This window comes from Taurulus bubalis, assembly GCF_910589615.1.
Source record: "Taurulus bubalis genome assembly, chromosome: 15".
NCBI classification, from domain to species: domain Eukaryota; kingdom Metazoa; phylum Chordata; class Actinopteri; order Perciformes; family Cottidae; genus Taurulus; species Taurulus bubalis.
The window spans coordinates 19,999,456-20,287,813 of record NC_136603.1 but is presented as its reverse complement, the minus strand read 5'-3'; the positions used below and the strand labels follow the sequence as shown (position 1 = coordinate 20,287,813).

Genomic DNA, 288,358 nt, shown 5'->3' with positions numbered 1-288,358 from the left:
TGTGACTTGTACTTGCTTGTGTATTCTTTCCAGCAGTTTTTTCCATGGGTGTCCCGTCTCTTGCTGCTTCTCTAGGTGGGTTTGTCCGAGGACCTGGGTCCATTCCTCAGGTGGCTGGAGGAATAACGGGTTAACTCGAGGAGTTTCAGCCCAAAAAGGTTATTGCCAACATATGGACAATATAGTTATATGAAATTTAATATGATATGATATTTTGATTATATATACATTTTAATCACACAAAATAAGAGTTAAAAAAAATACTAACAACACTAGTATGAAAACATAAATGTGCCAAATGTCACAAGGACTTGAGAGACACACATCATAGGGCTGGTGAGAGAAAAGATGAACATTTCACAGAGTCGGCATAGCTGGAAGAGGCTCCTGGTGGAACAGCCGTCAGGCTTCAGACTGTTTTTCTCCGAGTACCGGGGACTCTGGTAACTAAGTTTGAGAATGGTACCCGACACTGACCCCTCAATAGATTTGAGAACGAGGGTACGGACGGAGGGAACCACACAACAGCCACAGACCGCCAGGAGGATCAATAACAACAGAATTAACGAGCAAACCACATCAACTGTGCTTTTCCAGCGGCTGAACATTCTCTCGAGCCACCCTCGGAGGGAGCTTTTTATTCCTAAATTAGTGGCGGCAGCATATCCAGTGCCATTCTATTTGGCCAAGCCACTGCGGATGTAGCTTGTAGCGGACAGGAAAAAAGCACTTTCAGGATGATTATTTCTTTGAAAAGATGCAGCAGTAAGGTCTAAACCTCTCCCAAATCATAGCACCATATGTGAACATTCTCTCTGCAAAGTTTGACTTTGATAAAGTGAAGCAGAACAAAGTTAGAGAGGGTTTGTACAGAGAAAATTCAGTGGAGGGCTCCACAATTTGTATTGGGGCCCATTTGCGCACATAAGTATTTTTTCATATACCAAACCATATATTTCACTTGCATATTACTAATGGTGTTCAATACATCCAAATACAGCAGTTTGGGCTTTTTTTCTTCTTCATGAAATAAGCTATGATTTACAGTTTTATAATTCCCTCACTTGTGTCTTTTCTCTTGCAAGGAAGCCATGTGATGAGAGAGGACACAAGGAAATACGTTTAAGACAGCAGTCCCCAACCTCTTCTGCGCCACGGACCGGTTTTGTGTTAGACAATATTTTCACGGTGTGGGAGATAAATATGACGTAATAAAAGTATACGACCGGCAGAAAGACAATAATAAAGTGCTTAAAAATACAATGATGAAGCAAAAAACAGATTCAATATATAACTTGAGTTTAATCTGTGATTGTCTTCTTCACTCTGCTATGAAACTCCAGCGATCAGTCCGCTCAGCTGCATCGTCCAATCAAATAACTGATGAACAGTGAGGGGGCGTGTCCAGCGTTAAAACACTTCCTGGAAGCTCGCTCTCGTGGCTCCTCCATCATGATCATGAGATCCCTCCTCGCTCCTCCGAGCAGAATAAGAGCTTTGGGACGGCCGTCAATATGGCGACGCAAAACAACTTCCAGTTCACTCGAGGAGCGAGGAAACAATAATTGGGACGCACCCCTGGAAGCTGGTGTGAGCAGTGGGGTGTTAGAAACCAGACTTCTGTCACTTTGTGTTCGAAAATACTGAAAATCCAACCCTGCAAGTTCAAACCAGAGTTTGAACTTTGACCTTTAGAGTCTCACTAATATCTCTCACCATGGCTTCATGTTTGCAGCTTTTGAATTAGTGAGCCGTAGAGATGACTTTAATGAAAGTATTTCTCTGAATGCTTCTAATAGTGTTGACTTTGAGGTTATTTATGTTGGATATGAGCTGCTTTACACTTAATTTACTTTTATCTTTTTAATTATGTATAAAAATAGATAATAAAAAATAAACTTAATTTCATACTGGAGCCTATTCAGACAGGATGTATTATTTCAGTTGTTTATCTCATACATCTGTGATCTTTCCACATTAATAAAGCCCCGACTTAATTCACATAGTGAATTAAGAGGATCAGTGTCACTATGCAGTAATACTTCATTGAAAGTAAATGTCATACAATAAATCAGGGGTATTCAATTAAAATTCAACGAGGTCCAGTTAGAGAATTTCCTCATATAAACGTCTGGGACATCACATTAATGTCTAACATGCACTATGATTTAGTCCCATATATATTGAAGTAGATTAATAGTTGTATGAACCTCTGTATGTAGTCAACAACTAACTGTTAATAAAGTGTTAAAATAAGTGCGTGGCATTCAGGTTCTTGGTGTTACTACCATGCTGCTGATTGCACCGAACTGGAAACGACGGGCCATCTGAGGGGAAAAACAAACAACAAACAAGATAATTACTATTATTATCTGTCTAGAAGCTCTATTACAGTTTACACAGTCAGATACTTTTTACGCAGCGAAACTTACGCAAACTTTATTTCAGACTCAAGGTCCAGATAGTACAAAACATTAAATAGAATACATACAAAAGCACAATTAAAATACATAGACCTACCAATGCTTTATAAATAGACAGCTGTACTGGTAGCGTGTAGTACTAAACGTTATGTTTGATAAAAGATGATTTAATTTATTGTTTTAATATAAAAAAAACATCACAAGATTGTTGGCAACGTGTTAATTAGGAATTATGAACATTTTTCAACAATAAGGATTACATATATTGTCATGCGTGCATCACTTATGATCTATATCACCTAGAAGTTATATTTAATACAGGTGAACACTTTTACAATTCACAGAGCAAGAGGAAATATGTTTCAGTAAAGTTTAGAGATAATAAAATCAACTTCATGAGTATTAAACTACTCTGGGTGTAAACACACATTTCTACATGGCTAACAATAAGACAGTTGAGTCCTTACCTTGTTGTTCACTGAAGGTTGTGTAGGTTAGCTGGAGTTGGGTTAGCTTGAGTTAGGTTAGCGTGAGTTGCGTTAGCTTGAGTTGGATTAGCTTGAGTTGGGTTAGCTTGAGTTGGGTTAGCTTGAGTTGGGTTAGCGTGAGTTGCGTTAGCTTGAGTTGGATTAGCTTGAGTTGGGTTAGCTTGAGTTAGGTTAGCGTGAGTTGCGTTAGCTTGAGTTGGGTTAGTGTGAGTTGCGTTAACTTGAGTTGGGTTAGTGTGAGTTGCGTTAGCTTGAGATAGGTTAGCTTGCTAGCTAGTTGTTGAAGTGGTTTTCTTTAGGAGAAGTTCAGATTTGCTGTCCTCTCGGTGGGTCTTCAAGCGCAATGAGGAGAAAAGAGGGACACTGATCTTTTATAGGAACACGCAAGTTCCATAGGAGCTTCATTGAGATTATCAAAGCCAAAATCGCTGTCGCTGGGCAACGCCCCCTGGCTGCCGGAACGTCATTTAAAACCCGCTGTCGCTGGGCAACGCCCCCTGGCTGCCGGAAGTCACGACTGACGGGGCCACGTAATTAGTATGAGATATGTTTATTATTATCACCTATTATAAAATGGGTAACTGATAAATGTGTGTAATATTGGGTCATGCATGGAGTGCAACTATGTTAATGCAGAATACATTCATATAAATCACAACCTGATTTGTTGTTTACATTTTATTTACTTTTTATTTTTATTCACATTTTATTTTATTAATAAAACATAAAAAAAAGACCTATAACAAAATTCATAAATCATAAATCTGACAGAAAGTTGGCCTACGTTACTGGAGAAACCATGATTTAGTACATATTTCCTCCTGTCGGAGGATGAATAATAATGAATTCCTTGTTTCTCCATAAAGAGCGTGCCAATTTAAAATTACATTTCTACAACACTTTGTTGGTGAAAGGGAGGCTGTGGTGCAGACATCACGATATTGAATGCCATCCATTAGAAAACACTACAATAGTCATGTATGGTGAGAAGTATTCTTTAAATCCCGGGTGATTGACAACCCAAACTGAAACACTATCATCATTGAAGGCCAGTGTAAAGGTTTGCCCTCCATAAAGACATTGTGGAAAGTTGCATACAAGTGTTTACAAGTTGTTACATTTTTGGTCCCAAAGTGGCCAAGAAAGTCTTGATGATGTTTCCACCCCAACGTCAACGAATGTCAGGCTCAAACATGCATATCTTTGAATAGTCAGGCTTGAATACCCTACAAAGCCCTTTCCAGTGTTTAATGTAAATAGTATTTTTAATCGCTTTTGTTCAGTGAGGTGAAAGTGTCCTATCAGTGTCTTTTCAAGTACAAAGTGCCTATTTAGCAAAGTACACTTCTCCCTAAATTACCAGAGCAGTATCTTATCACACAAACATATGAAAAAACATGCAACTCTTACAAAACACATGTTAGACATAGTAGATGTGATATTTTACACAGATTTTACCCATTCAAATGTGTGTAATGATTTTGCCAAACTTTTTAATTTCTGTAACTGTCTGAAACCAAATGTACATCATGAACACCAGAACAATAGATGACTGACTGAAAAGCAGGTGACCTAGATTTGTGTCCAGGTGGCGATGTTAATTTGCGAACTATACCCAAACTTTTTGAAGGACTCTTTGGTACGAACTAAGTGCCACCTCTTTACAATACATTGTGAATCTTCAATCCATTCAATAAATCTCTAACATTTCCACGAATCCTCCCAGCATAGACGGGAGATGGCTCTGAATGAATCGTTCACTCAGCGGCTTCTCTTTCATGTGTGGGCTGCTGAATAACAGCCATTAACAAATACATTTTACATAAATGTGTCTTCCAATATTGACCTGACTTGGTACAGGCTAGTTCAGATTTGTCTACCAGCACAAAATATGTTGTGATGGCAACACATCTGCTGACTTAAAATGACCTTAGACTCAAGCAGATACGTTGGTACTCAAACCCCCGACCCCCCCATGGAAGTCGATTTAGAGTGGAGGCAATGTCAGACTGGAGATGGAAACGGTGCAGCGAGTTGACAGTTCTGTATGATTGTCAAGAAATTAGCTTGAGAGCTTGAGGTGGTGTGAACAGGCCGGCTACTTCTCAACTGAAAATTGACATGTCTCAGTTCTTTCCACAGTGTGTCCGCCTCCTATGTTTGTTTGTTTTTTCCAGCTCTTCGAAAGGAAAGAGCTATAAGATCGGTCTCCCTTCAAAGAGATGTAATACCACGTATGGCTCATAGAGTCCAAAACAATATCAACTGACAAGGGAACATAATGCTGGAAGGCAAACAAAGACAATCTGGCCCCAGAACAGGGAAAGCAGAGGAGTATATGTGTACTTCAAGTCATGCAGTTGTGTCCAAATAGCAGCTACAGGCATGGTTTAGGTGTGTGATGCTGATTTGCCATTTAAATGTTTAATAACATTTGTTATTAGAAATATTGCACCACAAAATTAAACCGTGCATATGAAAGGTCAGTGACACTGACATTCCAACAAGTGCGTCGTTGTACATGTTAATCACCAGAATAGAAGGATAGATTATGTTGTCTATGGAGGGAACAAAAAAGGATGGTGATGTTTCATGCCAAGAAAATTATCAGGGAGAGAAAAAACCACAACAACATAGAAAAACCTAAATGGAACTACAATTAGCCAAGCCTTGTCTATTCCTTGCACTGTACATAATTGGAGTGAGGTCAACACCCTCTGAGGTCATGGTGCTGTGTTCAAAACCACAGAGCGGTTTTGTCGTTTATAAGCCCCGCGTCGGGCGTCGACCCGGGGCTGGTCCCGCTACCTTTGGTGGTTGTCAGGGAGCTAGCTGCTGCAACTAGCGCTGGATTTTCATTGTTGTTTACTTGAGCTCAAACAGTGCAGGGCAGCAGCTGCTACTAGCGCCGCGGTGCCTCTCACCCTGATTGAGTTTCCGCCGGAGAGGCTAGCGCTGTGGAGGTGGTAGAAGAGGCAGGCGTTCCCTTGCTGTCAGACCTGTTTTCCAACGCGCCTCCTCGGGTGAGCGTGGTTGCGAATTTTACAGTTGTTACTATCGTTCCTTGAGTGTGCGGTGTTTTAGTGCCGCAGTTTTGTTGGATTGTCGTCTCATGTTTTGTTATAACTAAATGTGACTGATTCTTGTTGATGTGGACTACATGCATTGTCCATTAATGACGCAGCATCCAGTCATGCGCGTATTTATGTATACGATATCAGACGGCACAGAAGGCTTCTTGGTGATCTCAGGATATTCTGCCTTGATTTTAATCCAGAACACTGGCAGAGTTGAACTGTATTTTTAAATTTCATTGTTGGGGTAAAGTAACCCTCTTGACACGTCAAACGGCTCAGACGCACAGACGGATGTATCCGGTCATTTTTAGAAATAAAACATCTTTCCGACCTTTTTTCATTAATTCTTTCTGTGTGGTTTGTGACCGCTGAAATAGACAATAAAGCAGGGTATGCTTTAGGGCGGGGCTAATTTATGATTGACACGTCGATACCACGGCAGCTGGCAACTGGGAGTTGTCGTTGTTTTCTTCTTGCAACTCTAACCCTTTTACAGTGGGTTATCAGTTCATGAATGGTAACTGTAACACTTTGGTTGCGTAAAATTGTATTATCCAGCGTTCAATTGTACTTTGTAGGTCCACCCTGTCCAGTCACTACTGGTTGGGAAAAAAAACAAAATGGCGACGGCTGAGGCTTAAAAACGGCAAACCACTTACCTACCTGATTATGACCATTTCTTTTGCACGGTCTATGGATCTTTCTCTCCATGTTGAGAAAACAAGTATTCCAAAAATGAAATCTTTGGTGAGAAAGCGGCTGTGTCCTCAGAACATGTTAGAGATGAGAGATATTAAAATGTTAGGGCGGTTTTTCAGCTGATGCTAACGATGTCATCTATGTAACAACAATGATTTTTTGGAAACCAAAAACAGATTTAAGTGTTTTCTGATGTCATCACAGTACACTCTCTCCATTAAGTAAAGGAGGCTCACGTCCTATATTCAACAGCCTCGCTGTAAAGAAGATCCTTGTGGTGTGACGGGGATACGTCATGTTTCAGAGGTCTGAAAAACAAATGGTTCCCCATTGTTTTGGGATCAGACTTTGTAAATGTGTGGACAGCTGTGTGCTGGATGGAAGGTTCCTACATGGAACTTTCAACTGGTTTTGAAACAATCTCAGTTTGGTACTGATGCCCCTACATGACCTATACAAGAATGAAATAATGCAACAATCAGTGAGAATATTGGCTACTTCTATGCGGGTATTCTTAATGAATGCCTGTCATCCGGTCTGATTCCTGGCCAAAATCAGAAGCAGGTTCACCAGAAACTCCTCCGGCAGCGACCGGCCCACCGCAGACAGACCAGATCCGGCTTCCCTGCCGCCTTCGACCTGCGGTCTGAGCTCTGGCGGGAGGTGGAGAGCTCTGGCGGGAGGTGGAGAGCTCCGCGCCCGGCGGCGGCATGCAGTCTCCTCCTCCAGCCAGGAGCGACTCTCGTCATCCTGCTTCACCGGTCCCCACTGGGAGCCAACATGGACGGCACGCTGGCAGAGGCCCCTTTCAGATCTACGGTTTTAAGGGATTGTTATGCCTTAAAATGTAGCAAATTTAACTGAAGATATGAAGATGATCCATTAAAAAACTTTATAAGACAGGTATTTATCATATATTACATATAATAAATATGCAGATAAGCCATTAAAAACCTAAAATCTATATAGGATAAGTAATGTCTTTGGCTCAAATTTCTGGAAATGTGATACATATTTGTTGAATTTCATGCTTGCCTGTAGACACATTTGACATACATTCCCTCTCTGCTGACCTGCTGAGCCCTGACTAACTTGAATGTATAGGTCAAGTGAGCAATTAACCTGAATCAATGATTTATTTAAAAACCCTTATTGAACAGTCAACATTCCGGCTTTTTGCCAGTAGAGGGCGCACAAGTTCCACTTCGTGAATCGTCTTGATCTGCATTGCCAGTGGGACTTCTGGCCTCAGTCTCTCTGCAGGTCTCTTGTTTCTGTCCAGCAGAGCAGCACAGATAAGTCAGTGCAGCTGTGGTATCATCGTATAGAGCTGAGTCCACCGCAGGGAGCTGAAACGTGGAGGAAGTCAGCGCTCCTTCATGTGAACCCCCACAGACCAGAAACCTGTGGTTTTCTGTCTCAATAACCCGCCAGTGCTTCCAATCTATCCCCGTCATGCAGGAGGATCAGATGCTGTTCAAGCTCACACATCTCGATGTGTCTGAAAGTCTCAATTCTTTTTGTTTTACAAATATGTAAATTAAAGGATTTATGAGGTTCAAATTGCAAGTTAAGATTCAGGTCGTTCAAGTCTCTGAATGCAAACTGTTTTCTGTGTTAATAAATATTAATGAATACATGGTCAAGCTGTGTGGCTTAATAACGTATTATTTCAGGATTTTTCCAGAGCCAAAACATGATTTGACTCAAATCTTCAGAGTAAAGTTGGAAGTAAATCAAACCTCCATCATCCCCATTTTTGGGACCCAAGTCTGATTATAGTCCAAGTGCCAAGTGTCCAAACAAAACTTCTTTCATTTGATATGAGGCCGTGTTTTCGGTGCCGAAGACGGCCTTCCAGCGGATCCAGGCCTGGTAAACCGATGATGCAGTCGATCCGCATGGCTTTGCAGCGGTTTCAGGGGTTCTCCCTCCCCGTCCCGCAGTGACCCGCTGTGCATCGCGCAGCTCTGAACTGAGGCAATGGGGTGATGTCAGCTTCATGTCCGGGGCTGAAGTCTCTGATAACAGCACGCTTCATTGGATCGCACAATCCTTTACTTCACCCCACCGGCTGCTGCGATTACAATGGAGGGAGAAACACTGAGGCCCTTCACCGGCACTGATATGATGCCACAGTCAACCACAGAGGCTGCCAGCCCGACCACACACACACACACACACACACACACACACACACACACACACACACACACACACGCACACGCACGCAGTTGATGAGATAATTATTTGTTTCCATGAAAATATTGTGAATCTTTTAACTTTTTTGCATTCATGACATTTCTGCAAAAATAAATGTGAAACAAGGGATTGTTTCCTTTCACACATTTTATTACTAATTAAATCAAACGCTCCATCCGCTACTTTTATAGGAGTGTATTTCACAGGACACGAGGGACTCTGACATATCATGTCTACGTGAATTGGCCAAAACATGAAACTCTACACTTGTCTGAATTAAAATAAACACTACATTATTACTATTATAGGACTCACCCTTTACAGTTCAGTTAATGGTATTATCACTTTCATCCGTGGTTGCAGCTTTTGACTAAAAATCATATTTAAAAAAATCAATCAAACATTCACACCCACACGTACACACTCTCTCTCACTCACACACACACACACACACACACACACACACACACACACACACACACACACACACACACACAGTTATGTACTGACTTTGTGGACATATTTTCCACATTTATTTTAGCTAAGCAGTAAGGACAAACAGCCGTTGGGCTATCCGGCTGTGGGCATCTACAGTGTGTGTGTGTGTGTGTGTGTGTGTGTGTGTGTGTGTGTGTGTGTGTGTGTAGAGTATGCATGTGTGTCCTTTCTGTTTGTGATTCTGCTTAATTAACTGGACTGGGAGGGTTGACGGACATCTGCTCTCAGCCTGTCGTTTAGGGTAGCTTGACCCCCAGTGTGTGTGTGTGTGTGTGTGTGTGTGTGTGTGTGTGTGTGTGTGTGTGTGTGTGTGTGTGTGTGCAGAACAAGCAGGTATGGACATTGGCCAAGACCGTGCCAGATAAACGTTGGATCTCATGACCAGATGGTGCCAGCTAGCGTCCCCTCTGTAGACTGGTGACCGCTAAAAACACTCCCTCAGATGTAACCCCGGTGCCCTGCATCAAACTGTCAGAGAGAGCAGCGCACCAGTCTGGTAAAGACACACCGAAAGCACACACACACACACATGCCGACACAACAAAATGATGTAGACAAAGCTCGGGGAAAAGGCCTTTCTGGCCAGTTGTCCTTAAAGTATTTCAGTCCACAAGTAATTTGTCTGTGTGCATTTATTGCGGTGAAGGCATCTCATCTTCATACATTTTTTATTTGTGATCTGATTCAGGAATGTAAAGTGTTCTGCTTGTATGTTTCTGAAACAGGAATGTTAGGCCTAAAAGTGTTTTTGTCGTAATTGAAGGCTACATCTTTCCTCCTGTTCCTTCCAGCAATACGACCTGGGCCTCCAGGTGCCTGTGTTTGCTATAATTGATCAACATCTGGACATAACTATATTTGATTGAAATGTATTTATATTCAGTTGTGAACAGTAGACTGTGTTTAAGATATGGACAGAGTTTACGTAATGTCATGTACTGGTTTCTGAGGAGATGTTGCAAAGACACAGTCCAACTGAAAATAGTTGAATGTTCAGTGGAGCTGTTATCAGGGTTCTTACGGTCATGGAAAACCTGGAAAAGTCATGGAATTTTAAAATGGTTATTTCCAGGCCTGGAAAAGTCCTTGAAAAAATTAAAATCCGCAAAGTTTTGGAAAAGTCATGTAAATGTGTTATATTCATGTGTTCATGACGTTCATTTACGCTGAGTTTGAAATAATTAATATGCTTTTAAAAGAAAGACGCTCAAAATATAAGCAGGCATACATACAGGCATCTATATAATTGTTTATTCTTTTAATCAAACTATTGTCTCATTCATTTGTGTCATTTAAGGTTTACTGTATGCTTTGTATTCTAGAAGTAGAAGTGAGCATGGAAGTGGCATCATACACATCCATCATAATGTTCTCATACACCGCTTGTATAAAATACATAGAGGCCTCACTAATCTAGAAAAAAAACCTTTCTTCCAAGTAAACGAAAATCCAATCACACTTCTTCCGCGTCTTCTTCGTTCTTTTTTCCACCCCAAATGTATCCTTTCTCTTGCTAGCTCCTTCTCTCCCCTTTTTCTCTTCACCTCCCTCCTTCATCGGCTCTACTGCTCTCTCTGCAGTTGGCAGAGTGCCTGGACTTCGCTCCGCTGCTGTCTTCGCTGCCTTGCTGTGAGCAGTCTCCCCCTCCCTCCCTCCCTCCCTCCCAAAGTTGCCGCCACCTCCACATCCCCAGCCCATCACCATCCTCCTCTCCTGCATCTCTCTAACCCTCCTCCTCCTCCTCCTAGACTCTTGTGGATTGGGTTGTGCAGGGCTGTCAGTCCCTGGCTGGGCCTGCCAAGCTGCACGTCCCGGTCAGAAGGGGAGGCCGGGGCGAATGGTTTGGGCGTCGTTGTGGGTCCGGCCGACCTCCCACCACTGAGCAGCGCGGCCCCTCAACAGATTGAGCCTCCAGCTGGCCGGCACGGGGCCGGCCGTGGCCCCATGCTGAGGGCGCACATGCCGCAAAGCGCAAATTCCCACTTGCACACCAACACGCACGCACACACCAACATGTGCATGTATGGAGACACATGCCCGGCTGCACACGGAGACACAAACATACACAAACACCAGTCTGCAGAAAAGACAAATGCTAACGCTATGCCAATTCAGTCAACTTTACTCAAACTCCAATATACTTTACCTGGATTGTATTATTATTATTATTTATGTATGGAAGTACCTCACTTTATTGCTGCTCAGTATTGCAGTCAGTATGACTGAACTTGCCAAAGCGTTTCCAATGCTAATCATTAAAAAGTCTGCTTTAAAAACGGTGAAGCCATTTCATACAAATATGATATTTAATGAGTTCTTGACAAAAAAAATGACGTTAGGAATCTTTATCTCTGCAATGCCATACGACACAGAGCCTGGACGCATGGTCAGCAGAAAAGCCTTTTCCACCATACAGGGCAGCTTGTCTATTGATATTTAAGCTCAATCGGATTTATATTTATCCCCCAAAAATGTTTGATCAAATTGCCAAATATTTTTTTTGCCCCAAAAATATTTTGGGGATAATCCCATGAAACAAAACAAGAATTTTGGACGAATGTGTATAACATTACGCACAATAATAACCCATTTGATGCAGCAGTCCGCTCGTAGAAGCAGGGCGTCATTACATTTCACTCAGCTTCATCAAGACATTTTAATAAAGTAGTCTTAAAACAAACAGACAATGATGTGAACAAAGACATCAAATGTGACTGCAGAGAAGTGAGGGGATGCAAACGGACACCGGCTGGATTTAGTTCCTGTTGAGGGAAAATGTTCCGATTGGAATTTTTTTTTGAGGATTTAACACAAGCTTAGAGTCTGAGTGATGAAATCATCAAGAAAGGTGGTTATCCTCTGTTTATAGTGTAGTTCTAACCATCGTCACCTTGTTAGCACCTTCTCTCCCCCCCCCCCCTCACTTACACTTAATTCCCAGTTTGCCTATGTTGAGTTCCCTGCCTCTCCTCCTCAGGTAAAAATGCTCATCCCGTCTTCATTAGCTACACTTGCAGAGGGAGGCTCGCCGCCTGCCAAGGTCCTCCTGGGGCCCCAGACACTGGTGCAGAGGCCTCCAGGGGCCAGAGGAGCCAGCCTGCACACTGTCGGTCTGCAGTCTGTTCTCCAGTTGTGACAGCGGACGCATCCTTATGATGACAATTAGTGGCTGTTAGAGAGCACAGATGAGCAGGGGAGAGGGCGAGAGAGAGAGTAAGAGTGAGAAAGAGAGAGAGGATGAAGAGGAAGAGGAGGAGGAGGAGGAAGAGGAAAAGAGAAGGGGCGAGGGAGGGGCAGGTGGCGTGGAAAGCGGGACACAATTAACAAACATGGGAAAAATACCCGCTAATGAGGACGGGCAAAGCTCAGGGGGACCTGGTGAGATGGAGCGGTGAGGGAGGAGAGGGGGATTATGACTTTAACGCTACACTAGGGGAGGATGGGGGGAGGAGAAAGGAGGGGGCAGAGGATCAGGAGCTACTTTGTGACAACAAAATGTGTGAGGTTGAAACACTAAGGAAGGACAGAAGAAGAGGAAGAAGAAGAAGAAGAAGAAGGGCTCTTCTCTACGGGTCTTCACAGGTTTGGCTCGGTGCCCGGTAACTGTGACCTGATCTGGCAACCTGGTCTCACCTCGTCAAATAGCGACACTTGGTCACTTGGTCAGCGTCCCCGGCGTCACACCCGGCTTTCGGCCAGCTCCAAAAGCTGTGAACCCACCCGCGTCATTATCAGAGGGTCACAGCCACTGGTATAACGTTAATATATAGAATAAAGTGTGAGATGCAGCTGGGTCAAACAGACATGGAAGACTTAGGGAGACTGGTGTTTCGTGTCCCGCACAAAATGGAAATATGTAAATGTTGATATTTTGTCACATGAGTTGTAAGTCACGTGAAAAACTTTGGCCGACCACGCTTTTTCTCACAAAACCGAACTATCTTAATTTTTAAAAGACAGTACAAGTGGAAACATCCATGCTGTCCGTGACAAGTTCAAAACCGAAAAGAAACTTCTTTAGAGCGCCATAGCTTGAAGCTTAGAACCACTGACCATAGACTGTGTACAAGAAGAGGACGCATCGTGATGTCACCCATTGGTTTGCAGACTGATGTTTTGTTTATGTTTGGCGATTTCGCCAAACATAAACAAAACATCAGTCATCAGTCAGATTATGACATCTGGTAATTGTTACATTGTTAACGTTGAGATCATGGCAGACAAACTATCAGTGTTGTCGAGCTCTGAGTTTCTATTTATAACCCTCAGCTGTTTGTTCTTCTTCTGACCTTGAACCTTGAATGTCTTTAGTAACCCCACAGTTAATGGTCTAGTTACATTGTGTGTAGTCACAGCAGGGCGGAGTGGGGCCACTTTTCAGCCCGGGAATTTCAGGCTCAAGACCGGCCCACTTTTTCCATGGTAGTGGAAATTGTATAAATGAAGCAACATTTCAGCTCTTACTATCCTGTAGTTTTTTTGTATTAATACCATGGTCCAACAAATAATGTAAAGGTTAAATACAACAATAATAATCCACTTAAGATGAGAAGTTAACAACAAATATTCCATTATTCCACAAGGATAGGTTGAGAAATTAACAAAAGCAAAAATAAATAAATAAAACATTTGAAACGTATCCCACTCTTCAACAAAGAGGCATATTGAACTAATGTTTACAGTTCAACTCACAGTACAGTATACACTTACATTGTGAATAGCACCTACAGCACCTACAGCATCAGTAACCGCCTAAGCAGTGCACTGGTTTCAGCCACTGTATCTATAACTGTGTCGTTGCTTATAGACATGAGGATTTCCTTCTCTGTGCTCATTAACATGAATTGGGCAGTAGGCCAGATGTGTTGGAGTGAGACCTCATGGGAGCCGTCATTGTCATGGTCATTATCATTTTTCTGCATGAGTATTATATGGTGGTGATTTACTCCTTTACTACACCCACTTCTGAACAAACAATGCATATTGGTGAGTCATATTACTGCATACTTCAGTATCAATATTATATATCAATATTTGCATAATATTTGCAAAGTCTATGGATCGCCATATTTTGGGTGATATAAAAAGGCTAATATTTTAATTCAATTTAATATTTTGCTTGGGATTAGGTTGACAACGCTACAAGGATATTAATCAAGGCTACAACGTTAGCCGAATAGTTACGTTGCTAATCATTAGGCCTTTGTCTCTCTTGTGTTTGTCCTCTTGAAAATAAATCGGTAAGCTTGGCACATTTGGCAGCATCCTCCTCCAATGCCTTTCTTTTTTTCAGCCTGGCTTTTTCAGCCCCTCCTGCCCTCTTCCTCCCGTCCATCCTCCCTGATGCGTATCGTTGCGGTCGGGCCGGCCCAGCTATCGGTAGCCTATCTGAGAGAACTTTTTGGAAAAGACGGGCTACGGACGGAACCAACTCTATTTGGGAGGGGTGAACATCCTCGCATGGTACAACCCATGCAGAGGCTGCGGTGTCAGAATGCGGAACATGTGTAGCCCACTTTAAAAGAAGATGGACTAACTTGACAAATGTCAACAAATAAAATTCTCGACCGGCCTAGACGTGAAGCGGCCCACCGGGAACTCTCCCGATTACCCACCCCGGGCCTTTATGAGGAAACAATGTAGGATATAAAGGGTAGCCATTCAGGAGAAATGACACACACTTTCTCATTCCAATGAAGAGATATTGGCAGTGGTGTATAGTAATGAAATAGAAATACTTTGTTACTGTACTTAAGTCGTTTTTTTGGATATCTGTACTTTACTTTACTATTTATATTTCTGTTGACTTTCACTTTTACTTCACAATATTTTGCAAAGAAAACTGATACTTTGACTCCGATACATTTCCTGGGAAACCTTCGTTACTCGCTACAAAATCAAATCTATCTTTAGGTGTATGATCTTCTAATGTAGCTATACATGGTGTATGTTAGGCTAACGTTCGCTAGCTATTGTAAATCAAATGAGACAATTAGTGTAGTAGACAGATCGCTAGCGAGTTAGTGAGTTGAGGAAGTGTTGACAGTTGTGAGATTTTGTTGATTTGAGTCATCTTAGCTATAATCATTGCAGCACTAGTTGGCTAACGTTAGCTAGCTAACTTAACGTTAGCTAGCAACCACACCATCGGATTGACAGGAGCCGCGAGAGCCCAGCATTACGATTTGAAAAGATGTCGGAGTTGGAGATGCATGCAAGTGTGTGTAGCCAGTGGGGCTAGCTAAAGTTGTTATGCTTACAACATGTCTTTCTCTCACTGTTTCAGAGAAAGCTCCTGGATGGATCACAGCCAACCCAACTCCCTGTCCTTGGTAATGGAGCCACAGCACTTAAATGAATACATTTCATAATTCTCAAAAATCTTACTTTCTCCAATTTTAATGAATCTTTTAGGAGAAGAGACCCTGCGAACACTTAGTCCCGAGGCATTCACCAGTGTCACTAAGAGAGCACCTATTTATAGGTAAGAGGTTCATTATTTTAATTGTCAAAGGACTCAGGAGTATTAACCCACCCATAATTAAGCGACACTGCAAGTCAACAATCTTTGCTCCGCTAAGTAAAACCTTTTCTACCAATTCATGTTCCTTCCACTGCAAATCGGTCACTGGTGACCAAACCTCGCTCGTATAAAAAGATGAAGATGACTTATTTTTGTGGTTATGACACTTGTCTCACTGTCTGATTGCAGACATCTTCCGCCACATTTAACAACTTTTTAGTGATGTTCGTATGTTTGAGATCTCAGCAATTAACTTTGTTAGGTACAATGTTTTTTATTGTGATCCAGGTTGTAAAAAAATTACTATTTACAGGAAAAGTTAGGCCACGAGGAGTCCAGTCAAGTTTCAGGAACACATTTTTCTGATTTCAAGTTACTTTGAGGAACTTTAAACTGGTTATAAAGCAGTCTCAATCCAATAGCGATGCTTCTATATGAACTACATAAGTTAACAAGACCACCAAGCTATTTCTATATAGTTATGCTTAATACTCTTCATTGACGCCTCTGCGTCAGATAAACTCATGCAGATTCACCAGAAAGTCCTTCAGCTCAGACTCCAATGAGGCCTCACTATTGACCAGCTCAGCTGTAAAATGAGAGGTTTTCTAAAGGCACTCTGGTACTTGGAAACAGCAGCGCTTTTGTCCACAGGGGCCGCCAAAATCATCACAGAATTAAAGTTCCTGGTAGTGGCTTTAAAGTACAGAACCGTGGCAATTGTGGCAACAATAACTGGAAATGCTGAGATGTAGCGAAGTTATAACACAAAAATATAAATTTAATGCGTTCCAGAGTTAGCCAACATGAGCTATTGGTCGTAACTGACCAAGACGTGCCAACTAAATTGAGCAACATTATGCTTTATTGATTTTGAATTGAACTCCTCACTTGTGAGAGATGATTGAGTCGTTTCTTTCTTTCAAAAGCCACGGAATGAGAACACCTCAAGTCTCCAGCACTGCTTTTGCCGTACCGTGTCTGACCTGGTTTGGTGCCCTTAAAACCTAAGAGTATAGATCCCACGGCACTATCGTAGCCCTTTTTCTCCCCATGACCCACATCCAGTCTGCATACGACCATCACCACTCACTGCATCCTTTGTCTCCCCGCCAACAATGCAAGGGTTAATAACTGGCTAACCTAGAGAGACATGTATCTAAAACAACATCCACAAACAACAACAACAACTCACAAAGCCGTCCCTCCCGAAACCCGAAAGAAAGAAAGAAAAGAAAAAGAAGAAAAAAAAACTGTGACAATGATGCCATCCAGGGAGCACAAGTCCTCCATTGTTGAGGGCTGACACGCCGTATTGTGCCTGGCAGACTACATTGCCTCATAGCAGCTGGGATGTGCTGGCAGGGGAAACAGGCCTGACTGTCATCAGCTGGGGGAGATACAGTGTGATGCAAGCAGCATTACATCACACACGGTCCTCCAGGCGATCGCTTCTCCACCGCGCAGCACTGTGTGCTGACCTTTGACTGGCTGTAAGAGATTCTATGGGTTCATCTGAGGGCTGAAGATACAACCCACCCTCAAAACGTCATTGAGTCTCTGTGAACGTGAATTTTGATCGGAGGATGGCTAAGAATTTAAAGTCGCTTTCGGGGTTATACGGTCTTTGGAGCAGGCGGCCACATCCACTGCAAAATTTTGAGATTTTGAGATTTTCAATTTTACTTACTTATTGTATTGTATTTTTCCCAGTAGTGGAAATGAAACACATTTTTACAATTTTGTCTATTTGTATCTGTAGATGTCTCCTAAATTTCCCAAAGGTTAGCATTCAACAATACCAGTAATCAACGGAGATGTTTCATGGGGTTATCTATTAGTGATTTATTTCACTCTATTCAGTGTCTTCAAAATCTTTTTTTACAATATATCGTTTTTCTTTAGTTTTTGTCTCAGACTTCCAAATTCATTTTTTTAAATATTTTGGGGTTCATGTCATTCATAGCCATATTTAGAGAACATGTTATTCATAAAAACATGGAAAAACATTATTCTTTTTCTAGATCTTTTTCATTATCTTAATGGCTGTCTACAATTTTTTCAGATTTTTGGAGGGAGCAACTTGACACTCATACGTTCTTACCTTAGCAAATTAAACCATCCAGGTTTCATATTCACAAAGTAATCAAACACATGCTTTAAAAATAAGAATATAGAAAATAACTAAATTTGTCAAACACTATTTCCCAACACAAAAGCCAACTTCATGACAAAAAGGTCACATTTCCGTGGATGCGTAAAACTGCCCGCATGGATACTTTATACCGCTTACAGGCCTCGTAAAATACACAAAATCAGCTGAATTTAATGTCATGATGCAATTAAAATTTTGGCTCCCCATTATCTGTATGCAAACAAAATTAGCTACAGGGCTGTTCTGTCAGTTTTGATAAAAATCGTTGACAGAGCTAACACACACACACACACACACACACACACACACACACACACACACACACACACACACACACACACACACACACACACACACACACAGGTCCTAATTGCCTATAAATGTCAGTGTGAGTCAGGGTGCGATTGTCTTCTGCTAAATTAACTGGTGGCCCTGGCACCTCCTCATTAGACAAGAGATACACGGCACAACACACTGGTCAACACTCAGTTTGCAGCTACACTGGCTCCAACCCTGAACTCCCCTGAGGTTTTATCAAAGATGTAAAGAGGTGGTGTGTGTGTTTCTGTGTCCGTGTGTGGCTGAATGCAAGTCTGTGTGCATATGTCTGTATGTGCGTATACATTTTGTATTCATGCGTTTGCGCTCCTGTGTGCATCTGAGTCCTCCTGAGGGAAATTAGTCGTCTCTACCCTGCTCCGTCTCCAGGTCCGTCCCTGATGTTTTCTCTCTCTGCCAGGACACTCCCTCCCCCATCGGGCCACACTGCGGCTAATTACTAAATACACTGGCTGTTGTTTCAGATGTTGGCAACAGTCTCTGCAGAAATGACCGTCGTTCACCGTCGTTCTGGCTAATTGGGAAACAATATCCAGACACGGGTCTCTGTGGTTTTGTGCCGTCTTTTACGGAACGAGCGCTGATCTGCCGTTGACAAGCTGAGGTGATCACACACATGAACCTCACTTCGTCTTAGATGTAAGGGTCCAGGTTTGTCTGAATCGGGGGCCGTGCTTTTTGGTTCCATATGTTTGACTGATTTAGCTTCTTAAGTAGCAGAAAACGTTGTTAAAATATTCACATCGTATAAGGTGGTTCTGAAGTAACTCAGGGAGCAAGTAAATACTCTACTTTCTGCAGAGCCACTGTGGCCAAACACGCTGACGTCTGCATGCTAGCATGCTCACAATGACAACGTTGACATGCTAAGGTTTAGCAGGTAGGCTATGACGGCCACCATGTTAGTTTCGCATGTCAGCATTCTACCTTTAGTGAGCAGTATCAGGCTACAGCCGAGGCCCATTAGGGATGTAATTAGTTTCGCGGGTATTTGTTCATAAACCAAAGTAGTGGACGAAGTGAAATCTCAACCCGATGACGGCACTCTGTACTGTTGTTGCAGGACATTGACGTTGTTTTTGTTTTTGAGCAGTTTCAGATGTACTTGGGAAGGTAATTACCACAACCTCTTAACAGCACATTAGGTGGTGGTGGCGGCATGGAATATGTGAGAATTAAGTGTTGCCACTAAGGAAACAATTTAACGACAAAACAACTTAGGTGACCTTAAGGAAAGAACACGTCATGATTTGGGTTAAAAGAACTACGTTTGCTACGTAACTCCTTACGGGTGAGAAGAGCTACGTAACTTTGTGATGTAACCTCTGACGTAGCCGACGTGATCTGAAACATTTCAGTGTTTGCTTTTGATTTCACCCGGGACACAAACACCGGCCTCCTGATTGAAAGTTTGTGGGCCCAGTACTTCAGACTATACACACCGTCTATTTCAGCTCAGCCGCAAAACATTCTTCATATCGGTGACTGAATGGATCTGCAGCTTTTCTCCTTGACCAGCATCACTTTGCGAGAGCTCACACAGAGCACAGCGCCACTCTTCACAGCGCTCTGTGAACTGCAGTCAGTTGTTTCCCCTCTTCTGAAGGTGTAAAAGGAGATTTATTCATTCCTCAGCAGCAGCGAGCAGCTGAGTGTCTGCAGCTTTCAGAACCCTGGAGAGAGAGAGAGAGAGAGAGAGAGAGGGAGAGCACTGACCACGGTCCAAGAACTAACTCCAAAGACTCTCATGTTATGGTTTCATATTGTTTTCATTTTCAAGGCTTTTTTTTTGGTTTTGGAGCTAGTGATGGTTAAACGTTGTGTAATAGAGATATTCCTTACTCAGAGAGGTTGGAAGGAGATATATAGGTACTGAAGGTATAGACTTGGTGCTGCCCCGGCATTACAGGAACAGTGTTGTTGCTTAAAATGTCACCGTCTTCAATCTCGACCGCCAGGCGATGTGGTGGTGGATCTCGGTCTGCTTCTCTCTGAAATCAATTCTTTGTTTAAAAAAAACCAATATTATTTATTCAGTGAGTGCGGTTAGTGACAGTGTGGCTCCATGGTGGCTCTGGCAGCTTGACGGAGTAGCAGCAGGGGGCGGGGCTTAGCAAAGGGTCAAGCTTACAGAAGGTGTCTAAACTTTTCACATAGATGGAAGGTCACATTCATATGGATCATTCTGTAAGGTGATTGATACCAACTTGCTTGGTTTTGGTCAATGTTAGAGCAGATTCAAATTCCTTTCTGATTATTTAGATAATATATAAGATATATAAGATATGTTAGTGTTGAAGCTGCAAATTATTCAATTCCATATACATTCATGCAGCTGAAAACTAAATATTGAAACAGTATGTCTCGTCAAAAATAGTCTCAGAAATGCAAATTATATTCTTTAATACTTTTTTTTTGAGCTGCAGGCAGTTTGCTAAGGCTACCAACGAGTATATTTATGCATTATCCAGTTTCTAACTTAACTTAATGTTCCAAATGAAAATGTGTTTCTGTCATTCCTGCCCTAAACAAACAAGCATTGAAACAGTCGCAGCTCCTTGAGCCGTCTGAGTGTGAGAATAGAAGGTTTTCAGCCTCAGCCGCGCACGAGCCATCTGCTAGACAGTGAATGTGTCTCTGCTTCCTTCACTGTGGCAGCACTCACTGTGATTTACACGGGTAACGCCAACTGTCTCTCATACTGAACACAGGGCCGTCTCTGTATACAGTATGCTGATGGTACACAGATTATAGTGCTCAGCCTGTCGCTCATAGAAAGACGGAAATGAAGAAAGAAAGCAAAGAAAGAGACAGAAAGAAAGAAGTGACACCATTCAGGCCGTCACATGAGTGTCTCCTCTGTGGGTTTTGGATGCAGGTGTGTGTTTCGTCTCCCAGGCTGTGTTGTCTTTGTGTGACGCAGTGAATAAGGACAAAACACACGCGCACAAAACCAGGCTCTGTTCACTAGTCAAAACCAGCGTGAAGACAGTTTCTCTGTGAAGAATCTAATTTGAATTCATGCATTACCTTCAATGGATGTCCACAGAAGCCTCAAAAGGTATGGTGTAAAATGTAGATGTCTTTCCCCCCCACTTATATAGTCGACTGCTTGTGTTAAGCGTTTTAATTGAATATTTGTGCGCGTTTCCACCGACATCAGTACAACACACGCTAAATCAAAGATGGCGCAGGACTTCTTCCTCTCTCAATGATCGGAGTGTTCCTCAGCAGCATCACGCTCACTGCTGCCCCTGGTGGACGACAGCTGTATCACAACAGTGTTTGTTTGGACTGGACACGATGCTCCTGAGTCGCGCTCTAGTTGGCCAGCGAGGTAGAAATATGATGCCGCCTTTTATTTAACACGAGTCGTGATCAATTCCAAGCAGGCGCGATGCTGTGGGTGGGGCTAACCGGCATAGGCCCCGCCCACTTATACAACTGGATCATTCTAAATGACCGGAAGAACATTTCTTTCATTTCAAATTATTAAAAATAACATTTAAAACGCAATAAAGACATGAAGAATGTTTCCCTTTCTAAAGAGGTTTCTTCAGCTACTAACACCATCATTGACACGGCATCACGGTACGACGTATGCAGAGATTTTATTATGAATAAAAGTCTAAAAATCTAAAGTCAAAGATTCTCTCACAATTGTAAATACATATGTCACCTCTAATTAAAGAATTTATTCCGCCTTTCGCCTGGCGTCCTGTCTTGGTTACAGTTTGCAGCTGTGCAGAATGTTTGTTTCAACATACAGATGCTGTCTTATTTCGTAGCAGCAAATCAATTGAGACTAGAAGAACTTGGAAACCAATGCAGCAAGACAGGAGGTGTAGTGCAGAAAACTCTAGTCAATCTAGCTCATCAAGCAGTCCATCTCGGCAATCAATTTACGGTAAACAAATAGTTTTCTAAGTGAATGGATGTACTGTTTTACACAATGAATCCACAGCAAAACAAACCTGATGGATAAAATGTTTCATTTTTCAGCAATATGCATGCTTGTAAAAAATAGCCTACAAACTGTCGCGAGCAAAAATTGCACTAGAATCACACCAAGGTAAACTATGATGATAGCTGAATTGGAGACGATTGCAGATCACATGTTCATTTTCATTCATTCAGCGGAAGGTTTGCAGCTTCGCTTTAGATGCTTGCTACTGAAGAAGGAGAAGACTACCGAGTCTGTATCATCGTCCTCTACGTTGGCGTCACACTCAACCGTCTCCGCCTCCAACAGAAGCTTGCAGGAGAAAAACACAAGCTGACCAATCACAGGTCTTGCAAAAATACAAGGTGGACATTTTTAAAAGAGGTACCTGTGGACCAATGGAGCTGTGGTTAAGTCATGTTTGTGTTACTTTACATCCATCTGACGGTGACTGTTTTTTCTACCATTAGGTTGTTAAGAACAATTAAAAAACATTTTCTGAATATTTAAAAATAAACACACACACACACACACACACACACACACACACACACACACACACACACACACACACACACACACACACACACACACAGAGGCATCTCTCTTCTGCTGCAGCCTTTCAATACTTAACTGTCACCGAGACTGTATGGTGACCCGATCTTATTCTGCTGGTACGCGCATGCATGCACACACAAACACCCTTTGTCTCTACTCCATATATAGTCTCTTTAAATGTAAAGCCCTGTGTGTGTGTGCATGTGTGTGTGTGTGTGTGTGTGTGTGTGTGAGTGTGTGTCAGTGGGAGAGCACAGGGATGAACCCTGACAGTGCTTTTAGTTCAACTTCGTCATTGTTCAAACCATTAATCCTCTTGGTCCGTTTCACTTGCTTCTCCATCACAGTTTGGTCATTTTTGGGGTCTTCCAGCTTTTTTTTTGTCTATAAGATATCTGGACATTGTGAAAGCGTGACCAAGATGTTGCCTTTAAAGTACAAAACCTAAAGATATTCAAATTATAATAATATAAAACGGAGATCCTTAGATTTAAAAAACTGTAATTTTCTTGACAAAATGAGTCAAAACAACTAATTGACTGACCATCAACATTATTTTTACATACATTATTCCGGTTGTCTTAACGTTTACTCAAATGGAAAAACATCAGCCTTATAATTGTTAAAATAATTTAGCCTAATTTAAAGACAAATAAACTAAGTTTTTGATATGTAAATCACGCGGGTCGTATGGGCATTTCTTTTCTGTTAGCACATGTATGACAGTGGGCTGGCTGTGTGTTTTTGGGGGGCTGGCAGCAGTGTGTGTGTGTGTGTGTGTGTGTGTGTGTGTGTGTGTGTGTGTGTGTGTGTGTGTGTGTGTGTAGCACAATGTTTGTACTGTGGGGCTATGCAGACAGATGGCCGGGACACTTGTACGTCTGTGGTTGAACAGTCCCACCATTGTCTGTGTTGCAGAGAAAGCGGATTGTTGTGGCGGCCCGACACACTGTAGTGTCTGTAAATCTCACATGTTCTGAGCACCAGAACTCACTCGGACTCCCAAACAATCATGTCAACCCATAAAAGACGTGGCATCTCGACAGATCATTTATCTCAGAACCTGACCTTTAATTCTAGATGTAAGACCCCCGCTTTTAAACCAAACTCTATTTTTGACATGCGTTTTTATTACATTACAATAAAGAACTGCATTGTGTCATTCTGACACGGGTCATTCTGCATACTGAGTATTTTTAACTTTTTGTCCTTTAAGTACTTTTGTGCTATCAATCATAGAAAGTATTAAGCGTCAGTTTTGGACTCATGTAGAGTGTGTCATTTTCCACTTGTTACACGCATACGTGTCTTTTCAAAATAAACTTCCAACGTAGCTTTAATTCCTTTGGTTAGGTTTAGGCAACAAAATGGAGGAAAAGTTTGATTTTTGGGTTAAAATGAGTACATTTGTTCTGTAAAGTGACTATGTTTGTAACTCATGGGTGGGTTTGAATGGCCGTGGGTCTCGGTATTGGACGAGTTGTTGGTGGGAAGTGGTTGATCGCACAGGTTGTGACTTATGACCAAACATATCTGAACATGTTATGTTAACACTGGAACATCACACCAATATCAGATTTGAAGATTGTTGCAAAACCACGTGGTTTACACTGTGCCCATTATTGCAATACTCTTTTAGACTTTGTGGTGAGAGTGTGTGTTTGTCCCTTTCCCGTTCCAACGCGACAATACCCAATGTTCCCAGTTTGGTGTGGAAGAAATGGACTGGTCCAACACCTTTTGGAATGAACTGGAGCTAGAACTGCGAGCCCGGCTTCATTGCGCGAGGCTACAACACGGTTCAATTGGCCAAATATCCCTAGCAAGTTGTCCACCTTTCTCTCTCCATGTGTTTCCTTTTGTAGTCAAAGGTTGACCATCCAACAAAGACAAAATGCCATCAAAGCAGTTTGCTTTGTTAGAAATACTCCAACAAGGCCTCACACCAAAGATTACTTGTGAGCATTTTCTGATCGTCTCACGCTAGATCTCCACAACCTTCACTGGTTTTCACCGCTCAATGTCTTGACTATAACAAACATCTCCCTCGCTACTCAACCAGCCAGATCCAATGAGGCCTTTATATCGTCACCTTGTAGGACTGCTTTCTCTTGAGTGTCATTGAGTCGACTGGAAATAGCTAAATCTGACTTATTATTGTGATTATTAAAACAATATGTCGACATGCAAATATGTTTGAGTGCAGCTTGAACGGCTTGTTAAAAATACCTCATTTCTTAATTCCTGGCAGATTTACATAAAGGTCACCCATTTAAGGTTCAGAGAAAAACCGTAAGAGCAAAAAAAACAACCATTTCTATTCTTCTGTCTGTTTGTTTGCACAGAAAAGAAACAGACATGTCGAAAGTGACACCTCATTCTAAAAGTGTACAGATGGGATCCAACACAAAAGAACTTTGAAGCAATTATCATAATCTCTTTCTATCTCTCTATATCTCTCCCTCTCCCTTCGTTTCCCCTCATGATTAAACATGGGAGAGTTAAATCAGACGATTAGCATGCTGTCAGGGAGAAGTCTAACTGCTGTTGTGTTTCACAGTGTGAGAGACAAAGCGCTGGCCTGCACACCGACAAGCCTCCCCGGCCAGCTACAGTAAACTGGTAAACACACGTCTGTTTGGCTCAGCGGGGGATGACAAACACCCGCCGAGGAGCCGGGATGAGAGGCCGCAGGAACCGAGGAGAAAGCCCGTTCTGACTCTTTGGCTTCTGTGTCTCCTGGCGCCGAATGTCCAGAAATCTGGGGCCAAACAAGTCGTTCTGAAAGGTCTCGGCGCAACTGCCAAAAGCAGAATGGATGGAGACAGAAGGACGAGGGAGGAGGGGGGTAAAGGGCAGTTCGTTTTAGAGAGGGAGGCTGGACGACGGACTCACCTTCAGTGTTTATTATTATTATTTTTAAGGGTGGACACAGGGGAGAACGCGGGTGTTTTAACAAAGACGTTATTTTGCACACAGAAAACTATTTGTGTCCGTGGAAAACATTGGTCAGGTTACAGAAGAAGACAAGATATTATACATGCAAAGGTATCTTGGGTAAGGATTTTGTTGTTGTTGGTATATCAGTGACAGTTAGTAACAGTGTGGGCTCCATGGCTAACGTACTAGCAACAAAGGGGCGGAGGTTTCGATAAATTGGAGGAATGAGAGATAAAACCATGGCCTCAAACGGTCGACTCGTCTCATAATTGGCTTCTGATTTAAAACAGATGGCTTTGTGACCCATTTTCAGCCATGAAATGCCGATTGTGATAAATTTGGTAAGAAATGTCAATATTAACACGAGCGTTGATGTGTTTCATCAAAGTACATCTTATGTACTTTAGTTTATAGATATATTTAAAAAAAATGTTTATTTGTGCAGCTACTCTTTAATAACTACTCTCCATGTTTGGAAATAAAAAAAAATCGAGACACAATAATACTTTTTTAATAGTTCACGTTCTGGTTGTATCCGGTCAAAAAGGACCCAAAGTGGTTCTGCGTCTCCGTAGCAACACACATGTGCTGCTACTTTTCATGCCCTCGCTCGGTGACATTTGGAGGTCGTTGGCGTGAGTTGGTGTCTGTCCGCTCACAGACGTCTCCCCCGAAGCTCTCGGGGAGGCTGATGGTCCTGGCCGCGAGCCCGCCGCACCGCGCTTTAACCGTGCCGTGTAACCATGCCGACAGGATTGGGCCGGGGTCCAGGAAGACAGTCGGCTCTGGAAGCTGTCAGCGGCGGCTCCGTTTGACAGCATGCAAATGTATGCAAATGAAGAGGTCCAGCCATGACACCTGCACACAGGAGGAATGGACCGTGCCCTTCCCAACAGAGGACTCGGCGTGGCGGCTACGCTGCCCAACAACACGCACACATTTATCAACGCAAACACGCCGCGATCCTCAGGACTCATTAGTCGTGGCCTTGAAGCGTATAGTTCACACGTTCAGAATAATAGTCCAAAATATCATGCTGACGCAAACTCAATCCAACAAACGTTCATTTTAACACAAGGCATCTTTTATTTTGTGATATGTTCTAACCTTAAACCTTTGAACCTCTAAAGGTTGTTTTGTTGCCCAACCTTTTCATGAAACTTTCAGAAAACGTTCAACCTGTCTGATGGTACAATGCTTTTCTTTTTGCTGCTTGGAGCCTGAAAACAACATGTGTTTGAGAAGCAAAAGTAGGATAAATCACGTTCTCATACCACTGCAAAACATTTTTTTTCAGCCCGATCACACGGTTTAAAATGAATTTGGGCGTCTTCTTTGTGACTCGATGAGCATGCTGGTGAGTTGGTTGTGGATGTACCCTGGGTTTTGACACGTTTGCGTAAAATGTTCCTACTACGCACATCGGGCATAGAATAATCTGCAGAAGATCTAACATTTGAAATATTGATCCCGAATAATGAAGTCAGGGTGTTGAACAGCTGTTCTTCTGTTTTCATTGTGAATTTTTGTTTAGCAAGTGGCATATTTTGTATTTCATAGTTAATATAAAGGAACTTTTAACTGGTTATGAAACAGTCTCAATGAAATACTGATAGCTCAGTACTGATCCTCCAACTCCGGCAGCAACCCGGCCGCCTCTCAGGGCTGCCCACTGCTCCCCATCCAGGGATGGGTCAAATGCAGAGAAGAATTTCCCCGAGGGGATTAATAAAAAGGATACTTTCTAACCAGCCCGCCGTGGACAGACCCAGATCCGGCTTCGCTGCCGCCATCGACCTGCAGTGGGAGCTCCAATGGGAGGAGGAGAGCTCTGCGCTCGGCAGTAGAGGCTCCTCCGCCGGTCCCCGCTGGGAGCCAACACCACCTGGAGACCCAGTATAATGAAACACTACCACCTGTGTCCACAAGGACTGGCAGAATTGACAGAAAATGCAAGCTCCTCGTAGTAGCTTTAATATGTTGTACTTTGGTTGGGTCTCTCCGGTTAAAGAGCTCTGTAATCTAACTGCGACTTCCTGGTCAAAGAAAGGTTTAAATGAAAATTGTATTCTAGACTGACAATTAAAGAAATGAAGAAATATGGGTCCATATTTTACTTCCATATCAGCTTCGGTTTGCAGAGCTGATGCAATATAATGCTGTTGAGGGTGTTATTTTCAATAATATACTTGCAAAGTTGTAATATGCGCATCACGATTGAGGAAGAATGGTGTGGCCGTTGCACATCACTGAGGACACTCTGTTAACCTCCAGCAGTCATAAGACGAACGCCCTGTTTATCGCTGTTCAAGTGCATCCAGGTTGAGTTCCCCCTCATTACTGACCTCTGAGGCAGCACAGCCAACACACGTTCTCCACCTTTTAACTTACGGCGGAGCTTCCAGGCTTCAAAGCGGAGTCATTTGGGTTTATTGTTCAACGGGTCAAAATCATGTACCTGTGTGATAAAAAATGCACGACGCCGCTTGGCCTCTCCTCGTTCCTCTGAAGTGTTTTGACTCCTGCCTTGACCCTGCCGGCTGGTTTTGGCATTCCAGCAGGCTGGAGGAGAGGAGGAGTGAGCTGTGGCCCCCAGCAACCCCTCTATACACACACACACACACACACACACACACACACACACACACACACACACACACACACACACACACACACACTGTCCTTGGGTTGAGGTGTCCAGGGTTTCTGCTGGTCAGCAGAAAGAGAACGGCTGTGCGATGGCACAAGTGTGTCTGTGTGTGTGTGTTTGGGGGGGTGGGGGGGAGCTGTCAGAACAGTCCTGAGGGTGTGTGTGTGTGTGTGTGTGTGTGTGATTTAAAAGTAAGGAGAGGTGGGGCAGCCTCTGGGAGGGAGCTGAAGTGTAGTGGCTCTGGTCCAGACCTTGTACCGTGTAAACTGACTGCACACCCAACCCTTCAAAACCCTCATATTTAAAACACACACACACACACACACACACACACACACACACACACACACACACACACACACACACACACACACACACACAAACAAAGACTCTCCCCTTTGCCCTTGGCTGTCTGTCTTGTGTGTGTGTGAGCAGATGGACAGGTTCATGGACCCTGAGGGAAGAGAAAAGACTGTGCTTCTTCTACAGTCAAAAACAAAATCAAAATAAACAGTTCACACAAGAAGATGAACGAATAATAACACATTCACAACAATACAAGCAGTGTTGTTAATTTGGCCCTTCACCGTCTCGCTAGAACTCACAGGCTTTACAGGGAGATGAATGTAATGATGAGTGATGCCTTGTTAACAAAAACATTCAAGAGAAAAAATGTGTTGTTAAGGGGCTTTTATACCTTTATTAAATACTACCAATAAGTGCTTTGTAATGGAGTTGTTAATTGTAAAGCATAAACAGATAATATAATGTGTCACATCTTACTGTATATAGTTTAAATATTTAAAGCTACGATGAGGAACTTTCATTTTCTGGTCATTTTGGCGGTTACTGTGGTAAAAAAGAAGCACCAGAGTCCCTCGAAAGAAACTTTTAATTTTACGACAGCAGGGTCAAACTGTCTTCCCCTCTCAGTCCTGGTTCTGGTTCTCCCCGTGCCGCCCTTCCTACCAGCGGGCCCAGCAACACGGGCTGGTTCTCCAGCAGCGTGGTGACCGGTGTGTTGGCTCCCAGCGGAGCGGCCAGGTGACGCTCCGCTCTGGAGGAGGAGGAGGAGGAAGAGGAGGAAGAGGAGGAGGAGGAGGAGGAGGAGGAGGAGGAGGAGAAAGAGGAGGAGGAGAAAGAGGAGGAGGAGGAGGAGGAGGCAAGCAAAGGCGGTCGTTGCCGGAGGGCCCACTGGACTGACTTAGTCTGAAGCCGCGTGGCACCGATGACGGGCAGTTTTAAGAATTTAGAAAGAACCTGTCTTCTCGCTGATGGTCTCGTTTGCTCATGAACGTCAAATAGAGACATTCCTGAACTCAAAACTTCCTTACAGTAACTTTAAGAAATGACATGTGGCCTTAATGGATTATAATCCAGCGAAAAAATCAAATCACTTTGTATTTTCTCCCTACAGGATTTGTAAGTAATCCAATTTGTGTTCTGTCTTTAGAAACTGTTTGTCAATCAAGTTTGTGGTTTTTGTTGCATGTTTTTTTGCCTGCCTTAAGCTACATTTATCTGGTTTCCTGTATCAAGATGAGATGCTTTTATTTTGAAGGCGGCTCGCAGAGTTAAAAAGGAAGTCGCATTGTGCGCAGATTAATGTCGAAAAGCTATTAGCACTCCCCGAAAGAGGCACACGGTTAGTTGAAGTTGTAATACATTTTATAATTGTAATAACTGTCTATGATTTAAGGAAATTAGCAACAGTGTTGGCTCTATGTGTGTGTTACATTCATGCTAACGAGGAGTAAGATAACATAATTATCGTTTTTGTGCCTTTTGTACACAGCTCTTATGTTGGTTTTGGGAATTTATCAATACATTTGAAATCATCAGTGCAGGACTATTTTTCAGAGTTGGAAGCTACAGCTGGTTACAGGATCACATGACTAACATACTCGTCGATGCAACAAAAACAAACAAAAACCCGCAAAATGAAAATGCTCCCCGGCGTCTCCGTCCCTCTCCTCTGTCCTGATGATTGATGAGTCCACACACACTCAGTGTTTGCCTTCTTCAGACCACTCTCCACTCTGGTATGGAGACGATATTTATGGGTTTGCTGAACACTTAAAACTGAGGAGACTCTCTCGTCTCTTAATGGCCCGAAGCCCCATGATTGATGCACACTTATTGTATTTAAAGTTTTTGAATAAATGGCAACGTTAATTGAATTTGTAACTTTAATATATGTCACAATGTTTTATACTCGCCATGACATTGGGGAATATGTGTCATCGAAGTTGTAAATTATCGTTACAAACTGAACTGTTCATGTATTTATTTAGAGTTGAATATTTGCACAAAAGTAGTTTTTTACGAGCCGATACAAACTTTTCAGCAAGATCTGACAAAAAAGACGCAGATTTTCTTCTAAATAATCGAACATTTGATACAAACAGGCCCGTGATGTTTTTAAAATGTTCCCTCCGCCTCCCCCTCGTCCTAATCTGGGCCATGTTCACTCATGCGGCAGTAACGGTGAAAAACTAACCCGTCTCCGGGTGCACAATGGCGGGCGCCCCCCTGCCCCTCAGACTCCCCACATAGACGGCGCTGTCTGACAAGCCCGCCTGCCAAACAACTCAATTAAGCAGAAAAGGAGGCAAGAAAGAGGAGCCCAAACACAGGAGCCGGAGAAAGGAAGGGAAGAAAGAGGACAGGGAAGCGGAGGAGGGAGAAGCTCTGGTGGCTGTCAGGCCTCGTCGACACACCCAGTCGACGTTTGGCGAGAGCGGCGACAGAAAACACAAAACCAGAAGAAAAGAGAACTGATCTGTGATGTGTTAACTGGAATTCCTGCTTCCAAGGCCACCGAGGGTTCAGAGGGCAAACTGAGGGCCGGGGGTTCATTACCACAGCGACACACACTCGCACACACACATTTAAACCGGGACCATGAGCACATTTTCACTCAATTTCTAACTGTAATATATATATATATATATATATATATATATCAAGTTTCTATGTTGCTATGACCAGAGACTGGATTTGGACACAACATGCACACACCTGTCACATGTTTTATGTGGCAGATGTTTTCTGGCACATAATTGGATAAACTTTCAATATCATATTTCAAATATCATCTGCACTATTTGCACTGATCCCCAACATCCAAGACTGGCTTGGAGAACATCAGGTTTACAGCCGGTACAAAAAGAAAAGAAAAAAGAAAAGTCCTTCTCTTACGTTCTATTTTGGCTTTGGATCTCAGATTTAATATTTTATAGTAGAATTTGTTCGAATGTGGCAGACAGGTAATCAGTCCTTCAGTTGTCTGACACATCCTTCCTTCTTTGCATTGCATGCTGGGAAATGAGTGGGCAATCAGACAAAATAACCTCACAGACGATGCAGTGCAGATATTTTACATCAACGCGCGTCCATTATCATTTAGCAATAATAAAGCGTATATCTGAGAATCACAAGAGCAGACATGATCGATAATGGGGTCTTCTTGGGGCTCTCGGCACCAGGGGCCACAAAATAAATTCAGGATTTTGTTACAGGGCTAAATATTGCCTTCATTTGGGAGAAAATGTGATCGTATTTGGTATGATGACACGTAAAGTGACATGTTGGCGTTGCAACACCAGGTCTGGGGGTCTGTGGAGAGCATTGGGTCATCCTGTGTAATCCCACCCTGAATATCCCCGAAAACGTGGATCCTGAAAAGATTCACGCCTTGAAAAGAAAAGCAATTTGTCTTGAGTTTGCCTAAAAATCCAAATCCTTCTCCTCCATCAATGTTTCCTCTTGTCATATGTTTTAGAGCAATTTACTTTTGCTCTTACTTACATATACAAAAAAATGCTTGCGATCCATCTAACACTGATGGAGGAGAGTGAAACCAGAGCTAGATTTCAATTATTTAAATGTGTTTCACTGATTATTATGTCAAAAAAATCCTCTTTCAACTCATAAATCTGCCTGAAATCGGCCCCTGAACCACATCTTTGGCCAAGCCCTGGGGATGATTTCAGATTTCCCAAAGACAAAGTGTCTCCTGTGACCACACACCATCACAGCGCGTCTTTTTGCCGGCCGATCGGGGTAATGAGGTGACGGTTGATGGTGGCCTGTAAAGTTGTAATGAGGACGGCGGCGTGAATAGGACAGAGGGCAGGAACGGGTGGGCGAGAACACGATGCTTAATGAGCGGGCCGGCGGGCTCAGCGGCAACCCCGTTGTATCGGCTCGGTATGAGAAAGAAGGGGTGACGGAGGGGACCGGGAATTTCAGGGTGGGACAGCACAGGAGGGCCTGATGTTATTTAGGGAGGGAATGAATAAAAGCTGGGTTAGAAAAGTAAATGGGGGTCCTGACCAGCCCCTGTGCTCCGCTCATTGTGGAGATGAAATTTATGGCTCAGGACTTCCTAAGCCAAGGACTCCCCACGTTGACTGGTTAAGTGCTATGAAACCGCGCGACAAAGGCCGGAGGCAAACAACACTCTGAGATGAGAGGCTGCAGGAGAGGGGACAGTGGAAGACAATGCGTACGCTCCACATTAGAGACACATGTCGGAGGATAAAGGGACTGCTTGGAGACGCACAACAACGGCTGAAATCCACTGAGATATAACAGTTCTTTTCTTTTTTTAGAGTTCGTAGGATTTCAGCTGGCACATATTTGTTGGTCAGTTTGGAACGGAGAACAAAGAACAAACTGTTTCTTTACAGTTGATGATTCACAGAAATGCGTTCATGAAAGGACTTAAATCTGACCGTTCAACACATGAATGGTTTGTCCACTGCAGGCGGGAACGTTGACCTTAGCTGATTCTACACATCCGAGTTATGTTCATCGGCAACGAGTTTCTTTCTTCTCCTTCTTCAAAACGCAACAAATCAGTATGAGTATAACTGGACCACAGGTTGTGCTTATGTTGAATACAAAGACAAACATTCAAATTCAATATGGACATAGTTCCAAGTCCTCCAACTTAGGCATCAAAGCACTTCTTTGACCCCCAGCAATTTCTCACCATATATACGTTTTCCGAGCAGACGTTTGCCGGTTTAATGACGTGACATCTCTCCTGGGCATCGTATTCTAATGCAATGTATGATATCTGCAGAAAAAGTGACTTCTAATTGTTCGTGCTCCTCTCCCTCCCCTCCGTGTGCTTCTTGGCTGTCTTTATATAGTGAGCAGTGATCTCCTGAGTTAAAGAGGTAAAGTATCTCCTCCCTCTGTGTCTCTATAATAACAAAACCTGACAAACTAGAGTCATAGTTCCTTCAACCGATGGTTTTGTCGCATGAAAGCAAACGTAATTTTTGCTAAATTTCTTCCGGTGACGGATGTTTTTCCTTTGGATCCCAGTCTCTCACTGGGAGGCTGGGCTCTGGCCGTCCGCCACAGGCAGGGGTTTGTTTTGTAGCCAGTTTAATCCATTGTTATGTTAAGTGTCACCAGTGGTAGCTAGCTGGCTGAATCGTAGCAGCTACGGCGCGTACAGTCGCTATGGTAACCTGCGGTCTCGTATGCCATGCTTTACTGTAAAGAAGGCGCACGGATTTGAAAATGCTGGTTTGACTATTGAGGTGGCCGGTTATAGCCTGGTAATCAGCTTGAATGGCCATTTCATTGCAATTCAATGCAAAGTACTTTGTCCGTTACACAAGAGGCAATTCAGGGCAAGCAGGCCGGCAAACACACTCATTTACACACACACACACACACACACACACACACACACACACACACACACACACACACACACACACACACACACACACACACACAAACACACACTGCACACTGCCCGCATTCTCTTATTTTGCCTATTCGGGATGTTTTCTGGAAGTCGACCTCTGTAAAAAAACGGGATTGTGAGCACGCATTCAAGAACAAGCAACAAAAATGGCACAAAACTGAAAAAAAAGACAAAAATATGGGGGACGAATCGTCGGGGAAGAAGGGCTCTACTTGGACTGTCATGTTTACAAACAGCAAACCGGAAAATCTTGCCTTCAATAACTGATTCTACCAGAATGCGTAATAATAGGTTTAAGGTTAAATAAGTGTGAAATGTAGCTGATTGTGTGTGAAATCTGGTCAACGCTTGTAATTCATCGACTTAATATTACTTCATATTGGACAATCCCACCTGTTAGTGACTCTTGATCATCCTTTGCACCGTGTGACTTTCATCTGGCCGCCACATGTTTTGGATGCGCTGTACCTTTAACGAGAATACGAAGCATTCAGGGCTGAGTCGTCCGCAGTGAACGGTGTGTGTGCGTTGGTGCGTGCATGTGTGTGTGTGTGTGTGCATTGTCTCACAAGCCCTCCTCGCCCCATTGAACAACAGTGATGAAATGGAGATGAGTTAAAGTGCCAACACAAAGACTGACCAGACCCCTGCGTCGCCGCGACAATGAAACCACCAAACTCGAGAAAGTGAGAGCCTCTTGGAGGAACCGAGAGAAAGGGCAGAGAACGAGAGGGGGGAGAAATTAAGGAGCCAAACTCAAGAAAGAAAAAAAAAAAGAAGAAGAAACCGAACCGTCCTGAGAGCAGGAGGAAATGGCTGGTTGGGCAAAAGGTGGCCGAATGGAGAGCGACCCGGAGAAAATAGCAAGGTAGCTAATCCCTCCGGAGATAAAGCAGCTATATGTAAATGAAAGACGTGAAGTTGGGCCATCTTACTTTGATCTATGAATCAGCCTCCCCCTCCCTCCTCTCCTCCTTCACTCCCACCCTCATCTCCTTCCTCCTTGTTCCTTGTAAGAAAATCAAGCCTTATTTAGCTTAATCTCACTTAATGGCATCCAGCTCCTCTTTTGTCCTCCCCGATGCTAATAGATTCCCGTCCTTTCACGCGCCACCATTCACATATCCACCCTCCGTAATCCTCTTATTCCGGGGTAGCAATTATTTTGAGTATTTTATCAGCATTATGATTATGATTATTCTCATTATTATTATTCATGCAGGCCGCTCTAAAGGCCAGGTCTGCGGCTGAGAATATCCTCCCTCCCGCCGGCGCCTCTTATTCTCGCCCAGAATGAGGCTGCCCGCTTTCTTCCAGAGGGGCGGCGGGAGCGAGCCCCCATTCAGCGAGACACATTTTCTGGGCGTTTGAACATATTGTGGAGTGAGTGTAATGAGTAGCGCCGAATCACCCGTCCCGGCTCCCTCACAACAGAGGAACATGGAGAATTTGAGGATGGAAGGAGAGAGAGGGGAGTAATAATCAAAAGGCCTCCTTTCTGCGGAGCAGTAATTACATGGGTGGGTTTTGATCTTTTGCTTGTTGGGGTGATGAATGGGGCGAAGAGATGAGGACTGTTTCACTATTTTGAAGGGCAACAGAGGGGTGGAAGGGGAGGGGCCTTTCCGCCCGGCGCCTCGTCAGCGCCAACGGCGGAGACCCAACGGACGCGACGGGTTCGCCGCCATTTTTACAAGTGAGTCGCTTTTCAGAAGCGAGAGAGAGAGAGAGCAGAGAAAAGAGACGGGTCAAAGTAGATTTGTATTATTTTTACTTTAGACAAATGAGGGACAGTGTCACTGCCAAAAAAAGTGGCAATCAAAAAGGGGTGTAGTGGTTTCATCTTTAAAAACTTAGACATACACAAAAAAACTATTTTTCGGGTTTAATCGAGTGTAATCACGCCTGGAATACAATTTGTATCACGACATAATGAGGACATTATCATATATATTATTACCATATCTGGCAGGTCACAAAATGTGGATACGTCAGTAAAAGGTCAAGGTGAACACATGTCGTGTTTATTCATTATTTGATGAAAAACCCATGATTTTTCACTGACCTTAACCAAAGGACTTCTGTTTGCCTAATCACATGCACAAGTCTGGAGTCAAAGGATTCACGCACCGTAAATACATCTTCACGGGAGCTTCATTCAATTCATTAAACGCTCATTATGAACGTAGTCCAAGCGGCGATGGAGTTTTTCATTTCAACGTTCAGAAAATGGAAAAATGTATTTATCTAAGCGTCATTTCTAAGAGACAGGGTTGGTGGAGAAGAACATGTCTGTAGTTCCCTGTTTTCTCTCTGAAAAACAAATATGTGCGATGTGACGTCACTTTGTGTCTTCATAATTGTTTGAGAAGAATAGATTGATCGCACAAAGCTCACCAACGGACAAGCTGGAGTATTTTCTCCAGAGAAAGGAGGAGTCTGCCTGTTGAGAGGAAGGATGTCTGACTTTTATAACACAAGCCAGCCGTCTTTAATTAAACCAGTGACAGCAGCACAGACAGAGAGACAGAAACAGAAAGATGTCACATCAAATCAAACAAACACCTGATGATGAGTCCATGCAGGACCCCAGTGCTCGCAGTAAGAACGTGAGATTGGCTTTTCACTGCCCTTAAATATGATATTATACTTTTTATTCCACAAGATTTATTGATTCTGGCCCTCTCCAGTTGTGGGCCCCTGCAATTGTGACCATCTTTCAACCAACAAGCTACAAAACTGCAATCAAACGCACTAAACACACACTCATTACAGCTCACACGTCCAACCAGAGTCAGTCAGTTGATACGATGTGGATTGTTATGTTTATAAGTGGCTTACCAAATACAGAGTCGATCCTTTAGGTTTAAAAAGCTCAAAGGGTAATTGTGAGTTATTGCATTAAAATATTATAAACAAGTTAAAAATGTTAGAAAAATAACAATTCATATAAAAAGGAATGATCATAACAGTCATCAAGTCTTTTCGCAAAACGTCAACGTGTCACTTTGAGAATCTCGGCGCCGGAGTGGAGTGGCTGAATCTCGGCAGTCTGCAGACCCCGCAGGGACACAGGGGCCCTCCTGGGGCCCCGGCAGAGCCCCAATGCACAGGAGCCAGCGCGGCCTCCATGGGGCCCGGCGACAGCAGGGGACATTTGGCAGCAGACGACGATGGAGCGGAGGAAGAGGAGGAGGCTGCTGTGGTGAGGAGGGACTCCTGTGTGAGGAGGAGCTGACTGGGGCCGGATATGAGGGGCCACCCTCCGGCGAGCAGCAGCCGGGGGACCGGCCCCGCGTTCACCCCCATCCCGACGCTCACCTCCCCCAGCAGCCGCCGCATCTCCTGTAGGGACGAACTCAGGAGGAGGATGTAGTTCCTGGCCAGAACCAGGGTGGAGATCTTGGAGAGCCGGCGGCCCGGAGGAGTCCCGGGCTGGTGGGACGGAGGCGGGGAGGCGGATGACGGCGAGGAGGCGTACGGCACCATGACCTCCCTCAGGGCGTCCATGGCGATGTTCAAGTCCTGCATCCGCTTCCTCTCCCTGCTGTTGATCTTCCTCCTGAGCTCCTGCTGCTCGTCGGCGCTCAGCTCCCTCTGAGGCTTGATCGGTCTCTGGCCGCCTTGGAGGTCGAGCACGGGCGCCGGGTTGAGGCGGGAGCTCAGGTTGAAGCCCGGAGGGCAGTGGGGTAAGTCCTGGACGGACCCGGGGCCACAGAGAGGCAGGGGCTGCTGCTGGGCCCTGATCACATTCATAGTCTGTTCAGAGGTGTGCTGTCTTCAGGGTGGAAGCTCAGTGTTCTCTTCAGAAAAAGATAGTAAATTGAGAGACAACCCCAAAAGAGCCAAAGCATAAATACTTGCCTTCTGCTTTTAAAAAAAATCCACAAAGTGCAAAAAATCCAAACTTCATTCCACCACCTGTTGGTCTCTCCTCTTCGTGCAGAAGACAGCTGCCACCCAGCACAATGGAAAAGGTCTCCAAGCGTTTTTTACTTTTGGCCTCAGAGGTTTCTGGCTGCACAGCCGAGTGAATGAGAGCTTTCCTAAAGTGGCAGCTCAGTTTTATCTCATTTCCACAGCTGCGTGTGGTGAGAATGACAGCTCACACGGTGGAAAAGTGAGCTAAACGCTCCCACCCCCCCAACACAGCTCAACTCCTCCCAGACTCAGGCTGTGCTCGTTAGAAAGACACGTATTCACGTGTGACTTTTATTCTGTTTGACAGTTAAATGATGAACAGCAGGTCGGTGGTGACAACACCAGCCGGATTAAAGGCAAAATATTAGAAGAGCAGTGGATTATTATTATGTTGATCCTGTATTTTGAAGAGAAACCCATGCAAGAAGCAACGTAAACACTCAATTATTTATATGGAGTTTATAGTTTAAGTGGAGTATTTTTACCTCTTTTGTTTTGAAAGCTTTTTGTTTTGTTGCAATTATGTATTATTCCACGAGGAGCTTCACCGTGAAACCAATTTTGTCAAGCTCAGATGGAACAAGAGCCAATAACATTCAAAACTTCCATGAACTGTCATTTACTGTGTTTTTTTACAGGCTGTACTAGAACTGCTATATTGTATACTCTCTTTTTGTCGCTGTCATCTTTGCTCAGTGAAGCTCGTTCTCGTTAAGGGGAATTAACAAATACGTAACACACACAAAGAAAAATTAAGCAAACTTTAAACACATCAAATGCTACAAGAAGCATTTAAACGATCAAAGATCTGAAATCTTTAAAATAAAATTATACGTTTTAATTTACGCCTAATTAAAAGTAAGCAAAGAAGCACAGATGAGAATGATTGACAGGTGGGTCACAAATTTAACTGTGACGTCCTTTTGTACAATTTTCTTTGATCGAATTACGGTTAAACTAACGTCAGCCCCATCAGCCTCAGCTGTACTTTGTGTTCACTTCTAATTAGCAAATGTTAGCATCCTAAACACACTTAAATAAGATGCTGAACATTCGCCAAGTCAAAGTTTACTCCAGCCCAATATCACAAAGCATTCCTCAACGCAAAACATTCAAAATGTAGTGAGATGAAGTAGATACAAAGCATTACAAATGGAAAAATAAGTCACACATACATACAATAAAAACAGTCAAAGCATTTGCAAAAATACCCAAAAGAAACCTACACAATTGTAAACTGGAGAACCGTGATTTAGTATTTTAGCGCAAAGTGAGATTGAAGCTGATGGGAAAAATGTGTTTTGACAACTTTTTGAATTTTTAAGAAAAGGCCAGCTAATGTAATGTTTTATGTACTTTTGGATCAGTCAGATCTAAAACGCCTCGTAGGTGTTAGCTAACATCAGCAAGTTAGCATGCTGATGCTAGCATGTGGCCCAAAGCACCGCTGAGCCAATGAGAGCCACCAGTGTAGCTGCTGACTCTCGTTAGCGCCCCCGACAACATGAGCAGCGCTGCTTTAATGTTTTCTTTGTGTGAAGGTAATTAAAAGCGAGCACAGCTCAATGGAACGCACCTCTACAGCCGTGCAACAACATGGAAGCCATTCAAATCACTAACACGTTGTTGTGTGGCGGAGGGCAGGTATTAGCGGCATTAGCATGGGCGTTAATCGTGTCAGAGAACGGTTTTGGCAAACAGTGAATGGATACACCATTGTGTGCTGGGAGTTAATTGATGGTTTCGGGGTGGAGGTCATTGTTTGCCGGGTTCTGAGTGGGCCGCGTTAACCAAATTGGCTGGCGGAGATTTGGGCACGGTTCCAGGCAGCCAGACAACAGGCCAATTGACTCCAACCACAGGTGAAGCTGGCTTGGGGCTGGAAACCTCAAATGTGCCTTTCATGAGCCACAAAAAAAAGACCTCAGCATCACTCGGTCGCACAGGGAGCCTGGCCGTCCTCCTTCTTTTGCAAACCCCCCCAACCTCCCTCCTTCTTGTAAAAGCCCATCTGAGCGGGAGAGAAAAGGAAGGCAGGGGGAAGAAGGGGAAGGACCGCACCGTCACAAACAGAAAGCAAGTTGTTCGCGATGAAAGCAGAAGGAGACGCAGGGGAGGAAGACCCTCTCTGTTCCCCCCAGCCGCTCCGCGCTTGTCGCTCAACAAGTGAACGATGTGTGCGGAGGCGCTTCCCCTGCCCCGCCAGCGGCGCGGTGGCGTCCGGCTGGTGCTGTGATTGAAGCTGAATGGACGGCTGCAGACGGACAGGAAAGGGAGGGCCCCATGAAAAGAGCCAGGCGGATGACCCTCGCACCTGCAGGAGAACAGAGTGCAGGCAGCCAGGATGAATGTGTGTGTGTGTGTGTGTGTGTGTGTGTGTGTGTGTGTGTGTGTGTGTGCCTGTGAGCTCAATTTGATTTCTAGTGCCTGTCTGACAATGAGGGGTAATAAACTGAGCAATGAAAGAAAACAAGCTGTGGTGGTTTTCACTGTGTTCTGAGATCTGGTTTAAGGGGGGGTGGGAAAAAAAAGGACACCTGCAAGGAGCCCCACATACAGAAGTCAGAAAAGAGGAGAAAGAAAGAAGCTGGTGTCTACCAGAAAAGCGCACCTCCCCCACTTTTTAATCCCCCACTTACAAGGGAAAAGAAAAGTGAGCTTGATTTGGGGCCCAGCATATCCGCCTCCCAGCTTCCAGGCTCCTTTTGATGAGGCTGGACCAGGGCAGGAGCACCGGTGGCTTCAGGGCAGCGGGAAGACTAGTGTCTTTATGGTGGAAGGAGTACCATCCATCTGGGCAAGGCCCTCCAATGGTGGGTCTGCACCTGGGAGATAAATGCCTCGTCTGTGTGGAGCCGTTTCCTGCGGCTGACAGACAGGAAGACACCTCGGCCAAACTCCTGGGTCAGATCATTCCCCAATACGGGATGAAACATACACCCCAAGTGACACCACTGAAAATAATGGTTATGAATTCTTTGCCTTTTTATGTACTTTTTGGCGGACTCAACACACTTTTATTTAATCATTAGTTGAGGGTATTTATTTTCTTCTTGGTGTGGTTTCTTGGTGTGTTTTTTATTTATTTTAACTGAATAATCCAAGTATTTCTTAAACGGAGAAGATTATGAAGAAAATATTTAAAAAAAATAACGTTCATTATATTGTTGCATACATACAGGCTCATATATGAAATGTACCCGCAGCATTTAACCCATCCGAAGCATTAAAGCAGTGACCCTGAAGCTCACGGGGTGCAACTTGGGGTCAGTGTCTCGCTGGAGGACTCTTCAGGTCAGGCGCCCCAGATAAAATATATTTGCCTCTATGTTTACAATAAATGATTATTGATGGTTTAATATTAGATTAATGAAAGTGAAATTTGGGGAACATGATTCAGATTCAGTCTAAATAAATACAGAATAAAAACTAAACAAAATTATTGAACCACAGAGTTTCTGCACTGCCAAACACATTACAAAAAATATTCACAATGAATTTTGTGTTTTTGTAATTTTATAATATGCTCTTTAAAACACTAATAAATTCACATCTAATTTTGAGGAGAAAAAAAAAAAAATTGAATCCTGAGTTCGGACCACCGGCGCGACCAGACGTTTCCACAGCACACAAAACCACCTACTGGCTCTTTACTCTTTAATGGAGCACAAATTGGTATAATTATAAACACCTCTCTGGACATAAAGAGACGGTGGAGCCACAGGCTGGCTGCCGACTGCTTGACTTAATGGAGTCAATTCACATCAGGTGTCTGATTGAGCTCTTTTGTGCGTCACTTGATGGTGCGGCGACGTGTCCGCTGCCTCGGCGGTGGGACTTACGTTGGTAATGTCTGAAGGACTCTCTGCAAATTGGAACGATTACGCAGCTATTTTCTGTGCCCTTATCTGTTTGCCACTGACTGCGTCGCTTGTTCCTCAAGAGCTCGGGAAAATACATTTCTCTGATTGGCTTGCAGTTCCTTGAGAGGTCAATTCAGAGCCCAGAAGGCCTCGTAAGCTGGTGAGCACGCAGGTACGGCTCACCTGCCTCGCTCCTGCATTGACGCATTGCAGGTCATTTTCTCTTATTATATTCACTGACTTCATAGGCTCCAATACTTCATAGGCTCCAATACAAAACCCACAGAAATTGTGAATATAAAATACTATCTCACAGTAGGGATAAGGCTGCACCTCAACTGATGACAGCCTCATTTAAGTGAACATTCAAAAGAAATTCAAACGTTTTTCTATAAAAAAAGGTTGAAACAGTAGTAGGATGTTTACACATTGCTCCCTTTTCCATTTAAAAACTCCACTGCTAAGAGCCCAATTCAAACCTTAAAGTAACATTAACAAAGTTTAAAATTGCACCAGACCTCCTCAGGAAGAGAAGCCGCTACACAATCTCATTTTGGATCAATAAACTGTAATCATGGTGATATTTCTTTCCAAGTTTTTTGACAGAAGGTGCAGCTGCCGTGGGCTTTACATCCAAAACCGTCTTCTGTTTACAATGTGCTGAGAGAGTCTAATGAGAAATTAACAGTTGCCAGTGACTGATTCTCTCCATGTGTCCCTGTGGGCAAACAGGTGCAGCAGCGACAATGGAAATAAAACAGAACGGGACTTTCTTTTTTTTTTCCAGAGGGGAAAAAAGGCTGCTCGGCATCAAAGCGAGAAACGGAGGACACACTCGTCTATTGGCCCTAACTCCTGCTCTGTGAGGCCCGGCCAAAGACATGAGAAGATTACAAGCTGTTAATAAGGTGGAACCAATCGGCTGAAGGTCTGCCTTTGTCCTTCCCAGCATGCTTTGTGAGCGCTGCTCTGGGATAGTCGGCATTTGCTGCTGATCATAGTGTGGCGGGGATAATGAAGGTGGGAGGGGTGTAAGGTTTCAGCCCGCGGGCCCTTTGTGAAAGAGAGCCTAAATGCTTCACTCTCAATAGCTGCACACACTCAGTTGGTCGCGGTTGTTTAAATACAGATGGACGTTTGCCACGTTCATATTTCGAGTCGCTAACTGCTCCGCTGACACTTTCCTGTCTTGACCTTCATTGTAGATTTGTTTGCTTGTTGCGTCTGATGCATTCCTGCAAGATCTCCATGTGACATATCTTTCAAATTAAAAGCCTGCAAACCCTCTGAAAATAATACAATTGTGTGACTGTGTTCTAAAGTTTTACTCTGATTTGTTTGCAACTGTCGAATCAAAGCAGTTTAACCTTTCGTTGCGGTCATTTAGAATTACACAGAACATAATTCAACTCAATGATTGTCTATTGTCGGAGCAGATGTTCCTCTCTGAAACAATGCCACTGGGGATTTGCAGGGCGGCCGCTAATAGGAAAGTGTTAGTTAACCCGTCCCCCACAAAGTCTCCTTCAAATCCCCGATCCTATTTAACCGTGACAATGATGGATTCACAGGCGCTACACTTCCACAGGAATCCTGGAAGTCAAACACAGAGCCTCTTCTTCTTCTCACCAAGCGATGGAGGTCAGGAGCTCCCCTAGTTAAATTCTTAACGCCGAGGGGGCGGGTTGAGATGCTTCTTTTTGGGGTTTTATTGGCGGTACAAGGCCAAGGGTGGGTTTTCAGAGGTTATCCCCATCTGTATGGAGGGCGGTGCAGCGAGACCCAAGTCACTGTTAAAGTGAAAGCTGATAGCAGTATGATGGATGGGGATACACGTCCCAGAATTTGGACTTCTGAAAGTGAAGCAGTTCAGCGAGGCAAAAGGGAGAACAAGCTTTTCATGTGTTTTTTGCCAAATAAAGACACTACAACAAAAAGGGCGCTGCAGGGTGCAAATGTGGGGTCCATCTTCATGATCTTTGTGTGATAAAGCGGAAAAACTTTGACTCCAACAACATCCATCACATCTCTACAAAGACGACAAACCTTTTCCTTTCTCCTTTTAAAGGATCAATCTGTTTGTGTGGGTTTTGTTTTCTTAGTTTGGACTTTCATGTCTATCCGTAAAAATGACTTTGTACTTTTCAAGTTAAATGCAGTGAAAAATAAATCTGATAGAAGAAACACAAGCAGTCAGATGATCAAATTGGAACCAACCTCTAAGGCAAAAAGTAAGACGAACATTATAATTATTATGAACTCTCTGTAAACACGAGTGCAGCTATTGCACTCATCTTCAGTGTTAAGATGGAAGTGTTTCACATCTATTATATTCTACTGCTCATTCCCTCCCTGATGATACAATCCAAGATCTCAACAATTAATTTGGAGAGCACTTGGAAAGCGTTGGTGACAATGCGTTGGCGACAATGGCCAAAACACATGACCAAAGCTGTAACAATCAGGAATTATCATTTAAGAAAGTGATTCACGAAAGATAACATATCATAATTGGGTGTCTGGACCTACAGTGCAGGATACAGTGAGAGGTTCAGAGACTTGTGATGGTTGTTGTAGTGTTGTAGTGTTGTATGGTTGTAGTGTTCTTCCCTTCTTTGCAAATTAATCAACACAATGTGGCCACATTTAAAAATGCATATTTTTCTCTGGCCGTCCATTTAAACAAAAGTGCAATTTTTCCTAGTACATTTTGAGAACACCCTTTGAGTTTGTGCATTTTTAATTTTGCACTGTCAAATATGTACATTGCAAAGTTGTCCTGTTCGACAGACTTGTTTTCCGGCCGTGGCCTGGCCGGGTTCGTCCCCGGATGACCTCCCTTAGGACGCCAGCTGGGAGGGAGCCACGAGGCAGAACCAGGATACGCTGCAGGGATCACATCTCCCAGCTGACCGGGGAGCGCTGAGGGAAAGATGCTGCTGAGAAGAAAAGGTGTCTCTGGCGCTAATTTCTCTAATTTGCTACGCCGTGAATGGATGGTCGCTAATGGGATCAATGGATAAATGAAAGTTTTGCACAAGGCGGAACACCTTGGGGTTGTCAGAGCATGGCCTACCGACCACACACTTTCTACTCTTTTTTATGATAAACTACAGACTGTTTTTCACCTTAAATGTCCCATTATTTTTCAGTAGATGCTTTGTTTGCATTGTTTTGCATATTTTAAGACAAAACATTTGACATGTCGCAAAGAAATACATGCAGATGAGGCCCATTTCCAAAATTGGTTTGGAGCGAATAAACTAGGATGCATTGTCGTTAGATCAGAGGTTGGTGGTGTAGGCTTTACGCATGGCTGTAATCCGACATTACAAAGAGAGAAAAAGTAACGGTTACGAACCGGAAACAAAACAAGTCGCTTGGCCCATACAAAAGACGAATGGATGGAGGATTGTTCTTTCATGTTAGCTAGTATTCGCCATGTGCCATTCTTTCCGGAGGAGAAGCCAGTCATCAGTCCATGACCAAGTCCAAGAGGTTCAATGTTGGCTACGTCCAAATGCATTGGCAAAGACGTTAACATATCTCATTTAACGCATTTAACTATTTATTTATTTTTAGCAAAAAACACCTCAAACGAGCATAAAAAAACTTTTTGCACAATGAAGTATTTTGTTTTTTTATACAGCTTTTCTAATGCAATGCTTCAAAGTGAACATACAAATAGATGAATGGAAACATGGCTACATGACAAATATACGTACGTTCACCCCGAGGAAACGATGTGATGCTTAGTTAAAAGGCTATATGTTTTTGTTTTTAAAGAAATACTAAATAAAGATGTCTTTTGGAGCATTTTCTTAACATATTATGTGCTTAATTGCACAACCAAATTTGCACCCTTTCAGAGTTTAAAAGGTCAAAGAGATCTGTTGATGTTGGGAAACCTTTTTCCCCCTTTTTTCATGAATGGCGAACGTCATTTTGCATTTCAAGACATTGTTCTGATTTCATAAAACCTTGCCACGCCAGGCTGGCAGATGGATGCAAGTGGATGTAAGATGATTCTTTCAGGCGTTGATGGACACATCTGTCAGCCTATACACTCTGTAATACACACACACACACACACACACACACACACACACACACACACACACACACACACACACACACACAGCTCCCTTCCTCCCCTCAAGACAGCCCAGAATCTCTCCACGTTGTTCCTCTACAGCAGCTCATTCCCCTCCCACTGTGCTCTGCTCCTCACAGCACATTAAATCCCCACTAAGACCTGAGAGATCAGACTGAAGCAGCCTCCTCTCTCCCTTTCCATTCAGCCTCCACTCCGATTAAACTGCAGCAGGTTTGTCACAGATGTTGTCCCAACTCATGACTGGCCTCCCACTGAGGACCGCTAACTAGCGAGAGTGTGATAGCAGGTGACTGACGTTTTATTTTGTTATTAATTAAATGCTTAAATACAAGCGTAAAAAAAAGAAAAAGGAAACATAATTTAGATTTCCTCCTGTCCAGCTTGCTTATAAATGAGATGACAGCCATGTGGACTGTGGTGCTAATTTGATTTATGAAAAGAGGAACCCGGGGGAAGCAACAACTCAGAGCGCTGACATATGTTGCACTGCAACATGATAGCAGGCTTCACTAACTTGACAAATTGGGGTTGTCGTCATTAAAACACCTCGTGGTGGCTTGGCTGCTGTGGAGGCTGACATAATCACACAGGACTGGCTGAAGCACAAACCCAAGACAACAACCCAGTCTCACTCCCAACTTCTCAAATGTTGGTCAGTGCCTCTCGGCTGACAACGACTTTCAACTAACTGATGTAGTATAACGTGCATATACTCCAGGGCAAGTGGGGAGGCTGGTGGAAGGATCCAACAAGCACAGGACTTTGGTCCAGGAGACCAATGTTCGTGTCAAGTGCAACATTTAAATGAAGTTGACATTTTTTAGGCATTAGTGACGGGAGTGATAAGTCACATGAGTCGTTAGTCAGTCAAGTTAATGTCACCTATGGTTTTGTTGCCTCAACCTTACTTATGTGCTAATATTCTCCAGCTGGCTTTTTAAATGTAATAAAGAAAAGTAGTTACATCAAATCTTGATTTCACCTTTGGTCTTCTTCAGATATAAATACTTGTGATTAGGGAGCTCCCTTAATGTGAGATTGGTCTCAGATTGAATTCAAACATTTTTAGACAACTCTAGGACACCCTGTGTGTGTTTCACAAAATCACTTTAGTTTCCCTGAATCCTGTTAAGTTGAATTTCTTTGTCCAAATGTCCCAGCTGCTAGCTGCACCCCCAATGTATCGTGGAGTTTGATTTCTATAAATCTGGACAGAAGAAAAAACGAATTATCGGCACGGCTACATGCAGAACATGGCGAAAAGTATGCTGATGCCTTCACATTACATCCATATATATACAGTATATGTGATTGTTAAACATGGTCATTAATGTGCTGCTATATAATCATCCACTTTCAGGCCTTCCACTAGACGTTGCACCTGTCTGAAGGGATTTGATCCAATTTAGCAGGTCAGTCGAGTTCTTCCACATCAAACCTGAAAAACTATTTATCTTATGAACCTGGATTTTGTGCACGGGGGCACTGTCACATAACCTGACCCGCCAGATGGTTAGTTCACACAGAACCATCTGAGAAGCCGTCATTGGAAATGGTTTAGAAAAGGGCAGGCACGTAAAATATAAAAAGATACTGAGCAGGTGATTGGATGAAGCATCTGTCAATCAAACAGTGAGTGGAGCCAGTCGGGAGAAGAGCGCAAACCTCTTTTTTCAATTGAGAAAAAGCCTTCATGCCGTTCTTTGCTCTTCTTTCAAATAACCTCCAGTTCTGAAATAACTGATGCAGCATGGACGCTAATAATCTTCCGGAGCCAACATTGTCACCTCTCAGTGTTGCATCAAACACACCGGGCTCTGGCTCACCGGACACAAACACATCGCTAGAAGCTCTGGAAAAATAGATTTCTCGCGTGATCTCGGTGACATTGCAGAATCCAGCTGCCTTGTCGAAACCACTTGATCACTTCTGTCGTGGCATCCCTCCTCCTCCTCAGCAGCTCTCCAGACTGAAGAGTGACAGCAACGAGAACTTATTTTGGGAGTAAATCCGATGTTTCTTATATTGGGGGGCAGGTGCACACACCACATCACTCCCCTGAAAGGCCTTTAGAAGACCCTCATCCTGGAGTCATTCAACGTGCTGTCCACCCATCAGACAACTGGTCCCAACTGGCCCCCAGCACACCCCTCTGAGACCCCTGTGCTTCTGCATTGGCTGATTCATGTCCCAGTCCTGCACTCCTCACATTCACTTTGATGTTTAATCCCATCCTGACTGTGTCGTCCTTCAGTCCGCGGACCCGCTCGGCCAGTCATGAATATCCAAAGGTCCGCTTACTTGACAGGATTATCCCTCTTTTCAAAGCCACTGGGGACGATTCTTCAGCCACAAAAAAACATACTCAATGGATCTTCTGCTCACTCGCTTTGTTTCTCTCGCTTTCCTTTACGCTCACTCCCTTCTGTCTTCGTCCCTCTGGGCTTTTACTTAAACACATTGATCCACCCGATGGAGGAGTTCATCTGCTGCTGTTCTAAGATTATTGAACCGACACAGACACACTCTATTGTTAAGTTCTTAAGTATGTGGCATTGCAGAAGTAGCCAGATGAACAAGGAGCTGTTACTTCATTCCATTTATACAGAGTTTTTAATCGTGAACAAGACATCACGAGGTGAAGTCGGTAGGCAGCAAAACCAGAAACAATTATTTATTGAGATGGTTTCAGAATGCCAGGGGACTCGGCTCCATCAGAAGCAAACTCTGCATTGCAAATCCCACCAAGGCGGCAGGTTCATGGGGCCATCTTGCAAATCCACAACTGAGCCATTATCACCAATGATCTATGAAACCACCCAACCTGTTCATGTGAGACCAACAGTACTGACCCAGACCTACAATCAGTCAGGATCAGAGCTGCTGCTGTAGAGGAAAAAAGATTGGCATTGTACGTTTCTGCAAAGGACGGATACATTTTGTATTTGGTCAGGACGTTAGTACGACGACTGACGTGTAGAGCGAGCGACCGTCATGGCAAGTTACAAGGTATGAAAATAACAAGAGAGAAAGTCCAGGCAGGCGTGGTGGAACAACTACACGACTTTCAAACCAAAAGTAAATGTTGACTTTACCCCTTTGACATGACGTTAGCTAACTGATACGAAGATAACTATAACATTAACGTTTGCCCCATGGAGCTATAAAGAATGAAGTCACCTCAATTTATTGTTATCATCACATTGGTTAACCCTAATGTCAAATGATATAACCCAAATAACTTTAAAGTGAAACTCACCTTATCGTTTACACTAGTATGTATACATTTACAATGAATACAATTCATCAGCAGTCAGGTAAAAGTAATTTGAGGATATGCAGAGAAGTCTAGTCATGTTTGCAGCTTTGCCAGCAGTGAAGTTAACGTTACATGAAGCCAAAAGTGTATATCTGTAAATTGACGATCGCGGAAATAAGAAAATGAACGCCTCTATTTAAAGTTAGAAATCATCTTGGAGGCTCCTGTAGGTTCAATATTGGGGTCACGATTAGTTTAATAAACAACCTTTGAGTTTGTGGTTGTGCTAACTTATCTAAAACGCCACGTGTCTTTGCATCTCCCTCTGCTGATTTTGGCAGAGAATCGATCATCAATTAAACAAAATGTGATGCTCTGATTTGAAAGCGATAGCCTTGTTGATACAGTGGGCTCCAATGTGGAGTTACTGGACATAAAGCGTGTATTGTGTATGATATCTTGAGAAAAGTTACTTCTTATTTTTCGTGCGTTTTTTCCTTCAAACTTCCGTCTTCACAGGAAACCCTTCAGTTCGGTTTAGGCAACACAACAACTCAGTTAGGTTGAGGAACAGATCGTGGTTTGGGTTAAAAGAACTACAGAAGTGACGTTACCGAAGGACTCAAGTTGCGTGACAAACAACTCAACGTTCCACATGGGGATCGAACAGCGGTCTCCTGGCTGAAAGGTCTCCGTTTCTTGGTCTTTATACTTCCTCGTTGGTGGTTACGTGGATAACGTACACAACATGTTTGTGGGATACCTACGAAATACGGAGCAATTTCGTTCGTAGGTACCTCTCTGAATCAAACATTTCGGGAACATCGGCAAAATTGTATCATCTATAGCGATTTGAAATGAGTATCATTTGAGGGGGGGGAGGGGATTAAGACCACGCTAGACCCTCCCACCCACCGCTGCCGGTGAGTCAGAGTCCATCACAATGAGCAGATGAGACTGATTCGGAGTAAACATCAGTCCTTTGGGAAGGAGTGACCTCCGAGGTCTCATATTCACCTCAGAGCTCCATCTATTCCCTTGTAAGTGTTCAATCCTGCCTTTGTCTCTGACAGCTTCTCTGTTTGTTTATCTCCTCTCTCGTATTCCTCCTTTGCTGCCTCATAGAAACCGTTTCTCTCTCTGTTATTCCGCCACCTTTGATGCATCCCAGCGATCTCTAATCCTTTCAGCTAACACAACACGATGCGCGGAGCTGAAAGGGTGTACATCTGTGCCGCGCTTTCAAGAAGGTTTAAGTCCAGTTTGCAACAGTGTACGACTGACGCTCCCCTTCTGTTGGAAGTTATGAATATTTAAACTGTCACAGAATCAACCGCGCACTCTCGGCATCAATGGATAAGTCAGCCTGCCACCAACAGTGGATAAGGAGCTGTTTATTCAAATCCAGTCACTGGGATGTGAGGCCCAGCTGCTATTGGCCGGAGTGTTGAGGCGGAGAAGATGCAGTTTGTCTTTTAGTTTTAGCACCGTGTTTATCTGGGTTTATAATAGAAAACTCTGTCATGAGCGTTGTGTGATCGCATCAGCCTTATTCCAAAATGTCTCTAACGTAAGAAGGCAAAAATATATTCAAGATGCATTGATGTTAAAGGACACTAGTATAAATGAAGGTATTTGGTGAGCGATGGAGACATAACAGTTGTCAGGAATGGGGGTGGATGGTGGGTACAGCATTATATTAACCAGTTTGCAGCAGATGTATTTAAATCTGAAACTGTCAGGGCTTGTCAAGGGCCTTTTTCTCCCAAAGACAGTCGTGTTTCCATTCAGATATTTGCATGCTTGTTTTGAAGTATCAGATCAGAAACGCTGTATGCAATCGGCACAATTCGATACAACTTCCTCAATGGAGAAAAGAAAGTTTTCTTGAGACGGATGTTTTTGCCTTTGTCGAAAACAGAGTTGATGCACTAAATTGGATTCGGAAATACCTTTGCCAAATAAAATGCTGCCGTAGCGAAAACATTACTTGCGAATTATCAGCTGCATGTCGTGTCGACGATTTGTCTGATACTTCCATTGGTTTAAGAACCGATTCCTCTTCTGCTCAACTTTGAACAACACTGTAGCCGAGTATATGCATGTGCTCCAAACAAGTTGATTGAAATGTGCCAAAATTCAAAATTTGCTTACAAATCGATTGACAATCGAATGGGAAAACGGCTAGTGTGGCATGTCACAGTCCGAACAACAGATGATAAAATGAATTGCTTCATTTTCAGGGTCCCGGTTTGGTTCGTGCTGGATCTCTGTCACACTGTCATGGTTGACCAGGACAAAGACAACAGAGCCACTGTTGTGTTATTAGTAACACCTTTTGTGCTTTTTTGTGGATTGCCTTGTCCAAATATCTGCTGTGAAAAAGGCCTATAGAGACATTAAGGAATGACTTGGATGATACACTCTGTGAAAGGCCGGAGAGTCCATTCACGCTGTTGTTGTCACTTCTTCTCAGGATTGTGTGTCTCTTTGTCAATGGAGTCTGTTAGCTTTGAGGAGTGCATAACGTCTGTTTCTCTTCATTCAACCAAAGCATATTGGTTGATGGAACAGTGGAAAGAATAACTGCGTTTCATATTGTTTCTGTGGAGTTTGATCAGCGATGTGCAATGACTGTCGTCTGACCGGAGTCTTGTGGATCTGAGGAGAACATAGCACTTTTTTTTATACGTCAGTAATTATAATAATTGTCCAAATCCTTGTTGTTTCTCCTCCACCCAGGTGTCCCGTTTCCATCACTGCCGATTGGACTTGGACCCGATAAATATTTGTGAACGCTGCAGAGCCTCGTGTTCCAGTAGTGGACGCTGATTGTAACCTTTCCCACTGAAGACAAAAGCCAGATGTTCGTGGGTGTGAGTCATTTTTTTGTCCAGTGGGGAAAAGGGGCTTCACTCTCCCATCAACTCTGTGGACCTGAGCATTTTTACATTTGTATTAGTACATGAAGTTATCATATAAACAATGACCAAGCACACTGACGTGACAAAACACTGCAGAGGCTCTTCAGATCCACAAAAAGGATCAATGTATTACACATGTAGACGTTTCTTAGACCACAGGACTATTGCTGTCATTGACTCTTTTGCCTCAACCTGTGCAAAGGTTGAATCAAATTATGTGAAAACACCTGTGAGAGCATTTAATGACTCTTTAAAAAAATATGTATATATATATATATATATATATTTTAGATGAAAACTTCACTCACTCACTCTCTTCATGGCAAAGTCGGTTAAGCCAAATAGACCGATGGCCTCTTTGACAAAACAAAAAGGTGAACGAGTGAATGAGTGAATTGCAGGCTGCTGATGAGCCTCCATCATCACTGAGCATTCCTCTTCTTGCAGCCCTGCAGTATCTCACAACTCAACAGCATTCCTCTACATGATCTTATGGTAACATTAACAAAAGTGATAGGCATATGAATTGCTTTTTTCTTTGTGGCTATGGATCCATCTGACTGCAGGAGAGGAAGCAGTCAGGGAGGATACTGTTTCCTGTGCTGGTCAGACTCTGTGATGAAAGCAAAACTCAAAGTAAAAGATTAATTTGAGAGCAAAGGAAGTTTCCACATGCGGAGACTTTTATCCCTACCTGTAAATAAACTGTGTTTTTGTTTTTTGCCGTATTGCACCAAATGACCTCTGCATCTCTGAAACGTCCTACAAGACGATGAAGGACTTTGAATAATTCAATCCCAGTAATGAGAAGAATAAACAAATGCGTGCATGAATATTCAGAGATTTAGTTCATATCTTCCATCTTCAAAAGCCTTTGGAAAACATTGCAACAGCATGCGCAATCTGCTATGCAGCTGCTGCCTTTTTCATGAAGTGCACCGGCCTCTATGTACTCGTCACCGGCGTTTTGTGCGCGTCCCTTATTGGCTGTTTACGCGCTTTTATTTTGTGCGGTTTATAATGGATATCTGTGACATGTCAATCTTTTGGCGCATTGCAGCAGATGCGTTCCGCAGTTGGTCAGGGGCCTTAAGCATTAATTATTAATTATTATAAGTCATGACTATGGTTTTTGTTTGAGAGCTGATCCACATCCAGCAGGAAGGACGAGGGCATAACGCGTTTGTTTTCATGACAAACAATAAACATATTAAATTGAAGTAAAACTATAAAAGATGTAAAACAACAACAATTAAATCGAGAACAACGAACTTTTCCAACTCGATTTCTTTTTTTCTTTAAATATTTTTTATTAAATTTTTTTTATTAGATGGAATTCATGTAGGACAAATAATTAGCTTATGATTAAAGTTATTGGAAATTCAAAAGATTTAGTAAAGAACCAAACCCGTGGATATATATAATTTGTATTTCTGGCAGAATGTTTTAACTATACAAAGCTGTTTAGAAAGACTTTCTCTGAAGTCAACGAAGACACTTTTATTTATATAGTTCAAAAATCACAAAATGATCTCAATCAGCTAATATTCCTGAAATAAAGCTGTTTAAATGTTATTCTAATGAGCTCAATGGAGGCTAATTAAAAAAGAGATTTCGACATGTCATTGCTCCACTAAAGGCTTCCTCTAACGCCTATATTTATTTTATAATAGATTATAATGTAAATATATAATGTAATTATTATAATATAATGTAAATTAAATGTCTGATACTGTTATAATCCTGTTGGTGTTCAGTGTGTTTAGTGTCTGTTGGCCTGTTGAAAAGCTCAGTTCGGTATGTTCCTCCTTCTATTGTGGAAACTACACAAAGATTTAAACAAACAAACAAACAAGACTTTGTTTCACTTTTCAATTAATCGTCTTTATTTCACATTTCAAAACCCCAACACGATCAGAGATTCATCTGACACTCCCGTCCAAAGTAAGTAAATAAATATCATTTTCATTTTTTATTTTATTTTTTAATAAAAAAATAAACAAGTGGTCATTGTTCGCGTCGGGACAGAGAAAGACAGGGAGCCAAAAACGAGAGAGAAGCGGATAGAATAAAGCAGGTGCAACATGTGTAACGAGACTCTAATATATGAATAATCCATCTACATATTTACACTCTATACTTGAGGTTGGATTTGGGCCCACAGGAAGACAAAAATCAATTTGATTTTTAAATATCTGCAGAGACACACACACACACACACACACACACATGCCCGGGCCTTCAGAGGTGTCCAGTAAGAAGACACACCTGTTACAGTTGAGGTTAATTACCATAAAACGCTACGTTAGTTTGCAAAAACCCCAAAAGTCACAGTGAGGAGGAAAAGAGTCTTTACTGGCTCCGGCGACGCAACGGATTCAGCGACATAGATAAATAAAAAAAGAGTAACAACGTGGAAGAGAGAGAGAGAGAGAGAGAGAGAGAGAGAGAGAGTCAGTGACAACCCCAAAAACAAGTCCGTCTCCACTTTAAGCCTGGAGTCACTTGGGGTCGCCGGCCAGCCTCGGCATGGGCACCGCGCTCATGCTGCTCACGTGCGGAGGCGGGACCTGGCACATGCTGCACGGGCACGGCATCCCGGTGCCCACGCCCCAGTGCTGGAAGCTGCTGCCCAGCGGGCCCGCGCCGGCCCCGGGCGCCTTGAGGAGTCCGTGGTGGTGGTGGTGCGCTCTGACCGAGGCCACGGCGGAGATGCCGGGCGGCGCGGCGGACACGGCCGGCGGCAGCAGCGGGTGGTGCACCGCCGGGTGCGACGCGTGGGAAATCACCGGGTGTCCCGGCACGGGCCCTGCGTGCGTCATAGTCCCGCAGGCCGCCGGGTGGAAGCCGCCGTGGTGCCCGCCGCCGCTGCCGTAGATCTCGCTCACCAGCCGCTTCATCTCCTCCAGCGAGTTGCTGAGCATCAGGATGTAGTTTCTCGCCAGCAGCAGGGTGGCGATTTTGGAGAGCTTGCGCACCGACGGCCCGTGCGCGTAAGGCATGACCTCCCGGAGTCCGTCCATGGCCACGTTGAGGTCGTGCATCCTCTTCCTCTCGCGGCTGTTGATCTTGAGGCGGATGGTCTGCAGCTCGTTCTCCGTCAGCAGCTTGTGGTCCTTCTTGGCCAGGTGGATGGCGAGGGCCTCCTCGTCGGCCGCGGTGAGGCCGCGCAGGCCCGCGAGCTCTGCCAGGTGGTCGCTCTGCGCCGAGGTCACGCTGGTGAAGCCGTGCACCGACTTCTTGAGGGTGGCCAGGAAGATGTCGTCCACCTCGGGAGATGAGGGTCTGCTCGACACGCGGCTGGTATCCGAGTCCATGGTCTGTGTCCAGCACGGTGAGCTGCGGAGGGAGAAGCCTCGTTAATTCACTCACAGCGACTTTTCAGTTAAAACGTGTTGAGATGTAATCCGTTTAATTCAGCATTATAAAGTCGGACTGACAGAATCATATTTTTTTTTAATTGACATTTGTCCCCTGAATCCTGCAGAAAAGTATTATGACGATAGTAGCAAAAACATTTCTTTCAAATTTGCTTGACTTAAAAAAAAGAACAAATCTTTGTATTGATATTTGATCATTACATGAGGACTAACACACACCATCAGTGCGTCCATCTCTCTCCCACGCTGTGTGTCAGCGTCAAGTCGAGCAGAAGGAGATACACCCACATTCTCATCGTAATATATAAACATAAATAATAATAATAATCAACACGTACCACGAGTGTTTTCCAAGCGCGAAGGGTGAGAAAACCTATAAACGTCAAATCCACTTGTTACTCCGAAATCGCATCTGACAGCCCATTTGGCACGCCTGCGTGCGACCGCGGGCTTTATAGCCGGGATGGAGCCGCGCAGAGGCCGGGTCACCACGACAACCCGGCGGCCAATCAGCTGCGTGCGGGGAGGAGGAGAGGGAGGAAGGAGGAGGAGGGAGAGGAGGACGGTCCTCCAGCCTGATGTAATTATACCAACACACAGCATTAAGTGAAATCAGACACACTCCCTCCTACATATGGCTCCTTCTTGTGGAAATGCTGGCCCGCGTGCGGACGGATTTTATTGTAATAACACAGATGATAAGCCACGTTTTTTTTTCCCCTCTCAGAAGTGAATAGTAATGTGTCTTTATGATCCAATACCCGGAAACAATTAATATAATAACTCCCACCTCTTAAAAAAACTAAATATTAATTGGATTCAATTAATTTTATATTGAAACTTATGTGGCTGAAAACACTTTAGTCGATTTTTTCCCTGTCTTTCATATCCTTTTTTTCCGACACAATATTTTCGTCATTATTTTTAATCTAAAATTCGTTCCTCAGCTCTTATGTCTTTAATGTCTATATAATAATATATATATAATATATATATATATATATAATATATATATATATATATATATATTTTTTTTAATCAGCCCCTCCAACAGAGCAGTGATATCGGGGTCGCTACTGATAAGCGGCGCAATATGTTTCCCGCTCGCAGTGTTGCTGTTAATGTGCTGTTTTTCCGTTGTGACCCGCTGTCGGCCAGCAGCTGCTGCTAAAGTGCATCTTTAACGTTAATTAATGAAGTGTGCAAAATTGTTTCTAACGGTTATGATCCGCAACGTTTCAATTAGTCCGCAGTGAGCGATCTGCTGCCGCGCGGCCTGCGGCGGACATACGGGCCCAAACCGGTGCTTTGCCCTCGGACGTAACTCAGAGTGACAGCGGCTTTGTCCCGCAGGCTGCGCGGTCAGACGCCACCGGCGCTAATTGCCTGCACCAGTTTATCTGTTTTTCACAGGTCTGCGCTCGGGACGTCCTGTCTGCGTCCGAGTATTGATCCGAAATATACATGTAAAATATAAAGAAATAAATTTGAGTAGTGATGGCTTTTTGTCATATATGTATAGGATGAGTTTGAACCGTGTTTTTTTTATTTATTTAGAATAATAAAAAAAATGTGATGAGATTTTCTTTAGTTTGAAAATAAAAAGACATATAAATACAAATGATTACCTCTTGCCTAATTTTCTTTTCTATTACATTCTTTTTATACGTAGCCTTTGATTACATTTTTTTTTATTTATTAAAATGTAACATATTTCTATGTTTCTGTAGCTGTCTGTGTCAGTTTCGGTCCCGTTAGAACTGAGCCTTTGAGCCGTTTCCTCGCTCATGCGCACTGATGTAAAACGTGTTGGTTGAACAGTTAACCGGAACAAATGCTCGAGGGCGGTCCCGTTCACGGTCACCTGCTCAGCCAATCACAGATGGATATCTTTCCGTAACCGTGAGTCCGGTGTCACATCAGTCCACCAATGATGTCACAAAATCAAGGTCAGGCACACACACACACACACACACACACACACACACACACACACACACACACACACACACACACACACACTTTATTTATATATTGTATTTTTTTCTGCTCGTTTCCTCCTCCCGTTAAATCAGATGATGGTAATTGTCGTGTAAGTGGCGTTTTAAATCAGGAGGTTTGTGTGGTGCAGCTCTTGCTTCATTAGACATTCCCACACTCTCACAGAGCAGCAGCTCGCGCTCCTCTTCAGCTGCAGGCGCCTTCTCACATCTTGTTGTGACTCATTATTTTAGGAGCCAATAAATTTGTTCAATGATTGACATGTGTCAGGAATTACTGAGGCCTTGTGTGAGTGTTTCATCAATATACATCTCCTGACCTTAAACCACTGATTTAAAAGAAAGACTTTCTCAACCTTTTAATGGCACAAATGGCCATAAGTAAATATACTATCAGCTTTACAAATGTCCTGTAAAACCACATTAGGGCCCCAAACCAAGGTTGAGAAACTCCAGGTTATGATGTGAACCTGTGATGAGCATAATTTATTCAGTCTCTCTCTCTCTCTCTCTCTCTCTCTCTCTCTCTCTCTCTCTCTCTCTCTCTCTCTCTCTCTATATATATATATATATATATATATATATATATATATATATATATATATATATATATATATATATAATACCAGACGGGGGGGAACCGTGTTCTTACCGGACCCGGCTCTGCATGGGGTTGAAACAGGAAGGAGACAAACACAAAGAGTTTCATGCAGTGTCGTGGAAAATCGTTATTACTGTCATATTAGAGTTTGATTGGAAGTAACCAAAATGGGCAGGGGGAAAAATAAAGCTAGCCCTAAAGCAAAGGTTTGTGGAGAGGGGTGTTTTTAACATGTCCTCTTCCCCTCCAACTTTGACTCTCAGCTACATACACTCCTCACCACCATCATCTCCCTCTCTCTCTCTCTCCCTCTCTCTCCCTCCCTCCCTCTCTCCCTCTCTGTCCATCAGTCTGGGTGGCGGTAGGCCCGGTGCCGTGGTGAATACCAATAGTGAGGAGGAGCATATGTGAGCCATACTTAATCCTGCTAATCTGCCTCCAAAATAAAAAAAAGAAAGGGAACAAAAAAAAAAAAGCAGAAAAGAGTGAAGGGTGGAAAAAACAGAAGAGAAGGTTTCTCTTTCTGTCTGAGGAGCTGACCGGCTGAGGCCAACTGAAGTGAAAGACATGAATAATGTCCTGGCTCTCCCCCTCCGGCCCATTCTCTGCCAAATCTTGGAACGAAATGAAGCAAAATTCTCGCTTTTGTTGAAATCTGTAGTGAGGAACGTGAGACGCCGCCTGCCACCACCTCTGCTGCTACTGTGTGTGTGTCTCTGGTTAGATTCACATGCGGCTCGGCCCCACAAGTGATTCACTGTACATTAAATGGAGAAGTTAAGTGCCAGCACAGGAAGTGCAGCTCCTTTGAAGAAGAGCAACAACAACAAAACAACACATTACAGCAGGCAATGTGTTTCCCACAAGACATATTTTGTAAACTGTTTAAATGTTGCGACGTCACAATGTACATGCTTCTTTTTTGTGTTAAGTCCACAAATTCAAATGACTCAGGCGCCTCTGATTTCCAGTTGAAATACAGGAGAAGACACAAAGGACTCGCACAATGTGAGGAGGAAAGGTTCTCAAGAGAAGATCTGCAGTGCATGAACAGAAACATTCAGTTCAGTTCTGTTTGTTTGCATGCTTTTCCTGAAACTCGTCTTCTCTCGGTGAGGTTTGCTCATACAAGTGTCCCGAGTCGGATTCAGCCAAGCAGGTGCATGCGAGAGAGAACCGATTTACTAAAAGGTCCTAAAGTGGCCAGAAGAGGGAAAACGTGCTTGTGTGGCGAAGCTTGAGTCACAAAAATGTCACCCAAAAGTAAAACAGACTTCAATAAGAAGTCAGCAGACAAAATGATGACAAGTCTCGCAGTGTCAGAAGTTTTAGTCGAGATACTGAAACAATATATATATCTTTAAAAAAAGAGGGACTGGTTGACAGAAAGGAAAATTGTTGAATGCCACAAAACCTGTTGAATCACTCGTGCATGCCAAAACAAAGTAGCAATGCTTTGAGGTAAACACAACCCTCAGCATGTCTACATGCTCACAACGACACTGTTAACATGCTGATATTAGCAGGTATAATGTTCACCACGTTCATCATTTAAAACTATGAATGAGAATCTGAGGCTGATGGAATGTAATTAGTTTTGCAGGTATTTGGTCATGAAGTATTGGGCAAAATAGAAGGGAATGTTACAGGATCACCACAGTTATTACAATCCATCATGAGGCGGTCCATGAATATCTTCCTGGCAATCCATTCACATTTCACCCAAAACCGCAAACATGCACCTCATGGTGGCGCTAGAGGAAGAGTCTTCGGTTCACTAAAGTAAGCAGCTTTTTATCATAAGGGGCCCATCAGTGTCTGTACGACATTCACAGACATCCATCCAATAATTGTTGAGGTGATTCAGTCTGGACCAAAGTTGTGGTGGTTGAAATACATCTTAAAGTGTCCTTTGGATATAAAAGTGAGTTACACCTCTACCAAACCAGACAACCATCAGGAATGTTGGTCCAAAGTAGCCACAGTGTGATGAAGCTGGAGGCCGATCCGCTACCTCTGCTGCTCTGCACAGGTGCACGTGGAGTGAAGAGGTCTTAATGCCACCTGACACATGATGTGGATCCTCCCGGCTCCGGATGGAGGGAGTCATCAGGCCCCTGTGCCTAAAGGGGCTGGACAGTGTTAGGTTATGCTGGCCTGGGGCTTTATCTCTACAACAGCTATTAGGAGGTAATTAAGTCCTAACACTGCAGAGCCTCCCATGGTTACTATAACATAACTGCAAATGGGAAGCTTACAAGCTCCTTTAGACGGCATGACAAATTGAATGGAACTCATTGGGCTTCGGCTATTATTCCAGCGGCTCCATCTGGCTGGGAAAAGATAAAGGGGATTTACTGGAGGTTGTGAGGGGTTGAGCCTCCATGCTCGATGTGTGTGTGAGGGATAAGAAACGAGAGAAGGGGGGCGGGGGGATCCTGGTCCGGAGTAGGGAGTGTTTTGAGGGTTCCAGGGGGATTTTTTTCTTCTTCTTCTCCTCTTTGGTCTGAGCTTCAATTCAACAGGCAGCCTGAGATTTGCTTTGGCCAAATGTTACAAATGTTTCGACAACCTGGTCTCTGATCCTCGGGGGTCACCCAGGAGGGCACGGGGGGTACAACGGCTTTACGCCCAGAGATTTAACAAAGCAGCATGGGGATGAATATATTCACACTTGTATTCACTCCCCGGGCCTCCAGATGCTTGTTTTAGGGAGACGGAGGAGTAGACTGAGCAGCACGTTGCCCAAAGCAGGCCAGCTGCCAGTTTGTGTCTTTAGTATGTCCGTGACCGAACTTTTGTGGACAAAAAAAGTGTCACGTTCTCTGGAGTGATGCCGTCGATTGTCAACGGGGGTAATGATGGCGAAATTATTTTACGGCTGTTAAAAGTGTTTTAAGGATGTTTAGAAAGTTCTGGAATTTTTTTCGACTGTGAAATGTAACTTTTCACCTCGATTTATTTAAATTCACTTGAAACAATTAAGTCACATAATTATCTACACAGACTTTTTTTTCTCAGATTTAGAAGTTTTTGAGATTTTGTCGATCTTGAGTGGGAACCATTGTGCATCAATGGGAATGGTCTGATCCGCCCGAGCGTCTGATTAATCATCTGATTTGCTTATTTCGGGGCGTTTTTGTGTCACAAAATAATCAGCTCAGACCTCATAGATCAAAACGAGATAGTGACATGTGAGGAGCCACATTTGATTCACATTGTGTTACACTGACAGGTGTTTCGGGTATTTTGTCCAGCCCATTTATATCAATGTGAGTATGCTAAATGAAACACTCTTTATAATGCAATACACTTCAACAGCAGCACACACGGCATCCACCCAAATTAAGTTGAATCAACAAAAATCTAGATTTAGCTAGTTGTACCTAATAAACAAAGTGTGTATCTTCGTCTGATTACTCTTGAATTTGAAAAATATAATTACATGTCGGATGAAGTTCAATTCACACCGGCATTTTAAGGTTGCTTTTAACTGAAGCAATATGAGCATCGGCCAAATCTTCTTCTTCCACCCATTTCGCAAGGCGCAGAACAAGATAGCTTTAGCACCACCATCTGGTGTGCAGTGGGGTTGAATGGACACATTGATTTCCAACCGTCTCTGACCCCTGGCGGCAATAAATACAATTTAGGGTTAAGAATGTGTTACCTTGTTGGATTGCAAACTGGCTTTGATAGCTGGTAGACATGCTATTTTAAAAGGTTCAGTTGTACCCTCTGCTGTGCATTGTAACTGGATTATCTTTTACAACAGGAGAATCTTGATTTTTTTTTTTAAAGACTGCAATTACCACGTTTTACTAACAGGAGGGTCGGGTTGTGTCTTGTGGAGAGAACTGTATGTGAAGTGGCTATAAACCTGTAATCTTGAGTCTATGAGAGTCATTTTCAAACATCTACACACTGGAGAGCTTTTCTGAAAAGTTGAGCATGTTGCCTTTGTGCGGATAGACGGCCTAAACAAAAATAAATTGTGTCCATGTTAATGTGGACGAGGGCCTCGGCCCTGCTGAAAGTCACTGATAGCCCTACAGTATCCTCAGAGCTGCATCACAATGGGTGTAAAGGGGTCTAATGATGGGGATCCGCCTGGCTTAACAGGCTCTCATTCAGATGGCCATTGTCAGAAGGCCGGAGACAATAGGCCGAGGAATAACAATGGTGTACACAAGCAGCCCAGACCATCCCCGCTCTGCTGCAATTAGCGTCATATGGAGGGACCGAGAGGCTGGGTTACATTCCTTTACTCTCACTACCAGCCTCCTGATCCCATCACACACAAGCTCATCAGCCCGAACAAAGGGTCTCGACTACTTTATTACCACCCCCATGCTAACCAGCTGTCACCCCCCCACAGACACTCAAACGTATACCCCCAAAATGATGTTTTCACACCTTTTGGGTTGTAGGTGTTTTTTGTCTGGAGTGGTTATGGTGAGGTCAGCTGGTGTTCCCCATCCCTGAACATGGGACGTTTTTTTTAGTAACTATAGATTGAAACAAATGTGAAATAGTGGTATACTGGTAAAATGTCACCTGAACAATTATCGTCAGAGATGTCTGTGAAGCAACAATGTTCAAACAAAGCCAGCTCTCTGTTGCCCTCAATGCTGTCACTCATTTTACGAAAAAGTATTGCTTATCAAAGTAGTTGACGAGAGATGAGCACTTAAACTTTAAACGTTATTTTGTTTGTCTTATTACATACTTTTTACATACATACATGAAATAGATCTTCTGCATTCAACCCATCATAGCAGGAGCAGTGGTCTGCTGCTGAGAAGCGCCCAGGGAGCAACTAGGGGTTCAGGGTCTTGCTCAAGGACACTTCGACATGTTTTTTCCCCCAAACATTGCATTAAAATAGAAAGTCCACTACAATCATATTATGTCGTAATTAAAGCTGTGAACACACAACAATAGAACGTGTAGGTCAAAAGTCGAACCAATGAGTAGCTCTCTGGGATCTAAAATAAACACGTTGGGTAATAACTTTAACCGTACCTTTCAGGTTCACTTCAAGATAAGTGCATTTCAATTGTTGCAAACACCCCAATGTGTACTGGAATGGACTCCAGCCTGGACGGACAGACGGGTGGATGGATTGATGGATTGATAGATGGATGGATTGATAGATGGATGGATTGATAGATTGATGGATTGATAGGTTGATGGATGGTTTGATGGATGGATGGCTTGATGGAGTGATGGTTGGTTGGATGGATGGATGGATAGATGGATGGACGAACGGACAAACAGATTGATAGATATTGTAAACTGAATTTACGTCAGATTTTCGAACCACTTCTGTGGGTTTAAAAACAAATTTGACTTAACTTTAACTTCTTCTCAAATAAAGAAACTAATAGCATCGCATTGACTGCAAATGATTGGAACAACCTTTGTTATGTCCATGTCACGTCTACTGACAGAAAGGGTTGAATTCCCATTGAATACCCATTGGAGAGACGATGTTTTGGCCATCATCAGGCGTCCCAGGTGTCCCTCTCCTAACAACTGGCAGTTAATTTTTTTATCTTGATTTTGACCAAGTAGTTTAGTGTTAGACTTAACCCGAGCTCAACCATAGAGGTGGCAGGTCAAAGGCACTCACAAACCCTTTGAGTATGAGGACTTGTTGCCCAGGCAGGCTAGTTCTGTTTGAATGGCAATGGACAGAACAGATGTCAACAGACTTTGGAGCCGAGAGAACGGACAGGTCTCCAGAAGAGGGCCAACGGGGGTCCACGGAAAGCTGGAGAAAGGAGGGTGGGATGGGGGACTTTTGGGCCCACTGGACTACTCGACAATAGCAATTATGCTATCATCAAGCAATTTCTTTTTTGAGTAACACAAATTAGAGCCACGCTGGTTCAATTAAACCAACACCAATTCCTTTTCCAGCAAGATGATTAGGATAAGAAGGACAGAAAGGGTCTGCTGCCGTGCGTGTCGTTGCACGTGAGTAATGCATGTATGCCCATTATGTCTGTGAGAAATTTTGAGTGTGTGCGTCTGTGTGTGTTTGTGTGCTGTGTGTGTGTGGGCATGTCTCCCCTTATTTCCAGTCCATTGAGGGGCGGTGCTGTTGCCTGCTCTCTGCTTGCCCTGGTTTTGGTCCAACAGAACAGAATGTGTGGAGGGAAGGAGGGAGGCGATGGGAGAAAGCAGAAAAGAGGAGGCGGGGGTCCGCCTGGAGGGGGCTGTTTGTCACTGGGAATCGGCTCAGGGTGGTTCACATCATATGGCCATTGATGGCCGCCCCTCCCCTGTTGTAAAACAAGCTCCTGTGGGCCTGCCTGAACACTGAGGGCATTGTGTCCCACCCTTGCAGGACACATACCACCCAAAGTGCTGCACCCCCCACCCAATGTGCACCCACAGCACGTCTCCCTCTGTCCATCCCCATCTTTCCCCCAGGTGAGTCTGATGCAAACCTCAAGTTGGAGGTGAATTGGCGGGAAAACAAATGGGAGGACGAAGGAGACTTCGACCATTTTGAGAGCGGCAGGTAACTGCTAACGAGGCCGGGTGCTGAAGGATGGAGGGAAAGAGGGAGTCGAGATGGAGGAGGCCGAGGGAGGTGCAGAAAGGAAGACAGATTTGAAGGGCCGGTGTAAAGGGGGCGTTCCCCGCGGCTTCCGTAATATGGAGGGGCTAATGGGAAGATTGATGGATTGAGACAGCAAAACAAAACAAGGGGTGGTGATAAAATGTAGAGTGGGGGATAGAGCAAGCGGGGTTCGGACTGAATGGCGTCTTGAAGCCCCCCAATTCGGAGGATGTGTGAGTGTGCGTGTCACAGGGGCCGGGAGAAGGAGGAAAATTTACCGCATTTGGGGGCAGGGAGTGGGCGTGACTCGTTCCCTAATTACCAGGGAGGTCTCGGGAGCTCCGGGTACAAGACAAGTGTGAAGGGTGGGAGAATGAGACAGGATACAAGAGGTTAGTGCAGGTCAATGCTGACCACCTAGGATGCCCCTCGCAAAAGCCGCGCACCCCCACTCCGTTCTGACCCTCCCCGAGTGCCCCGGCTGAATGCTATAAATAAATATCGTGTCCTCTCCACGGAAAGTTGATAATTTACTGCCCACCCATTCCGTTCTGCCCATCTCTTCTCCATTTCTCAGCGCCGTTGCCAGGAGGTGAATGGAGCTCCTCCTTTGAGATTGGAGGGCCAGGCCTGTGTTTTCTGGAGGGGCTGTCCTCAAAGTTTGGAGCACCCTGGAGTGGACACACACACACACACGCACGCACGCACACACACATATGCTTATATCTTGAATGCCACACATGCTCCTTTATTTTATCAGCCACTTCTATAACACTAAACACATGGCAAGAATTTGAGGGATTCTTAGGGGAGTAACTTGTTGTTCGACGCAGGCAACGAGAGCCAACTCCTTTCTTTGCTAATTAAATTAACTGGCTAACTGGACTAACAGGTGCTTCAGGTTGATGCTTCTCAACTCTAGATCGCAGTCCAAGGCAGACGAGTTCATAGTGTGGGGGCGTAATTCTCATTTTGGTCGAATTATTCAAACAACCACATGTTGGATGTTATTGAAATTTTGATTTTAATTAGTTGTTTCTCTGAATGTTTTAATTCATATGCAAGCTATTTATTAGATATATTTTGTGCACCAATGAGTTTTTTTGGTCTTATTTTTGTCAAAACAACTATATATACCATGTACACATGCAGGGAGCCACCATTCAAAATGCATTGTTTATTTACAGGAACACTTCAGCCAGAAAATGACCATTTGTATATTAATTACTAAAAGAAAGTAGCCGTCATGCCTTCGGAAGAATAACAAAACAGAGTAGATCCCTGATGAATTTAGTAAATAAGGCAGAGGTTTAACAGCTGCTAAGCTACATCAAAACATCCGTTTACAAAGTCTCACACAACCCGTGCAGTATAACCCAAGTCTCATTATCTAGTCATATGCTCACTACTTCCCAAACACATGCATTCTCACCAAAATCTTAAAATGAACATACTTCCGGCACCACCCTTGCTGCTGCAGCTGCCGCCTGTGCAAGTATGAGGATTGAAGGAACCGCAACATGCGGTGAGTAATTGAAATAAGGTTTACTTTTGGATCGTCTCTCCTTGTGTTTCCTAGCTCCCCGGTAAAACTGTCTAAATCAAAGGAATAATTCCAGAATACTAGAAACTGGATCTAAAAAAAAAAAAAGCCAGATGGGTCAAGAAACTCAGAGATAGACAAATGTATGGTATCATTGTTGCCCATCACAGTTACTATGAATTATCATATTTAGCATATCATATTCAACGTAGTTGTGTGCTCACCATTTTCCTGTTCGATGATTATTGCCGACATGTTTACAGTTTTACAGACGTTTACACCATTGGGATAAACTCTCTGATCATCAGACTCTGTTGACCCGTTGGACTGTTGTTGCGATGATGTCGCGTTCCCAGATTTCCCAGAAGACCCATGTTGTTATAAACCTTATATATATATATATATATATATATATATATATATATATATATATATATATATATATATATATGTTTGGCTTGATAACTTCACTGGACTTTAACCCTGGAGGCAGCAGAAGGGTAAATACTCATATGAGTTTAGAATGGCCTTATGAGCCATTTGAGGACTTGCTGCTTCAACCTACAGCGCTTAGTATTCTCCACAGGGTCCCTCCACATTGAGTTATTCTTTCTTCTTCTACACTTGTGCTTTCTTTCTCTGCCTTGACGCCATCTGCCTCCCTGGCACCCTTGCCTGCATGGCATTCACCTGGAGGAACAGAAAAAAAAGAAGAAAAAAAAGATCACACAGAAAGCGTGCAACTGAGACAGATACAAGTGTCTAACTGCCAGTGCTGCCATGGTGTCGTTCACTCAACGGCCGTATAGCTCGACAAGGGGATCGGGAGTAAAACGATTAAAAGAATCAAAGAGAAGCAGAGCATGCTGGCAGCTCCCCTCTGCCTCTGCCGCCACGGCCGAGTCAAACAGGCTCCGTTAAGAAATTACAACCCTAACAAGGGGCACGCCGAGGGCAGAGAGGGATGAGAGAGATGGAAGGCAGAGGGGAAGAAAACGGTGTCTGTGTCTCCAGTAAATCAGTGTCGTTGAGACGCCCGGGCCTCGGCCGTGGCAGCTGCACTCAGCTCAGTGCCTGCTGACAGAGAGGAGGCCTTTGTCTGCGGCACAGGCGGCACAGTGAGCAGCATAGGGTGGCATGGTCTGGAATGTGACGTTATTGTTTTGTTTTTTTCTTCTTTAATAGAGAGCGGTTTAAAATGGGGCGCACTGAGGGAGCAATTAAGAGAGAGCATTTTGTTTGTGTTTACGTTCGCGCGGGCTCATAATGCTCGTGTGGCGGTTGCAGCCGTTGTTGACCCGCAGCAGTGGAGCGTGGCGTTCAGTTCAAACTGGAAATACCTGCAGGTGTCACGTGAGCAAAACCTAAGTTACATCAACTGGAAAGTAATCACAACTATGCACTGTAATCCAAACGTTGTGTGCGTCACTCGGATTAAATGAGAGAAAGGGTCGTTACTGAGCAGGCTGTTCTCACACACTGTTCGTATTGCGGGGTTTGTATAGAGTTATTGTATGTTAACCAGGATGTATAAAAAAGTGACACACTCTGCGTAGAGAGGACGTTGGAGTGGACTGGACTTTCACCAAGAAGGCATCCTGCGTGAAACCAGAAGGCAACATCAATTTATTTGTCACGTAGGTTATGCCACTTCTGAAGTTTTGAAAACCCAAACCACGACCTTTTCCTGTCGCCTGAACCTCTCCAAGTTGTCTCTCGTGAAGAAAAATAATTATTGTAAAAGAAAGTTTAAGTTATGCATGCAGTCACGTGTACACTAGCTAACATATGATACACAGTATACTGTTTGCTTATCTGTTTATCTGAATTCATCATTTAATAATCATGTACAAATTACTTTTGCTTTATTAAATAATAAAAACAGCATGGAATTGGATTGCAGAGTTCAAATGATGAGGCAAAAAGTCATAAACAACTGTTGAACGAACGAACACACACACACACGCACACACACACACGCACACACACACGCACACACACACGTTCCCACAGTCCAACACTTAACAAGTCAACACCTGACTTCAATCTGGCAGCACCTGCAGTGGGCTCACAAGTGTGTGTTTACTTGTTTGTGAGTGTGTGTGTGTGTTTACTTGTTTGTGAGTGTGTGTGTGTGTGTGTGTCCCTATGCGGATGCATGTGTGTGAGTTTAACAGGCAGGTGGTAATGAGGCAGACTGTGCTGTGCTGGCTCCTATAATGAGGTGGCAGGCAGTGAGGGGTAGGGCCAGTGCTACTAATGGGCCCCTATATAGCCTCTAATAAGCAGTAATTATAGTGTGTGTTTACCAAGTGGCTCCAACACAGTTGAAAAGGTTACCTTCACACATAGCTACTCCACTGCTGGCCCTCCCACCTGGGGACACTAAGTGACAACTCAGGAAGGTGCTTTGTGTACTGCGTGTATGCTGGGATTAGCATGTATACTGTTTTGGGGTTGGAGGAATTATTCTTGTGGGGTTATGGGGTTTTAAAGTCCCGCCTCCTGGCGAGCTTGTGTGATTCTGTGTATTTTTCATCAATCTTTCTGACAAGCTGAAATATGGTTCTGCAATTTTCAATCCATGTATGATACATGAATACCTATAGTAGGCTGCATGTACATTTGACCACAATAAGATATACCAATGATTATTTTATTAGCATTCTATATTTACAGTTCCCTCAAGATTAAAATACATGTCTTCAGACTGAATAAGAAGATTGTATAGCTGGTGTAACTGCATACAAAGTCACAGAGTCGAGTGCATAGAAGCTGCAGAAACTGTAAAAATAAACTAGTTTTAACTTCATAAACGCTTGGTGGCAATGATAAAGGATTATCTTATCTTAAGAAAGAAAGGAGAGGAGAACAACTGGTGGATAGTGCACCAATTCAATGTCATCAGGCAACTGAAGTGTTATCATCATCACCATTGAAATGCTTCAGACGGGCAAACATGCACCTGCCATGTTGCAGCAGTGAAACTTAACATTTGTAATAATTGTTTTGCCACATGTGACACGAACAGCGACATAGACGATAACGACCTCCTGAACCTACTAGCACGGGTAGCCGGCCTCCTCCTGACCAGCATCCACGCTGATGATGCCCATTCAATCGGCTAAGAACTTTCGAAGCAGGTGTAAAATCACACAAGCGGTCGAGGTCCCGCGAAATTTGAGGATCCGATCGGAAACCGGCAGTCGGCGCCAGCTGTTAACACGGGCCACCATTTGTACAGTGAGCACCCCGGCTCTCTGTGGCGAAACAATTCAAACACACACACTCTGTAATAATGATGATGACCCATGGCTTCGGCTGGCATTGATCTCACATATTGGTCGAAGACGTAAACCTCAACAAAGTTTCTCCACACTCTGCCCGGGACAGTGGAGAAACAAAAGTTTAGATGTACATGTACATGTCCCAGCTACTGTAAAGTCACGAGGGTCGAACAATACTCTGATTATCGGCCGATGCAGACGGCGACAGCACCCGGTGTCGATCAGGGACCGGGGAGGACGGCATTTTCTGACATTTGTTGTGCTGCTCTCAGTCTCCCCTTTCGTTGCACTCTGACCTCACCCAGCCTCTGACTGACCCTCAGAAGGCACTCTGCATTTCGGGGGAGCCCTCTCGGTGACCTCATCAATCACAACACCAGCAGCCGGGCAGCAGGTTCACCCTTTTTCTCAACTTGCCGCTGCATTGTCTTCTTTCTGTCTCCATCTCGTCGTCGGTACGCCGCTCTCATTCTCTCGCCCCTCAAAGCTCACTGTGATCTTGATGAGTGCACGGCTGCCAAAGTCTGACGGATTACACAGTGTCCCTTACGTGTTGCTGCTCATCAGATTGATATCTGTTCCTTTATCACAGCCTCACATTCACTAGCTCAACCCCTTCGCCTTCCCACAACTCCTTTCCGCATTGTCTTCTTCAGGGGTCTCCATGTTCTCTTCTCATCTTCCCTCTCTCCTAAATTCTTGGACAGACAGAAAGCGGCAGACTTATGTTGCTTGTTTTTTTTAACAGTTGATACATTAGAGGCGGTGCTATCACTGACGTACTCCATCTTTATATCTGTTCTGCTCCGGCAGCAAGTGACGCAAATGCGGGAGTGCCATGAACATGCATTGTTTCTAATGGTCAGCAGGGGGCGACTCCTACAGTTGCAAAAAGAAGTCTGGTTGTATTGAAGTCTATGAGAAAATTACCCTACCTTTTTACTTTTGTTTACTCACTAAAACATTGTAAACATGAGTTCATGGTCTCAATCTCTAGTTTCAAGTCTTATTCAATACAGCGTGATGTTCATTTAGCAAATTATGATCCATCTAGAGTAAAATAGATCATAAAGCGGATTATGCTTCAGGGCGGGGCTACCTTGTGACTGACAGGTCTGGTCTGGGAGTTGATATAACCAAAATGTTATATCTTTCAAGCCCTTTCACAGTGTGTTTTCAGGGCTTGAAAGATATAACATTTTGGTCGCCCAAATATCTCTTATACAGTATGTAGTGTTCGGTTGTCCTTAGCTTTCTCTCTCGTGTTATTTCTAAAAACCAAGAGCGCAACAGCAAAAATGTCGAACTTGTGGATTCAAAATCGTAATCCACAAATCCAATGTGTGACATCACGGTGACGGTGAGTCCTTTTATATTCTGACCATACAATACAACATACAACTGTAATCTGATGTAGGGTCCCATTCCTTCCCTGTCCATAATTCCCTTTACTTCTGGTCTCTTGCTTTATTTTGTGCCTTCCTCCCAACTTCGAGAAATCTTAATACTTCAATGAAATATTAGTGCATTAGTATAATATGCTTCCAACTTTGTTTGTCCCTTTCTTGTTTCCCAAAGCCAGGTCTATGAAGTGTTTCCAGTTTGGGGTGAAACCCTATTGCCAAACAAAAGGTTTTCAAATTCTCTCTTTCTACAAAATCTGTATGCGTAGTAACACTAAAGGTCTGGGAAAGATTAATAAAAAGGTGAATTGCACAACGGTGGGCTACACACAGTCCTACATGAAAGTAAAACAATGTTAGAAGTGGAGTGCAATATGAACGTAATTCGTAAGATGCTGGTCGGCACAGATGCTTGACCTCAACCTCATTCAGCTGGTTGGAGAGGAGCTGGAACGAGACTGTGAGCCAGACATCAGTTGGGCGACGAGTGCTTTTGTAGCTGAATGGGAGCAAATCCCGGCAGCCAGGCCCCAAAATCTGTTTGAAAGGCTGAAACCAGAAGAGCGGAGGCTGTTATAGCATCAGATTAAGGCCCAACGTATTGGAATCACATGTGCATCATGATATGGGTCTAATGCATACATACAAAAATGTTCCGTTCAACAATGTTAAAACCCCCAAAAAGTGATCAGTGACGGTTGATGGTGACACAACAGAAGGTTTAATGAGTACAAAATGGATTTAATGTCATATTCTCATGTCTTTTTCTCCTTTTTCTGAAGGGGATAAACTCAAATTCTTCACCTTGAAAGTCAGACAGAGACATAATGCAAACAATGTCTTGGTTTACGCAAGATGTAAGTAAGAGAAAAGAGAACTTACCCTGATCAGATATCAACAATCACTCATAAACACTATACAAGCTACGTTCTGCTTCTGGCGCTCTAATCCAGCATTAGGCTCTTTGCTCTCTTTCAGGGTGGTATTCCTCTGGCCGTTGGGCTCATCTTTGATGTGGAGATGAATGTGTCGGATAATGTTGGTCCACCATCTCACTGGCCATTCACGTGTCATGTGAACAGCAAACCAACGAAAAAGCACGGTCCCTAATCTGGTGTCCATGCTGGGACAGGGCCACGAGTTCGCCCACAACACAGCGGCAACGATGTGTGTGTGTGTGTGTGTGTGTGTGTGTGTGTGTGTGTGTGTGTGTGTGTGTGTGTGCTGTTTGAAGACGGATTCAGAGCCTTTACTCAAGTAACATTAGCAATAACAAACAAAAACAATATTTATCTTACAAGTTAAATCCCTGGACTTTTGTAAAAAGCATTAGAAAATAAAACATTCTTTGGTATTAAAAGTTAAAGTATTCATCATACGGAGTAGCCACTTCCAAGTGTTACTGAAGCAAACATGTGTAATCTAATTGTAATGCTGTAGTTTGTCATGAGGGACCTTTTTTATTATGATTTGATATATTATAATGCAAGAAATGTTTTGGGCTGTTGAGTTTCTAATAAGCGCTGTTGTCAAATGATTGTAGACAGGTAAAAAAACCACCAACGTGGTTCCAGACGATTTGAATTGACGCCCACATATTAATAATTCAGGCTGTTTATGGTTGTTTCTACAGCTGGAAATGCAACGAAGATAATCAGAGTTTTGTAGACTTGACTGAGGATGAAAACGGCATCATCCTGCACCAGAGCCAGAAAAATGATAGAAGACAAAAATGATAGAAGAATGGCGACAAGCGTGTACGAGAATTTCGTTTATTTACTGATATAACTTAAATTAGCAAAAACAAAGGAAAAGGTGAACAATGTTACGTAACATTTTTAAGTTATGTTATTACTTTAAGTTGTTCTTATGCAACTTCTTTTGTGTTCAAACAATAACCTATGTTTTTATATTTTATATAAATCGTTTTCTAGCCTAGACATAAGGCAACCAAACGTTTCACAATGTTGTGTCATTGTGCGTTTCTGCAAGCGTGATATGAGGCTGATATTTGTAAACTTATTTTTCGTTCGTTGACGTTCAGCGTGTCCCGTGCTTTGCTGAAACATACAATGCCAACACATTTTTGGCTGAAACCTGGATTGTTCTTTTGTTTATTTGGTGGCCTTTCAAAGAGCAGGAAATCCTCACGTTTTGGAGGCTGGAAACAGACAATTTCGAACATATTTTGCCCATTAAAGATTTAATTCAGCAGCAAAATATATATATATATATATATATATATTTGTAAGTGTTTACGTTCTATCCTGAATCCTGAATATGTCCTTTTTTGGAGGTGGGGGAGCTTCTGCAGCTTTATGTGTTTTGATTAATGAAGTGAAATACAATTCTCAATTCCATCAGATCAAGTATAATACCAAGTATAATATTTCTCTCTCCAAATATGCAGCAGAATAAAGTAGTCTCAAAAATACATCAACTCAAGTATTGTACTCATGTCCAAGCCCCTTGAGTGAATGCATTTAGTTTCCCTTCAGGACGAGGGTTTGTGCACATGTCCACGTCCTGCCCACATTTGTGAGAAAAGAAAAAAAATAAGCTACATGTGAGTAGCTGAGTTATCACTTGGCCCATCGCTGTTTTTCCATGACAATGAAAACAAATCCAGCTTACACTCATTTCTGTTTTCTCTCAGACTCTGTATGTGTGAGAGAAAGCCTCCCTCTGTCCTCACTCTATAAAGGCTTGATCTCTGCCTCTGTTGAATATGTTAATCCATCTGGTGGTCCCCCCACCCTGCTCTTTCTCTCGGCCCGTAAGACCCCCACTGCCCCACTCTCCCTTCCCAAGTAGGCAGAAGGGGATCTGGGATACTTCAGCGGAGGATTGGTGGGCCAGGACTTCATCCCCTGGCTGATTATGTGCCGTGGAGAGAAGAGGGAGAAGGAGAGGTGCCCGGCGTAATCCTATTGACCATCCCTGTCCCATATGGGGAACGCACTGGCCTCTCCAGCGGTACAGTCGGTGGAGTGCAGGGCCAGCTTGCCTCTCCAATCAGGGCACATTTTCTTTAAAGCTCTGCGTCTCCTGCTCTCATGGGGGGTCACCGGTGCAGAAAAGACGAGGATTGTTCACTGCAATCTGATTACAATTTAATCGTTCGCGTAGATTCAGTCACCCTCAACGTTATAGTCGACACATTTACAATCTCTGTTGTATACTTTTGGTTGTATCACACCACTGAGTGTTAATGTGCAGGAATAACACACTTTATAAATCCAGTGCATTTTAGAGAATGCAATTTTAATGTAAAGCACTTGTTCTAAATGTCAGTGTGATTGACCACTTGGATGAATATCATTTCACATGTTCCACTGAGTAAATTGTCCCTCTTATGAGGATTCACTTTGTAAGATGTGTTGATGAATTAATTAATTTACTTAAGAAATGTTCTTTTTAATTGAACTCCTTGTTTTTAATTTACATTTGCTATGTATCCTTTTTTTCTTCATGCAAATCATGGCACTTTGCCAAGAAAAATGTTGTATGAAGACATTTTATTTTTCTTATCAGACCAAGAGAGAAATAGAGGGATAAATATGTGCTGATTTTCACAAATAACTTGCGATTTTTGAATGTTTTCACAATAAAAGAGGACACATGCAAAAACCTAGTTCTAAATTATTTGCTATATCTATCATGGATATAGAATGGAGAGGATCCATGATAGCGATGAGGAACAGATCCCTGTGAGACCCGGGTGGGACAGGGGTTAGGCGGTCGGGTTGATTGGTGTGAATGTGAGAGTGACTTGTTAGTTGATTAGTGACCGGTCCATGGAGTACTCTGCTGGGATTGGCTCCAGTCCCCGGTACAGTATACCAGTACAGCCAAAGGATGGAGACATTGAAGACATTCATGGTTGGACAAACATTTAGAACAAAATAAAACATGGGGCAAAGGCAGGAAATGTAGAAACCTCTGAAAGTGTGTAAAAGTACTTTCTTCTTACTCTTATGTGAGTTCATATTTAAGGGGCGGGTCTTGCAAAGCCATGTGCAGGTATACATCAGTTTTTAATAATAATTCACAAACTTGTAATCAGTACTGTTTCTTCACAACGGGTTTGACATTGTCATGTGTGTCCCATCCTCCCAGCATCATATCAAAAACATGAACGTCAGGGGCCAGGGGGGGAACAATATTGTGTGTGTGCGTATCAGTGTGTGTGGGGGGATCCGGCCTTGTGTCAGCGGCAGCCCGACCGTCTGTTCAGTTCTGGTGGAGGTGTGGGAGCCCGCGGGGGGCCTTTTTGTCCGAGGACCACTGTTACAATCCACGTTGGGCCATTCAGACCCAGCCATGTCAATTGGCATATGGTTGATCCACCCCCAATGGGTTCATGTAACCAGAAAATACTGCCTTTCAGGGACCTGCATTCTCCATCAAGCGGGCGAGATTAAGATTTAATGTCGCCCTCTCCCTCCACAACAGGGGGGTCAGTGGAAGTGACGGGTGGAGTGGGGGACGATTAGGACACATGAGCCTGCAGGAGACGCCCTCGGGGCAAACGAGAGCGAGGCCAGAGGCGATGTGCTGGCACCGAGGTGTTAGTGTTGTTTCTCACAGCACAAAGAATGATACGCGTGCTGTTATGTCACTTATTTTCTGTAAATGTTCAAACATTAACGTTTCCTAAATTGAAATATGACTCTGAATACACTTCAACAAACAGTTGTTGTGCCTGTTCTGGTGCTTTCAACTTTGAACCGTAGCACATGATCTTCATCAGCAGATGTAGTTTGCTAGTTGTCAGGGATCTGTTCAAATTATTTTTATAATCTACTTTTTTGCTATTTTCCTGGCCCATCTGGTCAGGAAAATAACAACAAAGTTTGAGCTGGGAATCCCAGCACAAATGCTAATACTTGCAACCAAACATGAGCTAAACTATATTGAAAAGTTTTCACATTCACACCAACTGTCCCCCATTCATTGTGTTGTAACCAAACAGTTACATATTTTCACATTTTTATAGAGCAACATTATCATCATTTTGTGATGAATGTAAGTCACATATTCTCTCTCTACCTTCTCTGTTTTGCATCCACCAATTCCTCAGGAAATGTTCCCTCTTTCTGTCTGATGTTTGCTGCTGAGCAGGTGGACTGAGGGCTGTAGGAGCTTGTTCCCTGAACACAGCTGCGTGCAGCAGACAGAACAAGTCATGGAATAAACTTCACCACCAGACCCTTCCAAGCAGTTGTTTATTTGTTTGTGCAGCTCAGAGTTCCATATTTCGTGCGGCAGAGACCAATACAATCGTTTTAGGGGCTTAATCCCGCAATTTATCTCTGCTGCTCTTTCTTTGGCGAAGTCAAATTCCCAGCTACTCCCCAAAAACTCTTCCCACATCCATTTCCTGTTTCCCACCAACAGCCGGTATTATGCGGGCAGCTTGCCAGGAAGCCTTATACCCAAACCTGGTGACTCCATTGTCCGGCTCGTACACAACACCTTCTCAGCAGTGCCCCCTTGGATGGACACGCCCCAAACAGACACACACACACACACACGGACGGACACACACACACTCACACACGGACACAAAACTTGTCACTCCCCTGTCACCCTAATTTGCCTCGAATGATGGAGGATGGACACGCCCTACGCTAATTAGAACAAATCTCTCCCTCTCTCTCTCTGTCTCTCACTTTCCTTTTCCTGCCTTCATTCTCTCCATCTCCTCCCCCTCCCTCCACGGTCCCTCCAGCCCTTCGCTTCCTGCCTTTTGATATTGTAGCCATCTCACTCATGCCACCAATTAGTGACATAATAGAGCAGCGGGCTGCTGCCTGCTGACTGCTTGGACCTCAGTGATCCACGTGCTGCAGAAGGCACGGGGGCAGATGGAGAGAGAGAGAGAGAGAGAGAGAGAGAGAGAGAGAGAGAGAGAGAGAGAGAGAGAGGTGTTATAAAGTGGCAGGATCAGAGGAAAGGAAAGGGTGTGTCAGATAGTCTCCCACAGAATGTCCTTGCATCATGAAGTCAGGGAGAATGTTCAAGGAGAATTCAGAAGTAAAGTTAGGAAAAAAGAAATGATGTGAAGAGAAACTTGCTGATCACACATCACACTCCAAAGCATGACACACCTTTCAGGAATAAGCAGCCGAGCATGCAATTAAGGCTGTGCACTTCCTATGCAATGGCCAGAACCTTTAGAACTGTTGTAGGACTTTATCATTCATTTGGATCTCACTTACTTTACTTACTTACTTACTTACTTACTAACCCTTTGTATTCCAGGAACATGCCATCAACTGAAGCCCTCCGTCCTCTCCAGGTTTGTGCCTTCGGTTCCAGTTGCTGCTATGACATAACCTTTAATCTTTCTCTAGATTCTTTCTCTATGTCTTGCTTGGTGCACAACCACAGGTTGTTGTTGGTGATGGTGTCTGACCAGCGGATTCCCACGAGGCGTCAAAGACACCAGTCGGTGAATGATTAGTTTGTTGGGTATGTTCTTCCATGTCTCCGGTCCATAGACCCTTTTACAGCTTGCATGTGAAGTGCAATAGCTCTTCAGGCCAAGCGGGGGCGTTAGCCACCAAAGGTCGTCAATGCAACCTAAAAAATTTGGCTTTCCGGATTTGTGAGCTCTTCGCAAGCGAGTAGAATACATTAGCAAGTGGCCCAGTATTTAGTGGGCAGACATATACATGTATTTGGTGTGAAACATTACACTTGTGAGAATATATGAGCCTTTAAGTCACACGATGATTCAACTGAGTTATCTGTGGTTATGTACAGAATGTCAAACATCACGACAAAGGCTCAGAGTTTGAAGTTAATTTAAAAATAACTACAAACACAAGCATTATTTGATCAGTTCAGCCGGTCGTAGGCAACAAGTTAATAGCGAGCAGACAAAAAGACGGCGCGGTGATTCGGTTTAATGACAGACCGTGTTAACTGGTGACTCAGCCGAATGCGTCTGTGGTTCTTCGTAGTTACGGCAGCTCCTGAAAACACGCCGAGTCAAGAAGATGATAGAAGCAGATGTATTTGTCAAGATTGACATCCGAGCACCTACCAATAATGTATTTGATGGTCTTTTTTTTACCTTTACTGCACCAAGTATTCAGGCCTAGCAAGTACGCTAGCACACGCTCACACAGAGAATAAGGCCTTCTGTGTTACTGTTAAGTTTGATCTAGTTTTGTGGTGAAACCGGCCAGTTTGGTTCACACCGCCCTGAGCTGAGGAGATCTGTGTTATGTAGGTTAATACCCAATGCAGTGAAACAGCTCCTCAGACACCACACACCTCTGGCTGTGTGTCTGGCTGCAGGCCTGTCAATCTGTCTGGCGCCGCGATAACTGTAATTATATTTGTGGAGTCAGTGGAGTCCCCAATCCTTTGAATGAGTTTGGTGTTTCCCTTTCTTTACAACCTTTTGTATTCGGTTTTCCTACGGCGTCATGCTAAATAAACTTACATTTCCTAATTCTTCTCTTCTGAAAAGCACCCCGCCGGTTCTCGTAAAAATATTTGCCGGCTAACTACCCGCCGAAAGGTTTGGATGAATATTGTTATTGCATTCACACGCACACAAACACTAGTCTCCGTCTCCAACGGCAGTGTGTCATTAAAGGAGGCCATTGTTGTTGATTAATTAATGAGCATTTTTTTGTCCATGGTAAACTGGGATTAGCATATTCATAAGGGCAGACATCTTTCAGACAGCTTTGAGCGAATCTGGCGGGCCTGTTTTCTCACTGTGTTCTTGTTTGTGCCCATACATAACCCCGTTTGTTGACCGGAGTCCTACCACATTAACTCCCATGATCCTCCATGTCACAGACGCAGCGATCGAAACACAAGAGAGAGAGAGAGAGAGAGAGAGAGAGAGAGAGAGAGAGAGAGGGAGAGAGAGAGACGCATATGGCCACATTTTCACACTTGAGAGAGCACGCCCCCGGATTACAGACTAAATTGGTCAGGGTTACAAACTGATTACCATGTCGTGTTACATCTTTATTCTCATACATAATAAACAATGAGCGACTATTAAACCATGTTGCACTCAATGCCTCCCCACCCCTCCGCCTCCATCCCAACCAGACCAATCAGATCTAAATGAAAACTGAATTATAACAACTGCAATCATATACTGTGAGAACGTAATGATGCAACAAGTGCAATGTTTTCATTTACTTAAAGAGATTTATTTACTTATCGTGAGCCTTGAATGGGTCAAATTTCACATTTTACTGCAGTGTACTTAACTTATTGAAATGGTTGCTTGTAAAAAGGTACATTTGCCATTGATGTTTCATGATAATGTTTGAGAATGTTTATATTAACTATTTATCGGCATCAATTTAGCTTTTTACATCAACTTGAACAAATACACGGTGCAATCTCATGCAGATAGTACACAACATGTGTTGTTATCCCCAATCGATAACATCTATAGATTAGAAAACATTTGGTACTACACAACGGTAAACACAAGTGTCAATTTGCAGGATCAGGATTTTTAGCCTATAATGAACTCATATAATGCCACACCTTGTCCATTGTGTGCATCCACTATGCTTCTGGCTAGTTTACCATTAAACTGTCATCTCCTTTGAGGGACATTTCGTACACTCTTTTATTCCGTCTGATCAGACCTCTGCTCAGGTTGAAGATGAAGATATATGAATTATAAGAGTGAAGGTGACAACACATCCACCAGTAGAGTGAGGGACATGGTTTCTCTTTCAACAGTTTTGTTGCCCAAACCTAACCAGACGTTTCACAACGTTAACCAGGTGTCATTGTGGGTTTCTGGAAGCCATTTTCGGGTCTGCTTCATGGCAATATTTCATTTACAGCATTCTATTGCATTTATCATTCATTAAATCTGTTTGATAAAGCGTAAACAGTGCTCCAGTCGAAATAACTAAACAAAAATTCCTTGCATCACGATATATATATAGTCCTGTGATAGTAATGTATACGTGAAGGACATCGAGGTCGACCTCCAGGGCGAACCCTTAAGTACTTGCCAAAGCCTTTTGTAAAGCATTAGTGGAGTAACCACTTGGTTAGTTACTTTAGTTGGGCTCAAGTTGGACTATTTAAACTGTTTCCTGACACACTCAGCTAGGATGTGGAGAATATTTAAATAATGTACAGTAAACTTGCGACTTTGTGTGTTTTCTGTTTTTTTTTTGGTATCGTAATTAGACCATTACTGGGTTCTTGTCCAGTTAATGATGTAGAGAGCTTGGCCGCTGGCAGCCTGATGGGACGGCGAAAGGCCAGGTTTGAGTGACTTGGTTTTGTCTCCGCCCCGTCTCCTCCCACGTCTCTCATCTCGTCTGATCACTGGGCCGCATTTCTGCCTTATTAGCAACGTCCATCTCGCTCTCTCTGACCTGGTATTTCAATCTCTGGCCACACGCAGACAAGTGAAAAACACACGCTGACACACACACATGCACGCACACAGACTTGCGCACACGCAGGCTGACACACTCCCCTACTCACCAGCAATTTGTTGCCGGTGACATCACATTGTGTGTTAAAGCCGCACTGGCACCGGGCTGCAGCTTCGTTAACTTCCCTCTTTAATGAGCAGTTTAATTGAGCTGTCTAGCGGGCCACCTGTCGGCCCGCAGCCTCATTACCATACTAATGGACTGGGATTGTTGCTGCTCTGACAGCTCGGGCTGCAAGGCCCTAACAGGCGGGGGGAGAGAGAGAGAGAGAGAGAGAGAGAGAGAGAGAGAGAGAGAGACCACACTGGAAGAGAGGGAACAAGAGACTTTAGTTTTGTCGACTCTGCAGGATGAGGCTGGCAATATCCTTAATTTTTCTTATTTTCAACCAATGCCATAGAAAATGACCAAAACCAACAATGAGCTGCTTCTACTAACGAGTATTTGGATGTGAATCCAAATGCTGATGCATCTTATTCCTCTGTGAGATTCGTTGTTGTCCAAAACCTATTAGAACACATCAATGTGTCTCACTGCTGCGTGAACACACACTGTTTATTTTGACGTATAGTTCCACATACGTTTTAACCTGACTCGCCAGATGGTTCGTTACACAGAACCATCTGAGGAGCCGTTTGGAAAAGGGCAGGCTCCTCGGGGGAAAAAATGTACTTGGCAGGTGATTGGATGAACCATCTGTCAATCAAACTCGAACCGGAGCCAGACAGGAGAAGAGAGAAATCATCCTTTCCATCGAGAGAAAAGCCTTTGGTGTCATTCTTTGCTTCAATGAGGACGCACCAAATGTTGTTGAAAATAGTTCACAAACATGTGACGTATGTTCAATTCATTAAATAAAACTAGCAGATACTTGGACAATTATTACACCTATCATTTTACCTCAATTATTATGGAAACACACTTAAAATAAAAACCCATCAAAAACACTGTTCTGTAAATCATCAACTCTGGTTGGAGAGTTTGAAAGAGAGACTCGGGAAAAGAAAGGTCAAACACCGTTACAACTTCACCGTTTAATAACGCTGTTTTCTGCCGCATTCGTGACATTAAAAGACACAACGGGGGAAAAAACTCAAACAGAAACACATATTTTTTTCCACAGAACAACGCTAATGTTGGTGGACAAACGTAATAACTGCTTGTTGCACTGAAAAACACCCATCCAGATGTGATCCCTACACGAGCTACGTGGAAATCACAATCCTTGTTAATTCAGCGCTCTTGAAACACATTGTATTCGGCCTTAATTGAGGATTACCTGCTAAATAATCATCCTGCACCAACAAACCTCCCAACTGAACCCACGCTGACTAGAAAGCGTGACAACCCCAGAGGACAAACTTCCTTTCTGTGGCTGGCGTGTTGCTCGGTGTCTTGATGTGCGCTAATGTGACAGCGGAAAGCTGGCATGAGGTGATCTCCGCACAATGGAGGGAGAAGGCACCACACTGGGCCGGCTGCTTTGCTCTTTTCCAGGCTCACGCAGCGGAGACAACCAGCTGAGGGAAAGTCAACTCCGACAGAAGCTGTTTCAGGTTCTTCAGCACACTGATCCCGGGAAAAATGAGTTTTTAATGTGAGCAACACAGTTTGTTGGTCAACCACTCCATAAACGTAGCATAAATGTATATTTGGCTCTAATACAGGAAGATAACCTCGCGTTTTTATTGACGTTTAAATTGCCAACTGGTGTCTGACGTTTCATTTGTTCCTACGTCTGATTATTCGGCTTAATTTGTTTTGATTTGGGGATTCTGGGGACTCTTTTCCAGTCCACGTGACGGCATAAGAAGATGAAGGGTCGACAGAGAAGCCGTAGAAAGTGAATGAAAAGGAGGCTAAATAGGGTGATTAGGCCCACGAGTGAAAGGTGGCCGTGGGGATGATGGACAGACTGAGTAGAAGAGAGGTGTGTGTGTGAGGGATATGCATTCAAGGATCCAGTGAATGCGCTCCCAACTGCACACAGCCACATGCTAATGACGGCCACCATTTAATGTGTCAAATTCACAATCCCCCCTTCGTTCTTCCCTCTTTCTTTCTCTCTCCTGCGCGGGGCTAATTGCTCTGTCCCCTCCTTTTTGACGCAGAGGCTGTTGGTCTTGAATTAAAGGCCATATTGTGGCGTCCGCGCCCAACCTGCGGAACAATCAGTGCACAGTACTGAACCAGCACAGGGCCGCCTTCCACGTCGTTAGCTGTATGTTAGTTCTGTCCACTTTTGGCTTCCTCACATGGTTTCCTGAAAGCTTACTGGCCCAACTGGAATGCAAAGAAAATATAAAAAATCATCTTGTTTCTCTTGTTTCTCTTGTTTGGGTTGTTTTGACGAACATAAGTGAAAATGTGGTACTGCCGAGATACTAGTCTCAGCAGGATAAACCTCTGTCGGACAATATAAGAATATAATGGTGGATTGATTGTAGCTCAGGAAAGCATGTTAGCTAACGGTTATTCTAGAGCTCCTGCCTTGAGACCCTTTATCAACAAAGACATTGTTTTAGCCTCACTGCAGGAACGTAGCAAAATGTAATGTAACATGTGAACAGTGTCACAGGTTTTGTGTTTGAACTTTAACCCCTTTCAGCTCATTGTGTTTTCAGTTCATGAAAGTTCATTTTAACAATTTGCTCGCCTAAAAAAGTCAGCGTTCGGTTGCACTTAGCTCCACCCTCTGGTGTCCCTTTGCTTCCAAAACGCTGAGACGGCGATGTCCGAAAACCAAGATGGCGACGGTCAAAATGCAGAACTCTAGTCTTCTAAAGCGTAGTCCACAAAACCAGTGGGTGACGTCACTGTGACTATTTCTCCTTTACAGTCTGTGGTCGTCACACCGCTACAGCCATGTATGACTGCTGCTTCTAACAACACAACAACAGTAAACACCATTTTAGTCTTGAATAAGTGTGAAGCGAGACAATCAGAAAATATGACTCAGATGGTCCTCTTCGTAACGCTATAAACTACAATGTTCAGGATATACCGTAGGCGTTAGACAGAATGTCTCATCAGAGCCTTATATGAGCAATCACAGAGAAAGATAAAGGTGACACTGAGTTGGCCTTTGGAAATGCTGGTTTAATGTATGAGGAACAACCAAAATGAGATTTGAATCAGAATCAGAATCAGAAGTGTTTATTTCCATGTAGTTGAACATAAGAGAAATTTGACAAACATAGACATAGAATAAAACAGTACAAATATATTTAAAACAATGAACATGTGCAATAACATTAGTGCAATACTAGATACACATGGTAAATAACAAACAGATAGAAGTACTTTAAAACAAGTATACATTTTAAAATAAAAGTGGCAATATGTATCTACATTAGTGTGGCCTTGGATTAACCTCCGTGGACCGGAGTACGCAGACGTCAACGGCACAGACTCGGTTTCAGGTCTTATTGTTCTGCTTCTTCCTTTTTTAACTCACACAGAAGCTCCCCTGTGACCACTAGAGCAGCCGCAGCCCCTTGCTGAGTTTAACAAGGTTTCCAATGAGTGTGTGTGTGTGTGTGTGTGTGTGTGTGTGTGTGTGTGTGTGTGTGCGTTTCAGGGGTGAGGATAATCAGAGAAAGGGTCACTGCTGTGGTATACTCAGGAAGAGGCCACACTTTCTTGGCTTCACGTGAAGGAAGAAGCTGAGCTGTGCTGACCACCTGGCTTCTGATCACTGGGCAGGACCAACAACACACAACACACAAGACGCCTGAATGGGCTGCGATTAGTGGGAGGCGGCATTTCTAATGACCCTGTCACACAAGTTTGAGGACATTTTGGAAAGGGAGGACATGTCTGAAAAGCGAGATTTCTGATCGTCATTTTGTCAACGTGCGCTCGTTTACTTGTGAGGACTAATTTAAGTTTCATTTTAAGATTGTCGCCACTTTTTTAGCAGGTGAGGACGTTGCGAAGAGATGTCAATAAAGTAAGGGCATTTTGGAAAATAATTTGGTTTACGTGTGCTCTTGTGCTCATCTACATATTAGCCCAGTTAACAAATTATTTGGAGGATGAAGACATTTTTGGAAAGTGAGGACATGTTCAGATTGTGATGACATTCTGAGGAGTAGAGGACATTGCTTGAAAGTGAGTAAACTTTTAGAGAGACATGACTTTTTTGGAAAGGACAGAGTGAGGATGTATCATTTATTTAGGATATGTGTTTAGAATCTGAGGGGATTGTGAGGACATTTTAAGAAAGGGAGGGCATATTAACTAGTGACGACAAGTCATTTTGTGTCCTCCCGTAGAATGCAAGATAAGCTGCGGACAGACAGAAGCACACACACACACGCACACACAGATGGCACATGATCCCCCTTAGGCGTTTGCCCGGTGGAGATCATTTTGGGGCACTTTTACTTTGTTGAAATACATCATTGCAGCATTCTGGAGGAGTTGGATCATCCATGAAGGCTACATACCAAACGGCATCAGGACCGTTGGTGCTGTGGAGCAGTTAAACCAGCAAAACAACCTGACGCTGACTTCGGTTTTCACCTTCCCGCCTGAACTGTGTTCCTACCACTTCAGCAAAGGGTGTTAATGTCATAATGAGACCTCATGGCACCGGGAGGGAAAGGATTTGGAATCCAGCCACACAGTATACAGCGCCAACAATGTTGATCGGTGGACAAATGGTTGGCACAAAACATTGCAGTTTTGTGAGTGCAGGCTAAAAACGGTTGCCGCCATTTTGAAAGAGTGAAAGGAACCATTGCAACCGAGTGTTACTTACAGTTGTAATTATTGTATATTTTTTTATAATGATCATAATATTTTTTCAAAATCAGTACATTTACTTTTCCTTAAGTCTGTTTGTACTGAAAGAGATGGAAATAAAGAAACCCTAGACCAGGGGTCACTAACAGGAGGACGACTGCGGCCGTTGTCTCTGGACCCTCGACCGGAAACCCAGAGATAATTGAGAATTATTACATTTTCATGGATCGCTTCTATTTCACCAGCGCAGCTTTTCCTGCCTTTACGGATCTCGTTCAGCGGTCCAGGAAACACATCGACCAATTCCACGCCTTGTAAATCCTCTCATGTGATCCTACTCGGCCAATCACGTGTGTGTAGTCCGATAAGCCCCGCCCTCGACTCAAGGAGATATTCACAAACACGGGAGCGAAAGGAGAGACCCGAGAGTTGGAAAAAGTACGTGAGTCAGGGAAGTTATTCTACTTGGCGCTCCAAAAAGATAAATGTGGACCGCTTATCGAGAGCCTTTAACCAAGAATGGACAGACTTGTGTAGGTTTATTATTTCCTCCAGTTCAAAAGCAGTATGTCTCATGTTCAGAGATATTAAAAGCAGCGATGTGAACCGCCGCTACGAGACAAAGCACAGATCTTTTAATTAATTAATTAAGGCACAAAAAAATTAACTTTCTGCGTTTCCTGTCTCCGTCTGCTCCCTTTGGTTTGTTTTCACCTCTTCCTTCTCCTCTTTCTTTATCTCCTCCTTCATCCTCATTTTCCTCATCATCTTGTTTACCTCTGTCTTTCGGTCGGCCATCTTTTTTCCGAAGACGCCTCACTTTTTGTTCATCTCAAGTATTTGTGACACCATTTCAGTTCATCTTTTTAAAGGCCAGATGGTTCAGAATAATGAAAAAAATTATTGGAGAATATTTTATACACACCAGTTAAAAGACTCATCACTCTCCAATATGAAGGGATTTTGTGTCAAAACTGGTTTGTGCCAAACAATGAAAACATTGAAAACAACAAATATGATGAACATTATGAATAATCAAAATAATAATCATGGTGTAATAAGAAGCTTCATGAGTCAAGTTTGTCTTCATCTAGCGTCATCATCTTCAACCTAAGACTGGCATTTAAATAATGATTACATAAATATAATATATATATATATATATATATATTATGATTTTATTTTGAAAAAAATCACACGCAATTGGAAAATTATCACCACATAATGAATCATATTCTAATTTTAGTTGCAATACTTCCAGTCTCTCAATTATTTGATGACGCATTGTACTCATACGGTGACCATGAGTGACTTAAATCAGGTTCTGATTGACACACACAAACACACACACACACACACACACACACACACACACACACACACACACACACACACACACACACACAAACACAAACAAACAAACACACACACACACACACACACACACACACACACACACACACACACACACACACAAACACAAACAAACAAACACACACACTTTCTTTACTTCAGTAAAAGGAGCAATACCACAGTGTAGAAATACACATTGACCAAAAGTAAAAGTACTCTCTATGCAGAATGGCCCAATTTCAGAGTGATGTTTGTTATATTATGAGATTATAAATTGTGATGTAAGCATCACTAATGTTAACACTGTCAAAAGCGGGTCTGATTTCAACTGATTACTGGGTATTTGTAATAAAATAATCATGATAATATTTGAGTAACTTGTATTTTGTTTTAATATTCTGAATCTGCAAAGTATAGTTACTAAAATGATTTAAATAATGTAGTGAGTAAAAAGTATAATAGTAAATAAAGTATTATAAAATTGAAATGGGAAACATACAGTGATAAAGTCCATTTCATTTCACCATGGATGTCAAAGATTCATAATCAACTTCTGTGCTCTGAAGAAAACGCTCAGTCGCTGCAAAAGACACACAAAAGCAGTCAGATAATGTTCTGAGAGACATTAAACAAACAAAATGTGCATGTACCTGTTGAATGCCAGCCGTTCAGTTCATGAGTTGGTGTGCATTTGTAAGATACGACCATAAGCATAAATTATTCCCCAAAATTGACAAAGGCTGAAGTTTCAATCCCCCCCCCAGAAGTCACACATGGGTAAAAAGATCACCTTGTATGTCTGTCGGCATCAGCTGACCAATTAAACACGACTCAATTAGCAGTGTCAGTAATAATGTTAAGATTCCCCAAATATTAGAAAATATTACTACGCTTGTCAATGCAGAGTCATTGCTCAACACAAAAAGTCCTGTCCTTCACCCTGTTTTGTTGTTAATTCACAAATTACAAAGCCACTTCTAGTGTCAGATTTCAAGTGATGGATGCTGTAATTTATTTGTTCTACCTCGTCTACCTTGTATTTGTAATGGCTGCTGAAAATGAGGTTTCCCTTGAACGAGTAACGGGGATAAATGAGAAGAGATCAAATATTTTACATGTTTTCTTCCCATATGAATGAAAAGAAAATTGTAGTATCCTTTTTAAATCTTTTTATGTTCTTTTTTCCCTCCTGTGCAAACGTCGAGTGGCGGCACTGTGGTACCCTCTGCTGACAGGCGACCACTGGTGCATGCAGGGAAGTGTGTGGTCCTCGCGGTCCATCGTCGTGTGTGTGAAACCCGGCATGCACCTCGTCTTCCCTGCATGCCTTTCTCCTTTCTCCGGCGTGCTCTTGACTCGACGCCGTCTCCGGGGCGGGGGCCTAATCCTCTGATCAGCATGCCGAGGGGTGCACCGAGGGGCCCGACTGAGCTGATGGGTGACAGGGGCCCGGGGGTGACGCCTGGCTCCAGCCACTTTCTCGGATTGTCTCGGCCACATGCACCGCAGCTTATTGTTAAGAAGACCACACCCCCACAACCATAAGAGGAGCACACCCCCCCTCACCCGCCCATCTGCTCTCCAGCCTTCCACCCGGCTGAGAGCAGAGGACAGAAACAGGGACTGAGGGTGACAAAAGTGTAAATTGAGAAAAAAAACAATCACGTTATTACATTGTATCCCTGGACAATGTGGGTGGGGACTGAATCCCACTTTTGCCTGGTCCGATGTGTCAGGTTCAAGTTACTCCCCAGACAAAGGCCCGGGGTGAATAGAGTGACTTGAGAGACCAGGGGATTTGGGGCGAGTTGCTTGGCACACAAACAATTAGCACTCGTCCCCGCATCGCTTTGCCGTGGCCCCAAATCCCCACATTTGTCCAGACAAATTGACTGGACCCCGGGTCTTGTTTGTCTAGCTCTGCTGGCCTGCTGGAGTGGGCTTGAGGGCAGCGGGGGGGGGGGGGGGGGGGGGGGGGGGGGATGAGGGGGGAATGCTGCCTCCGAACAGCGCGACTCATGGGAACAGAGCAAACAATGTCCTCCGGTCAGAAAATGAGCCTTTCCGACACCGCTGTTGTTCCCTGTTCCTGTGGGATTCTACACGAAACCAGGTCGGTATGTGCGTCTATGTGGTCATTTGACTGACACGCAAACCAATTTAGTTGAAATAGTTTTTGCTTTTGTTGGACAGCCTGCGGCTTTGATGTTAATCTCTTATCAACGTGGAGCCCTTGCCTGTCACTGTCAGCTTTAACCCAAGGAGTCCTTACATGGTGTCAGAGTAGAAGACCAAGACTCCGGACGCAGTAACAAGCTGACAACGACTTCTGCTTTACTGACAACAGTAAAGCAGAAGTCGAGTATGGGCTCCTATAGTCCTAAACAGTCAACAGGGTGAAGGTACACATCGCAGGGAGCAAGCCGTTAAGATGTGTAGAACAGATTAGATCTCTCAGGCGGCTGAGAAGCTGTCCTGCAGGATCCTCTCCTGGGTCAGGGGTCATAACTTACACTTTCAGGTTTGGGGTTCTGCGGGGTCACAGAGATGTTTGTTCGGTGTGGTTTGATACTCTTTACAGTTTAAAGAATGATATGTGTGTGTTTTATTTCTTTAATATAATCTAGTGATGCTCGGGGTGGACAAGAACGTGTCTGCTTGAGACCGTGATCCACCTCGCAGAAGAGTACAGTAGATTGAGAAGATACTCTTAACATATAATCAATGCTTGGCAAGTGTTAATATGTAACTTGAAAAAGGTTAAAACTCTGGTGTTTTTTCAAATAACCTCCGTTCTCTTATCTTCTGAGTTTTCTTCTAAGTACTTTCGAGGTTGCATTTGTAACGTGTACATCCTTTTCTATCTTTGGTGAAATAAATATTGATTGATATCGAAGTTTAAATCAAGTCAGCGTCCGTAGCTCCCTTTTCATCTTCTTCAATTCTTGGCATCGAGCCATCAGAGTGCCAGAGGCAGAGCTTCACGTCGACCCGCCCCGGCAGCCCCCGAGGTAAGTTTGAGGAGCATCCAAACTGATAAATATACAGGATACATTTACATACAGGACACATTTGGTGTAACTATTATAGAGAGAGATCACCGGACCTGGATGACCTCTGGCTCCTACGCTGTGCTTCCAGGCTGGGAGAGGGATTTATAAGTATTGGTCCCCTTGCAAGAATGTATTATTTTTGGTGGTTTGATAACAGCTGATAGCATCAGATAAATAAGGTATTCCCTCTCTCGAGAACGGGGCCATGTGTGACGGTCTGTTCTCGTGTGTTCGGTGACTTATTTCCCTCTTCTGTTTTGAGGCTGGGTACAGGAGCTTATCTCCACAATTAAGACTAGGTTGTAATATCTCTGCGGAGATATAAAGCTCGAGGTCAGAGGTGGGTGACCCGTGTGGCGAGCCCAGTGCGGTTGGCTGGTGTTCTGAGACACGGACTGACCCTTGTATGAGGTCCCGTGTCCCGCAGGGCTTTCGTTGCACCTGTCACCTCTCGGGCCGTTTCGAGCATCTCTCTCTTCCCCCTTTCAAATTTAACCCTTAAAAAAATAAAATTGCAGGACTAACACTGCATATACAGCATAACGCGCACCAGCAGGCTGATTAATACTTTCCATTCATCTTTCATTACATATGTAACTGTCATTTTTTAACGGGTTGTTGTGACCTGCTCACGGCCGAGCTGGGTGGTCCAGAGAGTCGGCCACTCTGAGTTAAATGGGGTTCAACTCTCTAAATCACTATTAAGAGCAAAGTGCGTATTCTAGTTTGAGCACTGCTGTATTTTTTGTGGCAGTTTTCTGAAACACTATTAAGAGCTATTCTCCACACTATGGCCTGCCTTCTCTTTTTAGGGGCCCCATGAACTCCAAGGGCCCCAGTGCCACAGCACTGCCTGCACCATCTACATTTATGTCTACATGAATACACCAAAAAAGATGATGCTCAATGGCTGCTTCAGGAAGACGGATGTCCTTAATTTACCGTGGTCGTAAAGAAATACATATTGGCAAATTTACTGGTTTGTTCTAAGTTAAATATTAGTCCGTTGGCTTATATTCTGAGTGGCTATGAAACAGAAACATTGTCACTGGACTTAACCTGGAGTTCTTTGGAATTATACATTAATTTTGGACTGCTCAAGACAAAATAGCTCCTTTACACACATTGATTGAGAAAATACCAATTTAGTATTAATGTAAAAGCTGTGAATCACTCAGTGAAACCTAAAAAAAAGAAAGGAGAAAAAAAGTGTCCTACTTGTCTCACATATTCATGTCTTCTTCTGCTGTGGCACCTGCTCAGTAAAATATATCAGCATTGTAGGAGATAGGCTGAGACAAATCTTAAGAGGATTAACGTGATGCTGATGAAGTGGAGCTCGGGCCTTCTTCTTTGCCTTGGCCATAAGAAAAGGTGCAGGACTTGACACATTAGACTCTGTGAGAAGAGGGTGCAGATGTAATGAGTTTTGGATTACACCATTGTCAATGGGGTGCACTTTTTCTGCACCTCACTGATGCATTTTTGGGGGGTTTCAAACACGAGTGTTGTTCAATTACATCTAATTTAAACAATTCTTCACAATTATTTTGCCTTCATTATTGTTTCTTTCCCAGTTTCCCAGTTTCTATCAGCAAGTAGCCAAGTGATTTAGTGACATTTAAAGTGACATTTCATTTTGTATTAAATATACGTAGAATTATATTCGTAGAATGGTAAATTGATCATTAATTGAGTCATAAAGTTGCCTAAAACAGTTGCATTCACACTGAACAATGTCCTTGGATGACTACTTCCAAACGGTGCTTATATTAGACTGCCATCTAGTGCTTGCTTTGGGGAACAAGAACTATTTAAATACAGTGTATTGCTGCAAAGACATGCTGATTACTAAGAGAGACGCTGCTGTTATGCACAGCAACTGGTTGGCAAACTGGTTTTATTGGGGGGGATTAACAAACCTCTCCTCCAGAATTCATACAGACTTCAAATTTGGTCAGGATGATCTAAAGACCTTTATGATGAAACGTGATCAAAATCGTTTGCATAAAGTTTTGCATGGAGTTTCCACGGCGTAGCAAGTGCTCGCCCATCGCTGCTTGCAGCTTTAATTGAAGATATTTTTGTCGTGAAAGATCTAAGTGCTGGTTTACATTTAGTTTGAGGGATATCATCATTCTTTTTATACATTTTTATTAAAGTTGTGTGCTGTTAAACGACAATTACCAATTTCAAATACAGATGAAATGTATATATATATATATATATATATATATATATATATATATATATATATATATATATATATATATATATATATATACTTTCTGTTTTCTTGCCTGTTGCCTCATGCAGGGCAATATTGTGCAGTAATATTATGCAAATATTGTTTTAGATTTACATGTTTAGTTTACATGAGGCCAGATTTATTGTCAGGGACCTCCATGCTCCCCCCACCAAAAACAAAATTGGTGAAGTATTATTTTTCAACGGCAGAAAAAAATGCTGAAAGCTCATAGCTCTGAATTCCCATAATTACATTATAGTGTTTATAATGTTATTAATGAAATAGGCTGACAAAAGTAAAAAGCCTTCACATACGGAGTAAATGGAAATTTGTAATTCCATGTAAACTGACCGCATGCAAAACTGCAACGATTGTTCACACTATTGCCTTCATTGTGTGCCACAGAGTAAAATGCATGAGGACCTTCCATGCACAGAAAAGGAAACAGACAGTTGTTTGACCTGAAGTGCAGCTCTGTTTAGACTGGAGCATTACGCATGTTCTCTTTTCACTCTTTATTATTCAGTCCATGAGAGTTGTGCCATTTGATTATTTTCACAGTTCAAATCAAAAGTACGCAATATACTGACATTTAGAACGTTTTGAAATTAAAGGTTCAGCATGCGGTTTTATAAAATCAACCTACCGTTTGGTGCACAAACACATTTAATATCAGCTTGATTACAGAGGCGATTAACACTTTTTTATATATATATATATGTTTATTGGTCAAACCTCAATAAATGATACAAGCTGTAAAGGAATGTTTACAGGTTTTTTAAATTTTTTTAAACACAATAAACAGAACAAAAACAACAAGCAAACAACCAAACAAATGAAAAGGGGGCTGGCCATTTGCATAAGAAAGGAAAGAGTCGCAGGTTTGCAGGATCCAAACCGAAGTGACGTGGCACTGAGGAAATGTCAGTCATGCCAATCAACTGGTTTTACCAACCTGTTCTTCTGGGTTAAGAAAGATCATCAGAGCTGTTCTCTTTTGGCAGATCATTTGCATGTGAGAGATACTGCCGGAGCTCAGCCTGCAGTCACGCTGTGCTCATTTGCTTTTACAGAGCGGTCTAAAGGTAAGCGTTAACGTTATGTATAGAACTGTGGGCATCTGAGCTGTCTAAAGAGAAACAATGTAGCGATAGCGGGTGTTTCACAATGAATAAGGATAGACGCTTAGCAAAATTCTGTTCACTATTCCTTGTCTCTCTTTGTCTGACACGTCAGAACATGCCTCCACTCATGTCTCGTGGCTGGACGGGCAGAATGATGCAGTATGAGTTGAGGAAGCACTGAGTGTAATGTAGAATCACTTTATTTTGTTTACAACAAGGCCCACATGCCATCCATCCGCCAACTCTACATTAGGCTGAGCCCATGTGCAGCATGAAAAAAGCAACAAACACCCTGTTGAGGTGCCGGTGGATGCTCCTGGGCATTGGTTTAATCTGGTGTCTGAGTTTGTGGTATTATATCCTGGTCTGTATCTTCATTCATTCATTCATTCACCTGACAACACAGCGTTTTTGTGTTGTTTTCGTTTTATTTAACCAGCGTGTTGTTGTGTAACGTGCGTCTTGTCCGTGTCGACTGGTTCTAGAGCGACGCCGACCAGCAGGACTTGAGGATCACTGGTGACAACAATCTCAGGCGGCGTGGCGAATTGGAGACACACAGGCCCAAAGGTACAGAGAGCACAGAGATAATGGGAGGAGTCAGGACAGGATGATGTAATAGAAGCATGAATATTATACTATGAAACATGTGCCAGGACCAGTGTAGAGGGAGAAGAAAAAAATAAATACATATATAAACGTGCACTAAGATAATGTGTGACCAGCACCAATAAGTATTTACATTGCAAATAGTTGTTTGCTGCTGTAGTAATGCTCTGCATCCTGTGTACGGCACCTTTAATTATAAATAATTGCTCTCTATTGTTAATTATTCCCGTCTTTCCTGCTCAACTCTGTTGGTCTTCTCCCTCTCCCTTTTCTCTCCGAGCAATAATGAAGAGTATTCTCAAGGTTGTGAACATCGTGGAATCCTCTGACAACCGTGAGGCAAAATCCAGACAAGACTTTTTTTTCCCACACCAATTGTTTTGTTACAATTGTTAAATCAGAATGTTATACGTTTTATTTTGAAACTTGTTTTATTTTGAAACAGGAAATGTCCTGTAACTTGTCAGGTGACTTATAATCAGGAAGTGAATAAGTGAGAACATGGCTCAGAACTGCTGTTTTCGAGGTTGATGGTGGGACAGGTCTTGGGAGTCTGGGACGTCATCGGTGTGCGACGAATCAAGTTTGTGGAAAATCGGTGGACTTCGAGAGGAGAGCAGAGTTTTGCGGTTCAGCAGCAACTGTACCGTGAATGCAGATAATATGGGTGACAGTTCAGATGGCGAGAGAGATGGAATGCAATGGCAAGAAGCTAACAGAAAGAGGAGAGATTGGAGCGATAGTTCTGGTCACTCCGGAAATGAGTTCGGCAAGGGGAGTAAAAAAGCGAAGGCTAATGGAGCAAGTGTGAGGAAAGAGGATGAAACAGCGGAATGGAAAGTGGTAGTTGCGTTCAAAAATGAAGGGGCTCACTATCATCCGTTAAAACTGACCAAAGCTATTGAAAAGGAAATAGGGAAGATTAAGTTTGCCAAGTTTTTAAGCAACAGGCGACTGTTGATCTTTGCTACAGATCAAAGGCAAAGGGAGAAGATCCTCAAAACGGAATCATTGAACGGAGAAAGGATCAGCAGTCATATTCCAGGGAGTGCTGCTAAACTGAGGGGTGTTATTCAGGATGTGCCACTGTCAATGTCAATAGATGAGATTATCCAGGAAGTGAAAGGAGGAAAGGTAGTGAAAGCTTCTAGACTGCAAATAAATCGAGATGGTAAGAAAACTGATAGCCTATCAGTGCTGATGGAGTTTGAAAAGGTCCTAGCCAAGAAAATAAGAATAGGATATATGAGCTATGATGTTAGAGAGTTTATTCCAGCTCCCTTAAGATGCTTCAAGTGCCAAAGAATGGGACATACGGCAGGGCAATGTAAGGGGAAGCAGAGATGTGCAAGATGTGGAGGCGAGCATGAATACGGAAAATGTGGCCAAAAGGAAAAAATTAAATGCTGTAACTGTGGAGGTGAACACAGTGCTGCTTTTGGAGGATGCCCAATTCAAATGCAAGCAAAGGAAGTGCAGAAATATAAAATACTCAATCAGGTGTCCTATGCGGAAGCAGTTAAAAAGGTGAAGGAAAATGGAAAAGTTACACCCAGGGAAACAATCATGAAGGAAGCGGGAAAAAGACAACCCCTTGTGGACCTTCCCCCTGCCCCGATGCAGAGTCAAATAGAGTTGAATTCATGCATAACAGAGATAAATGAGGACACGCTAATTGTTGACAAAATGTGCTTTGTGGCCTTCATCTGTAAAACTATGAACTTGGCAATTCAACAAAAGAAAAAAAGTGATAGAATTAAGACCATTGTAGAGGCAGCTATAGAGATTCTGGGGATCAAAGAAGCAAAGGCAGATTTGATTCATAAAATGTTAAATCCTCTCAACTACGATGTTCAGGGTGATTAACCTCCTAATGGTGTTGCATATCCTACAATGGAATGCCAGAAGTTTAATAGCAAATGGGCAAGAGTTCAAGAAGGTGGTGGCTGATCTGAAAGATAGGCCAGATGTTATTTGCATTCAAGAAACTTGGCTGAAGCCACAATTGGACTTTGTAATTCCAGGGTACAGCTCTGTCAGATGTGATAGAACTGGGAAACAAGGTGGGGTGTGTGTAACATTTATTAAGGAGGCACTAGCATTTAGGAAGATTAATGTTCCAGAGCAGTATGAATGTGTTATGATAGAAGTATGCAGTCCCAGAGGATATCAAGGTGGTGAACTTTTATAATCCTTGTAAAAAGCTGTCTTTGGAAATGTTTCATGAGATATCAGGAAATGCTGGGAAAAGAGAAATTTGGTGTGGAGATTTTAATGCTCATAATACACTGTGGGGAAGTGAGTGCACAGATTTCAACGGAAGGGTAGTTGAAGAATTTATAGAGGAAAGAGCATTAATTTGTCTTAATGATGGAAGAGGCACTAGAGTAGATGTTATTCGAAATTCAGTATCCTGTTTAGATCTCACCTTAGTCTCAGGAAATATGAGTAATTTGTGTGAATGGAATATAATGAATGACTCTAGCATAGGGAGTGATCATTACCCAATATTATGCTCATTAAATTGTAGTATCTTTACACAGAAGGGTAATTCAACAGAAAGATGGTGTTTTCCTAAAGCTAATTGGGGAATATTTAAAGAATGTTGTAGGAAGGCATGTGAAGATATAACTATTGAAGGGGATGTGGACAGCTACGCGGGAGTAGTGACCTCCATGATTATTGGTGCTGCATCAATATGCATTCCTAAGAGTAAGGGGTATGGGAAAAAGAAAATGGTCCCATGGTGGAATGAGGAATGTAAAAATGCCATTAAAGAAAGAAATCGCGCCTTCAGAAAGGTAAGAAGCCTCCTGACTCAACGTAATTTGATCGACAATCAAAGAAAGAGAGCGATAGTTCGGAAAGTAATTAAGTCAGCCAAGAGGAATGCCTGGAGGAAATTCTGCTCATCTATTGGAAGAGAAATACAGGTGCGTGATGTTTGGGCAATGATCAATAAAATGAGTGGGAAAAGGAAATCAGGTATAATTCCAGTTTTGATAGACGGAGAATATCGGGCAATTACAAATAAGGAGAAAGCTGAGTTATTGGGGAAGAAGTTTGCAAATGTTCACAGTGGAAGTCATTTATATGAGATGCACAGACAGAGAAAAGAAGAAATGTTAGCAGTACATACAGACGTTAAAAAGAAAAAGGGCAGTGAGGGCACTCCCCTTGATATGGAGTTTTCAATACAAGAGCTGAAAACAGCAATAGAGGGAAGTGGGGATTCTGCACCAGGACAAGACCAATTATGCTATGCTATGTTTAAACAATTACCAGAGGAAGCCTTCGAAATGGTGCTTAAACTGTTTAATATGATTTGGAGGGAAGGTGTAATGCCAAGCAGCTGGAAGAGTGCTTTGATTCTACCTTTTGGCAAACCTGGTAAAGACCTAGCTAATGCTGGCAATTACAGACCAATAGCGCTGACGTCGCACTTGTGCAAGTGGATGGAAAAGATCATCACGCGCAGATTAACTTACTTCTTAGAGCAAAGGGGCTTGCTTAATAAATCGCAGAATGGGTTTCGTAAAGGTAGATCAACAACTGACGCTTTAATAAAAGTTAGCAATGAGGCAGAGAAAGCAATAAGTATGAAGGAGGTTATGGCAATAGTTTATTTTGATATAGAGAAAGCATACGACTCCATGTGGAGAGAGGGCCTGTTGATTAAAATGAATAAATTGGGTATTGGTGGAAGGATGTAGAACTGGGTATTAGATTTTTTGTCTAGCAGGGTATTCAAAGTAAAAGTTGGAGATGCTGTGTCAGATGAATTTAGTATTGTAAATGGGATCCCACAAGGGAGTGCCATTAGCCCTATTCTATTTAATATTATGATTAATGACATATTTTTGGATATTGGAAGAGATATGGGCTCCCTGCTGTATGCTGATGATGGGGCGGTATGGAAAAGAGGAAAGAATATTGGGTATGTGAGCAGTAGCATGCAAAAAGCAATAGATAAGGTCGAAAAGTGGTCGTATGACTGGGGGTTTAAAATGTCAGTGGATAAGTCGTGCTACATGCTATTCACCAGGAAAAGAAATGTAGTCAATTGGAATCTTAAATTATATGGACAAAGTATGGAGAGGGTAGCAGAGTTTAAATACTTAGGCTTGTGGTTTGATGGGAAATGTTTGTGGAGAACTCATATTAAGCACATTGAAACTAAATGCAAAAAGGTGATCAATGTTATGAGAGCAGTTTCTGGGCATGAATGGGGTGCAGATAAACAGTCACTACTGGATATATATATAAGGCCATTATAAGATCAAGTATAGATTATGGGTGCATGGTGTATGGAGCAGCTGCTAAAAGCACACTTGAAATATTAGATAGAATTCAGTCCAGAGCTCTCAGATTATGCACGGGTGCAATTAAGTCCACACCAAACATCGCACTTCTGGTGGAAGCAGACGAACTACCATTAAAATTAAGACGGGCCAAGCTAGCGTTGGCATATTGGGTGAAGCTTAAGGGTTCGGGAGAGGAACTTCCTGCAGTCAATGTGCTGCAGGAATGTTGGGAATACACACACAATAAAGGGAAAGGGTTTGGGTGGAGCATTAACTCAGTAGCCAATGAATTTGGATTAAATAAGTATGACTATGGTCCCAGTGTGACGTGGGGAAATGTTCCTCCGTGGATTTTACCAGCCAACAAGGTGGACTTATCAATCATAGAGCAAAGGAAAAAATGGGTGGGGAAAAACTGTGACATTGGACAGCAGACACAAGAATACATGAACAACACATATTATAACTATCTGCAAATATACACCGATGGGTCGAAAGACAATGGGAATGGTCACGTGGGTGCAGGGGTATTCACAACTGAATTTAATAGGGCTATATGTAAAATAATTAATGACAGACAGTCTGTCTTCACGGCGGAAGTTACTGCTATAATCCTGGGGCTGCAATGGGTGGAAGAGGTCAGGCCGGAGAGAGTGGTTATCTGCTCAGACTCTGCAGCAGCGTTAAACAGCATTAAGTCCAAACGATCTATTCGAGAGGACTTAGTGCTGGACATATCTATGATAATGCTGAGACTCCAAAGGCTGGGTACTAGTGTGCATTTTTGCTGGGTTCCTGCTCATATAGGTGTGGAGGGAAATGAGAGAGCGGACAGGATCACTAAGAAAGCCCTTAAACTCAAAAAGGAGTAAATACTGAGTATTCTGTTTGGAAAAGGGGAAGCGAAAGCTGCTATTGGAGAGGCAGTGAGGAAATTATGGCAGAGGGAGTGGGACAACAACTGCAAAGGAAGGCACTATCACAATATACAAAAATCCATTAATGTTAAGTTTTTCAAAGGGAAGTGTCGGAGAGAGGAGGTAATCATATCAAGGCTAAGATTGGGACACACAGGACTGAATGCAACTCTGTTTTTAATGGCAAAAGTGGGAACAGATAAGTGTATTTTTTGTAATGAGACTGTCTGAGGATGTGGAGCATGTTATCATGAAGTGCCGTAAATACAACTATGAAAGGAAACTTTTGAAGGCAAAAATTTCTCAGCTGGGACGGAGGTGGAGTCTGGAGGGAGTTCTGGCAGCGAACCAGGTGGGTCATGAGGGTTAAAGGGCTTTGTTGCGATTTGCCAAAGATACAGGACTAGGACGCAGGATTTAGGTATAGGTTTGTTTGGGTATTAAGTAGATTAGCTGTTAATGGGTAGTATTTTGGGTTTTGGTTTGTTGCTTTGAGGTGCTTTGTTGTTGTTTTGTTTGTTTTGTGTTATGTTATGAATGTAAAAGTGAAAAACACCACACAGCGCTTAACCCTGGACCTGCACCCTGGCTTGAAGGCACAGACTCGGCTCCAGAGCATGGCGGGGAGCAGGATAGTTCTACACAACCCCATATCACCACCAAATGTACAGATGTCTGTGGCGGAGAGGTGACGAACCGATCCTGCTCGAAAGTATCCCTCGTGAAAGTGTATCCAGCCGGCCACGCTGACAAAGCAGTGAAGATGTATGTGATTCTGGACGAACAGAGCAACAGATCACTAGTTCGTTCACAGTTCTTCGAAGTCTTCAATGACCAAAGTCCAAGTGCTCCTTACTCTTTGAAAACATGTGCTGGAGTAAAGAAAGCGACAGGAAGAAGGGCCAGTGGCTACATCGTGGAATCTTTGGATAGGACCGTCACCATCCCACTACCCAGCCTCATAGAATGTGATGACATTCCAAATAACAGAGATGAGATTCCAACGCCCAATGCAGCTTTTCATCACGCATACCTAAAGTCAGTTGCACACCTCATCCCAGATATCGACCCACAGGCCCCAATTATGCTTCTCTTAGGTCGGGATGTTATCAGAGTCCATAAGGTCCGCAAACAGGTCAATGGCCCACACAACCTACCTTATGCTCAGAAGTTGGATCTGGGATGGGTCATCGTGGGCAATGTATGTTTAGGCCGCGTTCACAAACCATCGGCAGTCAACGCCTTCTACACGAACACCACGGAACGGGGACGCCCTACTCTCTTTGACCCGTGTAAAAGAAAAATACAGTGACATCCAGGCCACAAACCACCTCCAAACACATCCTGAGGAGATATCAAACTGTGATGTTGACAGCCTAGGACATAACATATTCAAGCAGACCAAAGACGACAACAACATGGCTCCGTCTATCCAGGACATCTCCTTCATGAAAATAATGAAAGAAGGACTAATAAAAGATGCAAACAACAGTTGGGTAGCTCCATTACCCTTTAAATGCCCACGTCAACGGCTCCCCAATAACAGGCCACAGGCATTGAACCGTCTCAATTCGCTCAGCCGCAACTTTGAAAGGAAGCCTGAAATGAGAGACCACTTTCTCATTTTCATGGACAAGATGTTCAAGAACGGTCACGCTGAGTTAGCCCCTTCTGAAACATGGCTCAGAACTGCTGTTTTCGGTAGTTTTCCAATCCAGTTGAGTCTGCCTGCATCTTATGCCTTTTGATGGTATCATTGGTATGTATTAATTTGTTTTATTGTTACTTATGATCGCAGATGATTATTTTTGTGACAATGTTTAGTTTTGGGAAGTTTTATGCACAAAGTCCATCGAGTCATTATAGTTAAGGACTAATCCGCTATGACTGTTGGTAAAGTTCATGACAGAATAAATACAAGTAAAAATGAATAGATAGTTGATATGTTAAAATACAGTGGTTTACAGGAACATATGTATGTAAATCACCAGTGAATACATAAAAAGTAGCGGTTAAAAACAAAGCAATGTATGTCACTGAAGAATCAGTATATTGACATGTGTATGTGTAAGGTTAATGAGAAAGCATTTGTTTTGTATTCATTATGCTTTTTGTGTGTTTTAGTTTTACTCTTTCTTACGTCAATAAACCTGTGGACAACGGACAACTGTCTTCAGAGTCGTGATGTCAAGAAGGAGTTTGTCTAACTGCCAAGGTGTATCACAGCACATATACTGAGGGCAGCATACCAATACACACACAACAAACTGACACAGCACCAAGTAAACACTACATCATTTTCAGTGAGGAATAGCACACATCTAATTGAAATACAAATGTCATGTCAGCAAATATTCCATGAGTAATAATTGCATAGTGTGGCTGATTGCTACAACAGCTTGTTTCAGCTGCGAACTCATCGAATATGTTCAAAGGAGAGGAACAATGCCTCACATTAACTTTAGGAACTCCCTCTCCGAGTCACTCTCCTGCCTCTCTTGAGGGACTACACACACACAAGAATTACAGGCACTGCAGATTAAGATGGAGGCAGAAAAAGAGAAAGGACAACTGAAGGATGAGAAGATTGAGGACCTTCGCTCTTGTTATGACCGGGAAGCAGAACGTGGATCCAAATGCAGCACACAGGAGTCATGGGTGAAGTGGAAACATAAAAGGATTTATTCATACTAAAAAAGATAAAGTGAACAGGGCAGGGTTGAATCCAGCGGCGGGTGAGCAGGCAGGTAGCAGATGGGGATTCCGGAAAGCTCGGACGAAAAGGAACCAAGAATCAAGTTTGCGGGACAGAACAAGGCGGCCTGAATGTGTAGCTACCACTATGGTGACGAAACAATCTGGCGATGACTGGCAGGAAGACCCCTTGTTGACAGACAGACAGACAGGGTAGAAACACACAGGAGACAAGAGGACAGGGAAACAGAGGAAACACTGGGGAGCTGGCGGACTGGCTAGATGAAAACATGACAGCTCTGTCAAGCTCCAAATGCAGCAGCTGGTGGCTTGGATGCTGTAGGAAAAGAAGGAAGTCAAAGCGGATAAAATTACTCTTTATTTTACCCGCTTTAACATTCTCTGTCTTTTTATCAATCGAGAATGATAACTGTATTTCCACAGTGGACGGTTCGAGCAAAGAGAAAGTAGCCTTTGACCATACATGTGTTGGTGTGGACAATTTATAGAACAAAAACATTGCCGAGAAGAACCTTATTGGCTTGAAATGTTAAGGAATAATAGTATTAATGGTATTGATTTTCTGATTGTCATCAGTTCCAATGACAATTCCAAAGAATGTTGCTATTTCCTTTTCCTTCCCTACTAAAGACTTACATCTTAGTAACTCTAAAACGTGTTCAAATGCAAATGTCCTCTAAACTTAGTAGTCTATGAGTAATACTTGTATAGTGTGGCCAAATGCTTTAACACATGTGCAAAGCTGTGGGATAAGTAGTCAAAATGACACTGTAATTATCTCTCTTAGACTTTTCTCCGCCTCCCTTGAAGAACTACAAAGAAGAATTTCAGTCTCTGAAGGTTAGACTGGAGGCAGACAAAGAGAAAGAAAAACTGAAGGATGAGATGATTGAGGACCTGCGTAGTGACAAACTCCAACTTCAGCAACAGGTCGCTTACATGGATAAACTCCTAAAGCTGCAGGAAGAGAAGGAAAAGAAGAAAAAGAAGGAAAAGAAGGAAGAGGAGGAAGTCAAAACTGGTAAAATGACCATGACTATACAGTAGATCGTCTGAAGCAATTCAAGTTATATCCAGACATACGTGATGAATTCAGATGTGTTTACCTGAATATGTTATGAATAAACATTAGCTAGAAGTATCATATTGACTAAAAGCAATAAGTAATAAGACAGATGTTATTCTTTTTCGCACTACCAAATGCAATGACGTTGATTTTCCCTCCCCTTTCCTACTGAAGACGTATACACTCACCTAAAGGATTATTAGGAACACCATACTAATACTGTGTTTGACCCCCTTTCACCTTCAGAACTGCCTTAATTCTACGTGGCATTGATTCAACAAGGTGCTGAAAGCATTCTTTAGAAAAGTTAGCATCTTGCCGTTGATGGAGATTTGTCGGATGCACATACAGGGCACGAAGCTCCCGTTCCACCACATCCCAAAGATGCTCTATTGGGTTGAGATCTGTGACTGTGGGGGGCCATTTTAGTACAGTTAGAACCAATTAGAAATGATTCGAGCTTTGTGACATGGTGCATTATCCTGCTGGAAGTAGCCATCAGAGGATGGGTACATGGTGGCCATAAAGGGATGGACATGGTCAGAAACAATGCTCAGGTAGGCCGTGGCATTTAAACGATGCCCAATTGACACTAAGGGGCCTAAAGTGTGCCAAGAAAACATCCCCCACACCATTACACCACCACCAGCCTGCACAGTGGTAACAAGGCATGATGGATCCATGTTCTCATTCTGTTTACGCCAAATTCTGACTACCATCTGAATGTCTCAACAGAAATAGAGACTCATCAGACCAGGCAACATTTTTCCAGTCTTCAACTGTCCAATTTTGGTGGGCTCTTGCAAATTGTAGCCTCTTTTTCCTATTTGTAGTGGAGATGAGTGGTACCCGGTGGGGTCTTCTGCTGTTGTAGCCCATCCGCCTCAAGGTTGTGCGTGTTGTGGCTTCACAAATGCTTTTCTGCATACCTCGGTTGTAATGAGTGGTTATTTCAGTCAAAGTTGCTCTTCTATCAGCTTGAATCAGTCGGCCCATTCTCCTCTGACCTCTAGCATCAACAAGGCATTTTCGCCCACAGGACTGCCGCATACTGGATGATTTTCCCTTTTCACACCATTCTTTGTAAACCCTAGAAATGGTTGTGCGTGAAAATCCCAGTAACTGAGCAGATTGTGAAATACTCAGACCGGCCCGTCTGGCACCAACAACCATGCCACGCTCAAAATTGCTTAAATCACCTTTCTTTCCCTTTCTGACATTCAGTTTGGAGTTCAGGAGATTGTCTTGACCAGGACCACACCCCTAAATGCATTGAAGCAACTGCCATGTGATTGGTTGATTAGATAATTGCAATAATGAGAAATTGAACAGGTGTTCCTAATAATCCTTTAGGTGAGTGTATCTTCACAGATGTGTCAAAAATGGAACATTTGATTTTTCAAAAGCGACAAGCCGAGCAGTGTAGTCTATAGGAAATGATATCCATAATGAGTAAACGGTGCTGTTGTCAGGGACTATTTTCAGCCGGGGATTGAGACACATTTGGTGCTCGAGCGAGTTTGCAACAGGACGTAAGTGGGGTTGAAAGTACTGTGCTCTCGCTGTAGTATTCCTGGAATGTGAAACTACTCAACTGACTCGACAAACTGGAAGAATCTGCTCATTGTTCAACTTATTATGAGAGCGTCTCTGAACAAGCAATATGTGCTGCTGTTTGTGTGTTTTGTAGACGATCAAATGAAAGGGGATGAAAATTGCCCTCTGCCACCCTTGGATGGATTCCCAAGTTGTAAGGAGAAATTGAAGGTAACAAATGTCTTAATCATTTTAGAAGCAACATATCATTTATAACCCATTGGTGGGAGAAAAAAAGATCCTATTCCATAGTAAAACGATATAATATACAATATATATAGTATTGTGTTGATCATGATTATATACTCAACCCTCTGTTCTTTTTCCAGTGGATGAAAGACATGTGGGGGACTGATCCCTGCTACAGCAGTCATGGGGTCAACGGGTCTCTGTGCTCCATCCTTATCTACCTGAGTGAGGTACTGAGTGGTTTCCAGCTCTCATACCACACAATGACACTGGCCGGAAACGATCTCTCCACATATGTGTCCAATGTGTCTCTTTTGCTCTGTGTTGTCATAAGATAGAGTCCTGGTGTCCACTGCTCCCGGGCCGCGGGATTCCTGTGGCTGTTGTGGAAAACTTAGAGGTAAAGTAAAGGCAAAGGAAGGTGTTGCTTGAGGGTTTTTGTGGCGTGTAAAAAGAGTTGTGTTTCTTTTATCTTATTGCTATAGAACACATCCTGTTCAGAAACACCTGAGTTAAAATTATCTATACTATGAACTGTCAGACAGACTAATTGTCTCATTAGTTGCCTATACACAACGGAGGTTACAATATTTTAACCCTAGTACAATAAGCAAGACTGAGTCCTGCTTCTGGACTTTGTTGGTAATATTCTCTTTTAATGAAGAGCGCATGTTTGCCCCCATGAAAATGCCCATTAACGTAGAAATACACTCGGCCCACACAATATATATGGCAGCTCTATCTTAGAAAAGATAGAAAGGATCTATCTTACACTGTCTTCAGTGTGAGGCGTAGAAGCGTCAGGCCCCAATAAGTAGAGGGTAACACCCACCCAACCACTCAGATCCTGACCAGCGAGAGTTTAGTCGCCAGTGTTTGCTCTATTGTTCTAGGTGGAGACTGAACCTGCAGTGGTAAGGGGACATCTCACAGATCTGTATCCATCTCTGCAAAGGAGAGTCCAGTTCCGTTGGATTCACCAAAGAATTCTCAGCATGGAAGAGATTTGGGTCGAGGCCGGACGCTCTCTTTCAGCCAAATACAACATCACAGGGAGGGAAGCTAAACAGGTAATGTATACCTCCCCATTGATTTTATTGGAATACTAGTTCGCTAAATTTGGTTCTCGTTCCAGTGACACTAAATCTAAAAGAAACTAGACTTGCCTTCCATTCCAGGGTACTTACTTTTCTGTTCTGTACTGCGTCTATGCAGGAAATGAGCCATCGAATTAAACCATTCTATTCTTTGATGTCCAAAAGATGTTTGTGAAACAATATTACTTTGAAATTGGAAGATCCAAACTTGACAGTTGGGCAAAATAATATTAACAAACAATGTTGTCTCAGTTTACTCGATTAAATAACAGTATTGGAACTGTATTAGCATTTGAAGAATTATATTGGTTGAATTATGCCGAAAAATGATCATGAGACAACGGAAAGAGAACCTTTTTTTTTCATTTCCCAGATTCTGGTGCATCCCGGAGCCCTGACGGATGAATCAGGTTTCAGAATAACAGATTCTGCCTTTAGTGGGGGCCCCCTTGGGGAACTAGTCCAGTGGAGTGACCTCATCTCCACACTATACATCCTGGGTCACCATCTTCACCTCAGTGCCTCCATACCCGACCTCAAACAGTGAGTATGCACACAAAGAGAGCCTTTAATTTATGTTATAAACACTCAATGTATGTATATCCATTATTGTCTCTCTCTCTCTCTCTCTCTCTCTCTCTCTCTCTCTCTAGTTTTCTAGGGCTTGAGAAAGGTGGCTGCCCAACTCGTCAAGCAAAGCTGATCTATACAGACATAATCGGTCTTAAACAGATTCAGAAAGTACTACAGGCATCTTGGATCAAATACAGGTGGGTATCAGGATACTGGACCTGAGTTATTTAAAAGTATTAGTGAATTATATGTGAGTGAGACTTTGTCGCAAGAAAACAATGTTGGCCTGTGCAGGCTGGTGCTCCCCATGGGGAGTAATGGTCAGGTGTTTTATGGGGGTCCACTGCCGTCAGAAATGTGTGTATCAATGTGCCAGCGGGTGAAACGGTTTACCTGTGTTGTGTCTGTCGATCAGGTGTAGGTTTCGTATCTTGGACAGTTTCGGCACGGAGCCAGACTTCAATCACGTACCATGGTCCAAAGATCACAACCTCACAGGTCCCTTTGGCAGCCTCAACATGATCCCAATGCAGTTCTACACCTTGTTCCGTAGGTTTTTGCTTCTTTTTCCTTTTCCAACAGCCAATCCTGTGATTTACAAAATGCTGCTTGATCTGAGGACAAACAAAAATGTCTTTTACTTATCTTTTACTTATCTTAATGAATGTGTATTCTCTAACTGTGAGCAGCTCATACACCAGACAACACATTCTTGGGCTTTGTGGTGCAGCACCATTTTAGCGCTGAAGAAACGGAGCAGTTAAGCTCGACCAGAAGGAAAAACCAGGCGCTTGTGTACGGCAAGAGAGGCAGTTTTTGGAAGGTAAAGACGAACTGACATCATGTGTTTTTTCTTGAAAGTATCAGTGTTCATTTTATTCACATAGTAGTAATTTGAGATGGTATTAAGGACATATCCAAGTTCTGGAGCAAACAATCCATCATGCTCACAATAGAAAGTTGTGCAATCGCCAAATATTAAACATGGCAGACACGTTTTAACGTTTTTAAAATGTTTTCTTTTTGGTTGTTAGTTTGTGGATGCAGTCTGTGGAGGTGTGTACTCTGTTGAATCCCCTTTTTTCATTCAGACATCCCATGAAATACACACAGGTGTAATTTGTCCCATTGTTCGTTGAAATACGTTTTCCAGCAAGTCAAACTTCGCTTTCCTCCTGTGTTACGCTGCAGGGTAAAGAAGCATATCTGGACATTATCCACAAGCACTTGGAGATCCACGGGACGGTTGATGAAAGCGCTCTGATCCCCAGCTACGTGATAAACCACGGCATTATCAAAGGCAGTGAGGTCCAGGTCCTGTTGAGACAGAGCAAGGTGAGTGTGTCTCCCTTACATTTTACCCTTATTGACTTTACTTCCTTCTCATTTTAAAGCCCACTGCTGTACATGTAAAAAATAGTAATAGTACTTTTTCTTCTCTGATATTTTGTGACCTTATTAAAATCCCAATATGGAGTATGAAGTTGGGAGTAACCTTTCTCTCATTTGATGGAGGTGACAAAAGAAAAATAATTGGCCGTGTGATATCTGCTTTTGAAATTGGTTCGCTATGTTCAGGAACATGAAAGCACACAGTAAGATGTTTGCATTTGACACATCTGTTGAATCCAAATCCTACTTTTACATCTACAGAAGTTTCTAACGATTTGGGTTTGAGCTGCTTATTCATCTTAATGGGAAAACACAGGATTTCAGAAATGTTTAATAGTCATAGATCAATTCAAGGCTTTTCTGACTGATACCATACCATAAGGCAATCCTAGATAGCAAACTGACTCCGTTCCGGATCCGCCCAGGAGTTATCATAGGCTCTGGAACGGATCCGCAAAACGAGTCCGGATCGGAGGCTAGATGCACAGCGGGACGGATCCGGAACGGCTACGGGTCGAAGATTCAGACCAGATACGGCCCGTATCCGCTCATATTCAATTTGGACCCGTTCATAAAGCGGCTCATTTGGCCCGGATCCTCCATTACTCAAAATAACTACAGAAAAATCTCATAGCAAACCAACATATATTTAAAATGCATCAATGGAAAAAGAAATGCAACCATAAATGATATCAAAAACAGTTTTTTATTAAAGGACAAACAATTGTTTTTCGACGTGTACAGTTATCAACTAATAATGATTATGAGACAACTAGTTCTTGAACGGTTTCATGTTTTATGTACAGATATTACCCTTATAGAACAATTTGTACCTTTAATAGAACCCAGTGGACATGGTTACATGGTTAACAGCAATCGCTATTGGAGAACCAACAAGTCTCTGTGTAACTGGTTGAAGATTATTATTCCATTCACAACAGTGAAAAAAAAAACAAGATTGGCATCTGCAACTCGAAGAGCAGCAAGAATTAGCTGAAAATAATATGGGGTTTAGTTTAAACTTCACACGATTAATTTTCAGCCCATAATGTGCATATCTTTCATTCTGAAAATATTCAACCTGACTGCACAGAACATTAGGTTTGTTCAGTGGGGGGGTATTTCCAGCACGCCGGAGTCTTTGACACCATCTGGCTGAAGGACTTTTTCACATTCACCCCTTTCCAATTGATGGTCTTCCCAACGTCGTCGCTGAACATGCGGGCGAGGATGTTCCATGTCACCGTTTTGTATCATGTCCAATGGTTGCCAGGGAGGAAATCTAAAATGGATCAAAAAAGTACTATTAATATCTGATACTTTACAGAATGTTTTCGAAAACGAAAGTGTTAATGACATACAATAGTTCAAATAAAGATACATTTTAATCTTTGCTTGAGATGCTTAAAACAAAAAAACTCACCACACTCTTCTTTAGCTGAAAGTTGGAGGGACCTTTGAAAAGGTCCACTTCCTCCACTGAGGTAAACGAACCGGGTCTCCAGTCACTTCGACTTCTTGGCCAGTTGAGTGTTGCTTAATGGCAAGATTGTCAACTTTGACCATCAATTGGTCAAGCTGCTGCTTCATGTCATGATATTTATCATATGAACTTGAGCAGCTGTTAAAAAACATTAGAATAAGGTTAAAAAATAATTTGGACAACCGATTTCACTTAAAATATGGAAACATCAAGTTTTATACAATTCCAGTAATGCAATCCTAATAATCATATTCGCTTGGATTCAATGTGGCACTGTGTATTGTAATATACGTGGTATACAATTAACAATTGTTAACGTCTTAAAAAGTGAAATGATTAAACGTTCAATTTGAATCCCATAGCTGTTATTGCTCACCACAGCAGGCAACGGTGTCTGATCCACAGCTTCCCCCTCGCCAAGTTGGTCTGTACCCCTGGCTTGTAGGGGTTTGCTGTCCTGCTGGTGATGGCGTCTGTGGAAGAGGGGGAGGAGGGGCAACTGTGCTGCTCGTCGTTTGACCTCTGGATCTTTTTTTTTGAGGATTTTCCTCACTATCATCATCCGAGTCCCATTGAAATGGGTTTAAAGGGGGTTAGAAAAATACTCATTCGTCATACTAACACTAAATGACACATGTATTTTTAATTTTTTTATTAAAAAGGTAAAAAACAATTTAGTTCATTTGAGCTATTGACAGATACAGTGTTAAAATATACTATTCTCAGAATATGTCTACTGCACTTTTTGTACAAAAAAAAACAAATTACAGCAACCTGAAAAATATAAGCACCAACATGTTTAGGTCAACTAACAACTAACATTAAATCTAGGGCTGCAACTAACGATTATTTTCGATTAATCGGGTAGAAAAATCAAAAAAGCATTAATTTCATTCACATTATCTGATCAATATCTGGGCCTCTTATGACCACGACGTCACGTTGTTGGCCAAGCCCAACTCCGTGATTTGATTCTACTTTGAGTAAAAAACAACAACAACCTTTATCAGATCCTCCGGTGTGCCGGTTTAACGTTAACGAGTGACAGCGTGAACTGAACCAGACCGGGAGTTACAGCATGTTTCATCGCGTTACGGTTGTTTACAAGCAAGACTGAACTGTAACGGAACTTTACCGACAATGCACAACCCAAACACGTTAGCTAACGTGATAGCAAGCTGACTAGCTTCCATTAAAAACACGTTTGAGGGAAATGAAGACGCTGTAGACATCTTAACGCTGATTGGTCAAGACTCGACACAGTGTCCTGCTTCATCCTCCACAGCTGGTCAAAAAGCTGAGACACACCTTTATTGCTCCATGACATAAATTAAAGCTTGTGCAACGTGACGCTGAATCGTCATCACTGAAGGTGCGCGATCCGGAGGCGGGGCGTATCCGGCGCACATGGCCAAACTGAGTCTGACAGCAGGGCGGATCTGCCGACCTGAAGGCGGATCCGCCCCGGAGTCGACTGCTATCTGGGAATGAATACAACAAAACCAAACAAATAACCAAAAAGAGCAAATGGAATAGAAAACAAACAAACAAATAAATAAAATATACAAACAATACCACGGGAACAAAATAACTGCATAATCGATCATAAAAGGACATAAAAGGACGACATCACTTAAAAATAATTCTATAAAAATGGGTTTTAAGAAGTGATTTAAAAGAAGTTATGGATTCCACAAGCCTTATGAAAGAACACCGACTGTCGGAGATGAATTCCTGGTGTTGGCTGAAGCCGTGACAGGAAAAGTACATGTGGTAAAATTGTTCTTCCTCATTGCTTAATAGGGTGAGGGAAACTTTTTATTCATTATTATTAATTTTTCATTTGTGGTCTGTTGTAGGTTTTTGTTGGATTGTCTTTCCCATATGAAGGCCCCGCCGCATTGGAGGCCATAGCCAATGGCTGTGCTTTCCTGAACCCCAGGATAGACCCTCCGCACAGTAGCCTGAACACAAAGTTCTTCAAGGGGAAACCCAACATCCGAGAGGTGAGAGCCTATTTTCAAAACTGAGGTACTTACTGTGATCTGATAGACAAATTCAACACATTTACATTTGCACGCGTAGCACCTCACACACACTGTACAGAAACCAGTGGCAGACCGTGGATTTTCTACCTGCGCCTTCAGTGGATCAGCTGCCTGAAGCTGTTGAACAGACAAGACAGGAGCTTGTGCAATGAGAAAAATAAGCATAATTAGAATACATGTAGTGTATTTGAGGAAAAACAATAAAATTATAAAATAGCTATAACTTTCTGTTTAGGCCAGCAGAGAAGCAGAGAAGCTTAGCAGGCCCTGACGGCCCGCCACTGACAGAAACCTGTTTCAACCTCAAACAAATGAACAACGAGGAATGAAATAATGGTCTAGTTGATCCAACATGCAATGTAATGGACTGTTGGCGTGTTTGTGTTGCAGGTGACATCCCAGCATCCTTATGCCGAGGCCATAGGAGAGCCCTACGTATGGATGGTAGACATACACAACTCCACAGATGTGGAGAGAGCTCTCACTGCTATCCTCAATCAGACTGCAAGTACCTTTTAAAACACTGTGTCAAATATACCTTTTTCTGCTAAAGAACACAACGAAAATACAGCCTCCGATCTGTAATTGTTTTGAACATAAATTTCAGATTGAGCCCCACCTTCCTTACGAGTTCTCCTGCGAAGGGATGCTCCAGAGGGTCAACATCCTGATCGAGAAACAGGTTGGAGGAATGTTGGTTCGGGGGATGGAAAAGGGGTTGGATTCTTTGTAATGAGAGAGAAAATCTTTTGTTCTTGTGGTAGATTTTCTTTGAACAGACTGGTCACAGATGAGGTTGGAGTCGAATTCTTTATTGAACACGAATCATGGGAAGAAAAGCAAAGTTTGCTGAACTGCATCATTTCGTCAACTCGCTGAAGAAACCACAAGACCTTTATACCCTACCCCGACACATAGAAGTGGGGTGAGACATACATGGGTGTCATCTTTATGTCCATTCATGTACTTTGGTTTTAACCAAGAGGTCAGTTATTTACATATCAGAGAGAGATGCTGAGCACAGGCATGCAAAACACAAGTCCATATTTGGAGATGGTCAGAACATAAGCATGCAAGACATAGATCTCTATTTAGAAAAGAGCTGACCCTATACTGGGACCCTACTGGTCAACCGGAGTGTGTCCAGTCACACAGAGTTTATCTGTGAATATCAGTGTGTACATTGTGTTGAGACCTCTCAAACGGTTTATAATATTACATAGAATGTTATCAATTATTATTGTTATAAACATGTTTCTACAGCAGATATAAAATATCTCCACATTCTCTTTTCGGTCACATCTTTACCTCAGGACTTCTGTCACAGCACGGGGAGCTGGCCCCCACTGAGCGCGCTCCAGGTTGTGAAGGCAGAGACGGACACTTCCTGTAAACAGGCGTGCCAGCAGGCGGGCCTGATCTGTGAACCGGCATTCTTCCCCAACCTCAACAACGCCACAAATCTTGCCACGTAAGTCCTCACATGTTCTTTTGCATAAACAATGATGTAAGAGCCATATTAGACTTTAATAAGATGTGTTTAGTAATTTATAAAAAGTGTGTTGAAATGCTCCTTTAAATTACATTACTGACTACGTCATAGTCTATATCCCTCAGTTGAGATTAATCAGTCTGCAGAGCAAGACAGTTTTTTGACTTTGTGCCCAATTTGTGCACTGAATGATTCTTGTATCTTTATTTTGTTGATTAAACCTTTTAAAACGGAGTTACTGCCTCTGAAGACTCATTACGCGTCAAGCTCATTGCACATACACAGACTGTAACAGTAGTGGCAATAGGGATTATCGGACGGAGACATGATTGCCGCTACATTTGAATTTAATCACATGAATGTGGTTCAAAGACATGGTTTGAAATGGCTTGTATGCATGCTGAGGGGAAGCACAAAACACATCAGTCATGAATGTAGTTCTGACTTAGTTATTTATTTCAATCGAGTTACCAGAAAACAATTTGGCATTCTACGTTTCTACAAACATGTTGATATGTTCTGATCAACCCAAAAAGTTTTTTAAATACGTTTCATATCTGCCTCGCTGGTCAACGTTGTGAAACCTTTCGTTAGTTTCAGTCAACACAACTATTCAGGGTTAAGGGTTAGAAAAAACATCATGGTTCGTGTTAAACTAAGAGACTCCTCTGGTTGTATTGAAGTCTATGAGAAAATGACCCTACTTCTCACTTGATTTATTCCCTCAGTAAACATAGTAAACATGAGTTTGTCATCTCAGTATTCAAGAGTATGCTTTAGGGCGATCTTACTGCGGTTGACAGGTTGCTGCCGCAACCAGAGACTTACACGGTCTCTCTACGTCACTCTTCCGCATTCCAAATATCGTCACTTCATTTCGTTGGTTGCAAGAAAAAAACAAAACATGGCAAGATGTTGATGGCAAAATCGCCAATTCACAAACCACTTGGGGATGTCACGATGACGATGTGTTTAAATAGGGTAAATATGGACAATATATAATTAGATGTCCATTTACCATGACAACGTTATGTACCGTTAAGTCAACGTACTTTCATCACTGTTTAATTCCTCATGCGGGATACAGAGCGTTGGCCACAGCCGTGTCGTTGAACTAGAGTCTTCAAAACCGTAGTCCACAAACCAATGGGTGGCGTCACAGAGACTGGGTCCACTTCTGTTATACAGTCTGAGTGAGAGTCTGTCCATTCACTTCAGCCTCTGATGTATAGTTGCAATTCTCCAACATCATTAGAATGACATACACTGTGACTTCATGATTCGATACACAGTCACTGATCATTTCTTCTTCTGTGTTTTTTTTTTTCAGCCACGGCGTAGATTGTCAAACATCAGAGCTCTCTGACAGCCAGTTGGTGTTTCCGGCCTACAACCGCAGCAATAAGCACTGTGTGTTCCAGTCCGACTCTTTGCTCTTCAGCTGCGTGCGATCACACCGGTCCTTGGTCCGCATCTGCCCCTGTAGAGACTACATTAAGGAACAGATTGCGTTATGCAAAGCGTGTATCTAGGTGGTGGATACAAAAACAAACCCTATATACATAAAGGTAAAAACACTCGGGGTTTTATCCGAAATTTCCAGACTCATGACTTTCTTAACCCAAGAACACTAACGTCGGGTGATTCCATCCATCCATCCATTATCAGCCGCTTATCCGGGGTCAGGTCGCGGTGGCAGCAGGCCAAGCAGGCCGACCCAGGCTTCCCTCTCTCCCGCAACCCTTTCCAACTCATTCTGGGGGATCCTGAGGCGTTCCCAGGTCAGCCGGGAGACATAATCTCTCAAGCGTGTCCTGGGTCTTCCTACCAGTTGGACGTGCCTGGAAAACCTCTAATGGGAGGCGTCCGATTTAGATGCCCGAACCACCTCAGCTGACTCCATAAAACACGAAAGAGTAGCGGCTCAACTCCAAGCTCCCTCCTGATGTCCGAGCTCATTACCCTATCTCTTTCACCCGGTTTAGTGATAGAGGGTGAAAACATTCCGGATGGGTTTTACCATTGAAGGGAGACTTTTCCTTCGCAGGACAAGACTCACATGTCCCAGGAATGGGGGGACCAAAGAACAAGTTCATAGCTCCATTATTTATGTTTTTAATCATATTTAATTGACGATTTCCTAATTGTTCACCCATGATACCTGTTTTTCGTTTTCTCAGAAGTTCTATAGGGTAAAATAAAGGAAGAGTACTTCAACTTGCCTTGTATTGTTTTATTGTAATATACACTGTAACAAGTTTCTGTAGTTTTCACAATAATATTACTGTATACTGGCCATATTCTTACTGTAGAACTCATATACAGCATGTTTCTGTTAATCTGCAAAGCATTATGGTAAAATGTCATTCCTGGGTAAATCTTACCTAAATGAATGTTTTGCGTTTTTTCAGCAATACACCATAATCTGTTTTAGCACAGATGTTAGGTTTAGCAATCACTTTATTGATCAATTTATTTTGCATTTTTGGGTCCAGCATTTCCCCTGTCAAATGGACGATCTTTGATCCACCTCAGACGGCACATGCGCAGTCTACTGAAGAGAATGCACCCGGGCTGGCTTCTGGGAAATGTAGTTCACTTTGACATTTTTCATTTTTGAACTGATTTACACAGTTTTCCCCCTGAAAAGCCTTCAAATGACCCCGACACTTTGTTTTTTTGTGTTTTTTTCATTGCATATTCAGGTTCTGTAGGCTCTGTTCTTTCTAAAAGGGGTGTTATTAGTATGTGAGACCTTGGTAAGGGTCTGAAGCACACATTTTGAACATGTCGGAAACCGCTCGAAAAGCATTTTTCTGCCATTCTTAATTAGATCATGCTGGATGTTCATAATTATGATAAAAATATGTTATAAAAGTTTTTTTTTTTAAATATACATTTTCTTCACAAGAAAATTCTGAAAAAAAATGATATAAAATAAAACAAGTATTAGAACTCATTTGTGGTTCATACGACTATTTGAAAACTTAATCTTGAGACGCTCCCCCAGTACCGGGGGAATGGGTCTTCACAGTTTGCTATTTGACAGTTGCTATGTGAACGATGCCTGGTTTGTGTACGTTCCAAACTTCCTTTGCTTCCCGATCTCTGTGGCCGTCAAAATAAAAGTCCCATTCACCGTTGACACTTAAATCATATTCTGTGACAGAGGATAAGGGAGAGCCAGGCGTGCGCCAAGGTTCTGCAAGTCCAGCGAAGTCAGGCAGCAGTGAGGAGTCAGGCAGCAGTGAGGAGTCAGGCAGCAGTGAGGAGCCAGGCAGCAGTGAGGAGCCAGGCAGCAGTGAGGAGCCAGGCAGCAGTGAGGAGCCAGGCAGCAGTGAGGAGTCAGGCAGCAGTGAGGAGCCAGGCAGCAGTGAGGAGGCCTCGGGTAGCCGTGCGACAGAGTCAGATGAAACTTCTAATACACTTTACCCTGGTGACCGGGCACATTTCCCGGCGGATATTACTGATGCTGACATGAAAAAGTTCATTTTTAGGCAGGGACCATGTAAATGTGAAGGTCCGTATCCTAAAGATAAAAAGGGGAGATGTTTTTCTAAAGATTTGTATCATAGTGTCAAAAAAAGAAACCAAGATACAACGCAAATGGCTGTGTTACTCCCCCAAAATTGACAGAGTATATTGTGAGCCCTGTTGGCTTTTTGGTGAGAGAAGATCTGCATGCCAAAACAGTGCCTGGACTACGGGAATAAATGATTGGCAAGGACTGTCTAGAAAAATAAAAGAGCACAAACACACTCGCTCACATACCTGTTTGTTTATCTTTGGATAATGACCGCCGGACAATACATTATCCCTTACATATGGGGGGGGCTTTTCAGGGTTATTCTGCAGGGGGGCCTCATGTGTTTCCGTTACGGCACTGACTATATGTATATAAATGTATGTGTAGATTACCATATAACTAGGAGTTTGAATATGTGTATGGACGGATCAGTATGTATGTATTATTCATAATCAGAAATTTAATCAATTGAAGCAGTGAAAATAAATTATGTGTATTTCTCTGTATTCTCATCACCATCACTTTAATCATGTTCTACAATAATGATATGCATGGTGTACTAATAACACTGTCATATAGTTATGAGTGCTTTAACACATCCATACGTTTCTTAAGAGCTAAATAAACTAAAGAACAGCGGCATGCAGCGGCTGATAGTCTGTGTCTGAGACGGGCGATCAGCTACGCCTGTGCTGATCAATGTCCGCGGCTCGAGAAGCTCTCATATATGAATAATTTCTTGCCGGCAAAATCTATATCGCCGCGTACAGGAAGTCATGATAATGTAAAGGATGGATCCTGGCGATCTGAAAGAACTCTCTCCCTATAAAACTAATATAACTGATATCGCTCCTTCATCAATGAGGAAGTGAGCTGCTGTTTTTGTGAGTGTCCAGCTTATCCAGTGAAGGTGATTCATCTAAGCTTGCTTCGAGAAACCGAGAAAGCCAGACCTACGTCATCTTATCCTGACAATTAGCCCGCTACCTCAGTAAGCCAGGTACGAGAAACAGGGCCCAGGTAAGATTACACAGCACAACATGGCGTGTGTTTTCTGAGCTACATGGCAGGGCAGACTGCAACAGCTGGTAAACAGTTGGATACATTGTTGCTACGATTTACAACTTTAAACAATCATAAATATTGTGTTTTACATCTGATTGCCTCAAATCTAAATGCTTAGTATGATATCCTCCATACTAGGCATTTATGCCTAGCACGCACAATCACACACGTGCGCTCACGCACACACACACTTACACACTCACACACACTTGTGTGAACACCTGTTCGCAGCCCCATATATAAAGTTGTACACATTTCAAACTTCAAACCAAAAAAGCAGGTGTTTGTTATGGGAACCATCTCTGTCCTGCTTCATGTGCCTATCGCCCCACATGAACCACACCTTCCAGACTAAACAATACTTATCTTCTCACTTTCCCCCTAAAGTAAGGGTTGCTTTCATGTCTCTCCTAATAAATACGGTACTATTGTCTGTTTATTTTTTGTTGCAGGAAACCTCCACCAGGCTGATGTTGAGGCCCAGGTGTCCCTGCAGAGCCTCAAGGCTCATCATGTTGGTAAGATCCCAGTACCAGACAAAACACAACATAGGCTGACATCGTCAGTAGTAGAACCATATTGTGGTATTTATAATGGGAGTCGGTAACCAATGTCTCTCTGTCCTTCCACTGCAGGGAAGAGGACTCCTGCCCAGGAAGAAGGATTCAGTTCAATACAGTAACAATAAAGTCAGTCACGGACATTTTGTTGCTTGAAATTGCACTTTTTCCAGTTTAAAATAGTTTTTATACATTTCCAGCTTTACCTGAATATTGTATTGCTTCCAGTGCTTGCATTTGACTGTTTACTGTCAAATTACTTTAAAACATGTTTAAATAGTAATAGTAACTTGAAGAAAGAGGAACATTTAAAATGATGTATGTTCAAGAATACGTAAGAATACCATGACAAAGTGTTGTTGCCTAAAACATTTTTTTTTTTTACAAACAAAATGTAGAAATTGTATTTAAAATGTTGTAATATTAAAATAAATGACTTTTGTTGAAAACAAATCTTCATTTCATAGTATGTAATAAGTTTACTGTATTCATTTACAGTATTAAAATGAATAAAGTGATGCATGTTACAGTAAACTGGGATTTGCTATAAACTGTACAGTTACTGTGATGACAAGAACAGTATTTTGATAACTACTGTAATAACAATTACAATAATTATTACTGTAAAAATGACTACAGTATTCCATGGGTGCTCTGTTTCATTTTACAGTAAGCATACTTTGAAAAAAATACTACAGCTACTTACTTGCTATTCTACAGTTACTGTAAATACTACAGTAATATTGTTACAGTGTATTTTATCAGGTACATTATGCCGGGTGAAATATACCCGACGTTAGTGATAGTGTGACTATTTTTAACGTTACTGTTCTCGGGTTAGACTTTGGCTGATGTTTCAGGACATATAAAGGTGTAATGCCTTTACATGTTGCCTTGATGGGGCAGCAACACTGTTTCATGCAAAAGGGCCAGTTGGACTACACCATTTCAGATTGTGATCAAAGTAGTACATAGAAGTAAATTGCACTGGTACACTCTCCCCACCTCTCCTCAACCTTTCTCTAATGCAGCTTTAATTAAAAGATATATTTTAGTCCTCATGTAGTCCGCAAACCCCTTAGGCACTCATTCCCTCCTCCTAAGCACTTCATTTGCCAACTAATAGGGGGGAGAATTAGTCTGCGAAGCGACGATCCAGACACAAGAATTCAATAACGCTCCGGGGTGTTTCGCAATCTCCTGTGAAACCAGACAAATGGGCATTCACGCTGTTTTTTTTCCAGCCATCTCCTCGAGGTGCTCTTAATGTTGTCATTATCTTCCCAAAGCAGCGAGAGCGCAGGAACTGAGATGATGATGTAAACCTGTGAAATAGAATCGTGGCAGGTGAGAGAACAGGCTGAGGTGAGGAGCGCAAAGGGGTCAATGCAATGGAGATGATGACGTTGCCGTGATTTAGCAGTACGCCTCGCTGACTGAACCAGAAACGAAGACAAATGGATTTCCATGACCGTAAATACCTCACAGAAACAGTGGCGGCTGGTGTGAATGTGGTGTGTATGATTCAATGCAAAAAAAGGTATCACGCATTACTTTGTAGTTAAATATTTGACATTTATTCCAACACATAATAAGGAGTTTTATTAATACAATCCAGTATATTATAATATGTATATATCATGTCGCATACCCCTCCGAAAGATAGTCCTGCGCTTGACTGATGATTTCAAATGTATTGTTAAATTCCCGAAACCAACGTAAGAGCAGTGTACAAAGGCACAAAAACGATAATTGTGTTTGCTTTTTTTTTAATTAATAATATTATAAATCTTTCTTTTTTTTGGTGGCTGAAGGTGGGCCAGGCCCCGTGGCCCTCTATTGGCCGGCCGCCACTGCACAGAAGCTTTATTGGATGATGTGTCTGTGTCAGTTTGGCTGACCTTTCAACAGGAACTTATAACATCAATGGGCGGAGAGGGCGAAGCAAGAAAAACAGTCAGTCACGCACTGATACTTGCACTAAAATGATTTACTTTCCTCCATATAGTTATTATAGACTGATATTCATGGAATAAAGAACATATATCAAACTAATAGTCCACAAAGAACACTTTCTTCACAACAGTATGGATGACATCTATGTAACAGTGTGAAGATAACTGTGTATTTTTTATTTATTTATTCATCCTCCTTACTTTTTCCTTCCAGATACATCAGCTGATGTTCAGGTTGACAACAAATGCACATGATTGGACACATGTGATGCCGTATCGATCATTTCTGATATAGACTGACTCCATGACTTAGTACCAGTACGGATGGGATTGGTGCTGGTTCCCATCCTGCTCTGGTACACGATACCTGACAAACCTTCCATGACAACTGTGTGTTTGCAAAAGCAAAAGAAACATGTCTCAACAATGAGCAGGTTAAAACTTTATTCGTCAATAAAACTTTGCTTTTTGACAAAGAGATACTCATAGTTACTTTACATAAATAAACAGAGTTTTTACATCATCTGATACCACTGATGTCATTACTGTACTAACAGACAAAGTATATATTCTGTTACAGTCAGATTTATTGGAAATTCAATTACACCTTTCCATGTACAGTATGCTATGTTTTGTATATACTGTATGTGTGTGTGTGTGTGTGTGTGTGTGTGTGTGTGTGTGTGTGTGTGTGTGTGTGTGTGGCTGCAATGCACTGAAGCTGTGAGGGTTTGTCCACGCCCATGCAAAGCCGACTAGCAACAGAGAAGTGGGTTGTATTGCTATCATAATTTTGTGAAATGAAGTCAAATGAACGGTTTAAGCGGTAATAATAATACGTCCATCCATCCGTACTAGAGTATAATTGAATGAAACACGCATGTCGGAAGAGAGGACGGATGCCGTCGATGGTCCGGCACAGTTCAGAGGTGGACATGCTTCTGAGCTGGCTCAATGGAAAAACAATGATTCAAATATCACGCCACCTGTCAAACGAGTGCGTGCTTGTGCAAATGCATGGTCCGAAGGGATGGTTTCACAAACCTCTAGTGGTAGTGGGGATGAGGGTTCAACCATTTCATTTGGCGGTGGAAAGAAAGAAAAACATCCCATTATAGATGCTGCTGATCATAGCAGCATCCGTCCATTACATCACCCGTTACTAAGGAGTGTCAGGGGGCCATGGCAGCACCGGGCCTAAATGTCATGAATGTGCACAAGAGACAGTTGCATGGAAATAAGTGCAAAGAGGAGAGGTAGAAAGGACCCGTTGCCAAGATCAAAATAGTAATCAGTTCATCAGGACACAGTCTAGTTAATATGAGCAGCATGGCATGTCAAGCGCACTGTTACTAAGAGTTACGATGAGTTTGTTCTGTCCTCTGTGTGGTGGTTGTTAGCAAGTAAACACTGTGCTTTGCGAGTAAAAGTCTTTGTAGAGATTGTCTTCTGTGCATCGGAGGGGGAATCATTACAAATCAGTGTGCTGTTGGTGAGTCGTAGTGGTGTGAGCTGGTTCACGCCGACCGTTTATATATTCTTCACACGATGAAAAGGAAAGATAACAATCAAGAAGTTTGCACCTCGCCCAGCGTGCTAACTGAGAGCTGGTAATTACAGAGTGGAGTGGATGTAGGCGCGTCCAGGATCGCCGCCCAGGGCTTTGTAACTGGCCTCAGCTCGGGGTACATTTAGACTCTCCCTCGGATCCAGAGCACTGAATACTGATTACATCTCTTGTCAGGGCGGCCGTCTGCCACTAGGGGGCGCACCTGCACTCTGGATCCACATTTACAGGAAGAAACCAGGCCACAGTCACAGCAGTTTCCCTCATGTTAGAGGCTGAAAAGTATTTTTGGTCACAGGTAGCATGCTCCTTCAATACCTGCTTGTGAGTCTTTGTTGTCTATGAATTATTTATGTCAATCGATTTGAAGTTTCCTTGATCTCAATACATTTTGTATCAGATAATTCCATCAATTTAACTCTGTTTCATGAATCTAATTGAATTGTTTACTCGATACTTCAATTTTAATGAATCCACACGACTCATTGGCGTTTAAATCTGTAGTGTCCCTTGTAAGGTTCAGTGAAAGAACGGGGATTTGTGCCACCTCGGTTCCAACGTGTAAAACAATGATTTGCCTGTCAATCATTTCTTCTTTTGACACCTTCTCATAAGTGACAGCGCCGGCAGATCCCACCTACATCCAGTCTGAGGTTTTCACTGACAGTGCAAACATTTACAGTAAGACTTATCATTTCACCAATATTCTACAGTACTATGTAAAACAACATTTACAGTATAAGCGCTATAGAGTAAACATTTTCTTTTTTTTACCATATGCAACATTGATCATCCTGCACTGCAACTATATGCTGCCTACTCCAAAAAAAAGCCTAATATGTCGGCCATACAAAGTACTACGACTATATTTGTGACTTTTTGCTACCGATGCACCCGAACAGTGAAATAAACATTTTGTACAGACTGTGTAGTTTGTATTTACATTCAGTTTGTTGCACACACTGATGGAGGATGACGATGGCAACATGCAGAACGAATGCTATGCAATGGAAATGTATTCCCACTGGCTGCTTTATCTTTGTCGTTGTGCTTTGTTTCTTAGGTTTTGAACTTTTTGTCATTCCACTTTCCACAGTAAACTTTGCAGTCAACACGAGAGAAAAAAAGAAGAATAAAACATTCATAAAATAATATTAACAACGCAATAAATAGCCAAACTGGATTCAGTACAAAATTCCATAGAGACAATTATGATATTAAGATTATAGCAAATGGTACCAGAGACTTTCCTGCAGAGTTAAGTTCTTTTACATCTTGTGTTACAGCAAACAAAATACAAATATATAAATATTGAGACATTTTATTCCATTTTACCCCTAACAACTTGGATTTTATTACTGTTCTTCGGTTGATAGAAGAGCTGCTGAATGGATTCCAGTAATTCACTGACCTCTTTATGTGAGTGTGAAAAACGAATCAACGGATACGCACAATATATGGCGATGAAAGTCAGATACAGTAAGTCAAAACACACCAAGTACCCTCAAATTAATTCTTAGTTATTGACAACCTGTTGTGCTGAACTGTCGGCAACAATCACCGGCGGGTGACGGAGAGTCGGCTAATTTGTGCTCGGATATATTACCCACAGTGCAGTGGGCTATGCAGTGTGTGTATACGACGTGTGCACTTTAGCTTTACAGCCTTCCTATGGCAAATGTTTGTCCATAACGTCTCCTGTGCTCTTTACTGCTGTGTGCTCTTAGTCGACGGGTTTCTAAATAAAGGCTGATGTCATCGCGTTTTGCCGATGCTTGACCACTTTCCTCGGTCTCTCCTCCTCTCAACTAGAAATAGAATACAATTTAAATAAATAAAATGAGTGAGGAGCCCGCAGCTCATCTTGGAATATACTGTATATGTTCTTAATTAAGAGACAATAGGGAGAATCCGTAAAGAGCTCATTATTACGTTTTCTCAAGAAAATCACATGGGGAGCATACTGAGTATTTTCTGTAGGCCTCATTGAAGTATAATCACCATTTGATCATTTGGGATTTTGCTCCCCATTATTTCCACCATAAGGACAAATATATACTGTAGTCTCTCACAGTGTGGAAAACTGCGACAACGTGAATAAATGGTGTCATTGAAGCAACAACTATTGCATCTCCGTTCCAGTCGAACAAACCCAAAGCTGTGAGACTCGGCTCTCTTGCTTTTTCCTTATTCTTGGTTTTGATATCGAAACTGGTGGTATCGCGAACAAAAGAGAGCAGAAAAGAAAAGAAAAAAAAGTGTCTTCTCTCCAGGATGTGGTCTTCAATCGCGTCCTTTTCCCTCAAAGTCTCACCGACATCCGTGTTTGTGCATGCATGTGTGTGTGTCATGTCTGAATGTGGGATTGCGCTATGTACAGTGCACAGCGTGTGTGTGTGTGTGTGTGTGTGTGTGTGTGTGTGTGTGCGTGTGCGTATATATTTGTGTGTATGGGAACCTGGTTTTGTCGATTCTGTATGAGCTGCATGTACAGGTGGGATGTGTATCAAAGTGTGTATGAAAGAAAGAGAGAAGAGGACGGAGGGCAGGAGGCAGGATGTAGGTGGAAGGAGGCAGGAGGCAGGAGGGCAGGAGGCAGCCAGGTGGGTGTGTGTGTGTGTGTGTGTGTGGACGTGCTCGTCCGGTCAACACACACTCTCACTCAAAGCGTTCGTAGTTCCTCGTCTGTCTCACACGGGGCACCATGTCCATCAGGAGCCTGCGGACGCAGAAAACACGCTCATTAGAAAGTGTGCACGTTTGCACGTGCGCACGTGTGCAGGAGCACAGTCGTCATTGGCCGGTATTTGTTCGACACTTCTTCAGAGCTCATTTGCCTGCTTCTTTCTCTTTAATTTGCTCTCTGAGCGACACACAGCTGGATCCACGCACGGACCCGGCTGCGTGGCCCGGCTCGCCATCTGCGGCGGTGGTTTCGCCTTCTGTCTGATCTGTTTTATTTCTGTGAGACGCGAGCAAATCTGGCGAGAAAACACACTGGTTCGTCTGTTGGAGACTATAAAGGCATAAAGTATATGATGTTATATAAAACCGTCCTCCTCTGAAAAAATGCTTTCCATGTTCGCCAAATTATTCACTCCAAGCACTTTGCAATTTGAATGGTATTTAAAACATGGTTCACTTCAATATCCACATATTCTTTCAAACATTTAATTCTTTTTGAATTATGTGCCTGATCTTTAACTCGCGTCTCACTTTGTGGCAATGCGGCAAGGAAACATAGTGTTGCTTTTCAAAGGCTAAATGCCAACAAATATGGATTGAATAATATTTTGTTAAAAACATGTTGTGTATTTGGGAAATTATTTATTAAACATTAAGAACATTAACTTTTGGAATTGGCCACCGCTAACCGGAGCGCCGTGGCGTCGCCGTCCGTTTTGGCACTCGGCCAAACACCTCTGTTCACATGTGAGTCTGGCATTAACGGAATATGGATTTAGGAATTATTAAATATTTCAAATCAATAGGTCAAAGAAATGTAAACTGTTGGTTTTATATCTTACTTGATGCCATATGCCAAAATGATGAGTCCAATGAGAACTCCGATGGTCCCATCCAGAAACCAGACGTCAGGATGGTGCTTGACGACTTCGGCGCTGATCAGAATGGAGAATCCCATGATGGAGCCGACCAGAGAGTTAAACCCTGAAAAACACACACAAATGGACAAAATGTCACGTGTGTTAATGAATTGAATGTATGAGTAATGGAGTAGTTTGCGTTGCCCAAACTTAAAGGGACAGTACACTCAAACATACCTATTTCTACTCTTTCTGGCTGTCGTGCTCATGCTACTCATCAGTCTACATTGTGTTGGTGTGTGTTGCTTTGTGTTGGAGATATCTGCCTTCTCTGCAGTATAATGAGACTATGTGGCATTTGGCTTGTGGTGCAAAACAATAAATAAAACATTTTAAAAAGTCAACAGCAATGCTTTGAACTGGTTACTCAAGATAATCTAGACCTTGTTGTGGGCCGTTTCATGTTACAACTATGGTTGACACAGAAAATAGTTCCTTCATGAGACAGCTCAAAATGCAGCACTACAGGTAAAATGACACATTTGCATTTGGGATTTTGGGGTGAATTGTCCATTCAAATAAGCACCACTGAGGATTTAGACAATTATTATTAAAAGTGCTACACACATTTGAATGTAAATAGCAATCTAATTAGCTGAGGCCTTTTGGTGTGAAAGGAATAGTTTGACATTTGGTTGATTCACATTTTTTGCTTTCATGCTGTGAGTTATGTGAGAATACTGATGCAACTATCATGTCTGTAGCCAGTTAGCATAGCTTAGAGCATAAAGACTAGACAGAGGGGGAAGCAGAAACCAAAAAACAAACAAAAGGAAGCTCACTAATATATCTCATTTGTTAAAACTGTACAAAAGCTGAAGTGTAAAAAATTGACAACAATAACTGTGGTTTTGTGAAGATTTATGTCTCCAAATATTTCTTGGCCAAGCGCAGGGACTTCCTGGAGTTCCTTTGAAACACAAATGGCTATGAATGCTCCGTAATTGTTGAATAAATCTACTGTCTTTGAGTTACCCGGTACAGCAGCCGATGTTTTTTTATATAATTACATTTCTCCTCGTGTGGAGAACAGTGGGTTATTGTCTCGCCTGCAGTAAGTGTGGAGTCTTGTGGGAAATAAATCCAGTCTCTGAGAACAGCAACCTCAGGTTTATTGGATTGATGCCCTGCACGTTCAGAGACCTGGGGATAGCAGCGTGTGTGTGTGTGTGTGTGTGTGTGTGTGTGTGTGTGTGTGTGTGTGTGTGTGTGTGTGTGCACTGTGCTTTTGTTCACCTGCACATGTGTCTGTGAGCAGCCAGGCAGGGTCATAACCTATTAGTTCTTTCAATCCAGTTGTGCGGGCAACTTTCTCTCTCTCTCTCACACACACACACACACACACACACACACACACACACACACACACACACACACACACACACACACACACTCTTGTTTTGTGTAATTGTACCCTTCATATACATACATACTTTTACAATGTGATGCTGCTAGTTTTACTGGAGTAAAAGATCCAAATACAAACAAACTGCACGAAAGTCAGTTTTGCAACTGCTCTGGTTGAGTTATTTGTCATTAGCAGGGTAGAGACACACAGACCCTGATCATCAACACTGAGAGACTAAATAGATGACTAATAAGTGATAGAAACAATGTTGATTTTCCTGAGCATTTCGGGAGCCAAATACTATTTCCTATCGCTGGAGCCATTTGTAAGCTTCGTTTAGACCTCTTAGACTGGTGCAGTACTCATTTGTGTGTGTGTGTGTGTGTGTGTGTGTGTGTGTGTGTGTGTGTGTGTGTGTGTGTGTACACTACCGTCAGTGATGAGTGCCCGGCTAGTCAGCACTCTTCCCAGCATGAACTTGGCCACAGCCAGCACAGCACATGTGAGTCCGCTCACGATAGCAACGCTGTAGAGGAAGTCGTCCTGTGGAGAGACAGGGAAGAGAATATGTGTATAATCGGTTGTGTGGTAAGCGTGTGTGTTTAACGATAAAGCAAAGCACACAAACACACTGAAAGACAGTGTCCGTAAGGCAAACACTGAGCAGCGCCAACATTATCAGTCAGACAGAATGACCCACAAAGCCTGTCTCAGCTCAGCCATCAATAATAGATACACAGACTCCACTTGGTGCATCAACCCAAGGTCATTCGAATTGAAGTGATGTGAGGGCCGAGAGTTTTTGAGTGTCAAACAGACTCAGCACAAAACCTGCACTCGGCCCCGGAGTGGCTCCCTATCAGAGTTAATTGGGCCAACCGAGGGGGAGGAAGACGGAGACAAGGTGGAGAGACAAAAGGAAGAGAGAAACTGAGGTCGATAAGACTCACACGAGAGATGACTCCAACTCTATTGTTTTCGTCAGACTTCACATTTCTTCCCTGGGCATTTTTGGTCAAGGCTATAACGTAGCGATCGGTGCTCAGACTCTCCTCACATGAACAGATGTAATGGGCCTTTATTCACGGTAGAAATATTTACTGACTCGTAGCGGGACAAAGGCACAGGCGTCACTAACAACATGAACAACGGCGGTGTTCTCCGCTCTACCCATGGCAGTGTGACGTTGAGCCGCCGCACAAGAGCAGGACCCTGAAACTAAAGCAGCAGAATGGAACGCAGCACTCATCGCCATGAAGCTTTTATTCAACTTCATATTTGAACTTCCCTTTCAATGTCCACTGAAAACAGTTCTTACTCAGATGCTGTTTTTAACCTGATGTTCTTCGTGTCATTTGTATTGCTTCGGGAGGTTTGGTGACTTTGTGTAATTCCAGCAAGTGTGGGGTTCATTTTGTTGCTTCCATGTGAGGGTCCTGCTATTGTCTATGCCGGCTCACTGTCCCAGAGTCATGGCTTACTGGATGTAATGCTACTAGTGACACGTGTGCTTTCCCTACTGTGACGAGTTCAAATGCACCGACATAATACGTAGATATTGAGTCTGAAATTATTGAGTTAATTTATTGTCAGCTATTACATTCTTATTTTTTATTTTTATGGGTTGCTTTAACTATGTTTTAATCAGTTTTATTTGTTTTTACTATATGTGTGGCACTCTGAGATTCTTTTGAAGGAAGAGTGCGATAAAAATGAAATGCATTATTATTATTATTATAATTAGTTTACTCTGAAGTGTGCCGCTAACTTCTGCCACTTGGCATTTCACACTAAAATAAAACGGTTAACGGTATACAGTGAACTATGCAGTGAAGAGATTTCACTGCAACGTACAAGGTAACGTATATATGCCTGAACTTTATTAAAACAGTAAAGTAAAAACTTTTCTACATGTAAATTGATTTTTTTTTTATTCCTCAGTCTTATTTGGTAGCTGGTTAAGGTTAGACACATATCAAGTAATTCAGGGAAGCGTTAAACATGCTGGGAGGCTTAGTGCTGTATATGTATCGCATCTTTTCAGACCCTTTTAAGTTCTTCACAGGCAAATCCTTATTTAGATGATGGTAATGTGTTGCGGAAGACCGAGAGCAAGATCAGAGAAGAAAGTGTGTGAAAGCCAGTGTGTGTGTGTGTGTGTGTGTTGCATCAGTGTGCGTTGCCCTCTCTCCGTCCAGGGAGAGCCAATCTCAGCTCTCTGTTTTTAATCAGGCACTACACACAGACGGCCCGCCGCGGAGCAGCGACCCAGGACGTGACGCGAATCGGGATTCCTCGCCCTCGATGCGATTGTACAGCCCGGTGCATCGAGGTGGCCGACATTTTACACCGTCCGCTTTGTAGTTCTGCTGTAATCTCCTGGCCGCGATCAGGAAGATCTCTCGGAAGGAGAAACCTGCATGGTACGTATTTCCCTCATCCATTTTTCATTTTCTTTTCGTAATCTCTGTTTGGCTCACACACGCACACACACACAGTCCAGACAGAGCACATGGACAGATCACCGCCGGTGTGACAAATCACCTCTGACTTCTATTTGATGGAGACTTCAATGAACAAACCTGTTTCTGCCACACAGAAGAGAAAAGAAAAAACAGGGGAAAAAAAAACCAAATGTGGATACAGAGAAAGGTGTATGAGTGATGAAAAATATGAGTCATGGCATGACATGGAGAGGTTTCGAGAAAGAGTCTGGGCATGATGATGGAAGGGAAACAATGAAAGAGACGGAGTAAGTGGAGGGAGGAGAGATGAGATATGAGAAGGGAAGAAAGAGAGAGAGACTGGATACATGAGACAGGGATTGACAGGAATCCTTTAAGCCCCTGCATCTACACGATCATGGACATATTTCACATACAAATACAGACTATTATCTGATTAATCAAGAGCACCCTGACTGACAGAAGATAGAGTATAGAGAAAACTAATGGGAGCGGGATGGTGAAGAAAAGAGAGAGCGAGAGGATGTCAAAGAGAGGGACGCTGGTAATAGGCTCTCGCTGGTGTCAGGAAGCTCCTCTGAGACCTCGCACCCCCAGTTTCTATCAACATAATGGCAGCGGAGCGTCAAACGGATGCCGGCGCTCAACCTGCCTTCAGCTTCAGTCTCTCGGCTTTGGATTCGTGGTCAAAAAGGGCCTCAAACACTCATTTTTTCCACCATCAAACATGCACTTAAAATATATAAAAAGGACAGACAGTTGGTTTGTCTGGAGCTGATGTGTTATGATGCGGACGTGAATGCCAACACTCCCTGTCCTCATGTGTTGTCCCCATTATCGTTGTTGTTGATTCTCGCTTTGTTTCATTTACTCTCAGAATGTATGTATGTTCGTGTGAGTTGCGACGTGGCGTTTGAAATTTCAGAAATTCATTATCTAGGTGGAAATTTAGGCTGTGAATGTTTGGCGCGGTGCGACCTCCTATACAGTCGGAGGCTAATTTGCGTCCCGTTGAGGTAGCATTATTTCGACTTGATCAGAATATTCATGCCTATCGCGGAGCTTTATGAATGTGCTTCATAAACATACAGGGGACAAGAGGAAAAGACAGCTTATAGCTGTCCCGTCTGGACAGGCAAAGGGATTCGCTCAAATAATGCGAGACAATTGCGTTCTGTGTAAAAAGAGCTTGAAATTAGGTCTGTCAGTATGACATATTACGATATAGTATATATATATATATATATACATTACTATATTGATTGCGTCAGAATTAAAATACATTCACCGATAACGAAGATTTGCATTGCAGTAAACCACAAGCATGTCTTCATTTTTAAAGGGCGCCCCTGTGGAGTTTTGGCCACTTAGCGGCGCTCTGGAGCAATGTTTTTGTAAGCAAGTACACGTTTCTTCTTTTTTATCTCACGCAAACTCTCTCAAGGACTCAGACGAGCACGAATTTGACATTCCGATGCCGATGAGCAGTTGGTATCGTACAGCAGGGAAGTCAAAGACTTCCTAGCAAACAATGCAGCTTTGAAAATATTGAGTAAAAGTCTGCTTTGCATATGATTCACAAGCCAGTAAATGCTTTTAACGCGTTTGTTTGGCCTTGAGTATGAAGACAATGCATTTTCATGTCTTACAGGATATAAGTGCTCAGGGTTAACTGCGCCAGCGTGATTGGGCTCAAATTGGACCTCAGCTCAAGGCTGCTTTAAAATTCAAGTGTGCAAATGAAAATGAAGGTATTTTGAGATCTGGTGATGGTCTCAATAACACAATCAAGAAGTGCATTGAAACCAGGAGGGGCGGCCGACTTTAATGGAGTGTAAACATCTCTTTAAAGCACAGACGGCGAAGGTTAAATCATTTACTAACCCAAAACAGGAAGGTTTCAAATCACAGCCCTGGAAGAGCAGATTGGGGCGCGGGCAAACAGCGTGACGACAGAAGGGTTGGGCCGCGCCCCGGCAACAGAAAGACGAGATTATTTCGGGGGATCTTATTCATAGTCTTAACACCCCCAGAGATGGAGAGAGAGAGAAAGAGAGAGAGAGAGAGAGAAAGAGAGAGAGCATTAAAAAGAAAGTGTGTGTGTGTGTGTGTGCGGGAATGATGAGGTGGAGGGAGAGGAGAACTCTGACGTCAGAGGAGCTACAGCAGAAGGCTATAAAAAGATACCGCGCTCACAACAATGAGTGATGTGTGTGTAAATGTGCCGTGTGTGTGTGTGTATTGACTGAAATCGACCGCATATAAAACTCCAGGCTATTGTAGATTCTCAGGGTTTTTTGGTGTGTGTGTGTGTGTGTGTGTGTGTGTGTGTGTGTGTGGTGTGCATATGATGCACACGTACTGTGTATGCGGGGCGACTCGCGTGCCATGAGCAGGTTGTTTATGTTGGTAGATGGGAGCCGCTAATGAGCCGTGTCTCTGTTTCACGGCGCGCTGTGGGGAGGCACCGCGCCGAGGGAAGATTTAAACTGACGGGCTGCCCCTGATCAGAACTGTAAAACATTGCAGTGGTGTATGGCATCAAATACTATGAACGTAAATCTGACACTAATGATTCACGTCTCAGTTCTCAGTTTCAACATTTTTAATTGACACTTTGAAGGGGCACTCTGCTCTTGTCACAAGAAGCACGACACAGCCTGTGAAAGCAGTTGGATGTGGTCTACTTGGGCAGGAGCGTCAGACATGACATTGGGTTATCTTTCTTTTGTTTGAAGCTTCACATCTAAGATTTATATCAGAATGCCTGTGTTACAAACCTCCGGCGTGGAGTTTGAACAAAGGGGTCTAACGAAAGGCACTATTGAGTTGCATTATGGGAAGTGTAAGCTCAAAATACTCAATATATACACAGCAAAACAACAGAGTGTGTGTGTGTGTGTGTGTGCGTGTGTGTGTGTGTGTGTGTGTGTGTGTGTGAGTGTGTGTGTGTGTGGTCTTACCACTTCCGGGGGCACCCCTGTGGTCAGATCATGGATGGCCTTTCCAACGATGCACAGGGAGGAGAGAATGAACACAACCCCCAGGACCACACACGCCCTGCAGACAGAAACACAGACAGAGCTTTAGGGGCTTCGGCTAGCGGGGTCTCTTTCCAAAAAAACTACCACGAGGAAGTCAGGTCAAGTTGAACCAACGCAATGACCCTAAAGAGCCGACTCGAGTTCAGTACCACAGTGTTAGTCCAGATCTAGTTTCTCTCGCTTTTGCATCTGCATGAGGATCGTTTGTCTTTTTTTCCTGCTGTCGTGACGTCCCATGTTCACAGCACCCAGACATAAACTGAGCGATGGCAGTGTGGTGGTGATCCGACTGATGAGTCAATTCCCTTCAATCCCACTTAATATTGAAGTTAATGTCACAGGCGACGGGGTAGAATGAGCACATGGCACGGCGCCCGACAGATGATGCTTCAACGCAAACCGTTGTAATATTGAAAGGCCGCTTTATGTCTGATTTGAGTGATAATACGTTGAATCGTAAAAAAAAACAAAAAAACTCAGTGTTTGTGAGACATCAGCAGACTGCTCACCATGTATTTGGGGCACTGTGTGCGCGACCAGAATAAACAATTGTCGACTTCAGTCGGAGCGGAGGCACTGTGATGTTTGTTCAACGTGTTTTTCGGGGTGGGGTGGACCGACAGGATGCACACACACACTCAATTGCTCTGCTAGCAACAGAATGAGATACAGTTATTCACCGCCTGTGCATTGCTTGACTTTTCACAGTCTCACTTCCTGTGACACACGGAGAAACACAGATAATCTGACAGATGCGACGAGGTGGTTTTCATCCTTTTATTGATTCGGATGGCGGTCAAGTCACGACAAAACCGCCACAACGCAGTGAGCAAAACGCAACGCTTAAAGTCTGCGTGTGTTCGGGGAACGAGTCTCCTTCAAGACACATTAGAACAATTGAGTTCCAGCTCTTAAATGTGGTAAAATATGCACGCATTATCAAGACACTGATGCATCAACACGACTGGCTTAGTGCGGCATAACAAAATGAACATGGCGAATAAATCTCTCTCCTGTATGCGTTATGTGGTTTTAGGATGTCACATTTTGGGTTGATAAGACGAAGTGAAGATAAATATATAGTTTTTACACTTGTAATGCTTTTGTACATTCAGGGGTGTGTGTGTGTGTGTGTGTGTGTGTGTGTGTGTTAAATGGATGGTGGAGTGGCAGCTGGGCCGTCTATCCTCTGCGACACCTCGGAGGTGCTGCAGTAAGACGAACGAGGCTGTGAGTAACCTGACAGCCTCTCAGATCAACTTAATGCTACCTTCCACTTCAAATCACCACTTGCCATTTGTTTATCTTTACCAGTGAAGCCGACCATTAAAATACCACACAATCCTGAAAATAAATACCCTCTCTGACAGGAAAAACAATTGCAAACCTGGATTTAGTTGTTGACTTTGCAGTTTTTGCGAAAAATAAATCAAGATCGGTGGGTGTAAAAGATAGATGGATGAATACTGAAGATAAATAAAATAAAGATAAACTCAGGAGCCCTCTTGCTTTACTGCAGGTGGAGAAGATAAACACAAATTGCATCACACCACATACATTCGTCAGACAGTAATTGAACTCAGCACGCGGTTTGGTACTCACAAATACTCTCTGTGTGCAGAGTGCACAGCTGCTGCATTGCTGTAGCGCCAGAGGACAATGAAAGACGACAGGACGTCCAGCGTGGCATCAAACTACGGAAGAACAGAAGTTCAAGTTATGAGATGTTCACTTGAACAAAATGTGATACAGAGGCACTTCAGTCTGTGGATCAATTAAGATGTCTCGGTTATAAAGATCTAATGGATGCTTTGATATGATGTGAAAACAAGCAACAGCCGCTTTAAAATGGACTGCATGACCGAAAGACTGTCCATGTGTTATCAAGGCGATACATATTAGTCAGTTATTCTCTCTCAAAGAAGTCTAAGGCAAGTCTTATCCGTCCTTAAGCTCATAAAATATGGCATGAGCATTATCATTTCATGTTTTAGTCTCACAGTGTAGCTCTAAAAGCTAAACCTTCAACATCATGCCCCTCTGCGTTGGGTGATTATATCAACTTGTTGTCTTCCTTCTACTTTATTAAACCGGTCACAGATAGCCGAGCTCTTGCTAATTAAAATCCAATCTTTAATAGAGAGATAAGTAGCACTGCAGATTGTGGTTCATAATATTGTAATCACACCATGATGATTACATTTTCTCTCACTGGCCTCGGGGTGTGGAGGATTTAATTTTCACTTCACTATTATTAAGTCTTTTTTTTTGTCTTTTTTTTTACAAACTACACTATTTTGGGGGAAAGCCAGCAGTTTAACAGACACAAAAGGCTGTTTGACATTCAACCTGCGCTTCTCTGCCCTGTTACCTTGGAAACAAAGGGACCAATAACACTTTGGAAATGGGATTCATTAATAAATCACAGAGACCAAAGTTATGACTCATTGATCAATGGGGGAGGTGCAACTCACGCCAAATCCAAAGGAGGACGAGCTGTGTCTCATGAAGGATACAGCTGTGGAAAGAGAGAGAGAGAGAGTTAGGATCGATTGATTAGTTTAATTCCAGTAGTCAGTTTGATACTAATGCAGGTTACATGATGCGTCTTTTGCGCCCAAGTCAATTATGCAAAATAAAAAAACTGTTACATGATGAAACATTACGGGATAATACGTGTGGGTTCCTTTATTACTAGTATTATTATTTTGATGGATAGTAATGAACTCCAGTACCATTGTGTATAATAAACAGGGCATACATCTTTTAAGGTGTACGTCTGTCTCATGTGGGATCTGTTCTTTTCATAATGAATATTGCCAGTTCACCTTATGTACCGCTGTATGCTGAGTAGTACTCGCAAGGTATTCTAAATTAGTTAATAAACAGTTAATAATCCATAAAAGATGATTGGTGAGATATTTTGCAGGTGAAATACAACGAGAAACCCTTCCTCATTCAAAAAACTAATACATTAGAAAACGATTAGTTCATTAGTACACCACATAAGATTGCTTTTCTTACATGACATTTACAATCGCTTATTTGCATATCCAACATGTAGGAACAGGAAACACTAGTTTCTATTTGCTGTTTAGCTCTAGTTTGATCCCCACCGACTCCATTTCTTCGCGGCAAAATGCTCCACTCTGTTAGCCCGTTAGCTGCCCGTTATCTGCCCGTTATCTGCCCGTTAGCTGCCCGTTAGCTGTCAGTTAGCTGTCAGTTAGCTGCCAGTTAGCTGTCAGTTAGCTGCCAACCATGTTCCTCTGCTGTTCGGTGCTACAATTCATCAGAGGTTTTGTTTTGTTGAAAGCCAGGTGCGTGACACCAAAACAATGAGCTGCAAGACTTTAAATCACTCTACAGAGCAGAGGGGAAATACACCTGCCACATTTGAACCGTTTGAAGGCTCCATTTAAAACTGTCTGGTTGCACAACTGTTTCCTGAATAGGAAAGAGGGTATTGTACATTCATTGCACTTCTTGTCTAGCACACCTGTGCCTCTTTTTTTGCCCTTCTGTCTGTCCTTGTCTCTCTCTCTCTCTTTCTCTCTCTCTCTCTCTCTCTCTCTCTCTCTCTCTCTCTCTCTCTCTCTCTCTCTCCACCTCCCTGTGTTTCCAGGACAGTCTCGTGGGGACAGCACATCGGCAGTTAAATCACCATGGTAACAGGAGATTTGAGGCCAAGCTGGGACTTGGTTAGAACCACAGAGCTTTTCATCTTCCTCCCCTCTCCCTTCTTTGTCTTTGTCGCCTCTCTTCTTCCGTGAGACTCTCAGATTCTGATTTCCTTTGACACATATCTCCTTCTGTCCTCTTTCCTTTCCCTTCCTCCACCTCTCACAGTCTCTTTGAGCGTTGGCCTTTGTCTTTTATTCACTCTCGCAGAAAGTGGGCGACGCTTCATTTTGCCTGCCACCAATACATATATATATATATATATATATGTATATGAAAAAAGCTCCTAACTTTTCCTTTTGTTTGATGCTTACAGTACCACTGATGTGACAAAAAGAGCAGCTTCAATGTGAGCGGTTGCATTGTAAAGGGACGCACAAGACTGAGAAGAAAGGGGGACAGGAAATGATGGAGAGAAGATGAAACCATGGAGTAAAGAGGAGAGGGCAGTCCCAGGTCGACCCCTGATACCAGGCAGATGGTACGAGTCAGGCTGTAACACATCTAATGTAACACATGACTGCCCCACACACACACTCACATATGCTGTCCCTCTGTCTCGCTCGGTCTTGGAGACTGTCACCCAGAGTCTCCCTCTCTCTCTCTCCCTCTCTCACACGTACACACTCCCCCTCTCACACACACACAGAGGGGGAGATGACTCTCGGAGCTCCAGCAGGCCCTCCGACCCATCTGGAGAGTCCGAAGACGGAGACACTCTGAGCGGCGTCAAATAACTGATCGGACTGATTACAGGCTAGAAAAAGGATCAATTATGTCTTTCAGTACCGTGAATGCAGAGCGAGACTTCAGAGAATCTCCACTTGTTTGTGGTTTTACATGCTTTCAGTTTGTTGGACTTATCTCACCGAAGAAGTCTGATAACTAACGATTATTTTCATTGTCGATTCATCTGCCCAATATTTTCTAGATCAATCGATAAATGAGAAGTTTGAGAAAAAGGTCCAAACGGAAAGATATTTAGTTTGGCATGCTATAAAACAGAGAAAAGATGGAAATACTTGTCACTGAGTGGCTGAAAAACAACTTTCTGACATTTTTGCATCTGAAATTACTAATTAATAGATTATTAAAAAAGTTGACGGTTATTTTTCTGTCAATAGACAACCATTAAGTTGATGACTAACCTGCAGCTGTCGTGCTGTGAAATTTCAACAATTGTAACAAAGGAGCCAGTTATCCGTTCCAAGCTCTAAAGCCATGTTTTATTCACATAAAGAATGAATAATCTTAATAAGAATACAGGCATAGAGATATCCTCTTTTCAAAAATATCTCTGACATGATTGGAGATATGTCCATAAGCCGCTGGAGGTCACGGGTCCAGACCAGAAGTCCTACATTTAGGATTTAATGATGTGAGGAGCACATTTTAAAAGATATCCTAAAACCAAATATGATTTTCACGATGCGTCTCCTGTTGAGCGACCTGTCTGGGTGCCACGTCTCGGAGTGTGCATGTAATGCTGGAATCTCAGTGACAAATGGAAGACATCAGAGCTTGACTCTTTAATATTGTGGGTCATCAAGTCTGGCATATAAAAAAAAAAGCCTCTTCACGTGCTGCTCCGGGGAACCGACAGGGCAAACTCACCCTCCTCCGCGCCGGATGTATTGACTCATTCAGAAAGACAACACACTCCCACACACACAAACAAGATAGCGTGATTGTGTGTGTGTGTGTGTGTGTGTAGCTGCAAGAGAGTGTCTGCTCTTAGTGTCCAGCTAGTTGCCCCCTAAAGATCCAACATAATCCCACCCTGGTGGTTAGTTTTTAATGCTCAGGTCTTTGCTCGTGGACGTGTTAGTCGTTAAAGGAGTCACGCGAGTACTTTCCTTAATTCAAAGGCATAATTTGTGATAGAAAAGTGAACTAAAGAGCGACTCTTTTTCTCTCTTCTTTCTTCAAACCTGTCTGCACTTATACATCCAGTGTTGTGGTGGGTCGTGCCCTTCATTATAATTGATCTAAAAGCCTGTGTGTGTGTGTGTGTGTGTGTGTGTGTGTGTGTGTGTGTGTGTGTGTGTGTGTGTGTGTGTGTGTGACCGTCTACATTCCAAGAGAGCCTCTGACTTGAGGGCTGGACCCCACTGTCTGAGAAGCACTGACCCATAACTTCATTGGTTTAGCCGATACAGATCTGTGGTTTTTCATCCAGCATAATGCACAACCTCAAGAACACAAACACCTCCCAAGTTATGCCTCGTCAACACACGGAGCGTCGGGCTCGTTGGGCTCCTAATGCTGAGTTAGCAGAACATTTATACTCTTTTACAGAGAGAAATTTCCTCCTCGCTACGGCTTACAAAATGTACACGTGCTCTAAACTTGTGACTACAGCGTGCCCGGCAGCAGGGGAAAAGCGTGTCATCCTTTTGCAACTTCAAGGCCATGTTGTAACCTTCTCTCATACATCTGTATGATTTACGAGTGGATCCTGGTATCACACGGACTCCCCATTACTAGGAAATATGCTGTCGTGATCAGATATAGTGATTTGTTCCACATTTAAAAACGCCTTAGTGGAACTGTTGCATTATTCAGAAAAGGATCCCGAGCCACGCCAACTCCAGCATTTGTCAAAAAGTATTGTTTTGTCCCAAAAGACTTTCCAGCAACATACATTTATTTTCTGCAATTAGGGCTAGCCTGATAAAGCGACTAATTATTTCCTCTAGAAGGGCAAAGAAGATAGAATAAACAAGCTAAAAAAAAAGTTGACTGTTTCTCTGGGAAAAAATGCGTCCATGTGAGTCTGAATGTTTCCTCTGAATTTTTCATTGTGTAATAAATCGTTCATCTGACCCTCTGTCTTCAAAAGCGATGAGGTGAGTTAGCCAGAATGTTAATCAAGCACTTTGCACACACACACACACACACACACACACACACACACACACACACACACACACACACACACACACACACTGCTTTGCTCAATGTGTGTTCAGTCCCCAAAAGAACAGATGTCCTCTCTCCGTGTCTGTGTCATCTGTCTAGAAGCTCATCAGGGAAACATTTAAGACCCCTCAGCTTCATCACCAGCCTCATCACCTTGAGCCCATCCCTCCCGTCTGCTCCTGTTTAAATGTGCCGTGACTTAAAAACACCAGGGGCGTCTTTGTGCATGTGGCCGGCCGTTGGGCCAAAAACACTGCGTTCTTCTCTCGATTCCATATCTGCTACTAATTTGAAAAAAGTGTTTTTTTTCTTCCGCCGGCAGCCATTAATTTTTCCAGTTTCCGCTCTCAGAGCTCATTTCGATGTGCCAGCCGTCTGTGTGTGGTTACCGCCTGCCGGCGAATCGATGCCTCTCTCTCTCGGGGAGAGCAGACACTATACTCGGCGCAACACCCTTCGGGTTGTTGGTTAATCAGGGAGGCAAGCGTGCGTGACCACTGCTAACAAGACGAGAGGAGGAGGTGAAGACGGAGCGGCGGAGGGAGGAAAGAGAAGAGGACCGACGGAAGAAGGAGCGAAGAAGGAGAGGAAGAAAGAAGTGGGTGTGATGATCAAGGAGGAGTAGAGCAGTAGAGGAGTAAAGGAGACAGGCTGGAGGAGCAAGAATAGAAAAAAAAGACAGTGTGTGCCGTGAGTGTGCGTCTGTATTGTGTTTATCTATAACAAGAAAACACTAATCCTCACACTTATAAATGGATTACGCCAGTTTATGGCAGTCAAACACAAAGCCAGTCTCTGGCTTTTATTTCTAGGAATTATTATTCTGTTCCACTCTGTTCTCTGCTCCCCATAGTTCACTCAGATGTCCTGCCAATACCTGCACATCCCTAGCCGGGCTCGAGACTTGGCAGCAGTAAAACCCTAATTGTCAGTGAGTTATGTAAGAACCGGGGCTCGTGCCAACGCTAACACCCATGCTCGGTCGCCCGCTCCCTCTCCGTCTCTCTCATCGTCTTCCCTTCATTGACGACGAGCGGAAGACGGATGAGGCGACATCTGATCGGATGTTAATTCCAGGCCAGACTGTGAAATGGTATTTTGAAGATACACTCTCCTTTACAGTCATGCTAGCAGCTCTGTGAGGCTGTAGCCTCCTCAGGAACAGCGGTGTTTTGAGCTAAATGCTAACAGCAACCCGCCGTCTTTGTGATGCTAGCTAATTGCTAGTTAGCAGAAGACACAACGTATGAATGGTGTGGTGATAAATCATCCAACAGTCGTTTTGCGGCATTTCACGAAAGATAACCAAACTGTGAAAACCTATTAGAGGATCGGGTCAGTAGTTCATCCTTTGGAGACCATGAACATCTGTACAAAGTGTAAGTTGTTTGTCTCCGTCTGGACTAAAGTGGTCAACGTATCCTTATACAACGAGTTGTATGGGCTTTTATGAAAAGTTAATCCTTATTTTTCGTGTGTTTTCCTACGAAACCTAGCAACACTTTCCGCTTGTTACATTCATACGTTTTCTTCCAAAATGAACTTCCTTTTTCACAGGAAATGTAGGTAGGTTTAGGCAACAAAACTACTTGGTTAGGTTGAGGAAAAGATCTTTGTTTGGTTTGAAATAACCACAGAAGTGCCTTTACTGAAGAAGTTACATGACTAAAACACCGACGTTGACTTCTTGTTTCCCCTCTCGTCTCCTCTTTCCCACCCGCCAGCCCCGTGTTTGCTTTTGCTGTCTTTGTATTTCCCCGTCCACGATTACATGGATAACGACATTTCTATTATTTACGGCAAATCATTTGTCAAAGCTTTTGCTACGAATGGCGTAGCAAAAGCAGACTGAAGTGGTGGACCGCTGACTGACATCCCTATTCTTATCACATGGGCTTCAGTTTTGACTTCCAGGCCGATATGGCAGACACAATAGCAATAGAAGAGGTCATTATGGCCTCCGCTTCAGGCCATGTTAGAGAAAGAGGGCGATGAGGTGCCACATTTGCATTAACAGTAAACCACACACCAAAAAGAAAAACCAACCCAACCATTGCACTGATTAGGTCTCCTGAATTAAACTATTTGCAACTAAGACAGCTACAATATTCACATTGTTCAAAGACTACAGCTGCTCTAAATCTAATATGGAAGAAACCAAAACTGTCAACTATAAATGTGTTAAATCTGCCATCTGATATCTGCCAAAACTCACACTGATAAACTGAGGTCATGCTTATGTCTTTGTCTGTTTGTCTGCTGACAGGTACAGTAGGTCCAGACAGAACATGTCTACACTGTCTGCCTCTCATTCAATCGCCCGTCAACACCACCCTTGCTGTTGTCCCACATCGAATTAGCAGAATCATTTGCAGCCAAACCGAAATGTAATTACGACCTCCTCTCTGTTCCTCAAGGGCAAAAAGCTCAATTCAGGGATGCGGAATTCAATTACATCACAAGGAGCGAAATCATAATCTGGGAGGCTGGGACTGAGGAGGAGGAGGAGGAGGAGGAGGAGAGAGATGAAGACAGAGACCGACGGACAGAGATGGAGACACGCAGGAGGCAGGAAAACAGACGTGAGATGAATAAAGTGAGAGAACGAGAGGAGCCGCTCTCACGCTGCTAATCGGTGGCTCTCTGAGCGTCCAATCCAGGACGAGTCATCTGCGTTATGCTGAAATTCTCCAAACAGACGCATTTAATGAAGTTGAGGGAAAACCACATAATGGTCCCGAGATGAGGGCGAGGGATTGGAAGTGTTTGAAGAATAGCGGTGTGGTTCAAAAGCAGTTCATTATATTTCCGCGCTACACAGGGGCGATGGAGGAGAGGATGTTTGCACAGGGTGGGATGGTGATGGTAAGGAAAAGGCTTGAGAGAGGAGGAGGAGAGCTGGACAGAGAAGGGAAGAGGCTCACTGAGAGGGAAATTATGCATCATTAAAGCATAAACAAGATATTTATGCAAATACACCTGTCGGGGCCGAGAGATTCGGTTGGAATGGAACAGAACATCCCATCGGTGCAAATCCAGACGCTGAGGCGGTGCAAGACTTGAAATCTTGCGGAGGAAAAATCCCAATTTCTCTGCCGTGTCTGGCCGAACATGTGACAAGGTGACCCGATGCAGCTTTCAAAGTCTTGATATTAAATATGAAAACAATATAACGTGATCACCTGGATAACAAACCTGTCTCCTAGAATGTCTTTAAAGAACTCATTTGCAAGAACATATATTTGGAAGGGAACATAATCCGGTCGGATTACACTTTCATTTTCATCAAAAATAATGATAAAATGTTTGTTATTAACGTATCTGGCCAATTAGTTATCAGTAAAATGTTCCCAGACAAGGCATTTCATCGATATTCTGCCAAAATATCAGATTTTATATTATACACAGATACATGGGTGGTTTGTGCAAGCTTAGCATGGCCCCTATTTTCATGTATTGCTCTGCAATGTTAGAGCTCTTTTTGCGTCCAAATTGCATCCAATATCGTATCAGTGTCATCTCCAGTGACGTTGTTTAAAGAGCGACACGGTCGGGTTGGACAAATACAGGACTTTCACCCAGGAGACTGGCTGCTTGTGTCCTGTGCTGACTGTTTTTAAATAACTTAATAAAACACTACAAAGTCAGCCATGATCAGTCCAGCTGTGTGTTTGACAGTTTGTGGACTTTAGCAGTTGAGCTGGTTGCCGGTTAAAATATCCTTGAGCATTAAGTCCATACTGTTCATTCAGCTGTAATATTTTATCCACACATGTTTCTGATTTGTCTCCAATTTTGTATTATTAATATTTCCGTCAATGTCAGATGTTGCACCATATCCGGGGAAGCAAATTATTCATAAGACATAATTGCAAAAGCCAGGATGTAAACCCCCACACTCTGGTATTAGAGTCCTGCTTGGAATGCCCTCATTGAATACTGTGACTCTGCAATTCATAAATATTGTGCTCCCTTTATTCCTTCATTCATTTATTAAAAGAAAAAAGCATTGTCTCTGAGCCTCACCCAGGTAGAGATTAAAACATTTCCATCACGTTCAAATGTAATATTTCTAGGAGCCATGGTGGAAGGACAAGTGTAAATGGGGAGAATTTGTCTGAACCCATTACCAAATGCATGCATGTGTGTGTGTGTTTCTGTATGTGTGTGTGTGTGTCTTAAATTGCTGGTTCCTTCTACTGGGGGAGCGAGTTAAAACAAAGGCCCTCAGGACGTTGCTTCCTCATTAATTTGTGGCTCTAAATGGGCATAAACTCCATCTGATGACCACACACACACACACACACACACACACACGCACACACACACACATACACACACACACACTCACGCACGCACGCACACACGCACACACAGAGAAATACAGACAAATAAGCTGGCGAAGGCAACAACCACACACAATATAAAAAATAAAAAGACCATTAAGCAAAAAGCACAAACTACGTGGCGTCCAATCACACCAGCACATGTAAACACTGCGAGGCGGAGACCCGTCCTTTCCCCTCGGCACACACGTCCGACATGGCCGCGGCCGTTTGCTGCGAAATATTGCCTTTTTAATAATTCAAGAGCTACCGCAGCTCTGCTCGGCTCGGCACTTTGACTGAGTTCATCCTGCGGAAACCCCTACTGGGATGCTTCCTCTCTCTCTCTGTCTCTCTCTCTCTCCATTCCTCCCCCTCCTGCCTCCTTTTTAACCTTTCTTGTTCTACTGTCCTCCTGTCCCTTTCCGTCCCCTGCGGGTGGGCCACTTGCTCCCTTCTGTCCTTGCGTGTCTCCAAAAAGAAATCCCTTTTTCCGTCTCTCTGTCGTCTTGGCTGCAGCTGTCCTCGTCCTGGTTCGGCGTTAATCATCCTCCCTCCCTTTGCTCTTTCCTTCCCCTCCCTATCTATCTTTTTCCATCCCTTTCATTTTGCTCCTCAATCCGTCTCCTCCGTTTCCTAACCCCCTCCTCTCTGTGGTACCTCTCCCCTCGAGGTAGCCCGGCAGAATTGATTTGTAGCAGGGCAGTCGATGGGGAGGTGCCATCCGAGAGCCGCTTGGCACCGGGGACTCGCCAGGGCTGGTGCGGAGTTTAAGCTGGGACAAGCACACGGCGGCTTGAGCTCACGCTTCCTAGACACCTGCAGCTTCTTTTAAAGAGCCTCATTCTGGAAATGTTTTAACGGCTTGAGAAAACAAATCATCTAAAAACTGATCCGGCACATGGAGTTCTATACCCTTCGTCGATATCAAGAGGGAAAGTGCCACATGTTTGGTTTTAATAAGTGATAAGACCAACTACAACGTCAGGCCTCTCAATCAGGCGGGAGTTATGGTTCAGCAGAGTCATGAATGGGTGATGCTGAAGACACTTCCGCTGACTATTTGTTTCCCGTTAATGTCCTCCCGATTAGCGTGTGAAGCAGTGAGCAAAAAGGACATCTTGTGGCAAACCAACGTGACAGTATTATGAGGGAATTCATTAGCAGCACAGAAAAAACCCTCTCAAGGTCTCCACTGCTGCTGCTGCTGCTGCTGTGCTCGGCTACATCACTGCGACATACAGAGCGGTAGCTAGTGAGCTGGGGGCAGGTGTGAGCTTCTCTCTCAATCTGTGGTGCATTGTGTAGTTATGGCTTCAATAATATACAGTATTATAGACGAACAAGCCTTGCTCTGCCACTTTAGATTCACTCCCATCAACAAACTATGAAAACTCTCCTGAAGGTTTTTCCCTTTTTCCCCCTGTGAAAGTGTTTTGGGGAAGTTTTTCCTGATCTGATGTGAGGTCCCGGGACAGGGATGTCGAATGTGTACGGATTGTAAAGCCCTCCGAGGCAAATTTGTAATTCTGGGCTATACAAAATAAACTGAAATAAACTGAATTGAAAAACATGTGCCCGAAACGTGATTGACAAGCCCTCGGGGCAGCTCTACTTCTTGGTCCTCTCATGTTGGACTGAGGCCGGACGCTACAGTAACTCTCTATCTATCGCCTCTCGAGGCACAAGTGGTATTACAAGACGGAGTCTGAGCGAGCCAGATCCTACACATTGCACCTTGCTTTCAAATACTTAAAAGGTTTCCTCTACCCATTCTAAATCAGGGTGTCGCCATGCTTCTGAGATACAATCTCACACTAAAAGAAACCTGTTAGTGCTCAAACCTCCGCCAACACAGAACTGGTTTCCAACTGGCAAAACTGCACCTTTCAGAATGTATTATTTTATTTTTGTAATGGTTTGCGGGTTCTGTTGCCAACTTGGCCATTCTCTGCTAAAGCTGGACCGCTTGAGCGCAGAAAAAAAGTTGACTACAAAACACAATATTAGTAATTGTGGAAATCCCAGTAGATCTACGTATGTCTGTCACGTGACAGCGAGATGGGTGAGACGCTGTAGAGGTGCTCAAAATCACTGAACGTTTAAGCAACTCAACCTTTCTGCGTGAGGACTGTGTGATGAGGTTGAAGGCTCCAGAGCAAGTGGAGTTTGAGTTGCTATTGTTCCTTTTCAGCCAGCCTTGCAGTTCTCTCGTGTCATTGCTTTTGCAGCAGGAGCTATCAGACTCAAAATAGCATATCAATTCATATCTAGATAAGACCAAATAAGATATAACTTCATTAATCCCAAAGGATTTGTGCTTTGATCAAAGATTACAACAGAAGAATGATAAGAGAGAAAAAAGATTGATGTACAATAGAGTGATACGTGTGATATAAACGTGTACAATAAGTAATACTAACACCAGTGCAGAGCAAAAATAAATAGTATAGTTTAGAAATCCTTCTCATTGACTAGCAACAGCTGATTTATGTTCACCCTTTTCCCTGTTGCTTCCCCAAAAGCATAAAAACTTGTTTTTTTCAACATTTATAGTTACATAACTCCATTGTCAGCCCTTTCTCTGCCCCATTTAATAACAACAAACAAACAAACAAACAAACAAACAAACAAACAAACACAAGTATGTTGAGTGCTTCCTCTGGGTCCGTCAGAGCTCCGGCCGGCGGGAGCCTGCAATGTTTACTGTTTACCTCACTAACTTATTAGCTTTGATGCGTCTCAAGACTTCCAGCGCTCGCTGGCACGATAGCAGTGAGCGATGATTAACTATAATCATGCAGCTTCATCATCCCCAAACCAGACAGCCGCTCCGGGTAACTGGGACCGAAGAGGAGCGTTTGAGCGGTTTCACTGAGACGAGGAGACTGGCGCTGAACTGCTCCGACCTGATTGGCTGCTGGGGCTCAAAACCGCGTGAGATCCACACAGGTGTGACGACACCGAATGACCACATGGTGCATACAATGCTCCTGACGTCACGGATGGATTCACCTGGTTTAGCACCGCGCTCTCTCCCTCTCTCTCTCTCTCTCTCTCTCTCTCCCTCTCTCTCTCTCTCTCTCTCTCTCTCTCTCTCTTTCTTTATCGTTAATGATCCTATATGCACCTCAGCAGCCTCTCTTTGTATCACTATCTGTCAATTTCCCACGACACCTGAGCCTGAGAGCATCCTTCTTCTTCTATGCTGCAGAAACTGCATAAATATGTCTTTGTTAAAATGAAAAGGCTGAATAGTTCCCAGCTCCAGGAAGAGAAAAAAGCAAATGGTTCATGCAGATCAGTCTGTGTAACATTTCCCCAAAACATTTTGCCTGTCTGTCATACCAAGTCAGATTGCTTATCCGCTACAGGTCACAACACGATTGTGTTTCTTGGGGTGTAAGATGATGCTGGCTGCCTAGAGAGTTCTATTCTCACCTTCAATTCAGCAAAATGCTCATATGGGCTGCAATTTGTCTATTTTGGAAAACAAGGAAACAAAGCTGACTTTTTTTGGGACCACACGTACCTGTATAACCTGCGAAATCTATTCTATAGCAGGTTATATTGACTTCTCTTTCCTTGCTGTTATTTCGAGCAGCTGGTTCATGAAATAATGGGGAGAATTTACATACTGACTCATAAACAAGCACTGATTCATTCGTGCCTTCAGGGCATCGCCTTGCCAGTTATTCCACACTCTGAAACATTGAAACACAAACTCTGAAAGCCTTCAACTTTTGCATTACGCCAGAGGAACTTTTAAATAAATACAAAGACCAGAGATAAAACACAGAACCAGAACTCAGGTGAAGACATCGAGGTTAAAATGACCTCATACCTAAACGACAGAATAGGTTGTTTGCCGATAATAATTCCCAAAGAGAACCAGTGACAAATGCACGTTGGTTGCGATGGCTGCCATTTTTTAAACACGTAGTTAATATTTAGAATTGAAGCAACAATATGTGCTGGTTTGGAAAAATATTATGGTTTGGGTTGAAATAACGTATATAATGTAACTTAGGTGTCCAAGTTAAGTATGTGGCACAAGTTAAGTATGTTAAGTATGTGGCACAAGTTAAGTATGTTAAGTATGTTAAGTATGTGGCACAAGTTAAGTATGTTAAGTATGTGGCACAAGTTAAGTATGTTAAGTATGTGGCACAAGTTAAGTATGTTAAGTATGTGGCGTTAGTTATGTGAGTAACGTAAGTTAAGTATGTGGCACAAGTTAAGTATGTTAAGTATGTGGCACAAGTTAAGTATGTTAAGTATGTGGCATAAGTTAAGTATGTTAAGTATGTGGCACAAGTTAAGTATGTTAAGTATGTTAAGTATGTGGCACAAGTTAAGTATGTTAAGTGTGTTAAGTATGTGGCACAAGTTAAGTATGTTAAGTATGTTAAGTATGTGGCACAAGTTAAGTATGTTAAGTATGTGGCATAAGTTAAGTATGCTAAGTATGTTAAGTATGTGGCACAAGTTAAGTATGTTAAGTATGTGGCACAAGTTAAGTATGTTAAGTATGTTAAGTATGTGGCACAAGTTAAGTATGTGGCACAAGTTAAGTATGTTAAGTATGTGGCACAAGTTAAGTATGTTAAGTATGTGGCATAAGTTAAGTATGTTAAGTGTGTTAAGTATGTGGCACAAGTTAAGTATGTTAAGTATGTTAAGTATGTGGCACAAGTTAAGTATGTTAAGTATGTGGCATAAGTTAAGTATGTTAAGTATGTGGCACAAGTTAAGTATGTTAAGTATGTGGCACAAGTTAAGTATGTTAAGTATGTTAAGTATGTGGCACAAGTTAAGTATGTGGCACAAGTTAAGTATGTTAAGTATGTGGCACAAGTTAAGTATGTTAAGTATGTGGCACAACTTAAGTATGTTAAGTATGTGGCATAAGTTAAGTATGTTAAGTATGTTAAGTATGTGGCACAAGTTAAGTATGTTAAGTATGTGGCACAAGTTAAGTATGTTAAGTATGTGGCACAAGTTAAGTATGTTAAGTATGTTAAGTATGTGGCACAAGTTAAGTATGTTAAGTATGTGGCACAAGTTAAGTATGTTAAGTATGTTAAGTATGTTAAGTATGTGGCACAAGTTAAGTATGTTAAGTATGTTAAGTATGTGGCACAAGTTAAGTATGTTAAGTATGTTAAGTATGTGGCACAAGTTAAGTATGTTAAGTATGTGGCACAAGTTAAGTATGTTAAGTATGTGGCACAAGTTAAGTATGTTAAGTATGTGGCATAAGTTAAGTATGTTAAGTATGTTAAGTATGTGGCACAAGTTAAGTATGTTAAGTATGTGGCACAAGTTAAGTATGTTAAGTATGTTAAGTATGTGGCACAAGTTAAGTATGTTAAGTATGTGGCACAAGTTAAGTATGTTAAGTATGTGGCACAAGTTAAGTATGTTAAGTATGTGGCATAAGTTAAGTATGTTAAGTATGTGGCACAAGTTAAGTATGTTAAGTATGTGGCACAAGTTAAGTATGTTAAGTATGTGGCACAAGTTAAGTATGTTAAGTATGTGGCACAAGTTAAGTATGTTAAGTATGTGGCACAAGTTAAGTATGTTAAGTATGTGGCACAAGTTAAGCATGTTAAGTATGTTAAGTATGTGGCACAAGTTAAGTATGTTAAGTATGTGGCACAAGTTAAGTATGTTAAGTATGTGGCACAAGTTAAGCATGTTAAGTATGTTAAGTATGTGGCACAAGTTAAGTATGTTAAGTATGTGGCATAAGTTAAGTATGTTAAGTATGTTAAGTATGTGGCACAAGTTAAGTATGTTAAGTATGTGGCACAAGTTAAGTATGTTAAGTATGTTAAGTATGTGGCACAAGTTAAGTATGTTAAGTATGTGGCACAAGTTAAGTATGTTAAGTATGTGGCACAAGTTAAGTATGTTAAGTATGTGGCATAAGTTAAGTATGTTAAGTATGTGGCACAAGTTAAGTATGTTAAGTATGTGGCACAAGTTAAGTATGTTAAGTATGTGGCACAAGTTAAGTATGTTAAGTATGTTAAGTATGTGGCACAAGTTAAGTATGTTAAGTATGTGGCACAAGTTAAGTATGTTAAGTATGTGGCACAAGTTAAGCATGCTAAGTATGTTAAGTATGTGGCACAAGTTAAGTATGTTAAGTTTGTGGCACAAGTTAAGTATGTTAAGTACGTGGCACAAGTTAAGTATGTTAAGTATGTGGCATAAGTTAAGTATGTTAAGTATGTGGCATAAGTTAAGTATGTGTTGTAAATTAAATGCTAAATGGACCTGTACTTGTAAAGCGCTTTTCAAGTCTTCCGACCACTCAAAGCGCTTTCACACTAGATGACATCATTCACCCATTCACACCCATTTATACACTGATGGGAGGAGCTACCATGCCAGCTCATCAGGACTAACTAACATTCACACACGTTTACACACCGTAGGCTCAGCTGCGGGAGCTGTTTGGGTTGCAGGACACATCGGCATGGGCTAGCAGAGCCGGGGATCGAACCGCTGATCCTCTGATTGAAGGACAAACTAGCCGCTCTAAATGAATTGGCTTTTGTTAAAAATGTGGCGTGAGGTGTAAGGAAGGTTACTACGTACATAGTATACCTCATCATTGTGAGCACGCCTCTGAATTGTGAGTGAGACACACGCCGTTGTGTTTGTGTTCATGAAGGCTTCAGTCAGAACAAAACTGGCCGCATCACATTTCCCTCACAGTTTAATAATGAGCCTTATTAATGAGTCTCTATATAATCAAACACAGACACAGACAGGGAGAGGTGCCTGAGACACGCGCACAAGTGGGCACACAATACTACACGTGCCGTTACGCACACACACACACACACACACACACACACACACACACACACACACGATGTGGGCCGCTGTCAGTGCGAGGTATGAAGATTATTTCAGCTGTCAGGCACCAATTATTGTGATGGATTGTGTTTAAAAACCACATGAGTTGAAATACAGATTTGGCATTTGAACATTTTCAGTTTACTCTCATCTGCTGGAAGTCTCTGGAGTCTTCTCACTCTCTGATGTAGCCACGCAATCATGAGCAACAAAACCAGAGCAAAGAATTATAGATTTAATTCAGTCAAATATACGATACAACTCTCCACTAAAATGCCAGCGCAAAAGGCTATACGAGTGTGTAAACGTTGCACTGACACTCTAACCTAGAAGCGTTTTGGTAAAGACTGAAGTGGAACTCATGCCCACCTTTATACAGCTTCTGTTTTCTCTCTACGGGGATAACATGGGTTGAATACTGATTTGAAAAAGACCAAGGCATGCCAGTCCTGTTGATATTCTAGGGGTGTCCCGTCATAGTCGAATATGACTGGTCAAGTCTTGCCAATCGTCGACTCGTGTTTCCCCCTCATTGTAGCAACCCACAGACAGAGAAATGAAACAAAAGGGAAGCGAAGGACAGTCAGTAAGACAGAGATTTGTTCATCAATTAAAAAAACATCTCTGATTAATAAACATATTGTTTGTTTCTTGAAACAGTAGCCTCGTGTAGTGGTTAATAAGCCTTTCGTTCCCGCACATTAGGAAAGAGCAACCGCATGGTGATTTATTCACGCTCCCGAGGATTGATTGATTGATTGAAAGGAAATGAGATGTTCTCACCATTTTATGAATAGTATTATTAATAGGCTGTTATTTAAACCATAAAACCATGATTTATTGGAAGACACTGAGCAATTCTTCCCTTTTTTTCTGTTTTTAATAATAACCACCTTTTTTCATCAATACGACGTGAGATAGGCAGTAGAATCGGGCTCCATCGATGGGTTCGTTGAATATTACATTATGCATATTCAGGGTCACCCCTCAAAGATTCATTCACACTTGCGAGTTGAAGTTGAACTCCTTTATGTTGAAGGAGAACAACTCAGCAGTTTCTCTCGCATCGTTCCATCCTTGGTGTCTTCTCCACCTGTCCCCTCGCTCCTGTCTCATCATGACAACTATGTGTAGCATTAATAGACCCGAAGATCACACACACACACACACACACACACACACACACACACACACACACACACACACACACACACACACACACACCTGCTATTTGAAGACATCCGAGTCACAGTGATCCATATATCACACGGCAGCTCCCTTCCCTTCCACCTAATTGAATTTTCCCAGACTTTAACATTTTTCCGTGACGAGAAAACACCTCAGTAAAGATTCTGATAAAAAATGCTTTCTGCTTTTTTTTAAATGTATTTCACACAGGAGAGCTCTGTTCATCTCCTGTGTGAAACAGGAAGTCCACGTTGATTTACTTCCGTTGTTATTTTAACCCAAACCACAATCTGTCACATGTAATATCCTATTGATAGATGTTACTATTTACAGCACAGTAGTATCTTTAAGCTAGTTTAACCCTAGAACACTAACGTTAAAAATAGTCACACTATCAATAACGTCGGGTGAATTTCACCCGATACAATGTACCTGATAAAATATACTTCTCATCTAAATATATTCAAATACAACAATACAAGGCAAGTTGAAGTACTTAAAGTTCTTTTATTTCACCCTATAGAACTTCTCATAAAACGATAAACAGGTATCACGGGGAGACCCTAAAAAAAGACTCAAAATCCGGTGAAAAATTAGGGAATCGTCAATAAAACATGATTAAAAATATAAATAAAGGAGCTATGAACTTGTTATTTGGTCCACATGTTCCTGGGACATGTGAGTCTTGTTCTGTGAAGGAAAAGTTAATTAATGTTAAAAGTCAATGTTAAAACCCATCCGGAAAAAATAGCCACACTATCACTAACGTCGGGTGAAAATCTCCCGAACAGGGGCCTGTAGAAAAAAACAGTGATCGGAGCAGGAAGACACGCCCACCTTCACAAAGACACGCCCACATTCACTAAGACACGCCCACCTTCACTAACGTCAGTGAGCAGCATGAAGTTCCACAAGGACCCACACTCAGACAAAAGCAACACAATGAAAATAACGTAACAACAATCGCTCGGGTGAAAATCACCCGACGTTAGTGTTCTAGGGTTAAAGGAAGGTTTCAGCAGATTTGTCCAAGCTACGTCTCCGGATCGTGAAACATAGCACTTATTCTGTCAGCAGATGATGGAAGGAGTCAAACAGTGTTTCTAGCTGCCACTTCGAATCAGGTAGCTACATTTTATGGCTTGTGTTTATGTGTTTTTATGTGTGTTTTTGGTGATACATCCTTGAGGCGGGTTAGGAGTTTCTGGATGCACACAGTGACGAGCAGTCCTGTCATGGCAACGGACCTCCTGCTTCACCACCATTCACCGTGGTAACACGAGCACAGAAGGCGCTGACAGGCTTCGGTGTGATGTGTTGGACTCGGCAATTCACCGAAGCACTAATACAGTATAACTGTAACTGTGGCTGAATCCCGAAGAAGCGGCTGAATTGAGCCGGACTGGCTTCATAGCAGAGAAGGGGCGTGTCGCGTCACGACTGCAGCGCTCCGTCTCAACGCAGAAGAAAAGCCCCGCTTTGCAGAAACCGTCCATTCAGGCCGAGCAGCTGCAGCCCAGTTTCACTCACTTGAACGTCTCCAGCGCTCAGCGCACCGTTTCTTTCGTCTTGCTTAAAAGATGAATGAGGTGCGAGTCATGACTGGCAACTATCTCCATCTATTTTGATTCCCTGCCGTCACTTTCTATTACCGGCATCTCCGCTTCTTGGGAGCGTTAACAGCAAGAGACGGGCAACAGATGACGTTGGTCTGCACGGTCCAACTCATCCATATCCATCCATATGTGGAACAAGTGAGTGAAAAGTTGGTTTTAAGTATCCTCTGTTGTATTTGCGTTCATTCAAATCATTTAATTAGCACTACTATAAGTGGTTATGAGTTGACAGTAGCAAACATGAATCTGTGTATGATGTCAAATAGGAAAAATCATGCTCCTGAATAATTGCACACTGCTTATCGTTGGTGCCATTGTTGTGGTATTGTCTTTAGAAATAAGCATCAGTAAAGTATAGAGTAACTGTGCAAAGGGAGGGTATAGTTTTTTTGGGACATTGGTTGATATGACTAATGTTGCATTGCCAATAATTCCCTCCCAGCACATCTGCCAGATGTCCCAAAAAAATTGCTAGTTTTAAAATCTGCAAAGGTTCCCTTTAATCCTATTTTCAAGAGCGAAATGAATACACACTGGATATAGTTTGAGTACCACAACACTCGTAGGCTTAATCTCAACGTCATATGCAACAAACAAATTCATAGACAGCAAGACCGTTGCTTGCTGTAAGATGTGGCCTAACTCTAAAAAATGTCAGTAATTTGGAAGAATTTGGAGAGAGTTTATAACTCAAACTGATGAGTATTATTCTTTTTAAGATAATTTGTTCTGGCCATTTCCCTTTTGAAGCTTGATAAGAGAGAAAAAGAGAGAGAGAGAGAGAGAGAGAGAGAGAGAGAGAGAGAGAGAGAACAACATGCAACAAAGGCCATAGGTCAGATTCAAACCTGGGCCTCTGCGGTATGGGTTCAGGTCGTCATGTGGTCAGCTTGAGCTCTAAGATATGGAGGCTGGTACAACAGCTCACTACCTTACACTTCACTACCTTACACTTTTTTTTTTGCTGGCATCTACTGTGTATTTTTCCTTCTTCTAAATGGGGCACACATCCAAGCATACGTTTCTATTGCTGTAAGCAATATGCTAGTGAGATGGTTAATAGTGCCAGCCAGCATTTTTTCCCCCTCTTACGCACCACAATGACACTATTTTTTAAAGCCGTGCATGGAGGTCTTTATCGCTGACTTCATCGTCCTCCTATTGTTTATCTAAATCATGTTTACTGCACTGTACTTTGTGTTTGTCATTCTTTTTTTTGTGACACGTGTGAGGCAGTTACAGCAACATCTTTAGACGCAGGCATGAACCACCTCAGTCATCCGAGATATTATTTATTCAACAAAAGAAAGTAGCGCTAAAAACAAATGATGCACAAGCAGGAATGAGGGTTCAGCTTTCGTACAAAATATATATATTAAAGTGAATATTTTCCTTCTCACTGAAAACACATAGCTATGAATAAAAACCATTAGCACTTTGTTTAGGTTGGTTGAGGGCAGCAGCATCTTCTGTCCAACTATTGCTGTTTGAATTAAAAGCCAACCCTTGATCATGTGTGCATCAAGGTCGGTCTTCACCTGTCAGTACCTTTCACACTGGAAAGACAACAAAGACAAAAGGTGAGCGGCTATCAAGGGGTAAAAAACACTTCCAATGTGCTGATTTTATGCTCTAAACCTGAAAGTTGTAAATGGCTGCAGAATCATATAGTGTGTGGCTCTGCTCAGTGAGAGGCTTCTGCTGGGCGCACAGGGTGTGCGTTCAGGGCGTGCAGCTGTGCAGCGGAGCCGATCGCCAGATGTGGACAGCTGACAGCTGGAATTTCATCTGGGGTTGTTTCACTGTTTGGTTTCATGCATAAGGTGAGCTGAGACCTGAACACATGGACAACATTTAGGAAGGCGGGACAATCCTTGAAGCCTGTTAAGAGGTGTGTGTTTTCACTCTTTTACTGATTGAGGGCAAATGGTTGTTGTTCGCTGCTTCCAATTAATATCTTGCCGCCATCTGCCAACCTACTCATAACATGTCTCTGACACACACACACACACACACACACACACACACACACATCATCATCATCATCATCATCAGCCTCAGGAATCATTTAAATTGTCTCGACCGCCTCACTCTCTGAGAGGGGTGGTGAAAATTTAGTGCATAATTAGTCCTCAGTCTCAAGTGTGTGTGTGTTGTCCTGACATGGTCGTGAATGTGGCCTGCTGGTCGGGGGATACGGACGGATCAGGACAGAACACTTGTATCCTCTCAGCTTTACATCGCGGGGAAGACGTGGTCAGGATTACACCTTGACACAGGGCTGCACTGGTTCCTGACAGAGCAGGAAGGCCGCCAGATACTACAAGGAATTCACTGCTTATCCAAACTTCCGCTGCATTTACGTAAGGACTAACTGTTGCATGCGTTTGATCTTTTTATTTACACACTTGCATTCCCCGTTGTCTTCGTGCTGCCTACTCTCCTGACAGAATCGAAACGAGACAATGCTTCGACTGGGCTTGAGCTCAGGAGGGTTTGTTTGTTTTCATGCCAGCGGGTGCTCACAAGAGGTTACTGTGATTCAGTGTCGGAGACAACAAATGATCCCCAAAATTGACAAAAGTGTCTTGTGTAAACTGTAGGATGAACGGGCATTTAGCAGGTGGCGTTTGCAACGAGCTAGTTTGTTTCCCCGCTTTGTTTTCCCTCCACCTCTGCTGGAACAGCTTAAAATACCTCCATCCATTCTCAGACAAATACTTCTGTTTTAAAGGTGCTATTTATTTTTCCGTATCCCTTATTAGTCCCACAGTGGGGAAATGTATTGTCTGCATTTGACCCCATCCTTAGAGATAAAGGAGCAGTGTGCAGACGTGAAGCGCCCGGGAAGCAACTTGGGGTTCAGTGTCTTGCTCAAGGAGACTTCAGCACGCAAACTATGGAGAGACCGGGGATCGAACAGGCAACCTTGTGGTTTCAAGACGACCACATCATCTCCAAACATACGGAGATTGGAGCACATATCCACGGTTGGGTCGTCGGCTTGCAGCTAACAGTGTTGCCAGTGCTAACAGTGTTAATAGCACAAATGATGACAGAGCTAACAGTGGTTACCTGAGTCCTTGTTCAGGTGTAACCGCCATACGAGAGCAGAACATTTACATGTACATAGCTTCTCGTTGTTTGTTGCTCTATTACTGCTCTGATGCTGTATATTGACCCTTTGAATGTATTTATTGTTAAGGGTGAGAATGCAGAACCGGCAAGCTAAGTCAGAATTCACGTTCAAACTGATTCAATCGAAGGTTCGTTTGCAGCTTTAATACTGTATCAGAGGGCACGTTGCAATTTTAAAGTGGTTGTCAGATCAATACCTGCACCTTGATGCCTTGTTCAGACTGCCAGCCCTAATCCGTTTGTTTTTTTCTGATCCAGATTGTATCCAGATTGATTTTATGAAGTCTGGACAGCGACAAAAAAACACTTTTGCAAATCAAATCACATTTGTAGGTGGTTTGAAATGCGATTCCAATCACAAAGTCCAATCGCACGCAGCTTTAAATCCAGAGCGACTGAAGTGCTGAGCAGAAGCCATGCGGCAGATAGGTTGGTGACGCCGTGGTGGACACACAAATCCAAAGATCTGAAAGACATATCGCCATACTTAACATCACATCTGGGCCTACTGTTTATGTGTTGAATGATGACGAACTGCTGTAAAACTGTTGAACCAACAGACTATGGAAATTCAGCTGAACATGAATATTCAGCTGCTCCACGGGTGGCAAGATGGACGATCTGGCTCTTCTTCTTCTTCTTCTTCTTCTTCTTCTTCTTCTTCTTCTTCTTCTTCTTCTTCTTCTTCTTCTTCTTCTTCTTCTTCTTCTTCTTCTTCTTCTTCTTCTTCTTCTTCTTCTTCTTCTTCCTCTTCTTCCTCTTCTTCTTCTTCTTCTTCTTCTTCTTCTTCTTCTTCTTCCTCTTCTTCATGGTCACTCCTGTACCTCTCACTGTCTCTGTGACCCATCTCTCTTTTATTTTTCCTTTACTTGACTCCATCACCTTCCTGTTTACCCTCCCTCCCCTTTGCACTCGTCCGTCACTCTCTCGGCTCGTTGCTCTCCAAAAAGATGAAGGTTGGGACGGAAATTACCTCGTGGAATGAAGATAAATTACATGTCTTTCTCACTGTTCCGATCTCCTTACTCTCTTTCTCGCTTTCACTTCCTCACCCCCTTATAGCCTCCCCACTTCCTCTTCCAGCTTCCATCAGCCTTTCAACACAGGGCTCAATAGAAACATCTAATGCATTAAGGGGAAAATTAGGCATTCCCGGACCCTTTTTCCCCGAGGCCACCCTCACTACCGCACAATCTCTTCCCAAGTAACACATTGCAGTATGAGGAGGCCCAGGCCTCCTCATACTGCAATGTCGAGGAGTGGAGTTACTGCTGCAGTGTGTATGACAAGCAAGGCACGGCGAAGCGGGATATGGATTTAACGGACAGCTGATATTCTGGTTGCAATGCTCGTGGCCGGCCTTGACTGATCCTCTTACAATGTGTTCTGCTATGCATTCTACTGATTTAAACGTCAGGATCAGGATACTTTTCGTGGATAGTTCCACTCAGACTGTGAAAACAGTTGTATTCGGTCTTTAGTGGATCTGGAGGATAAATGGGGATATTGTGTCTTTCAGTTAGGTAAAACATCAAATAGGATCAAATGCATGACACATGAATACATCAAGTGACAACAAGAAATCGGGGGTGTGTTTAGCCATCAAGGAAAACCCCATCAGCCGACAGTGGTGACGTGGAAAACTAATCAACCGCTAAGTCCTCCATCATGAGTGTCTGAGCGTTTGGTGGCCTGAGAAATAAAACAATTATTCACGCTTTTAAACCTGGTCATACTGTCAGACAATAACATTGTTGTCTGTTTCCACGATTAAGGAACACAATATGCGATGGAAAATAAAACATAATGGATCTGCACAGTGTTCAGAAGGTGACCAGAGATTTTATGAGGGTTCATTCGTCTTGGGATGCGACTGACAGTCTGCACATTGAGTTCTAGCTGCGGTACAAGAACAAGTACAATTACAAAACCAAATCAATGGAATGCCCCTTTATTTATTCATCAAGTATCCAAATGCACTTGAACAAGATGTTTTTGTTTTTTTAACCTCACATGTTGTTGACGACAGCACAGCAGACTTGTGTGACACAGTGCGATTAATTGAGCTGCTATTAATATTTAATGACGTTCACAAGGCTGCTCCTCTCATGTATTCTGAGGCTCACGCGCAAACCGCACTCGAGTGACGATACAAATGAATATCGGGAAAACCTCACTCGCAACTCGTCAAATACCGCAGTGTGGTCGGTGCCCCTCGGCCTCTGATATTGGGATCAGAAATCGGATGCGTCCGTATGAGATGACCACATTTCCACTAGCTCCAATGTAAGCCCAATGTTAGACGGTCAGAGAAACTGTCCGAGTATGAAGAGCAAGAAAGTCAAAGTATGGTGGAGTGGAGTTGGAGGGGAGGATTGATTGGTCAAACAAACACAGGACTTTCACCCAGCAGACCGCTGTTTGTGTGAAACCAAGTACAATTCAACTTGTTTACAGTAGTTTGGTGACCTGAGTTTTGTAGCATACTTATTTTACGTAGCGCACATAGTTATTTTAACTGAAACCACAATCTTTTCCTCAGACTAACCGAGTTCTTTTGTTGCCAAAACCTAATAGTTTTTTTACGGCAGCCAAATGTGTGTTGGAAAAAAAAACACAAAACACCAGGAAGTTTTCTCTTCATCAATTATGTTTCAGCAGCGATGAACATCTGAGCTGCTGAGAGCTGTTTAGACTATCTGTGAAACGCTACACCTCGACTCGGGAGAGGTAGAACATTACAACCACACTGTGTGACTAACTAGACATATTCCAAACACACACACACACACACACACACACACACACACACACACGTTCACAGTCCCTCACAAGCAGACATTCTCTTCTGACGTTTACATCTGATCACACCTTCACTTCTCTGGCTCATCAGTGAGGAGTAAAAATAGTCAAGTGCTGCTGACTGATAGAGGATGTGTGAGGCTGCCGAGAGACTGTCCTATAATTATGCTGCAGATGGAGAGTTTCTGACAGCCAAGCAAATACAGAGATAAAACAACTCTGTAGCTTCTGATAAAAAATGCCTACACATACAGTAGTTCCCTGACACATCAACAGTGAGGTGAAAGAGAAGTATTTCACAAAAAATGGCCTACTTGCAAAGATTTCATCTAAAAACAATAGTCAGCATCATTTCTTAGCATTTTCAGTCCCACCATGCGTTCATACCTTCCATCCAACAGACTAACATATATATATAATGTTTCTTTCATCTTTATGTATTAGTTCAAAAGCAGAGTTGATAGACAACAAAGGTCCTCAGCTGGAAGAAAACAAATGTCAAAACTGGATCTGTATCAGCCCTGCAGAACAATTGCTCTTGAGAAGGGGATCAATAGCGTAGCAACATGCAGCAGGCAACCTTGCACGTTGGCAGCACCAAATGTAGCGACAGGTAACCTCCTGAAGTTTTAAGAATCAGTACCCACACATAATATCAGCTACAAATCCAAGTATCAACCCAAATGTTCTATGAGGGGAAAATGTATATTCTTGCAACCATTGAGCTCATATTGCTTCATTGGGGTTGCTTTATTTCTACACATGGGTTTCTATTTTTGGTTTTGGTTTGCGCAAAAGAGATTTTAAAGTCGTAATAATACAAGATAATGATAATAATGATTAATAAACTTGACATCAAAGAGGATGAGCTTTGTCCGTTCAAGCCTCACCTCCGGATTCAAACCATTAACACATCTTCAACAAGCATGCTGTTCTCTTCGTATTGAAGTGGCAACAGATAATTACCCCCGAGCGTTTCCAAGTGATATTAATTGGTGTCGCAAAGACAGCCAATTAACTTTCATTGGGAACCAATCTAAAAGCCGATGGTGTTATCATTTGAGCTATAACATTGTGCGATCATTCACTCCATAATGATTAGTTAAAGCAACACACACACAAATGTCTGTTGCCACTTTGAAATGGACTGGATGCACACGTGCAAATGTCTCGAGATAAGAGGACAATACTGGTGAATGGAGTTTAACAAAGAGGGAACAAATCCTTGGTGTTCATGCTGTTAGCTTAGCTACATTAGCTAGCGGCATGTTGCGCAACCGGCACACGTGTCACTACGTGTGCCTGTTCCAGCATTCATCATTTATTCAGGTTAATCACATGGTGTGATGAGTGGAGCTGTGTAACTAACCGTACACGACCACATGGTATCCTCTGAAGATCAAGGGTTCACAGCAAAGCACCAGTGGATGCACACACACACACACACACACACACACACACGCACGCACACGCACACGCGCACACACACACACAAAACGCAAACGCACACACACTCGTTCAAAGGCTTTGTACTGCAGACGCAGCCCAGCATTATTCCCATAGCATTTACAGACCTCCACAGAAAAAGAGCACTGCTGCAAACTGAGTCATCTCTGCTTTGATAAAGTAAAGCTCTTCTGTTTTATATGCATCCCAATTAAGAATCGACAGAGGGTTTGATCACTGAATGGCTGCTCAGGTTTGTAGGCTTGGTAACTTTCTCTTTAGTCACGCATGTGCTCCTTTAAATCCTAAATGACACAAATTCTGAGCGTTTATTTTAGTTAAGAATGGCCTTTTTATTTGAAAACCAAAAATACATCTACAACTACGGTAGTCCTAGACTAGATTTAGCTCAGCAACATGCATTTAAATGGTGAACTCACCTCCCTCTGTTCACCTCCCTCAGGCCTCAAGGTTTAAATACATGCATCCCATGTTGTGTGGGAAGTATGATATAGTATATAATAACAGGAAAAACTTCATTCGGGCCTAGCCATGATACAGGATGTGGAGAAATGACCGAGCCCAAAGGCCTTTACACAAGGGGGTGACGAATAAACAAACAAAAAAAGAGAAATACTCGCCACCACATATTATACGTCTATATGTTTCACTCTGAAAATTTAAGAACAGAAGGGTTTTTGATTGATATGAATAATAAAGTTTGCAATCCTTGTTCGACTAAGTCGTTACCCACAACGTGATTGATTGATGACTTTATTTTTCATGGTGCGAAAGCTCCGAAAATCCAATATATACAATATGTTGTTTTTTTACCACACAATATTTGTGTGAAACAACAGTTACAGAAAATATATTGATGTGGAAACTAATTGTACACACACACACAAAAAACGCCCCCGTTGTGTAAAAGCCTTAATAGAGAAGAAGAAAAATGGCTGTCTGGGGAACATTAAGGCTTTGATTTATAACTCTCATTATCCTCAGCATTATATTGACTTCATCGACATACAGAACAAGGATCTTGAGCACAAACACTAACACAGTGTTACACATACATATATATATATATATATATATATATATATATATATATATATATATATATATATATATATATATATATATATATATATATATATATATATACTGTAGATTCATGCCACAGTCAGTAAACACACAGTGGACACTTGAGTCAGTAATGACTAAGATTAGCGTGTCTTGAATTCATTAAATCGAGTAGTGAAAAAAAAGAGCTATTGCAGATGTAAAAGATTACATTGCATTCGTTCTTAGCCTTTAAATTTGGGTCACCCGATCTAAACGTCTGCAATTCTCCTGCTGACATAACAAATGTATTAATATCTTCAACCTGCGCCCGTGTATGGACGGCATAAATATGCGTTCACGCTCTATGTGTGAGCATGCATGACGATTTGTCTGTTTCCTCGTGGTGCTGAAGAGGGGGGTGACTGAAGCATCTGGTGTGAGAACCCGACAACGCTGAAGACCACACTGCTGCGCTCCGAGTAGCTCCGCAGAGTGTGAATAGCAGGGGATCCGTTGACTGTGACAGGGTGGTTCTTCTGCAGAAAGCCGTGCAGTTATAATGGCCATCGGCGCATAGACAGCAGCCACGCTATTCAAAGTGACTCAAACGCCCGAATGCAATAACATCTACAGCAGTTTGTCATAACTGTACTTTAGTAAAGTTTGTACAAAAAAACTTTTCGAATGAATCAAGAATAAACGAGTTAAATATGCAAAAGTCGCTAATCCCTCATCCAGGAGCTGAACAAATTGGTTGCAAAGACACACTTAAGTAATGGTGGGTATATTTCTGGTTAGCATAATACAGGAACTCTGGTGCAGTGGAGTTATCCAGAATTAGAGAAAGTGAGGACTGGAACAAACATAATTGCAGCAAAACAATGATTAACGTAGATTTCACAACTGGAGTTTGGTTCAGTTGGTTCAAACCAAGAGGAAAACAAGATACATGTTTACCTCTTAGTTGAGGACCATTTTCACCATCACCTATTTTGTCTGACCCAAGAAACCGTAAACATGTGATATGGACATACAGTAGAGGCAACTCATTCATAAGACGGTTTTGCTGACTGTACTTCAGTGTTGAGTGTTAATATGTTGTGGTGAAAACTATTGAAGTGTTGAGCAGATATTTGTCTGGGCTCGGGATACCTAGCTTGAATCGCGTCTGGTCACTGTACATGCGAACTAAACGGCGGTCTCCGAGGTGAAAGTCCTGTGTTTGTTCAACCTGTCCACTATTGCTGCTTTCCCGCCTTGTTATACCACAAAACTTTAATACTACATAACTTTCGCTATACTACGTCACTTGCTCTGAAAAACGCAAAAAAACGTCCACATTTAGCATATCCGTGGTTTTGCTGAGATATACATTGTTTTTCTTGCCGACTGGGCTTTCTCCAAGGTGCTCGAAAGAAATAATGGATTATGAGCAATATTAGTCAAGACTGCAACTAATGATGAACAAAGTCAGCTTGGACTGGAATATTACAAGATCATTAACTCAGCAGAAGACTTCACGTTCAGCTAATGAATTAATAGAAAGGTCACATATATATTATAACCATGAGAAAAACTGCACCAGATTTGGCTTGAAAATGGATCATGATCATCTCTTTTTCAACTTTTTCAAAATAGAGGTCATACAGTACAACATATATGTTTTAATAATCTCAGTGATGTACCTTTGCTCATGTCACTGACATCATGGAGAGTAGTAGCTACGCTTAGCAGCTAACACCTCAGTAACCACACTCTATCCCTGGGAAGTCAAAGTACCCTTGTCCCCAATCTGTCAACAGTAAGATACTACATTGTGATGCTCCATGCTGCTGAAGCCGGTACATTTTAAACAGACCAATTGCTACTCGTTATTGCATAGAGAATGGCAGATACAGTCCCGGCACATGTCAAATCATGGGTTGTGAAAGACAGCATTGTCCCCCTTAGCACACAATGAGCAAAGAATGAGACGTTTAACCATTTAAGATTAACATACCAGTCAACAGCCTGTGTGGCCCCAGTCAGCTTCAGTCTGCTAAATGACACGGGGTGGACACTGAACACTGAGCAGGTATGTGGAGTATCAGGATGCAATCAAAAGAGTTATCTGTGAGGAGGGTATCTGTGATTTGCCATCTGCCATATCTACAACATGTACGGCTGTAATTCCTGTTTAGAAAGCAGGGAGTCAGTGCCAATTATCCACTGCAAATTCCTAGGTCATCTGATAATAGTAATCCCGTTTAAATGAACATCTTTTATAGTGATAATGTCTTTGTCTTTCTGCAGCTGGCAGATAATAACACCCTTTCTATCTGTTAGCATTACAAGCAATTCAGCAATTGATGAAGTTGATACTCTTGCTGCATGACTCTTGGGATTTTGGGGTTGTATCTACATGGTTGAATGCACTTATTGTATATATATATATATATATATATATATATATATATATATATATATATATATATATATATATCCAGCTATGTGGGCTGTAGCTGCTGCGTTAGTGGGACAATCACACTTTGCATTAAATTGAAGAAAGCTTGCGAGCAAAACCAAACAAATTTTAATTTCTAGAGGCACAAAAGAATCAATTTGTTTGACAGGAAACGTTTTTATGCTGGGTTAGTAGTCCACTTCCTTAAATCTGTTTGTCCGTTTATTTTTTAAACATAAATGTATGAATGGATTTGCACAAAAGCTAGTGAAAAGGAAGGTCTTCATCCTTGAAGCACCTTCAAGTGGTACCATCAACTTGTGTGTGCCATAGTAAGTGGTGGAACATCTGCATTGCATTGGACATTAATTTTTCTGAAGGTGGTGGTTGTATATTTGGAGGAGGCCCAAATAAATGCAAATTTGATCTGGCGTGTCTTTTCAAAAACGAGAAAGCTGTTGACAAAAAAAGGAAAAGGAAAAGGACCCGGCCAGTCTTTCTAAAAACCTGTTATGGTGGTAAACAGGCAGCTCCAGCAGACACAGAATAGATAGTAACCTCTGGACAAACAGTGTTAATAAAAGAGTCATAAAAGTGGTCCTCACGTGAACCCTCGCTGCAAAACAAGAAAGGAAAGACACAACTTTGTTCTATTGAAAGTTGAAGTGACATATGTTGAAATTTGGCAAGTATGCCACGGGTACACTAATGCCTGCGCCTCAGGAATGTAATGGATCGAGAATACTGAAGTAAACAAACACTTGATTATGGAGAAGATGATGTCTGAAGGGGGAACTCAGTGTACTGCTCGTTCTTTCCCAACACACATGCATACAAAAACTCATTTACTCACTCAGACACACACACACACACACACACACACACACACACACACACACACACACACACACACACACTCTTCAAATGCCGACAGTAAAACAAAAATCATGGCTTGGCTCAAAATAAGTATATTTGTTACTTTATTTATGTTGTTGACGTAAATTAAAATAAGTGAATGTGGACTTTTGGTTTCACAGTGTGGCCTCCTGGGTGAAAGTCCTATGGTTGTTTGATCCCCTCATCCAGCCCGACCTCCTACATACGCAGACCTCCGCAGGAGGACTTGTGATTCGCCAAAAAGCGAACCTAAATGTAAAAGGACAATGCAGCTTTTAGGAGACCAAGCTGGAATACAAGTATGAGAGTAAAGATTCAGATTCAGATGATCCAAGGCTGGTAGTTCTTAGGTGTACCTTTACTCTATGTACACCTTCATGTATTTGTGTCGCAATAGCAAGTAGTACACGTCTGCATGTACTTCATGTACTTCATCATGAAACAATTACAAATGCAACAGTAATTTACTACGGTTTGAAAGCTGTGGTAAGAGACAAGGCATGCTTTACCAGACAAACTGCTACTTCTCCCACAGAAATATTTCTGACATTTTGGAAATGACCAACAGCGTGCCATGTAAACACTGCTGATTGCAGCGAAACCATGATCACACATAATTACCATTTGGTCCGGGGGATTAAGTCTTATCCGATTATTAGAATCTGACTGTAATTACAGAAAAGATACACACCTGGACAGCCACATATGAATAGAAACTGGGCCAGCTGAAAGCACCAACACATCATCTACCAACCTATTACATGTACGGCAATGGGAACACAGGCAAAGCAAACAAAAAAAGGCAACAACAAATAAAAAAGTTAAAAGCACTATTAATGATAGCAGAGAAACAACGAGCAGTAAATTATTTGGATTTTTCATTCAAACGCCACATAGCCTGGCAGCTTCCCCGTTGGCAACTTGGTGTTTACCAGTAAAAATAGACTGCACAGGGACGGGAGGGAAAAGAGATGAATAAATGATTGTGTTTTCTACCACGAGACAGACAGCAGGTGGGGTTGGGTGTACGAGTAAAGTGGTGGGAGGGAGGGAAGGATGGAGAGTGACAGCAAAAGAGGAGGAGGTTTGGGTGGAGAGGAAGAAAGGCGGGAAAAAGGAGTGGGACTGAGAGATTGGGGAGGTGGAATTGGAGCAAGAGAGGGAGGGAGGGAGGAGAGAGACGGATATCGGTACGACTGTGTTTTCTGCAGTGACCGCCCAGATATGATGAATGGCCTGCAGGTACCACATGCAGCTGAATGCAAACATCTCTATTGTGTACCCTCAGCCATCTGTGATTCATCGTTTGCTTTGGCCCTGGCAATGTTTTTTTTCTCGTTTTTTTCTTTCAGATCCGGCAAATGAGATAGTGGAAGCTGCAAAGGAGTCACCAGATGCATCTCTAATGACCACACATGATTCCTGGTAATGTTACATCACTTTATCGCAGCGTTGGGGTAAATAATGATCATCATGTGTTCTGTCTCAGTTCCAAACATTCTTAACCAGCACAGTCTTTTCTTATCCATGGTGTGAATCTATCAAAACCACTAAAAAGTCACCCTAAAAACATCAAGTCACATTTCGTTTAAAGGATAAGTCTCTAGCATATTTGTCTTATTGTCAATACATCCCACGTAAAGACCAAAAACCAACAATCCATTATATGGTCCCTCAGTATTTTACTCAGTAGCCTCAAGCTTATTTGTTTCTTCTGGAAACATTAATCTTCTGAAATGAGTCCCCACGTATAAAGTTTAATTATTTAAGAGGTAGAAGGAGGAAAAACTGCTTAGCACAGTAGTTTTTTGTTAGCTAACGTTACTCACAAAGGAGTAAATAGTGGATTTCTTGGGGACTATTTCCACCCACGGATTGAAACATATTGGTAGTGCTGGTGAGTGCATGGCACCACGTGTACGCATATGTGGTATATGCATCCAAATGGAGCGGCTCATTGATGGAAAAAGCTATTTCAGACCTTGGCTATACGGATAGTATTTGTTAAAGGGACCAACTCATTGTTGGTTTTGGCTTTTTATGGGCAAAATTAGTATGTTTTCAAACACTTGTTCAAAGAACAAAGTAATCTATGAACAATTATGCTCTGTGGTGCAGATAAGTGGTCAAATATGAAATATGATCAGAGTTAGGTGGGCTCTGGGAATAAATGGGGCCGCTGAGTCAATTACAACCAACAACAGAGATGTTTTCGCCTTTGTCGATTGTTCGCTGAGGACATAAGAAGCTAATGCCATGACTTACAGGTGCCATGTGGAGGTCTCTCTAAGCAAACAAAGGTTCTCCTTGCATTGACATTTTCTCACAAAATCCCACAGCGTGCATCCTTGAGGTCTTACGTACTTACAGAGCACATAAAACCTCTGAAAAACGTTTTTTCTTTAAACCAATCTCCGAATTTTGAGGAGACCTCGCCTGAATTTTCCCTGTACTAACTCCTCTCTAACTTTGTTCTGCTTCGCTTTATCAAAGTCAACCTTTGCAGAGACAATGTTCACATATTGTGCTATGATTTGGGTTAGAGTTGGACCTTACAGCTGCATCATTCCAAAGAAATAATCATCCTGAAAGTGATTTTCTTTCTAGGTGGACCTGAAACCTTTTCATTTTTGCTGTGTGTTATCTTCATTTAATCTTAACCAGTAACATATAGGCTGATATGTACACTTCTGAACAAAATCTCACATGTATAGACTTTTATTATAACACCAAAATTATTCAAATAGCCCTAGTGGCCCTAGAGATACACCCTTTTAGTTTGGGTATGCAATTTTTGAGCAGAGGCCTAAAAATAGGTTGGTTTTCTATTGGTTAAATCCTCCGCTGCCTTTGTTGACATGTCTTGGTGTTATAGGTCAGTGGAATGGTGTGACGTCGTTGGCAAAAACATTGTGTATTGTGTGACCCACGGACATGTGCGTCCGCATATGATATCAAACAAGACAGGGACCCACAAATCATTTCTTTTAAACATATTTTCATATGGAGCTCCACTCACTGAACTGTGTCTTTTGTGACTGGAGACAACCAGGCCACGACGTGTGACAGTAGTCCTCTACGTCTACGAGGTGAACAAGGGCATTACTGTGCCCTTCTTACCACGAGTCACACTGTTAACTCCCTCTCTGGCCCCGGCTCCTTCCATCTGCAGCTACAAAGTCTCGGCCCAGATAGATATCCATGAATTGGTGGTTTATTTATAACTGTGTATTTATGTATCTGGGTTGCATCACAGCAATTACAGCTCTACTGCGGAGACACAGGAGGGCAAACAAGAAGGAGAGAAAAAGAGGAGTTTCTTGGCCGAGAGGTTTCTTGGTTTCTCTCTTTTAGCCCTTCAGTGCTTCATAATTTCTCTTCCATCAGGCCTTATTTCCATCTGTCTATGTCCATCTGCTCCTGTCCCTCTATAACGTTCTCTATATTCTGTCACTAAGTCAGTCTTTCTGCTGTCTTCCTCTTTCATGCTCTGGTTCTAGTTTCTTTTATTACCTCATGGCGAGGCTGTGTTCTTCTTGTTCATTCTTTCTTGGCCACACTCCCTCCCATTAACTCCCTCCCTCTGCCTCCCTTTTTTACTCCCGCTCCATCTCGTTGCTAAAACATGGAATGCTTGTTGGCAGTGCCCCTGATTGATCATGTGGCAACCTATTAGTCCACAGGCCAGCTCCTATCTGAAAACCATCATTGTTTGTGTGCCGTCTGTGCCCCACTCTGAATATGGAAAGCGTTTCCTGTGGACCGCTTAGCAAGCACAATACAAATGCATGACATGAACACAATTCTGAAAAACCCACTTTATACCTGATAATGAAACAGTATCTATTTAGCCAGAACTATCTCTGCACTGCTGAGGAAAGGAACTGTCTGGCTCCACAAAATATGATATGGGGGGGATAAAAACGCTCTGACTGGTGTGTATTTGTTTAAACAATCACAACCCGGTCTCGGCGCACTGTGCTTTTAACTAACTCCAGTTTAAAATCAACAGCGTCATTATGAGACACTCAGACCAACTGAGGTAGTATTCAGTGGCTGATGTGCAATAAATAAGACCTTTGCTTTGGGCCATTTGTATATTATATCCTGGCCATTGGCCACCAAACGTCCTGTTTTCTGATTGGCTGGAATGTGTCTGTAGTTAAACAAGAGTTCTATCCACATGCAAACTTTAGTAACCAACATTCCCGATGCTTTATAGCGTGTTAATAATGAACAGCTTAAAGGTACCCTGTGGAGTTTTTTGACCACTAGTAGCGCTGTGGAGCAATGGTTTTATGAGTATCATTTTTATACACGCATGAGCAGGCGGGTGACTTGCTACACATCCCTGACAATCCTGATCCACTTTTCCAGTGACTGACAGGTGGTGGTAGCACGAATGCAGTATAATAGAATCAGATCCTAATTACTAACTGCCTTATTTGGGACTAGCATTTGCCGTTTCAGACTCGTATTTACATAAAACAACAGAAATGAGGAGACGTGGGAGGGTGGCGGTGTCTGCTGCATCTCTTTGTTGTTGTTTTCTTCTTTTTTTAACTTTCATTTGAGTTCAGAACAAAGGGAAATAGTTGTCATTTTATGTTTTCCTTGAAAGGATGGATATTTTTATTTGGCTCAACTTAAAGCATCAAGATCAGGTGTCTGTGTGTGCTCACAAAAAAATACATGAAGGAAACGCGTCGTCGTCTTCATAACCAACCTAAGGCCTCAGCTCACTCTCGGAGGCTGATATGTCCGATAAAGCCTTGCACACTTGTGCCACTTTCAAAGGTGAGTGGCTGTGGCCAAGGGAGCACAAAAGACAGCTCCTCCAGAAAAGGTTGCGAGCTAAAGACATTCAAGGGGAGCAGAAAGGGGCCTTGAACCCTCATCCCTTCTAAATGTTAAAGTACTGCAAAAGGTCACGGAAGAGCAGAGGCTGTTTGTAGTTTTCCTTGGAGACGGAAATAACGAGACATAGAAGAAGAAAGAGGAAATATTTCCACAAGAGAAATACTCCATAAAAAAAAACGATGTACGATACACTGGACGGCTTTAGAGAATCAAACCGTCTTTTGTCTTTGCCCGCATAGAGTACAGTGGATCTAGTTCTGCACATATAGGACTAAATAAAGGGGGCAAAGAGGGAGGGACATGGTGAGGCAGCACATGCAGAGGAGGTAAGGAAAGAGGGTAAGGAAACAAGCTGACGGGAGGAAGAGAAACTAGGGCACCGGAGGGAGGAAACGGCACGCTGCCGTTCTTTAAAGTTGAGCCATCACAACCACTAAATCTCCAACGGCGCCTGCCAGGCCTCGTCCCGCCTCGTCCCCCTGGTGCCGTCGCACCTTTCCGAGCTTCACTCCACACCTCCGTAACCATCTGTCTCTCGCGATGCTCCCTTCCACTAAGCTGTCTCCTCTTCAGCGCGCAGCCTCTCTGCTTTTTCTCTTTTTCTTTTTAAACCCACCTCTCCACGTCGTGTGCAGAAGACGGAAGCGCCGCATTCATTTATTCATTTCCTGACCCAGTGCAGCCGAGCCGTCCTCTGGAGGCTGCAGTTATGACTGGAGCTTGTCTACACACCCCTGCACCTCCCGGTTCCTCCCTTGTTCTTCCCCTTTTTCATGTCTCCCAGGTTCACATTTTTGTGGGTCATCGTCCGTTCAAGTCTTTGTCTAACAAAGTTCACACATTGGGAAAAGAACATTCACCATTTTCCTAGTTTGCAAAGTCTGTTTCCATGCCTCCTGGCAATGCTATTGCTTGAGGAGAATGGAACATATGGCAATAATGACTGTGGCGGTGTTCATTTTACAGTTTCATCTAAGTTTCATATCAAGAAACCCCAAAACAATCATCACAACTATTTCCCATCTTGCTCAAATATTTTTTTGACCTCTTGGAAGCCATGGTAACTGTCTGAGAGCACAAAAATAAATGATTCACTGACAACTTTTCTACTTTTAAGTTAATATGGTGAACTATCACAGGAACATTTTCAGTAATTTGGAGTCTTTTTTTTGGGCCTAAAGAAAAATGAGTTTTTCAATTTCAAATTTTCACTTCAGTTTTGTGTCTCTGCTAACTTCTAAGAAAAATGTCTCTTTAGCTGCTAGTTCTCCATTATGTTGCTAACTTTATGTTTGGCAAGAAGAAGCATTATGTGTTTTTAGAGTGTCTGATAGCAGCATGGAGCCATGAAAGGGAAATGAAACAGTTAAAGGAGACATATTATGCTAATGTTCCTGTTAATAACTTGCATTTGGGGATTCTGCTAGAATATTTTTACATGTTTACATGCTTTAATGGTTTAAAAAAAGCACATTATTTTTCTCGTACCTTCTGTCTAAATACATCTCTATTCACCGTCTGTCTGAAACGCTCCGTTTTAGCGCATTTGACATATTTGGACCTTTTTACTAATTAAAATACGTTTCCTTTATGGTTTTGTCAACTTATTATATTGCATGGATATCTTAGTCAAATTAAACTGGGCTAAACTGGCTTTGACTACATGGTATTTAATGGGAATTCATGCAGCTGCATTGCTTAAAAAAAAAGCAAGTTTGTGCTTATTATTATCACAAGGATTATAAATCTGAATAGATTGGGACACATCGTGACTTGAAACTGATGCTGAGCCAGGATGACAAAGCAACCCAACAACCACGTGGCACAAGGTAGACATCCTCTACATCATAAGACAACGTAATGCATGGAACTGTTGCCACATCGTTTCACAACAGCGGAGGCGTCACTGGGTCACAGTTTACCACATATCAGCAGCGACAAACACCACGGACATCAGATTGTACACATACAACACTTGGGGATGTGCAAGTCTTCTCTCTCCTCTTACCTCTAAATTGACAATTCCAATATGTTATTTCATGGCCTTGAAAAGTTCTATCCATATTTGTGGACACGAGCTCCCTCACAGCCAGAAACCAGAGGAGGACGACTCAAACGTGTGATGTCATTAAGTGTGAAGTGTCCGGATGCTCCAAAAGACAATAAATGGGACTGTTTTATTGCTTTACCCAATTGAGCGCCATTCTATTGTCGTGTTCTCAGTTCATCCAGTGTCATCTCGAACATCTTTCCCAATAAATTGTCTATGAAGCAGCTCCAGAATTCATACTTGATGACATCACACACTTGAGTTTTAGCACTTTAGGTTTTGGGATTTGTCAGAGAGTCAACAAGTATTTATGAACTCGTCTGAGACCACAGGAATAACATGTATGAAAGAAAATGGTTGGAGTTCCCCTTTAATACTTCAACTGTATAGTCCCATATCTTTGCCCTCTTTCTGTGAATCCTCACAAACTGGAGATGGTCTTATATAAAGATGGTATAATAAACTGGAGATGGTATAATAAACGCACCTTCAGGGAATCAGTCTTCTTGCCACATAAAAGGCAGGGAGCCTGGAAAGTACAGCATGTACATTTTTCAGGATGGAAGTATTAACACTCTTGGAATGGATCCATCACCTGCTCGAGCGGGGAGAATATTTGATAAACCTGAGCTGTTGGATCATCAGTCAAATAATGAAGGAGGTGGATTGACTGCGCCTGAAAGGGCAGAGCCAGGGCCGCACATTGAGGTCTACTGTTGGTCTGCAGTCTGTTGGTGTAAATGAGATTAAAGCTTCTACCTCGCACAGTAAACAGTGCAATCTCACAGCATCTCGTGTTGTTTCGTGCCACTTTTTAGACGAGAAATGGGCCTCTTTCACGCTTCTTCGCTTGTGTTAAGTGTTATATATTGCTAAAATTGTTTTGGAATTGCTCCATCAAACACAACGGGTGAGCCAACAGTGCTTCTTTGTGTCTAACAATGTAAGGCAAATGTACTGAATAAATAGCATGAAAGTGCAAGGTCCCGCTCTAAATGTCCTAAATTCTCTGCTTTCACGATGAATTGCCCTGATTTACTCATTTTCTTCTTTTTGGGACACACCATCATCACATGTCTCTGAAACCTTCCATTGAAGCTGAATGTGTAAATGACCTTTAGGGTTAACTTTGCATTTGTAACCTTTGACTTAAAATATATAATGAATACAACTATAGTGACTGTTTCTTTTACCTTTGTAAAATAATGAAACTCAGACCATGTGCATTTCTTACAACCTCACATTGTAAGACAGGTTTGTAAAACTATGTTTGGCAACATCTCCCCTCAGTCAACAGGGAAGTGAGAAATAAACTGCCATTGTCACTCTTGTTACTACACACACACACACACACACACACACACACACACACACACACACACACTGTTTACAAGTTACTCTAAAGCACTTCCGCCCAAGTCGCATGCCTATAAATGAGTATTTGAAATGCTTACTGAAGGCTGCCACCGCCAGTATGAGCGTGACCACGATGGAGAACCAGGAGACCCAGAGCACCTTCTTCCTGTAGCTCTGGGCCTCGTGGGGCTTCAGGCGCATGCTGCTCTCGAGGAGACCTGCAGTGAGACAAACACACTGTGTTAAAAAGACAATTCCTTCTTCCTGTTTGTGCGTGTTTTGTAATGTTTGTTTTATGCTGTGTTTCATTGTCTAGAGCCAGTGTTTTGAGGAGCCTCGTCATTCTGAATGTTAGAGGTCAGGGAGCATCGCTGAGGGACTGAGCTCCGCAGAGTTAAACTGAACTCCAAGAGCAGCCACGTTACACCTGTATCAATCCACCTTGCTGAGCACTCACAGTTACAGAGTACGTATGGGGTGTAAAGTAGTCCATCAAACTACTTTCTCTCACTGCAAGTGAACAAAGCTCCAACACAGATAAGGAGTTATTGCAGGAAAAGAGCAAGAGAGCTATTAGACAAGATTGTGCACAGAAACTTTGACATGTTTCTACAAAGTAGAGCTCCGCATCTTCGCTCCACCTTTACAAAAATTTAAAATGATAAAAAAATATATATATTCTCATCATCTTATCAATCATATTTTATATTGCAGTATTATATCGCAAATCTCCACTCTTTGTCTCCAATGTAATATTTCATTCTAAAAAAAATTCAGGGTGTCACATCACTTCATCTACAGGAAACCCTTTAAGAATTTAAGGAGAATATTGGTATTTGTCAAGCTCCCAAATTGCTAGATCCTACGTTTCCCATGATGCAATCAATAATAAAGTATAACATGTGTGTCTGGTCCTCTGGTAAATCCCCACATCTGACTACATCCATTTTGTTGTGCAGGCTTTCTGTTAGGAGTCCTAAGCTTCGCCGAGTTTAGAGATTAAACAGTATATTGTGAAATGAATTGTTCACAGACTCGACAAAGACTCTCCAACTGTTCTGAGTAAGTCTCTGTGACTTGAGAACTGACCTTAAGTTCCCTCTGAAAGTCACTGAATATTGTTCACAGTAATTAATGTTGAGTCCGCTGGCACGGGAGAACCAGGACTGCATGGAGCAAACTGTCACAGCCCTGCTGCAGTAAAATGAGAGGTTTTCAAAAAGTAATCTGATGCTCTGAAACACTTCTGCTTTTGTCCACAGGGAGCGCCAAACTCAACATTAAAGTTCCTCGTGGTCGCTTTAGAATTCGATAGATGATAGATAGTTGCTTTATTAATCCTGCAAGGGGGCATTTGTTCCGCTCCATCAGTGTTTATACATACGTTTATAAATAAGTTTGAAAAATCAACTTAAATTTCAATGAGATATTTTCCATCAGTGTTTATACATACGTTTATAAATAAGTTTGAAAAATCAACTTAAATTTTAATGAGATATTTTCACGGCATCCTTATTGTAGAAAAGCGTGTTGCTGTTGTACCCGTTAATACCGGAATGTACCTCTTAAGTAAACCTTGTACCCCGACCATTCATGCCGTCGAAAATACCATCCTGTATAAAACCCTTTTAACAAACTAATAATCATAAATGCATTTCTCCGAGATGACCGGTTCACCAGACACGCAGTCCTTGCTGTTGTTAACTCCCACTGTTTCTCCAGTGTGGGTGTAGACAGAGGGAGCGTGTCCAGAGGGACCTGGGCTTGGGACTGGCTTCACTCCAGCGTATGCTGCCGACTGCCAAGCAATGTACGAGTCTTCCTTACTGACTTCAGCTTATTGAGGCAATTTGTACCTACGACTGTTAGTATAGGTGCTTTCATGAAAGTGCAAAAATGTGCGATGTATTGTATATGTGGTGTGCACTGTGTGTGTGTGTGTGTGTGTGTGACGGAGTGTGAGAGTCACATGGAGCAACATTTAGATCCACAATTACACACTTCCAATCATGAGATCATTTCTGTTCATTTTTTCCTCATAAAGCACCCAGGCTGAACTAAACGGTAGTTCTGTTGGTTGGATGCATTGGATCCGACACATGCCGTATGACATTATGACTGGACGCGCTCTCATAACAATATTAGTGAGTGTTTTTCTGTGGACGTTACTAATGTTTTCAGCCCGGATACGGTCAGATCACAAGTGAAGCTTAAGTGGGTGGAATATTCCAACAAACACTCATCAGGGGTTGTTCACAATGATGATATGCATCGTGCTGTTCAGGATGACCTTTTTGTTTCTGGCTTGGAGACAAAATCTCAGGTCATAAAACTGCACAATAGAAGCGGCTCTAAAAGTTATACTATGGTGTCCAAGTTTTATGCTTACATTGAAGGACAAAAAACAGCGAACCAGCGTGTGTGTGTGTGTGTGTGTGTGTGTGTGTGTGTGTGTGTGTGGCAGAGGGGGAAGTGAAACAGCATGGTTGTATTACTTTGCTCACATGATCCCTGGCTGGGGGATCAGACAGAAGGCATGTGCTCAATACGTCCTCATTCATCTCTCTGTGACACACACACAAGTTTGTGTGCGTGTGTGTGTGTGTGTGTGTGTGTGTGTGTGTGTGTGTGTGTTTCAAAACTTGTCTGCAACACCTTTCTTCTCTAAAAATAGTGAACATCAGGCAGCACATTTGCCAGGAAACATGTGATTGAATATAACATTCCCAGGATGAGTGTGTGACCTGGAAGAGATCAATTCATTACTTTTCTTTTCATCTGAACGCCAGCTCCGCACTCGCCACCTTGCTCTCTGGCAGGTAGCTCGATGGATGGATAGAAACCACTGGCATGTAGCTGCATGTTCAGGTTCATGTGCAGGTTTTTCTAACAGCAACGGCCGGGATGTTTATGTAAATAAGAGAGCGAGAAGGAAAGCGGGGAGGGAGGGAGGGAGGGAGGGAGAAAATGTCGACCGGGAACGGTCCTGCGTGCATGATGATGATGATGCTGCGCTGCTCTTTAAATTCTTTGACTTTGAAAGTAAGGTTTTCTCCTCGATGCCCGCTCATTTCACCTTTAGGGCCTTCGGGATCGACTCTCATTCTCAGGCGATGTGATGACCTGTATTTACATCACTGCACCTGTCGCGTCAGCAGCAATGTAAGTGCTTATGTCATCTATCTGTCTTAACTTCAAAAAACTACATTTTACCATTTCTGCGTGTTCTGACTTGCAGAAACCAGTACTTGCCAATTTCTGCCGAGTATTTTCAGAGCTCACCCCAAACCCTTAGGAAGGGTTTTTCTTACTGGCGAGGTTTGTCACACGATGCCATTGGTCCCAAAATAACTTTTCCCCATAGACTTACATTGGAAAAGAAACACCTATTTTAAGAGGTGCAGCTAGTGCAGCTAAGCTGCTAACAACCTGGTTGTGTTAAGGGTGTTTTGCTGGCATCACCCAAGCCTGGAGCACCCAGCTGGCCGTTGTAGACATTCTGGGAAACAGCATCGGCCAAATGAATAATCTGATTCAGGGAGTTGCATCCGTCATATCTCTGGCAATCGCTATGTGTGGCTGGGACTCACAGCACTTCCCGAGGATAGACCGGGATGATCCTCAGGGGCGCCGCATTATCCCGTGTGGGCTCTCCGGATCAATTTCATCAGATACTATGTATATATGTCTGGGTGAGGAGAAATCCCAGCTGAGCCGTCATCTGGTGCTCGTTCACCCTCAGAGGAAAGCTGAGGCGCAGAGTAACAGCACAACGGTGAGAAGGAGAGAGCCCCATGCCTCCAGTCGTCTCCACTTCCCGGGCCGTCGCAGGGCCACTACTCTCCCTGCGGCCGATGAGCATCGAGAGGGCTCTGAGTCAGCAGGAGGATCCGGCCCGGAGCTTGTTGACACTGCAAAAACGACTATGGGAGGGAGCATCTCGACAGCGAGGGCCTTGCCACAGCGGGAAATGCTTTTGGTGCTCGAGGCTTTGACATCAGCGAAGACAATGTGTGAACGAACCACCCTGTCGCTGCACTCCAGTTGTCCGCTGCTTCGTGGTGACCAAACCCCTCAAACCAAATCCTTCCTTTGTTTCCACGTATTTAAGTAGTTCTTTCAGGTCGAGGGTTACGCTTCCACCACATGCACATTATTTAAAGGGACGCAAAGTTACATCTGCTAAGCCCAGTTCCTGCTTTGGCGGTTTGCGTTAACCGCATCGGGTGCACTGAACAGCTGTTGGTGTGCTTTTGGGATGGTGTGACCAGTGAAGCCATCCCCAAGAAACGCCTGGTGGGGTGGCTTTGAAAGTGCATCTCCCAAGCCTGAAGGCTGGCAGGTACTCTCTACACGCAACGTGCCGGTGTCGAAGGCCTTGTTCATTGGGGTAAGTGCATGGGCTGCATATAAGAAGTGGACGTAGTTATCGAGACGAAGCCTGGAGTTTAACGTTTCGTCCTTCGCCATCTTGGATTAGTTGAATGGCGGAGGAGTGACGTAGAGACGCCGTATACAGCTCTGGTAGCGGCAGCGACCTGTCAATCACAGTAAGCCCTGCCCTAAAGCATATTGTGCCTCATAGTCTATTTCACGAAACCATCATTTACTAAATGAACATCATGTTGTGTTGAAGAAGACTTGAAGGTAGAGATTGAGACCATAAACTGATGTTTATAATGTTTACTGAGGAGAAGTAGGGTCATTTTCTCATAAACTTCCATAAAATGTGACTTCTTTTTGCAACCAGAGGAGTCGCCCCCTGCTGTTCAGTAGAGAGAATGCAGGTTTAAGACACTTCCGCAACGGAAGTGGGCGAAGGCGTGCTTGTGATTGGAGGAGAGTAATACCCATAGAGTCAGAAGGCTTCCCTTGTGTGTATAGAACTAGGGTTACAATATCGTGTCCTTGGTTTCCAGACTGGAGGGTCCCTCCTTAGAGTAATTTGATGGCTGACTATAGTCCTAAAACCATTTTAGGATTGAGAACATCGCAGACACAAAAAGTGAAATGCATCTTTTAGATACTGTAGGTTAATTTCAGCCTTTTCAAATAAGACAAATCCAATCAACGTAGCTGCCACAACTCTAAATACAATAACCATTTAAGTGTATTATGAATTGCTCAAGACACCCTCCTTTATATGAGTGTCATTGGCTACTGAAAGCTACACGGTTTAATTAGCACGTCAATTATCCCTTGAAATCCGATCCAGTAAACATGCCATAATAATAATCAACTGGATGTGTATACTAGGCAACAGGCTGAGGATGGATTGTATAACTGTGGCCCTCCTGTTATCCACTGTGGAATGTTTCACAGGTTTCATGCATATTAAAAGATGAATGGGATTAAATTGGTGGTCCCTAACACACAGACACACTCATATGTGCTTTGCAAATGCAAATGCACACTTAGAGGTTTGGCATGCACGTGACTGGTATCAGAATCCAGCTCTGAAGCGGGCCGAGCCTGTCTGCCTTGTTTTTTAAGGAACAATTGAATTCCATGCAGGGCAATGTATGTCCTCGGAGGCACGGCAATATGTAAAACTGGAATGAATAAATAAACGGGCCGCTGGGTTCCGGAATCAATTTAACAATCATTTCAGCTTTGAATTCAACTTTTGCTTCACGCTGATCTGAATTCTGCTGATGTAGGGCTATCATCAATTATTCACATCAAACTAAAAATAGGCTCATACCTCTCATGGATAAAAATACCCCTCCCATCTGGGTCCCTGATAACGCACGCACACACACACACACACACACACACACACACACACACACACACACACACACACACACACACACACACACACCCATAACTTAAAAAAAAGAAAAAAGAAGAAAAAAAAAAACATTTCTAAACATTACAGAGGGAGATGAAGTTACCTTCTCCCTCCACGCCGTCTGTGATTTTCATCTCATGGCCCGTGGTGAAGGTCTCGGGCTGGCTGGGGGATTTGGCTTGCTGGTGGTTGGTGAAGCCATCAGCGGCGCACTGGCCGTTCCGCGCCGGGCAGGGATCCACAATAGTCGGGTCCGGGACAGGGTAGGACTCCTGGCTGGCCGGGTCTGTCATTGTTGCTTTTCTGTTGCCTTTTTCTTTTCTTTTTTTTTCTAGCCTCAAAAAGGCAAAAAGAGATTGATAATTATGATGATGATAAAAGAATTTAAAAAGAATAAAAAAAGGATGATCACGCCGGCTCGATAAGTGCAGCAGCCATCCAGCGCGTTATGCCACCGGCGTCGACTCGCATCCGCGGAAGGGGGGAGATTGCGATGAGAGAAGATGGGAGGTAAAGGACTGATCTCCTCAGCATCAACCGCGAGACAACTCCCTCTGTCGTGAACGAGCAGTGCCAGCAGCAGCTCCGCAGCCTCAGAGTAAACAGCCTGTCCGGCGGAGCCACTTACACACAGTTTAGGGTCAGATGCGCCGACGCGATAAATCGCTGAGATCCGCTGTGAATCTGGCAGGCGGAGTTTTTTCTTTCTTTTTTTATTATCTTCCTCCTCCCCTTCCTCCTCCTCCTTCTCTCCTCTCAGAACAGCATATTTATCACACAGACCACATCACATATCTATCTATCTTCAACCACTCGGGCATTTTAAAGTTGTTCTACATATTAGTTTTGAATAATGTGCATTAATTAGACTGTTTGATGCATTCAATGTTTATTGTTGTTATTCTATGTCCATGGTGTCTGGAAGTTATAGATGTATTATTAACACAATTTACCAGTATCCTTTCATCTACACATTTTTCACGAAAACTTACACACCTGTATTTTTGGGGCATATTTTGAAAGGTGCACAAAATTAATGTTTTTTTCTTCTCTTTTTTCCCCCTCTTTTCATCCCCTTCAAGAAGGTAAAACAAAAGCTGACATTTCCCAGTCGCTGCTTTGCCAGATCATCTGTGGTCGGTTTAATTGATAGTAGGACATTTGTGTCGATTTTTTATTTATGTGTGTGTGTGTGTGTGTGTGTGTGTGTGTGTGTGTGTGTGTGTTTATACAACTAAAATAAACTGTCCCCAAGTACTCCCACATTCAAATGTCCCATCATTGATGTAACTTCAATATAACTTAAGTTAATGACTGTGTTTTAATTCATTTTTGAGTCTCTTTTACTCTTGCACTGCTCCTGTACGTTTGAAGAAGGGCCTTGGAAGTTTTACTCTTTTAATACATAGTTTTTCCATGAAGCAGACTGGTTGTCCCCTGTCCAGATTTAAAATGTAGTTTGTCCATCTCGTGTTTCATTAAACGGTGTCTTCAGCACTACAAAGACATGTTAAGTATTGTGGTTGAATTCTGATAGATGAGGTTGAGGAAAAGACAGTGTGGCTGATGAAGTGAAGGGTTAAGTGGCTTCAGGAACCACCGTTTCAGAAACGGCAGCATGTGATTTGACTTGGAATCACACCATTGGAGCCTCTGATGAATCATGAATTAGACCAATTCTGCCAGTCTGACCAAAAACCTGAATTTATGTTATTTTAAACTTGATATACATGCGGAAAAACCATCAGCGCCCAATGTTTACAGCAAAGGAATAAGGGTGTCCGATTGACCGGCATTAGCACGGAGGGAAATGTATCTCAAAATGGTCACAAACGTGTATTACATGATCTACGGATGAGTATTCACAAATGTGTGTTCCAATCAGACCAAGATCAAGCAATTTTAACACATTTATTACAAAAGAATTCTTGCAAAAGCAATAATAGTTGCGGCAAAATGAGGTCGGGGTCAGACGGGGAAGAGCCGGTGGACTATTTCACGCAATGTCAACTTTATGAGGGAAACTTTTTCAAACAACTCGATACATCCATGGTGGTTACACGTGTGGCCGAAACGCCAGCAAGAAAGATGTCCGCTCTCGTCAAGGTACAAAAGAATCAAACGTGGCCATTTGGAGCTTTTTAACCCAAACAAAAAGGTAGAGCCTAAGAACCAGAACGAAGCGACCCATAAGCTGTGCGACTAAAGATGGAAAACAACTGAAATCTCCACACCCAACTTAAAACTCTACAGTCTAACAGGATACGCAAGTCTGCCGCTGAGCCCGTCCACAAAGAGTTGCCATCGCTGTGAGCCATCGACCCTCAATCATCAGGCCTTTTGCAAAGGCAACCAAGCACCAGCTCAATGATGGTGAGACTTCACGGTTACGACCAGGTGATTGATCCGATGTGTTGACCTCACATGGCCACTCATGGGTATTGCAACATGTGGCTCTCCAGGCATAAACGTGCGTCGCTCTCTTCAGCTTTCGTTTTGGACGGTAATCTCGTATGTGGTTGTTTTTGTCAAAGCGATATCGCCATGAGGGGGATTTCGATATCGGCCAACCCAACTTGAGACCGAGCTGCCCTTCGTAACGCACTGCAACCGATATGGAGGTCTAGGGACCGTGTGTTTGGCATAAATAATACGTATTGTAGTATTCCTGCTATCCTCCTGAGAGAGAGGGAGGACGGATGTCGACTGACAGCAGCATGTAACAACCTGCCATGAGCTCCACAGCACGGTGAGCCCCGCCCCACTTAGCTAATAATTCATGTCTATGAATTAATAATTCATTTGTTTATGTTCTATTACCTATCTTCAAAAGCCCCTTTTATTCTCCATGTCCTTTTGTGTTTTATGTGTATTTAGGTTGAATGTGTAGTTTGTCTTAATACGCTCTGCTGTGTCAAGTTTTATGACTTTGATCTCATTTTAAAACAGTTTAGGTTTGTGTTTTTTTGCAGGACCATTCTCTCTCCTACAGCAATATTGGTGGATGTAGCAACAGCAGTGGCTTCCTCTGGTGAGATTTGTGTATTTGCGTAAACACACATCTACATGACGAATTCGGTTTGGCTCCAGCCGGCCAATATGCCTGCAGATCGGTCAGCAATCGCATCACAACTCTGTTTAAGTGAATAGTATTGACATTTGAGTTTTCAGATTTCAACTTTAGTATTTAACTTTTTACTTTACATTGCCGTCCGGAATTTTTATTTTGTTTTAATGTTGTATTGTTACTCTGGAGAACTAACTGAAAAGGCTATTTTTAAACAAAGTAAAGGAAAAAATAAACACATTAGTGATTTTCTGCAATTCTGTTCACTTTTTAAAGTAACACAACAACTTAGTATTGGTAACAGTAATTATTCATCTCCATATCTCTTTAATGTAATATCCCATGGTAACGAAATTCACCAAAAATGGATACGTGGGGACGCTGAACAAGTCTGAAGCGTTTGACACTCTTTCACCTGCAGGTGGCACTAAAAGATGTAAAACATTGGTGTTTACCAGCAGCTGGCAGAAAATGCACCTTTCACTTTGCTCTACATTCTGTGTGTCAGTGACTTTCAACTGTGCAGCAGCTCATAGTTCAGTCACCGCGAACAAAGACCAGAAGTAATAATAAAGCAACTGCATCATTTTACTTCATCCGAACATGCATTATGGAACTATAAGCACAACACTCTACTCGGCATAACACAGGCAGTCAGCTGTACAGAAATGCTGCTTTAAACTAGTGTGTGTGTGTGTGTGTGTGTGTGGTTGAACTACAGAGGGAATCATATTTAAGGCTGTAATAGGCCGACCACTGAATGGTTCAGGGTGTATCAGGCTATATGCCTCCACAGACTAATGATTACTCTGCTGGTCTTACAGACTAGGTAATGAATGACCAGGGTGTCCCAGCAGCCGCCATGCAGTCACCTGTCGGTCATTGGTTTCTGCTGACGGTGGAGAGACACTTTGCTGGATTTGCGCTCACAGCAAGTGATCCTTTACAGTAGACCTCCCCGTTTTTCCAGACGGTAATCGTAAGGATGAAGGTCGATATTCATAATCATATTTTACCAAAGGACTGGCCCGATTTGAAGCAGGTAGGCACCGAGTGACACAAGCTCATTGAGGATCTGAGAGGTTTTTCTAACAGCCTGGAACCTCCGGAGTAAATCCACACAGCGAGTGGTTGGTTGGATGTTTCTTCTTTTCTTTTCTTTTTATCAGTTCTGCAGCAGCCAGAACTTCTCTTTCAGTTCAATGCAATTAAAGCCAGTAAAATGAAGTGTACAGGCTTTTCCCATCGGAGTTTAACAGCTCACTCCATAAATCTGTGTTCACTATGGATGGTTAAACTTTAATCAATAGGTGGATTTGGCCTTGCTCTGCCTTGTCCTATCTGTTGTCCTATCTGTTATCCTATCTGTTACCTGTTCCTGCTCGTATGTCTTTGTTGCTATGGAGGCCTGGCCTTGGCTAGTGATTTCACCTGTTCAGTGCCGGACAGCGTTGGTCTTTCTCTCCTCCTTTTTACACAGGACATGTATGTTGGAACATAATAAGTCAGGCCTTGTCTTGTTCATGAGTTATGATGTATGATGAACACATGCAAGGCCAACTGATATTTGTTTTTTGGGGCAGGGGGGGCAAATCAAAACTGTGTGCTACACTGAAACAATATTGCATTTCTCTACTTCTGCATGCTGTTTGATGAACCAACTAGATGCTTACATAAGCAGAAGTGACACATTTAGGATTTGCTCTGTGGGTCTCGATGTATTGCATCACCGAGGCTCTCTTCATATCCATACATGTGATGAATGGGATCATTTTGGTTGTCATATTTTCTAAATCAGCCTTTCCTTCCAAACAAATAAAAACCCTAAAATGTAGATAAGTAGTAATGAAGCCGTAACTTTTCCCTTCGCGCAAACTGGGCCCTTCCATTTGTTTGCCAAAAAAAGACACAGACAGATAAATGTTCCGAGTCGTGCCATTGCTCATGTTTGTCATTCAGACACATTTAGACTGTAATAGAATTGTTGTAGGATTTGGATAGGGGATGCTGCATACAAACTAGAGCATAATGATCGCCTTTGAATTTAACTGTGTTGCTCTCTCTGACCCTCTGAAACAAAAGCAAAGCATCATTTTCTGCAGCACGCTTCTGAAACTTGTCCTCGGTTCACTTTGATGAGAAGAGTTCTCAAAATTCTTTTAAAAGATCATGAAATAGCAAGGTGATAACAGATAACACAATTATAATAATAACATATCACACTTTACATAGCTGAAGCTCCTCTGTGGCATCAGCGAAGCACACAGTGCTGCGGATGTGTCGGGATATGAAATAGGGCTCGACCGGCTGCATTGCTCACGTAGATCATTTGCGACTTCATCTGTATGCAAAGGACTCAACAGCCTCATGGCGCTCAGTTTGAGTTACCCAGAGCGTTGGAGGAGATAGTCCTCAAGGATGAAGATTGAACCCCTCGCAGATGGGATAACACAATTGAGGCTTCCCCCACAGCAGGATGTGCGTGGGATAGTTTACTTTTATACAGATTTTGCATCTGAATAAAACACACAGCAGAGATGTAATCTGATACACAATGTGTTTTCCAGTATGTGATCTTTTTCTGTGATGTGTTTCAGAGGTATGGATATGACGGGTTTGTCCAGCTTCACCATCACTGCAAGGTGAGTAGCTGTGTATCCCCCCTGTATGCATGCACAGACAGGCTACACAAGCCCTTATGCAATTGCACTGTACACAATGCTCGGGACACAGCGGGGCGTACCTTCCCCCGCCTGCACCCCACCCCGTGGACCTTTTCCAAGTCCTTCGACGTGTGAGCAGCTGCAGGACTCAGCACGGTGCCACTGCATCAGCGGGAAAGAGTCCCTTTTCGAATGCCGCAGCAGAACCACGCAGGGCAGCCTTGGCAGCTGCCAATTCAACTTTGGGGCGGCCGACATGGGTTGAGCCCTTTGGCACCAGCGAACCGCACATAAGGACGCTTGGTTGATTGTGACGCGTTGATGCATTCGACTGTAAACCGTGCCTGGTGATGAGCATCTGCTATGAGTCCTCGTGCCAATGTTAAAACAAGATCTGTGAGGGTTCCAGGTCACATTGTGACACAGGTGTGGTGCACCCAAGATGTTTTTGATTGCAGCCGTCGGCAGGGGAGAGCACTGTGCAGGTGTTGTTTGCGTCTGCATTCGAATACACCTTGACGAAGACATTTTGTCTGCCAGGACATTTTCACGCCATGTCCGGTGTAAGTGTCAGTTCACATCTCATCCGCCTTCCACGAATCAGCTGTCTGCTGCCATCATGTGGTTTTCAAGTGTTATGAAATCCCCCCTAAAAAGAAGTCTGCTTCAAACTGGGAATGAAATGATTGAACGAGAGCAATGCATGCTGCCAAGGTGTCTATGTGGGAACATGTGGAATCGCGGTCACATGGGATGCGGCTGCTGATGGTGTTGTGTTCCAGGGCGAAGCAAACATGATGAAGGACGGGAAGCTGTTCCGAGTGATCCAAGAGAACTGCTGGGACGCAGGCGCGCGCATACGGGACATGGACCAGCACGGTACGTGCACAGACATGAGAGACACCAACAAGGACCACAGGGTTTCGTCTCATTGGTGCCTTTCGGTCTCTAACCCCTTCAGGTGTCACCGTTCAGGCCCTTTCTACTGTTCCTGTGATGTTCAGTTACTGGGTAAGCGCACACTAAGCAGCATGGATCAAATTTAATGAAAACACCATGGCGGCTTATTGTATGCAAAGCTGCTTTACTGTCTTAATCCTTCTTCAGCCAGAGAAGCATCAACACTGGGATGAAGAATGTATTATTCCAAATTTATTTGGTAATAGACTCCATGACGCCCATACGTGTAATGCATAATAATCTGCGTGTAGCACTGAGTACATCATAGTTATAAGCACACATAAATAATCATAATATTATATGTCTTTAGGCCTAATAAGGTCATCATAATACTTCATAATTACTTGCTGACATTGTTTTGCAAGGATCATAGTACATTGTAATTCCCATTGTTGTAATGGATTTTACATCACTGCTATAATGCATTATAATGTGATTATAGGTCATTATGAATGGCAATTGTTTGATTGAAGTAAAGTGAAAAATAATCTCATTAAATCTTTGCAAGAACAAGACACACAAAGTAAAATTAAATTGTACTTTACTCAAAGTGAATAGCTACCACTTTGAGGGACCTATAATAACATTATTATGCTTTATAACAGTGGTATAATGCCAATAATAATACACTATGACCCTTGCAAAAAAATGCAATTATGCGCATTGTACGTATGTTTTTGATCCATTATAGAAATGGGCGTCATAGAGATGGTTCACTTCCATATATTTACATATTCTAATTAGAACTTTTTTTTGGATCACAGGCCAAACCTCACGACACGCTGGATCTCTGCGTCCTTTTAAACGACGATTTGGCCCGGACAGTCCGCAGCCACCCCAAGAGGTTCGTGGGTCTGGGCACGCTGCCCATGCAAGCCCCCGAATTGGCCGTGCTGGAGATGAGGCGCTGCGTGGAGGAGCTGGGTTTCCCCGGGGTGCAGATTGGCTCACGGGTCAACAACTGGGACCTCAACGCCGCTGAGCTCTTTCCCTTCTATGCTGTGAGGACATTGAGTATTGCACATGCTCATGTTGTAGATATGATGTTTCTGGTCGTTACACATTGTTCACTGGTTTGACTGATTTCATATTTTGTATTCAGAGGGTGCAGTTTTCTCGTTCACGTATAGAATTGCTGATCTTGCGGCGTGTGTCGTCCACGCAGGCAGCTGAGGAGCTGGGCTGCTCCCTATTCGTCCACCCGTGGGACATGCAGACCGATGGGAGGATGGCTAAGTATTGGCTGCCCTGGCTGGTGGGTGAGGGAGATGAAGTGGGAACAGGAGATGTATTGAATACCCCCGTCCCTCAATTCACTGGGAAATAAACTACACTTTTCTTGTGAAAGAAACTTCTTTGGGACCAATTTGGAACCATATTCATCTGCGCATATATAAAAAGGCAAAGGCAAAAGAGCAGCGCCGACATTATATGATTTCATAAAATGTTCGGTGAAGCTATCAGATCCAAACTGTTGTATTTTCCAATGTGCCTTTAAAAAAAAGCTGCTCCGATGTCCCGAGAGAACAAAAATGTCAATGTAAAAACAATTACCATCAAGCATTATTATTATTTTCCACTTCCACTGATTGAAATCTTTTAAGCAACTTCAGTCCTGAATGGGGACATGTTTGTCTGATGGTCTGTGTCTTACAAGATTTATGAGGTTAAACTTCCGAAATTTAAAAAAAAGAACTCAGACCCTTGTGAAAAATGTATGCCATACGCATTAACTGAGCAAAAATGATAAAAAAAAAAATGTCAAATGTAAAAGACAGAAATGTCCAGAATAATGCATTCAGTTTGAGTGTTGTAGTTTTATCATCATATTTGACGGATTGTGATTATGGCTAGTGGTGACCAATAATGCTCTACATTTAGATTTTGCTTCTGTCACTTTGCATATTATCCCACTTATACTGTCTTGTAATAACAAGCCACTTTATTAATGCTATTTTGAAAGGAGAGGTTATATTTGATTGTCTTTTCCCTCTCAAAGGCATGCCGACAGAGACGACCATGGCCATTTGCTCGATGATATTCGGAGGCGTCTTGGAGAGATTTCCTAACCTGAAAGTCTGCTTTGCACATGGAGGTAAAGATCAGATGTCCCTGATACATGTTTTCTCTGCAGAGCCACGGCAGAGTAATATAAAGTGTCAACTTAAATTGTTTTGTTCTTACTTCATGCTCATAACAGATACTGACCTTTATTGCTTCTGTTCCTCTGGCTACAGGGGGCTCTTTCCCATTCACCGTTGGCAGAATTGACCACGGCCACAAAGTCCGCCCTGACCTGTGTGCAGTGGACAACAAGAGCAGTCCGAGGAAATACCTGGGCTCGTTCTACACCGACTCCCTGGTTCACGACCCCATCTCCCTGAAGCTGCTCGTTGATGTTATTGGAAAAGTGAGCTTGTGTGCATCATTCCTTCAACACACACACACATTGAGAAGAGTGTTGCCGGTGTTGAGCGTGTTGTGGGTCGATAATGTGGATGTATGGATCTGCATATGTTCAGTACATGTTTAACACTGCCGTTGTTTTTCAAGTTAACGTGCACGTATTCCTCTTTCAGGATAAAGTGATGCTGGGAACAGACTACCCATTCCCACTGGGAGAGCTGCAGCCTGGATCGCTGATCGAGTCCATGGATGAATTTGATGACACGCTGAAGGTAACAAAGTGTTCCTCTCCTTCATTTTGACAGTGCTGTTGCCTCAGTGCTGCTGTCATGAATTGACTATGAACACGCTTATTAGCAGTAGTGCAAAGGGCACAGCACTATTAGTTATTGGCAGAATGTTTAAAGCCATTCTAAATGTCTTATATGTGTGCTTTTAGAATGCAATTGTGCAAATTAATGGGTTTTAAAAATGTACTGCAAGTCCAAGCGATGAGTCATTATGGTGTGTACTCTTTTGTTTTGCAGGACAAATTGCTTGCTGGAAACGCAGTGGAATTTTTGGGCCTGAAACGAGAGCAATTTGAGTGACACGGAAATCTGAATTACAATGGCACACCCAGTGATTCAGTGTAAATGCTGTATACAAAAATTCATATTTGGATGATTAAAGGGACAGAGATGTATACACATTTGTCCTCTTACCTGTAGTGCTATTCATCAATTTAGATTGTGTTGGTGAGAGCTTTTTAGCATTGGAGATATCAGCTGTAGAAATATCTGCCTTCTCTCCAATATAATGTGACTATATAGCATGTGGCTTGTGGCACTAGAAGCTCCAAAAACACATTTGAAAAACTCAAAAGCAATGTCTCTTTTTCAGAATGTATTTTGCACTCAGCATTTTGTGAATTCAATTGTAAAGTTTATTGCTATTTATCCACACTTTATAAAGAGTTAATTTATGTTAGTGTGATTAGAGGATTATTGCCAAAGGCCCCAAAAGTATGACAAAGAGAACTCTTAGTATTCAATGTTTTGCAGTCAATCCCAGTATGACAAAGAACACACACGCGGGGCTACTCCAGTTCACTTTCTACACATAACCTGTGATCTCTCGCTTCTTGAAAACGAATATACTGGCATTGCTGAAAGAAACTGCACTAACATGAGCTCTACTTCAAAGAAAACTATGCCCTTCTCTGGCTAACGTCTCATGAGAGAAAACATTGAATTTGTCTTTCTCGCCCGGTGGGGTTAAATGCAACACCACCAAATTCATGCATCCAGTTTATGACTTTGTGTGGAAATAACTTTGAATTCAAAGACTGTGACATTTACATTTCTTTTTGTTTTGCCCGCTTCATACTATATAAAGCCTACAGAGGATAACAGTTTAGTTGTGTGGACTTTGTTGTCCACACTGTTTCTCATGTATATTTAAGGTTGGGCATTGACACTTTAATTGACCCTAACCGAACGCAAAGCTGTGTAAAATGTGAATACATTAATTGGTATTAATGAAGAACAATGCCACATCTTGCTATGAAACAGCATCAGAATATGTGATACTGTGAGCATGCCGTAGAACGGGATGGATACATGAACGGAGACTGAGCAGATGCTGACCGACCAATCACCGTCAAACTCCGTCCTCACCGCCGAAGAAGTCGTGTGTTCCTGTGCGACACTGACGTCACATCCGCTTTCTCGATGCTGAACGTTGGAGTGCAATGGCGGCGTGCCGGGGATCCTCGTCGAAATGGTTTTTCACCCGGGAGCAGCTCGAAACCACGCCGTCCCGCCGTTGTGGAGTAGAACCGGACCGGGAGCTCTCGTACCGACAACAAGCGGCGAACCTGGTCCAAGATATGGGTCAGAGACTCAACGTGTATCCTTTGTAAACAAACTTATCCCTCCGTCCAGGCTGGAAGTGGACATGGCGCTAAGGAAAAGCAGTTGCAGCGGGCCCGATACCGCGAGCGGATTTGAAGCCGAGTGCTTAGTTTAAGGAGCAAGAGCGGCGCATCTTCGACATTTCATGTTTCTGTGTCGTGTTTCTTAAAACGCCGTTTTGCTGTGGAGCTCTTAACTCGGCATATCAGCGTCAGTTGGTTATGGTCAACGTTAGCTGTAAGCTAATATAGCACGCTAGCTAACCAGTTAGCTAGCTGTGGGTTCACGTTCAAAGGGCCATTAGGAGAGTGTGCAGCTGTTGCTCTGTCCTGACTGACTTTACCCCTCAGCCCCATCGTGTTTAATCACCCAAAACAAACGAGAGGTTTCCTTAGAATAAGTAAGCCGAAGTTGAAAGTTATTCGACGCTTTCTTATTATTTAATAGTAAGTTAGCACAGTCGGCGCCATCATGAAGCTAGCTCACGTTAGCGGTAACTAGCCTGCTGCACAAAGTGTCCTTTGCTCAGCTGTTGGAATGTTTTTCTTCAATGTCACTTATTTTAGACTTGTGTTCACTGCCAATACGCTCAATGACGTGTGATATGATGGCATATAGTTTACTTGTTGACTCTGTTCTTGGCAACGGAAGATTTTCCTTAACCCCAAACTCCAGCTCTCAACTAACAATAAATACAGCCATTGTTTACATGCATAGATTTTATATGCACCACTCTTTCACCAAATTCCATAGGAATGTAAGTATTCTGCTACACAACACCACTCTTGACCTGCTACCTGGAATCACATGTTAGGTAACATGTTACCCGAAATTGCCGATTAGTGACTATGAGAACTCTCCATGTATTTTTTTGCAGATAATATCTCCAACCACCTTGTTCTTGGCCGCGAAAGTGGAAGAGCAACCTCGGAAACTCGAACATGTGATCAAAGTGGCACACGCTTGCCTAAATCCCCAAGAACCACCTCTAGACACAAAGAGTAATGTAAGTTCAAGAAGATCTCTATATTGTTTGGTTGAGAGTATTTTTTTTTTTTATTCCCTTTCTACATCTGACTGTCCAGTTCTCTGTGGTCATGGTTTTCCCTGTGTTAAACTGGCTGTGCCAAATTCCATTGCACGCTACAAAAGGCTTTATTTTAACTGCCATGGCCTGCTGTCGGTGTGTAACACACACTTTCACCTCACAAGGCTTTCAAGCAATAGTAAAAATGAGCCTCTCTGTTTGGAGTTTTGGCCATTTTAAATCAGTTGTCAGGGGCAGATATTAATAGACTCATTACAATTGTGTTGTAATGACTGTCTATCAAACTTCAGGCATACCTCCAGCAAGCTCAAGAGCTGGTGATACTTGAATCCATAGTGCTGCAGACCCTGGGTAAGTAGTGGTGACTGGAGTGGATGAGAGAGAGAGGGTTAGCGTTTTATCATTATCTTTGGCATATCTTCATCAGTAAGGGATCACTGTTGAATTTATTTGTCACAGCCTGTTAAGTGAAATATTTTATCAGATGCTATATGGCTATCTTGTCACATGCATATTTTCTTGAAATCATGTAAAGGTGACATGTCATTCTGTCATTACAGACATTGCTCATGTAACATGGTATTGATTTGACTGTGGACATTTTTTTTCTTCTCGCAAATTTTTACAGCTGGGCCACAGTTTCTGTTAATTTGTGCTAGCTTATTGATTATGTTCAAGACTTTCCTCCAAAGAAAAAGTGAATAATTATGAAGAACAAATGGTTCCACTATTCATATTTACCAAATCGATACCAAACGGAATTGACGGCCCTAAAATGCATCACTAGGTTCATTTCCGTTTAATCATAAAATGACATGTCACCTAACCAACTGTCTCTGTGTTGAACTCACCTGTCATGTATTTTGTTCCAGGCTTTGAAATTACTATTGATCACCCACACACTGATGTGGTGAAATGTTCCCAGCTAGTGCGAGGTAGAGGCTTCCTTCTTTGCTCTTTATGCCCTCTGCTCTGATTTGTCCCACCTCAAACATGGGTGGGGAGGGGGGTGAAAACCTTGCTGACTTAATGGTTACCTGACCACAAACACATACCTTGCTCTTTTGATGACCATCATGAGTTAATTCTATGACACGGCACATACACAATATTGAAGATGCTTATTGGGCCAAGTCCAAGACTGAATTGTCTTACATTTGTTGGTGGGATTTGCCATTTAATGTATTTCTTTTATTTGACAGCCCCCATACATATTGGTTATGGTTGACACGGCTAAATCAGAGGTTCTGGCCTCATTCATAAAAATCATCCAGCTTGCTGCAAGTGTAAAACTATTTGCAAGAGTCAGTGCTTAGTGGTGTTGTCTTGGCCTTGGCTTAATCAGTGCAACATTCACTTCCTGACCTAATAATGATGATATGCATTTGGCTTGCAAAGATGGTAATCCTTTCTTCCCTTCCCTCTTTTTCTGTCTCTTCTCTTGCAGCAAGCAAGGATCTGGCACAGACATCCTATTTCATGGCTACCAACAGGTTGTTATCCTGCCCCTCCTTTGTTGCACTTTGACTACACACCATAGCTTCCTGTAATGCAGGGTACCCTTTCAGTGTCCAACGGGCCCTACTTGCGCTGGCGGTTGTTGGGATGCTTGCCTCCTCCCCTCGGCTCCCCTCCCCCGTTCAAAGGGAGCGGGACAGGGTGGCTTGTAGCGTTACCGGCCCCAGTTGCAGTGCGGTGTATTGTACAAGGGACCACGTGTTGGCACAGATTTGGGTTGAATGCAAGGTGTGAAGTGTAGTGGTGCGCTTGAAACCCACATGTTTGTTCGGTTGCGAAAAAGTGCATAATTCTAAAAGAAAGACACTTTGGTAGCCTGAATAGCAGCTAAAGATTGCACAGATGTAAACATTTCTCGTAGAGGTCCTTCCGGTAAGTACCACAAATACATTTTTTAAATGTTCTTTTTCATATCCATTTGTTCAAAATGCATTATCTCCTCAAATATTTCAGTCTGCAATATTTTCCTGTCTTTACATGCCCATATTTTCTAGCTTTTCTAGAACATTCTTTATTATATGTATCTCATGTAAAACATGTGACCAGAAAGACGTAATCGCAACCCATTAAGGACCTGCAGATTATGTAATAATAATAATGAGTAGTCTCATACTGCATTTGGGGATTATGATTTATTCTAAAGCGAGGACAAAATGTTCTTCTTGAAGTCGGCAAAAATGGTCCTTAAAGGGTTTGGTTCTAGTTGACAGTGGTGGAATGGAATTTGCATCGCTTCTATTAAGTTGACTGTCTGGTTGCTGGATGTGAGCTGTGTTTTAAGTACTGCACTGAGCTGGCTCTTACCAAGAGTGCTTTTCTTGAGAATCTTCATCCTGTAAGACAAAAAAAAATTGCTTCAGTCTCTGATCTACGGTTGTGAAGAACCTACTTTCAATCTAAAAAAAAACAACAGCCTTGATGTTTGTTTGATTTTAACTGATTTATACTTTGTTCACCATAGGTAAGCTAGCAAAGAACCAAAGCTCAGTGGCGCAGTAGCAGTTTGTGTGGCGGCCATTTGTCTAACATGTTACTTTTGATAGGATATGAATAGTTTTCACTGTAATTATGATCTAAACTTACATTATTCCACCCAATTTTCTTTTTGCAGGACAATGTTGCACATTTTATATTCATACTTTTACCTGTGAGTCATCATAGGTCGGACTATCTTTGATATTTATATTTAGGGATGCTTTTGGTGTTGAGACAACGTCAGTGTAGTGTCATGTTGTATCCATTGATCTGCAGTGCCCCCTAGGTGTATTCCCTTCAACACAGTCCCAGAGACCCATGCAGAGAGGGTTGTAGGAGCAGCCCCTCGTCGGTTAGCTGTCCAATGATGTAACCGTCACATGTGTGGCCCCAGTGTTCAGTGTTGGACAATGGGACTCCACTTAGCAACCACACATGGCCCCCCACTCTTTTTTTGTTTCGACATTTAACCCAGCCAGGTTCCTTGGAACAAAAACGTTTCCACATGGCACTATTCAATGCTTACCTTTTAATCGTATTGTGTCTTTACCTGAATCACAAGGTTAATGGACATCACCTCTACTGTGACCTGTTTTTAAACTGACAAACTGTTACATTGTCAGGTTGTTTAATGTATGAACGCCATTAAATAATGGCTCATCTTTTGCAACCAATACCGTAGACTAAAACGGTCCGCTCCCTCTTGTGTTTTCTTTTCTTTTTTCTACATATGTGGGACTACTCGGGACGACGCCTGAATCGACTCATTCACTCACATATATACACACTCACACTCATCGCACACACATACCCTCACTGACTATGCAGTCTACACCTCACCACCTTCTGCCTCCAGTACAAGCCCACAGTGATCTCCTGCGTGTGCATCCACCTGGCATGCAAGTGGTCCAACTGGGAGATCCCAGTTTCCACCGATGGGAAACACTGGTGGGAGTACGTGGACAACTCTGTCACCCTCGAGCTGCTGGATGGTGAGATTGAATCGATGCGTTTTTACTTTTGTATAATGCGTTTAAAAAAAGATATTGCAGCGATTTCTCACATCTTGCTACACGTTTCTGAAGGTGTCGGTTTACTTGGGGAACGCTTACAGAATTCAAATATTTGAAGTATTTGAGTGTGTAAAGGAGGCCGTTGTGTCAGTGTTGCAGCCGAGTTTGAGATAGTTTGATGACAACACGCACGCCTTGTACTTGTAGAGTTGACCCACGAGTTCCTGCAGATTCTGGAGAAGACGCCCAGCCGGTTAAAGAGGATACGCAACTGGAGGGTAAGATGCCCTGCTTCTCTGCTTCATGCAGTAGTCATGTCCATTTTATTTAGATTATAAATGCAGGATGTATTAAAGTACATAGTCTCACCAAAACAGTTCTGAAAACGATGTTAAATAGTCTAAAGTATATGAACTATGAATTACTCCCCTGTTTGGCAAACAATTGGTGGCAGTGTAACATCACACATTTACAGAACCGAAATCCACCCACTGCACGGATTGTTCCACTGTTAAACCCCCTTCAGTGAGCATACTGCCAACTGAAACCAAATTTCTAACAGCGTTGCATATCTTTCTGTCCCCTAGGCAACACAAGCTGCCAAAAAGCCCAAGGGCGACAACTCTCAGTTGAACGACAACCCGTTTCCTGGGCCTTCCATGCTCCACGATCACGGCGATGTGCCGCTCTGCGCCAACTCAAGTTTCTCCAAAGCGAGCTGCTCTTTCGGCGAGGCCATGCCTGGCCAGTCCGGAGCCGCGCCCCTGTCCCTGGACGCCTTGGCCGGGACGTACAACCCGGCTAGCCACAGTGAGTGGCCCCTGGTTAACCAGAGCCAGACAGGTTACCCTTCCGCCTGTATAAAACAGGAACCCCTCAGCATCCCTCTCCAAGAGCCGGCATACAGGACTGAGAAAACACTAGACTTCATCCCTGTCAAACAGGAACATAAAGGCACGGGTGGGAGCGGAGCGGGAAAGCATCAGCCGCAGTCTGCCTACCCTCCGCCCACTCAGCCCCCTGCGCCGCAACCGGCTGCGGCTCCGAAGCTGTCCCTGGACAAATACCGAGAGAAACATGCCGCGGAGCTTGCGGTCTCTGGGCAGAAACGCAGTCAGGAACAGCACGGGGGAATAATGGATTTCGATGTGAGGGCGGATATGTTATCTTCCTCCTCTTCTACCTATGCATCATCCTCTTCTGCGAGCCAAGTAGACCATAGAAAGCATTCGCAGCCCCACCAAGCGTCCCCAATGAAAATCAAAGTGCCCTCCTCGACTTCAGGGCAAGACAGACGCCATCACGGTGACAAACGGGACAAAGGCTCGCTTAAGCTCCGCCTGGCTGTCCCCGGGTCCGGCGGCAGCTCCCAGCTGGATAGAAGTGGACAGCCAATCAAAGATGAGCTTAAGATGAAGATAAAAGTCTCATCGGCCGAGCGCCACAGCTCATCAGACGAAGGCGTGGCCAACAACATCAAGAGTAAACATTCCAGCCCACTGGTGAGCAAGGAGAAGCAGCACCGCGATCACAGCCTCCATCGTCACCACAAGCACAGTCACCCGCATCCACACACGTACAGCGGGAACGGCGGGGCCGGCCCGCTGCGGGGGCCTCCGGGACTGGTCGGCATGGAAGGGCCTGGGCTCCCTCCGCCCGGATCCACCTCTTTATCGTCATCGCGCAAAAGGGCGTACCAAGAGGCCAGCCACAACCACCACCCTTCCTCCTCATTCTCCACTTCATGCTCCAAAGTGAACAAAATCTCCAAGGGTGGCACTGGTGCTGCAGGTACTACATCTTTTTCTCTCCCCTTTTCTCCTCCTGGCTCCACTCCTGTACTGCAGTGTGTCTCGTCTGGCTTGCAGCTCTATGGCTAACCTCCCTCCCTCCCTCTCTCCTCCTCCTCCTCCTTCTTATTCGTGTTTCTCCTCCTCCCCTCCTGTCATACCCAGGTGGGCTGCGGACCTCTCAGCAGTACCCTCCTCCTCCTAGTGAATCGCCACATGAAGTGGGAGAGCAGAGACACTGAGTCCACCGCTCTGCAGCCATGGCCAGCCCATGGAAATGGCAACAAACTACCCACACAGCTCAGACTATGCTCACCTCCCTGTTAAGTGCCCTAAGGAAATAACTCTTTGTCACCGATAAACCCTTTACTGAAAGGCAGAAAAAACACTTATCTTCAAAAAAAAAGCAACAAAAAAAAAGATTGAAAAGATAAGTATTGTTGGACATCTCACTTTCTGAGACAAGAAAGAAAAAATTATGCTTCCTGACTGTCAGATCTCTGGGCTGTGATGCTCGGTCCTGTCTTTCTGTTAGTGTTGAATCGCTGCTTGGTTCTCCTTCCTCCTCAGTTGAGTCTAGGAATGTGCAAAAGTGTGTGTTTTCACCACTTGGGCTGGGGAAGTCTTCCCTGCATTTCAGATCTCCACATGGAGGAGAAAAACAAGTATTACAAGTACTATAAGAGGCATGGAAGGTGTATTTCTTTTTCCATTTTCATCTTTTTTTTTTTTTTTTTTAAACAAGTAATTTAATTGAATCACATTTCTGCGGTTGTATGGAGGAAGCCAGTGGCCAGCTGGAGATGAATTCAAGTTGTTCGCTGGTATTCCATTTAGTACTGTTGATGGATGCAAATTCTTATTTTTTTTTAGGTGTAAAGTTTCATCTCCTCAATTTCTTTCTCATTGTGATTTCTTTTTATACTTCAGTACTGTGCGTATGATTTGCATGTTTCAATCATCAAAGGGATTTAAAAGGAGAACGCGTACTTGCTGTTTACAGAAAGTGGAGATAAATGTACATACGTTTTTGTATGTTTAAAGAAAGAAGAAGAAAAAAGCTATACCATGACTACTCAGGTTTGGAGCTGCTTGTAAGTATAACAAGATAACTATAATACCTATAAAATACTTTATTTTGTTGATCAAAGGATTGGGCATCATCGGTGAATGATTGCAGCATTCCAGTGGTGTGTGTGTGTGTGTGTGCTTCTACCGACCTTCCTACAGGGGGTGCTGTTCTGTGCTTTTCCATCACAGGGGACATCAGTTGATGCCCTCAGTAACACAGGCACATCTAACACCTACTTATCACATCAGAGCCATGCAATTTGTACCAAAAAATACATTTTTTTTTTTTTTGGGACCTATAAGTAAACCTTAAGCTGTATGCCAAAGGTTGTGCCTCAATAATGAAAAAGAAAAAAAAAAACTGACAGACAATAGTAGTGTGCTATTAAAGTTTACGTAACCCTTTTTACTTTGAAGTGCATCAGACATAATTTTATGACATGAAGCTGTAGCCTTTAGATGTCAGCAGGGGATTCATGTAAGTATTGTTCAATCAGCCATTAACATAGTACAATATAGGAAGAAATACCCTTTTTGGCTCGGTTCCTTCCCAGTTGTCGGAATAGTGACCAATTGGCAATATGCAACATGACCTGCTGAATATCGTTTCGAAACCTCAAGTATCTGCAGTGTGGACGTCCCTTATAGGTTTTGTCACTGAGTTCCTCATTTACATTTACAGCCATGTACCTGTCCGGAGACGCCTCACAACCGTTTCAGACATTAAACTCCATATTGTTCCCAAACGTTGACCTGACCGCCCCTCTGTTCTTCAACGGGTTATTCAAACGCCGTTTTTACCCATTAGGGATAAACAGTTGGGCACGCAGAAGCAGATGTGGACAAATAAGCATAACCCACTCTTTATATCCTTTTTTTTTCCTTTACATTTTAATATTACCAATAAACTTCAAAGTCGCCACTACCCTGACACGGTATAAACCTTGGTTGTTGTTGTTTTCTTATGCATTATCCATGTTTCTAAAGTCTAGGGGGAAATACATGGCTGTGTTTGAATGTGAGGAGACATACATGTACTATTTCTGATAGTAATGCCAATCACTTTTTCATCCAAGTCACAGTTTGACACACTGATTCCTCAATAACTCATCAGTGGGACGCTAGCAGGAAGTAGTTAAAATTCTCTGCATACTGAAATATGGATTAGACACATTTCTATCAGAATCTACATACATCATAAAGCAGAGGGACGTAGTTACAATTAAGGTACTTATAATATTGGCACATTTATAAGTTTACTATAGAAAATAATGTTACAAAAATCTGCTCTGTCTGTTCACATTTCATAGGTTCTATTAAAGTTAAATGTAGAAAAGTGCTTCTCATGTAGTTTCTTAAATGTCAGCTTATGAACTCAATTCCTACAATGTTCTCTTTTTGATATACTTTGTACTCCTCGTGCGTCACTGGGGACAAGTGGCAGGGTCCCAAAGGAATATTTATATTTTCTGAGTTATCAATCTAAATAAAAAAAAGAATGAGAAGTCTGAATTGAACTCCAAAACATTCTTTGTATGTGTAACTTGTTAACCACACAGCCCCTGTGGGTGAGCACAGCAGTTCTTTAGGTGCGCTCTGGTCTCACGCTGCGGGATGAACGAATGCTTCAGCAGCTGCTCTGCAGACGGCCTCAGTCTCTGGTCACTGGAGTTGAGAGAAGGGAAAAAACACTAATAAGAGAACTAATTCCTAAACAGGACTATGGATAGAAAAAGTATTCACAAAATTAGGTCTTTAACTCAATTAGTTACAAACTTAAGCACGTTTTCATTAACATTTGATTAGGGATAGTTTAGAGGCTAGGCGAATGTGAAAGGGATTTGTCCAAGGAGGATAACCGGTCTCACCATGTCAAGGTGATTTTTACAAAATCCTTGGCGTGGTCGGAAAACCCATTTGGCAAAGCGGGCATCAACCCTCGTTGAGCCCCGATGTAGAACAAAGCCGCCATCTTGTCCATGTGTGCCAGCGGTGGTCTCCCTGTGGCCATCTCGAACACTGTGCAGCCCACACTCCATACGTCTGACTTCCTGCCATATCCTGTCTCGTTGATAACCTGAGGAGGGGGACGAGATGACGAGAGCCAGGTGAGATAAAAGCCAAGGTCACACTAAACGGCTTCCGATTGCTGCACGGTTCACGCTACGCAACTTGCTTTCCCGTAATCGGGAGTCTTTAAATCCAGGTGGGGACAAACTGCCTACCCCAAGCGAAGGAGTTCAAGTATCTCGGGGTCTTGTTCACGAGTGAGGGTAAGGTGGAGCGGGAGATCGACAGACGGATCGGTGCGGCTGCAGCAATAAAACAGGCGCTGTACCGGTCCGTCCTGGTGAAGAGGGAGCTGAGCCGGAAGGCGAAGCTCTCCATTTACTGGTCGGTCTATGTTCCAACCCTCACCTATGGTCACGAACTCTGGGTCGTGACCGAAAGAACGAGATCTCGAATACAAGCGGCCGAAATGAGCTTCCTCCGCAGGGTGGCCGGGCTCACCCTTAGAGATAGGGTAAGGAGCTTGGACATCAGGAGGGAGCTTGGAGTCGAGTCGCTGCTCCTTTGTGTCGAAAGGAGTCAGCTGAGGTGGTTCGGGCATCTAGTCAGGATGCCTCCTGGACGCCTCCCATTAGAGGTTTTCCAGGCACGTCCAACTGGTAGGAGACCCCGGGGAAGACCAAGGACACGCTGGAGGGATTATATCTCCCGGCTGGCCTTGGAACGCCTCAGGATCCCCCAGAATGAGCTGGAAAGTGTTGTGGGTGAGAGGGAAGCCTGGGTCGGCCTGCTGAACCTGCTGCCACCGCGACCCGACCCCGGATAAGCGGCTGATAATGGATGGATGGATGGATGGGAGTCTTTAAAGTCTTCGCTGTTGTCCTGCTACATGACTGACCGGCGACCTGGACACGCTACAAGATCTTCCTCCTGGAGGATACCCCGAGGAACACTAGTCTCCAAACAAGGGTTTTGTCACGAGAACCAAGTAGAGTAGTGGCACGGTAAATGTCATACCATGCGAGAGGATTTTTTTGTTCAAGCAGTTTGCGGGACTTATGTATGTAAGGTACATTCACTACATCTTCACAAGTCTTTACTATGTTTAGCTGTTCCCTGTCAATGCAACCACAACGTTTGTCCTAGTTTTAATTGAGTAAAGTTGAGTAAAATTCAGAATATTACAGGCAACGCCTTGTCTTGTCCTCTCGATGGCTACAGATCCCAAACAGACTGTGACATTTCCAGGTCTTTAGAAGATGCTAGATATCTGGAACGTGTGTGCAATGCCCCGTCGGGCCTCTCTAGCGTCTTTGGGCAGTTCACACAGCGCTCAAGCTCTCGTTTGCTTCTGATCTGGGGCTCTTGTCGGGGAGCTCTAAGAACTGTTGGCGAGAGGAAGATCAGAGCTAAAGAAGTGCACTGTGAAGTAGGCATAAAAAGGTATTTTTCCATTTAGCTAACGAAGAAATGAATGGAACTCTAGTAATTAGAAAGGAGCCGTCTTCACAAGAAGGCCATTTTAACTCATCTACCTCCGGTGCCATCCAGTAAGGCGTGCCGTGGACGGACTTAAGCAGATCTCCGCTGCTGCTGGCGGTGTGGTTCAGGCAGCTGAGACGCCGCGCACAGCCAAAGTCTATGAGCTTGATGACGCCGGTGGGCATCAGCATGACGTTGTTTCCCTTCAAGTCTCGGTGAATCACTCGGTTCAGGTGAAGGTAGGCCACCCCCTCCAGGATCTGATGGGTGTACAAAGCCAGGACTCGCTCTGGTAGTGGACCGAACCTGAGGGCAGCGAAAGGGACAGTGTTGAAGTCATTCGTGCAGACCAGTTATTGCTAAACCCTCAACAGAGTCTTCTGGGTAAGTTGTCAACCTGTGAAGGATGCTGGCGATGGATCCTCCGGGGATGTATTCCATGAAGATGGAAACCACGTGCCGATACAGTGAGGTACCCAGGAAGCCCACGATGTTGGCGTGTCTGAGGGTTTTTAGCAGCTCCACTTCCTCCTGCAGACGGCTGTACTCCTTCTTCGCAGCTTCAGTGTCGGTGGAATCGAGGCTCACCTGCTTCACAGCAATCAGCTGGCCCTGGCTGGTGAGGCCGCAGTACACCTGGTAAGAGTGCAGCGGTGATCACCAGGGTTAGCTGAGCACCAATGTCTACCCATAGTGCTTTAAACCATACTTTTTTTGACTTACTGTCCCATACGCTCCCCGGCCGAGGACTTCGCCCTTTGTCCATGTGATGGCGTCGTCTACAACCAAAACAGAGCCAAGCAGAGCAGCACTGTCTGCTGAATTACCCTGAAACAAAATGCACAGAATTCACAATTGTATGTATTTATTTGTTACAACAAACCTCTAGGTCTCTCACAATGCCATTGTTTTTTGTGAGGGATTTTACAAAAAAATATTAAGTTTGTGAGGGGGACTGAACCTAAACCAAGGCCCTCTCCTGGGTAATACATGTTTTCTTTTCACTCACCTCTTGCCTTGGAGAAACACCTGCGTGTCAACAGGAATATAGCAGTGTTAAGTTGGTACAACACATTTAATTGTGTAGACCTCAAGACCTTATCACCTGAATGGAACTTCTAATATGCGCCAGCAATGTAAACATGGATGAAACGTGATACAGAGACAGGACTGTTGCCCTGTGCATGTGGAAAGGTGCACCATTATGAACCATGGTGAAACTGAAAGTCTGCTTATGTAACTATTAACTATATTGCAAAGTAAGGGGGAAGAAAATAACCCTCCCTTGCAATACTGAGAAAGTCAGACTACCTTCTTCAGTCAAAAGAAAAAATGTAATACTGCCCAGGAAAAGTTTACCTCAGGAAATGTCTCTCTTCCTGACACGTGCTCGTCTTCCCCGTTGGACAGGTTTTCCGGGTCTGTGGACACATCCCTCTCATCCAATGAGAACAGCTCCTCAGCCAGACACTGCAGCAGGTCATCTGTGAGCGGCCCGTCCCCCACCTCGTCCAGGAACCTCTGGTAGACCGGTGACATTATGGTGTGGCTGGTGCTGGAAGACGTCCAGGTGTTGATCTTCGGCTGTTGGGGGCTTTGAGACGACGCAGGCTCAGCGACCCGTCGGTTTGGGTTTCTTATTTCTTGCATATTCATGTGCGGGCGACCATGATCTTTGGCATGAGATGAAGCTGCTGGCGTCAATGTTTTGTCATTTGATTTGATCGTTTCGGACCCATGTCTAGAAAGAGTCTCCTCAATGGTAGATAACACGGTTTCTTGAGCACTACTCTGACAAATCCCAACATCCTCAGAAGGAACTAACTCAGCCTTTGTGTGTCCATCCTTCTTAACTTTGTTTGTGCCTTTCCTTGGAACAGCTGCGACGTGAGCTTTTACCCGAGAGGACACGAGCTTCGGTTTGCTTGTAGTGGAAACCACAACACTGTCCGCCGGACCTCTCCTCTGCGCTTGTTTCAGGGGTCTGTGTTTGACTTTATGGCCCTGCTGTGTTTTCCTAGGCGGAGCAGACTGCACTTGCCTGCCCTTCACTTTCTCGCAGGAGCTGGAAACCCGTATGTTTCCACAAATGGGGCCGGTAAACATCTCGTAGATTGCCGGTCCTTCGTCCCCACTCTGCATCTGCTGACACATGTCTTTGTAGGCGATCAAGTCTACGGTAGATTTAGACCTCCGTGTCGCCGCTGGACCGGGTCTCTTCAACTGCCGGCTGCTCTTCAGCTCCCTCGCCGGTGCATGCTGCTGAGCTCTGTTCATCTTGTCAGGATTAGCCCTTTTGCCGTGATCACTAAGCTTCTTTCTTGGTGAAAGGGTGACAATGTGACAATCAGCACCTTTAACAAATTTGAGCTTCGACTTGACTTTTGTGGCCGTCCCTCCACTGATTATTAGCTCAGGGTCGTTTTTGGTTTTGTCTTTAACTTGTGTGGAGAGCTTCAGATTGCTTTTGGACTTTCGGTCTTTGTGTGCAAGCACGTTGAAGGACTGATGGGTCGTAGGAATGTCTCTTAGTTCACAGTTCATGCTGGTTCTCCTGTCCTTTTTCAGAACCGACTTTAAGGCCTTCGACATCCTCTCATCTCCCTTGGGATCCATGTCTGACCGTGTCAGGTTTCCAGCTGCAGTAAATAATTGAATTGTCTCCTCGGTGGTGCCGGCAGGTATCTTTACATCCTCCCTACGAGGGGTTGGATCCTCTACCTGGGTTTCTTTACAGCAGGAATCCCTTATTGTTCTTCCTGTCTGTTTTATATGCTGCAGGTCGTTTCTGTAAGTCCCTTCAGAGGATGCAATAGCATCACCTTGGTCATTATTCAAATGGAATGTTATCCTATGGATAATCTCGGTGTCAGGCTCTGGGGTGCAGCCCACATGGTTCCTTTCTTCTTTAGACTTTGACGTGATAGATAATTCATTGTTCACGGTGTTTCCTTGTTGTGCATAGTGATATGTAATTAAGGAGTCATTGGTGGCTTTGCCTTCACAGTGAGAGCTTGTACAGTTGATGGGCTCTCCATCCAGGTCATGTGCCGACCTGTGGATAGGTGGAACGTGACTGATCTGTGACAGAACTTTAAGATGCTGCCCTGTCTCCCCAACCGTTTCAGCCTCAGTGGGGCTCACATCGTTCGAACACCGAGCCAGTCTCTCTCCAACTAACTTCATGTGTCTTCCCCCTGAAGCTCTCTCACACACGTCCCTCTCATCTTCCTCATCGTCATCCTCCAGATCGAAGGAACTGTGGCTGCTGGACCCGCTCTCTTCACTGCCACCCTTTGTGGTCAGAAGGCCAGTGCGTGGGCTGCCCCAGGACAGCCTTTCTCTCCTCAGCCGGGACCTGGAGCAAAGGGGGCTCCGGCTTATGGGCTTCAGGGGAAGACAGAGCTTTAGCGCTGGCATAGCCGCAATGTCGTTGGGCCGGCTGTCTAGCGGTGCCAACAGCTTGGGTGTTCTGGGATGCAGAGCCAGTAAGGGCCCCTGCGAGAATCAGCACAGAATACAGACAGTTATTCAAATGGTTCGGACTTATGAAGTAGACAAACTAATATCAGTATGACAAGACAAAAGGTGAAGGTGATATAAGGATGTTTCAAATTCACCTTTTGTTCATTTACAGTGTCTTGGAAGCCAAGTCCTGCAGACAGGAAGAGATTATACATTTAAAACGACATGCACACAGGTACCATCAGCACACAGGTACCATCAGCACACAGGTACCATCAGCAACCGAAATGGTGTTATACAGTATATACAAAAAAAGCAAGACAACAAACCATTTAAAAGTACGGTAATTCTATTTTATTTTACTCACTGCACATTTAAATCATGACGGCGAACAAGAAAGTAATTTTCCGTCAACGAAAATAAAACGAACTAACGAGATGTAGCAGTGAAACTTTGTATTCCTGACTAATGAAAGTATAGTGATCAATTTGACCCGGACAGATGTGATCACTATAAGCGATTCCCACTGTACATTATATACAACACTGTTTCCTTTTGAATATTTATAACATATGGAGAAAAAGTCCTCCTCTGATCTACAAATATTACTGCTTTGTAAGTATTCCAATATAAGTCAAAGCTTTAATTACGACATCTACGTACGGGTCTGGATGTGTGCTCTGGCCTGCATCACAGTGTTTGAGCACAGCAGGGGTTCCATGATGCTGGGGGCTGATTGGCTGAGCTGGCCGGGCTCAGCCACGGACCGCAGGGCGGGGGAGGACGGAGAGGCAGCAACCACACTTCTTGTCCTCGGCCTGCGAGGGACAACTCAAAATCAGACCTTTTTTTGTCATTTATTTTGTGTGAGTGTCACAGATGAGTTTAGTACAAAACCAGTGCAATTGTTGGGGCAGTATTTCCAGTCTATTTTATTCAATGTTTCATTTCCAACTGTCAGTGTCTATCTTTAAATGTAATGTTGACAAGCACATTAACGCTTAATCCTGCTATTGATTGGCCTAAAAAATGAGTCCAGCTCCAGCGTGTACCTGTTTTGAGGGGGAACCGGCAGGCAGGAGGTCCTGGTACTCATCAGACCGGACGAGGGACCAGGATCCAGATGACTCCAGCGTCTGCTGCTGTCGCCCAGGCTCGGCAGAGACAGCCCTCCTCTGCTGAGGGGAAGAGGAGAGGAACACAGAGCGTCTTGGACAAGGTGAGCATCTATGCACTCAGGAGAGGTTTGCTGGTGCTCTACTGAGAAAACCATCAACGCTGATGACCTTTATTGCCTTGCTGAACTGAACATAATGCCAACAGCTTCCTTTCCCTCTCTCTCTCTCTCTCTCTCTCTCTCTCCACATTACTGGAAGCTGAAGCTATGAAATTAGAGACCAGCTCAAAGACCTTTATTCTCCTTGGAGAGCTTGGACTGTATTCCGTGGTGAGAGCGCCACATAGCAGACAATGAGCTGATTCACCAAAAAGTCCTCTCTCTCTCTCTCTCTCTCTCCCCCCCCCCCCCTCCCCCCCCCCCCCCTCCCAACGTGTTTCTAACCTGTTTGGGCAGAACAGCTTGTCCTCTGGACACAGTGACAGGTGCCTGCATACAGGACAGGAGTGTAACCGGAGAGGACACCATTCTACTGGTTGTTGTAAAGTAAGAGGCAGTTGTTGACTGTCCCAGGGACACTGTGTTGTGTATTCAAGTGACTGTATGTGTGTGTGAGGGGGATGGAGTGTTAACTGTTCACGCAAAAAATTGTTTGTGGTTACACGTATGGACAGATGTTGTCGTCTGCACTGTCAACACTGTCAGCTGAATGCCACCCGCCTGGGGATAATCACTTCTTTTCAGCCGGTACACACTCATGGGAATGTGTGTGTGTTTGTGTGTGCGGGTGTGAGACCCTGCCCACCTGCTTCCCCTCCCTGTGTCCTGGTAGGCCTGCCTGATGTCTCTCAGTGTTTCCATGGCGTTTTGGAAACAGAGGGGGATTCCCTTATCTGCTCCAGACACACACACACACACACACACACACACACACACACACACACACACACACACTCAGTTACCACATTTCTGGCCCGATAGAAGCTAAATAATGTTGTCTACATCCAACCGCTTTGTTTTAGAGGAGTAAACAACGATCGCTGATGCTAAATAAATTCTCACATCACAGAAAACAAAAATAAAAGAAACATGATTTCAAAGTTCATACAATGTCACTCTGAGGTGAATCCGCCGTTCTAGATGTCAAAGCCGCGTAACAACACCAGGGAGGGCCTTGATAACCTGCTGAGTGAGTACGTACACCTGCTGCTGCTCATATAGAACATATGCAATATCAATATCCGTATACATAGCATACTGGTCCACGTCACAGTGAAAACAACATTACCTGTTTCTGAGCCTTTTGGTCCTCTCTGCTCTCATATCGATCCTTGAATGACTTGAATTGGTAGTTCTTCTCTCTCTCCGTTTATTTCAACCTGATGACAACACCTTCACTCTGTTTGTTTTGCTCCCCGTGTTCTCGCCACGTCCGTTCCTCTTTTTTCCGGACATCTGCTCAGTCCTCTCTCTCTCTCGTGCATCTCCACCACGCCGTAGTGACCGGCAGGCAGGTTTCTCAGCTGAGAGGTCGTATTGTGTGCGAGACCCCTCCCACCCGGCCTCCCCTCCCTTCAGAAGGTGACCTGATCTGATGGCCTGTTTGGGAGCTGACCGCTGTATTTTCTTGGTCACGATAAAAAACCAATTGTTTGATATGTTTTTTAAGTTGACAGATGGAAACCCACATCACACTTTTGTATTCTCTGATTAGCCGTTGTTCCCTCTACGGACTGAGAATACAATGTTGGTTCTTCTCGAACAAGCCCAAAATGAAAAAAGAAAGTTTATGTCATACACCAATAGTGCTATAAAGAGTTCTCACCGGGGCCGAGTCCTTTACGATGGTCAGATAGCGGAGGGTACCCTGGAGACTCCAGCACTTCCTGCAGGGAACAAAAGTGATTTATTATATATTCCCAGTCTTTAAAAAAAAGAATGAAGGCCGGTAGAAGTAGTGCACGGCAGCACAGAGGGACCTCAGTGTGATTACTCAAAATCAAGTTGAAGTAAAGACGTATTTCATTTTGCATTGAACGGTTTCATTTCCTGCCTTCTCGGTCAGTCGGTGAATACTTTCTCAAAGCTTGTCCGGCATGCGGGGCAAGAAGGGATTACAAAGTAGACAACAACCCACAGAGGCACGCACTTCAATGTTTGTAATTTCATTTGTTCCCACGTTCAGAGGTCAAGGCGAAACTTCTGAAGTCAACTTAAACATGACCATTTGAATTATTCTTTTTTTTTTTTTCCTTATTCTAAATTAGCCCTTGGTATGAAGTGTATTTTATATGTCGTGGTTTTAACACTGTACATGTACGCATGCATTACAGTGTATCCAGTGGGCCTCTGAGACACGTAAAGGTCTACCACCTGCTCCTCTCTTCCATCCAACCAGCTGCCCTGCTTGTCCGCTGCATCTATAAGGACACCCATAACACGGTAGTATGGCAGCTAAGTGTCAGCTACCCAGAGAGCCCCTCCTTACACACACCTATACACACACTTATCTAAACAGCCAATTACTATATGTACCACGTTTGTCTTCTGGGTGACTGCTCACTGCCTGTGTGTCTGTTAATTGTAGCGACATGAGAGTGACAAGTAACATTGTGAACCAGGCAGACTTCACTTCTACACACACACACACACACACACACACACACACACACACACACACACACACACACACACACACACACACACACACACACACACACCAGAGCACTTACCCCTGTGTGGCTGTATAGTAGAACGCCGCTCTGATGTGCTGGTGTCTGCGTGGGGGAGGCAGCGGTCAGCTGATTGGGATAAAGGCTCTCGAGGTCCAGCTCCACGTCCGGATCCCCAAACTCTGAGTCCAAATCCGGGCCTGAGTATGGGGCAGGGGCTAGGAGGGACAAACCAGAAATAATTCTCACCCCTTTGTGGCCTGTGTTGAAAGCAGTTCCTCTCAGTCACAACAAAAGCAGGTCAGGAATTCAAGAAAAAGCTCCAGATCCATGTTTGAGCGTACAGGGTCCACACCCACACGGGTGGGGTTTTAAAAGTCAGGAAAACTACTATTTTGCCCTTTCCTCTGTTTGTTTCTCATCTCTCTTTCTCCATCCTCTCTGTGTCACCTTGGTTCTGTATCGCCATCCTTGATATCAACTCTGACTCACACACTCGAGGCTCTCAGCAGCGTGTTCGCTTGAAACATACACACACAAGCCTTTCTTATACCCTCCCACATAAGTGCAGGCTTTGACTGCCACTGCACACACACAAAACAGGATAATGGATTATTTGCCTTTTTGTTTCTTTTTTTCCTTTTTGTTTCCCGTTGCCTTTTGTTTCTTATTTGTCTTTTGTTTCTTAATTGTCTTTATGGTTGAGTTTCCTTTGTTGGGAGAACCGGAAGCCTGGGATTAATTGTTTTTCTGTGTGTTTGTAGGTGCGGCGGGACTGAGGTGGTGGGAGTGGTGCTTCCGGGTGTTGGGGTCCCCCTACGTGTGTTGTGTGGTTTAGGGTACCCCTGGTCCAGGACCCTCACCTGTGGCTGTGTGTGTGTGTGTGTGAGTGATGTGAGCGGACACGTGTGATCGGGGTGCTTTCTTTTTTATTTCGGGACCCTCACCAGTGCAGTTCCCCATCCCTTGGTCAGATCCAGCCCTACACCCCTTTTTTATAGTAACGGCTCTTTTATTGGTATATTGTCTTAATATATTATATTGATATATTGTCTGTTATTAGTGCATTGTATTAGTATAGGATATTGTGTTCGTAAAGTGTATTTTATTAGACTAGTGTATTTAAACTGGCATCAGTGAACACACCGTGATTTAAAATAAAGACTGTTCATTTGTACTGGCACCACGTCTCCGACCTGACTACGTATAAGGAACCTGTGTGTCCTTCGAGTGTCATCCGAGTCTGGAAGACTGGGCACAAACATAGTGTTGTCACATATAGTTTTACAATGTCATTTGGAGAAACAATCATTTTAGTAGCTTGAAATTGGGAAAGACAAAAGCTATCGTCCACTAACCCATGCTAATTGATGGATGCTTCTTCTGTCCGGGTGTGATCAAAGTGTATTGTTGTTTTGTGTGTGTGTATGTACCTGTGTGACTTAGGGCCTCAACCATCATATGCATGATCTCCTCCTTCAGAGGGCTGTGGATGTCAGCAGCGTAGTGTGGAGCGCAACAGCCGCTGTGGTCTCGCTGCCGCAGATCACTGACGAAGAAGTTTAAAAACAGGTGTCGCAAGTTTAAGAAGACAGTTTCAGGCATTTTTAATAACGGGTTTCCCTCGACAGATGCATTTCCATTTGGTGTGTTTGTGTGTTGCGGAATATTTTAAATCCAAGAATCAACCTCCTTTGACTGCTGGTGGTGTGTCTGAAGTTTGTGTGTATTTACTGTTCCATACAGTGTGTCAAAGTGCACATGAATGTGTGTTTTCTTACGCCGAGAGTCCCAGCAGCTCCTTGACCACTTCCACGGGTCTGTGTTGCCATGGCAATAGCGCGGCGATGCCCTCGAACAGGTCAACGTCCCGAACAGCGAGCATCACAGCCGTCACACCGTCGCTGTTCGGAACATTCACATCCACCCGGTCGGCCTGAGCCTGAGACATGCAGACAGATGAATATATGACACATATATGACAATATATATACACAGGAATAATAACACGGAGTATAATACACAGTGCTGAGGTCGCAAAAGAGGGAACATAGCAACCATACACACATTCACCCCAAACACATGTTTTAGTTATTCTTTAAATCCCCTGCTTGATTTAAAGTCTTCAGTATTTCTCTACAATATGAAATATTCATAACTTTTTGTCTGACTATACGGAGACCCTGAAGGGAAAATGAAAAAGGAAATGGTAATCAACTTTGTAAGCTTGTGTTATTTAAAAAAAAACAATATTGTTGGTATTGTACTACCAATTGTGTCCACAAAGGGCTGAAGGGGTAGTGGTGCACTTCAGAAATGCTGAAATGAGTTTTGCAACAACAACAACACCTGACACCTGACCAAAACAACAACATCCGACTCAGAAAATAGAAAGCCAGAATAATTGTTCTTACCTGCCTCTCAGGGCTTCCATGCATTGTTAGTCAATGTCTATGAATACTTTCTGAGTCAAAGCTGAGCTAATATGCCTCATCAGGGCTGTCTGGGTGTGACCAGAAAGCACCCCATAATAAGTCTCACCAGCAGGCGCTGCAGGGAGTGCAGGTCCCCCTGCCAGGCGGCCTGCAGCAGCTGCACCTGGGGGGGCAGGTGAGGCCTCCTCATCCACAACAACACTTTCCCCCGGAGCTCAGCGGGGCTCACGTGGAGCGCCGTCTGCCGGCTGCAGCTGCAGCTGCACAGGGTCACATCGGCCCCGGCCCTCAGCAGCCGCTGCACCGCCTGTGGACGACAGGTAGGCAGGAAGCACGTCATGTGGCACACGCAGACGGGAGACGTTTACCTGCGAGGCCACATGAATTATAAAAACATTTAGCTTGGTTAAAGTGTAAATTCTCAGTAGAATCAGATGTTGTGTGACTCATCTCTTCACTGGGGATCAGCCCACCCCCGAGAGGAGGAAGAGGAGTCACGTAAACAGCCAGACTCGTGTCACGTGGGTCCCTCGTGTGCAAGAACCTTATGTTATTGTTATTGATTGGAAGAATACAACTTGTCTGACAAACACCGCTCATCTGTTGGTACTTTTCCAGTGAACAAACGGGCATGATGTCATATCTGACCGAAGGTCAAAGCCGGTAATTTACACAACAACATAGACATCCCCATCCCCGTACCTCAGTGGTGCCTGTGCGACAGGCCGTGATAAGTGGAGTGGACCCTTCCTCGTCCTCCTCGTCCTCTTCGTCCTCCTCGTCCTCCTCGTCCTCCTCGTCCTCTTCGTCCTCCTCCTCCTCCTCCTCGTCCTCTTCCTCATCCTCGTCCTCTTCGTCCTCCTCCTCATCCTCGTCCTCTTCCTCGTCCTCCTCCTCGTCCTCCTCCTCCTCTTCGTCCTCCTCCTCTTCCTCCTCCTCCTCCTCTTCGTCCTCGTCCTCCTCTTCGTCCTCGTCCTCCTCTTCCTCCTCCTCCTCCTCAGTGCCGGAGACCACCGGCTCCTCCTGGTGCTCTTGTCCACGGCTCACATCCGTGACTCCTTCGTTCCCCTCCTCCTGCTCGCTCCTCGGCATCTCATCCACACTCCTGTTCCCCCGTCTCTCCTCGCTTCTCTCCATGGCCGGATCTGTGTGAAGTGCAGCAGCTGAGCCGGGAGGTCAGACGCGACTTGACCCCTTCTTTCTGTTGCTGTTATAGAAAGAAAGACCAAATGAGAGGACACCTGAAATGAAAGCATGCACAGGATCCAGTTCTTTCAGCTTGGTGTCTTTGCTAGTCTGAGTGTGTTTGTGTGATCATGGCAGTGATGTAAGTCTCTGAAGATCCGTGAGTCCCAGCAGACGGAGTGCATGATGGGAACTATCCTTTCACACGTATTACTGCTGCTGAGTGGCAATAAGATGCATCTCTATGCTGTAGTCCGTCAATGCTTACTAGTGGGGCTGCTGTCCCACGTCTTTATGGTCCGGTTTCTCAGACAACCCCACACAATACTCTGCACGTCGTTGTGTTACTCTGTCATTAATCCAGTAGCATTAGTGTGTTATAGCTCCTTTACGCGGAGCCTCGCCGGATGCTAAACGGTTGAAAACTACTTTCAACGAAGTGAAAGAAACGAGCTGTGTCCCCGTCTGTCTTCGTCTGTGTGTTCATTTCACTAGTAGTAGTGTGTGTGCGTGTGTGTGTGTGTGTGTGTGTGTGTGTGAGGGGGAGTTTTACCAATGTCATCGTGTGGACTTTAATCTGATTGCACTCTGGTCACATTGAGAGGACTTGAGGGGGAAAAAATGCAGGCAATTGCACATCCCCTTTAAATCCTCACATGTGAAGGTACAGACTTGGTTTCAGGTGAGGGTAAAGGTTGGCTGGTAGCGCGTGTGTGTGTGTGTGTGCGTGCGCGTGCGTGCATAATCATAGTTTGACAACAGTAACAGAGCAACAGTCCAGATGGCTGAAGTGTCTATGATATTATCATGTTTAAAACAATATGTAGATACATTATTTTAAAAGACATGAAGGAACTTAAATCTGACATCTGTCAGCAGCAAGTCTTGCGATGCAAAGCTGAAATGAACTACTTTACTCACGTTCCTTCACATTCCTTCATGAGCTCGTCCAGCAGTGCGTCTTCCCCGTCCTTCTGCGGACATTAGACGTGCAAACCGTTGATCCGTTTCAGCAGACACTCCACTCTATCGTTTCCTCTCCTTTCTTTCCTTTTTTCTTCCTCCTGCTGTACGTTTACACTTGGTTGCCTTGGGGATGGCGAGGCAGACAGAGCGGCTGGCTTGTGGGTTTGAATGCCAGCAGGCTGTTTGCTGCCTGACACACTTAGGCCTGAGTGGGACACGAAAGATCAATGTTATGCCAACTTCTTTTGTAAGGATAACTGAGTCAAGTGTGGCGTGAACTTGATGGATCTGGACTTCATGCACCGTGCTTTGCACTAATCTTTGCACTTGAAAACATAACGGATTCCTGAAAGAACAGACAAATGTGCGCCGGAGCATCCGCTGATTTACTGGAAGGTCATGATGAACAATATGCTGCACGAGTACTGGAGGCGCACAGCTCTTCTTCGGCCTCCAACACGTTTGAGATTTTCAGCCGAGAATTCGTCGTGGTCTGCATTTCCTATACTGCATTTATTATCTATCTGTGCCCAGCAGAGATAATAAAAACCTTTTCTTTTTTTCTTTATGTTCTCTTAACTTTTGATTTCGCCTTGCTAAAAGCGTAACACGTTTCAATGTTATTCTGATTGCACTGCTGGCAGAGGACGAAGCGCTTGATCTTATTTCACTTGCCCTCAATTGTAAAACGCTCACACTTGACTTGATTCTAAAGCCAACCTGTTGCCCCTGTCTCATCCTCCCTTCAGTCCCCTGACGGACCTTCCTCTTACTCTCTGTCAGTGCCAGATGATTTGACAGGCCGACTTTTCCATTCAGCCATTTCATTTTCTGAGTTTTTGTTGTCTGGGAGCTTCTGATGTAACACCTTTTATTACAACAATTACAACAACACAACAAAGGTTTTGGTCCTCAGCAGCCCACATGGATGAGTCACGAAGAGACCTTTTTCACAGGGTTCAAACTCAACTGCAGCAAAACAGAGAGAATGTTTATACACTTGAAACGGCTTAGAGAACCTCTATATTTCCAGCTGGACTGGTCTTAAAAAGAAATATCTTAACATATTTCTGCATAATATAATTATTCTTGTGTGTGTGTGTGTGTGTGTGTGTGTGTGTGTACTTCTTTAACCAGTTTAGATGATCCACAGAAACAGAGTAACGTTCTTGCCACATGAGTTTGTCACCTCTTCAGCCAAAGTCATAACAAACTGCTGTGCAAAGCAGAGTACAGATAATGTCAACGTGGAGTTGAGTTAAGTCAATCTATGAGGAAATATAGGAGATCTTTTTTATTTTAAGATACACGTGTTCCTGTCCTATGCAAACCATCGATGTATAGAGTCCGTTCATTCCTATACAAGTTGGGCAGTGAGCACAAACTGTGTGACTAGGTCACGCCTGCGTAGCCCATATATATATATATATATATATATATATATATATATATATATATATATATATATATATATATATATATATATATATATATATATATATATATATATATATATATATATATATATATATATGAATTTAAGATTAAGATCAACACGTTTAAACTATTAAAGATGTTCGGCTTGACGAACTTCTATTCCTTTTAGAAATAAACCGTGTTATGATTAAAACCACACATCCCTTACCTCTCATGTTTTATTACATTAAAAAGAAGGAAAATCTGACTGAGGAATTGTCCAAAGATTAAAAAAAATAATGGAGCTGGGAAACGTTATTGGGTCCTAATAGATTGCTGCAGACACGTGTAATCATCATCATCATCATCATCATCATCATCCATAAGAATATAAAGGAATTGTAAATGAAAGAAAACACGTTATTAAAAAAAATCCACAATGTGAAGCTGGCCCAATGCACTGTGTTGTAACGCTCCACGTGACCACTAGATGGCGACGTTGAACAACTCTGAATCCAATCCTGAACCAGCGCACAAATACACACACAAGGTATTCACACGGCACCTGTTTTATATCCACAATCCATGAAATGACGCTTCCTTCAAAGTTTTTGGGAGAGTTCCAGAGCAGTCTATGTTATATTTTTCCTAAACATAAACGAGCCTTATAAAAATCTAACCCGATCTTTTATTTCTTATGTTGTATAACTTCAACATTTCTAAAGAGAATCTACAATCTACTTGCCTCTCTATAATACTCTCTCTATAATACTGATATTCTATTTTAGATGATGTCACAACAATTTCCGGTAACACAGGCTGTCTGTATTCGATTGCCTTTGTTTGTTTACTTGTGTATTCACTTTGTTGATTCATTAATAAGTGGGCGCTGTATCCGATTAACCAATGGAACGGTACCATTAGGAACCGGCCCCTCCTCCCTCACCCAAACCCCCTGCCCTCCCCCGCGCAGTAACTGCTGTGTCTGGGTCTGTCCCGCGCATGTGTCCCCGCTGCTCACCCACAGCCGTGTCCTCGCAGAGAGTGCGCAGTGAGCCCTCCCCAATACACACACACACACACACACACACACACACACACGCACACACACGCACACACACAGTCTCTCCGCTCCACTGGTCCCAGGCTGGTGCGTCCCGTTGCGCGCGGCACCGTTGACCAACCCCGGAACGCTCCACACGCACGCTCCGGACTTCTGACTGACTGCTGGGGAAGACAGCTACAACTTTACGAGTCAATATGGTTTACGCGTGGATGACAGAGGATCGGTGACAGGAAGTGTCGGGGGAGTTCAGGCGCAGCAGGAGCGAGGACGACCCCCCCGCTACCCGGGCAGTTTGCGCAAAGGTGATACAGCAGAGGATCCCCCGACCGGACGGCCGCATTACATGGATTTCTTCACCTGCTGTCTGCTGTAATGTTACCTCTCACTCTCTGAGCTCTTCATCGGTTGCCCTCTACTCCCTCTCTTCACTTCACTTCCAAACTTCAGTCAGTCGGCGGATCGTTTTTCGAGAGCGCCGGGATGGGATCGCAGACCGGGGCAGCTGTGCAGAGACAGGCGCTCCTGTGGTTCATTGTAGGTGAGTCTGTCACACTCGTTGTGTTTATATGTCATCGGGCTTCAGGTTGTGCGGCTAACATAGTATTGTGTACCATGTAATACTTTGTTATCTCTCTCTCACTCCCATTATACTAGTTACCCAACCTGTGGGTTTGTTATGATACCATATCATATATATATAAACTACATCATCTTTGTATAAACTGGAGCACAGCAGTGCAGCTGGGAAGTGGACGACGTTGCTCCAGGTCAGGGCAAAGTGTGAGGGAGACCACAAACAATGTGTACAGCTGTGTATTAATAAGTGGACATATTGTTTAGAATACATGTGATGAATATATGTGTATATATAAAAGCAGCACAACTGTTTTTTTTTGCTTTTTATGTTTCTCTATCGGAATATGGAGATGAACCACCTAATTTGCAAAAGGCTGAATTTATTATTCTCAAGAAATACGTGAAAAAAACCACTACACCCACTCACTGCATCTGACCTCACAAGTCAACTCTTTTTGTTACAATGTTTTTTGTTGTTTTTTGTACAGGTGGGAAATGTGCCCAAACTAACCTGTCTAGTTGTTTTTGTTTATTCGTTTGAGAAGCCAGGAAATAAGCTCAGACTAACCTTCTCTTCCCTTATGACTTTGTGGAGGCTGCACTGTAAACACATTTTATTTGACAAATACAACAAAACTGAAAATCTGCTTAAAAACGCAGAAGTCACGTCACGCTCCCCTTAAAAGTGTAATGTCTCTTTAGCGTACAGAAGAAGGGACATGGCTATAGCATTACTCATCTTCCAGTAGATCAGATCACAGCTCTGTGTGTTTGATGCGTGGATGCCGTTAGGATTCTCTTGGAGTGGTAGTAATGTCTCTTAACCTTTCGCAACATTTGTGCAATCATGTAATATCATCAGGTTATCGTCGGGTCATTGTTATCATGCTCACTAATAAGACATGCAATTCATTGGTTGGAGGGGGTGGGAAAAAGTCATCCAATCTAGAGAAACAACAGAAAAAAGTAATACGTAGCAAAAAATGAATATAATGTTGGCAGTGAGTTGTCAACGGAGACCTGGTTGGTGATCTGTTATCCAAAGGCAGCTTCTTCTTATCTTCTCCTACGGACATATTTAAGGAGAACACGTACTTCAGGTTCTTCTGACTGGAATTAAACGATACAAGATGCAACTAAGAGTTGCCCCGACGCCGCTTCCTTTGATGCATGGAGACAAGTGCATCATAAAGACATGCGATGTCCAACCATTATAATAAAACAAAGATGCCTCCGTGTTTTTTTTTTTTTTTACAAAGCATAGTTAAACCGTAGATTATTTCAACAAGAAAAACAATCTGATGGAACTGATGCATTGGCTTGATGAAGTCCTGCCATTTTTCCAAGATTTTACATTATAACAATTTGACATTTTTGTATTATTCATCAAAAATAATCATGCCTCTCATGCTGCCTTCACAGGAGGTTGTGACATGTTTGCTGACGTTGTCAGAAACGACACAGGACCATGAAAGTACTTTCTTACTACTTTTTCAAAGTTTTTTTGGTGGATAATAAGTTTATGTATTGTAATTGTGTGCTTTAGCTTTTTTGCTCACTTTCTTTTCAACTTGAGGTGTTCAGGGCGCACGGAGCAAAAGAAACGAGAGACTCCCAGCAGCACAAAATGTTGATGAGAATAATTACAAAAAGCTGGCTCAGCTTGCCATCTCGGATAATGGGACCATAATTTACTAAATGAACATCATGATGTATTGAAGGAGGCTTGAAACCAGCGACTGAGATCATAAACTCATATTTACTGAGGGAATAAATCAAATGACACTGATTTATTTTTGCAACCAAACCAATGGCCAGTAGAGAGAATGCAAGTTCAAGGCACTCCCACATTGGCTTCACATTTCAAGCTTGGTTGGCCGCACAACTTTCCATTTCAAGCCACGAGCTCACAGGGGCAGCGTCCCCACAGCTGCAATAATGACCAGCTGGTAAATGCAGTCTGTCAATAGGGTGACATCTTAATGATTAGCGATAGCTTTACTGTCTGACTGATTAGTGTTAGCTTTAGTGTCTAACTGATTAGCATTAGCTTTACTGTCTGTGTGATTAGCATTAGCTTTACTGTCTAACTGATTAGCATTAGCTTTACTGTCTGACTGATTAGCGTTAGCAGTACTGTCTGACTGATTAGCATTAGCTTTACTGTCTGACTGATTAGCATTAGCTTTACTGTCTGACTGATTGGCGTTAGCTTTAGTGTCTGACTGTGACTGATTAGCATTAGCTTTACTGTCTGAGTGATTAGTGTTAGCTTTAGTGTCTGACTGATTAGCATTAGCTTTACCAGCTCTTGGCGCTCCATAATTCGGGGCACGTATATATTGATCACCTTGAAATGACGTTATTAAGTGTGCTCAGAAGTTACTTTGGGATAGCTGCTAGTTAAATGATGGGATGTGACCTGTGTAGAGGAAAAGTCAACATTCAGCAGAATGATTCAGAGTGCTGCACATCTCTCTCTCTCTCTCTCTCTCTCTCCCTCTCTCCCTCTCTCTCTCTCTCCCTCTCTCTCTCCCCCTCTCCCTCTCCCCCTCAAGGAAAACTTCTTCGGTGGAGCAGAAATTATACAGACTCCAGCAGAGAACCAGACACCGGCTAAGAGATTCATTTTTTTTAGGTCGGCCAGCTCGCGGGATTAACGTTAATTAGCGACAGCTGTGCTGTAGTGGCGTGTCACCGGCCACTCTTTGCTTGATCATTCCAGCATCTTCAGACGTAGTTGAAAGCTCTCAGGACTTGGAAATGGCACCCTTTCAGTTAAAAAACTCAATCATGTACCGGAATTTTAAGTTACGGTTAAGTTTGGATCAATTTGTTGCTGCATTAAAAAGTTTTACACTTGAATTCTTATTTCTGTTAATTTTGATGTTCCATTTTGAAGTTGCTGATTATATGATGTATTATATAACATGTATTATTATTACTATTTAAAAAATAAATGTATTTGTTACATTTTGTTTTACAAAGTGAGTAAATCAATGTTTAAGTGATGTTGCCTCACACATTTTTCTGAAATTGTGCCAATTATTACACAAATAATGTATGACGAGAACGTTCAGCGTATAAAGGCCACGCGTAGCGAGGGGAAGGAGATCCAGTCTCATCCGTCTTCATCGTCAGTCTCGTATCTCTCTCTCGGTCTCTGCTGCATGCACTCTACATCCACTGCGCTTGTAATTTTAGGCTGATGACATTCAGTTGACTCTGGTTCACTCCCCAACCTCCAACACGAATGCTCACCACTAAGTGCTTCCCCCTGAGCTGAACCGTAATGTGAAACTCATCCCTTGACCTCTGACCCCCCAAAGTCAGTGCTCATTGTGCTCATTGTCCCCGATTCTGGTCGCTGTGCAGCTCCACCTATTCAAAGCTCCTCGTGGTTATGGAAAAAAGCAAAGATGCACACGTGGTTGTCATACACACTGGAGACACACACACCGAACACACGCTCGCAACCGTGACGCTCTTCGACAAAGGTGTGCAGTCAAGCTTCTTCTCCTCTTTGCCCTTTGTGTCCCGTTACAAAAGCTCCTTGTAGGTTCTATATTTACACAGAGAGAAAGTCATGACTCATCACAGCAGCACCAGGTTGCCTCATTACTGTTCCACCACATTTGTGGTTTTTCAAAAGCATTTCATGTCCCAAGAGCCCTAAATAATTCTGCTCATTCAGGCGGTTCATTTACCTGTTAAGGGTGCTTTTATTCCATCCATCTTAAAGGGCACTTTAAAAGGCCGACGGCGTACTTTAAATCAATAGAGCACATGTTTGATACAAATCAAGACAACTCCTCCCATTGAAGTCGTTTGTGCTGATGACAGAAGCCATGTTTTATCTTCTGCGGTAATGTTTTAAGGCCAACAAATACTGAGCGGACGAAAGGAAAGAGGGGTCTTCCCTCTCCGCCATAGATATGGAGGGATGGACTCAGAGGGACACTTTAATCCTCTTCACCCTGACATGATCGTTTTTCATCCGGCGGCTCAGGAATCAATTTGAATTTGAGTGAAATATTTCACACACACAAGCGACTCACCGGACGGTAGTGAAATGACAGCCGGGGAATACTTTGAGGTGTGGGAACATCTGGCCATCCGGACAGTTTGACAGTAGTGACTGAAGAGTGATGGCCCAGGGGACAATGGGTGGTACTTCCCTACACATAGCAGTTTGAATAAATCTTGGGCAAGCTTTTAATTAATTCCTCGTCTAAAATGAGGAGAAAAAAAGTTAGTAAAAGTTGATTCATCTTGGTTGGGTGGCTTCATTCAGAATTAACTGGTCTTTAAAATTATTTCAAGCCTGTCCAGGGTTGGAAGTAGGTTGGTACGGTCCGGTACTCCGGTACTCGGTAGATTCGGTGCCGGTATGAAGTAGCCCGCAAAAGGGGACAGCAGCTTCCCGCCAAAGAGCACCGTCACCGCAAAAAACAATGATCAGGCATGAAAATCCCTCACCTTTCAGCGAAATTCGCCGTTTTGAAACCAAAATATGTCATCCACGTGAATCACGTAGATCCGAAGAGTTTTTGTTTTTGGGAGGGGGGGGTCAACTGTCCGCCGTTTCTGAGATTGGAGTGGGACACGGAAAAAAAACTGAGGTCGTGATTATCTTAGCAATAGAAGATCTTTGACGTCGCGAGTCTTGGCCAATCAGCGTTAAGATGTCTACAGCGGCTTCATTTCCCTCCCACCAGTTTTTTAATGGCAAACTAGTCAGCTAGCTAACACGTTAGCTAACGTTGTTGGAGAGACAGCGAGTGAGATTACTCACTAATGGCAGCGGACAGTCCGTGGCAGCGCGTGACGTCAGCCAGGAGAGCGACGAGTCAGCGGCGCTGCAGTTCTACCTACTGACACCTGACTACATATAAGGAGAGGACAATGGAGATTTTATCCAACTTTTATTTTAGTAAAAAAAACAAAATGAGTTTCCTCTGTAGGGTGGCCGGGCTCCTGTTTATATTTAAGGGTTTAAGATCTACGTGTAGGAAAAAGTGTATCCCACAGTTAATTATAATCTATATAGTTATGCGGTTATAATCACTGTCACACAGAGAGAGGTGTGCATGTTCAGGTTTACTGGTGGAAACATTATTCAGTGTTCTAGACTAAAAGTGATGTCTCCTTAAAGTAAAGTGGTATAACAGTATGACATATGGTCAAATAAAATAAAAAGGCTAGTACATTATACATATTATGGCATGTAAGTGCAATATTATGAAGTGAAATGTAGTAGTAGCAAAACAATATTCAGTATAGTACAGCAGTATTGCATATTATAAGTATTAAGTCTACAAAATATACACACACACACACACACACACACACACACACACACACACACACACACTACCGTTCAAAAGTTTGAGGTCACTTAGAAATTTCCTTATTTTTCAGAGAAAAGCACTGTTTTTTTCAATGAAGATTACATTAAATAAATCAGTAATACACTATACATTGTTAATGTGGTAAATGACTATTCTAGGTGGAAATGTCTGGTTTTTAATGAAATATCTAGATATGTGTATAGAGGCCATTTCCAGCAACTATCACTCAGTGTTCTAATGGTACATTGTGTTTGTTCATCGCATAGAAGACTAATGGAGGATTAGAAAACCCTTGTGCACTTATGTTAGCACAACTAAAAACAGTTATACTGGAGAGAGAAGCTTTACAACTGGCCTTCCTATGCATAGCATCACATGTGTGGGTTCATTATACTCTCAAAATGGCCAGAAAAAGAGAACTTTCATGTGAAACTCGCCAGTCTGTTCTTGTTCTTAGAAATGAAGATTATTCCATGAGAGAAATTGCTGAACATTTGTCTGGGTGACCCCAAACTATTGAACGGTAGTGTATGTATGTATGTATGTATGCATGTATATATCTATACACACACTTGGGTATTGACAAAAGAAGAATTAAAACCCATAATGATCATAGTTTGTCAGCTTCTCGACGAGTGACGCTGTTCGGCACTGACTCTCCCGTCACTGCCCCCCCCCCCCCTCGTGTCACCTTTTTCACCCCTCATGAGTTTGCAGGTCTGACTGTAAATGTTAGACCCAGTGACAGGCTGGCATGAAATGGCTTGCATAATACTTAGTAAGGAGGCCATAATAATTTTTGACTCATGGCTGAAGTTAAGTGTCTCCAGCTCTCCCCAGGTTGGCAAAAAAAGCATCTCAAAATGCATCAGATTGATGTTTTAAAATATGGAATATTAAAAATTTTCTTACGGGGGAGCATGCCCCCGGACCCCCCTAGAGGGGTAATATCCTTCTCACCTTTTTCACCCCTGACCCGTTTTCATGCCTGAATGATAAAACTGCTCAACGAATCTTAGTCAGCTTTTTTTTTTTCGGCTCGCCGTGCATCTGTTTGTTTGTTTGTACGCACATAATATTTCCCTTTCAGGAAAACCACGAGATCGGGGGAAAAAAATTGTTTGTCATTCCTCTCTACACCGCACAGAGTGAACTTGAAGGATGCGTGAAGCTGTGGGCGGGAGGAGAACAAGAAGCGGTGAACGTCGATCTACTTTCAGCCGCAAGTCCGTCTTAATGAAAGACTCACGGGCCTTATGAGCACTGGTCCTTGCAATCATTCCTTGAAGTGACCCTAGAGCTGGATTAAAAGGAGAGACAGCAGTTAGCTGAATGAAGAGGTATATCTTTGTGATGGCAGCCCGTGTGTGAGCGTATCTCTCCACCACAGCTACTTATTTCTACTCATTTCTGGAAGTAATTATTCCGTCACTATCCAAGTGCGTCAACTGCAGCGCAGTGAAGTTAATGTTCAGCAAATTAACGGGAAGGGATATAATGCTTTCGTGGTGAAAGCAGTATTAATAGATTTATTTTAATGGGTATGTCAGTTGTCTATTTGAACATTCAGCAGACTATGAGCAACATTAGCATTCGCTTGGTGTCGAGTGTATAAGTCCAATATTCATTTTCCCTTTAGCTCTTTTTCATGCTTTCTGCAAGACTGCAGATCTGGCTGATAATTCATCTCTTAGTCATGGTATTAGTGCAGCTTTTAATTTTTTTTTATATCAGATTAGGAAATCTTTGAGGCCATTATTATGGTAATATGTATATAATAAAAGAAAACCAACCATGTGGTAGCCATTAACTGTTATCTTAGCATATAGTCCCATGTAGCAATGCATGTGCACGTCCTTTGTCACACTTTTCTATCGTAAGAATATGAACTATGACAATAACTCCTCCCCGTCCAGATGGCGGTAGCCGACTTAAGTCTTTGTACTTTCAGCATTGAAAAGTCGAGGACACGAGACAAGATGCAGCTCTCTCCATGATGAAACGCTACATATTCTCTTGAGCAGATAAGTGTTTGTTGTATCAGTGTGGAATGTTTCTCACTGTTTATCAAAAGACAGCAGGGCGATGTTGCAGTTGGCTTTACGACGTCCTGCAGCACCAACAGGCATGTTTGTGTGTGTGAACATATATGAGAGATACACACAGCGGGTTCGGAAATGTTCATTTCTGTTGACTTTCAGCTGATATGCTCTCATCTAAGGAATGCATGGATTGTTAAAAAAAAGCATGGGTCTCTTGGGCAGAGCAGCATGTGTTACTAGTGTGAAGGACTCAAGGGGACGAGTCTCCATAAATTAGTAGAGCCAACACACAGAGAGATAAATGAGGTGGGCGGGGCCGGATAGTGAAAGTTTTAATAGTCCTGATATACGCCTGTGTCCGTTTTGTGTGGCGTTGTGCGTTCCCATGAGTGTGTTTGCGTGCTTCTTGCGTGACAGTCCCGCCCCCCGGACTTTGGCTAATTAATTTAGATAGACGGTGAGCGATGGATGAAGGGAGGAGAAGGAAGCCATGGAAAGGTGCCTCCTTTTCATGGAGCCGCTTTTCACGTCTAATATTAGATAACTTGCCTCCTACACTTCCGCTCCCCAGTACATCTCGCTCTCTCTCGCTCTCTCTCCCCCCTTTCCCAATGTATCAGAATCAGAACACTTTATTGATCCCTGTGGAGAAATGAGTATGTTACAGTTGCTCTTATGAAGGAATATAAGGACAAATTTGAAATAAAGAACAAAACTAGGTAAAATAAATTGTAAATGATGTACATGATTCTACAACATATTACAGAGGTATAATTTAAGAAGAACTGCAGAAACACAGACACACAAGACAAGGACTTCACGATAAGACAGGACACCAAACAAACCAACATCATAACAGTGAAAGGCATTTGCAAGATTCCACAATGCCTGAAGGAAAAACAACCAATCAGAGCAGAGGAGGAGCCTCTAACGCAGCTGTCAGTCACTGCTCTTTAGAATCGTGAACTCCGAACAAATATGAATCAATATTCTGTTACTGTGTTGGTTAGTTCTGGCCTCAAATGTTGTCAGAAACATGTTTTATTCTCCTGTTAGGCTGTTTCTTTCCCAGCCAAAGAGAAGACGTTCTCCTTTTACAGCTAAACAGTAACAATGTGTTTCTGAAAACATCTGAGGCAATGCAGCAGCAGGATCTTGATTCATACTTGATCGGCGCAGCCTATCTTGACAGTTGGATCGGAGCTCACCAGTTATTTTGAACTAAGTTACTCCACACTGTAGCTTTGATCGAGCCCGCTAACAGACAGGACATTCAAACGAGCCAAGGCTTTCAGTATTCAGTGTTCAGAATGGGCCTGTGCTGCAGTCAGCTGCAGCAAAAAGCAGTGCACTGCACTCCAATCAATACGTTCTCACCAGTGGAAGAGTCATTTGTAACTTTCAGAGATCTGTTTTCATGCTCTTTTGAGAGGATTAGCGAGCCCAGAGGCCGGCCGGCCGTAATTGGTGAGCAGTAGAAAGCGCTTTGTGTCCGTCAGCAGCTGTGAACCTTGGGTTACGGCCGTAGCCATGTTGTGGGTTTTTTCAACCGATGAACGGAAATGAAAACGTTTTGAATGCCGAGGGGTGACGTAGAGACGCCGTATACGACATGTTTATCACAGTAAGGGATAATAAGCAACATTTCGACTTTAAATATGTCAGTTGTCTATTTGAACATTCAGTAGACATGGAGCCACATTAGAATGTGTTTGGTGTCTGTATAGGTCTGGCTGATAATTCATCTCTTAGTCGTGCAGCTTTGCAATATACATGCAGAATATACATTAACATTTTTTTAAATATGTATATTACATCCGATTGGGAAATCTTTGGGGTAATTATTATGGGTATATATATCTTTTTTCTTACCCAATCTGAATAAAATAAAACAAAAAAATAACCGATCAAAGTTCTCTATAAAACTGACAAAATTAAATCCAGTATCCAGATGATAATGTAATGGCAACTATCTGGTCCCCATTAACTGTTAGACTGCACTTCTTCCCATGTTGCAATGTGTGTACATGTCTTTTCTTCACACTTTTCTATCATAAGAATATAAACTATGACCATAACTCCTCCTCGTCCCGAGAGATCAGCTAACACTGAGAACCGCGGAGCGGATTTTACAGCCCATTTATCTGGGCCGCTGCTCTCATACATTACATTTAACCTTACATAACAGAGGCATAGCGAGCCTGTCGCTGCAGTTCTCTCAACCAGTGCATCAGCCTGGAATTTTTCTTTTGAAGAATTTTTTTCTTTCTCCTTGGCATTTCTGCTTCGCATACGGCTCATGATGGGCCCGTCAAAGCGGCCCCGTAACATCGAGAGCTCGTGACAAGCAGTCACGTCGGGCCACCAGAAGAGCCTGCGAGGGAAATCTCCTAACATTTCCCTAACCAGAGCGGTCAAACGGTTAACCATTGGTATTTATAGCCATGACCTGAGGGAGGGGCTTGGCTGCGGCATGGAAACATGTACATACCGCTTGCAGCCGGGAGATGCTTCTTACCGCCACAGTGGAAGGCGGTTGACCAATGAGCTGCTCTGCCGGAGCAGTTTGTGGCTCCGGGGCCTGAGGACCGCAGGAGGCTCACTAACTTCTTACGATGGAGTGCATGTGACTGGAGCGCCAGCAGTTTGACTGCTATCATCGGCTGGGAACACAAAAGTGGCTCAAATCCGTCAGAGATTGGATCTCATTCCCCCAGCAGTCTTTTAAAGAAACCCTGTTGCCAGACAAGAACTTGGACAACTGTGTCAGTCCACCGCTTTGGTCCAGACTATTGGATAGACTGCTATGCAATTTACTTGACATTCATGGTCTTTTTCAATCTGTGAGCGGAAGTTACCATATTTGGACTGCAGTAGCAACCTGTCAATCTCAAGGTAGCACGTCCAAAAGCATACTCTGCTTTATGGTCCTTTTGACTCTAAATGGACCATAATTTACTTAACGAACATCATGCTGTATTGAAGAAGACTTGAAACTAGAGATTGAGACTAAAAACATTTTTACAATGTTTACTGAGGTACTCAGTCAAGCGAGAAACTATCTGATTTATTTTTGTAACCAGAGGAGTCGCCCCCTGTTGGCCAGTAGAGAGAGTGCAAGGTCATTAAGGCACGTCTGCATTGGCTTCATTTTTCAGGTTCAGACCAAAGAGAGTATAATTACTAAGATATTACATTTTGCAGAAACCAGAGGCTGGATAGTATTTTGTGAATAGTTATCTGGAATGATACGGTACTTAATACATAGTATACTGCATGCTGCATATGTATTGGATTAGGCAGGCCTGATAGCTCTCAGGTATAATTGCATGTGCTGAAAAGAGCAAGCTCAGTCAATCTTCCACCAGGATTTAAATAATATATTTGATCTGATAGCGTATAGGATTTCCGATGGCATTCAGGTAGATACAGATTGTTTCATGTCATTGATTTGAACTAAAGACCTTTTAGATCCTCCTTCAACAGCCTATTTGTATTTTCTCTCTATAGGTCTTGGATGAAAAAGGTCTCTTGCAGCTTTGGTCACCCTCTGAAGAGCTGCTGAATTGCCTTCCATCAGCCTTTCTTTTTTCTATTATTCCTTTCTCTGCTGCTTGTGATGCGTAATTTACCAATCTACTGGAGGGGAATTAGTATGGAATGGAGCGAGGCTGCGGAAAAAAATCCCAAATTGGTTTGAATGAGGAAGACTGTTTTTGTACATTGACATTTCAATTAGAACGTTTAATTGCTGTTAATTTTATGGATTTGAATACAACATTGTGTCAAGATGCAGACTAACTCTCAATACGCCGCTGTTCAGATCACATGGCGATAAGATGCATGTTGATTTTGCCTCAGGAAACCAACCGGCTGGTGCAAAAAGATCCACTGCTGTAGTTAATTCCTTTGTCAGTGTTTTAGACCAAGATAGATTTGGGCGGTCGTTTCAATAAAGCACTCCGTCCCTCTTGAGTTCAATCCCACCGCTCCACATCGATCACCTCATTTCACGGCTCGTGTGTTGCTTTGACCTCAGGTAACAGAGGCGCACAGGCTTTTTAAAATGCTACACATCCTGGACAATATGAACCCCAATCTGAAATTAAGAGATAAACGAAAGCGCTCATCCTCTCCTTCCACCTTCTCCGGCAAATTGATCTTAACTGAAATAGGAGCTGTAACTAAATTAACATCACCTCAAAGTGCAAGTGCCTCTCTCTCTCTCTCTCTCTCTCTCTTTTTCTCTCTCTCTCTCTCACACACACACACTCTCTCGTATTTCTAATTAGCAATTAAAAAGGTGAGTAGACCCCCAGCTCTCCTTTATTGCTGTCTCTGCCTCCCTTTCGCTCACATTCACCAGTTGCATAGCTGGTCACGACTGGTATGTGTGTGTGTGTGTGTGTGTGTGTGTGTGTGTGTGTGTGTGTGTGTGTGTGTGTGTGTGTGTGTGTGTGTATGCCTTTGGATTCCGGTGTATTTGTTTTCAATGCATGTGGGCGAACTTGCAAAGCAGTAACCCAGATTTCACTGTCACGCCTCAGCAGCTAATGAGCAGCGCCGAGGCGCCGCGGGTTAGTGAAGCGTGCTCATTCTTCTGTGTGCGTGTGTGCCCTGTCCATAGTGGAATCGCCACTAGCAATTATCCATGGATTATCAATTATCATATGTGGGCATACTTTGCCACCCACTCTCAGACAATGGGAGGCACAAAGGACTATAGTGCACACAGTCTCACACGGACCCTATATGTGTGAACACACCCGCGTGAGGCACTAAGTGAATCAGACGTGTCATCGCGGTGCCCTCGAGCGAGACACCCAGCGCCAACAAGAGATGTGTATCGACACATAACGGCTAGCTGAGAGGCAATTATCACATTTTTTATTAATTAGAAAATGTATAAGTGGAAAAGAGACCTTCCGTTATGGTTTTCCCTCTTTGGCTCAGGCGGCGGCAGGTAACCGAAGCTGTACCGCCAAGCGATAGGACGCTTTCACTCAAGTGCATTGTTGTACCGTTTAACTTCATACATAATTAAGCATGTGGGATCCCAGTTGGACTCGAGCTCCACAGCCCCGCTCTCCACATTAACCGGTAAACATCGGCATGGAACGCGTGTGACTTGTTCCAATTAATGTTTAAACTCATCGCAAAGTGTCAACTCAAAACTGCCGGCATTTGCCGAATGCATTCAGCGCCGACGTTCAGAAGCGCCCGTCAGCTGTTGCACGGGGTGACCGCATGTGCATTAATATATTCATAAGTGCATAATTGATTGGCTATGCATGAGGAATGTCTCATCAGCCAAGAGCAGCCATACACTGCACTGTTGTGCACATCCAAAGGACATTAAACAAATATAGGAAACACCTACACACGCACTTTACAGCCACAGATGTGTGCTCATGTTTTTTTAAAGTAGGTGACCTTCCAACTTGCTTACTGAAAGGTTTCTGTATAAATGTGGGCAAACTGGATAGACAGCATATACATTTGTCTGAGAGATGATTACAGCGCCGGCTAGGCCATCTCCAGTTGTCGGTTGAGTGATCCAATCAAATTGCAATGTGTTGACATGCATTAACATGCTTTATTTCAACATGCTTCATCTTATTGCTACAGCAGCCTTTGAAGTCCAACCCTGTTGCCAGACAAGGACTTCGACAACTCCGTCGGTCAAGCTAACTATGTTGTCGGATGAATATGTTTTTACTCGAGTAAGCGCATCACCCTTTGCATCCTGTGCTGCTTAGCCCCGCCCAAGACAATTGTGATTGGTTTAAAGAAATTGCTTCTTTTTCTCCGATAACGTAATGATAATGGATGTGCTTTCTTTAGTGCTGTGGCTATATGAGACTACTTGGACTCAGCTGGCTTGAACCCTTGACCGAGGTGGTACCAAAGAAAGTACCAGGTGCTAACCACAACTTTTTCTCATGGAAACCAAAAAAGAGTGAGTCAAGTTGTCTGACTCAAAATTTAGTATTTAAGTCACCGGCGCTTTCTCTCACAGTCTTTCAAGAGCGAGGCCGTCTCTCTTTGAATTACGCCGATCGACACGCCACCTGCTCAAATGAGAGATGCCGTGCTCTTGAGTAGCGTGTTCTAGACTGTAGCCTTGACTTTTTCATCCTGTGCATGCACTCGATTATTCAGGTAATAACAGCCTTTTTTTTTCTTCTCTACTCCTATTTTGACAACACTTCCATAAGGCATAATTGCTGATGTGACTTTGATTCACAAAGTAATAATTATTCTGTACCCCCGCATCTTCAGATGAGAACATTGCCCAGTCATTACAGCTGATGGCGTGAAGGTGAGAGTCTTTGTCGTCTCACGTCTGGCATTTGAAAAGTGTTTGCTAGTAATGCTTCCACAATTATAGGCAGTGAAAAAGCTCAACGATCTGCCAGACGGAGTGATGTTCAACCCCTGCGGAGCGGCTAAATAGAGCCGTCCATGTTTATCTCTTGATCCGTTAACTTACTCCTTGCCAGAAAATGTATCAACTGTTGCACAAGTGCGTCATTGGAGGTCTTGTCAGCGCTAAATCACAGGCGTAATCCGAACGTCTCCACCTTTTGTGGGTGGAAGAGGAAGAGGAAGAGGAGGAGGAAAGATCCAGCTGACTGTGTGCAGAGACAAAGACGGACTAAGAATAGGAAAGCAATATGCGGCGTCGGTTGTAGAGTTTCCAATTTAATCGCGGGGCGAGAGAGCGGCCTGCACGAGCGAGCGAGATAGAGTTATTGCAGGTTGGTTATACATGACAGCGCTGCACTTGAGCTATTACACATTATGCAGATGAGTCCTGGCCTCTGTTCAGGCAGCAACACGTTCATTTACAGCGTTCCTCTTTGTGTAATCCTTCTTCTTTCATGCTCCCCACTCATCGATGCTCAATGAAATTACAGGTTCTGGTAATTCACGAGCACAGCTCTTACTCTCTCTCTCTCTCTCTGTGATATGAGCTCCATCCCGCTGCTTTTTACAAGCCCGCCAGTGTTATTGCTGAGCCTAAATTAGACATTGTTAATGCCATACAGACACACAAGAGCTTTGTCTCTCGCATCCTTTTTGTTCTTTTTTTGGCGGAAAAGTCTGGCTCCGCATAACGTCCACTGAAAAAGGGCAAGAGATCTCAGCTGTTCGTGCCCTTCGGTGGCCCAGAAGTGCTGCTGGCGCGGCAGCGGAACGGGCTTAATTTCTTTTTTTTCTGAAGGGATTACGGCAAAAGCAACTGGGCAGTGTTTGTTTTTCCTCTTTGCATGTCGTGTTTTCGCTGAGGAATTCAAAGATTGGAAGAGTGAAAACCCGACGTCTCCGCTTGGCATTAAAAGAAAGCAGAACTCGAGCTGTCATTGTAATGAGTGTTATCATCTGTGGGCTGCTTTAACGTGAATGCAAAGGTAAGGGTGGGAATTCAAAGCTCGATACAACGGACAGAGAACAACAGAGACTGAAGTTGAGGCCCCTCCGGCAGGAATGTGACCCCGAAGAACCTCTTTACTCTCTTCTGGGTCTCCGGTGTTGAACCAGATACTTGGACAAATCAACAAAAGGCAGAGGATTTATGTCCCCATTTGGTTTTAGGGCAGAACAGGAGAGCAGAGTATTCAGTTGAGAGGTTTCTGTGTACCTCTCACTTCAACATAATCTATAGTTGTACGTTTCACTGCCTCTAAAGGCACCTAAAGCAAAGAGCAGCAGGGAGGCTGCACAACAATACATCACAAAGTTTGTTCTTGAAACTGCAAAAACTAATATATATATATATATATATCTCTCTCTCTCTATATATATATATATATATATAGATGCTATGAGATTATGCTTATTTCCAATGCGCGTAAATCTAAAAATGAATCGTTCACCCAACAGCACAACACAACGTTGGCAGAGAACGATAAATTAAAGGAACAATCAATCTGGGTTCTTTCAAGGGCTTTTCAAACGTAACCTCCTACTCAAAGCAGTGACGTAGGTGAAGATAATCAAGGAGGCAGTAGCCCAGTCAACTGGATGCTACGTTTGGAAACTGCTGAAGGAGTTCGTTTTCGACTTTTGGGTTCAATGCATACTTTGTGTTCTTGCAAGGTCAAATGACTGCCTTTGTCAATGGATTCTCGTGGCTTTGAAAGCAGCGATATAACGTCATCAGTTCTCTGTCAAACAGGGCCGTCTGAAGGCAAGAGAGAGCGGTCGTGGGCACACACACGTATTTTAGCCACCTTTAAAAACTTAAAAAAAACATTTGATCAGCACTTGTGTGTGCGCTGATCATTCTTTTTTTTAATTGTTGTTTTTTTGTGTGGATTTCCACTGCTCTACCTGGCCCTCAGACAGCCCTTCATGACCTTAGAGAACTTCAGCGGTTATATTTGCTCTCTCAAAGCCACCCGACTCCACTGACAAAAGCAGTAATTCTACCTCGCAGGACACAGGAGGTGCACCGCTGCCTCGATCGGTTAGTTTGTGTTACTGTGTGACTTAACGTGGCGTCCACAGCAGCACAGGGTCGGCTTCTGTGGCCAAGCCGGTACGCTCTGTTCCGACCGCCGACCACGTGTATCGTCATCATGCAGAAACCTGTCAAGTCACGTGGGGGAACACGCTTTTTTAGAAGGGCCTAAAGGTAAAAGTAGCAGAAGTACTTCCACCAAAATGTGAATGTTTGGATTTCAATATATTAGCGACACCACTCGGACGCTACAGGAGGATATAGATGTGCAATGGCTGTCGGAATCAATCTCTGTGTTTTCAAGCGTTATTAACAGTAATCTACTTGATGTGGGAAATTAATTCAACAATATTAGTCATAGGGAAAACAAGATCAAAACAATGAAACACACACACACACACACACACAGCGGCAGCTTTGTAATTTCACACCATTGGCCACTTAATAAGTCCTCCACTGCAGCATTGGAGTGGATGAGTGGTTTGGTTTTGGCAGCTGCAGGCGGTGTTACGACACGGGGCGTGACAAGCAACCCCCCATCCCCCTCCCTCACACACACAGCTCACTCTCACCCACAACATTTCTAATCAGCCCATGAACTGAACCTGCCAGTCTTCCATCAGCAAGGTTAGCTCTCTAATCCCGAAAAACCAAGGCTGCTTCAGAGAGTTGCCAGAAGAATTAACCCAAAGAATGAACATTGTTTGTTGACCAGCAATGCGGATATGGTGCGTCAGAAGGTGTTGTCGTGCATTCTGTTAGCCAGTAGAGGGGGAAATAAAATAAAGCAAATGTCGTGGAGCACTCAAAGACCTCACTGCTGGTCCTGTTTCACATCGTCATGTTATGGAGCCCAGAAGACCTCTAACCTTCCTCTTGTGTTAGCTTTCTGTTAGCATCTCTTGTGTTCAATCAGATGTCTAAAAACAATTATCTATCATCCAATTTGTTTCTCATCTCTTGGTTACCTTGTTCGGCATCCTGAACATATTGTTGTATGTTTTAAGGTCATAATTTCAACAAGAGCATTTTATAATTTAGTGAAATTCTTTTTTATTTTGTTGAGATAGAGCTTCCCGATAAAGTCAAAAAGCCTTGATGCAATAAACACATCTGTGTGTGTGTGTGTGTGTGTGTGTGTGTGTTGTCATAAAAGCACAATAACGGCGGGTGCTCATTATAACTGGTAGTACCAAGCAATCCACTTGTAGCCTCTTGTAGATAAGAGGCTCTGCAACCTGCAGAAATTATGTTTTGTTGATTTTTCTCTTTTCATTTTCAAAGTCGACGGTTTCATCATGGCTGCCGCTAAGTTGCCTTTGATGTGAATTCAGCCAAAGAAATGTTAAATTGTAGAGTAAAACTAAAGTAGCTTACACCAAAAATGTTAATTGCACAACGTTTTATTCACAGCGTAAAAGTAGAGGATCTTAACTTAAGCCTAATATATTAATGTCTTTAAGAGGAAGACTGCTTTATAAATCCCCTTGCTATATCTCTCTCTCTGTGTGTGTGTGTGTGTGTGTGTATGTGTGTGTGTGTGTGTGTGTGTGTGTGTGTGTGTGTGTGTATGTGCGTGTGTGTGTTATCAGTATCAGTTGTTCTCGGAGCAAAGAATTAATCAAAAAGATCAAATAAACAGAATTTATAGCTTCATATAATTATAATACAACCATGTATAGCATCCATGTTATAATAGCACAATGCCATCACCTAATTATTTACAAGTCAGATAACAAATATATCCGTCAGGTTTTTATAAACCGGAGATTTTATAGGCCTTCTAACCAGATTGACTGATATATCCAAAAAATAGATAAATAAATAGAACAATAAAAGTGCGTATAGATTTATGTTCCTCAGGTTCCACTGCTCTCTCTCTCTCTCTCTCTCTCTCTCTCTCTCTCTCTCTCTCTCTCTCTCTCTCTCTATATATTATCCTGACAGGGCTATACCCTTTCTCTTCACCTCAGTGACTTCACCGGCCCTCTGCTCATCTCTCTAATCAAACCTGCTCTGACACACACACACACACACACACACACACACACACACACACACACACACACACACACACACACACACACACGTACACTGAACTACACATAGGCATTTTGTTTTTTTACAATCAAAACTCTTTAAACCAAAACCACTGAGTGAGAACACAACCAGCTGTCTTCCAATCTGTATCTCAAGATGTCTCCGTGCACATGCAGAGACAAACTTGTAGGCATGGAAAAAAAAGAAAGGAAGGAAGAAGAAAAACAGTTTTGAGAGCAAATCCCTAAGTTTGTGCGCAGCGAGCTCAGAATCTGCTCTCCCTGTTTCCTCCAGCTGTTTTTCTCAGATTGCGAGCGCTCGAAGGAAGCCGTGCCGCTCTCTCAAATCCAATGACCCGATTCCTCTCCGGGCTCAGGACGCTGATCGGCACTCGTGATTCCTACTCGCTCTCACACCTTGTTTGGTGTTTATGAATCAGAACCCTCTCATGTGCGCGCTCAAATGTTTTTCTTAGCCTATGGTTCCCTTGTTGACAATTTTCGCAGGGTCTGTTGTTAGGGCATCTTTGTTTTCCAGAAGCAGCCGATCACCATGACCAGAGCTGCAAATCTGCTCAGTCTGAACATGATTAAGATTTCCTTGACTTTGACAAAAGGAGCTTTTATTTCCTCGGTCTTTGCTGCAGTATATACGTCTCATAGAACTCAAATCTGTGCACACACACACACACACACGCACACGCACACACGCACACTCACACTCACACACACACACATGCGCACACATATGTACTTTTTAGAATTGGTGGATCCATGAGTAATGATGAGTACTTTGCAACACATTAGCTGATTCTTTCTTTTTTTCAAAAGGTTTTTTATTACTGGATATGTATGTACAAATACTGTATCCCAAAGTAACAGACAGAACAGGAGGAGATAGAAACACTGGCATGTTAGTAGTTTAGCAGATTTTACATCAATGAAGTGTCACATAGCAAGAGCATTAGACAATGAAACTGAAAATCATAAAAGTCTAAGGAAAATGTGATGGAATTAACTTAATGAATAAAACAATACAATAATAATAATGAAAAATGTAGTTTGATTTGGAAATATAAATACTGTTTCTCAGTCTCATCTGCTCTTAGTGGGCTTGTAGGTTTACAACGATTACGTATCATAGGAAAGAGCATTAACAATTAAAATGAATACTATGCATTTGCTACATTTTCAATACATACACTAAATAATTCCAGAAGGCTGCCATGTTGGCTAAAACATAATGGTAATCCTATATAAAACATCTAAGGATATGATCAAGCATTCTTTCATGGTAATTATGAAAATAAATAAAAAAAATAAGAATGCCATTTTCTCAAATTAGGCAGCTCACAACATAGCGTACTGAATCCGTGGCAGCCTTTCATTTCCTGTTTACGTCCCCCAAAGCATCACAGGAAGGGTGGCTTTAAAACGCAGAGCAAGAAAAAGAAAGATGAGAAGGCAGACAGCAATCCATAAACCTTTACTCATCCTGTCATCATGTCGGTACAAAACGTTGTGGCAGTCCAAGTTGCTTAAATATTTCAGCCTGGACCAAAAAGGTGAATTTAGGAAGCTGTTCGGCCGACACGAGCCTCCAAACCCGCGTCAGTGTTCCCCGACATAATTAACAGAAAGTCTCTGGAGCTGGACACCGTTCTCCCAGAAGATATTCCCTCCTCTGGTGCTCTGATGATGGAGAGAACATCTACCACTCTATAGGTGTTCAGGTGGGTCGAGGTCATGGTGTTTCTTTTTATTTCTCCCTCCCGCTACCACCTTACATTCCTTTAAAAGGATATGTTTTTCTGATCACTAGGATGCAACTATGAACACCTTTCTTCGAATGCTCCCAGAGCTCAAGTGCTCTCTTGCTGTTGTGCCATATTTCAGGAAACTTCTACTCTCATCAACATATTGCACAGCTTAAGGATGCGTCTCTCAGCTGGGGGCTGATGTGTTTCTGTATGCATGTTTTTTTCATGCTTTCATTAAAACAAATTACAGCAGTTGTTTAGTTTGTCTAAGACGGCAAACTTGTTTTCTTATTATATTTCAGTGTCTCACGATGCATTTAAAAGTCTCTCTTGATTTCCCTGTTTCCCCCTCCTTTTAATTCATAATCACATTTCATACCTCATCAATTGCACACTGCGGTTGCCACGCTCTGCATACCTGCTCTGTAAAGTCACGGTGGTTGAATAGAGCAAACTGCTGAACTTTAACAACGACGACTGCAAAGAAGAAAAATGTCTTTATTCTTCCTTGACAAAAGGAACCTGCGTATTACAGTCATCTGCCCTCCGGTCTCTGGAGATAACTCACTACAGTGGTGTCCTATTGTTTTGCGGCTTCTTTTTTAAATACGTAATTGTGTGCTATTACCAGAGAGCCCCGGTTAGGGCAGACCTCTCTGTGCTGGAAGCCCAGCCCGCTGGGATCATTAGCTGCTGATGGATGGGAATCAACTTGACAGAGATAGATATGGCACATCAACGCACCGCCTCTTCAGTAATTGTATTGTATGTATGGTGTTTGCTCGTGTGTGGGTGGAAGAACAGGGGCAGTGTGTGTGTTTGTTTGTGTGTGTGTGTGTGAGTTTTTGCATCGTTGCGTGTCTACTTGCATTGTGTTGTAAATGTGAGCCGTCTTTCAAAGAGGAAACGCGCGCTGGCTTCTCTCATCGTTACATCATTAAAAGATGTAGACACCTGTGTGTGTGTGTGTGTGTGTGTGTGTGTGTGTGTGTGTGTGTGTGTGTGTGTGTGTGTGTGTGTGTGTGTTTGTGTGTGTGTGTGAGAAACTGGTGGTGGGAAAGAAGAACTAATGAGCATCAGCTGTAAATAGAGCTATGCTTTACCGTCTCTTTTTTGATTTGTGTTCAATTAAGACGTCCTTTGAAGAAAATACTTTCTATTGTTTTTACCTGAAATATAAAGTTGATAGTAATTCTAAGCAGTCCATTGAACTGTCTCCAGGTATTTCTTTCAGGCAGGGCCAGGTGGTAACTTCCGGCTCTGAAAAGGGAAGCCAATGTGGACGCGCCGTTAACTTGCATTCTCTCTAATGTCCAGCAGGGGGCGACTCCTCTGGTTGCAAAAAGAAGGCTGAATTTGTAGAAGTCGATGAGAAAATACTCTACTTCTCTCTTGATTTATTCCCTCAGTAAACATTGTAAACATGAGTTTATGTCTCAATCTCTAGTTTCAAGTCTTCTTCAATACAGCATGATGCTCATTTAGTGAATTATGATCCATTTAGAGTCAGATAGACCATAATATGCTTTAGGGCGTGGCTACAGGTCTGACCGGTTGCTTATGTTTCACTGCCGGTTCCCAAAAACGGTAATGGCTAAAAACCAAGATGGCGGCCACCAAAAAGCCAAACTGGAGGTCACAAACAAATGGGTGACGTCAAGGGGACGTCTTATCTCCCGTCTCCGGGCAGGGCGGCCAGTGTGCAGCCTGAGAAGTGAACAGCAGGGCAGAACAAGTGTCAAGGCCCACTGCTTTGCTCGCCTGTCGATAGCAGGAGACAGCTCAGGGGAACCGTTTTTATCAACTCAGATCGTTGGACTCGCATTTGGACAACACAAGGCGGTAAAGCGAGATGTTCAGAGAGACTTTAACAAGAAAATCCATACGAAGTCATGAAAGTAACGAGGACAAAAACAGGACCGTTCCCGGTGGAGAATGGCTGTTTGAAGCTTTCTCTGTTAACTTTATGTGTCTGCATTCTTTTCGGGGCTTTTTTGAACACTGAATACTCTGCGAATATATTCTTGATTTTCTTTCTTCATGTTGAACTTTTTCCGAGACATACATTGCTCCAGAGGGTCGTGTCGTTCTACAGATATATTTTCCAGACCAATACGCTGGAGCGCTCTCTCTCTCTCTTCCTCTTTGTCTCTGTCTTTTCAGTCTTTACTTAAACCAAATCAATTATAAATGCAATTAAAGTGCTCTTACATCGGATAAAGCACAATCCCGACAGTCTAATCCCTGCGATAGAAATCTCATTTACTCCCAGATCATATTGATGTGAAGAAAACCATGCAAGCATTTATCATAGTGCACTGTTGCTTGGTCTAATGCCGGGCATTTATTATGGGCTGATATTAGTCCCACAGTAACAAATACAGCCAGATATGAATTAGAATGAATACACACTTTTCAAAAACAGGGACGCAGAGCTCTCAGCCTACGGACTGAACGCTCTTATGGTTCTCATGCCACTCGAACCGCCACTACAGTCTTCAGGGGAGGGATTATCTAATCGCATCAAGTACGATCATTATCAACACAGTTTTGTGGTGATTTTGGGCTTGCAAAGTCCATTTATTTCTACTGTTTTTTTCCCCTCAACCTTTGAAAACACATTTACAGATAAATGTGAGATTAAATTAACTTCAGGCAATGCATTACCATATGTGCACTCTTTATTTAATAGTCCACTAAGAAACTCCAGCCAGACTCCTGTCTGGTCTCAGCACAAAATAGTCACAGAGACAAATAAGGTCACACTGGGACTGTCGTCTCAGACTGTGCTTGTACAGTGCAATGGCATAGCTTTCAACTGCAATGTTAAAGTTACTTCAAGTTTCTTTTTTTTTTTCTTGATTTTGGCGGTCCCTGTGGACAAAAGCTCCAGAGTCCCTTAAGAGAAGCTATAACTTTACTGCTCTGAGAGTCTGCTACGCAGACTGGTTCTCCAGGCCTCTATTCCCTCCAGCGGGCCAGCAAACCGAGCTCAAGGAGTTTCAGGTGGACCTGCATGTTGCTTCTGATAACGTGCAGAATCCGACCCGGTTGCATCGATGACAAGCATGAAGGATAAGTATAAAGACGTTGACAATCTTCTCGCTGATGGTCTCGTTTACTTCATATAGGTATAGGTTATATAGAGGAAGTTTCATAGCCACTCACAATCACAGTAGCTTTCATTTGAGCGAATTTACAGTAAATGTCATCCCATTTTCCTCAAACGATTTCCGAGAAAAAAACATTAAATGGGCAAAAATACATTCATAAATAATGATGCTGAAAACAAATGTTTTCCAGCACCTTACACCTACGAAGAGACAATCTGTGGAGATACAAACCGAGTGACATTTCTACACGCAGTATGTCTTCTTCAGAGTCAACCATGATTATCTTAATCATGAGTTTTTAGTGTGAAGCTTAACGTGAGCGTTTCTCTCCTTTTGAGTGCCTGAAGCGGTGATGTGATACACGACGTGGCTTCCTGTTAAACAGTCTGCTACTCACGCCACCGGAGGTTTGACACGCTCCCTGGCTCTCTTGCAGAGATTTAAAAGAGAAGATGTATACACGCATGGAACCAGCATCTCTGGTTTAAATGATCTGATTAAAATACTACGCTGATTGAGAATGATGTCAGAGAGACCTGATGTATTAGTGATTGGACCGAAAAAAAAAAAAACCCTGTCAGTGCACCAACTGATGCATCCACTTGTTGTGGCCTCCCCACCGATCTTGAGCCCAACCAGGTGTAGCTCCAGGCTGTATTCAAATTCCGTGGCTTATTTGTGCTGCCATTTGAGGGTCAGTGCCACGTTGGGGCGAAGTATGCCCTGAGCTTTAATAATAACACTGAGAGCACCTGCTTCACGGCCATCTCTAGTGGATGGAGGATCGAGTGTGTGTGTGTGTGTGGAGGGTTGCAATAATGTCAGACAAGAGCTGAGAGATTAAGGGGATAAATTGCTCATTTTCAGGTTTCTATGGGGGAAAATCTTTTCTCCATCCCTCTTCTCTGTCTGTCTATTTAATCATGTGAATACTTTCGGAGACGTTTTTTTTTATATATAGTTCTAAGTGAAATTCGCCCCCTGGGTCTCCAGCTGTCTTATTAGGACAGACAGCAGAGGTGGAGGAACGCATTCATTTGTGTGCATGTGAGTGACAGCGCTGGAGGTAAGACTGTAATGCGATGTAATGACGGCAGCTGATGCGCTGCTACCGCCGGCGTTCCTCGCCGCTAATTCATCAGACACGCACGGCTCGCCCGGCCCAGGAAGCGTAAGAGTGACTCACTTTTGTCCGGCTCGTTTGAACCCCACTGTGGTATAAATACACCGTACATATCAGGATTCCAGGGTTGTTGTCATGCCGTTGGTCTCTTGGTAATCAATTGGTGGGTAAGAATTGGTCGGTCAAATTAATGATGTGAACAGACGGCGTTATGAATTTCCACGTCCGATGGATTGAACAATTTGCTCTGAGACTTTTTTTTGTTGCTTGCGTTGATCAATCATTTATTTATATCAAGGCCACAGCACATTCTCAGGAAATTGGTTTATTGATCGACGTACCTGTTGAGTGAGCATTGAGACCAAAATCATTTATTTGCTCTCAATACATCATTCTTGTGCATAAATGCAGTCGCTTGGTTTTTCACTGTTTCGAGAGTTAAGCCCACAGAAAGCGCTGCAGCTGGAGCTATCAATGATATGAGACTCTTTAAACATTCATCCAGTCAAAAAGGCTTGGATAGGAATCATAAATTGTAAAGATGGATGACATCACAGCTCCCAAAAGTGGAGCTAAAACATATGGATCGCTCCCTGGTGGCTCTCAGCAGTAAAGGTCATTAAGCCCCGCCCCTCCAAACTAAAAAAGTACATTGGGTTCTTATCATGCTCATGCATGTTCACATGTTCTTTTTTGGTTTTAGCTTGCTCTTTGATGCTAACTTTAACTTTCCAGACCCGCCACTTGTCTTTGTGTTCTTTGTGTAATTTTATTCATGAATTATAGAGCTATTATGGTTAGTCTTTGTGTTGAGCCACCGTGGCGCTAACGTAGCAGCTAGGGGGCTCACGGTAACCAGCTGTGGCCGTCGACCTCGTGATAGGCGGGTGTGTTGGAGAGACCTTGATATTGTGTCTGTAGCCACCAGATCACTGCTGCACAGATTCTGTCAAAGAGCTCCAAAGGGCCCCAAAAAAAACAGTTTGACAACATCTCGGTGGGCTGTACATACTTTTCTAAGGAATCTGCTCCATTAAAATGCAATATCAACTAAGACAAGTCTTTTGTGTACTTGGATCTTATAGAGGATGCTGTTTTAATATACATTTTTAAAGCAACAGCTTGACTTACATATGATTATTCATTCACGGAAGATTTGTTGCAATCTCCAATAAAAAGCTATTACGCCTATTTCTCAAATTTTCAAACCCTTCCTTTTATACCTTAATTATTTGAGTTGATGTTTGACTCCTATTTAATATATTTATAAACCTTTGTGTGTTTTATTAAATTGCTTCAGTACAGCATTAGCTTTGCAGGCTTTAAAAAAAAAAAAAAAAATATATATATATATATATATATATATATATATATATTTTAGCAATAGGCTGCATTGTTTCCTATGATGCACCGGTTGCATTATTTGGAAACCAATGGCCGACACAAGATTGGCCTTTCTTTTGATAGATTGCACTAACAGCAGACTGCACGACATTCACACAAGAAGTGGAGGAGGGAGAAAGTATTCTTAGTGCTCACTAAGTGCACAACGATTCTGAGGGAACATGCGAGTGAAGTATACACATTTTCCACGGACATTCAAAGGAACATTACATCCTGCTGATGTATGAAGCTCTATACTCGGGAGAGAGATGAGGACCACGAGATATTACATTACAACCGAGGTCTCAAACAACCAGCCCGGAGAGAAATATTAAGATTAGCTGCAATTTCCCCCAATTTTTTTTTTTTTTACGTTTTATTCAAGATTAAGATATTATATTAATCTTCACTTAATAATTTACTAAATCCTTACTATTATTGACACATGGGGCCATTAACTCAACTGCTGTCAGCCTTCTGTTGCTCATGTGGATGCTCACACTCTGTAGGTACGAGCGACGTGACGTCATCATATATCATAAGTAGAGTAGCGTTACTATTTGCAATGTTCCTTTATTTGATTGGGACCATTGTCTCCATGGTATTAGCTTGTTGCATGCAAAATACTTCGTTAAACATTACAAAGCAACCAACTATTTGGAATGACCCATTCAAAATAACTTGTTATTGATATTAAATACAAATGATTGGCAGGTTTTATTTCCTTTGGGCTCGAGCGGCACAGAAGAGAACAGTGAAGATAAAGCTGTCTGTACCTGTTTCAGGCTCAGCTTGTATCTGATGGAAAATGACGCCGCTTCAATCCATATTTGTTGGCGTTCAGCCTTTCAAAAACAACATTCAACGCATTCAAAAAGCAGTCTGCTCCCCGGCTTGTTGTGACGTACACAAAGGGAGGCACGTACTTGATGATTGCGCTCTTCTACCAGTAGCAGCCTGAGTATCCCGCCGTAGCAAAAGGTCAAAAGGTCAACATGTCACAGAAGTACAGGACAGGATGCTAGTGATCTCTGGCTAAAGCGGCTTCACGGCTAAAAGCTAAACGACCCAAAACTTTTAGTTTGGCTGCACTTTGCCGTGTTGCCATTGCATGGCAGCTCGCCATATACTTTAATTTTTTAGCGGCAAAATCAAAGCAGAAAAATTGTATCTTTATTTCACCTTTAATATTAAAGGGCAACTTGTCAACAGAGTTGCTTCAGCTGTAAGACCAACAGCACTCTGATTAACTGTGGCGCTCCGAACACACTCTGTCATTTTATAAACCTAAAATACCGATTGATTTGCAGCATGGATAGTTTCAAGAGAGGAGGACAACTCAATTTAACTTTCATAGAGTTTGACTGCTTCCTCTCTCATGTGCAAGTAGAAAGGCTGCAAATACAAAACACAAGTATAGCATTATTCTGCTTCACATGAAGTACACTTCCCACAAGAAGAAAGTCGCTCAACTTTCGAGATTACGTTCATAATTTGAAAGAAAAAGAAGAAGAAAAACCCGCTGTGCTCAAGCTGTGAGTGGTTCCACCACACAGAATGAATTAACGATGCGCAAAAACCAAACATGCCCTGATTTTCTTGTGTACCACTCGAAAAACTAAGATGCAAAGTTAGGTGTGAGAAAGACTCACCCGAACTTCCGTGAGTGTGAACTTCAAAAAGACAAAGTTTGCACAGGAAGCGCTGACATGTGTGGGTTTTCATGAATATGCATAACACATGTGTAACGTTGCAGAATCTAAATGGAGCTGTCAGTTCGGTGGGAAGGGAAGCAGATCTCTCTTTTTCCTCTTTCTCCTCTACTACTCTGTGAACTGTGATGACTAAAAGTCTTTCAAAGTCGGGGAAGTGGGCGTTTTGATGTGAGATCGGGCGATGGACCAGCGGTTGGTCAAAAAATAATTCCGATCAAAAGCCAAAAGATGAAAAGACTTCCTTCTCTGTGAATCATCTGTGAGAAGATGACGCCAGCGAGAGAGAGACACCAGCGGCTCCTCGCTGAGCATCTGATGCGGCGGCCTAATCGGCCCTCGCCTTCGACAGAGAAGCGTCTGCCGACCTCCGTCGTCTGTGTGTCACTCCTCAGACTGAGTCGCAGGCGGCATCGCGTGAACCATTTCAGGGGGCGGGATCATCCGTGACTCAGAGGCCTGCCACTGAGTCGGATGTCTGTCCTCAGTGAATCTGATGCCAGAACAGCTGCTACTGACAGCACACAGGCAGAGTTCATTATTCATGAGGCAGTTTAGTCGCTCTGCAGAGCATTCACTGCTCTAATTGATAACGGAGGGGTTTCCTCAATGTGTTCACATGAATAAAGTCTGCCGAGCCGGCGAGGCTGCTGAAGACAAAGTGGACAGACTTTGGTCCTGCTAGTGGTGGCTTTGCATCAAGGGGCTTTTTTTTACATTGGACAGTTTGGACAATCATTTCACCATCCACCATCCACAATTAACTTCAATGACAATTATGGTGGAAATATGTAAATTATTGTAATAAATTTGACGATTACATAATAAATCCAAGTTGGAAATGGTAACTGGAAACTGTAGATGGACTTTTATAGCACCTTTCTAGTCTTCCAACCACTCAAAGTGCTTTGGCGCTCCATGTCATTCACACGCTCACACCCATTCATACGCCGAGGCCAGGGGCCGCCATGCAAGGGGCCGCCATTCACACCACACCTTCGGGAGCAGTTTGGGGTTCAGTGTCTCTCCCAAGGACGCGTCGGATCAAACGGCAATCTTCTGATTGGACGACGACCCGCTCTACCTCTGAGCCACAGCCGACCCCGTTGTAATAAAACAGAATATGTTAGATGAAGGCTGATGTTGACATATAGCTGGCGCTCGGAATGTGGACCAATTGAATTACAGTCTGAACTCGTATTCAGATCCTGTTTTCTTAACTGGTGCAAAAGAGCAAGGACACGGATGAGCTACTTTAATCATTTAATCAGGTGATGACGCACTGTGTTCCCAGAACTGATGAACAAGCTCTCGTGCCGACATGGGAGGTGTTACATTGTGTTGTTGGGAATCAGGATGGAACTGGAACGCAGTAAGAAGGGATTAGATATCATTTATCATCTGGGGCCGGTTTTTCAAAAGTTTTAATCTGGAACAAACTGATCCAGATTTGGAAATCTCTCTTTCTGCTATCCAGGATCACGTAATCCATTTTATTTTCATGCCGTTTTTTCAAAGCAATGTGGGATTGGATTACTCTGATCCGGATTCAAACTATTAAGGATTACCAAATCTGGATTACCTGTGGTCTAAATGGGACTATCACAATAGCTACGTAAAGAACAACAGGTAGAATGGTGTGGGGTCACTCCAATATGCTTTATTTGAACCGAAAATAGGACTGAACAGAACAGCAAACAAACAATATAAACATCCCCCTCCACTGTCCATTTCTTGGAAACAGGCAGTCCGCTCATCTGAGACCTACACCAAATAAATAAATACATACTTTACTCACAAATACATCATGGATGCTTTTCATTGTCCTACACAACATGGCGCAAAGTCCTTCTCTGTGATGACGTCCCTGATGCACCTGAGCCCGTTGGAGACACTGACCAACCTCCGGCATTGTATCAGAATGAGGGCCGACCGGGCGACCAATAAGAGATGCAATTGTTAGACACTATTTTGATAAGTCCATGACTGATGATTGTGTCAGTGTGATTAATGTTTAATGAACAAAGACAGTTTGGGGGATTAATTTATAGGGCCGAAAAATATTTATAATTTATAATTTGCTGTACTGAAAGGTTTGCCAAAAAGTTTTGAAAAACCCAAACTCAAGGTTTGATCCGGATCAACAACAAGATCGGATTACATGATCCAATCCAATTTCTGAATCCTTTTTTTCTTTTGAAAAACCCATTTTCAAGATTTGATCCAATCCGATAGCCGTAATCCGATCAGATTACTTTTGAAAAACCGGCCCCTGGTTGTTACTTTATATGCTGCCGTTATATATTGTCATGTGTTTTACAAAGTGGAGCTAAAGTATCGCAAGTGGGGGAAGTTGGGTAGAATCTGTCTAATAGGCGGCAGGGGAAATGATTACTCAAGATTGGAATGGGATTTGGAGAGAAAGAGAAAGGGTTGTTGGTGACAAAATTCACAGAATGGGAAGGAATTAAAAACTTGTCAAGAGGGGAATTGAATGTGACGTCGTCACAGAGGACCTGTCTGTTGTCTCAGCGGCCACAACTGCAACATTTCACAACGCCCCCAATCGGCTTCATCAAGGCATCATGAAGCAGAACACTGAAATTAGCATTTTCTTTCTCGGAGGAGTCCGCTCGCTGCCAACGGCTGCCGCTGTGCTTCTTGCTGCAGAGGAACATTTCAGAGACTCATGAGAAAAGCACCTTCTGACTTAACTGAATAACAGATACGTTCTTAGTCATGCATATTTGTCATTTAGCGGCTTTTTCTTCTTCCTTTCGTTCCCGATTGTATCTACTCTGGTTTGTAATTAAACCATTTCCATTGCAACTACAGTCGGATCATAGTCCCTGTCCTAATTTGGGATTTGTGGGGAGATTAAAAACAGTTGGTGAGAAGCCTGTTCCCAACTGTGTCTTTCATTTTATTATTTGCCAGAACCTTAAAAAAAACTGCTTCCAGTATTGCAGGTTTCTCGCTTCATTTGGGTCCCGAGCAAGACACCTGCTATGGCTTAGTTGCATCTCCTCAACGGGAGAGCGGGCTGTACCCAGCATGCCGTGCGGCAGCGTCACAGTGACTATCGCAGCAGTGTGGGAAATTCACTTTTTGTGTACAACTAACGTTTTTTGTGCCGTTTGTCTTTATTGTTTTCCATTTTAAATGTTCTGTCTCTCCCTCACACACACACACACACACACACACACACACAGCATGCACATGCGCATAACACACTACTAACACATAAGTTCTGCTGATCTCAAGATCACGCTCGCCACACGGCACTTCCTTCCATCCGCAGCAATAAGTGTGAAGTCGATCAGATGATCAGCTGTCAAGAATATGGAAAGACAGACAGACTCCTTCCGTCTTGTGTTCTGTTTCCAGTTCCACACTTGAAGTGTTAAAGTTCCTGAAACAGATTGAGCTCCATAGAAAGTTCTCATCGAAATATATCCTAGCTGTCATGAGAAAAACTTCTCGCCTCATCTATATGTACGCCTTCATTTCACCAGCCTCGACATTAAGAAAGCATGCAGTAGCCGAATATTTCACCTGTGTTCAATCTTCACCCGTTTGCTTTCATTTCATATGAACTCCCCGCAGCAGCATCAACTCGAGTGTTTAACATCTTCTGCTTGTTTCTGTTTATTTCAGAGCATCTCCACATGTTTTTAGTCACGCATAACCTCGGGCGCTGTTGCTTGGAAAAGCTCCAGCTATGATCGCGAGTAGCAGCTCGCAGTGTGAAGGAACGGCAGCAGATCAGCAGCTGTCAAACTAGACGCTCAGACAGGAGAGGAGGGCGCGTACCGAGATGTTGAATATGCAAATATGAGCTTTGAGGCGTTTAAAAGGGCGACGTGAGAAAGGAATTAAGTGAGGGTAGGCGGCTCTGTTTGTCTCGCTGTGAGGCTTTTAGCTTAGTTTAGTTTCTTGGATGATGACGATGATGAGAGAGAAATATATAGACGGTCCAATTCCATCTCGCATACATAACAATAATCACAGACATGTACACACAAATACAGATAGGTAAAGTGCACTGTAGCTGACGGCTGGATTGGCTTGTACACAGAAAGAAGTGGATTCTGGGTAGACACCCCGCAGAGAGGGTCAAAGGTCATCGGCCGTCTACTGACTAGAACAAGCGTGCCGTCGACTTCAAGTACATTTTCTTGATCCTGAGCTTATTTCAGCAGACAAGCTGAGGAAGAGCATGTTTGCAGACAGCACATGCTCCCTGAGTTAATAACAGGTTGAAAAGGACTGTATTGTTTTTAGTTACAGCTTCAAATCGATATATTGCGGGAGGAAATGAGAAAATCTTCAGTCAATGATGACCTTTCCTCTGGATCTATCATGTACTGCCTCGCCGGGAGTGTGACGGCAGTCTGGTCGATTTGACAAGGAGTGACACGTGTTGAAGCGATGGAGGAAAAAAAAACTAAAAACATTTGTTACAGGCTGCGCGGTATTTTCAATTATACCTTTATTTTGTCAAGTTACGGGAGGAAACATTAAGTGGACGGCTGTTCTTCTTCTTTCTTCGTCAAACAAAATGAGTTTTTCAATTCGACAAATGATGAATAAAGGTGCAATTTCCGCACGACCAGGAGCTGCAGACTATCTTCAATTACTGAAGCACATAGATTTAGTTTGAAGACGCACTAATGGAAAGTCGTTGGCTATAGCAATGCCTTTATATACACGTCTGATGAGAAAACTGGCAAAGTAAAGTTAAACTGTTTAGGACGTTGGCAACGGCGCTCTATATTTTGGAAGAAAATGTTCAGATAAAAACCGAAGGCTTCCTTTGTGTCGATCTATAAACATGTTAAATACATCTTCCAATATGTCAACTGTGTGCATTTTAATGGGATGTAATATTTGGCCTGTTTAGAAAGTTGTATAAGGAAAACAACATTTCAGTAATATGTGACACGAATATCCCAATATTTTCTGATTTAATTCAAACCACTACATGGATTTAAGTCGCAGTTTTAGTCAGGGTTTTTTCCATCAATGTTTTCATTGATGGAAAAAACCCTGACTAAAACTATCTGAGGCCAAATCTAAAGCCATGGTGCTCTGCAGGAAACCGGTGGATTGCTCCCTCCAGGTGGGGACAAACTGCCTACCCCAAGCGAAGGAGTTCAAGTATCTCGGGGTCTTGTTCACGAGTGAGGGTAAGGTGGAGCAGGAGATCGACAGGCGGATCGGTGCGGCAGTAGAACAGGCGCTGCACCGGGCCGTCTTGGTGAACAGGGAGCTGAGACGGAAGGCCATTTAGCGTGTGGCCACGAACTCTGGGTTGTGACCGAATGAACGAGGTCTTGGATACAAGCGGCCGAAATGAGCTTCCTCCGTAGGGTTGAAGCCTTAGAGATAGGGTAAGGAGCTCGGACGTCAGGAGGGAGCTTGGAGTTGAGCCGCTACTCTTTCGTGTCGAAAGGAGTCAGCTGAGGTGGTTCGGGCATCTTATCAGGATGCCTCCTGGACGCCTCCCACTAGAGGTTTTCCAGGCACGTCCAACTGGTAGGAGACCCCGGGGAAGACCAAGGACACGCTGGAGGGATTATATCTCCCGGCTGGCCTTGGAACGCCTCGGGGTCCCCCAGAAGGGGCTGGAAAATGTTGCGGGAGAGAGGGAAGCCTGGGTCGGCCTGCTGAACCTGCTGCCACCGCGACCCGACCCTAAGCGGATGAAAATGGATGGATGGATGGAAATACTTTTTTAATTTTAGGAATACAGTGTCGCTACATCAACGAACACTATTGTTTTGTTTTGTATCAGAGCAACTGTTTTTGAATTTTGAAACAGCCGTTCTCTGAGAAGCAAAGGCAGACGTGGAATGACATTGTTCCACGACTGCAAAGTCTTTTGGGGGAGGATGTCCGGGTGGGAGGGACACCGGAGACCACCGGAGACCACCGGAGACCACTGGAGACCACCGGAGACCACTGTTCACATGTCTTCCCCTGTTTCTCCTCACCATGACAGTGTACTTGGCCTAGCCAATCAAGTAGTAGTAGTTGCCTCAACCAAACCAAAGCTTAACCATCACTATGTGATCAGTTTCAAAGCGGTTTTAGAAGACGTCCTCATGACGATAGTGGCACAGATCAGAAACCTCAAAGGGAAAATAGAACATTTTGTAATTTAGATTGGTATTGGTAATATAGCACAAAATATTGTTGGCACGACAAAAATCCTCTCTCGCTCTCTCTCTCAATGTGTGATCGGAGTTGTGTCGACGTGTAGGTGGACCTTTTCATCCGTCCTCTTTACAGCACGAGTCGGGTTCTTTGTAGGAATGTAATCTATTTCTTTATTTATTCACATTTTCTAACCTACATATTTTTTATTACATTTCTTTTTTTTCCCCCATCTTCAAAACATCGTCGGCTTCATCCTTCATTATTTCTGTTTCCATCTCCCTTCTGCTGTGCGCCATAACATGCATGCATTAACAATTAGCACACACAACTGTGGACATTAATGATTCTGAACGAGCGAGAGATACTCAAGGACACACACTAATCCGACCACTTCTCCGCAAAACTCCCAGCAGGAGATAAACAGAGAGAGAGAGAGAGAGAGAGAGAGAGAGAGAGAGAGAGAGAGAGAGAGAGAGAGAGAGAGAAGTTGCAAGAGCTCAAGAAGGTTGCTGCCACAGGAGGGTTTCACTGACGCACGAGACACAGCAGGTTATAAAGGAAGCGAGAGAGAGAGAGAGAGAGAGAGAGAGAGAGAGAGAGAGAGAGAGAGAGAGAGAGAGAGAGAGGAGTGTTGTGGGAGTTAGGGAGAAAAACAAGGCGAGGCATCGGAAATGTGTGGAGGCTGCAGGGAAAGAGGAGGTGGAGAATCAGGAGGAAGTCGTGAAAGAAGGATGATGAGGGACGTTAAGATGTGATAGGCTATATTAATGTGACAGCTGTGTCCCAAACATATTTTTCAATATCGTTTATTTGTGCTTCTATACAAATCACATCATGATCTTATGTTGATTTTTTGTGTAAATGTGTATCGTCGAAATGAATGTTTTTGAGCGAGCTGGAATCAGAAGCTCTCTTTCTTTGAAAGCAAGAAAGTTTCCCGAAAGCTAAAGCTTCTTTCTTGTCGGCTACACTGGAAAGGCCTTTATAATTTATTAAAATGGTCTCATGAACATTTTGATAACTAAAAGCTATAAAGAGAGCAGGCTTAACAGTTTCCTAATGCTAACCTAAGCTAATTGGCTACATGTTCTAACTTTATTAATTGCTCAAATACATTGACTTGGTGTATATTCTTACTAACTCTCAGCAAGGAAGCACATTTTAACGGCCATCACATGTTTATAAAAGCTTTCCATCAGACATTAATTTGTTAGATATTAGTTATTTATACATCGCTGTGTTTGAACGTCCATGCGGCGTCACGGTCACATTTAACCTCTCACTTTCTCATACTTTGACCCACAGTTAATAGTGTGGGGTGTGTGTGTGTGTGTGTGTGTGTGTGTGTGTGTGTGTGTGTGTGTGTGTGTGTGTGTGTGTGTGTGTGTGTGTGTGTGTGCTGTTTTGGGGGTCTTGGCAATGGCGCCTATCACTGTGATAGCAGATGGTGTTTGGGTGTCATGTCCAACAGATGGGGAAACAGTTTGCACTGAACCCAAAAGAGACGACAACATTTAAGGTCATAGCTGCTTCCAGTCCTGTGTTTGTCCCCCCCCCGCTATGGCCTTTAACCGAGCCATAAATAGTTGAATGCAGTGACACACACACACACAAACACAGATTAACAATGGAACAAAACATATGTGTGAGTACTAAGCTACTCACATCCCACTTGTTAACATTTTTGGAAACCATCAGAATGTTTTTCAGTTTTCTCTTTACTAATGCCCCCCCCCCCCCCCCCCCTCTCAACAGTGTCTCAGTGTGTGTCGGCACTGGGGTGTGGACCCAACTATGAATTCGCCATTGAGGAGTTCTGCCTGGCCAAATTCAGACTGGACATGCAAGAGCTGGACCAGAAACACTGGTGTAGCTGGGAGGACACGGTCGAGTGAGTAGAATAAACACACACACACACACACACACACACACACACACACACACACACACACACACACACACACACACACACACACACACACACAGAGGGAGAGAGAGAGGTCCAAACACAAATGCAAACAGATTAACTTTCCACACAAATGCAAACAACATAATGAGCTTTCCATTTAAAATTTGCATAAGGCCGTTTCATTTTATTTGCTAGTTGTAATACAGTAAGAGCATTAAAACGCAGAAAAGCGATTACATATTCAGCCTGTGGAACAACAATCTTCATACATCTCAATGTTGCCTTTATTCATCGTCTCTGATCCACTCTAAGTCGACAAAATGTAAGTTAACTCCATTGTTTTCAGAAAAAAGAAAAGAAAAGAGAAAGTTCGCTCCTGGCTGCAGATCTATAAAAATCGTCCCACCGTTTTGGTCACCTTCCAACAGCTGATTAGATACTGGGTGAGAGACAACAGAGAAAGAGAGTGGGGGGAAACTGGAGAGGGACGAGAGGAACGCGCTGAGACCGTCGGTGTCGGGAACAAAAGCCGCCGGCCCGCGGCATGGACAGGGAATTTTTTGTGCCCGTATAAATATTATCATTGCTCTCACTGTTAGAGACGTCTGGCGCCACAGGTTTTCAGTTGTTCTCAGCATTCGAGTGCCAGTTATTGGCATCATTTGCTACAATTAAACAATTACGTGCCGCTTACTTGTTTTGTGTTCAAACAATAAAAGCCCTATCCTGAATTACCTGGGTGTAATATCACGCTGCCTGCCTGAGGCCCTCAGTAAGCTCATAACTCGCCCGCCCCATAGTAGAAACCTTGGATGGGGAACCCAATTACGAAAGTCTCCAGCAGGCCTGACCGTTGACCTCGTCTCATGCACAGCATTGTTTCTGTTCTCGTGAGAACTGTTGCTTGTGAAGTCCTTTCATACAACCTCGGGCCAGAGCCAACTATGTCATAGTAGCTTTGGAAAAATAAAAAACAAGCTGCAAGGTTAATCTGGGTAAAGGAGTGGTGTTTCTTGATCTACATGAGGCCTTTTGGTCATCATTCAGACCGCACATTGCACTAATTAGTCTTCATTTAGATAGTCAATCATTACTAAATCACAGTATTAAATCCTAGCTGACACACTGCACCCTTTGTGTTTTGATAATTAATGAATTGTGTGCCACAAGGCTCTTTTGGGGCCTCTGTTATTCAGCGTGTGCATCTTCCATCTATGTCAAAATCCTGATGTAATGTATGCAGATGACACAGGCATATCCTTTTGCACACAGAGCCCCCCTGCGCCTATTGTCGGACGTGAAAATCTTCAACATTTTGTTTGAACGTTTCCTTCATTTTCTCCGGAACCATAGCTATTCACCGTGTGCATCTTCCATCTCTGTCGAAATCCGGATGTATGCAGATGACACAATCATAAATGCTCAAGTGACAGGTGCGGATAAGGGGCATATTATTGAACATAAACTACTAAAGGTCTTTCCAAATATGTATATGAATAGACAAACATTTATGAGACAAAACATGTATTTACTGTATTGTCCTTTAAACCAAAAATACTAATTCTGATGTATTACAACACATTTTCTTACTGTTGACAAGCATATCTGTTGGCTTTAAGTACAATGTACTCTACACAAAATTGATTGCTGTGACAACACTATCATGAAAGCAATGGCAAGTTTAGTCCACTTTCGTCAAGCCAATGGCCATTTATAGCAGATGGATTAACAGCTACATTTAAAACATAGCGAAACATTAAATCTCAGCAACATCAGAAATATCAATAAATATGAAAAATGATGGAGGAAGCTGGTATCAGCAGAATAAAGTGACAGGTAAGAATTGGCACACCTGCATGAATATGATTGGACGTTACTTGTCAGCTGACTGCCACAGATGATCTCGATCAGCTAATACCAGCATGACGTCAGTGCTTCCAGACAATATCTTGAGTAGACCATTACAAATGAGGACTACAAGTTGTAACTCAAGAAGCATATGAAGAAGATGAGACAGACACTGAAATATCGCTTCAGGCGTATTAGAAGCTCATTCACAGCTGGGACATCCAGGAGTGTGTTGTACAGTAATCTCATGGGTCTGGAAGTTGAACATGGACTTCACAGCACATTATATTCTGTGTGCTGTACTTTGCAGTGTTTGTGTCTATCTGGCCAGCGACTGCAGATCTAAAGCACTGCAGCTAGCTAACCAAGTTAAAAGCATCTCCACCTTTTGCTTGAGATTAAAGTTTATTGTTGTTTTTTTTACACCGCCCGCCAAATACATTTACCTCAACATACATTCTGTTGTGGAATAAAGTCCCAGTTACTTTTCTACGTATCTCAAAGCACGAAGTGACTTACTGACTCACCTCTGATAACTCCTCCCTAAAGTTGTCTCACACCTCGTCACAGAAGACAGAAAAGGCAGGGAAAGAACACCCCTCCCGCCCCCCCAAAAAAAAACGTATGAACGGAACATTGAAATGTCAAAAATGGTTCACTGAGTAGAGAGGAGGAATGTCAGGACAGTCGCTCCCCTTCGAGGAAAATCTGCCAAGATGACACTTGGCCAAGATGTCACTGGGGATTTCTAATTTTGTTCCTACGGCATATGGCGTCTGTGTGTGTGTGTGTGTGTGTGTGTGTGTGTGTGTGTGTGTGTGTGTGTGTGTGTGTGTGTGTGTGGGTGTGTGTGTGTGTGTGTGTGTGTGTGTTTGCGTGTGTGTGTCAGGACAGTAGTATGTATAAGTGTCAGTGTTACCGTCACCCTGCATCCGTCCTAATTTCTCCATTTCTGCATGGAATCGTTGTCATTTATTTCTTGCTGAAGAAGAAATCATAAGCGGAATATTAGATCACAGCGTACCAGATGCATATATCACTATATCAACCATCTATTATAACAACAATCCACCAAAATATAATTCAGAAAGAACTTTGAGGTGAGAAGTCGGCTGTGCCGCTGCTGACTCTTCTGTCATTTTGGAACTTGAGCTTGAACCAATTTTTATGAGCCAGGCTTATTTGCATAAAGTTGAGATATTTTAACTTTAAGCAAATACAGACTGCCGAATGCAACGCACGGCCAGCAAAACTCACAGCAACCCACAATGCAATAAATGTATATAAATGTCTTATAATCTAACAATGCACATTGTATATGGTCCTATTAACACATGATGATGATAATATGAATCGTATAATCAATCATAAGGGCCATATTACTTAACTAGTGTTTGTTAAAAGGACCTTAAAATACGGCGTTACCATCAAGTTGACATTAATGTTGTTAATTAATGCAGTTTCAGTTCAGACTGATTTCCAAAGTCTGAGCTGCATTTGCATCTGCGGTTTGCATTTGCGGTTGAACTAAAGCAGACTTTCAAGAATACCACTCAATCTATATTTTATGGAAATGAATGAAAATCTACGGCTTCCCTGGAAGGAGGGAGAAAAGCATTCAGTCATGCGAAACGCAAGAAGCCTTAAGGTTTATAAGGTGTTAAATGGTTAGCTTCCACGTGAAGTATAGTAAACGGATTAAAACGTGCAAAATCAGTGGGATGGTTTATTTAAAGGAGAGTATGGCTGCATTTATATATTTCACCCTGCTGCTTAGCATAACAGACAGTTGCTTACATGCAATATGCATGACTCAAAATCACAAAGTTCCAGCTTAGACACCATGCATACAAATTCACGTTCGAGTGTCTACCGCTGGTTGTGCAGCACAAAGAATCAATATAAATGAGTCCTGTCAGAGCGATAAATTAGCAATTATCAGAAACAAATAAAAGTAGTTTGTACTCTTGCATGCAATAATTGCTGCCGAAAAAAAAGGAGAAACTCAGCTCGTCGACACAATCAAGCATTTTTGTAATTCCCACCGTTTTGGGGTTTCGGCCGGTCTGTTGACAAGGTGCTCTTTAATTGAGACGAATCAAAGTATTTTGATACCGGCCCAGCTGTGAGAAACCCGTGGGCTTTGTGAATAAACCCGCTGGGTGGATGCTTTGGACGGGGAGTTTAGTTGTAGGATAATTGAAGCAGAGCGGTGCAGCAATTCATCATCCCGGTTTGCAAGCACTCAGGTATGAACGAGACACTCAGCAGATGGAAGAGAAAGAAAAAAATGTTGAGTCTGCTAATGCAGATGGAAGGCAGATGGAAGGACGTAGACGTCCAGCTGGAGACAGGAACGATAACATGTCACCGTCTAGGTTCAGATTCAACCTTTACCAGCACGCTGTGGCACTCGACGTTTTTTGAATTCTCAATTGCCACTTGTCTCCACGTGAACAAATAGATTTGTTTTCCCTCTCCTATTATTTTTCAAACCCACTCACTTTTAATTCAACCTAACACAAGGTTTACTTTGTGATTAATCATTCCCCTTCAGCACGAACCCTTTCTGTGGGATAAGTTGACAGGAGCCGAGCAGTGGCGAGGAGGCAGATCTGAAAGCGTTTGAACCGTTTGCTCAGCTAACTGATGTCCGGCCATTTATTTAACTTTGACAACACAGTGCCCGACTACACAAGCGTCAACCATTTTTCCATCTGTCTCTTTTATTTCCTCTTTCAGCCCCTTTCACTCTTTCAAACCTCTCACTAAAGTTTTCATAGCGTTTGGTGCCTCTGAGCCGCTTTATATGAAGTTGGAGCGCCGCAGACTCCCTCAATAATGCACGTGCCACCTCGGTCACTGCCCACAATGCAAAGATGTAGTCTGCGTTTGTCAGGCTGATGGTTTGTAAAGGCTCCGTTTTGGCCCAAAAAGCGCACACGCTGCAGTTTTAAAGAAACTGTGAAATGGATGACATAAAATTATTATAGAACAGCTGGGGAGAAAAATAGAGGAGGATGATGAAGGACTCGGTACTCAGCTGTCTTGTCCAATTACTCGGTGCCGACGGCGTCTCTGGACAAAGAAAGTAACAGTTTAATTGCTTCAAGCCGATGGGCACAACTCCAATTATTGGGTGACTTTGATCTTTTCTGCAGATACGTAACAGAAAAGGGGCCTCGAGACGGAGTCTAAACAAAGTTTGCAGATGACCGTAGCCTACGAGGACAGATGTATGTGGATGCAGCGTTGGAGCGGGGCGCCGCTCAGTCCTATGAATGTTGCTCATTAACGCGTGAAGCAAATCCGAGTGTAACATGACCCTGATCTTCCACAGGGCTGTTGAGCAATCAATGGGCCTGTAACCCCGCCTCCCAGGCCTCAGGCTCATTCTTATGAGCGGAAGAAGTCAAATTCATTTTTGATTCGGCTATACTTTGCATTTTACAATGCTGTAATGGTTTTGATAAGTGGCATTTTAGTGTTCAAGAGAGGATACGCCTCTATCCTAATGTTTTTCTCTGGGGAAAAAGTCTTGAGAAAAGCCAAAGGCGTCAATTGACATAATTATACAGTTTAGCCAATATGTCAAATTTGCTTCAGCTGTCTTCCCTGGGGCAGACAGGTCCGCATAGACGGAGAAACAATGGCCTTCTGGCTTGTACGTGCAACCATAAAATTAGGACCATACATCTCTACTGTTTTGGTTTTAAGGAATCTGCTTCTTCTTGCACTTCACTGTGAACAACAGTCTGAGTTATCGGTCTGCTCCAGCAGCTTGAGAGTTACTCCATGTCTTCAATGTGCCTAAAAGCATGTAAAGCATGTAAATGCCAGCCTTGCGTTTTTAATATGTCAAGTTGCTTAAAAAGAAAAAAGAAACTATCATGCAATCCTTTTAAGAGGAAATGACACATTCATCCTACTAAGTCTCATTCAAACACATACATACAGCAAACCTTTGCTCAATTCAATACACTGCTACTGCAGTCGGACTTATTCTGGAACAGCATCAACGCTGCCAGCTTTTTAATTTAGTCCGGAGGGAGAAAGTAGAATTAATTCAGATTTCACAGGTTCAGCCTGAACAGGTTACATGGAAAATGTCAGAAAACCTCTAAAAGGAAAATATGTTAGGAGTTTAATATGAGGACATACTCTTCGGGTTACAATGTGTTTTGAGGTTATTTTTCACAAACTCTAATACAAAATACAAAAAAATACAACACAAAACTGTACAATAAAATAACTTCAAATTGATCACGGTCAGAGTGAGCGTCAAACTGAAGAGGGGTCCATTGAACGTTTCAGCAAACCTATTACGGATTTTTCCCTGAATGGGAATTATATAACTTGAGCTCATTTCTGCTTTAATATTCTCAAAAACTTCAGTGAAATTGTACATGGTCATGATCAAGGGCATACTGAAGAGAATAATATTTTAGCAAACCTCTGAAAATTGTATTTAATTCATGAGAGTTTAAAAATACGCACATTCTGTTGGCAATTTTTATTTGGTAGGGTCATCTAATCAATTTCAGCAAACATCCGTGTATGATTCAATGCAAAAAAAGGTATCACGCATAACTACTTTGCAGTTAAATATTTACTATTATTCCAACACTTTGACATAATAAGGACATCTTATTCATACAATTAAGTATATAGATATATATCATGTTGCATATCCCTCCAAAAGATAGTCCTGTACTTGACTGATGATTTCAAATGTATTGATAATTTCCCAAAACCAACGTAAGAGCTATGTACTAAGGCACACAAACGATAATTATGTTTGCATTAATAGCACACACACATAGAGCCAACACTCACACTAATTTCCTTAAAACATACACAGTTATTACATTTATTACAACTTTAACTAACCTTGTGCCTCTTCCGCGGAGTGCTAATTCCATTACTGTTTCTAATTTGTATAAAAAATGTACCATATTTTCAGGAGCTTTTATCTGCACACATTGCGACTTCCCTTTTATCTTTGCGAGCCGCCTTCAAATAAAGGCATCTCATCTTAAAACAGAAAACCAGATAAATGTTGCTTAACGCAGGCAAAACACATGCAACAAAAACAACAACATCCATCCATCCATCCATTTTCAACCGCTTATCCGGGGTCGGGTCGCGGTGGCAGCAGGTTCAGCAGGCCGACCCAGGCTTCTCTCTCACCCGCAACACTTTCCAGCTCATTCTGGGGGACCCCGAGGCGTCCCAAGGCCAACCGGGAGATATAATCCCTCCAGCGTGTCCTTGGTCTTCCTCGGGGTCTCCTACCAGTTGGACGTGCCTGGAAAACCTCTAATGGGAGGCGTCCAGGAGGCATCCTGACTAGATGCCCGAACCACCTCAGCTGACTCCTTTCGACACGAAGGAGCAGCGACTCGACTCCAAGCTCCCTCCTGATGTCCGAGCTCCTTACCCTATCTCTAAGGCTGAGCCCGGCCACCCTACGGAGGAAGCTCATTTCGGCGGCTTGTATCCGAGACCTCGTCCATAGGTGAGGGTTGGAACGTAGACCGACCAGTAAATGGAGAGCTTTGCCTTCCGGCTCAGCTCCCTCTTCACCAAGACGGACCGGTACAGCGCCTGTTTTACACCTGCAGCCGCACCGATCCGCCTGTCAATCTCCCGCTCCACCTTACCCTCACTCGTGAACAAGACCCCGAGATACTTGAACTCCTTCGCTTGGGGTAGGCAGTTTGTCCCCACCTGGAGGGAGCAATCCACCGGTTTCCGGCAGAGCACCATAGCCTCAGATTTGGAGGTGCTAACTCTCATCCCTGCCGCTTCACACTCGGCTGCAAAACGCCCCAGTGAATGCTGGAGGTCACAGTCCGAGGAGGCAAACAGGACCACATCATCCGCGAACAGCAGAGAGGTGATCCCGAGACTCCCGAACCAGATACTCTCCGCCCCCTGGCTGCGCCTAGATATCCTGTCCATGAAAGTCACGAACAGGACCGGTGATAAAGGGCAGCCCTGGCGGAGGCCAACACCCACCGGGAACGTGTCTGACTTAGTACCGAGGATACAAACACAGCTCCTACTGCAGGCGTACAGAGACCGGATGGCCCGTGCCAACGGGTCCGGCACCCCATACTCCCGCAGTACCCCCCACAAAAACCCCCGAGGGACCCGGTCGAAAGCCTTCTCCAGGTCTACAAAGCACATGTAGACTGGTTGGGTGAACTCCCAGGACCCCTCCAGTAGTCTTGCAAGGGTAAAGAGCTGGTCCACTGTTCCACGACCGGGACGGAATCCGCACTGTTCGTCTTGAATCTGAGGTTCGACAATCGGTCGGAGCCTCCCTTCCAGCACCCTGGCATAAGCTTTTTCCGGGAGGCTGAGCAGTGTGATACCACGATAGTTCGAGCACACTCTCCGGTCCCCCTTCTTGAAGATGGGAACCACCACCCCGGTCTGCCAGTCCATGGGCACTGTTCCCGACCCCCATGCGACACTGCAAAGGCATGTCAGCCAAGACAGCCCAACAGTGTCCAGCGCTTTCAGCATCTCAGGGTGGATCTCATCCACCCCCGGCGCCTTGCCACCAAGGAGCTTTTTGACTACCTTAGTGACCTCTGCCAGGGATATAGGTGCATCCACCTCAAGGACTTCAGGCACTGCCCCCTCTCCAGGGGACATGTTGGCCGGGTTTAGGAGTTCCTCAAAGTGCTCTTTCCACCGCCCGACGATGTCCACAGTCCGGGTCAGCAGTTCCCCCCCGCTGAGAAAAGCCTGGGGTAGGCCCTGCTTTCCCTTCCTGAGCCGCCGGATGGTTTGCCAGAACCTCCTTGAGGCCAACCGAAAGTCCTTCTCCATGGCCTCCCCAAACTCCTCCCATGCCCGGGTACCAGTTGTTTTACCTGTAGTTTCTTCCCCAAAAGTTCTTCTCTCAAACGGGTGTTGGAGGAGAGATTCTACCGAGTTTGGGTTTGGTCTTCTTTGAAGAGCAGTGCTCGCGCTCACACAAGCCGCTGTCATGTTGTTAAAATGAGAGACGAGAGACTAGCCCTGACGAGAACGAGAGATGGGAACGCGCACCTTTGGGCCAAATGAGTCTGACCCCAAGCTGAATCTTTTCTAGGACGCTGATTGGATAAATTGTATGTCACTCATTTATATCTTTAATCAGTAATTGGCTAAGCTGCTTCTTGGGCCAAAACGATCTGGACCAGAGGTGCGCGTTCTCGTCAGACAGCAGGCGGGCGGAGAGGACGTGCAGGAAAAGCATATATTTTGCGCAGATATCCTATTTTACAAATATTACTGGGTATATTCCATATTTCAAAAACACACATATTGACAATTTGTATGATTTATTTATTTTTTTTGTGGCTCAAGGTGGCCCTCTATTGGCCGGCCACCACTGAGTATTTGAGCTGAATTGTCCCGTCATGCACAATGAAACTACTTATGGTCAAGGTCAGCAACATTTTGAGCATTTTGTAAAGCATTGTTTTACAAAAGTCTCCCCTTTGTACAGTAGAACATTATTTTCCAGGAACTGTCATGAAATAGAATAAACTGAAACTATAAATATGACTCCTTAAATTAATGGATTAAAGTGTGATCTCTCTCCGAGATATGATGACAAATTAATACAGAAATGTGGAGCTTCACAACAACACTGATCTGCATTTGATGGGGAATGACAAGTTAAAATGCCCTTCATCTCTTTCTCAAAACTTAAACATCAACATCTTGAGATAATTGGCTGTGCATGAATATGTATTGGGTCTTTTGAGTATTCTTTAGTCAACCCATCAGCCAACCTCACCAGCACAAAACCCTGTAGGCTGTCTCATAATTGTCTCAAAATTCACCCATTCACACACTGATGGCAGGGTGCCACCTGCCCATCAGGTCTATCTAAGCATCATGACCGCTCACACACCGACGGCTCAGCCTCCAGGTGTCTTACCCAAGGACACATCGACATGGACTCGGGATCGAACCGTCGATCCGTTGATTGAAGAATGACTAAACCTTCTGAGCATGTCAGTGTATGCCTGTCGTGCAAGCATAAGAAAAGCTTGACTCAGAACATCTTGACGCTTCTTTTGAGCTGCTAAAACAACCTAAAACCTTTTAGGTTGCTAAAAGAAGTCAGATTGTATCGAAGTCTCAGAGACTCTACGTCTCTCTTGAGTTATTCTCTCAGTAAACAATGTACACTTGGGTTTATGGTCTCAATCTCTAGTTTCAAGTCTTTTTTAATACAGCATGATGTTAATTTAGTAAATTATGGTCATTTAGAGTCAAACAGACCATAAAGCAGGGTATACTTTATGGTCGGGTCAAGAAGGCTGCAGGGACAAGAGACACAAACTAGAGACTCCACAGCCCCTCTGAGATGAAGAGCAGCTTGCTGCGACACCGACACACCTGATGCCGCTCCTACAATCAAGCACGCCCACACACAGACGAACCCCAGAGACAAGCTGAGGGTATGACCAGAGGCTGTTTACTGCACATTAAAGGCTCCCCCTGAACTGTTAAGACGAAGTAAGACAAAGAGGGCTGGCAAGTAGGATGTAAACAATGCTGGATATGGGGAAAGAAATATTATAAATCTGCTTTGCAGATGTTTTATGCTGAAACGAGATGAGTTTGACACGTCAGCACAAAAGCGGTGGTCCATCTGTCCCTTGCTTTCCTTTGACCTACTCTTCAGCTACAGACAACATTTCCATCCATCTGTTTTTGTGTTTGCAACTCGAAACCACAAACAAAAAAATACAGGAAGCAAATTTGAATTTTTTGCCAGACTCTTTTTCTTGTCTCGAGAGCACTCTTCCTTCCAGAAATGTAAATCAAATATAATGTATTCATATTTACGAATGATTTATGAATCACATCAGAAATCACTTACACACCGTTGTAATTTTCTCAAAAGGTGCGTAAATCGATGATGAATGTGTCGTACTTTAGAAGGGAGCTGTCACACACACACACACACACACACAAAGAAAAGAAAAGAAAACACTGCAGTTAAAACCTGTGAGCACTTCTGTTTGGTGCATCGGTGCACAAAGAGGGGAAGAAAAGCGGCTCCTGGATCCCTCTGCTGCCGCCGGTGAAGCCCAGCGGGACCAATGAGTCGTCAAAGGGCATGTTTGCAGTATTGATGCGAAGGCTCAGAACGAGGAGACGGCTCAATTAGAGCGAGGAAACACCTTTTGTTGTGTGCTCTTCTCAGGGCTCCAGAATATATATTACCTCGCTTCCGCATCAATTGGGAGGTATTCTCAACGGCGACGCAGTGTGCCAATGCCAATATACTAAAAGCTAACAATACAGGAGGCGGGAAATCATAAAGAATTTTTACACCAACAAAAGAGAGAGGAGAAGATTGTTCCTAAGAAGCAACTAGAACAAATGCAGAGGTTTAGTTTAGTTTATTAACTGGATCCCCATTAGCTGACGCCTTAGCGGCCGCTAGTCTTCCTTGGGTCCACAGATAGGACAACATGTAATACATACGAAGACGTACAAAACATAACGTGAAACAAACAGTTAAAAATAGAAACAGAATAATAAAATACAAAATATTACAGTCAGATACCTAGTGCAGTCGAGGACTAGGATGTACTATATTGTGCAGTGTATCTGTTATTTATACAAAGAAGGATCAGATGACTACAAAAGCACTGGAAAACGTCCGAGGTGCGCCTTTAATTGTTTTTTAAATGACATTTTATTTACCTGTATGAGTTATATGAAGAGGAAGTAAATTCCAAGCAGTAATTGCATGAAACATAACTGTACTTTTGAGGAGGTTTGTTCTTGGGGTTGGAGGTATCAAGTGACCTAATCTAGCGTTGCTTGTGTGATGGTTGTGTGTGTTACATGTGAGAGGTTCCTCCTCTATTCTGTAGCAGCAGGAGAGGAGCGTGGAGGCTGAAGGAAATGTATGCCAGCCAGTTTGATGATCTTCAAAACTGCTTCTTTTTTATTTTCATCAAACTTTAATAGAAATGAAAAACCTCCCTAACGGAGGCAAATATGCAAATCATCATCCTAATGCTATTAAAGATGCATTGCATAACAGCTGCTGCTGCGGCTTCGGAAATCCAGGCGATGCTGGATGCCGTCCAATGGTTGGAGCTGTAAAAACATACGGCAATCCCTTCCTAATCAGCGACTAATCATCCGTTTAATCACAGAGGTCCACAGAAAGAGGACTTTAATTAGCTTTCCACACTCCCGAGCTCACTGGATCTTTCCGGGCCTGCATGGGCGTCGCACGTATCTCCGATGTGAGCTCACAGAATGGTTTTTAAATTATTACAGACGGGCATGCATGACTGACTGACCAAAATACTCTCCAACAATCGCATGCAAAAAGCCCTGGGAAGACCAAGAAAAAAAGAGCTATTCTTAGAGCCAGACTGAGGCAAGGGCAAAGGGAGAGAGTTAGACTGTAATTTGGATTAATCAAAAACATGATATCCCTCTTTTGGATTAATTGTGTGAACTGTTCTGCTGTCTTCCCATCCTGCATTGCAGCATATGCAGACAATCATCTTTCAAATTTTTTCTGGCAGCACCAGCAGGTCAGCAGATACTTGGTCCCAAACAACCGCCGTGCTGGAGCATCGGAGTCACTTAAGGTCAAGGGTTCAGGTCTACAGGGGTACTTTAGGAACGACAGAACACACACACACACACACACACACACACACACACACACACACACACACACACACACACACAAATAAACAGTCTCAGAAGCAGCTTTATACCCAGTATAAACACACACAAAATACTTAACACACAAATACACATATATGCGTATTGATAGTGTGTGTGTGTGTGTGTGTGTGTGTGTGTGTGTGTGTGTGTGTGTGTGTGTGTGTGTGTGTGTTTTGGGGGCATAGAAATCTTTAAAATTATATATATTTTTGGGACAATATTTCATCACTTTTGCTCTCATGGAGGAGAAAGAGTCGCACACACACACACACACACACACACACACACACACAAGATCTGGTCATAAGAAAAGCGCAGCAGGAAACCTCCTGTTCCACTTTTCTTATGGGGAGATTGAACATCTGAATGTGTAGAATAACAAAGCAGAGAGCGATAACACGTTGTCTGAGCTCAGTAGTGACAGTTTGGCAGGTTTTTGTTGTCTTTGGTTTTTGTTTTTCAAGGGAGGAATCTCTCCCTTCCTGCTCCGAGGTGATCTCTCCTCGCAGCATGACAGAAACGTTCTCAGCTGTAAATGCAAGGGATGAAGAAGGGGCTGAATAAGGTGGTTACACGTGTGGCACATAACTGGACCTGGGAGAGGACACAAGGTCGTGTTTAGAGATTTCAAACTGGAACAGAATCAGTCTTTGTGTAAAAAGACAATAGTCTTTGATCTTCAATTTTCTTTTTTTTCATCTCTGTGGGGTTTTTCCTGTTCTCAGCTTCGGCTGTAGTACTTTGTTCTTCATGACCCATTTTTCTCAGGGAACTTTATATTATCTGATCAGATGTTCCCCTCAGTTAAAATGAACAAAAGCGTAATGACAGCCTCGCTGTTGATCAAGACTATCTGCAGCGTTCCGTACCGTATCTGCGCTGCGTGAATGGATGAAATAATTTGTCGCAAGCTGACATCTCGTTTCCTCGTGACAGAGAATGCAACTTCTTCTTTTTTTCATTTGGTCTTTGAAAACTGCTCTTCTGGTTTAATACTGCAGTTGTTATTCAGTTTTACTGTGAACACCAGGAACCATCATGCTGAAGAGACTTAAACCTGCATTCTCTCTACTGACCAGCAGGGGGCGACTCCTCTTGTTGCAAAGAGGAGTACGATTGTATAGTCCAAGAGAAATTTACTCTACTTCTCTCGATTTATTACCCTCAGTAAACTTTGTAAACATGAGTTTATGGTCTCAGGTCTTCTTCAATAAAGCATGATGTTCGTTTTCAACACGTTCCCTTCCCAACTCGTCACTTACTGACGCTTGGTCAGACCCCCTGGCGTTCCTCTGCACCGCAGAGTCAAACTATGGCGCTCCATTACTGTCGCTTAACGATGGGAATTCAACCAAAAAACACTTGCTTACTTCTGGGCACCAAAAACGGTTAGTTAGGTTGAGGAAAAACCTCATGTTTTGGGTTTAACATAGCGACTTAAAACAAGTGAAACGTAAACAATGTAACATAGTACAAAAAAAAGTCACAAACATCGCTAGTAAGTCAACAACACTTTGGGACACGAACATAAGTCCCCCTGGTTGAAAGCCCAGTGTTTGTTTGATCCATCCACCTTCCTTTCTCTCACTATGTGTGCGCTATTTTTATACTACGTATACAGTCCCTTGAAAGCCGGTTGAGTGCCCCATACAGACGCTAAAGGGTCACTTGTGTGTCGGTATCAGACGGGGAGCGGGGGGCATGAAACAAAGTTGTGATTCCATTAATAGCTCTCCGATATCCAAGATAATATAAGGTGATGTGGAAATAGCATAAACAATTGGTCAGGAACGTTTATTTAGGCACACATTCGATTGGTCTCACGGTTAATAGGTATAGGACCCATTGTGAATTTTAAAAAGTAGGACCCCTGGAGAAAAAGGTTTGGGCAACACTGGTCTAAGGTAAACAGTCGGTCTGTTCTTCAGACAAGTTAAACAAGGAGAAGAGATCATGTACTAATACCGCTAGATTAAGAAAGAGAATGACCTCTCAACAAACCCATGAATGCAGCTGTGGAAAGAACTGAACAGGGATATGCTCACGACATCAGAATGTAATGGAACAAATTGTTTCCATTAAAACCTGAATAAACAGTAGTCAGCATCAGGCTTCATTATCATCACACGCTCAATTAAAAAACAGTAGATAAACAGTATTTATGGGACACTGCAGCGGGGCCAGACTGGAATAATAATTCAGACGAAGCCTTTACCTGATAAACATTGTTTCTGTCAGTGTTGCAACCTTGGTTCTCTGAGTAGCTGCAGATATGCTCTGGATGCCATGAGGACTGGAGTTACGTCCAGCTGACACGAAAGCTTACAGGTGTTCAATTTTAGCATCAGCTGTAAACTGTAGAAATATTCCGTTCATGTTATAAAGTGAGTAATCCACCAGGAATGTGACCTTGCAGGTATTTGCAGCAAAAGTTGAGCCTTGTTCAACGTATTTATTCTTTTGCCGGAACCCCCTCTGTTGTGCTCCCCTCCTCGATCTGAACAGCACGCCGTCCCCCAGAGATGTTTGCCACTCAAAGCGAGGTTTAACGCGGCTAAATATGCACCGCTCCTGAATATAATATGACTCAGAGGTTGTCTGCAGGGCAATAGCAAACATAACGTCAATGCTACACTTTAAGTGGGTTTCCCAAATGACATTTTCCTCTTTCGCATTTTCATTTCCGACAAATATGACAAAAAAAGTCGGCAGGAGATAGAGTAGCAGAAGGAGAAAAGCATGTTATCAGTCCATTTCAAAAAACATTATTTCAAACTGAGTGAAAGCTTTCTGCAGGGAATATTACTCCACTTTAGCCCAGTGTGTGTGTGCGTGTGTGTGTGTGTGTGTGTGTGTGTGTGTGTGTGTGTGTGTGTGTGTTGTTTTTTTGACAACAGCAAATGTGTAGAATGCTTTTAACTACATCGGATCTGCACCAAAAACTCTCTTGTTCCTTGGCCACATTCAAACTTTCCAACGAAAACGTAATAGTTATTTAGTTATTTATTGCATGGTACCTACAAATGATTACTTGTGTCATGTGTTTTGCAATAACAACTGAATAAGAACCCCCAGTCTAGCTTCATACCTGTGCCCCTCACACACCTGGCTCTCTGAGTGTCCGTCAGTGGAAGTAAAGGGAACTGTGCTGACTCCTTTCTCAAGTCAGTGGAGCAGCTTTGCCCTGCGATGCTTTTATTTATTCATTAACCAGGTTTTATTTATTCACACTGCGCTCTGCAGACAACAGATCAAACTCCCAATGCCTAATTCAGCTCCGTCTGCGCTTCGTCTGCTTCATGCGGGACACTTTCATAACCACTCGGGTCAATCAGGCTGCCTGTCCCTCGCTCTGCATGTCTGCATGTCTGCATCTCTTCCCTTACCTCTGTCTGTATTTTCCCTCTCTCCCCGCCTACATACACTATGAGCTGATTGCGAGATGATTTTCTACCGACACACATTTAATTTATTTAATTTAATTTACCAGAAGAAAATTGCATCTGAACATTCATTTTCTCCGTCTGCTCTCGGGTGATACACGAACGTTGGCCGTAAAATCATTTCCAAACAACATTTCACATGCTCAAACTTTTGAACGTCCCCTTTTGTCAACACCCATACGGCGTACTTCATCTCCCACACACTTGTTGTAAAAAATAATAATACTTGAGACGTGAGAGTGGGCACACAGTCACGCACACAGCCTCGACCATGCATGCAGTCTGACAGCTGTGCTGGCAAAGTGAGGAACTAAACAAACCTGCACTCACGACAGCAGGTACATACAAGCGATAACAACACGTTCCCACCTCGATGCGTCTAATACCGACGTCTGGTCAGAGCTCCTGAACTTCAAACTGTGGCGCTCTGCACGGGCCCCTCTGCACGGGCCCCTCTGCACGGGCCCCTCTGCACGGGCCCCTCTGCAGGGACGGTGCGTCAGTTTCCATTCGACTTACGACAACCACTTTTTTTTGTCCCGTGATGAAAGACTCACATGACAAAATGTCAGCGTTTACTCATATTTTCACAAAGGACCAAAACTCTAAAAAATGCATGTGTTTGTTTGACCCATTCCATCTCCCCTCCAGGGGGGCGTGGCCTGTTGACGAGTGGGGAATGAGAACAGGTTGCCAAATAATCTGTTTCTTGTAAACCCCTTATGTATGTGTAGTCCTTTCTATAACATGCTCGACTGTGCATCGGGCTTTTGCAAAGGAGTAAATAAAAGCTGCAGAAGACTTGGCAAATAGAAAAAAAAAAAAGTGGAATCCCCCCTCAAAGGACTTCTTGCAACTGTGTTTTGGATGTTGTCTCGCAGAAATGTCATCTATGTTGAGGCCTTTGGTGCCGGAGTAAACATACCTTCTCTCCAACAACCAAACAAAATATGGCCACTTTCGCTCTCTCCTTTTTGGTTGCAGTGAACTTCACGAGTTCTCCATTTCCTCTCCGATCCACCTCCCTGCTTTTGACTTGAGAGAATGCTCTAACCTTTAAACAGAAATGTACTGTAGAAACCCAGCATATCGGGCGATCTAAAGTGATTTTAAATGGGATCCAGAGCACGACACTCTGTCCCTGTTTACTGTAGCAAAGCCTCCGTGAAGCTTCCTTGTGTCATTGTCTACATAAGATGGGCTATTCTATGTAAACCTTCTCTTCTCCGTCCGGTGGTTTAAATTGAGATGGCAAATCCGATTAGGAGTAGACGAGTCAGGCAATGCAGCCCGTGCTCATATGAGTTTGAGAAATACCTCAACAGTGCGATCGGCGCTCTCTGGGAAGTCAGATCCCAAAAGGGTGCAAAAAGAAGTCTATGAGAAAATGACTCTACTTCTCTCTTGATGTATTCCCTCAGTAAACATTGTAAACATGAGTTTATGTCTCAATCTCTAGTTTCAAAACGTCTTCAATACTTCTTCCTGTAGTAAATGATGGTCCATTTAGAGTAAAAATAGAGCATTTTATTTTAATATTCTTTTTTTACTTAATAATTGGAGCATTTAAAATAATTTCTGCAACTGCACATCTGGAATGTTGCTGCACCAGCAGTAACCTTTGAACCACCCTGCAGGTGGTGCTGTGTATTGATCCCCACAGGGAACACAACAAAGAAAACCTCCATCTGAGCAGATTGAAACCTGTTTAGTTTGAAATGCACTAGAGGCCATCAGTTCGGTGTCTCACTACCAACACTGCTGACACTTCTAATCCTTAGGTTGCACTCATTTAGTATACAATTAAAGCCAGACTAGCCGTGGTAATACAATTGGTCATGGCGCTTAATTTAAGGACGGAGATCAGCTCCGGATGACAGCACTTCAGATAGAAATGGTAAGAAAAAAAATAAGAAGGGAATTCAATTTGACACACTCTTCATGCCTCATTTTTTTGTTTCTGTGTCTTACTCCCGTGTTTCTTTCTTATTAACTAGAAGAAAATGTATAAATACATCATGGGCAATACATACATAATACATACAGGCATGTTCCTCCCGCCTGAACTCCCACACAAACTTGCCCTGTGGCTTCACAGAGAGATACATTGTGGATGAATAGCTAGACATTAGCATACACCTATTGACTGTTTCAGTCAAGGCACATGGGCCAAGTTAGCAGAAAACATGTTTCATGGATACGTTTCATAGCAGCCTCATGTCAGCTTACAGAAACACAGAATGACGCTTGGTTGATGTTGTGAAACGATAAGGTTAGGACAACCAAACTTGGTTAAGGTTAGAAAACAACATCATGGTTTGTGTTTGAATACAAACGGCGTAGCGTAATTAACGGCGTACCTCGCATGAATAAATAGAAACTGCCCTTAGTAGAATTTCTTACGTTACAAGCGTAGCAAGCTAAACAACGTTACTTAACAAGCTTAACATTGTCCTTAAAAAACTGGGGACTTGCATGGGACTTGGACAGCGGTCTCCTGGGTAAAAGTTCTGTGTTTGTTCATGCCATATAACGCTCAACGACTTTCGCTCAATATGCTACGCCACTTGCTCTACGCGTAACTTTTTTAAAATTCTGACTGAATTCAAAAAGTTCAACGTAGCCCTGGTTTGCAGACATGTACAATGCCAAAACATTTTCGTGGTGACTGTGTTGCCAATTAAAGATTAAAGAAGATAAAAGAGAATTGAAACTTCAGGATGTGACATTTCTTCAAAAACTATCATTAGTTTAACCTTTGATAACTCCCATGACTTTTTGAAAAATGAAATGGCTACATTCAGCACACACATCCAGTACATAAACACACACTCTCTTGCAGAAGCTGCACACCATCAGGTTTAATCTAACCTTAGCTGAGGTGAACTAGTAGCTGACCACACCCAGACAGAGTGAAGTTGCTACCCGAGAGCTACACCCATTAGAGAAATATCACCGGAATCTGACGTTCCCTTCAGGTGTATAGTACATTTCTACATATTTTTGTTTTCATGGTCTGGAACAATACAGTTGTGATTAATTCTCACTGCTCTCACTACGCTTTGTTTCTCTGTGCCCAGTGCCAAATGACCTGCAATTGAAGTTTGTGACTACTTGGTGAACATTGTGCAGCATTTTGCAGCTAAACATATTCCCCTCAGGAAGTGATGGAGACAAAAACAGAGCTAAAAGATGAATGAACATTGGACTCCAAAAGTAAAGCCAATTTAGCTCTGAGTCTGCTAAGAAGTCAAAGCCGTTTTATTAGGTGATAATCCATATATCAGGGTTTGTTATTTTGAGTTTTTCTGGCGCCAAGTGGCCAATCAATGCTACTTCAAAAGATCAATAAGTTTAAGCATTCAAATGTTAGAATGACATCTGCAGCACAAACAAATTGTGCTTCAAACATTAAATGTAGGTCTTTACGTTGTGTGACTGATATTAGGTGCATCAGCAGCAGCTAATTTGCATTTAAAGTTTAGCTATTAAAAAGTACAGTTATATCATTGAGTTTCCAGCTTAATAAAACACATTATAAGTGTGCAGTTAGTCTTTACGAGTTGCACTCAACATAAAAATACCTACCTTACTATTAACTACAGTACAGTAAACTTTGATTCCTTTATATATGGTGGTCGCTGTATAGGTGTGATTTGCTGCCTGAACCTTATAGGCCCGTATGACCTTAATTTGAGAATCCACATTATCCTCTGTGTGCTCAGTGTGTCATAATCACGGGTCATTACCTCAATTATGATGGGGATCATCTCACCATGGAGAAGCACCATGCACGCACTAGGTATTAGCGATGAGTATGAGTACGACCCCTCCTTCTCTGTATCTTTCCCTAAGTGTCTCTAACAGTGAAGGTTAGTGAACAGTGAAGTGTTTTGCATCTGAGCCACCTGGACCATCTAGTAATGTGTTTGTTCTGTCTTGCGTCCATCCAGAGGAGATGTAATTCTGTTATTATACATGATTTATACAATAAAATTATTTTTAAAAGCAATAAATTCTCATATTAGGTGAAACCCTTAAATCTCTACACTGTCATGTTTAATTAGAAAGGAAACAGGCGTATGCATTACATTGATCACTGCATTTTAAAGATCATCCAAAAGGGCTTGAAAGGGTTTTCATAAAACTAAGGGTGGAAGACTAGATTTTGTCAACACTTACAGTAAAAGACCATTTAGCAACAGATAAAACGAAAGGAGAATTTGTTTTACAGTGAATGTTATCGACCGTTCACTAAACCCCTCCTGGGAATAGTTTAAAAGACTGAGCCTACCATTCGCTTTAGACCACTAGGATCTTTAATGGCTTTGGAGAACTAAACACTCCAGCAACCCCAACCAACATTTACTTTTAACTAAGATAGTCATACCTATCACATCGGGTTAGTCGTCATCCTAAAATACTTTTCTTTTGTAGTGTTGAATGTAAAAGCATTTCTTGTGAAAATTACAATCGAACCGCTGATATGGCAATAAACGAGAAGCTGAAATCAAGGGCCCATTGTTTCAAGATATGCCAAGAGTCGAGTGGTACCTGCATATGTGCCGAATGAGAAGAAAGAGTTGGACAGGCAATGACAACAGTTACTTAAAGGAAGTTGGTGGTGTGGGCAAATGGTGAGTGGATCTTCCCCGTCTTCACTAACTGTGTATCCTCTTCTGCAGACTCTACGGCGAGCTGACAAACTGCACGTTCCTGGTGGCGCAGAAGATGGACTGCTTCTGGCCCAACAGGCTGGTGGATGAGTTCTTCATCCGAGTCCACAAGCACTACTTCCACGACTGCTCGCTGTCTGGACGGCTCCTGAAGGACCCGCCCAATCGCATCCTGGGTCCCTTCATTGTGGTTCCCATCCTGGTCACCCTCCTCATGACGGCCCTGGTGGTGTGGAGGAGCAAGCGCAGCGAGGGCATGGTGTAGTGAAAGGGAGCGGGGTTGCACATTTCAAGACGAGAGGTACTTTTTGTCCTTTGGTTGCATCATATTCACCCTCAGCGACCTAAGGATCTCTCTTCCTGAGTGTTAGTGTTCAGGTGAAATGGACCAGAATCACTTTATTATGGACCTGGAAGAGGAGCTGTACAAGATACTCGTTAGAACCAGATCCTACTTCAGTGACGCCTGAAAGCACTGACACCAATACGAAGCCTTTACAACTCACATCTGTTGTAACAGCAACAGTCTGACATTGATCGAAATCCTTTCTTTGGTTTGCAGAGCGTACCTGAATCTGATGAGGACCTGTTGGAAAAATATGAATATAAAATATATAAATTAAACACATCTATATAAATGTATTCCTTTCTTGAGAGAAACAGCTTCAAATAATGTTGAATGTGGTGAAAATGCTTCAACTCAAACAATAATTTAACACGTATTTGTGGAGTCACATGGGATCACAGGATTAAAACAAAGTGCTGAACTTTCCCAGGAGGCTTGCTTTACAGCTACAAAAAGACACTAACGACATGTGTTAGGGGAACCCAGGTATACCAGATTTGATGTGTGTATATATATATATATATATATATATATATATATATATATATATATATATATATATATATATATATATACATATATATATATATATATATATATATATATATATATATACATATATATATATATACACAATATTTACAATATATGATGTATCTTTCAGTGGACTGTAAGAATGTCTTTGTAACACAATCAAGATTAAAAAAATTCAAAAAACATAGTAAAACTAAATAGATTTCTCAGTTTCATGTTATACAGAGAAACACGATTTTAGCATATGTGCATTATATTTGAAATAAACTCTCAATCATTATGTTCACACGGTCAAGCTATAGTGGGAGTGGAATCTGTCTGTTATTTAGTTTTCATTTCTCTCCTCCTGCTCATATCAGACACCCGGGCCTCATGTCCTCGAGGTCCTCGCCATGCCCTGCAGTTCAAACTCTCCTCCGAATGGTAAACAAAGGCGTGTTTCCATCGCATAATACGAACTGAACCAGCTGGGGAAATGCCGGAGATAGCGATGTCACATTCTAAAGATTGGCAGATGTGCAGTAAAGGTGAAAGACGGCCGGGTGAAGAGAGGAGGGACACCACGCAGGGGTCGAGGCCCCAATTTGGACGGGCTGTGATGATGTTGTGTACTCTGGCATCCATCCTCCATCACCAAGGAAACTAAAATGAAGAAATGCCAATGGACTCGCAGGTGGACGTCGTTGAGTAAAGGCTTTGAAGGCCACAAGAGAACACCTCTTTTATCCATTTTGGTCACAATATAGAAAGACACTAGCCCAATAATTACCAAATTGATTGCATCCAATTCCGGCAGTTACGTGAAAATGTTGCAAGAAACGAACAAAGAGTAGGAAATTCACTGTGGGTGAATCACAAATCTAACTACAGAGAGAACACAAAGTGATGGATTAGCCAACGCACATCTCTGCTGAACATTGCCTAAAGCACAGTTTGTGTATCGTGGACCTTAGGTCCATATTGATTTATGATCTCCCAGTGTGGTAGAGTGCGCTGTGTGAACTGTTTCCTCATTGATATTTTTGAACGCTCGCTTTGCTTTCTAGATTCATTGAACTGTAACCCGCCTGTCAGCAAAACACACCAGAAAGCACGCCCACTCTTGCCCAACGCCATTTGTACTTTGTGCCAAAAGCTCTTGGAAAACAGAGGGCAGTGTTTGCGGAGAAATGTCTAATTTTCTGTTGGAGTGACTTCCAATGACTGAATTGTAAAATCTATGATCATGAGGAAAAGTTGAATAAAACATCTGATTAATGTGTCTGATACACTGGGTGTTTGGCACTTGTGTTTCTTACAGGTTGGGTTGGATGGTACAAAGGGCTTCTGGTAACTCAGTGTTAGGGCTCAGGGCTTAGTGCACATCATTGAGTCGTCGTGAATGCACTGGGTTCATGCCCCCGTGTCATGCGCTGAAATGTGAAAAATTCAACAAAGGTAAAACTATATTAAGTAAAGTGTACAGAAAACAAAAGCCTCCTGTCCATACGTGAACAAGCTTCGTGACCTGAGGAATAATCCGCAAATGGAGGAATTGAGTCTCATCGCTTTCCCTTTTCACACATTTGCATTGGGGAGCAGCCCTGTTGCCTGAACAGAGAAACAGTAAATGAAGGTGCAGTCACAGCATTCTATCTTGCACCTTAATGTTGCCCTTGTGTTGCCCTTGTGTTGCCTTTGTGTTGCCCTTGTGTTGCCCTTGTGTTGCCCTTGTGTTGCCTTTGTGTTGCCTTTGTGTTGCCTTTGTGTTGGTGCGCGTTAAATCACAAAGCAGGGGTCAATTAAGCTCCGATGTCAATTAGAGCTAACAGCTTCTTCTTAATTTATATTTATTAGATGAAAGGGCTAACTTGTCCTCTCAAAGTCAGTCCTCAAAGTTTTTTGGGGAAAATCCAAGGCAAGTCTCAAGACATCTGAGACAAGTTTAAGTAAAGTCTCAAGTCATTTGAGGTACATCTAAGAGGCGTGATGTCACCCATTGGTTTGGTGAATACAGTTTTGAAGTGTCCAGTTTTGATCATCGTCATCTTGGTTTTTAGCCATAGCATCTTGATTTTTTGCAACGAGAAGGAGGAGCTAAGTACAACCAAATGCTGAATTTGATATTTTTAGGCCAAAAAAATTACAATTGACTTCTATGAATACAAAATGTCCTAAGACGAAAACACAAACAACTCCCACACGGGACAACGCCATGGTGGCGCCCTGTCAATCCCAAGGTAGCCCCGCCCTGTAGCATAACGTGCTTTATGGTCTATTGAGTTGGGACCATTACTTTTTAAATTAACTTCATGCTGAGCTGAGACCATAAACTCCTGTTTACAATGTTTTTAGGTAATAAATCAAGTGAGAAGTAGAGTCATTTTCGAATGGACTTCACATCAGAGGAGTTGCCCCCTGATGGCCATTAGAAATAATGCATGTTAAAGGCACTTCAACGTTGCACTTTTTGGACCCAGAGGTTGCCCCTGATTTCAAATTAAGTCTCAAGTTCATGAGGGTAAGTACAAATCTGAAGTATGACTGTTAACATGATGGCATTAAAGGATTTCACTTTCCTGTGCCAATCCAGTGCATTTTTGTATAGCTGACTCCTTTCAGTGCACAGGCCTAATAATTAAATATTCAAGGTGTGTGGTTATGCAAGGCCTGCTGTAAGCTGCTTTTTAGTGTTCTGGGATTTCACCAGTTATGTCATGAATGTTTCTGCTTTCATGTCAGTCATGTGAGTCTTGAGTCTGCAGCTCTGCCATAGCATGGTCTCACAAGGGTTTGCACGACTCTCATTAACCTGATGCTTCCTACATGTAGCTTTAAGTGAAGTACCATGTAAACCTACACAGCCTGACGCATGGAAATTTAATGAGCGGTCTCCAGCCGCTCCAGAACAAGTCATATGTAGAGTAGTTCACACTCTGTTTGTGCCATGACAGTTTTACCCTGAAAAAGATGCACACGTTAGTCCTTGCACTATAAAATAATATATGAGAAAGCTGTTGGCACCCTTTTCCCTCTCGTCTCACCATGGTAACCATTGTTATACAGAGGTAGAAGAGCATGTTGTGTATTCTGTTATTCAGATAACCAATACTTCAGTCAAAGCTCCGAAAGTTACCCAAGTAGAAATAAAAACGTTTTGTTGACAACAAAATATGCTTTTATCCATCTATCATTATTGGATGTGTAGGATGATTGGATGGATGGTGAATGATTTGTCACCCTTTCTAATTTGGTATTTTCTTTGCTTTTCATTTATGCAACAGTATTTATTGTTGCTCAGGGTGAAGAATACAATCCCTTATATCTAATAATTGGCGTCTGCCTCATAGCATCCCACTAAGTCCCTTCCTCTCCATGTGGCATCATCCCTCCTGTTTAGTCCAAAACGAGTTGAGGGCGCGTGTTTCTAGATACGGCAGCTGTTCATGAAGACGCGTTGATGCTTGGTCGAACTCAAAGAACCACAAAGTCCATTTGTATTGACTGCGCACACCAAGCTGGCGTAAATCATATAAACTGAAAACAAAATATAAATGGTTATTAAAACGCCACAGACATAAAACCGCTGCAAACATGATATTTGCTCAGCACCTAGCATCTTTCTTGAGGTCATTTAATGGAGGCCTTAAACTAATGTTAGCAAACGGGTACCTTGTTGACGAATTCTAACTCGCTCACTAGCTAATGGGTTTAGGTTTTGAGTTGCAACTGGAGAACGGTTCCGTCTACATTTTGGTTCATAACGTCAAACTGGGGCAGGCTAGCTTGTTAGCTCGTCCATATTCATCTTCTTGTAGCCTGTTTTGCCACTCTGAACAATATTTCCATCCGTCTATCAGATGCTCTGGTTTTAGTTAGCCACAAGTCCGACTAACCTGCCAGTAAAGTCCTGTTAATGTCCAGTAAACAATGACATAATTCAAACTGGGTTTTTTTTGGACAGGTAACCAAAATGAATAAATAAGAAATGGAAAATGCATTCACAGTCTGACTTGTCACCTCACGGCTTTGGGTTCTGACATTTCCTGACTTCCTGATCTTTTCATCAGCTCAAGTTCTCGGTAAACAACAATTATGAGATATGATGTTAAAATCTATGCTCCACAAAAGATGCCCCAATAATGCGAATACTTGCAACAATGTGTTTAAGAGGGTTTGCTGTCAGCCGTGACCTTTCTCCACCCACGCTAACGCATCCTATTACAGACTGGACTCTGCCTGGTGGTGAATTATTTATGGCGGAGAAAAGCAACCTGAGGAGATACAGATGCTGAAGCCACATATGACTGCAAGCGCAGCAGCCATTTTGGCAGCAGCGATGATGCACCCGATCCGTTAATTATTGTTTAATGACCAAGGACAGTGAGTGGGTTGAGGTCAGAGAGAGAGCAGGCTCAAAGACGCAAGAAGTCCAACATATTATGTTTGCTTGTCTTGTTGTTCAGATATTAAATGAAAATACCTCTGCTGAATGACTTCTCCTTTCCTCTCTTCCCCATCATGAAGGCAAACATACAAATGTGTTAAGACTGACAAAAAGAACAAATTAAACCAACGGCACAGATTAAAAGGTAATACACAAAACACAGTGTGTATGATATTTTTTTTTAATCAGAAGTAGGTTTAAAAAATGAAGCTTTTAATTTTATTAATTTATGCAATACAACCCATAATCACCACCCTCAGTTCTTACAGTTGCATTTTTCCAGCATTTTCTTCACCCCGTTTATATTACTAAGGTTATCTGAAAAGGTGATGTGTGCTAATCCTGATCAGGAAGAGGCTGTAAATAGCTGCACACCATTAGCTGCAGTTATTTTTTTTTTTTTTCACGATCATTCTAACTAATGTGTGAGCTGGAGAGGAACAAGAGGGGGATTAAAATGTCTTTTCCAATTGAAGTGAGTTCTTTACTCTAACTTTTAAAGTATTAATTTGCATCCAAAGATCGCTGAGGAGAGAAAGCGTCGGAGAACTCCAGAGTTGATCCATTTTACCGTCCAGGGAGGCACACAACTTGTCAACCCCGTCTATCTAGGTCACGTACACTTTATCTCTACTTCTAGGCGTTCTATCCCTTCATTTCATTATCAGCTAATTGCCGTTTTCTAAGCTGAAATCTAAAGCAACAATTATGTCTTAATGCGCCCATTCCCCAGTGTCCATACATTATGTGCAAACCTATTGAGGTTATAGGATGTAATGTAGCCATCCACCACATGCTCACAGACAAATAAAGAAAACCATTAAACCCATCGCCACGGGCAGCACGATTTAGAATAATAATGATAAATCGGCATGCAGAGTGATTCTGCTGCAGGGTGGTGCATGTGAGATGAAGCAAGACGAAGACAAAAGAATGAAATCAACGCATTAGCGTAATTCCGACGCTGGATGACAATACCAATCCGACATACTTAGTTTACGCATTACTGCAGACAGAACGCTCGGGCCCAGACGCCACGCTGCAAACACACACCAGAGGCTTCATATGGAGTGTGGATGAACTGCGCCTTGTCTTTGAAGCGTAATCCAGAGATCCGTCACCGCCCTGACACACGTGTGTGTTTCTCCCTCTCGCAGATCAGGTCTGTTCGTGTCAGGGCAGAGGAAGTAAACGGAAGCTCCCCTCTGGAGAAGAACTCTGCAGCCCTCACGATGCAAAAGTGGCCCGAAGACAGAAGAGGCTCAATAACTAGATGTCCTTTGATAGTTGAAATGCTGTCTGCTTTTTATAACATCAAACATCATGGTTAATATTATATGCTGTTATACTACCGTCTGAAATAATGAGACTTTACGCAACGCGTTACCATTCAGCAGTTGTTTTGGAGCTTTCCACTTCATCGCTTGAATTTCGTCTGCATAACGAGTTGGTCGATTGTGATTTTTTTATTTAAAAGAAGTAAAAAAACAACGACCTACCTATTATTCATGTTGGTGTCCAAAAAGACACATTCGACAAAAAAAACCTCGTCACAGGGCTCACTTGGTAGGTGTTCTGGTGTCTTGTTTTACTGATAAATCACAAACTAGTTTGACAGGAAGGAGACTAAGTGAATCGATGAGAGAGAAGTATGTCATCAAGTCAGGTCGCCAGCAAGGTTCTCTTCTTTTTTTTCCACACAAACTTCTCTTACATTTCCCATCAATGGTTTTGGCTTGTGAGTGTGCACATGTGTTCTCTTCCCCCTTTGCTTCATTCAACAATTCAACAGCGTATCCTGTGTCATGTCCTGTCATGTTCTGATTGGTCGGTTTGTAGGTTGTGGGTCATGCAGCAGTCACATTGTTTTGCAGGGGGTCACAGAAGCTCTAGATCGGTTGCGAGAGGAACAGTATAAAAGTATAAACAGTATAAAAAACTGTTCCTCCATGATGACAATAAGAAGCTATATCACTGCGCCTAGTGTGGAATATCATTTCATTTGAAAGTTTCCCTTCGGTCGTCAGCTGTGATGTCGGAAATGAAGAGAATGCTGAAGAAGAATGTGGAGGGATGAGCGGCCGTTCACATGCAACGTTTATTTTTTGCCCGTAAAATCCATTGTTGTCACTGTAGATGTGTGGAAGTTAGACCCATGCACAGGCGTCTGTTTTTCAGGCTGCGCCTATATACATTTTTTTGTTATATTCCAACTATTGGAACACTGCAGTGACGAGGAGCAATCAATCAGAGCCAGCTGATATCGCTTCTTGAGTTAATATAAGGACAAGGTAATATTTTAGTGCAGGGCTACCCAGAGGTTTACGTGCTCTTTCCATCCATATAGTGCTCCCTCTGGCCTCCTCCTGGATTCCCCACTGGTTACTAACAGACGGCGTAATATAATTCACAGATGTCCGCTTTTAATGTGGATACATGTTATTTTCGGCGCTCTGTGTGTGCGCGTCACACCCGTTTCCCAAGTGCCTCTGGTGTATTTCAGACTTGTACGCAGTTTCCCCAGCGGAACCTCAAGCAACATTTCAATCTGCCAACAGGCGGGAGTTTTCTGGGGACTCGATATAATAATAAAAGAGAAGACTCTCTCGCTTGTGCTTGTGAAATCGTGGATTCTAATCCGTTTGTTGATATGCTCCACACTCCTGTCAGTTCCACGTCAGCCGTGGTTTAGAATAACCCATATGGAGAAAAGCGAATAACCGAGCACGTATTCCACGGTGCATGGCTATGTCCGGTAGCGGCAATTTATCTTCTCGGTCACATTAAGTAGTTTCATCAGAGCGGTCTCACGCTCTGCACTCAAAGTCCTGGCAGTGGTCTGTCTCAGGAGACATAAGGGCGATATTTACTGTACTGCAGTACGTATAAGGTTCAGTGTGGTCGACGGTTTGAAAAGTTTGACGATAACGGCTAAATCTGAAAAACGTGAGGGGTGTCAGCAAAAAGCAGAAAGACTGCAAAAAGCAGAAAGACTGCAAAAAAAAGACTGCAAAAAGACTGCTAGTCTTAAAATGTTGCTTTGAAAATGTTTGGAAGAAATTCTTTTCCAGTGTGGGACTGGAAACAAAGCCAGCTCTGCATTCTCGTTTTAACACTGCCATCCAACATAAACTGCTCCTTCAGTAAACAACATAAATTGTCAACAGTCCATTTCATTCCCTCTCAACCCTCAACCAGGTGATACAGTCAGTCCAGTGGGAGGCTGTTGGAGGGAGCAATGGAGATTACTTTGCATTTCGAAACTAATTAACAGGCAAACGTTTGAAAGCTCAGGAATTGTTCCTGTGCCCGTTGGTGTAGGACGTGGCTGACAGCAACATACATCTGTGTACAGTGCAGCTTTATTTTTTAATTTTGGGAGATTTTAGTTCATCCTTGAACTTATGTTTAGTGACTCAGTGAAGCATTGCTCTTCATGTTAAGTAAGTGCATTGTTTTCTGTGTGATTTCCTCACTTTTCTTACATTAAACTTGACTGTGTGACTTCCATTCACCGAGCCATGCACTGTTGAATCAGTGATGTGCTGCCCTGTATATATGTGTTGTCAGCTTGGGCTTCATAACAATGTCAGGCTCTAGATCATAGACTGTGTATAAGAAGCGGATGTTATGAAGCCTCGAGTGAGGCAATTTCGCAGTCGCCCATCTTGAATTTCATCTGTTGCCATCTTTTGTTTTTTCTCAACCAATGAATGGAAGTTACCTGTCAATCACAATAAGCCTGCCCTAAAGCATACCCTTCTTTATGGTCTATTTGACTCTAAATGGACCATAATTTACTAAATAAACGTGATGCTGCATTGAAGACTTGAAACTAGAGATTGAGACCACAAAGTAATGTTTTCAATGTTTACTGAGGGAATAAATCAAGAGAGAAGTAGAGTCATTTTCTCATAGACTTCTGTAGAATGTCCTGTGGTTCACGCCATGGTCCGTCTGCTTTGTGTGACTTTGTTTAAACTCAGACAACATGACAGCTGACAGTGTTTTTCATTCAAAAGTATATGAGCAAAGTCAATGTACATAATTCTGCTGGATGCGTGCGATGGCATGCTCTTTCATGTGGGCGTGCATAATGCATAGCTGCTTTACAGTGCTCACCTTTTATGTTAAACCAGGTAAGTATTATGACATGCGGTGACATTCATGCACGTCATGTCAACCACCGCCACTCAAGGGCTCTGACTCCAGAACCACCGCTAACAATAATGTCAGAAGCTACGTGCCGGCGTGACATTAGCTTTGTTTCAATGCAACAAAGCAATAAGAAGCGGAGATGGGGTTTTATTTAATCACGGTGATGTACTCATTGTTTCTGCTTCTGTAAAAGTGGGCATGACTAAATGCATTACTGTTTGCAGCCTGCCAAGCTAATCTCACAGAACAATGAAATGCCTCCCACGGCTGGAAGGAGCGTGTGGGCAGCGTTTGAAGAGGAACACAGGAAACGGAGCGCTGCTTTCTCTTCAGACGCACAACTGTGCATCGCCAAGTGGACGTATGTGGGCCCGCACACATCTGCCCGTTGGTTTGCGACCACCAGGGCTCTCATTTGTAATTTAGAAAAAGGGTCAAAGCCACGCTAAATGTTTGCGTATGGCGGAAAAATATTCAGATTCATAAAACCTTGGGTACGCCGGCCAGTGAGTTATTTCCTTTGATGAATCCCAAATCAACCTGTAAAATGTGCGTGTGATATTAAGTGAAATTGAATGTGAGAGGCATCGTTATACCTGTAACGATGAGTTTCAGAGTTTTCGTACAGGTGCGCACATTCTCCCGTCAACTTTGTGCAGGTCACGCGTGGTCTGAATTAATTTATGAAGAACATTTACGTAACTTTGGTCTGACACACAGTTATCACTTCACCACGTAGATGAAGGCCAGCAAGGTCTGAAAGGGGCTCATGACCGACTGGGCCATGCTAGACGTCGTCTGCGTTATCTGCAAGAAAATAAATGTTAAGGCAGTCAAGGCTTCCTGACGAAAAATAAAAGAATTCAAGTATTTATCTCACTCGGATTCAGGTCCCCTGCTTACAGTGAAAGGAAACTTTGAGCTATCTTTCTGGTACAAAGAATTGTGACACACGCTTTTCAAATGTCTTAAAGTCGCACCGACTACCATAACTGTGGCGTATGGGAAGCGAAACGACAGATAATGCTCTTTTATGTGCATAATGTTGTCGGGGGCGTGCATAATGCATTATATATTTGCATAAAGCTGAGCAGTGCTCAGAGTAGTGTATATATCTCCAACTCACCGCTACTCCTTCCCCCGAAGATCCTGTAGGGTCCGAATGAAGCCGTATAGAGAACATGTGTGTGATGTCAGTTCATGTCTGAAAAGGGCTCATGACAGAGGAAGGAGATTTCAGAGAGGGTGTGTTAAGAGCTGCTTGGAAACAGCCAGAGTGGCGGATGAGATGAGCTCCAGCGATGGGAGAGGAGAGGCAGGAGGGAACGAGGCAGCTGGCACCGAACGCCCACCAGGGCAGCAAAACAAACGCACAGACAGACAGATGGTGGAAACACACACACACACATTTACTGTGTGCACACACATGTGGAAAAGTAAGGAACAAAGAGGAACCTTTGACATCTGATCCATCTCTTACTGTCTGGCCTCAGGGGTGACTGACGTACAGAGAAGCGAAGTCCCGCCTCTGCCGCCATGGGATCTTAATTCGGAAACAATATGTACGGTAGAAAAAGTCCCCAAAAAGGTGTAATATAGCTACGAAATATTACGCTTCTCTGGTTTGTTGATAAAAAACAAAACGAGACAAAGTGCAATGAAAACAGACTGAGAATAAATAATGAAAGGATGGCACAAACACAGGACTTTCAATCTTTTAGTGCTTTTGTTGCTGTCACCTGAAGTTGTTTTGCTTTAATTCATATCACTAAGTTTCACCGTTTGGTCAGTCTGAAGCATAATTTTGGTAATGATAACCGCCAACGGCCATTCAGTCGGATGATAATATAAAAAATGGGCGGCTGACGCCTAATGTTTGCGTAACTGAAGTTATGGTCATGGTGATTATACCAGATAACTTAATCTTGACCAATCAATCCTCTGAGTTAAAAAAGTTAGCTGGATGAGAATTACCGGAATCGTTTAGTCCTCATGTTATCCCGGATTAGCTAAACCGCGGTTGTTGGACCTGTTTTCTTGTGCTGTACTATTACAAAGACATCGTCTGAGATGTGTAATGTGGTGGTTTGATTCTCAACATGTACATCGAGTGTAAAAGTAGTAATGTGAACTTCCGTCATTTTAAAATACAGTGACATTTAAGAAATGAGTTGACACTACTCTTGAATGAAATGATACGTGTTCCCATGTGCAGCATTTGTATGGATTAGATGTGCATCCACCCAAGTATGAGTTATTCTTAACTGAAATCCCGTGAGCTTCTAGCCCTTAATGAACCACATAAGATACTAGGAATATATATTTCCCTTTCATTGCCCGATGACAGTGTATGAGGAAATGACTCAGGAGATGAGTCATAAATAAAAAAAGGAGGAGGCCAGATAGATGAGCTTAAGTCCTGTCGATCACAGGGTGATGGGTGGCAATTACTCCAATTTGCAAAATCTCCATCTGAAGCAGAAGAAAATCTGAGCTATTTATTTGAATATATGTAATTAAATCTCACCAAATTACCTTAGAATATGAATGAGTTTTTAAATATATATTTTTAAGTTTTCTTTGTATGTGCTTTTCAACGGTTACACTCTTGTTCTGCATGTAACTTGTGGATTGTATTTTATTTTTATTTTTTAAAGATGCGTGTCCTTTAAACTCCAGTCCCAAGGGAAATCTATTTTTAGTCCCACAGCAGCTGTAGGTTACATTTTCGAGCTAACAGAAACAGACGCGACACATATTTAGACCGAGCCCCATGCAGCAGTGTCGACTGCAGGCAATTTATGTGACAAATGACCCATCATTTAAAACCATTAATCTCTTCCTTAATGTGGCTGGCAGGTGTGCTGTCAACAGGCGCTGTGTGGGGACACGGTTTGTGTAGCTCCTCTCGTTATTTTTTCTTACCCCCCTCATGGCAGGGAAAAAGGAAATATGTACTTTTAGTGTGATCGAGGCTAGTGCATTTTGGCTCAGCAGGTATAGGTGTTGTGACCAGGAGAGCCAAAGAGCTGCAGACAATGTGATTTATAGCATTCAACTATCTCATTATCTGGCTGTGGCTATCAGCTGTCAGCTGTCAATGTGCGTGCACACACACACACACACACACACACACGCACATACACACTCATAAAACTTTCATAAAAAAGTATAGCTACAGGGCAAGTGTATGATTGTGTTTCCTCCAAAACCAAGTATAATAACGGACTGTGTGGGTGACTGGCAGATGTGTGTGTGTGTGTGTGTGTCTTCCTCAGCCAAGTCAAATGGGTGAATGGGTGCCAGTTGTCAGACGGACTTTGACAGTGTGTGCATGTATGTGGATGTAAACCCCGCTCCTGGCTAAGTATGCTACACTTCTAGGTCAGTGAAGAGCAGACGGATGTGTGTTTGTGTTACTGTAGGCAACACAAGTCTATCTATAATTTAGTCAAAGTTAATAAATGTGTGTTAACAGACAATCAGCTGACCACTGAAATAATAAAATAATAATAATAATCCACTGTTTATACTTTCTTACATTGTATTTATCCACCACATTGCACTGCACTCTAATCTACTAACTCTGAATCTAATGGGCCTTTGACATAAAATGCGTAACTCCGGGTTGTATGTAACTATCGGAAATAAATAACGGAAGCCCTTCAGTAAAAATGTCTGACGTCTGTTTGACACATTAAGTATCAAAGGACATGTGACACGAACAGTGGTCTCCGAGGTGAAAGTCCTGCGCTTGTTTGACCCGAACACAACTCAAGAAGAAACACCAGAGCTTTAATATGCGTCCAACACATTTCATGACATTTCACTCAAAACCACAAACATTTACAATTATTGGAGGTATTAGTATGACAGAAAAAAATCTTTATTTGCAATAATAATTATACCTTGCTGAAACTTCTGTCTTGCATTGCTGATGGTTAGTCGCATACAAAGTAAATGAAACACACAAGACACATTTGTTTCATTTATATTCTCTTTAATATATCTTAAAAAAATGGATATACAATCTGAGAAAGAAACGGTTGAGGATTTGAAGAACAAATTGTTAATCTTCTCCCCCGGCCCAAACATGGAGTTAGCCCAAGCAGAGACATGGTCGCAATAGCATCCAGGGAGAAATAAACACTGCTAACTGCCAAACTAAAGGACATATGACAAGTCAGAGTATTAGTAAGGCTAACATTAAGTACAGCGCACTGGGCTACCGTATCCTGCAGGCAACTACTAACACGACAATGAACTGCCGCGGCGACAGGCAGTTACATTAGCCTTCAGGGTGTGAGTGGTCCAACACCATGCTGGAGAATACCACACAACGCCCACATTCACATTCGCTTTCAACGGACCAGGTATTGGTCATATGCTGAGGTCCTTTATGTCAGCAGAGTCAGTGTTGCCTGTTATTCCGTTGACTTTCACCAAGAAAACAATAACTAGTTGAGCTGTTGAACCCTGGGCCAGAATAACAGAACTAGGAGCGAGGAGGAACCGGAGCATGCTAACAAGTCACATCATTTCAACACGTCATACTTTAACTGCCCCACACACACACACACACACGCTCAACAAGCACATATCGGTCTTTGTGCACACACACACACACACACACACACACACACACACACACACACACACACACACACACACACACACACACACACACCTTTGACAATAACATTTCAGTCTTCAACAACTACATTTCTGACATACTCAGTAAATGCACCACTGGTCAGATCACATAGACTTTGCCTCATGCAGACGTGTGAACACGAAGCTGAATGGAGTGAGAATAGTGTGGATGTTCAGATATGAGACTCGAACTAGAGGCACAATGCTAGCCAGGACCAAGCAAAACACACACACACACACACACACACACACACAAACTCAGTGACAGCCTCTTCCTTCCTTTCTTTCTCTATCTAACACACACACACACAAAATGAAAACGCATTTCATGGCCTAAATCCACAATGGCAGTGGAATAGCAGCACCGTACTCAAGTTCACTAGCAAGCTAACAAGTGTCTAGCAAGCTTTGTAGCTAGCGAGCAGATCCACTGGTGAGCATACACCTGGCTACTGAGTGAACGACATCACTGTCGCCTACTTGTACTTGTATGGACGCCAAGAACGACGCACAACTGAGGAAAAGAAAGACACTCGTTTGTTAGCGAGCTAGCTGGTAAGCTCGCCCGCCGGCGTGTTACCTCACTGGCCTGCTTGCTAGCTAGTTAGCTTGCTTTCTAACTGCCTTTACCGCATGAACTTCTGTATTTATCTGGAGGTTCACGTCCACTGACAGTTAAAACATACAGAGAGAGAACACAGTAGAGAACGCACTTCTGTCTCTCCAGAAAGACGCGCTCTACACGTTAGCTCTGGAAATCTCTTACAGCAAGCAGACTGAGAAGGTCCTTAACCGTCTTGAGACAGTAACATGTCTTTTATTCCATATTGCAGCACGATGACAAAGACGTGAAACAATAACTCAGAGGTAAAAGTGCCGGCTTTCAGCTTTAAAAGAACCATTTGTATATCAGGAATAATTTTAAAAAAACATACAGATCAATGATAACTTGTTCTGTAGCTGCTAAATGCTCACCAGCTAGTCGCTAACTGCTTTTGTTTGCTGTTCGTTTTTTAGAACTTTTTAGCTGAAAACGGCAGAAAAAAACACCTGAGAGCGGTGAGAAACAAAAAGTAAAGCGTTGGAACTGAAAAAAAGGTACAATTCCTACACTATTATCTGTTATGGATTTAAAAAATTAAAACTGAATCAGGACTTTAAACTCATAGTCGTTGTTTCGCCTTAAACTCACTGAAGTACAGAGTGACCACACACTGAATGTGTGGCAATGTGATAGTACTTCCTGATTGCACTGTAGTATGAATGAACCTCTCCATCCTCAATGGAAAGAGGTACATGTGGTTGTGTGTGTGTGCGTGTGTGTGTGTGTGAGAGAGAAACAAGAGGGAATGAGTGAGGAAAGACAACAAAGAGGCACAGAGGAGAGTCGACGCTGAACACATGACAATACATTTTGGCTGTGGTTTTTGTAGTCGTGCTTTATCCCGCTGGAGCTGAAAACGCTAAACAGAAAGTGTGTTAATGCGAGCGGTGTGTGTGAGTGAGTGTGCATGCAAGGAGGATGACAGAACGGACAATGTGCTCATTCACATGCTGTCTAGTGGAGCTGGAGGCCTGTGTATACGTGTGTGTTTACCTACATTGTGTTTATGTGACTGAACTCACATGCATTTTCTCTTTAGTGACACAAACATAGCAGGCACTGGAACAGAGAACTGACAGCAACAGATATTCTTTCTCTTGATTCGTCTTTTTCTTTCTTAAATAGCTGGACGCTAAATTTCGCACATCACCACATCCCTCGCCGGCCGTTGCCGTGGCTCGACTCTCCTCGGGGAGGCGGCGTCAATGAACGGACATCGTGGTCATCGTAACACTCAATCTATCAGGATGATGAAAGCGTCATGTCCTTTCGTATGCAAGTCTTTACTCAAACGCATCGTTTCTGTATTTTCTTTTTTTTTAATAATTTTTTTTGCGTTCTTGCAATGTGGAGTTTATTGCAATCTTGTGAACAGCAGGGCAGCAGGGGAGAGTCAAAGAGTCAGCTGTTGATTCACACATGTGGGAGGGGGAGTTGGCCAAGGTTAGCAGAGGCAAGGTAGAGCAGTTTGGTTGGTTGGTGCAGGCCGACTTCGGAAAGCTTCTATCATCTGGCGTGGTGCTTGATGTAATCTTGAACCTTTTTTCGAAAATCCTCCTTGATTGGAGAAAGGTAAAAAGAGAGGACGGGAGTTAGACGGAGGAACCAGATATTAAACATTTGTAGAGGGCGAATGGAAGTCAAGAGTGGAAATACGAATACAAAAAAACTGAAAAAAAAAATGTAACATTGTAAACAAAAAGTATAAAGCTTTTTGCTCTTTGTAGCATAATTTTGCGCACACACACACACACACACACACACACACACACACACACACACACACACACACACACACACACACACACACACACACTTATTTGAACTGCATTTTGATCATTCAGAGAATATCTCATCTAGTGTCGGTGTCTCGTGTAAATCTAATTTATGATATTCTGTCATCCGAGTTGACTTTCTCCTTCTGGTCGTGTCTGACCCTCTCCACTCCCTTTTCTACTTTTCCCTCTCCTCTTCGTCATGCCCCTCCTGGTCGTGCTTGGCTCCTCTCCGTCCCTCCCGGTTATTTCTGGCCTACTCGACTACTACTACTTCTACTACTCTCTGGCTTCCTCCTCCCTGTCCGGCGTTTCAAGCGTTTTGGTATTTCTTCTTCACCCGCTGCTTTTAACTCGATTTGCTTGTGTCTACACCCTCTTCATATTTCCTGCAAACTATTATTTTCGAAAAATCCGCCGGAATGTTTACAACACACACACGCCATGGATTTGGTCAAAGGCTGTTATTAATTTGAGCTGCGGCAGCTTTCTCGTCCGAAAGGATTTCCTTTATTCTATCTGCACAGGAAAGCGCAGTGATTAGCAGAACTGCACTGTGGGGTTGACACATCGTACATTATAGGAACTGTCGTAATTGGTTGCACGCTGTCTGCGGCATTCTTTTCACGGATTAATGACGATGCAGTCGGTATTGCTTCGGCAGCATCAATGCTACCCATAGAGGTGCATTAGATATGACTTCCATGCACAGAGTACTGAAACAATCCACATTGCTACTGAATGTGGCTTTGATCAGCAGATTCAGCACTTTGTCCACTCAGATTTCCAAAGAGAAAGTCCCTCCAGACAACATGGAAAAATGCTAGGCTCAATTTACTCTCCACTATGATGCACTTTAATATTAACCAGTTAATTTGTGGCTAAACTAATAGTGTGCTGCATGCAGTTTCTATTTAGTTTCTAGGTTTGCCTCCTCCCTCTCTAGTCCCCTCTTAACTTGTTAGCCCTGTCACTCCTTTCGTCAGCGCTGGGGTCTGGGTCATAACCCGACTTCGCCTCACTGATTTACGCCACAGCTCCGGCGGGTAATCACGCGCACAATGCTGGGGCTTCTGTGTCTGAGGCGAGATCCAGAGAACGTGAGAAAAAGAACGAGAGTCAGAGTGACGGGAACAAGAGGCGTGGGGTGTGTGTTCCTGT

The 288,358-nt window shown here is 43.1% G+C and overlaps 9 protein-coding genes across 10 annotated transcripts in view; 4 read left to right on the top strand and 5 right to left on the bottom strand.

Annotated features, from left to right (window-relative positions):
* Window positions 1–37,232: 37,232 nt before the first annotated feature.
* On the bottom strand, window positions 37,233–37,985 carry olig1 (oligodendrocyte transcription factor 1; the record flags this gene model as incomplete). The annotated part of the gene is made up of 1 exon (XM_079230966.1): window positions 37,233–37,985. The coding sequence occupies one exon, from the start codon at window positions 37,983–37,985 to the stop codon at window positions 37,233–37,235; it is 753 nt and encodes a 250-aa protein (XP_079087092.1).
* A 16,829-nt stretch (window positions 37,986–54,814) lies between these two features.
* On the bottom strand, window positions 54,815–55,630 carry olig2 (oligodendrocyte lineage transcription factor 2; the record flags this gene model as incomplete). The annotated part of the gene is made up of 1 exon (XM_079231274.1): window positions 54,815–55,630. One exon carries the CDS (start codon window positions 55,628–55,630, stop codon window positions 54,815–54,817), a length of 816 nt encoding a protein of 271 aa, XP_079087400.1.
* Window positions 55,631–93,570: 37,940 nt separating this feature from the next.
* LOC306747732 (alpha-1,6-mannosylglycoprotein 6-beta-N-acetylglucosaminyltransferase A-like) lies at window positions 93,571–114,772 on the top strand. The gene is made up of 16 exons (XM_079230819.1): window positions 93,571–93,650; window positions 102,413–102,646; window positions 104,382–104,458; window positions 104,617–104,706; window positions 104,811–104,876; window positions 105,370–105,546; window positions 105,947–106,116; window positions 106,227–106,343; window positions 106,562–106,695; window positions 106,836–106,969; window positions 107,338–107,481; window positions 110,881–111,027; window positions 111,460–111,573; window positions 111,677–111,751; window positions 112,383–112,540; window positions 113,892–114,772. Exons 2-16 carry the CDS (start codon window positions 102,511–102,513, stop codon window positions 114,091–114,093), a joined length of 1,941 nt encoding a protein of 646 aa, XP_079086945.1. The 5' UTR covers window positions 93,571–93,650; window positions 102,413–102,510; the 3' UTR covers window positions 114,094–114,772.
* Window positions 114,773–123,823: 9,051 nt separating this feature from the next.
* On the bottom strand, window positions 123,824–178,451 carry tmem163a (transmembrane protein 163a; the record flags this gene model as incomplete). The annotated part of the gene is made up of 8 exons (XM_079230340.1): window positions 123,824–123,953; window positions 124,762–124,903; window positions 126,619–126,730; window positions 131,616–131,712; window positions 133,299–133,390; window positions 134,171–134,214; window positions 172,463–172,582; window positions 178,262–178,451. 8 exons carry the CDS (start codon window positions 178,449–178,451, stop codon window positions 123,893–123,895), a joined length of 858 nt encoding a protein of 285 aa, XP_079086466.1. The 3' UTR covers window positions 123,824–123,892.
* A 3,759-nt stretch (window positions 178,452–182,210) lies between these two features.
* acmsd (aminocarboxymuconate semialdehyde decarboxylase) lies at window positions 182,211–187,844 on the top strand (the record flags this gene model as incomplete). Its single annotated transcript, XM_079230718.1, has 10 exons — window positions 182,211–182,267; window positions 183,823–183,867; window positions 184,671–184,767; window positions 184,850–184,899; window positions 185,613–185,849; window positions 186,014–186,107; window positions 186,848–186,943; window positions 187,086–187,258; window positions 187,428–187,526; window positions 187,782–187,844. 10 exons carry the CDS (start codon window positions 182,211–182,213, stop codon window positions 187,842–187,844), a joined length of 1,011 nt encoding a protein of 336 aa, XP_079086844.1.
* A 1,142-nt stretch (window positions 187,845–188,986) lies between these two features.
* ccnt2a (cyclin T2a) lies at window positions 188,987–196,173 on the top strand (the record flags this gene model as incomplete). Of its 2 annotated transcripts, XM_079230863.1 has the most annotated exons (10): window positions 188,987–189,144; window positions 189,825–189,906; window positions 190,027–190,155; window positions 190,488–190,548; window positions 191,070–191,132; window positions 191,645–191,690; window positions 193,519–193,682; window positions 193,911–193,981; window positions 194,291–195,494; window positions 195,659–196,173. In XM_079230863.1, 10 exons carry the CDS (start codon window positions 188,987–188,989, stop codon window positions 195,733–195,735), a joined length of 2,055 nt encoding a protein of 684 aa, XP_079086989.1. The 2 variants fall into 2 exon arrangements, with proteins under 2 accessions (XP_079086989.1, XP_079086988.1); XM_079230862.1 differs by lacking the exon at window positions 195,659–196,173 and having other exon boundaries at window positions 194,291–195,583.
* Window positions 196,174–198,111: 1,938 nt separating this feature from the next.
* On the bottom strand, window positions 198,112–205,499 carry map3k19 (mitogen-activated protein kinase kinase kinase 19; the record flags this gene model as incomplete). The annotated part of the gene is made up of 11 exons (XM_079230965.1): window positions 198,112–198,229; window positions 198,433–198,641; window positions 200,110–200,362; window positions 200,454–200,692; window positions 200,780–200,884; window positions 201,416–203,554; window positions 203,677–203,711; window positions 204,185–204,339; window positions 204,574–204,699; window positions 205,083–205,127; window positions 205,444–205,499. 11 exons carry the CDS (start codon window positions 205,497–205,499, stop codon window positions 198,112–198,114), a joined length of 3,480 nt encoding a protein of 1,159 aa, XP_079087091.1.
* Window positions 205,500–214,858: 9,359 nt separating this feature from the next.
* ramp1 (receptor activity modifying protein 1) lies at window positions 214,859–270,966 on the top strand (the record flags this gene model as incomplete). Its single annotated transcript, XM_079230817.1, has 3 exons — window positions 214,859–214,916; window positions 249,862–249,997; window positions 270,711–270,966. 3 exons carry the CDS (start codon window positions 214,859–214,861, stop codon window positions 270,964–270,966), a joined length of 450 nt encoding a protein of 149 aa, XP_079086943.1.
* A 15,292-nt stretch (window positions 270,967–286,258) lies between these two features.
* ube2f (ubiquitin-conjugating enzyme E2F (putative)) overlaps window positions 286,259–288,358 on the bottom strand; it is a 33,206-nt gene continuing 31,106 nt past the window's right edge. The window contains exon 10 of the mRNA XM_079230798.1: window positions 286,259–286,979. Within this exon, the coding sequence (XP_079086924.1) occupies window positions 286,929–286,979 (51 nt within the window). The 3' untranslated portion in view covers window positions 286,259–286,928. The remainder of the gene's footprint in view (window positions 286,980–288,358) is intronic.

Bases quoted from the DNA above. Each gene is read 5' to 3' on its own strand.
- LOC306747732 (XM_079230819.1), top strand. From the start codon at position 102,511: ATGATTGAGGACCTGCGTAGTGACAAACTCCAACTTCAGCAACAGGTC. The intron at 106,117-106,226 runs GTGAGTATGCAC...CTCTCTCTCTAG, and splicing joins TCCATACCCGACCTCAAACA to TTTTCTAGGGCTTGAGAAAG. The intron at 106,344-106,561 runs GTGGGTATCAGG...TCTGTCGATCAG, and splicing joins GCATCTTGGATCAAATACAG to GTGTAGGTTTCGTATCTTGG.